Consider the following 259,344-nt stretch of genomic DNA (forward strand, 5'->3'; position numbering starts at 1 on the left):
TGTTTGCTTAATTCGTAAACACATGCATGTCTTTTCAGCAAGGCCTCATCATGACTACTCCACCAGAAATTCAACTTTTGATGTCTATTTACCGATCCCGTCTTCTGAGTTAGTAAAGAAATCTATACTATATTCCGCAAAAAAACTATACAACCATCTCCCTTTACAACTCAAATCTGCAACATCCTTTCTCAAGTTCAGTAAAATGACAAAAGCTCATTTATCTAAAAGACCATATTATTCAGTAGAAGAGTTTCTTAATGACTAACTAAGAAATCACGGTAATGTACAAGTAACGTATTTATATATATTTGGGTGTCACATAGAGCAGCTTAAATTTATTAGTTCCTTTGTTTGTGTTTTATTATATTATGTTATATGTTCAATTTTGCAATTTATAGTAATTTTGCAATATATTGGTTTTTGTTTTTTTACTTCACTTTTTTAACTTTTTTATATTTTTTTTATTGACGATTTATCTAATTTTATAAAATTGTATTTGTTATTGTTATGTATATCTTTTTCGTGACTCTATGTTAAGCTTTGTCCATAAAATTGTATAATTTTTAGTGACAATAAAGCATAAAAAAAAAGTTCAGTTCAGGTTCGTCGTGTCACAAAGAATCAGATGGTTGGAACATTTAGAAAGAATGGCAGTGAAAAGAATGCCTAAACTAGTTATGACCAGAAAACTAATCGCTCCCAAAAGAAGAAGTAGACTCAGATCGATGTGGATTAATAAAATGAAGGAATACCTTAAATACGTGAAGTTGAGGGACTGGAAAAAAGCACAGAATAGAAGTGAATGGAGAAATATTGTTCATCAAGTCCTTCAAAGTAGTTAAGAATTTTGTATACAGGGTGTTTCATTAAGAATTGTCCACATTCTAACTGGAGAAAACTTAGCACAAGATACGAGGATTTAACCTAAAACACTTAAATAAAATGTGGCTCCTTACCAAGATACAGAGTGTTTTATTACAAATATTCTAAAAGTATTTTAGCCCATTGTTTTAACACCTTCCACTATTTTTGTTCAAACTTGACACATAGTTTACACATGTTTGAATACTTTACCTAGTGTTAAAATATAGTTTTTCGCTGTTACCAGAGGCATGCTGTATGAATATAAACATAATTTTCCCCCTTTTCCCTCTCACAATCGGCGCCACTGTCGTAATAATAGTTTTAGCTTGTTTTTTTGATTCCTTGTTACTTTCTACGTAAATATCATCCTTTTGTCGCAATGCGATAGAGTAAGTAGTTTTCGAGTTATTTGCGTTTAAAGGTAATGGATTCAATAAAATTACCTATTAATTTTAAACGCATCTCATTGAACGTGCGTTGTTTAAAATACATAATCTTATAGATTCCATTACCATTAAACGCAAATAACTCGAAAACTACCTACTCTATCGCACTGAGACAAAAGTATGACATTTACGTAGAAAGTAACAAAGAATAAAAAAACATGCTGAAATTATTATTACGACAGGGGCGTTGATTTTGAGGGGGAAAGGGGACAAATTAAATATATATCCCTACAGCACGCCTCTGGTAACAACGAAAAACTATCTTTAAACACTAGTTTACGTATCCTAACATGTATAAACTGTTTGTCAAGTTTGAACAAAAAACATCGGAAGGTGTTAAAACAATGGGCTAAAATCCTTTTAGAATATTTGTAATAAAATACTCTGTATCTCGGTAAGGAGGCACATGTTATTTAAGTGTTTAAGGTTAACGTATTTTGTGCTAAGATTTCTCCAGTTACTATTTGGACAATTCTTAATGAAACACCCTGTATACCTACTTAACTTTGAGTTTTGTTTAAAATAATTGTTTGTAATTTTGTTTTATAAAAATGCCCTATGTCAACGACCAGTTGTGTGTATAAATAAATAATATAAATACATAAGTGAAACATAGAAACTACTATTTGCTTTATTAATCTTTTGTTGCCTTGTATTTTCCACTATATGTAGATGTGTTGTATTAATAAATAACATTTTCTATAGAAAATGCATAATCAAACTAAAGATGGCAAATTTGCAAAATTTAAATATTTTGTTGAATTCTGTGGAACTTTTCTGTAGTTTGACCGATATTATTTTGCGAAAACAAGCACTGTACCCGTGCGAAATCGTCATGTGAATTATATTGGTATCCCTAGAGGCAATCCGCACAGATGACAGTAGTGACACAAAAATGTCTTCTCTTTATTGATCGATAGAACAAACGCTGCAGTAGTGTGCAGAGTCGGGTTCTTTGACTTTTTTTCTTGTCTTTTCTTGTGTTTTAGACCTTAATTATTCAGTTTTTTGTTTAAGTTCGTTCACCTAATATCTGTGTTATCCGGTAAATTAAAAATATTTTAATAATTTCTAAAAATAAGCAGTGTATCCTTAAAAAAGTTCTTAAAAAACGTGCGTCTTACATGTGATTGTTAGAAAGTTTTTGAGCCGGTCCTGTGCTTTTGTCTTAATATGGCAGCTATCATTGTTATATTATTTTTAAAATGAATATAATATATAATTATTTTTATGCCAGGAACGGATTCAAGGGGTCCCAATTAGCTCCAAAACAATCAAATAGGAATTTCCCAAATGAAGTTTTTGTTGAATAGTAAGTTGGTGCGAAATATTAAAGTTGGTAGTCCATGCCAAATTTAAATATTGAATTGATACAAACTAACTTTTTGAATCCCCTTTCTACAAAAATAATTTGATACTTGACATAAAATAATTTTATATAATTGATGGATTCGACCGTTACTTGATGGAAGTTCATTTTATCTCACAATAAAACACTGAAAAACGTTTGTTTTCTATACTTCCACAAAATTTATTACAACTATGTTATTACTACAGCTGTTTCGGCAAATCACTTGAGAAAGGCACTTTGCCGAAACAGCTGTAGTAATAACATAGTTGTAATAAATTTTGTGGAAGTATAGAAAACAAACGTTTTTCAGTGTTTTATTGTGAAATAATTTTATCCTTTAGAAACCAACCAATATGGTGAAATTTTGTATAAAATGTAATATAATGCGAGGCATAAGTTAGGGATATAGCTAAAAATTAAATAAACAATAATTCAAAAAATTGTACCCCACTGTATAAACGATATGGCTTATTTACATCAACAATTGACACTGGCTTTTTGTTTTAAGTTTTTTATGTAAAGAAATAAATAATTAAAATAAAATATCAACGAGTTTTTCAACGAGTCCATGTTTTAATTTTACTGCAATAAACGAAGTTCCAACTGATTTAGTTAGTATTAATAATTTAATAATATGCTTCGTCATAACTTTAGTCAATTAGGGCGAATCAACGAATAGTCTAGTCGCAACAAAGGGGGTCCCGTGGGAAATTCTAGCTCGCCGTGATTTGATGGTGGTATTATAGGTTTTTTGGGTCGCTGAATCCAATGGAAGTGGTCTGAAAGCCCAAATATTACCCGTTTAATTGTTATTAATAAATGATGGTAAAATTAGGTATTTTTCAGGAATTATTAGAAGCGCTGTAAATAAATTGATAGTGTTAAGCTCTTCTCTGGTGTATTTTTGGTAGCTGAAACTCACCCTCAGGGTAAAATCACACATCGGTACAATATAACTTGTTTTGTTTGATATGTTAGCTACGTCGTTGCCAAATTTCAAGTCATTCCAAGAGGTTTTTTAAATTTAGAGCAAAAACCTTGAGTAAACGTACTATAAACCGTTATTTTTGCAATAATTTATTAATAACAAAGTCAGAACGTGGCTTAAGCTATCACGACTAGTGGCAATCGATTAAGCGTATAAAAATATTATGAAAAAGACTACAAACTTGCTGTAGATAGCGCATTATTTCGAGCTTTTCGGCGAATAAACAATTATTTTGTTATTAACAAAATAAGAACATATTTTGAGTAATCGCGACTATATAGTCGCATTCGATTCAGCGACCAAAAATACACCAGAGAAGACCTTAACACTATTAATTTATTTACAGGGCTTCTAATAATTCCTGAAAAATACCTAATTTTACAATATTTTGTTAATAACAATTAAACGCACCATATTTGGGCTTCCAGACCACGTCCATTGGATTCAGCGACCCAAAAAACCTATAATACCACCATCAAATCACGGCGAGCTAGAATTTCCCACGGGACCCCCTATGTTGCGACTAGACTAGAAGCACAAAAAGCCCAAAATCTAGGAATTTTGTGCAGTAAGATGAATCGTCATGTAACTTTTTGCATTCGATTTTAGAGAGTGTCAGGAAATATTGTGAACTAAGTTGATCCCCGGGAGATGAAAATTGCATTGTGCATAAGAAACATGTATTTTTAATGTACATCTCGAAGAGATGGAAAATGAAAAATTTAGAACTCGGGAAATATTGACGGAAATGAGTTCAATTTTTATACTCAGGGGTTTTGTGGGTCGTTGAACACAAATTTCATAATGGCAATAGTCTCCGAGGTACGTTGTGTCCAGGGCGGTACTCGTCGCCTGCAGGTTTGTGTTATATTCTTTCAAAATCAGTCAATAAACATTATCGTTGGTTTTGGGGGTCGCTGAATATGCATATTTCATTACTAAACTTTGTCAAAATAATCTTTTATAGTAGGTATATCTAAAAAAAAATTATCCAAAATTTTTTTTTTAAATTTTGGCACTTTTAAAGCAGTTCGTAGCATGGATGAAATACCAGGTGATATACAGGGTGTTTCAAAAAAAGGTAACCCCGTCTCTAGGGTAGGTAAAAAACTGAAAAATAATTGGGGTTTGCTTAGTAAAAAATTTTTGTAACGCCATCCGTTTTCAAGATACAGGGCGTTGAAGAAAACAAATTTTTACGCATTTTTTACGATTTTGCCGAAACTACTGGCAACATTGTAATGAAATTTTATACGAATATGTTTTGGAAGCTGATACATCCCATGAATTTGTTTTTATATCTGATTCTCACAGAGGGCGCTAGTTACACGGATCGTACTAAGTATTAGTCAATATAACTTTTTTAAGAGTATAATTATTAATCAAAATTTCAAGTAAACTTAAACATCATTCAATTTTACACGAAAAAGGTACTCTTGGTAAAACTCGATACTGTGTACCGTTTTCGGAATATTTTGATTTGAAAATTATGAAGTAATAATTGATGCTGGTATTAATGATAAAGTTCTAATAGGTATACCTCTATTTTCTTCAAGTGTGCCATGGAAATCTGACATTTATTGATTGTTATGACGATAAATCAACAATAATTAGAGTTTTAAAACCTTGTTTCAATATTTCAATTTTCAAAAATGCATAAATTTTTTTTTCTTCAACGCCTTGTATCTTGAAAACGGATGGCGTTGCAAAAAATTTTTACTAAGCAAACCCCAATTATTTTTCAGTTTTCTACCTACCCTAGAGACGGGGTTACCTTTTTTTGAAACACCCTGTATAGGGTGAGGCAGATAAAGGGCCTATTAGAAATATCTCGAGAACTAAAGATAAGAGAACCATGAAAATTGGGATACAGGGGTTTTGAGGTATGAACTATTTAATGAAAATATTTTGGTCTCTTTGCTACTTCCGGTTATACCGGAAGTTGATTGTAACTTCGTTTTTTTAAATAGGACACCCTGTATATTTTTACATTTTTGGATACTGCTCGATGTCTTGTTTCCTAAAATAGGGGGTTTTGTAATATTATACAGGGTAATTTAAAATATAATTACGGTTTTTTATAAATTTTGTATCAAACTTCACACCCTGTAGAATTGTACTGATTTGATATCAAAAACTCCATTTATGTTTAGGTGATTTTTAATATAGTCTATTATTACCAAAAATTAATAATTCAGCGAAATGTTTAATTTTGGTATACAGGGTTGGTCGAAACTCGGAATGAGTATTTTCTGAGTTTTTTTTAAATAGAACACCCTGTATTTTTGTATTGTAATGAAATAATATTTTATAGTACTTTTTATTTCTTAAGCATTCCCTATACCTAACTGCTTTAATTTGTAAGTTATTTGTAGTTCTTTAAGACAAACATTAATTGCAACAAAAATTACGTGAAATTTTATTAAGTTTGCCTTGAAAATATTAAATTATAAATTTTTTTTTGAAAATAAATACATGTTAATCTAGAATGATCCTTAATTTATTATAATTGGATGAGATACCAAAATGCCTACGTTGTTAAGATTGTTGGTGCATAAAATATTAATAAAAACAAACCATATTCTAACCAGTTGGCTATGGCTTTGACACTAAACTTGATTAAACATTAGACATTACATTATTTTTATAGTTCCATTTGCTTTGTTACCATTACTAATATAAATTTTTGTAACGGAGAACTGATTAGTAAAGTTTTTGTTCTAGGAGAGTATAACAAAAATGTACTACTAGCAATAAGAATTTATCATCTGCAACTCCCTGATAGACGACAACCAAGAAGAGAAACTTTTCAAAGTTTACTAGAATAGTTTCGACGTACTAGGCACTTAGATTACGAGAACGTTCATATTAATATGCAGATTCTCAGTGACACTAATCTTTAATTCATCATAATATCATTTACAATAGTTTTTGTTCGATCAGATTTCTTGTAATCTATATGTCCAGTTCGTTGAAACCGCTCTAGTAAATTTTGAAAAGTTTCTCTTTTTGGTTGTCATCTATCATGGGATTGCTGATGATAAATTCTTATTGCTAGTAGCACATTTTTATTTGTTATACTCTCCTAGAACAAAAAAACATCTGAATCAGTTCCTCATTAGAAAAATTCATATTAAGTAGTAATGGCAGCAAAGCAACTGGAACTTCAAAAATAGTAGAATGTTTAAGCAAAACAAATGTTTAAGCATATTTAGTGTCAAAGTCATAGCCAACTAGATAGAACATTGTATTTTTTTATTGATATTAAACACACCAACAATCTTAACTACGTAGGTATTTTAATATATCAACCAGTATTAATAAATTAAGGGTCAGTCGTGATAAATATGTGTTTATTTTCAAAAAAAAAAAAAAAATATAATTTAATATTTTCAAGGCAAACTTAAAAAAATTTCACGTAATTTTTGTTGCAATTAATGTTTGTCTTAAAGAACTAAGAATAACTTACAAATTAAAGCAGTTAGGTATAGGGAATGCTTAAGAAATAAAAAAGCACTATAAAATATTATTTCATTAAAATACAAAAATACAGGGTGTTCCATTTAAGAAAACTCAGAAAATACTCATTCCGAGTTTCGACCAACCCTGTATACTAAAATTAAACATTTCGCTATATTATTAATTTTTGATAATAATAGACTATATTGAAAATCACTTGAACATAAATGAAGTTTTTAATATCAAATCAGTATAATTCTACAGGGTGTGAAGTTTGCTACACAATTTATAAAAAACCGTAATTATCTTTTAAACTACCCTGTATAATATTACAAAACCCATATTTTAAGAAAAAAGACATCGAGCAGAATCCAAAAATGTAAAAATATACAGGGTGTCCCATTTAAAAAAACGAAGTTACAATCAACTTCCGGTATAACCGGAAGTAGCAAAGGGACCAAAATATTTTCATTAAATAGTTCATACCACAAAACCCCTGTATTCCAATTTTCATGATTCTCTTACCTTTATACTTTAAAAATATGAAATTTATATACTTATATGTAAAGCTCGGATTTATAGGCAACAAAAATTGAAGAAAAAAGCGCCTATATAGGCCAAGATTTTTATTAAAAAAGACAGGAATATTAACATTTAGGCAAAAGATAGGCAATAAAGGAATATAACTTATTATTTATGGTACAAAGTGAATTAACGTAATATTAACTTAAGGCAGGTATATTTACACATCATAATCATAACATTAGTATAAATAAACTAGTAACTAAATAACTGTTAATTAATAATTAAACGACGAAGCAAGTTTTCAATCCTAATAGTAAATTAATAATATTGAAAAATATTAAAAATCACTAAAAGATTTTTAAATTGAAAACTTATTGGTACATTTTCATGGTAACACCTCCAAGACTCCTATAATTTGCAAGTCATATGGATGCTGCAGTGAAGACGAAAGGGAAGGAATTCTACACCTTGCAATTCACATCCCCCGTCTGCAGCCGGCAAAGTTCCAACTGAAAAATGCACCTGGTTACTCTACGGAGTAATACGAAAAATAAAATAAAAATGTGTACCATTTTTATTCGGTTGCAATGCGAAGGCAAACCAATCTTACTTTTTAATTAGAATACGGAGTGCAGTCCAGTTCCTTTAACCGCGATTTTCTGCTCTTATTGGAGCTTCATCAGAAGGAACGTAGGCACTGTTCTCCATACTCCAACTAAATTGCATCGAGAGGTTTTCCCACACATTGCAACCAAAGTGATGATAATAGGTGGCAAGCGCCATCTGGCAATTGAAAGACGAAGCAAGTTTTTAATCCTAATAGTAAATTAATAATATTGAAAAATATTAAAAATGGGTACACATTTTTATTTTATTTTTCGTATTACTCCGTAGAGTAACCAGGTGCATTTTTCAGTTGGAACTTTGCCGGCTGCAGACGGGGGATGTGAATTGCAAGGTGTAGAATTCCTTCCCTTTCGTCTTCACTGCAGCATCCATATGACTTGCAAATTATAGAAGTCTTGGAGGTGTTACCATGAAAATGTACCAATAAGTTTTCAATTTAAAAATCTTTTAGTGATGTTTAATATTTTTCAATATTATTAATTTACTATTAGGATTGAAAACTTGCTTCGTCTTTCAATTGCCAGATGGCGCTTGCCACCTATTATCATCACTTTGGTTGCAATGTGTGGGAAAACCTCTCAATGCAATTTAGTTGGAGTATGGAGAACAGTGCATACGTTCCTACTGATGAAGCTCCAATAAGAGCAGAAAATCGCGGTTAAAGGAACTGGACTGCACTCCGTATTCTAATTAAAAAGTAAGATTGGTTTGCCTTCGCATTGCAACCGAATAAAAATGGTAGACATTTTTATTTTATTTTTCGTATTACTCCGTAGAGTAACCAGGTGCATTTTTCAGTTGGAACTTTGCCGGCTGCAGACGGGGGATGTGAATTGCAAGGTGTAGAATTCCTTCCCTTTCGTCTTCACTGCAGCATCCATATGACTTGCAAATTATAGAAGTCTTGGAGGTGTTACCATGAAAATGTACCAATAAGTTTTCAATTTAAAAATCTTTTAGTGATTTTTAATATTTTTCAATATTATTAATTTACTATTAGGATTGAAAACTTGCTTCGTCTTTCAATTGCCAGATGGCGCTTGCCACCTATTATCATCACTTTGGTTGCAATGTGTGGGAAAACCTCTCGATGCAATTTAGTTGGAGTATGGAGAACAGTGCCTACGTTCCTTCTGATGAAGCTCCAATAAGAGCAGAAAATCGCGGTTAAAGGAACTGGACTGCACTCCGTATTCTAATTAAAAAGTAAGATTGGTTTGCCTTCGCATTGCATCCGAATAAAAATGGTACACATTTTTATTTTATTTTTCGTATTACTCCGTAGAGTAACCAGGTGCATTTTTCAGTTGGAACTTTGCCGGCTGCAGACGGGGGATGTGAATTGCAAGGTGTAGAATTCCTTCCCTTTCGTCTTCACTGCAGCATCCATATGACTTGCAAATTATAGAAGTCTTGGAGGTGTTACCATGAAAATGTACCAATAAGTTTTCAATTTAAAAATCTTTTAGTGATTTTTAATATTTTTCAATACTATTAATTTACTATTAGGATTGAAAAAAACTTGCTTCGTCTTTCAATTGCCAGATGGCGCTTGCCACCTATTATCATCACTTTGGTTGCAATGTGTGGGAAAACCTTTCGATGCAATTTAGTTGAAGTATGGAGAACAGTGCGTACGTTCCTTCTGATGAAGCTCCAATAAAAGCAGAAAATCGCGGTTAAAGGAACTGGACTGCACTCCGTATTCTAATTAAAAAGTAAGATTGGTTTGCCTTCGCATTGCATCCGAATAAAAATGGTACACATTTTTATTTTATTTTTCGTATTACTCCGTAGAGTAACCAGGTGCATTTTTCAGTTGGAACTTTGCCGGCTGCAGACGGGGGATGTGAATTGCAAGGTGTAGAATTCCTTCCCTTTCGTCTTCACTGCAGCATCCATATGACTTGCAAATTATAGAAGTCTTGGAGGTGTTACCATGAAAATGTACCAATAAGTTTTCAATTTAAAAATCTTTTAGTGATTTTTAATATTTTTCAATACTATTAATTTACTATTAGGATTGAAAAAAACTTGCTTCGTCTTTCAATTGCCAGATGGCGCTTGCCACCTATTATCATCACTTTGGTTGCAATGTGTGGGAAAACCTTTCGATGCAATTTAGTTGAAGTATGGAGAACAGTGCGTACGTTCCTTCTGATGAAGCTCCAATAAAAGCAGAAAATCGCGGTTAAAGGAACTGGACTGCACTCCGTATTCTAATTAAAAAGTAAGATTGGTTTGCCTTCGCATTGCAACCGAATAAAAATGGTACACATTTTTATTTTATTTTTCGTATTACTCCGTAGAGTAACCAGGTGCATTTTTCAGTTGGAACTTTGCCGGCTGCAGACGGGGGATGTGAATTGCAAAGTGTAGAATTCCTTCCCTTTCGTCTTCACTGCAGCATCCATATGACTTGCAAATTATAGAAGTCTTGGAGGTGTTACCATGAAAATGTACCAATAGGTTTTCAATTTAAAAATCTTTTAGTGATTTTTAATATTTTTCAATACTATTAATTTACTATTAGGATTGAAAAAAACTTGTTTCGTCTTTCAATTGCCAGATGGCGCTTGCCACCTATTATCATCACTTTGGTTGCAATGTGTGGGAAAACCTCTCGATGCAATTTAGTTGGAGTATGGAGAACAGTGCCTACGTTCCTTCTGATGAAGCTCCAATAAAAGTAGAAAATCGCGGTTAAAGGAACTGGACTGCACTCCGTATTCTAATTGAAAAGTAAGATTGGTTTGCCTTCGCATTGCAACCGAATAAAAATGGTACACATTTTTATTTTATTTTTCGTATTACTCCGTAGAGTAACCAGGTGCATTTTTCAGTTGGAACTTTGCCGGATGCAGACGGGGGATGTGAATTGCAAGGTGTAGAATTCCTTCCCTTTCGTCTTCACTGCAGCATCCATATGACTTGCAAATTATAGAAGTCTTGGAGCTGTTACCATGAAAATGTACCAATAAGTTTTCAATTTAAAAATCTTTTAGTGATTTTTAATATTTTTCAATATTATTAATTTACTATTAGGATTGAAAACTTGCTTCGTCTTTCAATTGCCAGATGGCGCTTGCCACCTATTATCATCACTTTGGTTGCAATGTGTGGGAAAACCTCTCGATGCAATTTAGTTGGAGTATGGAGAACAGTGCCTACGTTCCTTCTGATGAAGCTCCAATAAGAGCAGAAAATCGCGGTTAAAGGAACTGGACTGCACTCCGTATTCTAATTAAAAAGGAAGATTGGTTTGCCTTCGCATTGCAACCGAATAAAAATGGTACACATTTTTATTTTAATAATTAAACATTGTAACCACTTACAATTTTATCATTAATAGAAACAACTAAATATTTTTCAATATTTTCGGTCTTAAAACTATGTCTTCGATCACTTAAAATTAATTTGTACATTGAAAACGAACGTTCGACATCGACAGATGTAATTGGAGCATATTTCAGAGCGGATAATAAATCTGGCATAATTTGTAATTCCTCGGAAAATGTCCCATTCAAAACTTTAGCAACATTAGATAAAAACGAAAAACCTTCATTCTTGTCGAAAACATATTTCATTTTTTTTAAATTAATTGACCGTTACTTCCAGGTGCCGATTTAATTTTCGTCTTTAAATTATCTATTAATTTTACTAACTCACATAAATTTATCTCTTGTTTTTCTAATAAGGTAATTGTGGTAACTATTAATTTATAATTGTCATTAATATAAGCGAGTTCCTGTTTCAATTTGGGATTTTTTAATATTTTTTTTTGCTTCTCGAATGGCTTCGGAAATATCATCATCAAATTCTGACATAACTAATTCTATTTCATTGCAGTGTTCAAAGTAAAAAAAAGCTGCTTCGAGCCAGGTTCCCCACCTTGTAATTACTGGTTTAGGTGGCAAAGGGACACCGGGAAATCTTCCTTTATATATTTGCACCCTCAACGGAACCTTTACAAAAACTTTTTTCATAAAATTTATAAAATTATTTACCAACGGAAACAGATTTCTTATTTCTTCAGCAATTCTATTTACCCCGTGGGCTACACAAGTGCAATGAATTAAATTAGGATAAAAAATCTTTAAATTAACAGCAGCTTTTAACATATATCATTAAAACTATTTTATTCACTGGTATAGGGTTGGGTAAAAAGAGGTTTGTTAAACTATTTTGTATAAATCGACTTATTGTTAAATTGTTTGTTTTTTCCAATTCTTTAACGGCAACTAAATAAGGTTTTCTCGCAAAGTTTTCGTTCAAAATTCCAATCATTAAATTAGCTATATACCTGCCGCATACATCTGTCGTTTCATCCACGATAATATACAAAAAATTGCCCTCTAACTCCCGCTTAATTTTTGAAATACATTCCACATAACATTTTTCCACAGTATGTTTTCTCAATGTACTCTCGTCCGGTAAGGATTTATTAAGATATTTTTTGAAAAAGCATTTAAAACTAGGGTTATTAACTTTATATAGAGGAATGTTGGATGCAAACATCATCTGGCATAAATCAAATTTAAATGCGTCTTACTACTTTTTTTTGAACTGCTTAAACTATCCCGCAGAGATATTTGGGCTAACTTAGAGGAATTTAATTTTTTCAAATTACGTTTATGAAGTGGGGTTCTACAATGCTGGTCAATAAAGTACTTTTTTCTACTTGAAATTTGAGAATTAAAAAAATAATTAAAATTCTAAAACCGCTTTAGAATTTAGTTATGTTGTGGGACGAGAAAAAAAGAGAAAAAATAAAACTTACCGATTTGCCGCATGGTTTACAAAACGCTCCATCTCCTTCTAGAGAAAGTTCCGAATAAGGTGCGATCCATAGCCTTAATTTAGATGTCATCTTTTCACACAAATGTCTAAAACGTTACGTGTTCTTTGCTTTTTCGGTATACGCAACAAAACTAAACTAGGATATAGCAATTTGTGACTAAACTCTGATACAGTAACCGACTGTACAACTGATAATAAACTAATAAAGCTTAGGATTTCCAAATAGTTAACCCTCAAGTCTCGATCAGGTACATTTTCCTAGAAATCTGTTATATAAACAAACCATTGATATTTTATTATTGACCCAAAATTTTATTATAGAATGGTTTAGTAATAGAGTAATATCATGGGTAGTACCATGAAATTTTAAAAAAGGCACAAATAAGCGGAATTTACGAAAAAAGGCAAAAAGTGCAAAAAACAATTATAATAGGCAAAATAGGCAAAAAAAAGGCATTTTGCCTATAATCCGAGCTTTACTTATATGTACTTACCTTACCTAGGTACTATTCATGTAATATTGAGTTACTAAAATGAATTATATTTTGAAGCGCCGCAAACAAAATAAAGATATTTATCTTCTTTAATCCTAGTACTTTATTGTTCGTTTTCGTCCTTAACACTGCATAAATACCAATAATAACTGTTTTCGTTTTTATGTTTTACCTTTGTTTCCATACCCTATCACTAATCCCTATTCAGGTAGGAAATGGACAGAAGAATGAGACTGGCCGTTTGCAGTTTGTTCACCGAACAACATCCGGTGTTTTTGCTTCAGTCCAAATTGTAAAATATTTTAAAAAAATCAAAATACATATTTGAAAATAATTAAACATATCTTCTCAGATTTTGTAAACAGGAGGGAATTTTTTTATAAAAGTGGGAATTTTTGTTGAGGCAAAAAGCTTACTCGACGGTTGGCAACATCAAAGCCTTTGGTTGTGGGTTTTGGCACGTTTTGATGTTGGAATGGCCCAAATTGAATTGCGTGTATGTACCTTAATTCCAAGGATGTAAAAATACTCATGGTAAACTCGAGATGGTACATTCATTTCAATTATGAAAACGAATTTTTAATAATATTAATAATAATAAACGTTAATACAATTATTAATGTTTAAAATTTTTTACCATACAATTAAAACAATTTTAAGAAATGAATTTTAGAGAAATTTAGAGAATATTATCTATGAAACAGACGCAAACGATCTTTTAGCGATTTTCAGAAATAAAATCAGAAGCGATTGGGAATCATTATATACAAGTATTAGTAAAAAATCGCAAAGTCACTATTATAGGATACATAAATATTTGCCAAAGAACATTCCTCATCTCACCTTCCCTGTATCTAGACGATATTCCTCTATCATTACTAGGTTGAAATTACATCATGGTCGTTTCCCGGCACACTAACACAAAATAAATATAATAGATTCGCCTTTATGTTCTTGCAATAATATGTCGATAGGCGACTTAAACCATATATTTTTCGACTGCACTAAACATACACTTGAAACATTGGAACTAATGACGGAATTAAATAATATCAAATTTCCTCTTCCAGTAAATATTTCAGCATTCCTTTCTTCATTTGATAAAAGAGTCTATGACATATTAGTTAATTTTGTGATTAGGACGAAAGTAGACATTTTTGATCTTTCTTACGTTATACACTCTGGGCCAAAATTAACCGGCCAACTTAAAAATGGGCTATTTTTTATGTCTTATATCTCCTAAACCTGTTGTCTGATTTAAGTGATTTTTTTTAATATGTTATAGCCTTATTCCTTGAAAATATCGTTATAATAATATTGTTGCTAAATAGGTAAATCTTCATTGTATACCGGGTGTACGAATCAAACTGTGTTTTCTTCTTAAAGTTTGCATCACCCTGTGGAATATTCTAGCATTTGTAGAATACTGAAATTAAAACCTAACTATAGCCTCATGCTTTTTCAACATTTTGTTGTTTGATTGATTCGCTTATGTTGGATAATAAAAAAGCTAGGTGCTTTAACAACTAGACATGTTTTTTATCAATACAGGGTGTTTTTAAAAATTTTTGGCAAAGTTTAAGGGGTAATTCTGCATGAAAAAATAATTACAGTTTGCTTCATAAACTTATGTCCGCAAATGCTTCGTTTTTGGAATAGGGCGTGTTGAAATTTTTCTGACAAACTGACAATTTATTTATTGCTTTAAAACCAGTTGAGATATGCAAATGCAATTTGGTGGGTTTTATGACGTAGTTATTGCATATTTTTTGACATTACAATTAAGAATTTAATATTCACCATTGGCGCGCATACGGGTAATATGAGCCATGAGAATATTAAATGCTTAATTGTATGCCAAAAAATGTGCAATAACTACGTATTAATACCCACCAAATTTAATGTGCATGTCTCAACCGGTTTTAAAGTAATAAATAAATCGTCAGTTTGTCAGAAAAATTTCAACACCTCCTATCTCGGAAACGAAGCATTTGCGGACATAAGTTTATAAAGCAAACTCATTATTTTTTCATGCAAAATTAGGTACCTAATGTTAGGTACCTGCAAAATGTTTTAAAAACACCCTGTATTGATAAAAACATGTCTAGTTGTTAAAGCACCTACTTTTTTATTATCCTACATAAGCGAATCAATCAAACAAAAAAAAGTTGAGAAAGCATGAGGCTATAGTTAGGTTTTAATTTCAGTATTCTACAAATGCTAGAATATTCCACAGGGTGGAGGGTGATGCAAACTTTAAGAAAAAAACACAGTTTGATTCGTACACCCCGTATACAATGAAGATTTACCTGTTTAGCAACAATATTATTATAACGATATTTTCAAGGAATAAGGCTATAACATATTAAAAACATCACTTAAATCGGACAACATGTTTAGGAGATACTGTAAGACATCGAAAATGACCCATTTTTAAGGTGGCCGGTTAATTTTGGCCCAGAGTGTAGTTTGTGGCAAATAGACACACACAAGAAATGAATTCGTCCAATACTACCTACATACATAAATTTTATTATTTATTCATTATTCTAAAAATAACGAAGTTATTTCTAATCTCTAAGGCTAATATTGTTCTTCCTATACATACAAATTATTTTTAAGATATTTTAAAAGTTCTTATAAGTATGTGTTACGAATATATTTTTACAGAACACTCGATAAAGGTAAATTCTAAGAATAAACTTTCCGAATAAACTTTATTCTAAGAATAAACTCGAATATTCCGAGATACTACGTACACGAATGTGCTCAGTATATTCGGTACTAGTATTATTCTTTGAAATATATATGCAAAGAACATGAAATTTAGAATGTTTTTTTAAGGTACATGCTATGCTTGTACTAAGCATATACTAAAAAGAATATACTCCGACGAATGTTGGTGGTATATGCTTTGAACATGAAGCGATCATGATTGTTATGTGGGATGTTACGGAGAATAATGTAAATTGGACATAAACGTTAAAGACCGGGCATTGTCAAGAATATCAATTTTCCCTGGCGATAACGACAATGCCCGGCCTTTAACTACAATAACATTAGCTATTGGCCAATGTTATAAAAAAATAACTTAAAATTAGAGTTTTTGAACTTTATTTGAACGATTATAACGTAAAACTCCAGGCGACGAGTTCCACCCCGGGGACACCATGTACCTTGGAGACCATCGCCGACATGAAATTCGTGCTCAACGACCCCCAAAACCGTCGAGTAATAGTTGCTGACTGATTTTGAATGATTATGACATAAGACTTCAGGCGACAAGTTCTACCCTGCTCACCAGGTAACTCCGAGACCATCGCCGTCTGTAGATTCGTGCTCAGCGACCCCCAACATCTTCGAGTAATAGTTGCTGACTGATTTTGAATGATTATAACATAAGACTCCAGGCGACTAGTTCCACCCTGGGCACCAGGTAACTCGGAGACCATCGCTGTCATTAAATTTGTGCTCAAAGACCTGCAAAACCCCGAGTAACGGTTATTGACTGATTTTGAATGATTATGACATAAAACTCCAGACGACGAGTTTCATCCTGCTCACCAGGTACCTTGGAGACCATCGCCGTCATCAAATTCGTGCTCAGCGACCCTCAAAACCACCCGAGTAATGGTTATTGACTGATTTTGAATAATTATAACAAAACTCCAGGCGACGAGTTCCACCCTGGGCATCAGGTAACTCGCAGACCATCGCCGTCATGAAATTCGTGCTCAGCGACCCCCAAAACCGCCGAGTAATGGTTATTGACTGATTTTGAATGACTATAACATAAAACTCCAGGCGACGAGGTCCACCCTGGGTCTTACCTTCGAAACAATCGCCGTCATTAAATTCGTACTCAGTGACCCCCAAAACCCTCCGAGTAATAGTTATTGACTGATTTTTAATGATTATAATATAACATTCCAGGGGACGAGTTCCACCGTGGGCACCAGGTACATTGGACACCATCGTCGACATGAAATTCGTGTTCAGCGACCCATAAAACCCCCTAGTACAAAAATTGAATTCATTTCCGTCAATATTTCCCGAGTTCTAAATTTTTCATTTTCCATCTCTTCGAGATGCACATTGAAAATACATTTTTATTATGCCCAAGACGCAATTTTCATCTCCTGGAGATCAATTTAGTTTACAAAATTTCCTGACACTCTTTCGAATCAAATGCAAAAAGTTGCATGGCGATTCATCTTACTGCTAAAATTCCTAGGTTTAATGCTTCGTTGCGTCGCCTAAATATGAAGCCAATAGAGCTGCGGGGGTGGGGATGCTTCAAAATGGTATCCTGCAAGTCGAAGTTACCAATATTTTCAATGTTTCGGAAAGTGTTTTTAGACTTGTATCTAGCTTTAGGAACACCAGAAATGTTACTGAACGACAAAACCAGATCGGCTTAGGATTATCACGGCTTAAAATGACCGATATGTTTACTAACTGAGCGAAAAGAGCCTTTGTTTACTGCAGGAATACTGTCACAGAGCCTTCAAGATGCCACTGGTACCCTTGTTTCCACTCTAACTATTGGAAGACATTAAAAACATTTGGTTTGGTATCTAGGCGTCCTTTGAAATATGTATCATTCACCTTGCGATATCGGCGTCAAAGATTAGATAGAGCAAATTTAAATTGGAGAGATAAATGTCATTCACTATTGTTCACAGGCGAGTTCAGACTTTGTCGATTTTCAGAAGCCGAGTCCAGACTTTGTCGAGTACGTGTATGGACAAGACTGAGGATGCCAAGAAATCAAAGACAGTGTCAGATGATTCATCCATTTTGGAGGTGGTGGTGTTATAGTTTGGGCTGGAATATGTTTTGGTGGAAGAACATATCTTTGCCAGGACACTTATTGGGCATATTATTGTTAATTTCTATGCAGCCATTGGGGACCAGTTTTTTTACGACGATAATTCTCGACCACATAGATCTGCAATCGTCGAAGAAAGTAGAGATTTGCATGTAATTCCTCATCTAGCATTACTTCCGAGCTGTCCAGACCTCAATCTCATTGAACATGCTACAAAGAAGGCTAAAATATCACGTACCCCTCCAAGGCCCTTTAACAACTTTGAGAACTGTTACCACGGTATGGGGTGAAATTGCTCGAGAATCTCTTGATAATTTGGTTGATAGTATGCCAGGTAGCTATCAAGCAGTAATTGATGCCAATAGCGCATATAGAACTTATTAGGACACAATGTATAATGCAAAATTAAATTATTATTTTTTATGGATAATTATTCTCTTTTATATATTTTTTGGAGGGAATCATATTTTTTTGTAAATAACTATAAAATATGTTTAATTGAAAAAAATACTAATAATTAAATTTATAAGTTGCTTATAGTTTACTGATAATATCCCTAACTTATGCTGCGCAGTATATTTCGGAGCATGGCAGTGTTTCAGTGCAAAATAGCTGTTGCAGATAAAGGCGGAAATACATATCCGCGCCGCGAACTCCGCGCCGTGTGAGCGCCGCGCGTTCGTGGCGCGGTTAATGTTCGTTAAAATGTTTCATTTTGACGAACCTTCCGCGATCCAGAGGAAACTTACGAACATTTAGTAATTGTAGATAATTAGTATTAAATGTGGTTGCCTACATTGGATCCGTTTTTCTCCTATCAGATCCGACGTCGGGAGTAGCTTCTTCTCCTATTCTCATCGAGAAGTGTTTGGTTTCATTCCGATTGGTTGCAAGTTGAGTTGCAAGTTGGTTGCAAGTTGGTTGCAAGTTGGTTGCAAGTTGGTTGCAAATTGGTTGCAAGTTGGTTGCAAATTGGTTGCAAGTTGGTTGCAAATTGGTTGCAAGATGGTTGCAAGTTGGTTACAAGTTGGGGGTTGCAAGCTAACATAATTGAATATATTCAATGTCATCATCTCATTTTCACTTTCCACGGTAAACATCAATAAGTTTGATATTTCCTTCCTAACACTCCATTACTAACAAATATTCAACTCAGGCGCCCCAAAACCAATAAACCACTCGCAAACCCGTCCAAATACGTATTGCAAACCATTAAAGCATTTGTTGAAAAGCCGACAGAAGTTAGATCGTGGTGCGCCGTGTGCGAGCCGTTTGTGTGCCACTTGAAAACACGTACTAATCTAACAAATATGCTGCGCGCGAGCGGCTTGCACACCGAGCAGAGCGCATATGTATACCCGCCTTAAGGTTTGTTCCAACACAACGAAGAACCGTCATGTAATGATCACGTTACTATAAAATAATACGTTCCATGCGTTCTGTGTCTGTATATTTTGCGTTCCATGGGTTTTCGTTTACTGCGCTGGACAGTGATCGTTACATGGACGGTTTCTCGTTGTGTTGGAACAAACCTAATATATTTAAGTCCAAATAACAAAAATTTTTTTCGTAAATATTTCTTTGATTTATCTGATCGGAAAATGTAAATGATTTTAGTAAGTTAGTCTTTAAATACCATCAGTTATTGTTGATACCAGAGTTTGTCTTTTCATTATATTAATAGAGAGTTATCAAGTAACTCGAGGAGAATACGGTAACGTTATTTTAGCAATGGAGCATGCGCAGTATGAATATTGAATAACGGAAATGATTTTAACGTTAACGTGCTCCCTTACGGTAGGTCGGATAGCGGGCTTAAAATACGGTAACGTTAGCAGCGAATCGCACCAATTCGGCAGGACTCGGAGTGACTCGGCCATTTCAGTTCTGTCATGTTCATGTAATAAATAAATATGTTGTGTTATGAAATTTTATTTTGTATGTTAACAGGTGTTTTTTCTTTGTTTTTTTGGCTTGGTTTTGGTTGGCTGTTTTGGTTTGGTTGAGTTTAAAGTTTTAGTTCCTCTCAGCATTACTTACCAGTACAGGTATGGCCAGTTTCTGTTACAATTATATCTGGTATCCCTAACAATTGTACAAGCCTTGGAATATCCTGTTTTTCAAACCGAAAATACTGTTTGGCTTGTTCAGGTTCTAAGGTATCGAAATTAAAGACAGGATGTACATTTTGATTTTGAACGTTATCATCATTTAAAACGAGATTTAGTATTAAGTACTCTATATCATCGTCATTGGCTTCAAGTAACATTGCCTGTTCTAAGATCTCTTCCATATTTTTTAGAAAAATTTGAAATCCAAATTGTACAAAACAAGTCAAAATTACAAAATATGTATCTTGGGTGAAAGAAAACAAAAACAGAAAAAAATTTAAACAAATTTAATTATTTTGCTGTCAAATACGAAATTTGACTGACAGCTGCCAACTATTAACGTGAAGCAGAAATTCAACCACTTGATAACTCTAAAATTACATATACGTTAAAACTTATACCGTAAAAAAATAGCGTTTACGTGTCAAAATAACGGATGGATAGAATTTTACTTGATAACTCTCTATTATTCTATGTTCTATGTGTTTTGATTGTTGTTTTTATACACAAGCACAGTTATCTGTTTATCTTTAGTTGAATTTTTACGAATGGTGTGCTCTCCCCAGTTTTCACTTTAACATTTAACAGTTGAGTATCAGGATGGCATCTGTGTACCTACTACCGCCATCTTGAATAATTGTGTGACATTGCTATTAATTTTGTCACCTTTTGTGATGCTCAAATAGGTAATATTGTTGATACTTTCTAGTTGTATTCTATATGTTCTGATCTTAATTGTTTGCTGACAAATATAAAGTTAAACTCAGAAGTAATTTCCGTGTTAAAGTTTTCTTAGTTTAAAACAATATACATCGTATCGTCTGCGTATTTAAGCGAACTCGCACAGCAAAGCAATATCCTACAAAAATCGCATATACCATACATTTCAGAAAGATATTCAGCGAGCAGGGTTACCAGGTCAGTTTTTATTTCTTCAGTAGTTTTGCTTTCAAAAAATCAGTAGAAATCAGTAGATTTTTAAGCCATGTATAAAACAGTAAAACCTGTGTTAACGGCCACACGTCAAAATCGGCCACCTGTACTAATGGCTAGTTTCAAAATAACGGCCAGTTAGCCAAAATTATCTAAACCAGTTAATGAAGATTTCCTTATTTATGACCTGGTATTTACCACCTTCATAATACGGATGCGGCCCAATAATCTCATATTTTTAAAGCCTTCATAAAAATTTACCTGTTAAGCTTGTCACTCACGAAGAGCTAATTAATTATTAATCATTTCTAATTAATAAATTAAAAACAAAGTACTGCTTACCTTACCGTATTTATGAAACTTAGATCTATTCTGACCAATTCCCAGCTGAATTTACAACTGGACCCCGTTATGTAACAAGGAACCAACTAACATTTTTTCGAAAATGGAGTTATTGGTTCCTATAGACTGTAAATAATATGATTCATGTTCTGCAATAACGAACCAAACGTTCTGGCACCTCAGCACCATCTAGTAGACGATAGAACCATATTGCAGATTAATAAATTCGGTTATACAGGTTTTCAATTTCGAACCAAGTAACTTTGGTTCCTTGTTGCAGCACAGATCACCTACCTCCTCTAGATGTTTCACGATAACGCTTTGGTTAAATATGAAAAACAGCGCTCCATGCCGCTTGTATCGGAAATAATGCAAGCGGGAATTTCAAAATGTAATTTTGGTGGGAAGAAAATGTTAGGTTAAAATATTTGTATAGTTGAAAAAAAAATAATTTGGTTTTAAAATATGCAAATTATTTTTAATTTCAAATATACAAAATACCATTTGGGAAAAAATAAGACATGACAACGTATTTTTATTTATTTATTTAATACCAGCAAAACCACTTTGTATATACTTTTTTACAAATCGTATCTTTACAAATGAAATTATTAATAGTTATCTTCCAAATTGAGTTCCAAATACGTCTACAAAAGGGTATCTCAAATGATGGAAACATGTGTGCATCTCTACTTGTTGAAGGACTTTCAACTAAAACAAAAAATTAATATAATTGATTTGATAATAACCATATTCATTTCACGTAAAATAATTTTTATTAATTATATATTTTCAGTAGGGGTTACTTACTTGGTGTTACATTCGTTTGCTTCCCTACACCACTAACTGTGTTACTTGTTCTCTAATAACAAATACTTGTTGAACTCACCATGCAAATGTAAACTAGGAATTTGATCTTCCTAGGGAGGGATCTTCAAATCACATTCGTTTTGTTTCAAAAACTGTATTTGAATCCATTTTATCTAAATCAGGATTTTTTATTATTGCTAACAATCAGATAAACATTTACTGACATAAAGATAAAGGCATACTGAAATGATGACAATTGACAAATTATAATGACACTCAGACTCAGTGATATAGAAGAAATCTTCACTCCAGGTGCATGGCGACATCTCAAAAAACGTATCATTACTAAAAATGACATTTAGTTTAGTATGACCTTGAGATACCTGCGTGAAACATCTAAAGAGAGTTAAGTGATCTGTGTGTTGCAGTGCAGGTATCAATCTGTAACATGCTGGTAACATGCGACAGTTGGTTCCATGTTGTAGATTTATTTCAGTCAAATTTCAGTAGGTTTTCAGATTATCATTGGCAATCAATAATTTGTGAAAATGTTACCTAACCAAAATAAATTTTCATCGCAAAGAGTGCAAAAATTATGAGGAATGTAATGTTGATGTTGTCAACTTCCACTGAAGCTTTGGCAATGTTCGAGAGGTATGTGTATTGTTTACATATTTTATGTGAGAGGTAAGCAAAAAAAATCTACTTTTCATTTATGGCTCGAACGACAGGCAGCCCGTGGAGCTCAAGAAGTGAGGTCTTGTCTAAGAAAATAACTATAATATCAGTAATGTTAGCGATAAGGTTGAGCATATTATTCTGTGGAGCGACTCTTGCGGGGGTCAAAACAGGAATATTAAAATCGTACTTCTATATATTAAAATGTCTTCTAGAGGAATCACAGCATATAAAGACTATTAGGCTGAGATTTTTAGTTCCAGGTCACACGTTTCTTCCAAATGATAGTGATTTTGGAGATATTGAATGTGCTCTTAAAAAGCAACAAAATATATTTTTACCTGACGAATAGTGCAGTATAATGAAAAGTTGTAGGCAAAAACGACCCATTAATGTAAATATCATAACACAGGAATATTTTTTGAGTACCGCAAAATTAAAAAAAAAATCACCAACAGAAAAAAAGTAAAACTAACCAACCAATAAGTTGGTTACAAACCAAAGAAATTAAATTATGTAAAGATAAGCCTTGTAGTATATTTTTTAAAACGACGCGACGTATCAAGACAATGACGATTATACAGAAATAACAATAAAAAAGGGAACAGGAAGAGAACCTTCAACTGGGTCACAGTTTGCCACATATTTAGAACCATTGTGGCCTAAAGGAAAGCCAGTTTCGAAAGCAAAACTTAAATATATACAAAGTTATCTTCATTTAATACCCTTAAATTACCACGATCTTTATACAAATCTTATAGCAGATAGTATAATCGAGGATACAGACGGATTTAGCGGAAATCCAGATTTCGAACCAGATGTAGATTGTTAATGTTATATTTAACAACAAAGATCCACGTGATTTTTTTCTACCTTAAGAGTTAATTTTTTAGTTGTTAATTTGATTATAGCATTAATGTCCATAAGTTATAATAAACGTGTTTACTTTTGTGTCGTTTCTTATTATTTTTATATCCAAATAATTTCCTCGAACAAATAAAACGTTTTTCTTGATTTTCTCAAAACTAAGTTAATGTCAGTTGGTTCCTTGTTGCATAACGGGGTCCAACTAAGAATCAAGTTCCTAAAATGTTATGTGTATCCTGTATTACTATACGGATGTGAAACCTGGATCATGAAGGTTAACGTGATGAACAAATTAGAAGACTTCGAGATGTGGTCATATCGTAGAATGCTCAGAATATAATGGGCTCAACGCATTTCAAACAGAGAAGTCTTAAACAGAGTAGGTCAATGTGAAGGTGACTTAATGAAGATGATAAAAAAGAGAAAAACTTGAATATCTGGGGCATATAATGAGAGGTAGCAGATACAGGATACTGCAGTCTGCAGTTAATACTCAATGGAAAGATCAATGGAAAAAGAGGAATTATTGGAAAGAAATATTCATGGCTCGGATACCTTCATCAATTGACTGGCTTATCAGCAGATCAATTATTAAAAGATCTAAAACGATACAGGCAAATTGTCATGAAAGCTACCGACGCCTAAAATTTGGGCACGGTACTTAAAAAAGAAGAATGCTTACTTCATATTTAATTATTAAACTCAACACCAAAGTCTACATATCACAACTCACAACTTAACAAAACACTTCTTCTCCTTGTGCCACTCATATCGAAGATTGGAAATCATCAAGGCTATCCTGACCTTATTTACAGCTGACCTAAAGAGTTCATTAGTGGTGCAGCCAAACCACTCTCTCAAATTACGCAATCATGACATTCTTCTGCCACCTGGATTCCGTTTTCCTTCTATTTTTCTTTGCATTATATTTTGAAGTAATGGAAAGACTTCCTTCCTTCTTTAAGAATGATAGGAAAAGACTAAGAAATTTTGTTAACGATAAAACGAAGAAAACTCGAATATTTGGGTCACCTGATGAGAGGACATAGATATGAATTACTTAAAAATATAATTCAAGGAAAAATAGAAGGAAAACGGAATCCAGGCCATAGAAGAATGTCATGGTTGCGTAATTTGAGAGAGTGGTTTGGCTGCACCACTGAATGAACTCTTTAGGTCAGCTGTAAATAAGGTCAGGATAGCCTTGATGATTTCCAATCTTCGATAGGAATGGCACAAAAAGAAGAAGAAGTGTTTTGTTAAGTTGTGAGTTGTGATATTTAGGCTTTTGTGTTGAGTTTAATAATTAAGTATGAGGTAAGCATTTATTTGTTTTTAATTTATTAATTAGAAATGATTAATAATTAATTAGCTCTCCGTGTGTGACAAATTTAACAGGTAAATTTCTATGAAGGCTTTAAAAATATTAGATTATTTGGCCGAGTCCGTTATATTGAATTATTCTTATTAATTTGTAATTTACATTTCTATCGTTTAGAATGCTCCACAGTTTAATCCTTGTAACTCGGTCAAAGGTTTTTTCGATATCTACGAATGCATAATATATTTTCTTTTGTTGTTGTAGGGATTTTTCCATCAACTGCTTGATTATATATATGTGATCTTGTGTACTGTGTCCTTTCCTAAAACCACCCTTTTTTATGTATTGGTGTAATTAATGCCATTTGCCAATCTTCTGGGGTTTGTTCTTCCCTCCATGCTTTTTATATATTCCCATTAGTATTTCTTCTCCTATTTGCCCAATGTTTCTTAGCATTTATGCAGTGATTTTATCTTTACCAGGAGCTTTCTCATATTTCAGGATTTGAATTGCCTCTCTTACTTCTGCTAGAGTAATTTCTTCTTCGTCATTGTTTTCATTCATGTTACTGGGATTATCTACCACTGTTTCAATTTTTTCATTGGCTTCCAGTAGGTTCTCAAAATATTCTTTCCATCGCTGCATTATTTCTTGTTCTCGGGTTAATATATCTCCTTTCTGGTCTTTCAATATATTTACTGTCTTGTTTACTTCCTTTTCTAACGGTTTTGAGCACCCTATAGGAAAGTTTTTGGTTTTCTTCTTGAATTTCTTTCCATTTGTTCTCCAAATTCTTTCCATTTGTTTTGTTTTGATTGTGTTATTAAATCTTGTGTTTCCTTCTTTCTTTATATTGATCATAATTATCTGTTGTTTTATTAGCCAAGTATCGTTACCAAGCAACTTCCTGCGTCTTTACTTCCTCTTTAATTTGGGTGGTCCACCATGCTGTTTGCTTTTTATTGCTACTCTTTCTGTAGGTTTCGCATATTTCTTTTGCTTAATGTTGTTCTGAAGCTATTTTCTTATGGCATTTTTATAATCAACTATTTTCAATGTGAAATAAGCCACAATTTTACCAAAAAAATTATTTTATTTTGCTTCATCTAATATAATGATCAAAGATGTGCCACATTTTTGTCGGTGTATAATTTTTCATAGTTCTTTCAATTTTCTTTAGTTCTTCTTTCACATTTGCTGTATACTTCTTGGTAATTTATGGATTTCTTAGTTTATATGATCGAATTGTTTCATATTCCGTTTGATTTTGCTCCATATCTTTCTTGTCATTTTCAATTTCGTTTTTCATTTTTAATTTTGTTACTTATAGGTAGTTTGACCCCTATTCTGGTCACCTTATTACTTTGGTATCTACCACATTTTTATAGTCTTCTTTTTGTACCACAGTACCACTATGTAGCCGATTACGGATTTTTCTCTTCTACTTACTAATTCTCGCGTATATCTCTGTTTTGGAAAAATGTATTTGTTATTATCATGTTCTGTAGCATACAAAATTCAATCATTCTTTTACCATTATTGTTTCAATTTTCATCCCCTTGTGGACCTATAACTGTTTTATATATCTCATCCCGATTAGTAACTCTGCTATTGAAATCCGATGCTATGATTATTTTTCCTTTTGCTTCTTCAACTACTCTTCAGTCCAGAAATTTTCCTTCTTGCTAACACTGTCATCTTCATTTGAACCATACACAATTATTAATGTTCTAAAATCAGTATTCTTATTCTTCATTACTTTGACTTAACTATTACGTAGAATCAGAATGTGAGTGTTTGTCAGATAAAACATGTCTTATTAGCAAATTATCTATCACTCATAAAAAAGGCATCGGCAAATTATTAAAGAAATGGAAATCCCGTGATATGTAACAAGATGAACAAAGACTCATAGTCTCCAAAACATGCAATAAAAATCTATGAGGTGAAACTTAGAGATAAGAAGTGATCTATAAATAATTCATCCATGACTTTTATACATCCAATTAAAGTCTAATTAAAGTAGCTAAAAACAAAGTAATTTTTATTTTATCCCTGATAATAATGTTTATATGGAAATTTAGAAAATATGCTAATCTTAACCCAAATGAACACAAGAAATTACAAAATTAGAATGATACACGTCAGTCAAATAATATTTTTCTTCTATTAATATACTTAATCAAGTTTTGGGTTTACGAGTACTTGTCCAAAAAAAAAATGCACGAGTTGAGAGACCAAGATGATGGAGTCATACGAAGCTACGTTAGTCATTTTTAAAATAAAAAAGATACCTACAACCTTCATGACACCCGAAGTGTATTTTGAAAGTTGGTTATTTATTTCCGGTATTTTGGAACATATTTGCAGACGTTTCGTCAAAATCACATTTCAAATTTTCTGTTTTTCTTTTTCCAAAGTAGCAGTGCCGGTTTAACCTAACTTCGGGTCCTGGGTACTGGAAATTTAGGGGTCCCCTTCATTGATATTCATTGTCAGTTAATTTTAACAAGAAAACACAAGCATTAACTATAAATATTTATTGTAAAATCCATACAATAATTTTTTAAAACAAACAAGACGAATAGCAAACGTAAAAATATTCTATCTTCTTCTTCTTCGTGCGACTAGGATTATAGACCAGGGTAATAAGCTAGAAATAGACCATGTCCGGAACACTCAAAGATCCAGGTAGCTGACTACTTTTTTAGTTATTGTAGACCTATAGAAAGAAAACCTACCTATTTCCTGCCTAGAGTTCGCGTCCGTTTTTTAATTATTAACAATTTACTGCAAAAATCGCGATTTTTTCGATTGTTTGCACCTCATTCAAAAGTTAAATAGTTGACATAAAATTACAAAATTCCTTTTTTTAGAACGTTGAAAAACCTTCAGAATTCCGATTTTTGAAAGTTAAAAAGTTAATTTGTTGCTACTCAAACTGCAAATTAAGTGAAAATCGTTATTTATTAATAACTTTTACTAAAACTAACTTAGAACTTTAGTGTTTTACCCAAAGTTGGGCATTGGGGTTAGTGTTGCCCAAATGCAAGACCAAGACGAGACTTAGACAGTCTTGGTCTTGGTCTTGCGTCAGTACACCTGGTCTTGGTCTTGGTCTTGGTATTGCGCTCCCGGTCTTGGTTTTGGTTTTGGTCTTGCAGCAAGAGTCTTGCAAGTCTCGCAGTTGCCCATTAGCCTATTGCATATCTTAGAACAACGTAAAAAAGAGGTACATTTTAAGCTTGAATATCATAGCCATAGTAAGACTAGCCAAATTAATATATATCGAAACAACTGACACCGGGTGGGGTTTGAACCCACGATTTAAGTGATCCCTGCCTATGTTCTAACTAAATAAAGTTAAAACTACCTCTTAAAACCCACAAAATTTCATTTGCATATCTCAACCGGTTTTAGAGCAATAAATAAATCGTCAGTTCGTAAGAACAATTTCAACCCTCCCTATTTGGTAAACAAAGCATTTATAAAGTAAACGTTTATGAAGCAAACTGTCATTATTTTTCGTGCAGAAAAACCCATTAAAGTTTGCCATACTTATTTAAAAACATTCTGTATTGATGAAAAACATGGCTAGTTAAAAAAGTACCTTTTGCAGTTACCTAGTAACTTTTGCATTATCCAATATAAGTGAATGAATAAAAAAACATAATGTTAAGAAAATATCAGGCTATAGTTGGGCTTTAATTTCAGTATGATATTGCACGCTAGAATAATAAGTTAGTATAATGCTACAATATTCCACAGAGTGAGAAAAAACACAGTTTGATTGGTACACCCGGTATACACTGACAATAATTGACCTGTCTAGCAACAATATCTATTATTACTGCGATATTTATAAAGAATAAGACAAAATATTAAAAAAATTACTTAAATTGGACAACAGGTTTAGGAAATTTGAGACATTAAAAATGACCGCGTTAATTTCTTAGAGAAGTGATCGTTAAAATAATATTTCGGTATTATCTTTACACGATATCCGGCATTATCTCTATACGTTTGTCTGGTATATGATACTTACAAATAATAGCTGCGTTGTTTCGGCAAATTTTGTTTAGCCGAGTGACCTCATAACACAGAACACATCAGTATACATTATTATAGTAAGACTATTATGTATTGTTTCTGCTGACTGTGCAGCAGAAACAATACATAATAATTCTGCTGACTGTGCAGCAGAAACAATACATAATAGTCTTACTATAATAATGTATACTGATAAGATTTCTGGTTAGATTCCTAGAAAACTAATAATGAAAAAATTATTTATGTAAATTTATACAGGGTGTCCTGAAAAGATTGGTCATAAATTATACCACAGATTCTGGGGTCAAAAATATGTTGATTGAACCTTACTTACCTTAGTACAAATGTGCACATAAAAAAGTTATAGCCCTTTAAAGTTACAAAATGAAAATAATTTTTTTTCAATATTTCGAAAACTATTAGAGATTTTTTATTGAAAATAGACGTGTGGCATTCTTATGGCAGGAACATCTTAACAAAATTTTATACTGAAATTTGTGCGCCCCATAAAATTTTATGGGGGTTTTGTTCCCTTAAACCCCCCTAAACTTTTGTGTATGTTCGTATTAAACTATTGTTAAAGTATCATTGGTTAAACAAAACGTTTTTAAAACTTTTTTGCCTCTTAGTATTTTCTCGAAAGCCAGTTTTTATCGAGATATTTTGAATATTTGTCAAATCCACCAGCTATTTGTATATGGTTACGTACGATTATTATAGAGACCTGGTAATAATATGAAAAATCTATAATTTACATTTTTACAATATGAAAATATACTAAGAGGCAAAAAGTTTTAAAAACACTGTGTTTAACTAATGGTACCGCAATAAAAGTTTAATTGGAACGTACACAAACATTTGGGGGGTTTAAAGAACGAAACCCCCATACAATTTTTATGTAAACATATTAAAAAAGAAGCCGCATCTCGATAAAAACTGGTTTTTCGAAAAAAGACTAAGAGATAAAAAAGTTTTAAAAATATTGTGTCTATCTATTGGTACCACAATAATAATTTAATTGGAACGGGCACAAAAGTTTGGGAGGGGTTTAAGGAAACAAAACCCCATACAATTTTTATGGGGTGCATAAATTTCACTATAATTTTTGTTAAGATGCTCCAGCCATAAGAATACCACATGCCTATTTTCAATAAAAAATCTCTAATAGTTTTCTAAATATTGGAAAAAATTTATTTTCATTTTGTAATTTTAAGGGGCTAAAACTTTTTTTATGTGCACATTTTACTAAGGTAAGTTAGGTTCAATCAACATATTTTTGACCCCAGAATCTATGGTATAATTTATGACCAATCTTTTCGGGACACCCTGTATAAGTGCTAAGGTGACATATTTTTAAAAAGTTTGGATACGATATTCGATATTACTGTATAGGTCTGGAATCCGCGTATGAAAAAAAAGTTGATTAATAGCAAGCTGAAAATTTGTTAATAGCTTAAGGGCGTCTAGTCGGACAAACTTTGATATACCTATGGGAACACTGGAACAGGGGAATTTTAATTGTGGAACAGGTTAAAAATTTGGAACGGTCAGATCACGAAAACGTCACATGTATTTTGTCCGACAGAAGATCCAATTGATTTGTTACCCTTTCATTAAAATCTCATGCAAAAATGAGACTGCTATTTATCACCTGTCATAATTCCTGCCATTTGACATATTCTACGTGTTCCACTCATTATAATTCCCATTTGGTGATAAATAGCAGTCTGATTTTTGCATGAGAGTTTAATGAAAGGGTAAAAAATCAATTGGAAGTTCTGTCGGACAAAATGCATGTGACGTTTTCGTGGTCTTACCGTTCCAAATTTTTAACCTGTTCCACAATTAAAACTTCCCCTGTTCCAGTGTTCCTATATATCAAAGTTGGTCCGTCTAGACACCCTTAAGCTATTAACAAATTTTCAGCTTGCTATTAATCAACTTTTTTTTTCATACGCGGGATCCAGACCTAGTAGGCGTCGCAACGCAGGAATGTTGTGTTATATGAATATGATTAGAAGACGACTATTCTCAAAACCAGGACAATTAATTTCAGAACAAAGAAGTCGGCTGCTGAGAAAGATTGTACTAAAAATTTTATTTTTACATTATAATAATGACCTCTGAGTACATGTCAAATGTGTCGAGTGTTCTTTTAATAGATATTTTGATTCGCTATGTATGTTTATGGTATTTTTCGTTAAGTCCAATTTTCAAAATTGTTGTTACAATTTTGTTTTGTTTCTCATAGAGTATCTAAGAATATAGCCGAACTTATATACTCCCTAAAACGACCCTCAGTTCTAACTGCAAGACGCAAGAGTCTCGCAGACTTAGTCTTGTTCTTGCTCAAGTCTTGCTCGGTAAGTCTTGGTCTTGGTCTTGCTAAAATTAGGCGGTCTTGGTCTTGGTCTTGCGAAAACGCAAGAACAAGACCAAGACTGCAAGACCAAGACCGATTTTGGGCAACTCTAATTGGGGTACTTAGCAAACTCTCAAAATTTGAGACCAATCCATTAATTAGTTTAAGAGTTATTCTATTTCTTTATCCTAGAGACCTTTAATTTGCAATAACATAAGACAGAAAATAATGAAGATAGGGCAATTCTGCGTATGTCAAATGGATGTAGAATACTTATGCTAAAAAAAGGTAAAAAACTTATCTAGTATAGTTAAAAATCTTAATGCCAAATTTTTTGAATTTTGTAGTTTATAAACATTTAGAATGACTTTAAAAATATTGTCCGTAGAAAAAATCCTTTTACATATTAGAACAGCTGGTATTTTACACGAATTTCTAAAAATGTAGTTCAATTGATGACTACTCGTGATAAGTAAAGGGAGAGCTGGGAGCCGACAAATGCACGAGTTCAAAAACTAAAAATAGGCAATTTAAAACTACTATCATTTTCGATATCTCGTGATCTACTGAATATATTTTGACCGTTCTTTTTTTAATTTACATGTAATTTTTCTGTAAATTACAAATATGCAATTTGTCTAGACATTTACTATTTAATAAACAGTTTTATTTAAACAAATTTGTTTAAACAATTTTTAAAAAAAAATTTGTTTCCCAAAAATCCATGATTTTAATCATACTGTCATTATTAATCACAGAAAAAGTTAAGGTATACTTTTAATAAAAAATTATCTTCTATAAATAATTATGTAGTAAAAATAATTTATTTATTAAAGTGTACTTTTTTTTTTGTGAATTTTTGTGAAAAAAATATTTTTTCAAGATATTTTAAGCAAATTAGACTGTTTATTAATTAATAAATTTATTAACAAATTGCATATTTGTAATGTAAGTAGAAATTACATACAAATTAAAAAAAGAAAGATTAAAATTCATTGAGCTGATCCGGAGATACAGAAGATTGTATTAGTTTGAAATTGCTTTTTTGGTATTTTAACTCGGTGGTTTTGTAGGTTCCCCTAGTAATCGTTTGAACTACATTTTTGAAAAATCGTAGAGGTTGCTGTGAAAGTACAATGTTTGTGCAAATTTTTTAAGAAAAAAGACAAATCCCATTCTTCAAAATGGCATTAATTGGATTCCTGAATTATTATAAACAAATTAGCTGTGAATTAAAAAAAAAACATATGGCTAACTTTGTCCCAAGTGAGCCCAGGCTAAATTTTTTTTATTTGAAAATTCGTGTTAAAATACTAGCTTTTCGAATGTATAAAAAGATTGTTTATACGGATAACATTGTTAAAGTTATTCTAAATGTTTATAAACTACAAAATTTCAAAAATTTGGCATTAGGATTTTTGACTATATTAATTAATTTGTTTTATCTCTTTTTAATAAATTTTGATACTACCGCTCTTCTTCTTTCATTTGGCATACTCGAAATTGTCCTATCTTCATTATTTCCTGTCTTATGTTATTGCAAAATAAAGGTCTCTGGGATAAACAAATAGAATACCTCTTAAGCAAATTAATGCATCGGCCTCAAATTTTGAGGATTTGTTAAGTACCCCAGTACCCAACATTGGTTGAAACACTAAAGGTCAAAGGTAGTTTTGGTAAAAGTTATTAATAAATAACCATTTTCACTTATTTTGCAGTTTGAGTAGCAACAAATTAACTTTTTAACTTTAAATAATCGACATTTTGAAGGTTTTTATATGTTCTGAAAAATTAAATTTTGTAGTTTTATGTTATCTATTTAGCTTTTGAATGGGGTGCAAAAAATCGAAAATATCGCGATTTTTGCACTAAATTGTTAATAATTAAAATTGGACTCGAACTGTAGGCAGAAAACAGGTAGGTTCTCTCTCTATAGGTCTACAATAACTATTAAAGGTAATAGCTACCTGGATCTTAGAGTGTCACGAGAATATCCTCATTACCCTGGACTATTACTCTTGTTTGTCTGCCTCTTATTCTGTTTCAGTTGTTGTTGACTGTACATTGTCCTTCCACCTTTTCCTTTTCGGCGGCCTTCCAACGGGTCTTCTGCTATACAATTTGTTGTTATTACAGATGCTTTTAATCTATCTGGTTCCATTCGGTTTACATGTTCGTTCCAGTGTTTCTTTCTTGTTCTTATCCACTTGTTAATATTTTGAATTTTTCGTATACATCGTTCTCGTATACTTCTGTTGCTTTGTCGGTATCTTATAGGTGAGGTAACAAAGCATTAAACCTAGGAATTTCGTGCAGTAAGATGAATCGCCATTCAACTTTTTGCATTCGATTCGACAGAGTATCGGACAATTTTGTGAATTAAATTGATCTCCGGCAAAAAATTTTGTGCATGAGAAAATGCATTTTTAAAGTGCATCTCGAAGAGATGGAAAATGAAAATATTTGAAGTCAGGAAAAATATTGACGAAAATGAGTTCCATTTTTATACTTAAGGGTTTTGGAGGTCACTGAACACGAATTTCATTAAGGCGATGGTCTCTGAGGTACCTGGTACCCAGGGTGGAACTCGTCGCCTGGAACGATCGAATAATTCGCGAAATGAAGATTGGATCGAAGAACTGAAAAACACGTGTTCAATATTTTTCAAAAATCTATCGAATGACAATAAACACGATCCCCCACTCCACCTCCTGGAGGTGGGGTGGGGGTAATTTAAAAATCTTAAATAGAAACCCCCATTTGTTATTGTAGACTTCGATTGCGTACTTAAAAATAAGCAACTTTTATCCGAGACATTTTTCGAATTGTGGATAGATGGCGCTATAATCGGAAAAAACGATTTATCGTGATACCATAGGTAAATTATAGAAACGGTCTAAGATCTCGAGAAATACACTTACTAATAAAAAACCAAAAAATACGTGTTTAATATTTTTCAAGATCCTATCGAATAACATCAAACACGACCCTCCACTCCACCCCCTGGAGGGGGGTGGGGCTAACTTTAAAATCAAATAGGAATCCCCTTGTTTTATTGCAGATTTGGATTCTTCATGAAAAAATAAATAACATTTATTCAAAACATTTTTTAGAATTGTTGATAGATGATGCTAATAAATAGTGTTTTTCCGATATTGCGCCATCTATCCAATAACGGACTTAACATAAATGCAACAAAGACAAAGTTACTTGTGGTTAGTAAACAAGACTTCGGCCCTATGCAACTAATTGTCAATGATGAATCAATAACAAAAGTTAACCATTTTAAATACCTAGGATGTTGGATAAACGAGACACTAAATCCGGATGAAGAAATTAAAACTCGTATAGAAATTGTAAGAGGAGCATTTATGAAACTTAGATCTATTCTGAGCAACTCTCAGCTGAACTTACAACTAAGAATCAAGTTCCTAAAATGTTATGTGTATCCTGTATTACTCTATGGATGTGAAACCTGGATCATGAAGGTTAACATGATGAACAAATTAGAAGCCTTTGAGATGTGGTCGTATCGTAGAATGCTCAGAATATCTTGGGTTCAACGCATTTCAAACAGAGAAGTCTTAAACAGAGTAGGTCAATGCGAAGGTGACTTAATGAAGATGATAAAAAAAGAGAAAACTTGAATATCTGGGGCATATAATGAGAGGTAGCAGATACAGGATGCTGCAGTTAATACTCAATGGAAAGATCGACGGAAAAAGGGGAATTGGTCGAAAGAAATATTCATGGTTCCGAAACCTTCGTCAATGGACTGGCTTATCAGCAGATCAATTGTTACATGCCGCACAAGATCGAGAACGATATCGGCAAATTGTTATGGAAGCTACCCACGCCTAAAAATTTGGGCACGGTACTTAAAGAAGAAGAAGCCATCTATCCATAAATCGAAAAAATGTCTCGAATAAAACTTGCTTATTTTTACTTAGGGAATCCAAATCTGTAATAAAAAATTAAGGCTCCTATTTAAGATTTTAAAGTTACTCCCCACCCTACCTCCAAGGGGTGGAGTGGAGAGGCGTGTTTAGTGCCATTCGATAGATTTTGGAAAAATATTGAACACGTATTTTTTTGGGATTTTATTTGGAAGTGTATTTCTCGAGATATTAGACCGTTCCTATAATTTACCTACAGTATCACGATAAATCGTTTTTTTTTTCGATTATAGCGCCATCTATCCACAATTCTAAAAAATGTCTCAAACAAAAGTTGCTAATTTTTACGTAAGCAATCCAAATATGCAATAACAAATGGGGGCTTCTATTTAAGATTTTAAAGTTACTCCAACCCCACCTCCAGGGGGTGGAGTGGGGGATCGTGCTTAGTGTCGTCCTTATTTTTGAAAAATATTGAACACATTTTTTTCAGTTTTTCGATCCAATCTTCATTTCACGAATTATTCGATCGTCCCCGAATTATTCGATCGTCCCAGGTGACGAATTCCACCTTGGGCACCAGGTACCTCGTAGACGGTTGCCGTCATAAAATTCGTGTTCAGTGACCTCCAAAACCCAGTGTAAAAATTGAACTCATTTTCGTCAATATTTCCTGAGTTCTAAATTTTTCATTTTCCATCTCTTCGAGATGCACTTTGAAAATGCATTTTCTTATGCACAAAATTCTTGCCGGAGATGAATTTAGTTCACAAAATTTCCTGACACTCTCTCGAATCAATTGTAAAAAGTTGCTTGACGATTCATCTTACTGCACAAAATTCCTAGGTTTTGGGCATTTTAGTGCTTCGTTGCTTCGCCTATTAGACCCGTCTAGTTAGACTCAAAAATAGGAGTGAGGTTACAATAATTACCATCAAGCTAAAATTGGCAGGATTGTTCAAAATACCATCATAAATGAAATCTAAAAAAAAAATACCAAGTTTCTTGTAAAAGGTATATATTAAAATACCCTAAATAAGGGTCACAATACAAAACGTTTTCGGATTAAGGAATCCATCATCAGTGTTTAAAAGCCAAAATTTGCATGCCTGAGCCCAGCTCATACCTTTTACAAGAAACTTGGTATTTTTGTGATTTATGGTATACAGCCAGCTACAGGAAGTTTATTTTCCTCGTGGATTTTGAAATCTAAAAAGTTCTCATAAATCCGATCCGAGCTAAAAAAATTACGCGAGGTCAAAGGTCACCAAATATGGTTTTTAGCGATTTTCAGCGAAACGGTAAGTTTTATCATAAAATTAGTTCTAACAAAAAATGTAGATTAGATGATTATCTATAAAGAATGTCTTAATACTTTTTTTCCTAAAAGCCACAGTTTTTGAGATACAACGATTCAAAGAGTTGAAAGAGTTCTTATCGTCATAATATATGTACCTATTAGTACACCACATATATACATCACTGAAGCTCTAATACAAGTAAACATAATATTCTATCGGTCAGCTTAACTTATATGTATTACACATAATAATATAAAATATAAATATGATAATGTTTCTACTATACAGCTTGCGGTCTACCGAGGGATGCGATGTATCTCTCCTCAATCCTGACCCCCCGGAGGGAGTGTAGTGGTCGACGTGATGTCGTGTATTGTCCGTCTCCAAAGATCTCTGTCTCTGGTCATTTCTTTTAATTCATGAATAGGTCTTTTGCATATTCCTGTAATTTGATCGATCCATCTTGTTGGGGATCTTCCTCGTGATCTTCGGCCTTCCACCTTTCCTTTTATAATGAGTCTTTCCATGTTTTCTGTGTTTTCTCTCATAACATGTCCAAAGTATTTTAATTGTTAGAGATGGACTTTACTGGAGAGTCGTTGGCTAACTTCTAGCTCTTTTAAAATTGAATTATTTGTTCTATGGTCGGTCCAAGGAATTCGTAGCATTCGTCTCCAACAGAACATTTCAGTGGCGTCTATCTTTCTTCTTTCCGAATTTCTCAGGGTCCAAGATTCACATCCGTAGGTCAGTATTGGGAATATTAAGCAGTTGATCAACCTCATCTTTAACGGTCTTGAAATTTGACAGTCCTTCCATATTGTGGTCATTTTTGCTGTGGCGACTTTTGCTAGATCACATCTACATTTTATATCTTCCTGTAGTGACCCTGTGTTTGTGATTAATGATTCCAGATATAAGTATGAGCTCACAACCTCAAACCGATCAATTGTGGTTTTGTGTGAATGATTGTTATGTAGTATATCCACTATCATGATCTTTGTCTTTGACATGTTTAATTGCAGACCAAATATTTGACTTTCGTTTTCAACCAGTCGTATAAGATCAATCAGCTCTTCTTGACTATTTGCAAAAAGGGCTGTGTCATCTGCGAAACGTAGGTTGTTTATTGTATGACCATTTATTGAGATGCCTTTTTCCCATCCTTCAAGTGCTCTTTTCATAATATGCTCTCCATATATACTGAATAATTGTGGAGATAGTATACATCCCGGTCTGACACCCCGTTCTGGATTAAATTCGTTTGAAAGTGTGTCAAGCACTTTAACTGATCCAGTAGTGTGTTGTATAGTTCAGTCACAGTATAAAGAGGGACAGTAGAACCACTCTCCGAAAAATTGGAAGTAAAATCTGTAGTCGCGCATAGCGACCGCGCAATGTTGGCAGTCGCTTTTGCCCCACTCTCTCATGGCTAGTCGCATAGAAGCGTACTGGTTTTAACAGGGAAAACCCGCATCCACCGGCAGTACCAATTGCGTACTGCCGGTATTACTTCTTGAGATCAAAGTGCCGACATGCAAGTGGTTTTACTGTCCCTCTTTATACTGTGGTTCAGTTATCAGCGAAATAAGGTGTTGGGGTACGCCTACTTCTTTTAGAATTCACCATAAGTGTCTCCACTTGACCCTGTCGAACGCCTTACGATAATCTATAAAGCATATATACACTGGAATATTGAATTCCCTAGATTTTTCGATTATCTGTCTTATATTTAACAAGTGTCCTCGAGTACCTACCTCTACCTTTGGTAAATCCAGTTTGCGCTTGTGGAATTTCTCTTTGAAGGAATGTTTTTAGTCTCTCATTGATTATATGTAGCATTATTTTACTGGCATGTGATATAAGAGAAATAGTTCTATAATTGTCGCATTTATGGAAGCTGCCTTTTTTATGAATTGTCGTTATTGTAGATTTTGTCCAGTCTTCAGGCCATTGTTTAGAATGCCATATTTAGTTACAGAGTAGATGAAGTAATTTTACGCCATTTTCTTCTGTGGCTTTGAGCATTTCTGCTGTTATCATATCTAAACCTAGTGCTTTATTATATTTGAGCTTACTGATCGCGAGTCTTACTTCATTTTCAAGTATATCAGGTTCTTCTTCCACCTCGTCAGAGATTTGGTTAACAGGTTCTTGGCGTTGATCATCTTTATATAGGTCCCTGCAATACGAGGAACATGTCTCTGCTATAAATTCTCTGTTTGTTCTCAGAGTTCCAGTGTTGTCTTCAATGGCCCAAGTTCTGGCTTTTTAATATAAAAGTTATGCGATGTATAAGCTGTATTATATTACAGTGCCAACAAAAAAATCTTTACAAAGTGAATATAACGCGAAAATAATAAGAATTATTATTTCAATTTTACGGCTTATTCCCAACAAAAATAGTAAATTGATATGACAAAGTATTAATTTAAAATAATTCTTCTTATTTATGCGTCTTATTTTATTTGTAAAGATTTGCAAAGAAAACTAATTCAACTCCACAGGAAGTTATTTCCAACGGAATTAGCTTTCTTCTCTCTATGTATGGAGCGCCTAAAAAACTATGTGCTTAGATAAGTTTCGATATACATATTTCTTTAAAAATACTCAAAATAAAAAACAAGTTCAGTTATCTTGTCTTCCTCCAACCTCAGCGGCTGCTCATCAACAGCTTTTTTGGGTATATTACCAAGTTCAAGTGTGGCTTGGTTATCAGCTAGATCCAAAAGATTGGGGATGGAAATTAGTCGACAGTTCATTAGAACCAATTCAACCTTTACTCCCACCTGCGCCGGAAAAACTCCTGAACACAATTTTTTGCAACTGTAAAAGGGATGTAGCTCTAAATGTGGTTGCAAAAAAGTTGGACTGTTTTGTTCGGTAGCATGTACTAATTGTCAAAACCAGTCGTGCTCCAATGTTGAATCACCAACAATTGAGGATTCATTAGATTCTATCGAGGAGCCATGCGATGTGTCATAATTTGGGCAATTTACTTGTACCCAGGATGAACAAGAAGAACAAGAACAAGAAGAGGAAGAACTAGAAGGTGAAGAAGAAGAAGAACAATGAGAGGAAGCAGAGCTATTAAAAAAATATGGATCAGTTGGATAAATTTAACTTTTTTTAAATTTATACCGCTTTTTATAACTTTTATCATTTTTAACTTTTGCGAATATCAATTATTCAATAGCTTCAAATGAAACAGAATCATAACAGATCCGTGAAATAGGCCTGCTGGGGAAACCACGTTAAAAAACGCGCTAAGTACACTACCTCAAAGGCGGCGTGGAAACGTGTGCATATTATGACGATTACAACTTTTGGAATCGTTGTATCTCAAAAACGGTGGCTCTTAGAAAAAAAGGATTGAAACATTTTTTATAGATATTTATCTAATCTACTTTTTTGTTACAGCTAATTTTATGACAAAACTTACCGTTTCGCTGAAAATCGCCAAAAACCATATTTGACCCGGCGTAAATTTTTTAGCTCAGGTCGGATTTATGAGAACTTTTTAGATTTCATTTATGATGGTATTTTGAACAATCCTGCCAATTTTCAGCTTGATGGTAATTTTTGTAACCTCGGATGTGTAAGTTGACCGGAGTATATTAATGATACGCCCGCTATTGATCTTAATACTTTCATTCCGATATTGTTGATTTGTTGTCCAAAAACATTTTAAAAAAATACATTTAAAAATATAAAAGAACAGAAAGCTCCACAAAACAACACATGGCAAACAAAAAACCATGATATACTAAAAAATACATAAGACAAAAATTAGATCACTTTTTTTCTTGACTTGGCACTAGCAAACTGCCATATTATACATATAATCCATCCATCCAATGACACTTTAGCCTAAACCGGGCCTTGGCTTCCTTCAGTAAGTTTCTCCAATTATTTCGATTGACTGCTATTCTTTTCCATGAACGCGTTTTAGGAGGTTTTTGGCATCCTCATCTACTTGGTCTTCACATCTCTTTTTTGGTCTTCCAACAGGTCTTTTCCTTGCATTCTTGAATTTAGCAATTTTCTGGGGATTCTATTGTCATGTATGCGGACCACGTGCCCAGCCCACCGTAATCTCTGCAGTTTAGTGTATTGTGTTAGAGCAGGTTCGCTATATTGTTCGTATATTTCTTGATTATACCGAATTCGCCAGTTGTGATTTTCACTTATTGGGCCCAGTATTCTACGTAATATTTTTCTTTCAAACACGTCTAATGCATTGGTAGATTTCTGTGTCACAACCCATGTTTCACACGCATAACTTACTATGGGTATGATAGTCTGATTATTGTTTTATAGACTCAGAGTTTTGTTTTCTAGTGTACGTCTCGCAATTTGAATATGTGGCCCATCGCGAAATAGGCTTTATTTGCCAGCATAAGCCTTTTATTTCTTTCCGGTTCTTCTTCGTTGTTTGCTACCGGGTCCATTCCTAAGTACGTGGATCTATTCACATGGTCTATATGATCTATCATCATCACACAGCCAAAGTTGTCCACTCTCGGACATAGGCCTACTCAAGATGTCTCCACCCTTCTCTGTCCTGCGCAACTGCAATCCAGTTTGTCGCTATTCTTGTAATGTCGTCGGTCCATCTGGAAGGTGGTCTTCCATGACTTCGCTTGTCTGCCCTTGGCCGCCACTCTAAAATCTTCTTTGTCGATCTGTTTTCTCTCTGTCTTGCGACGTGTCCTGTCCATTTCCACTTCAACTTCGTAATGCGTTTTATGTCTTCCACTCCAGTTCTTCACCGCAACTCATCATTTCGTATTCTGTCTCTCAAAGTTAGGCCAAGCATGGATCTTCTCATATATCGTCTATAAAGTGTTGTTGTTACGCCGGTCTTATTGATCTGGTTTGAACCGCCAGAACAACAGACAAAAAACAGTATCATTGCTTTTATTCTCATCTAAATTCTCAGCAGATTTTTTCAATGGACACTCTCTCGCCCAATGGCCTAATTTCTTGCATTTGTGACATGGAAATTTCTCTTTTGCACGATATATATTTTTCTTTGACTTCGTAGTAGTTGTACTTTGGCTCTGTTTGTATTTTTTGTCGGGCTATTGCGTGCAACAAACGCAAAATATTCTGTGGTACTTTGGTCACGTAATTCAATGGCACACAATTTCTCAATCAATAAATTCAAAGTTTGATTCTTCGATGGTATTGTATATTCTAACAGAAACTTTTGTAACGTATACAACTACTGAACTAGCTGGTATATTTTAAGGCAGCTCCACACACAATGGAAAAACCGAAGGCATACCTTGAGGAGAAAGACCTCAAAGAAAATCTCTGTGAGTGTATGGAGAATTTTGTTAAGGTATTCCTGGAGATCTGATTCGTGGAGGCCGGAAATTTCCAAACAAAATATCATTCGTCTTGCCTCAAGGCCTCCGCGTCTTAAGGCCGATAGGACTATGTGGAGGGGTCGGGAGGTAGAGCTCGAGGGGATCCGCTTTCAGTTGTATAGTTATGTTGTTCCATTCAGTTTTATCGTACAATTATGGCCCGTTCAAAGCAAAATCAAGAGGAATTTATAGATATGTTCAGAGATACAAATAATTATGCCAATCTTTCGGACTGAACCATAGTTATTTTAATAAATTTACATGGGAGTAAACTTTCCTTTTCTGTAATCAGTCTTTAGTCCACAACTTTCGCTTTACTTTTTTTTTATTACTTTCTGGGGACCCCCACATTTTTTTTCAGTACTGTGTGGGGACCCCCACATTTTTGGGTTCCTTCGCCTCAAAAAATTCCTTCGGTTTTTCCGTTGTGTGTGGAGCCACCTTTAGTCTACTCCAAGAGGAACTGAAAATAATTGCGGATCTCTTGATCCAAATATTTAGAGCTAGCCATGCTTTACCAATGTTTGGAGAAGAGCGGGGGCGGCGTTTATTCCCAAATTAGAAAAAGCAAATTAAACCTTAGTAAAATCATACAGGTCAATAAGTCTGACTTCCATGGAAAAATTTTTAAATGAATCCATTAAGGAAAATATTCATAACAAAAACCCACTTCATCAGCAGAACTGGGGGTATTAAGAAGGGAAATCAGGTGAAGCCGGTCCTCGAAAGAAGTTTACGCCAGAATGAAGCAGAAGCGTAACCAGGATGATCCTAAGGGGGGGTACAACTACATGATGGTCTCTGGGAGGTATGGAATAGTAATGATGTTAAGCGCATAGAGCTCAAAGTACATCCAAATGGGGGGGGGGTTATAACCCCCAAAACCCCACCTGGTTACGCCTATGGAATGAAGTCACACTTGTTACATTTTAGGACATTTAACTGTGCTTTGTAAAAGTATGATAGTAGTGACCCTCACAGTACGAATGCTTAAACCAGCTTGGTTATTTTGTCACGTCAATTTATGTTGTTACTTTCTATCTTAAGTCGTACCGTTAAATGACGGCGTATTCATGTTCAGCGACCTCAAAAACCTCCAAGTAATAAAATCTGCCTCTTAATATACTGATTTTGACATGTTTATGCACTTTTGGATGCATTTTATGCACTGTAAATGTAATTATTATGCATTTCCACCCAGCGACAAAGCTTATAAAAAGTCATGAAAACAAAACAATAACAATACAATTTACTAAAATTACATAAATCGTCAATATAATTAAATAATAATAATGAAGTAAAACAAAAACAATCAATTGCAAAATTTAAATAAATTGCAAATTGCATAGTCTACCTTAGTAACTAATAAGTTAAAAGTTAAGCTGCTGCATATGACACCCTTCTTCTTCTTGTGCCACTCCTATCGGAGATTGGAAATCATCAAGGCTACCCTGACTTTGTTTACAGCTGACCTAAAAAGTTCATTAGTGGTGCAGCCAAACCACTCTCTCAAATTCCGCATCCATGACATTCTTCTACGGCCTGGATTCCGTTTTCCTTCTATTTTTCCTTGCATTATATTTTGAAGTAATGCGTATTTATGACCTCTCATCAGGTGACCCAAATACTCGAGTTTTCTTCGTTTTATCGTTAACAAAATTTCTGGGTCTCTTCCTATCCTTCGTATTACTTCAAGATTTGTGATTCTTTCAACCCAACTTATCTTCAGCATTCAACGGTAGCACCACATCTCGAAACTTTCAATATTTTTTATGTTGTCCTGTTTGAGAGTCCAGGCCTCTACACCGTATAATAGCGTGTTAACTACGTAGCCTCTTAGCATTCTTAATCGTAGAGGGATGCTTATATCTCTGTTGCAGAAGAATTTTCTCATCTTTATGAAGGTGGCCCTGGCAATTTCGATACGTCTTTTTATTTCATTGTTTTGGTCTCCAGTTTCGTTTATTAAAGCTCCCAAGTATTTGTAACTTGATACTTTTTCAATTTGAATGCCGTTTATACTAATATGTGCTGGTTGTGTCATGATTTTACTGAAGACCATATACTTGGTTTTTTTGATATTAATGTTTATGCTATAATTGTTGCAAGCAATATTTATGTTTGTAAGCAATCGTTGTAATTCTTCTACTGTTCTTGCCACTAGTACAGTGTCGTCTGCGTATCGAATATTATTTACAACCTCTCCATTGATTACGATTCCTTCATTTGCTTGCAAAAGGGCTTCCTGACAGATGCTTTCACTATATACATTAAATAGCAGTGGTGACAAAATGCATCCCTGTCTTACTCCTCTAAGTATTTCTATTGCTTTTGATATCTCATTTTCTATTTTGATGTTAGCTTTCTGATTCCAATATAAGTTGAGAATTATTCGCAGATCTTTATTAGCTATGTCTTTTCTTTCAAGAATGTCTCTTAGCCTATCGTGGCGTACTCTGTCAAGCGCTTTTTCAAAATCGATAAAACATGCATGTACTTCTTGATTAACGTCTAGGCATCTTTGTGTAAGAACATTCAAACCGAAGAGAGCTTCTCGAGTACCTAGTCTTTTTCTGAACCCCATCTGTGTATTACTAATATCTGACTCCAACTTTTGATAACCTCGGTTGTGGATGTTTTTTAGAAATATCTTTAGTAGATGGCTCATTAAAGATATTGTTCGATGTTCTGAACATTCTTTTGTATTGGATTTCTTTGGCAGTGTAACGAATGTAGACAGCAGCCACTCTTGAGGTATAATACCAGTATTGTATACTGTGTTAAATAAGTGCAGTATTATACCTATTGATTCATCATTTAAGAGCTTTAGTAATTCAGTAGGAACCTCATCGGGTCCATTTGCCTTTCCAGTTTTGGAATTTCTAGGTGCCATTTCTACTTCACATTTTAGGATTTCAGGTCCCGTTTCACCATTTACCTTGTCAATGATATTTCTGTTGTCCTCAAACAATTCTCTTATGTATTCACTCCATCTATTAATTTTTTCTGTTAAGTCTATAATAATATTTCCGTCTTTGTTCTTAAGCAAACTTATTTGATGTCTTCTTTGGGTTCCTGTAAGTTCTTTTACTTTTTTATGTATATTGAATGTGTCATACTTTCTTTCATAGTCTTCCATTTCTACACATTGTTCTTTAATCCATGATTTTTTGGATTTCTTTATTTTTTGCTTTATGTTCTTATCAACCTCTCTGTATTTTTCTGAATTATTCTTCAATTGGCGTCTTTCATTCATTAGTTATAGTATGTCTGGTGTCATCCACACCTTATGTTTCTTTGTAGATTTGGTTAGGTGTTTCTTTCCCGTAGTTCTTATTATAGTGTTTATAAACTTCAGGTTTTCATCTATGTTGTCTGTTCTGCGGATTTGGTTTTCTGCTACACTGAGGCCGGTGTTGATTTCTTCGCGCAGTGTTTGTCGTCGGTGTTCACTTTTAAGCTGACTTAAGTCTAACGCTGGGATGATGGTTTTTCTCATTTTCTTTGGTCTAGCTTCTAACACAGATACTACTGGATTATGATCCGAACCGATATCAGTTAAAGGGTAAGTTTTAGTAGATTTCACGGCATTACGGTATCTTTTTGTCACCATTATGTAATCTATTTGGTTTCTGATTACTTTTTCTTGTGTGTATTGAGGTGACGTCCACGTATGTATACAGTCTCCTTGGGGGTAATTTAAAGAATGTATTAGTTATTATTAAATCTTCGCTTTGACAAAACTGAACTAAACGATCACCCCTTTCATTTCTATTACCTAAGCCGTATTCACCGACATTTTCTCCAACTTTACTCTGACCTACCTTGGCGTTCAGATCGCCCATTACTATGTTAATGTGTTGTCTCTTTGTTGTTCTCATCACCTCTTCTAAGTTATTATAGAATTAGATTAGATATAAACACATTAGATATTATAGAATTAGATTAGATTTAAATTAGATATGACACCCAAATATAGATAAAAAATACTAATTGTACAAAGGGTACTGCAATTTCTTAGTTATTGATTAAGAAATTCTTCTACTGAATAATAATGGTCTTTCAAATAGGTAGGCTTTTGTCATTTTTCGGAATTTGGGGAAAGATTCTGCAGATTTAAGTTGTAGGGGGAGATGGTTGTACAGTTTTTTGCGAAATATAATACCTATAGGTTTCTTTACTAACTCAGAGGACGGGGTCGGTAAATAGACATCAAAGGTAGAACTTCTGGTGGAATAGTCATGATTAGGTATTGCTGGATAGATATGTAGATGTGTTAAAATCCTGTGATCTTTGAAGTAGCTTCTGCAATGTGTTATTCTTCTGAGAAAAAACAGATATTTTATTGCTCTTTTTTGTAATTTGAAAATAACATCGGATTGGGCAGCTGTACCAGAACCCCAAAGAGAAAGACCATATCGAAGATGCGAGTCGAACAGCATAGTTTTTTCCTTAACAAATCCATATGAAGGGACCATTTAAGTCTAAAAAAATACCAAGAAATTTTACAGAATCAACGGTACTGATCTGGCTGTTATTAAGAGGTAAGGGTTGAAGAGCTCCTTTATAAGATAATAATACTGTTTTATCTACGTTAAACAATAGTACATGGGAGTCGAACCAGGTTTTTATTGTAAGTAGATCAGAAGTTATAGTAGCATGAAGAGTTGCAATATTTGAGTTGCTCCAAGTGATACTGGTATCATCAGCAAAAAGAAAGATTTTTCCATCGATGTTTAAACTAGTGATGTCATTAATAAAGATAAGGAAAAGTAGAGGACCCAATACTGAACCTTGAGGTACCCCACATACAATGTTTTTGAGACTAGTTTTTGAACACAAGACAACAAGTTGTATGTCGATAGTTGCTGTATTTAAAAATCGATTTATTTCGGTATTTTTCATTCTAAATGTCCTGGTCTATGTACTAAAATACCAGAAACAATGAATTATCATGTATTTATCATACCCAAAAAGCAATATCAAGTTTCATAAAAAATATCATGTGGTAATGAACAATGTTTTGTATTTATAAGTTAACTTACTTCTGCGAAATAATTAATGTCAGTTGACGTCATTTTCAACAAAGTTTGTTATCATACAAAATTGGATCTCGGGCGTTAATCAATATCAAGTTTAAAAATTGAATACTCCGAAGTATCAATTTAAATTTATTTGGAAACTGAACTGTTAAATATTTAAAAATAATAACATCCGCACATCTTTCTAACTTCATCTCTAAACGGAAACTGCTTTCCTAATTAGATTTCCCCATTTGTATGTCAGAAATCAAATTGATTATATTATCGTCAACAGAAGATAAAGAAATTCTATAATATCATTTAAAACTTATTCATAAGCGGAAGCGACCATATCCTCCGATCACAACCCTGTTGTTTTGTCGATGAGAGTGAAACTAAAGAAGGTAAAGAGCCCTAGCTCCAAGAAAATCATGGATACAAGGCGGTTCAAACAAGCCAACACATAAGCGGAAACAAAATTTAAAATAAACGAGAACTTAAGGAAAGTCAAAGAAATTAGTGCGGAAACTCGTAACAACTATTGACCAAAAATGGGGAAAAATTCAACATGTCAGTTGAAAAAGAAACCCTCAAACCATTTGGAGAAAAAACAAACCCTTGGATGACAGTAGAAATTTAATTTTTTAATTTACACAAAAAATCAAAGAAATGACGGGTTCTAGAAAAATCAAAAGAACGAATAGATACCCTTAAAATGACAGATGTGAAGGAGAGATTGTGTCACTGGACCAATTACATCCAACAACTATTTAATGATAAAAGATAAAAGAGAACAACTGTGTCCCACCTTAGAACATCCGTAACACTTCCACCTAGACGCTGGACAATCTCCTTTCTCATGCTTCCTTCCACACTTAGGACATTTTACCTTATCACTGCTAGACTGCTGGAAGCCAGATTTTTTTAAGCTATTGACATTACTGCTTGTGTCCGCTAAATTCCTAACCTGTTTTTGGGCTACTTCCGATGCTTGGGCTATCTGACATGCATTAGCAAATGTCAGACCTACTTCCGCAAGTAACTTTTTTTGAATACCTTCATCCATAATGCCACAAACAAACCTGTCTCTCAGTGCATCCTCTAAAAATTGCCCAAAATTACATGTGCTGGATAACTTCTTCAGTTCCACCATGTAATCACTAGTTGACTGATTCACTTTTTGTTGACAGTTATAAAACACAAATCTCTCATAAATTTCTGACACAGGTGGCGCATAATGAAGAATTAACTTGGTTTTTTATTTCAGCATATGTTAATTCTGTTGGTTTTTTTGGGGCCACCAGATTCTTGAGAGTCTGATAAACCATAGGACCTGCAAGTGTAATGAACAGGGAGATCTTCATATTTTCATCTACTTACTTTACTATAAATAGGTGCTCTAGTCGTTCTAAATACGAATTGAAATCTTCTCCACCTGTTTCATTAAACTGCTCAATGTTTCCTATTAATGCCATGACTTTTTCCTTGGACTCCAATGTATCAACAAAAAAAAACAAGGTTATATCACCCTAACCTTGTTGTTACAGAACCGAAGTCTCACCACGATCACTTGTCACTGTCACTGATCGCTGACAGACTATACAATTTTACTGTGGTTTTCCTGCCAACCATGACCATAACCTTAAAACGAAGCACATGTGAACTTTTAAGTTGTTTAAGACCGACCTCGTCGCCAAATGTTAAATATGATACTTGATAGAATGACATTAGTTTAAATGTGGATTCGGTTAAACAACTTTATTTAATGTATATTACCCATACAGTGCCACAATTAACTTTATATAGCCTAGTCGGATACAATGTATATTCCCTAACCACTAGCTTGAATAACTAACTTGAAAAATGATACATTGTCAGTCCTGCCAAGTGTTACCCATCATTTCCATCTGTAACTAACTTAACACTAACAGATATACAACAGAAATCACAGAAGATACCGGACCACCAATATTAAGAGAAGAAGTAATCTATGCCATTAAAAACACAAAACAGAAAGCTACTGGACCAGATGATGAGCCCATCGAATTATTAAAACTAATTGATGAAGATATTATTGATGTAATGGTTGACCTCTTTAATCTAATATATCAGACTGCTACAATCCCCAGACAAGGGCTGCAATCGACCTTTGTAGCAATTCCCAAAAAGTCGAGTGCAACAACCTGCTCAGATTACAGAACAATAGCTTTAATGAGTCACACACTTAAATTATTTTTGAAAATAATACACAGCAGAATTGTTCAAACTCTTGAATATGAAATTAGTGACACACAATTTGGCTTTAGAAATGGTATGAGCACAAGAGATGCTTTGTTCGGCTTGAATGTGCTGGCCCAGAGATGCATAGACATGAATCAGGATATGTACTTATGTTTTGTAGACTTTGAAAAGGCATTTGAGATGATTCAACATAAAAAGCTTGTAGATATATTAAAAAGCAAAAATATTGACAGTCGTGACATGAAAATTATATCTAATCTATATTGGAATCAAACTGCCAAGGTAAGAGTTGACAACCAGAACACCCAAAATATCAAAATACAGAGATGAGTCCGTCAGGGTTGCGTGCTGTCCTCACTACTCTTCAATGTCTACAGTGAAGCAGTATTTCAATAAGCGCTTTCAGATTCAATAGAAGGTATATCTATTAATCGAGAAGTTTTGAACAACTTACGTTTTGCAGACGATACAGTAATAATAAAGGATAATAACAATGATTTACAAAACGTAATGCATCTCCTTAATAAACGCTGTCATTAGTACGGACTGAAGATGAATTTAAAGAAAACTAAATGCAGGATCATGACTAAATCAGCACACGCAAACATCCAATTGACTATTGAAGATACTGAAATTAAACAGATGTGCACAATATTTTGAAGAACTGCTAAATAATGAAGAACATATGCAAAAAAATAAGGCAATAGGAAAATCAGAGGATAATGATAAGGAGCAAGTAGAGGAACCAACAGACCAGGAAACAATAAAATGGCTTAAAAACGGTAAAAGCGCAGGGGAGAATGGAATCTCGGCGAAAATTTTAAAGGAAGGAGGGCTCACACTGAAAAAAAAGCTATGTAATTTGATACTGAGAGTGGAAGAGGGGAGAAAATGCCAGGGAGATGGAGTAATGCCGTAATTTGCCCAATACATAAGAAAAGTGACAGAACCCTTTGTGAAAATTACTTAGGAATAGCGCTACTAGTTGTGTACAAAATATTAGCAAATAATCATACGTTATAGATTGAAAAAATACTGGAATCGCATAGTAAGTGAATATCAAGGAGGGTTTAGAGAAGAATGATCGAAAGTGGATCAAATATTTACCTTAAAATTGATACAAAATAACAGTTATGAAGAAAATCTAGGATTTGATATGCTCTTCATTGATTTTAAACAGGCGTATGACGCTATTGATCGGGAAAAGTTGTATAAAGCTCTATAAAATTTAGAACTTTCAAAAAAGTTGATAAAATTATTGAAAATGTCGCTAATAAGTAAAAACGATAAAGTGGTCTTAGAAGGAAGTATGTCAAATCTGTCTTTGGTTACAAGAGGATTAAGACAAAGGGATCCACTTTCTACCAATGTGTTTAACGTTGTCTTGGAGGCAATAATGAGATAAAGTAAGATCCAAACTACGGGTACCATTTTCCACTGTAAACAGCAATGTTTGCGTATGCAGATGATGTAATCCCCTTAACAAGAACAAAAAAAGAACTTGAACAATGTTTAGGAACTTTGAAGATGAAGCAAGAAAATTTGGGTTGTATATAAATAAAACAAGGTAACCAGAGCTTATTTTTCCCTCTCCCATATACATATATTTCGGTCTAAAAGTATCCACCGAAATACAAAGATGAGAATCTATAAAACCTTAATTCGACCAATAGCATGCTATGGCAGTGAAGCATGGGTCCTGAAAGGAACATCCAAAAACAAACTCGACACATTCAGAAGGAAAGTACCGAGGAGAATACTAGGACCTGTGTGGGAAAACGGGATCTTCAGAAGTCGATACAACAACGTAACAACGAGCTTTATCAACTTTATAAGGAAACACCCTGTCAGACTTCATTAGAATACAAACCCGGAGAAAGTAACAAGAGAATACAAATTGCAATGAGCCGGACATGTGATAAAAATGGGAGAGAATAGTTATATAGCAATAGAATGCAGGGAAAGAAACCGGTTGGAAAACCAAGAAAGCGCTGGGAAGACACAGTAAACAGTGACGCACAAGTCTTTTAGGAGTCACAGAGAAGAGCAGCCACAGACAAACAAGGGTGGAGGCAAAAAATAAAGGAGGCCAAGGCTCAATTTGGGGTGTAGTGCCGTAGAAGAAGAAGATAAATGAAGCGAAAACAAAGTATATGGAAATGCGTGGCAAGATAACAGAACACAATAAATTCATGCCACTTAAAACGGGAGGAAAGGATTAAAGGGGAAAAAGAAAAATAAATAGAAGAGAGAGAGAGAGAAAGAGAGAGAGAGAGACAGAGAGAGAGAGAGAGAGAGGGAGCCAACGACCGGAAGAGGTGGAAACATATTAAAAAATGAAAACTCAAAGTATACACAATACTCTACTCTACTCTACTCTCACAAACTCTAAAATAAAAGATAATAGATACAAAGAAAAATAACAAACACTAAAATATTATAACCACAATATGTAATTCCGCTGGTATGCCGGGCTAATTTTTGCGTAAAATTCTTGCAACTGTTAATTTATGTTTAATGTAGAGATCGTTTGCTGAAGGCACCGTGGTAAAATAATTGTCCGTGATGACATTTCTTCCAGATTTATTTATAGTCTGGATAAGACGTTTTACTACACTGGAGGCATCATTTGGCAACTTGAATGGACCTTCGGGCTGCTTTCCTGCACAAATCTCTATATTATACGTATAAGAGGTTCTGTCAAAGAATAAATTTTAATTCCGTATTTTGCCGACTTGTTAGCAATATATTGTCAACACCGGCATATTCCTCGGAAAGCCTCTAACATATCGTCAATTGTTGTATATTGCCCCAAAGTGTAAACCTCTTAGCAATTCTTGACGAAACTGTCAAACCTAGTACGTATTGGAGCCAAGTTATCAAATTCTGCTCTATCCTTTCTGGCACTGCTATCGTCGAAGCTTGTGACACGTAGGAGAATGTGGAATCGCTTTTCAGACATCACTGCAGCAAAGAATTCAGATGCGGAGCCATCACTGGCACGTAAATCAGAAGTATTAAGCGGATGACTTCTTTGAACATCTGTCATATATAAAATCCCAATGAAAGCATTTATTTCATCAAAATCTGTGGGTTCGCAATTACTCCAGGGAAATAAGGCAAAAATATACCATGTACGGGACACTTTTCCAGCCAGGTTTCACATGGGTTTTTTGGGTACTATATACCTAATACAGTGGTCACCAAATTTATTAGCCAAATACCCTAATGTGAACATTATAAAAATTTAAAAAAATTGGGAGCCAAATCTGCTTGTTCAGTGAACTTTTATTACACTAAATAAGTAGTACACTAAATAAAACTATAGAGTCTAGCCTAGCCAGTTAAGATAGTGAAAAATTGCCCCATCGATATTCCAAAAATAAAAATACCATTTGTTTTTCAACATCATAAAGTATTCGACTAAAAAAAATTTTAGACCCCTAGCCCTACCCATAAACCCCCAAAAAAATTAAAACGTGTTTTTTTGTTTTTTTGTTTTTTTTTGGCGATATCTTCTTTTCAAATCATCATGGAAAGTTCAATTTTCTTTCGTTTTGAAGGGTTTTTATTTTCTACAACATTGTATTTTTTATAAAATTGTTGGCGCAAAATTTAATTTTTTTGAAGTTTTGATATGTAGAACCGAAAAGGAAAAGAACATCAAACGCAAGCTTTTTCAGCAGGTCGTAAGAATCAGGAGTACTATTCCAAGAGTTGAAAATGATCATGTCTTCCATCTCCAAGATCACATTTTTTCTTTTCCAATATTTCCCATTCAAGACAAATACTTGTATGCTAGAATTTAGAGCGCCATACTTCCTTGTTTTTTTTTAATCCAGCAATTGTATTTCAAAGCTACCAATGTCAATTTCAAAAGGAGAAAATTTGATAAACGGATAGCAGAACACAAAAGGACTTTCAACCCTTTTACCCATTTTCATATTTAAAATAAAGGCGTTAGCTATCTTTATTAGAGCTCCCCACTCCTCAACCACTTCAGTTAAATACTTTAAAAAGGCAAACACATAGTAATCTGAATCACTTGAGAAAGGCACTCTGCCGAAACAGCTGTAATCCCATAGTTGTAATAAATTCTGTGAAAGTATAGAAAACAAACGTTTTCAGTGTTTTATTGTTAGATAAAATGAACTTCCATCAAGTAATGGTCGAATCCATCAATTATTTAAAAGTCATTTTACCATTGCAAAAACATTTTACTAAAGTAAAGTAGTCATTTTTGGAAAAAAACCATGAAATCCTTTATAAAAGGTATATCTGTTAAAATCCCTATACAGGGCTACATCACAAAACAAACAGAACTAGTTTTCAATCGGTTGACCGATCATCATCAGTGTTTTCTTGGATCTAACATGCTAACCACCAAACCCTTTAAAATGAATCCGTCATAGGAACATATAAAAATGATGTGAATTTAAACATGGATGGTTAAAATATCCAATGTTTCACGCTCGAGGTACCATTGAGCTAAATTTGACTTGTTCACATCATGGCTGTATGGAAGCAAGTGGCTCTTTTTGGCTTATAAATGAAGGGGTCAGAAGCAAATTAACAAAATACACATTTTGAGAAATAAAATTTTTGGACGTTCAAAATTAAAAATTTTAAAGTATCAAACCATTCACAATAAGTATAAAATATTAAAGATACTTCTGGCGAGAAAACATTTTTATTTTTTTTACCTCTTGACAAAAAAATGCACTTAGGTTGTTTTACCTTTAAGCAAAAATGACTTTATAATACATAAAAGGAACTAAACAAAAGCTTAATTTTCAATGAATATTATTTATTTTTTCTTTAAAAAGCACAAATTTTACTCTTTTATAACACTAAAGTTACTTACAATCTGACAAAAAATCTATGTACTCGTCTTGGTCGTCATTGGCATGTTCTTTGGGAGACTCAACAGCAATGCTTGCTTTTGTCATTGTGTTTTTGCGGCTTTGACTCATGCGGCAAATCACTATAAAATTGATGGTGAATGGGGGGTATGAAATCTAGCAGCTGTTTTCCCATTTTTGATACTTAATTTTTTTTAATTTGCTTGATCTCCAAGAGGCTCCAAAGTAACATTATTCACCAGTCGCCCAACATTATTATTGCATTTTTCTTCGTCTTCGTCTAATCTAAAGTATTGTTAAAAGAAAATTGGTATGTTTGGTTTTTATTATATTTTAACCACTTAATGTCTCTCCATTTGATCACATGATTTTCGCTATCCTTTTTTGGAACTTAATTAAATTATTTAAATTTGAAAGGGACACAAAATCTGTCATTTTAAGAACAACAAATGTTTTAAGTCACACCAGTGATCAGGTACAAATATCTCAGGATTTTTATTTTTCAGTTTTTCTATTAGAGCGAAACTCCGATCACACTCCATATAGATGAGACCAGGTTAAAAAAATTTGTGGTCAATATTTTCAATATTTGTAGTGCGAACAATGTGTATGAATAATTTTCTTATATTTCTATTCTTATTCTGACCGCCGCATGAGTCACTGTAAGCAATCACATTTACTTGATCATTTCTTAACTAATAGATTCTTATTTTCTCTTTTTTCCAAAAATCATTATAACTTACCTGACTCAAAAACATGATCCAAATATTGTAATAACAAAATATATACAAGAGGTGAATCAAATATGAACCGACCTTTGCTAATAACTTTTTATTGAATTATAATTGCAACAATTAAACAATACTCCATTTTTCTATATACATTCCTTCCTTCTGTATGCATTTTTCCCAGCGGCTAGGAAGTTTCTGTATTCCATTTTCATAAAAAGAATGAGGGCGGGTATCTAACCAATTGCTCACGAATTGCTCCACTTGATTATCATCATCAAAACGCGCTCCGCCTAGTGCATCTTTTAAAGGACCGATCATGGCGATCATGTGGTAATCACATGGTGAAAGATCAGGACTGTATGCAGGATGTTTAACGAGAGTCCAATGCATTTCCGTTATTTTTTCTTGTCAGCTGTATGCGGTCGAGCGTTGTCATGCAAGAGCAACACATCTCGTATACGACATCCCGCCTTTGGACCGATAGGCAACTCGAACACGGTCCAAAAGACTACCGTAATAAGCTGAATTAATGGTTCGTCTCTCATGAAGAAAATTTAGCAACAAAACGCCACGATAATTCCATAACATGTCGCTAAATCTTTGCCTGCAGACAAATGAGTTCTCGCTTTTATCGGACAATTTTTGGACGTCGTTGATGACTTTTGTTTTCTACGGCACCTCGTCCTTCACGAACTTGTCTATGCCAAAATTTCACTTGTATATTGGACAGTGTCGATTTGTGCAACCGAACATGGCATGACTCTCTCGCTCTCGCTCATCGCAACAGTAACTGCCTGCAAGTCACTAGAGAACAGGCGGTAGCGCGCAGTCACACATTAGAATATAACCTGTCACCACAGGACTAATTTATACATATCCGCCAGTTTAAGCTAAGCGGGGATAGAAGGGTCGGTTCATATTTGATTCACCCACGTAATTTCTGCAAACAATAGTATCACTTAAAACATTGCTATTAATCTACTAGAGTAGTATAGTATAACCTACACTCAATAAACAAATCCAAACCGTGAGTGAAACCCAAACAATATAAGTAATACAAATATATTTATTTCCAGTCGCTTGTTTGAAAGTAAAACAGCCTAGGTGCACTAAGGTGATTTCTGCTCTTAACGGTTGGTGAATTTCATTTTGGTTGTTTTTTCTATTCATAAAAAGATGGGTATAAAGTAGGGTTAGAGCGTAGTCGATTTTAATACCAAACAATATAAGATATATTCACAACGCGAAACAGCACTAAAGTCGTTTCCGTGAAAATTTCACTTAGGCGGTTTTACTTCTAACCCCTTCAAATAATTTGAATAACTTTGTTAATATCAACTGTAGGCTAGATCCACTTTGTTATTTGTAAAGCTGATATTTTTACACAAACTGTTAACAAAAAAAATTGGCCTAGATCAATAATTGAATTTTTTAATTATTAACGTCAAAGTTAGCCACTTTTTTATTTAATTCACAGCTACTTTGTTTATAACAATTAAGCAACCTAACTAGCGCCGTTTTGAAGTTCAAGGTAGGTATATACACCGATCAAAACGAAAAAGGAGCAACTTTGTTCGTAGTTTTTAATTTATTCTTTTTATGATTATATTATTTTTATTTACTTACAGTTAAGGCTTTTCGCTATAAACATAGCAAAGTTTTTGTTACGGAACTGTAAATTTTCTGGTAAAAAAATAAAAAGTGATAAAATGTGAACAATTTTATTTAGTTTTTTAATAACAGAGTTGCTAAAAATTACTTTAAAACAAAACTAATAGCGTGTATGGGGCTCCTCTAACTCGGCGAACTTCTGCACAACGTCCAGGCCTGCTTTCAATCACATCTCGAATAGTTCCTTGATCTAGTTGTTCCATCTTCAACGAGAACTTCCTCGACATGTTGTAGGTCTCTAAAGTGGTTGACGATCCTTCAAGCGTTTTCCGAGTTTATCCCAAAAATGTATTCGATGGGATTTAAATGTGGACTCCTAGCTGACCACTCTATAATCTGAATATTGTGGGTAGTCAAATATTTTGCACTATTCTGGCCATGTGGGGTCTCACATTATCTTGCTGAAGGATAAATTCTGGACCAACATTTTCAGCAAATAGGACTTTTTGATTCAGACAACATTTGATTCAAGAACTTCATTTATGTACCGCTCTGCCGTCATCGCCCCTTGCCGAATAACTAATAAGTCAGAACGGCCATTTAAAGTTGTTATCCCACCCCAAACCGTAATGGAACCTCCGCCAAAAGCCTGGGTTTCTTGAATGATGATATCCAAAAAGCGCTCGCCTCTGGTTTTCTCAAGAGTCTAACACGTCCATCAAAATGGTTTAAAAGAAATCAGGACTAGTCAGTAAACATCACGTTACTCCATTGTGCCATGGTCCAATCCATGTGCTCTTCTGGAAAAAAGCGTGTGGCTCTACGATGTGCAGAGGTCAATGGAGGTACTCTAGCTGTCCTTCTTGGATTCAACCCATGTTCGTGAAGCCGATTACGTATAGTTTAAGTAGTTACTCTTGTACCCCAGCTTCTACCAACTCATTTTGTAGCGTACGAGCAGTACTTCGATAATCTCTGACGGCCCATAGTTGTAAAAGTCGATCCTCTCTTCTAATAAATCCATCCATTTCAGATCTGGTCCGGGCTCTATTTATCGCAACATGACTACCATTTAACATTATTGTTATATGGAGTCTTGATTCTTCTTGAATCAAAGTTATTGCCCTAGCAATTTGAATCTCTGTGGGATACACTCTGAGCCTCCGGGGCCTTCCAAGCACATCAAAATCCTTTATTAATTATATTATTAACAAGCTTAACGTAAATATCGATAGAAATTCAATAACGGAATAAATGTGATTCCAAAATGTTGTCAAGTTTTGCTTTTTACTGAATACAAAAAAAAACGAAGATAAGAAACTTATTTTTTTCTTTCATTTATGAAAACTTGACGTGCCTTCTAGGTCGACGTACAGTTTAAGTTCCTACCTAAAGAAATAAACAATTTACATTAAATTAAGTTAGAGGCTCCTTTCTCATTTTGATCAGTGTAGTTTATGTATAAAAGCTTAAGTAAATTTTGAACTTCAACAGAGTGGTTAATAAAATAAAGCTTTAAAAATTTCGTCCTAACAAAATTGGCTCGGGGTCGGTGGAGGCGAATTATTAAAATCCGTGCACTCAAAAAATAAATTGATTCTTCAAACATATGCTGCGATTAATATCTCCGCAGCTTGTTGATGGATTTTGATCATTATTTTTTTAATATGTATCTACTCGTATTCTTGTAGAGTACGTTATGCACACATATCCCCACCTAGCATTACAAAATGTTATGGGGGAACCCCCCTCATCACTCAGGGATATGAAAAATAGATTACGACCGATTCTCAGACCTGCCGAATATACATATGTAATTTCATAAAAATCAGTCAAGCCCTCTCGGAGGAGTATGGCAATTAACACTATGACAGGAGAATTTTATAGATGTAAATATATAGATGGCTATTAAAAAATAGGGGTTGGTGACAGAAGGGTGAAAAATTAAGGGTTGTGTGTATTTTTTAATGCTAAATCATATTAAATTAAGGTAGATAATTTTGTCCAAAAAAATAAAAAAAAATATCAGGGGGTCAACCCCCATTATAACTTATGGGTATAAAAAACAGATTACAACCTATTCTCAGTCCTACAGGATATACGTGTAGAATTTCATAAAACTCGGTCATTCCGTTTCGGAGGAGTATGATAACTAACACTGTTACTGGAGAATTTTATATTTGTAGAAGTAGCTGTGAATTAAATAAAAAAAGCTAACTTTGACGGTAATTAACCTAGGCAATTTTTTTTCAAACATTCTTGTAAAATTACCTGCTTTTCAAATCCCAAAGCAGATTTGTTCCGGAGTCAATATTAACAAAGTTATTCAAATTATTTATAAGCCATAAATGTCTCTACTTTAATAAAATGTTTTCGGAATGGTAAAAATAAAAAAACATGAAAAAAATATTTTTAAGAAACACTTTTCTTTAGTTACGAGTGACTTAAATTAAACATATTATAAAAAAATCAACTAAAAAGCAAAAAATAAAAAAAAATTGAAAAAATCTAACACATTCGTCAAAGAAAAGCGTGGCGCGTCTTCATCGAATAAACGGTTTTCGCACCACGCTTTTCTTTAACGAATGTGTTAGATTTTTTCAATTTTTTTAATTTTTTGTTTTTTGGTTGATTTTTTTATAATATGTTCAATTTTAGTCATTCGTAACTAAAGAAAAGCGTTTTTTAAAAATATTTTTTTCATATTTTTTTATTTTTTACTTTTTAGTCTTACACTTTTCAAACATTAAAACATTGTTATGTTTATTAAAATATACAGGGTGTCCCGAAAAGATTGGTCATAAATTATACCACAGATTCCGGGGTCAAAAATAGGTTGATTGAACCTCACTTACCTATATACAATAGTGCACACAAAAAAAGTTACAGCCCTTTGAAATTACAAAATGAAAATCGATTTTTTTTCATATATCGAAAACTCTTAGAGATTTTTTATTGAAAATAGACATGAGGAATTTTTATGGCAGCAACATCTTAAAAAAAAATTAAAGTGAAATTTGTGCACCCCATAAAAATTTTATGAGGGTTTTGTTCCCTTAACCCCTCCAAACTTTTGTGTACGTTCCAATTAAATTATTATTGTAGCACCATTAACACAATGTTTTTAAAACTTTTTTGCCTCTTAGTACTTTTTGATAGGCCAGTGTTTATCAAGATATTTTGAATATTTTTCGTATCCACCACATATTTGTATATGGTTAAGTATGATTATAGACACCTGTTAATAATCTGAAAATTTATTTATAACTTACACTTTTAGGTATATTTTGAAAAAGAAGCCACATCTCGATAACAAGTGACTTATCAAAAAAAGACTAAGAGACAAAAAAGTTTTAAAAACAGTGTTTTTAACTAATGGTACCACAATAATAGTTTAATTGGAACGTACACAAACATTTGGGGGGTTTAAAGGAACAAAACCCCCATAAAATTTGTATGTAAATATATTAAAAAAGAAGCTACATCTCGATAAAAACTGACTTATCGAAAAAATACTAAGAGGCAAAAAAGTTTTAAAACGTTGTGTTTAACTAATGGTACCACAATAATGAATTAATTGGAAGGTAGACAAAAGTTTGGGGGGTTTAAAGGAACAAAACCCCCATAAACTTTTATGGGGTGGACAAATTTTACTATAATTTTGTTTTAAGATGTTCCTGCCATAAGATTGATGCATGTCCATTTTCAATAAAAAATCTCTAATAGTTTTTGATATACTGAAAAAAATCGATTTTCATTTTGTAACTTCAAAGGGCTGTAACTTTTTTTATGAGCATATTTGTACTAAGGTAAGTTAGGTTCAACCGAACTATTTTTGACCCCAGAACGTGTGATATAATTTATGACCAATCTTTTCGGGACACCCTGTATATAAAACACATGATGTACAAACATGAAAAGTAGTCGAAATCGGCAAAAAATTTAAAACTATATTGTTTATTTATGAAGCATAATGTAAACAATTAACGTAAAAAGTGAAACTATGTATAGTTCATATAATTAGCTACAATCTGTAAAAGTTTCAAGTTTCTTCATTGATAAAAAACAAGAGGATTTAAGCATTTTCCGTTAAAATCGTTTTTTTATTTAAACAATACACAAAAATTTTTTTATTGACTATTCGTGTATTGTTCCCGCGAGTGCATATGTCTGCAAATTTTTAGTCATTTGCATTGAAGAAAAGGGAGTCAAATTAACGTCCAAAGATTTGACCCAAACGATTGAACTAAAGAAAAGCGTTTAATTATTTAATACGACAAAACGAATTCTAATGTTAATTGTAGCACAAAACGTCTCTAACGGTGGTTTTTCTAAGACTACGATAAAAACACGAATTTTTTGAATTCGAGTTTTGCTTGACGTTTTGTTTCATATCGTATTGAAATTTGACACGAATAAACGCCAATTTATATATAAACAAATATATGAGCGTTCTAAATTTGAAATTGTATTGTTTATTTATGAAGCATAACGTAAACAATTAACGTAAAAATGAAATTATTTAGGTATAGTTCATATCATTAGCTACAATCCGTAAAAGTTTCAAGTTTCTACATTGTAAAAAACAAGAGAATTTAAGCATTTTCCATTAAAATCGTTTTTTTTATTTAAACAATTAATAAACATAAAAAATTTTTATTGACTATTCGTGTATTGTTCCCGCGAATGCATGTCTGCAAATTTTCATTCATTTGCATTGAAGAAAAGTCAGTCAAATTAACGTCTAAAGATTTGATGCAAACTATTGAAGTAAAGAAAAGCGTTTAATAAAAAAAGCGTTTAATAACTTTTTATTGATTTGTTTAAATACTTTGAAAATATAAGTATTCTTCTTTCATGTGGTTTCCACAGAATTGCTATATCATTATTATTTTTTGAGCAATAACATTGCAAAAAAAGCTTTGTGGGATAAACAAATTGAATAAAATTTAAACCAGTTGACGAATCCTCTCTCAAATTTTTTGTGTATTACATGGACTGTTTGACTCTACTTTTCGTGCAATATTAAAGTCTTAAGTTTATTTTTGCTAAAGTTATAGCAAATTTTTGATTTTTGAAATTTTAGTCTTATTTTGCAATTTCCGAAAGCAACAAATGATCGTACCAAAATTCAAAAATTGATATTTTAAACCTTTGCTCATCTACTAAAAGATGAATACTCTAAATAAGATATTTAATTACCCTATTTTTACCTGTAGCGATTTAAACGATAAAACTGCCATTTTTGACCTTAGTTTTTTAATATAACTAAAATTCTGGTCCGAACTGTGACGGGCATTTTTGTGTTTATAATGTATTAGGTATATAGTACCCAAAAAAACCCATTTGCAACCTGGCTGCTCAAGTGTCCCGACAAAAACCTTATTTCTCTGGACCAAATCCCTTTCTCGGTGAAAAGCTGGTCATATACCAGGACATTCTTGTTCATCACTACTTTCATTACAGTGTTCATTTCTGTAATTTCTTCGTACCACTTGAATAGCTGGGCCTCACGTTGTTTTATCCATCTAGGCATTTCACCACAAAGCACTTCTTGCAGAACTGTATAGATATCTGAATACAAAAAGACTTAGACACAGACGCAATACTAGAAAATTGTACAATGTTGACATACGTTTTCAGTCGCGTCGTTAGATTTTATCTTCTTCTTCTTTTTGTGCCACTCCTATCGGAGATTGGAAGTCATCAAGACTATCCTGACCTTGTTTACAGCTGACCTAAAAAGTTCATTAGTGGTGCAGCCAAACCACTCTCTCAAATTTCGCAACCATGATATTCTTCTACGGCCTGGATTCCGTTTTCCTTCTAATTTTCCTTGCATTATATTTTGACGTAATGCGTATTTATGTACTCTATTTATGTTAACAAATTTTCTGGGTCTTTTCCTATCCTTCGTATTACTTCAAGGTTTGTGACTCTTTCAACCCAACTTATCTTCAGAATTCGACGGTAGCACCACATCACGAAACTTTCAATATTTTTTATGTTGTTCTGTTTGAGAGTCCAGGCCTCTACACCGTATAATAGCATGTTGAATACGTAGCCTCTTAGCATTATTAATCGTAGAGGGATGCTTATATCTCTATTACAGAATAATTTTCTCATCTTTATGAAGGTAATTTCGATAATAATAATAATCCCTGGCAATTTCGATACGTCTTTTTATTTCATTGTTTTGGTCTCCAGTTTCGTTTATTAAAGTTTACAAGTATTTGTAACTTGATACTTTTTCAATTTGAATGTCATTTATACTAATATGTGCTGGTTGTGTCATGTTTTTACTGAAGACCATAATACATATTTGGTTTTTTTATATTGATGTTTATGCCATAATTGTTGCAAGCAATATTTATGTTTGTAAGTAATCGTTGTAATTCTTCCACTGTTCTTGCAACTAGTACAGTCTCGTCCGCGTATCGAATATTAATTTACAACCTCTCCATTGAATACGATTCCTTCGTTTGCTTGCAAAAGGGCTTCCTGGCAGATGCTTTCACTATATACATTAAATAGCAGTGGTGGCAAAATGCATCCCTGTCGTACTCCTGTTAGATTTTATCTAACGAAAGTCAATTCTACTCATATTTAGTTACGTTGTCCGGTACCCTTTGACTTGCGTATTACTACACTCTTCCTCGAGGCACTTACAAGTGGAAAGCTATGTTGCCAAATTTTTCATTAAGTTATCACGGAGACCGATCCCGGGTTAAGCGTCAGTTATTCTTATCCAAACATGTAGGTAAAGTGCGTCATTAACAGTTTGTGATTCGATTTCTTTGCGGGTTCGTGTACACAAATATCCCCTTTAAACAAATCAGAAGGGTGGTGGGCAAAAGTCTTGGGCAGACACCGTTTAAATAATTTTTTTAAACAAATTCAAAAGATCACTTTTCTGCTCCAGAAAATATTGTTTTAGGCTTTTTGGTTATTTCAAACAAAAAAGATTTCTTGTCATTTTTGAAAATACTTGTAAAAAATAAAAGTTTGATAAAATTATCAATTGTCGCACACATTTGAGTTAAATATTGTGCTATTTCATTCGATAGAAGAAAAATTTAAAATAATTAATAGAATATTTATTATTACATTAAATTTTTCACAATTAGCTGGATCAATTCGGTAATTTTATCAGGCACACTGGGAATAGAAGACGATAACTCAAATTAAATGAGTTTTTAATTGCCAAATTCGTCTTCCATATATTTGGCTTTTCAATTCATATATTTTTGGAGTCCAGGAATAATATTATTTTTAGGAAATATGTATAATATATTTTTTAGCTTTAATTATTTGTTTATTATACAGGGTGTCCAGAAACTCTACCGACAAATGAAGACAGGAGATTCCTCAGATAATTTTAAGACAATTTAACCCAATTCACCTAGTCCGAAAATGCTTCCTAAGGGAGCTAGAGCTCTTTGAAGATGGCGTCATGTAATTAGTTTTTCTTAAATACCTCCAGAACGCTTCTATTTAGAAAAACGAAAATTTGGATGCGTATTAACTTTCCAGAAATGAATCGATTTCATCCATTGCGAATTTCTAGTACCGGTCATAGGCGTCCGTTTTGGGTAGGGCAATGGTTACTCTATTGCCTAACTTTTTTTTCTTTAATTTTTAAGCATTTTTGACTCTGAATTATTAAATTGTGAGGTATTCTAGCACTTAAAGGTACTCTTACTTTAAGTCGATAGGATACACCGTTTTCTAGAAAAATCGATTTAAAAATTTTTCGTTCTTTCAATTTCAAAAAAAAAGATTAAAAAAAAACTATTTAGAAAGATGAAAACTGGTACATTTATTTATATTCCAGAGATTAATCGATTTCATTAATGGCGAATTTCTAGTACCGGTCATAGGCGTCCGTTTTGGATAGGTCAACAGTTATTTTATAGCACAACTTTATTGTCTTTCATTTTTAAGTATCTTGACATTATATTACTCAGATTATAAATAATTATGAGATATTCGAGTACTAAAAGTTACTCTTGCTTTAAGTTGGTAAAATATATCGGTTTTGTTTTAATTTTTTTCAATTTTTTTTTTCAAATTCCCAAAACTGAAAACTTTTAAATTGATTTTTCTAGAAAACAGCGTGTCCTACCGACTTAAATTAAGAGTACCTTTTAGTACTAGAATACCTCACAATTTAATAATTTAGTATCAAAAATGCTTAAAAGTTGAAGACAAAAAAGTTATGCGATAAAATAACCGTTGCCCTACCCAAAACAGACGCCTATGACCGGTACTAGAAATTCGCAATGGATGGAATCGATTCATTTCTGGAAAGTAAATAAGTATACAAATGTTTGTTTTTCTAAATAGAAGCGTTCTAGAAGTATTTAAGAAAAACTAATTACATGACGCCATCTTCAAAGAGCTCTAGCTCCCTTAGGAAGCATTTTCGGACTAGGTGAATTGGGTTAAATTGTCTTAAAATTATCTGAGGAATCTCCTGTCTTCGTTTGTCTGTAGAGTTTTTGGACACCCTGTGTTATATATTTCTCATAAACCTGCATATGAAAATATAATAAAAGTTTGATATAATTTATCAATTGTCGCACACATTTGAGTTAAAAATTGTGTTAGAAGTAAAATTTAAAATAAATTAATAGAATATTTATTGCTACATTAAATTTTATCAGGCACCCTACGAAGAGAAGGTAAAAGCAAATTAAACGAAATTTTAATTGCCAAAATAATTATTAAAGTTAATGCATGAGTTGGTATCAACGATCTGTTGAGATATGGACAGATATGAACAGACATGAACATCTAAAAGAAGACATAATTCCATTCCTAACCGAGATTTAGTCATCATCCTGTGCAACTTTAATGCAAAAGTAGGAAAATCTGTTGAAAATACTGCAGAGGTTATTAGAAATTTTGAACTAGGATAAAGAAACAATGCAATCTGAAAATTACTAATACTCTCTTTAAATACACAAAAAGAATCAGAATCCTACACATGGAAAGTATATGAAAATCAGGGAATAGGCAGGCTTCAGGGCAAATTGAGGCACACATGACTATTTGCATACCATAAAGATATTAATTGAAAAATGTACAGAGTACAATATACTACTGGTCCTTGAGTTTGTCTATTACGAAAAAACTTTTGATTCTGTAGAGTTTGAAACGGTAATGGAAACACTAAAACAAATCCAAATAGATTATATGTATATTATGTCACTAACCAAAAACATATATGTATATGAGAACTCTACATCAACTATACGGGTGATTGATTAGTCGGAAGAAGCTCAGTACATCTGTTATAGTAAGAATTACAAAAAAAAAGTAATGGACAAAAATTGTAGGCAGCTTTAAACTCCACATTTTGAAATTAGTTACAATGTTACAGGGTGTTCCATAAGATGGTGGCAGACCAAACTTATGTTTTTTTAAAGAGGACACCCTGTATTTTATTTTAAATTTGAAATCTGCTTCACTTCCACATTACAACAATGTAAATTTTTATTATATTATATCGGGCATTTAAAAAGTTATAACCAATATTACCTGAAAATCGTATAAAATTTAACTCCCTGGATAATTAAAAAGGATTATAGGAACATTGATCTATTGCAACCATAGTTTTTTAATAATTGTTAAAAATTATAAAACATATTCGTTTTCATAATATTCGTTAAATCAAATACAGGGTAAGTCAAAATGCAAGTACATTATTTTCTTGGTAATTTTAAATAGAACACCCTGTATTTTATATCACTATAGAAAAGTACTAATATCGTACTTCAAATTTTATGAAGTACTCCCTATACCTAAAGTTATCAGTTTTCTAGATATTTTTATTTTTCCATCAAAGTATCAATTTGGTAGATATTTTAACGTTTCTAACAATAAAACACTGAAAACGTTTGTTTTCTATACTTCCTCAAAATTTATTACAACTAAGTAACTACAGCTATTTTGGCAGAGTACCTTTCTCAAGTGATATAGTTTACAATGTGTTTGCCTTTTTAAGTCTTTAACTGAAGAGGTTGAGGAGTGGGAAGCTGTTTGTCTCGAGTTGGTCATTCAGAATTATATCTGTATTTTTCAATTTATTAATTTCCATAGATTCTAAAAAAGATAGCTTAATGCTTTTATTTTGGGTAATGCAGAATTTGAAACTCTTCATTGAAAGAATGATTATGATCTAGAAGGTGAAGTGCGTATGTAGAAGTGTCTGTTTTTCTATTGTTGAAAGACCTTTTGTGTTCTGCTATCCGTTTGTCAAAGGTTCTGCCAGTTTGACCGATGTAAGTTTTCGGACAGTCACCACAAGTTAGTTTGTACACACCACTCTGTAGTTGCTTTCTCTTTCGGCTTTTATTGTTCTTAATATATTTACTTAAGTTGTTGTTATTTCTGAAGGCTGGTGTTATTCCTTTCTTTTTTATGTATCTGGCTATTTTTGTTGTTATCTTGCCAGTATATGTGAGAGACCAGAAAGTACTGGGTTCTTTCTATGGTGGTGGATACACTAATTTCAGGGCTTTCTTATGGAGTTTTTGGTTTAAAATTTTGTTAACTGGTTGTTCGTTATATCCATTGTTTACTGCTATTTGTTTAATGATGTTTAGTTCTATCTCGAAGTTATTCAAGATTCCATCAATTATTTTAACGTTTACCAATAATTATTGTGAGTTGGCCATGATTGATTTGTCAGAAACTGACAGTTTGACATTATTGTTTATTAATTCAGTAACGAAATAACGACACAGAAAAGAAAACAATGTATTTCAAATAAAATTTATAAAAAATGACCGACGGAAAAAAAATAACAACACATAGAAAAATAAAAAACAACAGTAATTTTAACTTAGCTTACTTAAGTAAGGTGTTCAAAATGATCTCCCAAAACATCTATGCATACTTGAAAGTGGTCATTGAAAGAGTTGCTTACATTACTAAACATTTGTAAAGAAATATTTTGAAATGCAATTCGGATTCTATTTTTCATATCATCCCTTGTTGTTGGAGGTATTTTATATATTTCGTTCTTCACGTAACCCCAAAAAATGAGTCCATTTTATTGAAATCTGGTGACCTTGGGGGCCACCTTACCGGTCCATCCCTTCTGATCCATCTTTCACCAAACTGATCATTAAGTTCACCACGTATTAATTCGTTGCGGTGCACAGGAGCACCGTCATGTAGAAACCACATTTGTTCACGTGTATTAAGTGGAACCTCTTCTAATAATATCGGTACTGATTTATGATAAAATCTAAATAAATCTCACCATTTAAGTTATCTTCAAAAAAATATGGTCCTACTACATGGTTACCGACAATACCTCCCCACACATTTAGAGACCATCTTGTTTGACTATATGTTACTATGTGGTATGGATTACTTGTTGAATAGTAGTAAAAGTTATGCCTATTAACAGAACGTTTCGATGGAATGTAGCTTCATCACCAAATAGGACATAATCAAAAAATCTCTCTGCTCATTAATTTTTTCTAAGGCCCATTCACAAAATACTATTCGTTTATGAAAATCATCATTATTTAATTCTTGGTGCTTTTGAATATGATAAGGGTGCATCTTGTTTTTAGATAGAATGTTTTGAACAGAGTAGTAACTAAGTTCTTGTTCATTGGAAATACTCCTTATATTTGTGTGTGGGTTTTCTGTAACTGCCATCAACACAGTGATTTCGTTTTCCTCTGTCACACTAGTTTTTGTTCGTTCATGTTTTTCATAATTCACTGAACCAGTGCGGTTAAATCGATCTTTCAATTTTTCAAATGTATCTTGTCTAGGTTGCCGCCTATCTGAAAACCATTCTTGATAAATTCTAACTGATAGTAATGAATTTTTATTGCATTCCCCCAAAATCCAGATCATATCTACCATTTCATCAGTAGTAAAATTCATTATTGCTAATTTAAATTGAATTAATTACTGAATTACTAAATAATAATTGTTGCTAATTTACGGTGTACCACAATACTGAATTAATAAACAATAATGTCAAATTGTCAGTTTCTGACAAATCAATCATGGCCAACTCACAATAATTATTGGTAAACGTTAAAATATCTACCAAATTAATACTTTGATGGAAAAATAAAAATATCTAGAAAACTGATAACTTTAGGTATAGGGAGTACTTCATAAAATTTGAAGTACGATATTAGTACTTTTCGATAGTGATATAAAATACAGGGTGTTCTATTTAAAATTACCAAGAAAATAATGTACTTGCATTTTGACTTACCCTGTATTTGATTTAACGAATATTATGAAAACGAATATGTTTTATAATTTTTAACAATTATGAAAAAACTATGGTTGCAATAGATCAATGTTCCTATACTCCTTTTTAATTATACAGGAAGTTAAACTTGATACGATTTTCAGGTAATATTGGTTATAACTTTTTAAATACCCGGTATAACATAATAAAACTTTACATTGTTGTAATGTGGAAGTGAAGCAGATTTCAAATTTAAAATAAAATATACGGTGCTCTATTTAAAAAAACATAAGTTTGGTCTGCCACCATCTTATGGAACATCCTGTAAGATTGTATTTAATTTTAAAATATGGAGTTTAAAGCTGCCTAAAATTTTTGTCAATAACTTTTTTTTGTAATTTTTACTATAACAGATACTGAGTTTCCTCACACTAATCAATCATGTCTCATAATATGTCTACACGAAGACACAAAAAATTCAGATTAGGTCGATGAGTAAGACAAGTAGACAATATTTCACCAATTGTTCAGAGCAAGAGTCAATATTTAGAACCACTCAATGGCAGGATATGGGTATCAATATAGACGGAGAAAGATTAAATCATATAAGGTTTGCGGACAACGTTGTAATAATTGCTGACAATTTACAAGACACAATTTCCGTGATACATTAGCTCGTGTCTGATAGAGCAGGATTAAAAATAAACTTTGACAAAACTAAACTTATGACAAATCTAATAATGAGCGGAAATATAATTATTGACAATCATACGATACAACCAACAGACACTTACAAATATCTTGGAATCGAAATGAAAATTAGCAAACACATGAAATCCAAAAACGAATAAGCCTGATATAGGTCGCATTTGGCATCATTTATCCTTCTTCTTCTTTTTGTATAGACATGACTCTGTCTGTTTTTTCAATGTGCCTCTAGTAAGTTGTCGTTCCATCGTTTTCGTGGTCTTCCCACTGATCGTCTTCCTATTGGGGAACCGTCTCTCGCTGTCCTGACTACCCTATATGTTGTCATTCGGCTTATGTGGTCATTTCATTCTATTTTTCTGTTTCTTACCTAGTTATTAATGTTATACACCTTGTATCTCCGTCGTATATCTGTACTTCTAGCTCTGTCCCATAGAGTCTTACCATCGATTTTTCGAAGGGTGTTCATCTCCGCTGTTTCGAACAATCGTTTTATCCTCTCTGTGTCGGTGTCGGGTCGTGTTTCTGCCGCGTATGTCATTCTTGGTCTGATGACTGTTTTGTAAATTCTGCCTTTCATTTCTTTTCCGATATTTTTATTTCTCCATATTATGTCATTCAGGCAACCTGCGGCTCTGTTTGCTCTATTCACTTGATCTTCCACTTCTGTTTCGAGCCTTCCGTAGCTAGATAGTGTGATGCCTAGGTATTTAAACTCCATCACTTGTTCTATTATCTGACCTTCCAGCTCCAATTTACATCTTATTGGATCTGCTGTTATAAACATGCATTTTGTCTTTTGTGAGGAAATTAACATGTTAAATTTTCTGGCGATTATGTTGAATTGGTGCAGCATACGTTGTAAATCATCTTCACTTTGAGAGATTAGTATTGCATCGTCCGCATAGCAGATTATTTTAAGTTGTTTTTTGTGCCATTTGGTATCCTTTTTTAGTTCTTACTTTTTTTATTATTTCGTCCATGATCAGGTTGAACAATAAAGGGCTCAAGGAATCCCCCTGCCTTATCCCATTGCCCGCTTCAATTGGGTCAGTTAATTCATCGTCCACTTTTAATTTTATTGTGTTGTTCTGGTAGATGTTTTCGATCGTTTTAATTATTCCTAGAGATACCTCTCTCGAGTATAACAAATGGATAACTTCCTTTAATGTGACCCTGTCAAATGCTTTCTTAAGGTCCACGAAACATAAATATGCCGGTTTGTTGTATTCCAACGATTTCCCTTGAACTTCTTGTTGTTCTTCTGCTAATGTTATAATTTCATTCAATTTGTTTGTTATCAATTTGGTTGTTAATTTTAATGTTGTTTTTAATAAGTTAATTCTTCTGTAATTCTCCGGGTCCGATTTGCAGAGCCGCCGAGAGGGCGGTACAGCCGGTACATTTTACCGGGGCCCGGCGTCTACCAGACCAAAGACGTAATTTTTCCCGTTTTGTGTGCTCTTCACTTTATGTCCATAATACATTTAATTAATCCTCGGCTATATTTAACATTACCTTTAATAGTTGATTGGGTGTAAAATTTTAACAGCAATAAATCACAGAAGTCAAATGCTGCAGTGAAGTCAGATAACTATGCTAGGGTCAGAATCTAAAGGAATCAGGTCTTCCATTGTTGAAGAATCTAAATTAGTTACCAGCAATTATGGAATAAATCCAGAATTTACATCAAATAAAACGGCGCAAGAAGCCTGTGACATTTTTTGATGATTGCCTGGGCCTAGTAGTGATGCGACTGATAATTTTGAAAATGATGATAACGAGAATATTAAGAGCAAACAGTAGCGATCAACAGGTAGCAACAAACGCGTTCCAAGATTGCGGCTCTAATTTTGAATATTTTGTCGAGATATTTGGCACACATATTCGTAATATAATAAAGAACGGCGGTACAGAGCCCAATTTCAGAAATATGTTAGTATGTGGAAATTACTCTATAACTAAATAACATATTGAAAAAAGCCACTAAGACCGCCATTAAGAAAGACAAAAAATACACTTTCTTCAAATAAACTTTTTTATCCCGTGCCTAGATTTTGTGTCACATTGGAACTACTAAAAATCGATTTTTTTATAACAAGAAATTGAACGTCACTGACTTGGCAACATTTCGCGCCTATGTGTATAAAAATTATTGTTTTTGATAGTATAAACGTCACTGTCAGTGTCGAATTACCGACGCACTGTTGCCTCACTTTTGAAAGTTCGCAGAACTTTCGCAATCTTTGACCGCGTTTGTTGCTACCTGTTGATCGCTACTGTGTGCTCTTAAGAAAAAAAATATATATTGCGCGAGTTTTATAAAGAAGACATCAGTGAAGAATTGACAGATGAAATTTTTCATTTGAGAGCGATATACAAGGATAATATTGGCAAATCTCAACTTTCTTTAATCTTCTTCTTTACGTGCCATCTCCGCGACGAAGGTTGGCAATCATCATTGTTATTCTAACTTTTGACAATACAGCCCGAAAGAGTTCAGTTGAGCTGGATCCAAACCATTCTCTGAGATTTCTCTGCCAGGACATTTTTCTTGTAACTACGCCTTCCTGGAATCTTTCCCTGCAATTTCTCCAATAGATTTACCTAATAAAATTAAACATCTCAAATTAGATTCATTATTTCCTAACGTCGCGCGTCGTTGTAGCTCCAAGAATATTTTGCACATTGCCAGTGACAGTCGCAGAAGCGAAAAGCTTCTTTAGTTTTCTTTCCCAAAGAATGCAGTGATATCTACATTGAAACAGGATTGATTAACTCGCCTATCAACTTTGTGCATTGATAATTATTTGGTAAAATCATGCGATTTTTCGAAAGTTATAGACATCTCTTCCAATCAGGAAACTCGAAAAACACCTGCATTATAAATATTTTAACTATTATAAATATAATCCAAATTTAATAAAATTTATATTTGAAATGTTTCTTATTACGTATTTTTACTATTGATAATTTTATTTCTATAAAAGTTGAACAATTTTTTTCGCTCTTCACTTTTTGCAGGGGGCCCGTTCGCCATTTCTTACCGGGTCCCGCTCATCGCTCTCGGCGGCCCTGCCGATTTGTCTCCTTTTTTGAAGAGAGGTATTTTAGGATGCTTGATCTCCATTCTTGTGGTATTCTGTTTTGTTCTATTATTTTTTGTATTAGTTTTAATAGTTGTTTAGTTAGATCTTGTCCTCCGTACTTTAGGAGTTCGTTCGATATTCTTTCCTCTCCTGGAGATTTTCTATTTTTTAATTTTTTTAATGCTTCCTTTACCTCTCCCTCCTCGCTGTTTATTTCTTCGTTTGTTGTAACTTCAGGCGTTGGTGGTTCATTATCGTCGCCTTTAACAAATAGAGATCGGAAGTAGTCTGTCCATGTTTCCTTCTGAATGTGTATCGCTTTTATTAATTCGTTCATCTCCTTTGTTTGCCCTCTGATCATTCTCCATACTTCTTTTTGTGTTCCGTAGAAGTCGTGTTCCATCTGTTTTGAGAAACTCTGCCAGTGCTCCCTTTTTATTTGTCTCACTAAAGTATTCGTTTCGTTTCTGATTCGGTTGTAGTGGTTGTATGCCTGTTGTGTTTGTTTCGTTCTGTATTGTAAAAAGGCTTTCTTCTTTTCTTGACATTTTATCTTAACTTCCTCTCTAAACCACGAGGGTTTCTTCTTTAATATGTGAGTATTCGTTACTTTTCTCTCTCCAAGTGATTCTGTTGCAGCGTTATCTTTAAGTTTTTGCCAGCTTTCATCGATGTTATCGTTTTCTAATATTCCATTCTCAGCAATCTTCTCTGATATTCTTTTCTTTTATAAGCATTCCGTGGATTTACTAGGTAGTCCTTCGACTATGATTTTTGTTTGTGTTGGTGCTGCCCTCTTGGGTGTGAAATATTTCATAATGATTCCTATTTTACATAATAGTAAGCTATGGTCGCTATCTACAACTGCTGAGTTGAGGCATCTTACGTCGATTATTTTTGATTGATGTATATTTCTGTTGGTTACAACATAATCTATCATAGATCTTTGTCCACGGGCGTTATTGAATGTATATTTGTGTTGGTCTTTGTGGTCAAAAAAATGTGTTTTTTATTCTAAGTTCGTTAGAATAAACAATATATTCTAAGAAAGTCAATTCGCATCTGTGTGTGAATTTGTACCAGACCGAGTGTCTGACGAAGCAGAGATACTGAAAAAACGTTATAACACTCTATTGATACCTGTTCAAACAAGGAAGGTCTGACGAATTGTGCTCCTGCTCTATATATTTGACTTTTCAATTAATATATTTTTGGAGTCCAGGAATAATATTATTTATAGGAAATATCAAATATTGTTCATCTTTAATTATTTGTTTTCAAAATACTTTTATAAATATATTTCGCATGACCCTGTATATGAAAATAAAATAAAAGTTTGATAAAATTATCAATTGTCTCACACATTTGAGTTAAACATGGTGTTATTTCATTCGATAGAAGTAAAATTTAAAATAAATTAATAGAATATTTATTGCTACATTAAGTTTTTCAGAATTAGCTGGGATCAATTCGATAATTTTATCAGGCACCCTACGAAAGAAGAAGATAAATCAAATTAAACGAGTTTTTAATTGCCAAAATAATTATTAAAGTTAATGCATGAGTTGGTATCAACGATCTGTTTTATCAAGTCAGTCTATATTTTTCCAGGGAGCAATAATTAAACAAAACCTCAAGATGCATCTGCTGCCACAACCACGAGAGAGACCAGTGATCTTTGAACGCTGCTGCTGATAATAAATAGTAATTGATTGGCTACTTTATGTTGCTACAGTCGTGAGGAGGATCGAATTAAAAAAGGCATGTAAAAAGAACTGTGTCTTCTTAACTTTTTTTTCTGTGATATCAAATTGTTGCCAAAAATAGTGTTGTGACGATGATTCTATTTATGTGTAGAATTTTACTAACTTTTTGTGTTTTACATACAATGGCAGTGTTTAGTTCTGTGTTAGTGGAAAAGAAAGAAAACTGGAGGACACCTCCGGCACATTTTAAGTACACAATAGATGAATTGTTGAGCAAGGTATTTCCTAGGAAAACTTCAGATGATTACGACTGGGATCCATGCAAAGCAGGTAATGTACTATATCATTTTACATTTTTAGCAACACTCAAAATTTGCAATTTCTTTCATAATTTTTAAATACGGTAAAAGCTCTTTATTCGCGGTGTATATATTCCGCGTGAATATGGAATTGTAATTAATGTTGGGTTATAGGGTATACGTTCCTAGGTCATGACATAAAAAGGAAAAAATACATAAAAAAAATCAATTTCAAAGAAGTTTTTGACGAAACATATTGACTAATTACATATTATTTTCACGTTTAGGCAGTGGTTTAAAGAATTTAGTCATTTTATCTTACTTGACAGTTTTTAAAACTCGTTCAATTCGGATTAATATTCAGCAGTGGCATTACCAATTTGCCGCTTAAAAATAAGACTTCGTTCCATAGATGGATCAAGTTTCATAACAATGTTGCGATTGTAGATTCTTCTCCAGTTTGGAAATCAGCTGTCAAGATTGCGTAAAGAATTGTGAGAAGAACGTTCGTCTAATGCTACTGTAATAGGCGTGGATTATTCCTTGGTCTATAGGTTGAAGCAAAGCAGTCGTATTGCGATGTTAAAATATCATTTTTATATTTAGATGCACAGTTTCAAGTTTACGAGGATGACCTGGTGCATTGTCCAAATCTTGAACTACTTTAAAGCCTACATTCTTTGATTTCAAATAATTTTCAATTTCAGAAACAGAACAATTCCAAGACCAGTCACAAAAAATAGTGCTTATAACCCATGCTTTCTTATTAACACGCCAAAACACTGACAGGTCGTCCTTTTTTTGATTTTTTAACGCATGCGAATTTAAAGAATAAAACATCAATGTTTTAATATCAAAATCTCCAGATGCATTAGAACAAAGCAGCAATGTAATTCTATCCTTTGCTCTCATAAATCCATGGGCAGACATTTCGCTTTTAGAAATGAATGTTTTAGTTGGTAGTCTCTTCCAGTTTCTTTCCAGTAGTGCAGTTTCGTCTACATCAGGGGTCGGGAACTTGCGGCTCTTTGCAACTTTTTGCGCGGCCCGCCAAAGCACCAATATAATTTTAGGAAAAATCAATAAACTTAAAGAGTATGGCTCTAAGTTTGTTGATTTGTCGTTTTCAAGATTTCTATGAAAAATATATGTATAGACACATTAATGAAAGGTTAATGATAGAGCAAACCCAAATAGAAAAAGTAAAGACATACAAATATCTGGGAACCTGGGATGATGACAAAAATGACCAAAGCTAAAAAATTAAAGTCCGAATTGAAACTGCAAGGCAAACATGTATAAAAATGAAGACACGGCTTACAAACAAAGACCTTCAGTTGCCTCTCAGATTGAGGGCTCTAAGATGCTACATATTTTCTATATTAGTATACGGAATGGAAGCTTGGACATTGAAGAGACAACACATAAGAAAAATAGAAGCTTTCGAAATGTGGTGTTACAGAAGAATACTGAAAATTCAGTGTGTTCAAAGGATTACCAATGTTGAAGTGCTACGACGTTTAAATAAGGAGTTAGAAATTATGAACAGTATAAAAACTACAAAACTGTAAGAAGAAGCATAGAAAGAAGACGCATCTCCTGGCTGAGGAACCTTAGAGAATGGTTTAACTGTAGTTCATTACAACTGTTCAGAGCAGCAGCCAACAAAGTGACCATAGCCATTATGATATCCAACCTCCAATAGGAGAGGGAACTTTAAGAAGAAGAAAAGACACAATAATTATTGAAAATCCTTTAAAATTCGATATTTTATAAGCACTAGACCCAACTAGGGTTATAGACTTTGGACCCACACTTAAAAAGATTATTACCTCCCTCATGAGACTTTTTTTATGCAGTTATTCATGTCGAGTCGGACAACTTTTCTAATAGGGAAAATTTTTGGGAGGGGGCTTTCCGTATATAGGTTTCTAAACTTTGGTGCATGGAAGTAATTTTATCAAACAATCCTGCAAAAAAAATCATCATTTATGACTCCATAGTGCGCCCCCATATGGGGGGTGCACGCATCAAAAAGAGTCATAAAATTTATATCCTCACAGCTAATTTTTGCAGGATTGTTTGATAAAAATATTTATAATTAATATTCCAGTTGTCGGACGCACCAAAGTTTAGAAGCCTCTATACAGTGCGTCCATAAAGTAACGCATAAATTCATTATTTCGTAAACAGGCGACTTTAAAGAAAAATCCCGAAACAGGTTGATTTTTATTTTTAATTTCCGATTTTCTGGCATATACATCATACTAGTGACGTCATCCATCTGGGCGTGATGACGTAATAGTTGATTTTTTTAAATGAGAATAGGGGTCATGTGATAGCTCATGTGAAAGGGTATTCAATTCTCTATTCCCTAATATAAACATTAACATAATTATTTATACAAGGTGTTCAAAAAAACATTTTTTTAATTAAAATAATTGAAACAAAAAGAAGAATGTATGTAATTTATCTAATTCAAAATACGTTTTAATGTTGTCAGAAAACAGGAAAAAAATGTTTTTGACAAACACATATTGTTTTTCGCTTAAATTCAGTGTTAAAGCTGCCACCCAATACCTCTTGCCAGTTTGAACATTCCGTTCAAGCGAAAATCAATGTTTATTTGTCAAATAATTTTTTTTTCTGTTTACTGATAGTAGGAAAACGCATTTTTAATTAAATAAATTACATACATTCTTCTTTTTGTCTCAATTATTTTAATTTAAAAAATATTTTTTTGAACACCCTGTATAAATAATTATGTTAATGTTTACATTAGTGAATAGAGAATTGAATACCCTTTCAAATGAGCTATCACATGTCCCCTATTCTCATTTAAAAAAATCATCGATTACGTCATCACGCCCAGATGGATGACGTCACTACTATGATATATATGTCAAAAAATCGGAAATTAAAAATAAAAATCGACCTGTTTTGGGATTTTTCTTTAAAGTTGCCGGTTTACAAAATAATGAATTTATGCGTTACTTTATGGACGCACTGTATTTACGAAATGCCCTCCTCCCAAAAATTTTCCGCATTTGAAAAGTTGTCCGACTCTACATGAATAACTGAATAAAAATAATCTCATGAGGTAATAAATTTTTTTAACTGTGGACCCAAGACCGTTTAATTGATTTGCAATATAACAATGCATATAAAAATAATTTTGAAGATTATTTTTTCATTCATAGAGATTATGACCAATAGAAATTTACAAGAATAAAAGTTACAGCGATTATTTCATTCATAGGAGATTCTGACCAATAGAAAGCTACAGAAACAAAAATTAAACTGATAATTTTTGATAATTTCCCATCGTCAAGTATATTACGTCAGATGCCCTTCGTTGCTATGAAAAAATACAATCAGTGACATTAATGACAATTAATGTTACAACAACTGTGTGTTTAATTGTACTAATTTGTACTTACATAAATAAATTATAATAAAATTTTGGTTTTGAACAGTTTTATTCATGAAATAATCGCAACAAATTGCACTCGATCTCTAAAATTAATATAGAATTTTAGAGCTTTTGTGCAATTACTACTGATTATTTCATTCATAGGAGATTCTGACCAATAGAAAGCTACAGAAATAAAAATTAAAGTGATTATTTTTTACTGATTTTAACTTCCAATCGCATAGTAAGATTTTTGATCACGTGTTTAATTCTGTCCAATCAGATTAAAATTATACTGGGAATAATCTACTGTAGAAAATTACCGATAGAATTTTTTTAAGTAGATTGTTTTTGTTTAATTGCAAACAGTTTCCTAGTTTTAACAACTGTCACATTTAAGAAAATATCCATAATATACTTTTAGTTCTGCATCTAATGTCAAATTGTCACGAGGAGAACACATATAGGCACATTTAAGCGCTTAATTTACTTCGGTAAGATTATTTCATGAATAAAACTGTATTTATAAATAAATTAACTAATATTTTATTAATATCTTCATCTAAATATTTGCTAAACTGTGCTTTTCACTTTGACAAGTTGAAAAATGTGTGTCACATTAATTGGGAACAATGTCACTGACTGTTTTTATACAAAGACTTGAATTTTATGTATGTAAGTATTAACAATTTTTTTAAACATTGTAAAAGTGATGACTTTCAACCGTCAAATATTTATAACAACTGTGTGTTTAATTGTACTAATTTGTACTTACATAAATAAATTACAATAAAATTTTGGTTTTGAACAGTTTTATTCATGAAATAATTGCAGCAAATTGCACTTGATCTCTAAAATTATTATCGAATTTTTGCCCTCGTGACACTTTGACATAATTTCACTCCCCTTCAGGCCGTGAAATTAAAACTGTCAAAGTGTCACTCGGGAATAATTCGATAATTTTAGAGCTCTCGTGTAATTTTATTAAAATATACCAGAAAACACAATTCCCAATTTAAGAAGTTTTGAAAAATTAATTATTATTTGTATTTTTCCAGTACCTATTTATGCAAACAAGCATGTTCACAAATAAATTTCATAAAACCAAAATGTAGAGCGACATTGACAGATGAAAATTCACACAATTTGTTCTCAGTTTCCCAAACACAACCGGACTTGAATGAATTATCAAACAATTATTCATATACAATATATTTACATATTTATACATACCTACAGTCGGAAAAAGAAAGAATACCGATGAACGAACATATAAAACACCCTGTATTTTCCTGTCACCGTGTCACAAAGAAAATTGTCCAGTGCAAGTACATGTAACAATAATTATTACATGTACTAGCGCTGGCCAATTTTTTGTGTGACACGGTGACAGGAAAATACAGCGTGTTTTATATATTCGTTCATGAGTATTCTTTCATTTTTCATACTGTACGTAATTGGAATTCTATTCTCTTTTTTTCCCTTTTAAGGTTTCTAAAATCGTTATTCTCTGACATTATTGTTATTATAGCATGTCAATAAAAACGATTTTTTTATATTTATTTTTAATAATATATTTACTATACTCTTATATGATATAAAAGCACGATTTAAGTTACATTTTAATGTGTGGCCCACATAAAAAAAATATTTTTATAATGGCCCACCGTCCGAAAAGGGTTGCCGGCCCCTGGTCTACATTATATACTTGCTCAGGTGTACCTATATCTCTCTATCTATTATCCACCAGCTACTAGGTTCGTAAATTCTTCTGGATACATTTCTGCTACAGCAGTGTCTGTAGATACAGTTCTCCAACAATTTTAATGTTATACGATGATTGCCGTACCTTAAATTTATTGAACCAACCTTCCAATGCTTGAAATCCTTTATATTATATTCACTACCACCACTACCACCAGGTTATTTAAGACTCTAACCTTCTCCCGGATTATTGGACCTCTCAGACCTTTTTTGGTTGCAGTCTTCGAATGCTTTTTATTTAATTATATGTATGTACCGATATACTGATTCGATCTGCGAATAAAGAAATCTTCGGCCGCGAATATAGGAACTGGATGGGATTTTTTTCAATCCGCGAGAAGTGAAAACGCGAATGAACGAAACGCGAATGAACGAAGCGCGAATAAGGAGCTTTTACTGTATTGTAATACTATGACAACTTTCTTTTTCATCCAAAAATATTTAAGCCGGTAATAACATTAGAGTTAAAAAGAATATTCAAATTGTCATTGTAACACTGTTTTAATCAATTTATACCAACTAATATCTCTCAGGGTAGTTTGGGATAAAATTTTTCACAATGATATTAAATCAGGATTTCTATTTTTGCGTGACACTAAAATTTGACAAAAGAAACAATTTTAACTAGTTTTCTTTGTACGATATGCGTCAAAATAAACTGTACCTATACACCAAGGAAATAAGGCAAAAGTATACCATGTTCGGGACACTTGAGCAGCCAGGTTGCAAATGGGTTTTTTGGGTACTATATACCCAATACATTATAAATACAAAAATGCCCGTCACAGTTTGGACGAGAAATTTAGTTATTAACAAATAATGGTCAAAAATGAGAGTTTTTTCGTCTAAATCGCTACAGGTAAAAATAGGGTAATTAAATGCCTTATTTGTAATATTTTTCTTTTAGTAGATGAGCCAAGGTTTAAAATAGCGTTTTTTGAGTTTTGGTCCGATTATTTGTTGCTTCGTATATTGCAAAATAAAACTAAAATTTCGAAAATAAAAAGTTTGCTATAACTTTTGCGAAAATGAATTAGGACTTTCATATTGCATTAAAAGTTAAGTCAAATAGTCCATACAGTGTACAAAAAATTTTAAGACGATGCGTCCATTAGTTTAAATTTTATTCAATTTGTTTATCCAAAAGAGCTTTTTTTTCACAATGTTATTGTTCAGAAAATAATAATGATACAGCAATTCTGTGAAAACAACATGAAATAAGAAGTCATATTTTCAATGCATTTAAAAAAATCATTAAAAAGTCATTTTTATCACTCAGAAAACATTTTACTAAAATATAGGCATTTTTGGCTTATAAACAATTTGAATAACTTTGCTAATATTGACTGTAGGCTAAAACTACAATGTAATTTGAAAAACTGGTATTTTTATACGAATTCTAAAAGAAAAAGTTTTCGCCTAGGTTAATTTCGGCCAAAGTTAGCCGTTTTTTTTATTTAATTGACGGCTACTTTGTTTATAACAATTAAGCAACCTAACTAGAGCCATTTTGAAGTTGAAGATATATAGGTTATATGTAAAAGTTTGAGTAAACTTTGAACCTCAACAGAGTGGTGAATAAAGCTTTAAAAATGGCGTCCGAACGGAAATAATTCGAGGTCGGTGGAGAGGAATTACTAAAATACGTACACTCAAAAAATTAAACTGATTCTTTAAACATATGCTGCGATTAATATCGCTGGAACTTGTTGATGGATTTTGATCATAATTTTTTTAATTTTTATGTACTCGTAGTCTTATAGAGTACGTTATGTACACACAACCCCACCTAAGATTACAAAATGTTAGGGAGGACTCCCCTTATCACTCGAGATATGAAAAATGGATTACGACCGATTCTAAGACCTACCGAATATAAATATATAATTTCATAAAAATCGGTCAAGCGGTCTCGGAAGAGTATGGAAACTAACACTGTGACAGGATAATTTTATAGATGTAAATATATACATAGATGGCTATTAACAGATAGAGGTTGGTGATAGAAAAGTGAAAATTAAGGGTTGTATGTATTTTTTAATTCTACATCATATAAAATTAAGGTAGATAATTTTGTCCAAAAAAATTTAAAAAAAATGTCAGGGAGGCAACCCCACTTATAACTTATGGGTATAAAAAATAGATTAAAACCTTTTCAACGTCTTACAGGATAAACGTGTAAAATTTTATAAAAATCGGTCAAGCCGTTTCGGAGTAGTATGGTAACTAACACTGTTACAGGAGAATTTGATGTATACAGAAGTAACTGCAGATTAAATAATAAAAGTGGCTAACTTTGAACCCAATTAACCTAGACAAAAAGTTTTTTTCTGAAAATTTGTATAAAAACACCAGATTTTGAAATCCTAAAGTAGATTTACTCTATAGTGAATATTAACAAAGTTATTCAAATTGTTTAGAAGCCAAAAATGACTCTATTTTACTAAACTTTTTTCGTAGTGATAAAAACGACTTTTTAATGATTTTTTTCAATACATTTAAAATAATAATTATTATTCTTGCATGTGGTTTCCACAGAATTGCTATGTCATTATTATTTTTTGAACAATAACATTGCGAAAAAAAGCTCTTTGCGATAAACAAATTGAATATAATTTAAACTAATTGACGAATCGTCTTAAAAATTTTTTTGCATTATATGGAATATTTGACTCAACTTTTCGTTCAATATGAAAGTCTTAAGGCCATTTTCGCAAAAGTTATAGCACATTTTTTATTTTTGAACTTTTAGTCTTATTTTGCACTTTCCGAAACAAAAAAGGATCGGATCAAAATTCAAAAATTGCCATTTTAAACCTTGGCTCATCTGCAAAAAGAAAAATATTATAAATAAAATATTTAATTACCCTATTTTTACCTGTAGACATTTAAACGAAAAAACTGCCATTTTTGACCCTTATTTGTTAATAACTAAGTTTCTCGTCCGAACTGTAACAATCATTTTTGTATTTATAATGTATTAGGTATATAGTATCCAAAAAATCCATTTGCAACCTGGCTGCTCAAGTGTCCCGACAAAAACCTTATTTCTCTGAACTACTAGGTACTGAAATGCGTATGCCTTAAATTTGTATGTTTCATGCGTCGAAACGAACTGAGTGGTTTCCGAACGTCGTTATAACTTATGTGACTGTCTTGTTAATGTTAGGTGCTTCAAGATAGTTCTCAGTTTTGCAGAAACATATTTTATCGTGAAGTACTATTTTCGGTCATACGGAAAAGGTGGCGAAAACGGTCCAAGCTTAAGATTAACAATGGTTTCAACAGGACGGGGCAACTTGTCACACTACCAGGGAGTCTCTACGAATACTGCTCGATCATTTTGGGAGATCGCCACTCACCAGATCTAATGCCACCTGATTCGTTCATATGGATATTGCTGAATTGGGCAGACCTATTCACCGTCTGACATTCCGGAATTGTGGATTAGAATTGAAGTCCACGGGAAAATAACTTGATAAGTCACGTTTTTGGTTTTGTTCAGGAGAACATTTTCAAGTTTAAAACATTAAAAATGTGATTATGATTTTAAAACATTAAAATACATCTTACAATTATTATTAATTATTAATAAAAAGAAAAAAATTGATATATTGGTGGTTGGTTTACATTTTAGTTTTTTTTTTAATATATATTGCATATTAATTACATGGACTTATCAACGTTTTCCCCTGTTTGGAACGGACATGTCAAGTTCTTTTCCTGTACAGGGTTTTTTTAAACACTTTTATCTTTTGACTTATTAAGTTATTACTCTGTATTGTGTTACTCTTAGAAACTATGTAATTAAAGCTACAAATTGGTATTAAAAACGACACATGTCAAAAATTGGACTTATCAAGTTCTTTTCCTGTGGTTTTCAATTGTGTGAGACATGGACGTTAAAAACCACAATGATAAATAAATTAGAAGCATTCGAATTGTGGTGCTATCGACGAATCCTAAAGATATCGTGGATTTCGCACACTTCCAATGAAGATATTCTACAAATAATGAATTCGGAACGTCTGCTCATAAACATCATAAAGAGGAGAAAAACAGAATACTTCGGCCATATAATTAGAGAGCCTAAATACCATCTATTTCGCCTTATAATAGGAAGGAAAAGTGGAGTGAAAGAGATGGATTGGTTGAAAGAAACTTTCATGGTTGAGTAATATTAGACAATGGTGTGGTTCTGGGTAGAAAAATTATTTCGCGTAACAGCCAATAGAGAGTGGTTTCAGGAACATGTAAACATGATGGCCAACGTCTGAATACGGACACGGCACCTGAAGAAGAAGGATTATAATTAAAGATTTTTTCGTGATATAGGGCATTTTTAACATCTGTTTTATCGGGAACATCATCGTGAATAATGTTTGCAAGGCTACATATTATCATATATAATAATAGTCTCCCGTTTTATACCGCTCACGTGGCTTTGGGAGTATAGCAGGGTAGTCTGCTATATCTAGGGCCTACGGTATACAAGGAAGGTAACAGGGCCAGTGCTACGCTTCAACCGCCTATTATAACCCCTGGTTTTACCCAAGGTACTCATTTTATTCAGGCTGAGTCGACCTGGGGCCTATAAACATTTAAAAATGTGTAGTTGTTCTTGCCGGCGGTAGGATTTGAACTCCGGACCACCGGTACGCTAGCCTAGCACACTACCACTCGGCTACGCCGGCCCTTATATTAGGATTATAATTAAAGATTTTGTCGTGACATAGGGCATTTTTAACATCTGTTTTATCGGGAACATTATCGTGAATAATGTTTGCAAGGCTACATATTATCATATATACCTATCAAATATATAAACAGTCATACACATTTCAATATTCATTTCAGTACTGTTTATTCTGCCGCATACTGTATTTTACTAAATTGTCAATTTCTCTTTGCTTGTTGATTTCTTGATTTGCTTGTGTTCATGGAAAACTATCCAGATATTTAACTGGAGAGTAAGTCAATATTATACAGCTTCTTGTTGTGTTTCGTCATAGCTTTATAGTCTCTCTCTCTCTCTCTCTCTCTCTCTCTCTCTCTCTCTCTCTCTCTCTCTCTCTCTCTCTCTCTCTCTCTCTCTCTTGTCGTTTCCCCATTACTGAGGATCGTGATTTCTTCCAATATTCCTAACAATGTTTCTCCATTGGTCTCTATCTTCAACTGCTCTTCAAGAGCTTCGCAGAATGAGTTTCCAGCTGAATGCTTTATTTGGTCAGAACATCTAGTTGGTGATCGTCCTCTTGATCTTCTCCCCGGAACGTTTCGAGAAACAATTAATCTCTCTAAACTGTCGTCGCCTCTGCGAACCACGTGACCAAAGAATTGCAGAATTCGTTGCAGACATATTGTGGACAGCCTTTTTTTAATATTGAGTTGGTTTAGAATGGAAACGTTTGTCCTATGAGCAGTTCAAGGTATACGCAGCATTCTTCTCCAGCACCACATCTCAAAAGCATCAATTTTTGGGCGCTCGCATGCGCGAAGAGTCCAAGTCTCTGCTCCGTATAGAAATATTGAGAATACAAGGGCATTCACCAGTCTCATCTTGATATTTTGAGAGATAGATCTTTCCAAACTTTAGTTAGGCGACCCATCGCATTTTTTGCTATACCAATACGTGTCCGAACTTCTGCTTCACAGTTACCATCGTTAGTTATACTAGACCCGAGATAGACAAAGGTGTTTACTATCTGGTAGTCCTGGAACATGTTAGTCAGTTGAATAGTGTCGAATCTGTCGACGACCATTATTTTTGTCTTAGCTTTATTGATTTTCAGACCAACTTTATTGCTTTCGTACTCAACTCTTCGCAGAAGATCAAACATTTCTTGCTCATTTGCTGCTATAAGTGTAGTGTCATCAGCAAATCTTAAATTGGAGATTTTCCTACCAGCTACTGTTAGCTAGCTTTCTAGTGGTTATTAAAAAAATTGCTCTACTCGCAAATCGCAACTCGCGACTAAGGTATTTTGAACCATGAAATATATTATATCCACTTCTTCTTCTTCACGTGCCATATCATAATTATCCGTCGTTAAGAATCACAATTGCGAAGGCTTTTCGACCTTCTGCAATATGGAATAATAGTCCTGCATTTCATATATGAGTTAAGGAAGTACTCTATATCGATTTTTCCCTCACTATATGTCCCAGATAAGACATTTTCCGGTGTTTATCAGTGTTTAGCAGTTCTCTATCTTTGTTCATCATTTTTAGTACTTCCTCATTAGTTTTTCTTGCTTTCCAAGATATCTTCAGTATCTATCTATAGATCCACATTTCCAATGCTTCAATTCCGTTCACGGTCGATACTTTTAGTACTTTTGTACCATTAAAAGTACAGACCAAACATATCACTTGATCATTTTTTGTCTTAATTCTAAACTGAAACGATTATTACAAAGAAATTATTTCATTTTCATAAAAGTAGTTTTAGTCATTGCTATCCTGCGTTTTATTTCTATGTCTGAATCTAGGTGACCCATTATGACAGTTCCCAAGTATGTCATTGAACTTTTTCAACTTGAACTCCATTTGATTGAAGCTCTGCATCTGGATGTGGATTAGGACTAAAACTAATAACATAAAAATTATATCCACTAGCTAGTGACTTTTTGATAATATTTTAGCGACATTAGTTTCTAACAAGTGCAATACATCTCAATTGAATTATTCGGCTAATAATTGTAGTCAAAATGTAGCATATTCAGGGTTTTAACAACTTTTTTAGTGACTACTACACCGAGGGAAAAAAATTCTTGACATAAAGAAACTTTATTAATATTTAAGAAAGATCGACTTGGCATATTGCCTAAGAAATATATCTTTGTATATATGGGTTTTTGCCATTTGTCAGAAAGAAATTATACCTGTCATAAGAATATATTTTCTTGGCATTACAAAACACTTCTTTCTGAGAAATAATATTTCTTACTAAGGAATATTGTTATCTTACCATTATTAATTAATGTATTTAATGTTAAGAAATATATTTCGCAGAAATAATTGTATATTTAGAATTAAGTTACATTTCTTAAAAATAAAGTGATATTACATATGGCGAAATAAATCATCCTGTTAAGGTAAAATTATTCTTTATTAGATAATAAAAACAGGATATAAAACGTTAGATATTAATATATACAAATAATTTCTCCACTCTTAAACCACTGGCTTCTATACAATAATAAAAGGATGGGAGGCAAATCCAACTTCCTTAATTTTTACTTCTTTTTGTTAATAGCCTTTTGCATATCAGCAATTACCTAAAACAAAACCGTTATGTAGAAAGAGTAAACTTATTTTAATAAAAAAATTTTATAAGGATATAAGTACATACTTATTTTGACAAAAGGAAATACAAAAAAGGACAAATACACGGGCCCACATAAAAACTATTAATTTTTCTAAAGTCTAAATAATTAAAACAGTCTACAATCCAAAAACATTTCTTGGCATTTTAACAAATAATAATCAATCATATTTAGTTCAAACATGGCTTTATTTATCCTACCATCTTTGTTAATTTCCTTCTTTTTTTATATGAAATATTAATTAAGTCACACAATAGACATTGTTTAGCTAAAACAAGAAGAAAAATACAACCAATGTAAAACATTGAAGCAGACATATATTGTAATTTTATTTATTTATATAATCCAAAAGATACAGCAAACCTAATCATTAAGAAATTTTATTACGGGAAAGTATTATTAGGTTACATCTTAAGTAATTTAATATATATTAACTAATTCACGGTTTTCGGCAATAAAAGTTCTTAACCGTTAAGATGTTTCTTTTAGACTAACTAATATTTCTTTATGACAAATACCGGGTGTCCACTTATATTTTCCCCCATTTTAACTGCCTATAACTTTTGAACGGCTTAAGATAGAAATATGCGGTTTTCGCTGAAATGTTTTATTTTAGTAAAAGTTTTGTCTGAATGGACTGAATTTTTTATATCGCTTTCAAATACGAAAATAAAAATGGCGGATTTTTGAAAAAAACGTTGTTGACTTTTTTTTAATGGAACAACCAGTATATTTTTTTGTAAATTGAAAGAAAGGTCATTCACCTATCCAGCGATATAAAGTTTTTTAAAATCGGTTGTCAAATCACTGAGTAATTAATTTTTAAAATGAGCTGTGCAACATGGATATCACATACCTAAATAACATAGCTAAGCAAAATGATATTATGTTATGTGATTTCCACATTGCATCTTTCATTTTAAAAATTATTTGCTCAGTCATTTGACAACCGATTTTAAAAAATTTAATATCGATGGATAGGTAAATAATCGGTTTTTCAAGCTACAAAAAAAATATACTGGGTGTTTCAATCAAAAAAGTCAACAACGTTATTTTTTCCAAAAATCCGCCATTTTTTATTTAAAAGCGACATAAAAAATAGTTATTTACCTAAAAACTTGAAAAAACGATCATTTCTCTATCCAACGATATAAACTTTTTTAAAATTGGTGGTCAAATGACTGAGCAATTAATTTTTGTAATGAGAGATGCAATGTGGAAATCACATATTATGTTATTTAGGTATGTGATATCCACGTTGCACCTCTCATTTTAAAAATTAATTACTCAGTGATTTGACAACCGATTTTGAAAAACTTTATATAGCTGGATAGGTGAATGACCTTTCTTTCAATTTACAAAAAAATATACTGGGTGTTCCATTAAAAAAAAGTCAACAACGTTTTTTTCAAAAATCCGCCATTTTTCTTTTCGTATTTGAAAGCGATATAAAAAATTCAGTCCATTCAGACAAAACTTTTACTAAAATAAAACATTTCAGCGAAAACCGCATATTTCTATGAGCCGTTTAGAAGTTATAGGCAGATAAAATGGGGGAAAATATAAGTGGACACCCGGTATAACACACGCCATGTTTGATATAACCTTGAATTGTAGGATTGTATATAGAAGACGATACATTCAAGAAACATATTATAGTTTATACATAAGTATACACATTTTTATAAAGGAACTTACCTGTATACAGTTCTACCATTTATGGAAGCCCCTAGTTGGTTAATAGCTCCTTTCAATATTGTTCTGAAGCTTTATATTATAGATATTCTATTATTCTTTCAGAGGTGGAAGTCGAAACGTCAATGAAAGCCATTTTTTAAGTTAAATTGTGGCTTATTTCCCATTTAGAATAAGATCCTTTCTTTCAGAGTTGTCCATCATTATAGATATCTAAAATGCATATAAAGATACTATGTATTATGTTTCTTTTAGAACTACATATTCGGATATGCAACAATATTATTATTACATCTTAAATTAGGTAATCAATTTACTTTTATATACGTACCTTCAAACTATCCCTTAGATTTTAAAGAAAACCAACAAATAACAAATCCAAAAGCCATCTATGAAAATGAACTAATGCCATGCACGCCATCTTATCTTGCCAAACACTGAGATTAAATCACAAATATAGTGAATAATGGTTACTGCGCAATTCTTTTGTGGAAGAAAATCTCTTTGCAAATAGCATTTCGGCATTAATGATTAAGTTTTTATTTAATAACCACAGTTACTACAGAGGGTATTTCTGAAGTAGGGATGGCGGTTTTTGACAAAACACCGGTTTTCGGTTATATCGGTTTTTTGCTTGCGGTTTAACCTGGCGGTTATAACCGGGTAAAGAAACCGGTTTTTGGAAAAACCGGTTTTCGGTTTTTTTAATCCAATAGGTTACAAAGTTACATTTACAATACACTTTAGTTTGCGATACTCCATTCGACTCGATATCAATATGATCAAAATTAGTATTATTGAAAGAACATGTATTACTTGTATAATAATATACACTCATACATTTAATACTTCCTGTATGAGTGTATCGTTTTGAAAACGTAGCGAAATTCTTTGAGATTCGTATTCGTAGTCAGTAATTCGATATTCATAGTCAGAACATTATTTTTGGTAATCAGAAAAAGTCATTCAACCACTTTCAATGTCAAGAGTTAAGTGTGAAAAATAGATGATGTTTGCGTCTAATTCAACGAAACCACTTCTTATGTAAATATTATGATTACAAATACCTTTTCAAGGAAATATTATAATAAAACTTAATAATTGTTTCTGGCTGATGTGAGAGTGCACTTTCAGTTTGCTTCTGTAATTTAGAAAATAAAATAAAATTTGAGTTATGGTTTTGTTTGGAATAATTACTTGAGAATAATAATTATGATTGGGATTCAAAATAATACCTAACCTAATCCTCCTAATCACCGTAAAAACCTAATAACCGGTTTTTACTTTAAAAAGAAAAAATCGGTTATAACCGGGATAAAAAAACAACCGGTAACACCGGTTATTGCGAAGTAAAAAACCGGTTTTAGGTTTAAACCGGTAGGTTTTTCCCATCCCTATTCTGAAGAATTATTTCTTGTGATCTAAAATATTTATTTGATTGCAAGAAAATTTCTTGTTCACAAATATAAATATGGATTAACTTAACTTATACCTTTTTATACTGCAAAATATGTGTAGTTTTCAATTTAAGAAACAAAAACTTTAGGATAAGAAAATTAAAATGTAACCATTAATGCATTTCTTAGTATTGAAGAAATTATCTATAAGAAATTATTGAGTTGTGTTTAAAAACCTAGTTTCTTTATATGTAAAGCGGTATGTTTAAGTTAATATGATATGGTAACTTTTAAGAAAGATATCTCAAAGAAATCAGTGTTTTAGGAGAAAAGAAATTGTTCTCTCAGTGTACCATTCTCGTAGCATATTATAGTCGTTGTTTAGATACTCCCCTATATTCTTCTGATACGATACCTTTGTTATAAGTCTGTACTGATTAACATCGGTTCAGTTATGTCACTCTAAGAATTTTTATTAGAAAAAAAGTCGCATCCCCCAAAAGGTTATTAACGACGGAACAAAATAAATACGAAAAGTAAATAACTACAACTTATAAAAAATGTTTATAGATCTTACATATTTAACTACAGCAAAACCTGTCAATAACGGTCACTAAAAATGACAGAACTATTGGCCGATATAAAAAGGTGGCCGCTAATACCAGGTTTTGTAGTCCACACATTTTGGTTTGGGGAACTTTGAAACTGGCCGGCTAGTTCAGGTGGCCGGTTTTGACAGGTGGCCGTTAACACAGGTTTTACTGTATATTATCATAAGAACACTTTTGACTTAGGGCTTCTGCTAGAGATATTCGAGATATCCAGGAAATTTCTGGAAAATACTATTTTTAGCATCTTGTAAATTTTCTTTAAATACTTTTCTGTATAGTTTTGCTGATATTTTTTTAAAGTATATTTAAAGTCATTGATACTAAATGTCATAAAACCTAACTTTGTTTAAAATCTAACTAGAACAAGTACCTATTTAATTCTTGGAAAAAGAAATATAGAAACATAGAAAAGCCTTTAGATAACAATATAATGTTTGCTTGGCAATGACCTGGTTGGTACTTTAACATAGGACTCTTACAACAGCAAATATTAGATTATGTGGGAAAATTAGATGCACGCGAAAAATATGCAGTAGGTAGAGATATTTATAATAGATGGATCTATACATTCTTATATACTTACTTGTTTTCTTTTCATATTTGAAATGATTTTTATTAGTTTTCTATTCGTTCTTTTTTGATGTGAAAACTTTTTTAGGGACATTGTGCGATTTTTGGATAGGGGAAAAAGCATTGAAATCGCGACCGTCATCGCGACCGTCATTGCGACCGTCATCGCTTATGCTATATATTATGTGTACGTATATATAAATCGTGTAGAGGTATTTAAATTTAAAATAAATGTAAAACCTATTTTTGGATGGGAAAAAAGGATTTATTTCTCGACCGTCATTGCGGCCGTCATCTCTTCGGCTAAATAAATTTTGTAGGTATGTATATTTATTATGTGTATGTATATATAAATTGTGTAGGAGTATTTAAATTTAAAATAAATGTAAAATCTATTTTGGAATGGGGAAAAAGGATTGATTTCGTGATCGTCATCGCGACCGTCGTTGCTGCGACGAAATAGATTTTTGAAGTGAACACTTCTTTAAGGACATTGTGCACTTTTTAGATGGGGAAAAGTGTTGAATTATCGACCGTCATCGCGTCCGTCATCGCTTCGGCGAAATAAATTTTTGAAGTGAAAAGTTCTTTAGGGACGTTGTGAACTTTTTAGATGGGGAAAAAGTGTTGAATTAGCGACAGTTATCGCTTCGACTAAATAATTTTTGAACTGAAAACTTCTTTAGGGACGTTTTGCCATTTTTAGATGGGGAAAGTATTGAATTAGCGACCGTCATTGTTTTGACGAAAAAAATTTTTGAAGCGATACTTTTTAGGGACGTTCTACACTTTATAGATAGGGAAACCAACATCGCTTCGGCGAAATAAATTTTTGAAATGAAAATTTCTTGAGGAACGTTGTGCACTTTTTGGATGGGGAAGAAGTATTGAATTAGCGACCGTCATCGCTTCGGAAAAATAAATTTTTGAAGTGAAAACTTCTATAGGGCCTTTTTGCACTTTTTCGATGTGGAAAAAATATTAAATTAGCCACCGTCATTGCTTCAACGAAATAAATTTTTGAAGTGAAAACTTCTTTAGGGACGTTGTTCCCTTTTTAAATGGAGAAAAATTATTTAATTAGCGACCGTCATCGCGACCGTCATTGGTTCGATGAAATAAATTTTTGAAGCGAAACTTTTTTAGGGACGTTATACACTTTTTAGATGAGGATAACGTATTGAATTAACGACCGTCATCGCTTCGGCGAAATAAATTTTTGAAATGAAAATTTCTTGAGGAACGTTTTGCACTTTTTGGATGGGGAAGAAGTATTGAATTAGCGACCGTCATCGCTTTGGAAAAATAAATTTTTGAAGTGAAAACTTCTATAGAGACGTTTTGCACTTTTTCGATGGGGAAAAAGTATTAAATTAACGACCGTCATTGCTTCAACGAAATAAATTTTTGAAGTGAAAACTTCTTTAGTGACGTTGTGCCCTTTTTAGATGGAGAAAAAGTATTGAATTAGCGACCGTCATCGCGACCGCCATTGCTTCGACGAAATAAATTTTTGAAGCGAAACTTTTTTAAGGACGTTATACACTTTTTAGATGGGGAAAAAGTGTTGAATTAGCGACCGCCATCGCTTCGGCGAAATAATTTTTGAAATGAAAATTTCTTGAGGAACGTTGTGCACTTTTTAGATGGGGAAAAAGCACTGAGTTTGCGACCGTCATCACTTTGCCGAACTAAATTTCGTACGTATATTATATTATGTGTATGTGCATTTGTACATAATATTAAAAATAACCAGATAGTATCTTTACGTAGCCCAAATACGTCCGAGTTTGCGCATGATGACGTAACTAGAGACCAATTTGAATTTGAATTCTTGTTAAAGTTAAATGGGATTTGTATGCATTCTGTCATGAAATTATTCACTTAGCAAAATAATATTAAACGACTTTTTTGTGTTATTTGTTTATAAAAGACATCCCACTTATACAAAGATAAAATATAAAATACACTTATCTTACAACCGCGAACGATTCAAACTAATCGGACATTACGAACCATTACGAACGTGCCGGTCTCCAGTTGCGTCACGGCTCCCCCTCTCTTCAGGATGCGCAATTTATTTTCTTCTTATTTATAGTATCATGTTTATGTATACATAAGTAGCATAGAACGTACGAAACTCGTATATAATAGAGGTATAGCATTTTTTTTTTGGATGGGGAAAAAGCATTGAGCTCGTAATTTATATACTATAAGAAGCTTTCACTTCTATCGGCACTCCCATGAGTGCTTTAATTTTTTTTTTTTTTTCATTTCGGTTTTAATTTTTTATCGGTTTTTCCGATCGGTAATTATTTATTCGGTTTTTATTGTTAAAACATAAATCACTAATGCAATTCTTAGAAATAAAAACAGATTGACACAAGAGATATCCGGGTAGTAAACTATATTTAATACGAACAAGAAGCTGGAGTACACATTAATTAATACCTAATCTATCAGAAAAAATAAAAATAAAATAAAAAAAGTTTCACGTAGGGTTATGTGATATTAGCAGTATTCTTTAATGTTCCCTTAAATTAAATAATTAAGAAAGCCATTAGGAATGAAACAACAGGAATAAATATTAATAGTCATACCATTTGTAATATTTTTAGCCTCTTTAAATACACAGAGAGCCAAATTCATAATAATTATGTATATAAAAACGTATCAACCGTATTAACGGATTTATAAAGAATGAACACAGTAAGACATGAAATATTAGTCCAAATTTTGAAGATAGCAAACATAAACAAAAGGTATTTCAGGATAATCACAAACCTTTACTGGAATCAAAGAGCACAAATAGATAACGAACCGAGTTCAGAAATTTAAATCAGGAGAGGAGATAGGGAAGGATGTAGTATGTCTCCATTACTATTCAATATATGTGTTACCGGCCAAACCCGATTTCAGAATAAACTAGTTTGTCCTAAGCGCATTGGGATAAACTAGTATGGCCTAGGCTAAACTAGTTTGTCCTATCGCGCGTAGGCCAAACTAGTTTGTCCTAGGCTAGACTAGTTTATCCTGATATATATACACACATTTTAGGCCAAACTAGTTTATCCTGAAGTGTATGTTTTATATCAGGATAAACTAGTTTAGCCTAGTCCAAGCCAATTTAATCTAGTCGAAAGTAATTGATTGCAGATTGGTTGCTGATTTTAACGTAAGTTTAGAAGACACTAGTAAGAGTTGTAAGACTTTTAAGTATTTAGGGTAAATGATAAACGGAGATAGCACTTGTATCAAAGATATAGAAATGAAAATAGTACGGGGAAAACAAGCCACGAAAGCACCCCATGGAGTAATATGGAATAACACTCTAACTAAAGAAAACAAAAAAGGATTTTTCAGGGCATAGTGCTGAATATTACCCTACAAAAGAGGAAGAATGACCAGTGACAACAATAATACGAAATAAAATACGAACAGTTGAATTGGAGTTTATGAGAAGGTGTCTACAGATTACCAGGTAGGATAGAATAAGAACAGAGGAAATTTAAAACAGAATAGAAGTAGAATGCTCAATTACAAAAAAGTTGTGGTAGTAAAAGTAGAGCCTTGAAATGGTACGGGCATGTACAAGGAATGCCGGAGCACAGGTAGCCGAAATGATTACTGGACTGGGACCCGCGGGAAGGAAGACGGAGAGGAAGACCTGCTGTGAGATGGAAAACTCACATAGAAAATGCTATGCTAGATAGACACCTCAGAGATGGCGACTGGGAGAATAGAGTGCTATGGAAGACGAAAACGGTAAACTCATAATGGGAAAAAGCCAAGAAGAAGAAAGTAATTCAGCGAACTAGTACGGCTTTATAAATAATAAATTGAATAAAATACTTTGTTCCTGGAACAATAATCAATTTTATTAAAATTATAATTATTCGTAACAAACAAACAATAATAATATTGAGTTATATTCGCGGTCGGACGAACAGACAGCCTAGGTCAAATTTCTCAGCTTTATTACCATCCTGGGATTAGAAGCTTTTATTTGACACCTCATTTGTCATTCTACCTCGTATAATGACGGAGGAGTTGAGTTCACGGACAGACAGACAGACGGACGGACGGACAGACGGACAGACGGACGTGGACAATTCAACGTTTTCACATTTTTCAAACATGGTGAGAACAATATTAATTCGTACTCGATTTTATTCGTAAGTGTATCTTTTCTTTTAATTTTTGGAGAGAACCTCATCCTTTAATTTATTATTTTTATATTATTTAATTATACAAGAATATATTGATTTATAGCGTGTATCAATATCTTCATTCGATGTATCATATAATGCAATATGTCGATGTATAATTTTTTTTGCAATCCCTATTGGGACGTGATTTGGGAATTCCCCGCATGTAAAAGTCCTTACATGTTCACTAAATTACTTTCGACTCGGCTAAATTGGTTTAGACTAGGCCGTACTAGTTTATCCTGAAGTGTGAGTCTTTATTATATCAGCATAAACTAGTTTGGCCTAGGCCAAACTAGTTTAACCTGAAGTGTGTGTATTTATATCGGGATAATCTAGTTTGGCCTACGCGCGATAGGACAAACTAGTCTGGCCTAGGCCATACTAGTTTATCCTGACGCGCTTAGGACAAACTGAAAACTGTCCTGAAATAGGGTTTGGCCGGTAACATATATAGTGAATCAATTTTTGCAGAAGCGTTACTATTTGAATTTTATTTTACCAGTCGGTAATATCTGTCTTGTCCTTAGTCAATATCATTACTTTTGTTTATTGTTGACACTCAGCAGATTGCAAAATACTTTTAAATAAAAAAAATTACTATTTGAAAGTGACGGAATAATAATAATTAGCGGAAGAACTATTAACTAGGGTAGCGGGTAGGAACTCCTTTGGACAGTCCTACCAGGGAAAGTGAATAAATCCATACCCTCCGCAGATTCCATGAGTTTCCTGACCCTGGAAACTAGTACCTGCTTAATGTCCCTTGTCCAGGGTCACGGATGAAGACCACAACAGTATCCACGGCGGAGAAGACCATCTTCGGTACGGTGTGTATGGCAGAAGTGGCGACCCCCGATTTTAGGGTTGGTATAAAATTAAATGTAGATGGGTAGATGAAGCTCTAGAGTCGTATAGAAGACAATCAATCTAGGAGAAAGCAAACTCCAAAATTAAACTCTGGCCCTCCAAGTTGGGGGGTTGGATCGTAGAGCTAGCGACTCTACATTCGTAAAAAAAGAAGTGCTATAAATCCGAAAACCCAGGCTCGGAACCCGGGCCTGAAAAAACAACGACGACATCCGCAACGAAAATTGACAATGAATTATGGTACAGGGAACATCCAAGGATTAAGAGGAAAAATTTAAGACGTTATCAAAGAACTGAGACAACCCAAGATATCAGTATCCCTTCTAACTGAAACAAAAAGAAAAGATAAAGGTATAGAAGAAACTAATAATTTTATTCACATCTTCAGTGGCGTACAAAAACATCCCAGAGGTGCCAAAGGAGTATCTATCCTTATCGATAAGAGATATAAAAATAAAATAACAAATTGGGAAGCAATAAACGAGAGAATTCTGGGTGTCAACTTAAACATCCATGGAAACGGAACCACAATAATATGACCCTACCGAAGGTACATTAATAAACGAAAAAGACGAATTCCAACGACAGCTTGAAGACACAATTTCTAAAATCGGAGATCTACTCGGTTGTAGGAAACTACGGTGACGAAGTGACCACTGATAATGGAGAAAGGCTCATTAGGCTATACCAACAATTTAATCTAAAAATTTTAAACGGCTTCTATCCCCACAAGGTTATACGCAAGTTTACTTGGCATCAAGATACAAGACAACTACGATCAATTATAGACTATATTATAATGAAACAAAAATCAGAATGGAAAATTCAAGACACAAGGGTATATAGAGGTGTAGAATGCGGATCTGACCATTACCTACTAATATCTCGAATCCAAATTTCCTTCAAACATGGAATAAATGAAACATCGAAAGAGAAAAGAGAAGAAATAATCAAAGAATCCAAATTTAAACTAACTGGGCTCTACGACGACAGCACCAGGTTCCTATACCAGAACAGACTGGATTAAAAACTTGATCAAATTGGCCTGACAAGTAGCACCGATACAATATACGACAAAATAACATTTGCGATTAAGGAAGCAGCCAGTGAAGCATTAGGCATGGAGGAGATAACAAATACTAGGAAAAATAACAACATAATCTGGAGAGATAGAAGTAAACAACAAAAACAAATAAAACAACAGAAATATCTTAAATGGTTGAAATCACAAAACACATATGATAAAACCCAATACCGCCAAGAATTAACCAAATATAAAAAAAATGTTAACAAAAATAAGAACGATACCTGGGAATAGAGATGTAAGGAAGTTTAAGGTCATCTAGGTGGAAGCAGATCCTCAGAATCTTGAAGGTCCATTCGACATCCAAGAAATGATAACAGAAATAACACAAACCTTCAAATTATTGATTTAAAGAAATGAAAAACCCACTACAAAGAAGAACTTCAAGAAAATAGACAGGAATACATAAATAGATCTCCAAAGCACTACAATTATAATGGGCAAGACGTAGAATTAAATGACGAATTCATTGAGAGAATGAATAAATCACTAAAAAATAAAAAAGCATGTGGTCCAGAAGGAATCCCAGCGGAACTTATAAAAATATGGAACTGCAAAATTTATCAAATTAATAACCTTAATTTTCAACAACTACACAAATGGAGAAACATACGAGAAAATTGGAAAACAGGATGGATAACCCCCATACACAAAAAGGGTATTAAGGAAGACTGCAAGAACTATCGCTGTATTACTGTTACCTGCACCTTTAGCAGATTATATGGAAAAACTTTAAAACTTGAATGAGAGTTCAACTCTCAATATGTGAGGTTCATCCCTTTCACATTCCATCCACGTGGTTAGTCCTGTGTTGCCCTGGGTAATATCCAGGAATATATGCGCAACATCCGATATCATTATTAACAATTTGTAGTACCATTTAAGATATTGTAACATTTAAAGGGTTTTTACCCATTACATTTTGGTGGCTCACGCATGCATGCTATTGTAAATACGGCCTCTGGCAATTCTTAATCTTAGTCAAGTTTTTACATTTTCCTTTATTAATTAGGTTTTACTCATTATTTTAGGGCTTTAGCACTGATGATGGATTATTTGTTAATCCGAAAATGTTTTGTTAATGTCATGTAACCCTTATTGGGGTCTTTTAAATATACCTTTTACAAAGGATCCAGTATTTTTTTTAAATACTTAATTGATAAAACACAAATTGCAAAAATATGAAAGTAATATCATCATTATACTAATCAACTAAAGAGTTTTAGTACAAAAACTGAATCGTCTTCTTCTTTTTGACAAGCTTTACAACTCGGGGTGAGTCTTCACCGTATTCACTATAGCTCTACATATTCTATTATCTTGCGCTTCCATTTTCCATTATTGTACCTCAATGCTAGATAAATCAACATCAACTTTTCATCTTTTTCTGGGACGGCCTACTGATCTTCTACCGCCTGGTCTCTAAAAGAACACTCTGTCTTCCTCTGGTCTTACCACATGACCTGCCCAACTTATCCAGTTAGTTTTTATACATCTGACGATGTTTTCAGTACCATACAGAGTCACCAATTTAGCATTGCGACGCCTTCTTCACCCTCCTGTTAATTCATCTCTTTGAGGGCCAAACATCATTCTTAGAAACACTTCCTTTCAAATACCAGCAGTTTGTTTATTTGCCTCTGATGTAGAGTCCATGTTTCACTTCCATATGTAACAACTGGGCGAATAATTGACAGGTATAGTCTTAATTTATATTTTTTTAGCAGCTTAGATTTTATTTATGATAATTTTTTATTATTATTAACTCCATTGAGTACAGCAATCTGCCCATTGGGCATTAAGCATTTGTTATGGTAAAAAAATACAGACATGTAGAGATTTACTCCAGTGAGTAACCTCTTTACAATTCTAAAATTAAAATTTTATCAGTCTGAATAAACTTGATTCCATTCAGTTGGTCAAGTCGGACGGCAGTTGCCGTTTTAGTCTACGCACATTTAATTGTCTGGCAAACGCATTAGGATGCAGTAGCATTCGTTCACAGTATTTAGCACTAGAACGTTGTATGGCTTCTTTCACGGATTCTACTGGGATGTCTTGTTGAATCACCTCGTTGGATACATAGTATGGAGCATTGACTATGGCACGCATCACCTTTTTTTGGAATCTCTGTAAGATGTTTGTATTGGAGACGCTAGCAGTGCCGTATAGCTGAATCCCATAAGTCCATATGGGCTTGAGGATGGACTTGTAGAGTAAAATTTTGTTATCCAAAGATAGTTTGGAATTGCGTCCAATGAGCCAATACATATTTCTCAATTTAAGTCCAAGCTGTTTTCGTTTGGTAAAAATATGTTTTTTCCAAGTTAAGTGGCGGTGCAAGTGTATGCCAAGATATTTAGCGTCCTCGGATTGAGGAATTTGACAATTATCAATATATTCAGGGGGCATGTTTCTTTACGTAGCGTGAAGGTTACATGTAATGATTTAGTTCCATTAGATCTGATGCGCCATACTTTCATCCATTGCTGAATTCTATTTGAAGATTCCTTGATGCTGTTGATGGATCTGTGTGGGATGCCAGGATAGCAGTGTCATCTGAATACGTTGCAACTGTAGTTGTACTAGATGTTGGAATGTCCGCTGTGTATAAAAGATATAGAAATGGGCCGAGAACGCTGCCTTGTGGGATGTCTGAGTGAATAGGATATATCTTAGTGTGCTCGATACCGTGCTTCACAAGGAAGTGTATTTTCTCTATGTAGGATTTTAAGAGCTGGAAGTGAGGATAGGGTAGGAGCTTCTTTAATTTCATTTGTAATCCTGTGTGCCATACCTTGTCAAAAGCCTGAGATATGTCAAGAAAAGGAGCAGAACACTATTTTTTTACGTTAAAATCATTGTTTATTTGGTTGACTAGCCTATGCACTTATTCTATCGTTCCGTGTTTGTCTTGGAACCTGAATGGATGTTCTGGAATTATTTTACGTTCGTCTATTATCGTTTTCAACCTTTTTATGTACATGCTTTCAAAGACTTTGTTAATCATAGGCAAGAGGCTTATAGGCCGCTATGAAGATGCATTTTCCGGTCTTTTTCCGGGTTTAAGGATCATTAGGATTTGTGCCACTTTCCATGAACTTGGGTAGTAGTTTATAGTAACATTATTTCACGGTTTTTGCTCTAAATTTTAAAGAACCGCTTGGATTGACATGAAATTTGGCAAACGCATAGCTTACAAGTCAAAGAAAAAAAGGGATATTGTGCCGATGTGTGCTTTTACCCTGGGGGTGACTTTCACCCCTTTTGGGGGTGAAAAAATATATGTCCAAAATAAGTCCGGAAATGGAAAAACTGACTAATTTTAAGTAACTTTTGTTCTATAGAGCTTTTTCGCCAAGTCAACACTTTTCGAGTTATTTGCAAGTGAATATGTTCATTTTTCAACAAAATAACTACATTTTTAGACGGTTTTTCGCAAATAACTCAAAAAGTAAGTATTTTGTTTTATTTTTGAAAAGATTTATTTTTGTTTTTATAAAAAGTTTCTAGCATTAAATTTACGCAAGTTATGCTCAAAATAAAGTTGGTCCCTTTTGTTTTGGCAAAAAAAAATCGGGAAAACCACCCCCTAATTAGCAACTTAAATGAAATTAATCGTTACCGCTCCACAAATTATTTTACTTATGTTGTATTTATATGATCTGTAAGTTTCATCGATTCAAAGTGCTTATTTTTGAAAAAATTGGGTTTTAAAATAAAACTTTTAAAAGTTTTAATTTTGAAAAATATGCTTTTTCTCAAAATAACTTAAAATTTATTAGAGATACCAAAAATCCCGAAAAAGAAAAAAAGTCAGCATTGCTTTTCTGAATATCATGTATTTTTTTGTTTTTCTGTTAGACAAAAATTGACTAAGATTTGGTGTTTCGAAATTAGCATACATTCGTGATCAGTGACTCGTTCAACCCGTTTTAACTACAGCCCTTTCAAAAATAAGGACTTTGAACCGATGAAACTTACAGATCATATAAACAATACATACACGAGTCAAGAAACTTGTAAAGTCGTAACGATTAAGTTCATTTGAGATACTAATTAAGGGGTGATTTTCCTGATTTTTTTACCAAAAAAAAGGGACTAACTTTATTTTGAGCGTAACTTGTTTACTTTTATAAAACAAAAATGAAGCTTTTTTTAAACACTTCAAATAAGTTGTAATGAGTTTTCCTCGAAATGTGCTTCATTTTTGGTTATTTTACGTTAACGTATTCCATTTGGAATTTGACGAATATGAACCTATTTTTAATTAGCTATAACACTGCTTCTGCTAGGTATAGAGACCTGATATATAAACAATTTTTTAAAAAAATTTACAGGCTATATTTTTGCTAAGCATGTTTTTTTGACAAAATACTTACTATTTGAGTTATTTGCGAAAAAACGTCTAAGAGCGTGGTTATTTTGTTGAAAAAATGAACATATTCACTGGCAAATAACTCGAAAAGTATTGACCTAGTGAAACAACTCTATAGAGCAAAAGTTACTTAAAATTAATCAGTTTGTCCATTTCCGGACTTACTTTGGACAAATATTTTTTCATCCCCAAAAGGGGGTGAAAACCACCCCGGGGCAAAAGCACATATCGGCACAATATCACTTTTTTTCTTTGACTTTTTAGCTATGTGTATGCCAAATTTCATGTCAATCCAAGCGGTTGTTAAAAATTTAGAGGTTTTGCAATATTTTACCTTTAAAGAACGTACTATTAGGCGCAGAATTGCATTAAATATAATGGTTATTAGTTTTATGCACTTATCCGAGACTTCATTTAGAATCTTGCCAGAGATTAGATCAAATCCAGGGGCTTTTTTGATGTAGATTTAAATTTATGATAATAGGGAGTATAATGCTCTATTCCCCGTAGCTATCCTTGCTGAGACATTTTTTCGATGTGGTTGTCATCTGTTATTACCGACCCCAGCTATTTAAACTCTTTTATTAAGTACTTCGAAGTTGTGGTCATTAATAGTTATGTTCTGCCTAACTCTTGGTCTTGGATTTTTGGTTACTAGCGTGTATTTCATCTTCTCTTAATTTACTCGAAGGCCCAGACTACCTGTTTCTGCCTCGAGGTGTGAAAACACCTTTCTCACGTCTGTTGTAGAATGAGCGACTGCATCTAGATCATCAGCAAAGGCCAACAATAGTTTTGGTCCTCGATTTTCAAATCCCCATGTCAGCTCAAATGATATTTTACTTATTGCATATTCTAAGGCCAAATTCAATAGCAACAGTGATAAGGGGTCTCCTTGTCTAAGTCTTAATGCTATACTAAATGTTATGCAAAAACTGAATAAACAATATAATTTATTAAAATTATAGTGAAGTACTGGATTGAGATACGTCTACTGAAGGAGAAATCTAAAAGTGGACTTTAAAGGATATAAATAGAGTTCTTAAAAGGATCTATAGAAAGACAGAGACGGGCGAGGGAAAGAAATAAGAGGATACGTAAATTCGTAAAAGCCATAAAATATATTAAAACTAAATAGCACATATATTACTGCCACGTACACACAGAATAACGAAAGGAACGCTATTTGAATAAATCATCTTTGGACAGTTAACAGACAAAAAAGAGGAACCAGTTATATAGTGGAGATTAAGTCGTAAAGTCTAGGCACAAACCTGGAAGGAGACCAGTGGTTACATACGTAGTGTATCATCATGATCATTCAGCCTTCTGCTTTCAAAGTTGAACATAGGCCTCCCCTAATTTCTTCCAATTTTGTCGGTCTTGGGCTTTCTGCAACCAATTCAGAGTAACCCTTTTGACGTGGTCTGTCCATCGTGTAGGTCAGGGGTCGGCAACATGCGGCCCGCGGGCCGCATGCGGCCCTTTGAAACTTTTTGCGCGGCCCGTCAATGCACTAATGTAATTTTAGGAAAAATCAACAAAACATTTTAGGAAAAATAATAAATTAAAGACAGAAAGACAACATACGCTTAAGGACAACAGTTGCATGGACCGAAATTCACTAAAATATAAGGAACTTAATATAGTCCAAGTAATGAAGCTTAGAAGAGGACAAAACCTCGCAATTTTTACAGAATAGATCGATTTGCTTCAAAATTTGAAAATAAGTAGTAGATAGTCCAAGGATAAAAATCTATATGAGGCCGAAAGGCGCTTTTATCATGGGGGTGTGGCTAATAACTCAAAGAGTTTTCGTTTTATCAAAAACCTTTGCTTAACAAAAATGAACCTTTTGAAAAATAAACAAAACAGTTTTTGTTTATTTTCTTTAAGACCCACAGTAATCGAGCTATACTTTATTATATGTTAGCTCTTCTTCGTCAAATGCTAAATATTGTAGTTTCAAACTCAAAAGACGGAAATACTCAGAATACTGTGCATTTTTTGAGAATAACTTTTTCAAACTAATTTAAAATATTTAAAAATATCTATCTACAGAAATAAAAAAGTCTTTAGCTCAAAAATTAAGTAACTTATTATGAAAAGAATGTCAGTCCCTATGTTTTTCAGCGAAAAAGTAATCGGAAACTTCCCCCTACTTACCACCCTTATTAAAATTAGTCATTAGCCTTATTTGGTCTTCTATATTTATGTATTATTAATAGGTTCTAGAGGTTTGATCGGCTTAGAATGATCAGTTTAAAAATAATGGAGTTAAAAGCGCATAACGAATTTTTGTAGTTTGGTAAAAAATGTCATTTTCTTCGGAATAGAAAGATTAGCATCAGAGATTCGAAAAAATATTTAAATACAAAATTGTGGCGTATTTTGCGACTGAGGACTTTAAAAGGATTTAATATTAATAGCCTTATAGATCTTGTAGAAACCTACAAAATTATTTTTTACCAAACTTTCTAGGATAAAAAATAAAAAGTTACGGTTAAAATATCAATACATTTAAAAAAAAAAAGGAGAAATCCAATTAGAAGCATAATAATGTAAGTTAGCGGTGTCTTTAGTCATTGGCCATATTCATACTTCTTTATTTATGTATTAGTAATAGATGCCAGAAGTTTGACTGAGTTAGAATGATTAGTTTTTAAAAAACTGGAGTTAAAAGCGAATAACGAATTTTTGTAGTTTGGTAAAAAATGCACTTTTCTTCAGAATAGAAAGATTAGCATCAGAGATACAAAAAAATGTTTTAATATGAAATTGTAGGCTATTTAATTCTCAAGAACTTGGTTTAAAAAAAAATTTTCTACTGCAAAAATTGAGTGAATCGTAAATGACTATTATATCGAGAAACATTGATTTTTTCGATATAAAACTAACACTTTCGTTAGCGAATAAATCGAAAAATATTAATTTTTTCAAAAAAATGTATAGAACATTTTTTGCTTAAAATGAATGTTTTTATCAACTTTTGCGGTCAAAATATAATAAAAAATATCCTCCCCCAAGATGGGGTGGCAACCACCCCCATGGTAAAAGCGCCTTTCGGCATCATATAGATTTTGATCCTTGGACTATCCCCTAGTTATTCTCAAATTTTCAAGCAAATCGATCCATTATGTAAAAATTGCGAGGTAAAAAGCTTCGGTTCCTGGACTAATAAGGCAATTAAAAAAGGATAAGATAAGACATTAGGGACTAAAATACCGAACAAATCGAAAATATTATAGTGAAAATCAAGAGTATGATAGTGTTAAAAACTCTAAATAGGAAAGACCGACAACATTAACGTATAGTCATTACTTATGACAAGATCAATCATAGATTTTGAATCTTTAAAAATTCTTGTATATTCATTTACAAGTTGCTGCATTCCATTATTTTCTATATATTCTTTCAATTTACTTTTACCCTGACAATTTTTATCATAATGTATGTTGAAATCTCCAGCAATGACTATACTACAACTACTATGTGATTCATAATAATCATCCATCCACTTGAAAAATACATCAATGAATTCACTTATACTACCACTTGGCGATCTATAAATACCCACTATTCCATAATATGATCCATTAATTACAACATCCAAAGACAAACATTTATTGCCTGAGTATTTGAACAGTCAGTTGGTCCCGATAGCAAATGTTCATGAGCATAGCACTAGAGCTGCAAATTCAATAAATTTTTATGTTAGAACAACCAACAAGTCCAGTTCAATGAAAAGCTTGTTTCATAAAGGAATTGTACAGTTCAATAATATACCTTATCACATTAAAAATAGCCATAATGCCATATCTTTATAAGATTATTAGTCCATTATTTTAAAACTAAGATCTAGAAACCAATTGGCAATGTTTGTTGTACTTCCAGTGTTTTTATTTTATTTTCTCTTTTTTTTTTTGTTTATATATTGAATGTTTCTGATTCATTTAATTTGACAATGCTTATTTCTTTATTTGTTTAGTCTCATGTTTTTAATTTTTGTAATACTTTATGATAATTATACAGCGCTCCTTGCCTTGACAATTCTTATGTAATTTGTACAGGTGTGGAGTGCAATGTTTTTGTTTTGTGTATTATCTATTATGATAAATAAATAAATATCTATCTAACAAATACACCTGATAACAGATATAAATGGAATCACTATAAATAACAAAATTAATTTAATAAATATATTATTGAATATTACTATTTATACAGAATTATAAATATTCGTTCAACATAGAAAAACCAGAAAACCGCGGTATGGAAATATTAAATGTAAAATCTGATATACGAAAATTACTAACGAGGACGTTATAAATGCCTTAAAATAAATGAAAGATATATAGATTAAGATCAACACAGAGGTCCATCGAACAAGCTATGTTAGGACTAAGCTGAAAGGACATAAACGAAAATAAGGACGTGTGACGCAGGACGAAGGTGGAAGATGCAATTTAAAACATTGCGCAAATAAAATGGAACTGGCCATGACAAAGCAATGAAATGTGGACGCGAAACAATATACATTGGGGACCACACGACCCCGGTCATACTAAAGCAAAACCACAAAAACGATGGCTAGACGACGTCAAAGCAAAATGGGTAGATACTGGCACTAAATAGCACAAAACAGAGAGAAGTGAATGACTCATGGGGAGACCTTTGTCCAGGGATGGATGCAAACAGACTAAAGAAGAAGACTATTTAAGCAACATTTGAATATGCGGCCCGAATAAAAAATTTTATTTTGAACATGGCTCGTCATCCGAAAAAGTTTGCCGACCTCTGGTGTAGGTGGTCAACCTCTGCTTCTTCTGTCTGCTCGTGGTTTCCACACTGTAATTTTTTGGAATATATATATATATATATATATATATATATATATATATATATATATATATATATATATATATATATATATAGAGTATAGAGGTCATTTACTATCGGAGGACAATATACTTACAACGTTTTGGAATCCTTTATTATAATATACGATATAAGAACAATGTTCGCTAACCGCAAGATTGCGATGCCATATATTTAATTTTTCTAGGATTTTCTTATGAATAACGAGATAAGAATTACGACATTTGGCTGCTGTAACACTGCTACTTCTAATTGTTACAAGTTCATGTTTTTTGCTTAATTTCGTAAAAAATATTTCACGGAAATGTTCGGTTTTTGTTTAATGTTAATTCAACCAATTTGCTAATTTCGCATTATATTAATATTAAATTAAAAATTGATCATCGTTGTATCTTAGTTGTAGTTGATCTTAGTAATTGCATTCAGTAGGTATGTTCAGTATTCAGTATTCAGGACTTAAGGATTTCTCCTAGCTACACGGGTCAGACCTAGAAACGACACATTGTCATGTTCCAATTTTATTATCTGGTGTGTTCATAATTAGTTCCCTTCCACTAAAATTTAGTCCAGTAATTTTTAAATGAAGTGAAGTGAATAACTCCAGCGAAGGTCTTGTCACTTGCAAGTAACTTTCACTACCTGATTTCATCAGTTAATTTTACATCTAATTGGACTACATCCATGTTTTCGAGCGGGGATGTTTCCCTTAAAAATGTAATCATTTAACATCGACTTAGTGTCATAATATTTATAATATTCAAGTTGTTTTTATATACTATGTTACCGGCCAAACCCGACTTCAGGACAAACTAGTTTGGCATAGGCCAAACCAGTTTGTCCTATCGCGCGTAGGTCAAACTAGTTTGTACTAGGCCAAACTAGTTTATCCTGATATAAAGACACACACTTCAGTCCAAACTAGTTTATCCTGAAATGTATGTTTTTATATCAGGATAAACTAGTTTAACCTAGTTTAAACCAATTTAATCTAGTCGAAAGTAATTGATTACAGATTGGTTGCTGATTTAAACGTAAGTTTAGAAGAGACTATTAAGAGTTGTAAGACTAAGATTTTAAGTATTTAGAGTAAATGATAAACCGAGATGGCACTTGTATGAAAGATATAGAAATGAAAATAATACGGGGAAAACAAGCTACTAACGCACTCCATGGAATGATATGGAAGAACACACTAACTAAAGAAAACAAAAAAGGATTTTTTAGGGCATAGTGCTGAATATTACCCTACAAGAGCGAAAGAATGGCCAGTGGCAACAATAATACGAAATAAAAAAATACAAATAGTTGAATTGGAGTTTATGAGGTGTCTAAAAATCACCAGGTAGGATAGAATAAGCACAGAGGAAATATGAAACATAATAGAAGTAGAATGCTCAATTACAAAAAAGTTGTGGTAGTAAACGTAAAGTCCTGAAATGGTACGGGCATGTACAAAGAATGCCGGAGCACAGTTGGCCGAAAAGATTATTGGACTGGGACCCTCGGGGAGGAAGACGGAGAGGAAGACCTGCTGTGAGATGGAAAACTCACATAGGAAATGATATGATAGATAGAGACCTCAGAGATGACGACTGGGAGAATAGAGTGCAATGGAAGACGAAAACGACAAACTCATAATGGGAAAAGGCCAAGAAGAAGAAAGTAATTCAGCGAACTCAGGGCCCCCGCTAGGCTGAGCGGCGCCCGCGTGCTGGATATATTTTGGCGCTCTTTAAATCTACCTATATCCAATTATGAAATAAATCTATAATTTTTTATTTTTTACTTGTAATAAAACAACAGAAATTGCAAGAACTCAAATTTTATTTTTCTTATAACTAATTTACTGATAATGGAAAAAACAAATAAAACGTTAATATGTAGGTATATTAGTTAAGGGGGTAGACGTGAAATTTCGGGCCAATGTATTTTAAATGCATTCATTTTTTTCTGAAGAACTAATAAGTATTTTTAAAAAATTTAAACGCAGAATGAAAGATTATATTATTAACGAGGGCCGAAAGTCTCTTAGAATGACCGAAAAGTTCTTTTGAATGAGATATTTGAAATTAAAAATTACACTAAATTTTCTCTTTTTTTTTTTCACTTTTGTAATTAAAATAAACATTAAAGAAGTTTTCAGGGACTTTCGGTCCTCGGTAATAATGCAATCTTTCATTCTGCGTTTAAATTTTTCAAAAATTCTTACATATTAGTTTCCTCAAGACTCGAAAAAAAATTAATGCATTTAAAACACATTGGCGCGAAATTTTGCGCTAACGCCCTTTAATCTAGAAATCGATATCTTAAATCTAAATTGAATTAAGTGGTTGTTTTTCTAAATTTGACGGCAGCAAATTCTTTTATAATATCTTTAAAGTCAATTTTATTGACGAGCTCTTGCTCGATTGTTAATATTACTAAACCAAATATAATCTTGCGTCTACCATAGTATAGGTCAAACAATTTTTAATTAACTTTAATTTTGAAAATGATCATCAGAAACAACAGACACCGGTAAAGTAACGATGATTCTTCATGAAATAGTGATATTTGGTAAAGATGAAGAGATTATTTTCAAATATACAGCGTGTCTACTTAAGTTGGAAACATATGGGAAACTTTTTTATTATTAATTTTACGAAAAAAAGTTATTCTTTATAAAAAGTTCTGCATGTCCCAAACCCTAATATTCAATAATCAGATATCAAGTTTTCTCAATATTATACGAGGTATGTCAAAAAATATGAATTTCGGTCAAGGGTAAAGTACCTTTATTTCTCTCAATATCGAAAATTCTTATGATAAAAAGTTGTTTGGAATTAAAAACTAAGATCAAATATGCAATTACATGCTTCTAATTGAAATAAAAAATTTTTCTCAAATTTATGGATACCCAACATCGTTGTTAAATATTACAAATATGATAACTCGTTTATTATTCATTTTACGAAAAAAAGTTATTCTTCATAAAAAGCTTTGCATGGTCTAAAACCTAAGACACAACCATGATATATCAACTTTTATTAATTTTATACGAGGTGTATCAAAAAATATGAAATTCTTTCAAGATTATAGTACCTTTATATTTCACAATATTCCAACTAGAAGGATGTAATTGCATATTCAAACATATTTTTTAATTCGAAACAACTTTTTTAATAACGCTTTTCAATATTGTAAAAAATAAAGGTACTTTACTCTTGAGTGAAATTCATATTTTTTGACATACCTCGTATAAAATTAATAAAATGTGATATCTGATGGTTGCATCTTCGGTCTTAGGACATACAGAGCTTTTTATAAAGAATACCTTTTTTTCGTAAAAGTAATAATAAAAGAGTTATCGTATGTGTAATAAATAAAAACGAAGTTAGTATCAACAAATTTGAGAAAAATTTGGAAAATATTTTTTTCCAATTAGAAGCATGTGATTGCATATTTGATCTTAGTTTTTATTTCCAAACAACTTTTCATAATAATAATTTTCGATATTGAGAGAAATAAAGGTACTTTATTCTTGAACGAAGTTTATATTTTTTGACATACCTCGTATAATATTGACAAAATTTGATATCTGGTGATTGAATCTTAGGTTTAAGAGCATGCAGAACTTTTTATAAAGAATAACTTTTTTTCATAAAATCAATAACAAAAAAGTTTCCCATATGTTTCCAACTTAAGTAGACACGCTGTATATTGAAGAATATCAAGTGGATCTGATGAGTAAGGTACTTAAAGTACCTAATTGAGCAATAGAGAGCAAGACAATGTTTTAAAATATCATGGTCACTTAATGTAAAAATATAACTGAAAAAACCAAAAACATTATCAATAAGACATCGTATCAAATCTACTATTTAATGAATTTGACCAATTATTAAAAAAAAAAAGAATATTTTAAACGCGGTTTTTGGATCTTGAAATGTCTCTTTTCTATGTTCATAATCGAAAAATTTTGGTTTATATTTTCGTCTCATGATATTTAACCAATTTAAACCTTGTTCATCATCTGCCAATTTTCCCGCTTGGGCAATTACCCCGCGACACGTGTACAAACGCCTTTGAAATGCCCGGCAAGGCCCAAGCAATTCTACCTTTACCGGTTCCACAACCGATTTTGGAATCATTGTCGGTATGTCTTCAAACGAATCAATTGATTGACGCCCGTCCGTTGGACGGACAGCCGGGCGGGCGGCAATCTATAAATCGCGCTTAAGTACCAATGTAATTTTTCTTGAATCATTTTAAAGCATATTTTATAGTGAAACAAAGTAAAGGACCCGCTCTTTGGCGCTCGGCGCCCTCAACATCCCGGCGCCCGTGTGCACCGCACACCCTGCACAATAGGTAAAGCCGCCTCTGGGCATAACTTTTATCATTGTTATTAAGTTCAGATTTTAATGGTACACATTCGTGTTATTCTTCAGGTCCTACTTTCCTTAACAATTTTTTCGAAGTATTTGTTGAACAGTATAAGTCAAAATATCTAACTTTTTTATACATTTTGTTTATGAATTATTAATTGTGCTTATAATGAACACATTAATAAATACCATTTTTTTCGGAGCCTACTTATTGACCTATTTAATAAAATACCAATTCGCAAAAAGGATGTTAGAAAGAGATGAAAAAAGTACTTTAACAGTTTATTAAATAAAGAATTTGATAGAAAACCAGTTAAGTTGAGGGAGACAGTACCAGCAATGGTCACCAAAATAACAAACGAGGAAGTGGTTCAAGCACTTCAAAAAATAATGGAAGGAAAAGCAGTTGGACCAGATGATATTCTTGGGAAATTGTGGAAAGCATTAGGAGAGACAGGATCAAGTTGACAACATAACAGGTTTATTTAATATAATTATGGAAGTTGGAGACGAATGGAGAAGTAGTATCTATATTAGTACCTGTTTATAACTTTACAAAAACAATAGAGATATACAACAATGTACAAACTACAGCGCCATAATACTACTTACTTAGTCACAGGAACGGAAGAGAATGATTGATATACGGATACAGGAAGAAACTGAAATATCCGATAATCAATTTGGCTTTATGCTGGGCAAATCAGCAACAGAGGAAAAATATAGGAATACAAAAAGAAACGCTCATATGGTATTCATTGATCTTGAGAAAGCATATGATAGAGTTCTTTGAGAGATTCTGTCATGGGCACTTAATAAGAAAGTAGTCCCCAGTGAATATGTAAAGATTATGCGAGATTGTATGAGGGAGTAACAACTAGTGTTGGTAGACAGGTGTGGGAGATACTGATAAATTTCATGTGAAAGTAGGATTTCACCAAGGTTTGGTGCTCAATTCTTATTTATTCTCATTAGTTTTAGATCAAATAACAACGAAACTATAGGACACCATTCCCTGATGCTTAATGTGTGTATGCTGACGATGTAGTTTTAGTAGGAAATAGTGAAAGCGACTTAGAACAAAAACTGGAACAGTGAAGACAAACTCTTGAGGAAGAAGGTTTAAAACGTAGGACAAAAATAGAGTGTATTTAGAATGTTCATTTAAAGATGGAGTAACTACAAATAAAATGATGCATACACTCTTTGGATGGTGAAATGATTGTGAAAAGGAATAGTTTTAAGTACCTAGGATCAGTATTACAGAGTATATATATATCGGGTGTTCTACAGCATTCGCCGTTTCCCGCATCCTATTCGCCATGCTTTTCGGTCACGAATATCTTCCTCGTTGAGTTGTCAACTGTTCATTGCTTTCTCTACATCTTGTAACCATGTTCTCTTCGGTCTGCCTCTTTTTCTTCTCTCGGGTGGTGCACACTGGATCATTTTCTTGGGCCATCTTGTTGGTCCCATTCTCTGGACGTGCCCGTACCATATCAATCGTTTTTGTTCTATTCTGTCTATAATATCATTTTCTACTTCCATTCTTTCTTTTATTTCTTCGTTTGGGATATGCTGCAGTTTAGATATTCTGCAGCTTCTTCTAAGCGCGTCCATTTCTAAAGCTTGTAGTCGTTTATTTTGTCGGCCTTTTACTTCCCACACTTACGAGTTGTACAGGACAATTCCTTCCACGATAATTTGGTAGATTTTTTTCTTTGTCTAATTTTGCAATCTTGTACTCCACCAAATGCCATTCAGTTGTTTTATAGCTTTTCTTCTTTGACTTATTCGATATTCTATATCTTGATCGCATGTGGAGTTTTTGTCAAAAATAGAACCTAGATATTTAAATTCATCACATCCTTTTATGTATTCCCCTAATTCTAAGTCTTCAGTATCACCTCCGACTACAAGGTATTCAGTTTTCTCCATGCTCATTTCCAAGCCCCATTTTCGTTACTCCTCTTTCAATTTTCTAATCATGTAACTGGCGTCATCTTTATCAGCAGCAATCACAACTTGTTCATCAGCAAACAGCAACGTATACAAATAAGAATTTCCTACTGGTATTCCCATTGTTTGGCATTTCCTAGTCCAATATTTTAACACATGTGTAAGGTAAATTTTAAATAAAGTGGGCGACAGACAGCATCCCTGCAAAAGGCCTTTCGAAGTTTCAAAGGTATTTGAAAGTTTCGTTCCAATTTTAATTGCTGTTGTTGCATTAGCATAGAGATCTTTTATTGTTTGGATGTATTTTCTGTTTAAAGTGGTTTGTTGTAATACCTCAAACATTTTTTCTCTGGGAACGGTACCGTATGCTTTTTTTAAGTCTACAAATACCATGTGAGTTTCTAGATTTCTAGCAGAACGTTTTTCTAGTAATTGCCTTATGCAGAAAATGTTATCTGTGCATGATCTACCTGCCCTAAATCCACTTTGTTCTTCGGAATCTTGCCACTCCTTTTCTATCCGTTTCTTTATTATTCGTCCGTACAGTCTTCCAACTGAGCTGGTCACACTAATGCCTCTGTAATTATTACAATTTTTTCTACCACCCTTTTTGTATATAGGGGTAGTTATGGAGTTTTTCCACTCAGAGGGCACGCCACTATTGCCTGAAAGGCATCCGTTGAATATTTCAACTAAAATTTCTTTTGCCTGTGTCGTGCTGTGCTTAATGAGTTCAATTGGAATACCTCCGGGACCAGGAGCTTTATTGTTTTTCATTTCTCTTAACGTTAGTTCTAGTTCTTGAATAGTTATATCTTCTAGTTGTTCCAGGTTGTTTGGGGCGATGATGGTTTGCCTTACATATTCCTGTCTATTCTCTTGCAATAGGTTTCTAAAGTATGTTTCCCACTCGTTTATACTTATAAGGGATATCTGGCATCTTTCTTGTACGTTTTGTCTTGTATTTGATATTGTTCTCCAAGCTTCTCTGCTTTTTGTTTCTCCCATAAGAGTGTCTATTTCTTCACATTTCTTCAGCCACATATTTTCTTTGGTTTTAATCACTTCTTTTTTTGTTTCCATTCTTATTCTTGCGTAGGTTTTTCGGTCTTCTGAGCAATTGGTACTAAGCCATTTTTGATATGCTCCTTTTTTTCCCTCGTCTTTTCTTTTAAAAAATCTGTAAACTAAGGGTGATGAGTGTTATTTGAGGATTTTTCCCCTAACGCTTCGAATGCAGCTTCATGTAAGCACTTTTTTAGCCGATCATATTTTTCATCTGCTGTTCTTTTATTAAACTGTGTATTGGTTATCTTTTGGCTCAGCCTTAATTTAAAAAGAAAGGAGATTGAATTATCTTTCAGTGCGTCGATGTTGTATTTGTACTGAGGCGGGTGTTCTTCTGTAATCTCTTCCTGGGTTTCTTCAATTTTGTTGTTCAAGATATATGGAAAGTATAGATCTGCTCTGAGTAAAAAGTGATCAGTTCCACATTCTGCACCTCTATAGACTCGTACATCTTTCGTCACAATTGATGATTTCTGCTTCATGATGACGTAATCTATAATCGATTTCAATTGTCGGGTTGGCTGCGTCCATGTGTATTTATGGATGGATCTGTGTTGAAAAAATCCATTCGTTATCCGTAAGGAATACGCTTCACATAGTCCCACAAGTCTTGTTCCATTGTTGTTAACAGTTTCTTCGCCAAATCTTCCCACAATGTCGTCATTTATCTTTGACCCAGTTCTGGCATTGAAGTCGCCCATCATGATAATCTCTTTTCGGTTGCTGATTTTTGAGATGGTGTCCGCTAGGCTTTCCTCAAATTTATCTTTTACATCCTGGTTTGAATCATCGGTAGGAGCATATACAACAAATATTTCTAATTCTTTGTTATAGAGTTTTAGACCTACTCTTAAAATTCGTTCATTTACGTATTCCCAATCTTTTATACTTTTCTTATATTTCTTGCGTATTGCAAATGATACTCCTGACTTTGCTCTGTTCTCCTTCTTCACTCCGCTGTAGATATGAATGTAGTTTTCCTTTTGTTCCATTCCAGTTCCTTTCTTTTTTGTTTCTGTTAGAGCGCAGACATCTATGCGATTCATTTTTAGTTCTTCAAAAATATTATGTTTTGTAGAGATTCCTTGAATATTCCATGTTCCGAAAATCATCGTCCGTTTCCGTAGCCTGTTTCGTTTTCCGTAAGTTCCATCCTGGATCCGAGTCATAGCGCGTGGATTTGTAACAACTTTAGTATTTTACGGGAATGAGTTGTTAGCCCATCACTCAACCCCCAACCTGGAGGGCTAGAATTTTCTGTTAGGGTTTTTTCCCTTAGCCGAGATATTCCATTTTTTCAGGCGCTGGAAATTCGCCTTTCACCCTCTTCCATCTGCTACATAACGCACACCCATTGTACGCTATGCATTGCCCAGCAATTACAGAGTATTACAGAGTAATGAGGAAATAAATGGAGATACATGCAGTAGAATTAGGTTTGGATGGATGCAGTGGAAGGAAGCGAGTGGTGTGTTGTGTGACAGAAAAATTAATTTCAATGAAGCTGACGGGAAAATTCTATAAAACAGCCATAAGACCTGGTATGATGTACGGAACTGAATGTTAAGCAGTTAAAAAGAAAGAAAAACAACAAATGCATGTAGCGGAAATGAGAATGTTTAGATAGATGAGTGGAGTAACAAAAGAGGATAAAATTAAAAATGGGTATAAGAGGGGAAGGCTAGGGTTGGCACCAATTGATGCCAAAATGAGAGAGCATAGGTTAAGATAGTTTAGTCATGTTCAGCGTCGAGGTTTTAATCACCCAATACGAAGAACTGCTGAAGTGCAGGTTCCTGGAAGGAGTAGGAGAGGAAGATCAAAGAAGACCCGAGGGAAGACGCTTAGGTAGGACATGTCGGTAAAAGGGATTGATGCTGATATGACCCAAATTTAAACTTATCGAGAAATGCAAATAGGGAAATCGACCCTGCAAAGAGACTGATAAATACCTATTATTGATCTATTTCACAAGAAATTCAAAAACGGCAACGTCGGTATTTATACATAGGTCTTCACATACGGGAGAAATATTAGAAAATAAATTAAACATTCTTTATAAACCCCTAAAACCCCATAGTACATCTATGGAATTGACATTAGATAAGTAACCGAATGTCTAACGGAGGAAACAAATAAACAAATTTGGCCGACCTTTCATAAGCTGTTAGTGTAAGGAAGTGGATATAAAAGATTTGTTACATTACTTAAATGGTATATTAAAGATAATTATATCAATAAACACAATTCAGATGTGATATTGTCAATTGTAATACACCGATAGATAGGAGATTTCTTAATAAAAATTTTTAATAGTTCTTTGAAATAGATATTTAATAAATGAGTCTCAATTTCTCGTATAATTCTCACACTTTATCAGTTCCACTAAATGGTTTTTTAATCAGTAATTTACGATAAAATTTCGTCTAGGAATAGTTCAATTATACGTGGACCATCATAAATAGTGCATAAATTAATTATTAAAAAGGAATTAAAGAAACCTTAAAATAATTCTGTGCTCTGTGCGTAAAGCGAGTTAAGTCCAAAAATGGTCGAAATTAGCCATTGCACTCTATTTGATATCTACATGTGTGTATAATTTGTCAAGTCCAATTCTATTTCTAAACTGAGATATTCATTTTTCACAAATGAAAAACAATCTGTGTAAAGCGTGTTAAGTCCTGAACTTAGACGCATGATTATTTAAGAAACAAGAAGACTCAGTTTGTTAAGTCCCACAATTTTGGGACTGTACACACTGTACACTAATGAGTTATTAAGTTAACTCTCTGTGCGCCACGCGACGTAAACGCGTTTATCTCAAAACGGTGTTTTAGGACTTAACTCTTTTTACGCACAGAGCACAGAATTAGTCTAGTGGCAACATAAGGGGTCTCGTGGAAAATTCTAGTTCGCCGTGATTTGTTGGTGGTGTTATATGTTTTTTGGGTCGCTGAATCCAATGGAAGTGGTGTGGAAGCCCAAATATTACCCGTTTAATTGTTATTAACAAATTATGGTAAAATTAGGTATTTTTCAGGTATTATTAGAAGCCCTGTAAATAAATATATAGTGCCAAGGTCTTCTCTGGTGTATTTTTGGTCGCTGAGTCGAATGCGACTATTCGCGGTTACACAAAATATGTTCTTATTTTGTTAATAACAAAATAATTGTTTATTCGCCGAAAAGATCGAAATAATGCGCTATCTACACCAAGTTTGTAGTCTTTTTCATAGTATTTTTATACTCTAAATCTATTGCCACTAGTCCTAATAGCTTAAACCACGTTGCGACTTTGTTATTAATAAATTATTGCAAAAATAACTGCTTATAGTACGTTTACTCACAATTTTTGCTCTAAATTTTAAGAAATCACTTGGATTGACATGATATTTAGCATACACGTAGCTAACATGTTAAACAAAAAAAGTGATATTGTGCCGATGTGTGCTTTTACCCTGGGGGTGAGTTTCATCCATTTTCGAGGGTGAAAAAAGATACCTTTAAATTAAGTCCGGAACTGGATAAACTGATTAATTCTAAGCAACTTTTGTTCTATAGAATTTTTCCACTAAGTCAATACTTTTCGAGTTATTTGCGAGTGAATATGTTCATTTTTTAACAAAAAAAAAAAACGTTTGTAGACGGTTTTTTGCAAATAAATAAAAAAGTAAGTATTTTTCAAAAAAAAAATTTTTACCAAAAATATGGACTATAAAAAAGTGAAACAATGGTGTATGTGTGCGGTCTCTAGACCCAGTAGAAGCGGAGTTGTGGCTAATGAACAGGTTCATATTCGTCAAATTCCAAATCGAATATTTCAAATTAAAATAACAAAAAAAATCAAAAATAAAAATAAGCGAGTTACGCTCAAAATAAAGTTGGTCCCTTTTTTTTTGGTAAAAGAAAATCGAGAAAATAACCTCCTAATTAGCATCTCAAATGAAATTAATCGTTACCGCTTCACAAGTTGCTTTACTTATGTTGTATTTATATGGTCTGTAAGTTTCATCGGTTCAAAAGTGCTTATTTTTGAAAAAATTTGGTTTTAAAGTAAAATTTTTTTCATTTTTAAATTTGAAAGTAATCCTTTTTCTTCAAAATTACTTAAAAATTGTTAGTGATATAAAAAATCTCAAAGAGTAAAAAAATAGGCTTTGCTTTTCTGAATATTATGGATTTTTTGTTTTCCTCTAATACAAAAATTGGTAAAGTACTTTGGTAATAAATGTTAATACTTTTTGGTAATACTTTTTAAATTGGTAATTTTTTCTGGTACATAGAGTTCTTTTAGAGTTTCTATTAATTTGATTCTGTTTATATTATCATAGCGGATGATAGCGGCCTTGTAATCAATGAAAAGTACTTGTGCTGAAATTTTGTATTCATATCAATTGATTTTTTTTTGACAAAAAGCAAAACAACTGGGTAATAAATAAATCAAAAGTCAAAGACGCAGGACAACATATAGCCAGGCTAAAATGGAGCTTCGCAGGTCATAACGCCAGACAAACGAACAATAGGTGGAATACCACGATACAACATTGGAGACCATGGACAAGAAAGAGAGCAAGAGAACGACCCCAGATGAGATGGGGAGATGATATTAGAAAGAGAGGAGGAACACACTGGAAACAGAAAGCACTAAACAGAAGCGAATGGAGAAAACTGGGGGAAGCCTATGTTTAAAATTGGACGAATTCTTCTTCTTCTTCTTCTTCTTCTTCTTCTTCTTTTATATAGCCAGTGCTGCCTGTTTTTCTTCAACCGTGCCTTTCATTCTGCCCCTAAGCTGTCATTCCATCTTTTCCTTGGGCGTCTTATACTTCTCCTGCCTAACGGTGACTTGTCCCTGGCTATTCTTACTATCCTTGATTCAGATATCCTGCTTATGTGCTCATTCCATTCTTATTTTCTGTTTTTTTACCCAGGTATTTATATTGTCTACCCCACATATGCGTCTGATTTCCTCACTTCTTACCCTATCCTGTAGTCCTTTTCCAGCAATCCTTCTTAAGATCTTCATTTCGTTGGTTTCTAGATGTCTTCGTGTTTTGCTTGTATCTGGTCTTGTTTCGGCCGTGTAAGTCATAACTGGCCTAATAACTGACTTATATATTCGGGCCTTTGTTTCCAATCTTAGGTGTTTGTTTTTCCAAATTGTGTCGTTTAGGCATCCGGCCGTTCTACTGGCTTTAATTATTTGGTCTTTTACCTCTTCTTCAATATTGTTGTCGGCTGATAGATTAATTCCCAGATATTTGAAAGTCATTACTTGTTGTATAATTTGATTGGCTAACTCCAATTTGCATCTTATTGGTTCTTTGGCAATTGCTATGCAAAACTCGTGCAATAATCTTTGTAGGTCGGTGTCAATACTAACACGGTGTCATCAACGTAACAGAGTGCACAGTTTTTTTCTTCACTTGTTTTATTATTGCATCCAAGATTCTGTTAAACAGTAGAGGGCTTAGTGAATCTCCTTGCCTGATTCCTGTGTTTGTTTCTATGGGTTCTGTTATTATTCCATTGACTTTCATTTCTATTTTATTTCTTACATATATGTTTTCTATCAGTTTTATGATATCCAGTGGCTTTCTCTAGGTCTATGAAACAGAAAAAGGCTGGTTTGTTATATTCTAATGATTTCTCCGCTATTTGCCTTATCACAAAAACTGCATAGTTATTACATGATCTTCCACTTTTAAATCCTTGTTGTTCATCAGATATATTTATGCACGCCATTATTTTCACCATAAGTATTTTTGTTGTGAGTTTCAGTATAGTGCTCAGTAAATTTATCCCTCTATAGTTACTGGGGTCTGCCCTATCACCTTTCTTAAATAACGCTATCATTTGAGTGGTTCTCCATTTTCCTGGAATTCTTCCTGTATTTATTATTTTACTTATAAGGATATTCAGTTCTTTGTGAAGTCTATCTCCTCCGTATTTTAAAAGTTCATTAGCTATTCCATCTTTCCCAGGAGCTTTTCGATTTTTCATCTTTTTTAAGGCGTTCTTTATATCTTCCTCTTTAATTTCTGTTTTCGCATCCGATTCTAATCCTGGTGTTTCCAGTTCTTTGCGATTAGCTGTTTGATAGAGGTTTTTTAGGTAAGTTGTCCATGTATTTGTGTCAATATGTTTTACTTCTATCAATTCCTTCCTCTCTGCACTTTGACCTCTTATCATTTTACACATTTCCTTTTGCATCCCATAAAAGTCGTGCTCCATCTCTTTTGAAAATGCTTCCCAATGTTCTGTTTTCTTCCTTCTTACTATTGAGCTTAATTCATTTCGTACTCTTTTATATTCTTCATGTGTTTGTCTCGTTCTTTTGGACTTGTATTCTAGGTAGATTTTCTTTTTTTCTTGGCATTTTATTTTTATTTCTTCACAGAACCATGGAGTTTTCCTTTTCTTTCGTATATGTTTACTTATCTTACGTTCTCCAAGTGCTTCCGTTGCTGCCATTTTGATATTATCTCTGATCTTCCTCCAACTTTCTTCTATGTCTTCATCTGTGTAATGTAGTTTTCATTCAATACTTTTTGCGGTCTTCTCTGGTATAGATCTCGTGTTGACAAGTCTCGTAGCTGTTCTACCTTTATTCTTGTCTCACATTCAACAGGGTCTTCTTACCTGTTTCTTTGTAGCTCTATTCTGATTTTTCCAAGTACTAGGTTGTGATCGCTTCCAGTGGCGGCTCGTCAGAGGAGGCAAGGGAGGCTCAGCCTCCCCATAAATTTTTTACACACTCTATACTGTTTTGTTTATCATGAATCGCGAAAACAACAATTACTCTCACTATTATACAACGTGTAAATTCCATATTATCACTAATTATCCATACGTACGGAGCATTAGCATTAGAACGCATGATCGCGTCTCAGTTTTATTACATATTATTGTAGGCAGGACCCTGGGTTATCCCGAGATGCACGAACGGAGCCGAGAAGCCCAGCTTTCTCCGTTGCTAATGCTCCGTGCAGCGCAGCAGGCGTTTAAGGAGACCCGGTCTCCTAACAGTGGCATTTAAGGTAGACTTCCGCACCAAGCGACCGAGACAGGAGACCGCGACAGGCGACAGATAGGCGAGGTCTCCCCACGACTGCTCTCAATGCAATTATATCAAGGTAGTTCTGCAGCCCGCGACCGAGACCAGCGACCAACTATCGTCTATTCGCGACCTATCTGTCGCCTGTCGCGGTCTCCTGTCTCGGTCGCTTGGTGCGGAAGTCTACCTTTACGGCGCCATCACACGTTGCCCGGAGATATACCAAGGGAGGCAGTGTAGCTTCTCAGCTCCGTTGGGTGGTTGGGTGCGTCTCGGGACAACGAATTTTAGGGTCCTGACTAAATATAATGAAAAATCTAAAAGTGCGAATTTTGTTATGAAATTTGGTATGTCGGGTTATAATAATATTTGGAACAACTTGCTCAAATAACTTTTTCCGATATCTCTAACTCAAAGCAAAATATCGGTAATTTATCGTGTTTTTGAATTCGCAGTAGGCCGCGTTTAGAATTAACAAAAATTCAGTTGAGTATCTTAAAAATTTGAAGCTTCATTATGTATGGACTGCAAGACTTCAAATCTGTATTTATTTTGATATGCATAGGTAACTATTTACAAATAGATGGAATTGTTAACAAATAAACGACACAAATTTTGGTATTAAACTTTTACTATTAGACTAACTATTTTTAAAATGATGATATCATGAAATTATGAATTAGAATGATATTATGAAATGTAAATAAAAAATGGTCAAAAGATGGGGCCTTAAATTACATTTTTTGGCGCATTTTTTTGCTAGTGCAAATTTGTCTAGATATTTTACAGTTAGGTATAGCCTCCCCTATTGTAAAAATCACGAGCCGCCACTGATTGCTTCCAATATTAGCTGCACTTAAACATCGTATGTCTAGTACTTGAGAGTGGTGGATGTTTCTGTTTGTCAATATATAATCAATAACGGATCTGTGTCCTCTTGTATTTTGGAATGTATATTTTTGTTGATCTATGTCTGAAGAACGTATTGTTTATTCGAAATTCGTTCTGAGTTCTCAGTTATTTTATAGCATAACTTTTTTGTCTTTGATTTTTGAGCATTTTTGACACTAGATTATTAAATTATGAGGTATTCGAGTACTAAACGTTACTCTTACTTTATGTTGGTAAAATACTTCGTTTTTTGTTGAAAAGTTCTTTCAATTTTTTTTTTTCAAATTCCAAAAACGAAAAACTTTCAAATCGATTTTTCTAGAAAACGGTGTGTCCTACCGACTTAAAGCAAGAGTACCTTTTAGTACTAGAATACTTCACAATTTAATAATCCGCTGTCAAAAATGCATAAAAGTTAAGGACAAAAAAGTTATGCGATAAAATACCTGTTGCTCTACCAAAAACGGACGCCTATGACCGGTACTAGAAATTTGCAATGGATGGAATCGATTCATCTCTGAAAACTAAATATGCATACCAATTTTCGTTTTTGTAAATAGAAGCGTTCTGGAGATATTTAAGAAAAACTAATTTCATGACGCCATCTTCAAAGAGCTCTAGCTCCCGTAATAGCATTTTCGGACTAGGTGAATTGGATTAAATTGTCTTAAAATTATCTGAGGAATCTCCTGTCTTCGTTTGTCGGTAGAGTTTCTGGACACCCTGTATAGTGCATTTCTGTCTACACTGTCATAGGCACATCTAAAATCCACAAACAAATGTTGAGTATGAATTCCATACTCACATGTTTTTTCCAAAGCTTGTCTTAGAAGGAATAGTTGATGGAGAGTAGACTTTTCTTTGCGAAACCCACACTGGTATTTGCTTATTATGCTTTCACAATATCCCGACAGTTGATCGTAAAGAATGTAGGCCAATTTTTTGTAGGTCACGTTTAGCAGGGTGATGCCACTGTAATTATCACAAACTGTTTGGTCTCCAGGGGCTTCTGAAATGTGGCTTTATGTCGAATCCTGAAGATATCTTATACCGACCACATTACTAATGAGGGTGTTTTGTTGAGAATGCAAAAAGAAAAAGAGCTGTCAATCAAAATAAAAACAGCCAAAATCGAATACCTTATTCACACCATGAGGAACAGAGAAATATAAGGACTGCTGCAACTAATCTTGTAGGGAAAAGTAGAAGTAAAGCGAGAACCAGGAAGGCGAAGGATTTCCTGGCTGAAAAATCTATGTACGTGGTTCAACACAACTACTACAAATCTTTTCAGAGCAGCAGCAGAAACGGATAGGCACTACAAGAAGAAGAAGAAGTTTGGTCTCCTTTCTTGTGAGTAGGTACAATTATACCTACGTTCTAGTCTTCTGGTAGTTTCAACTGCTTCCAAATCAATTCTACTAGCCTACTTGTAGTACAGATCAAATTTTTTGCGCCATGTTTTAAAAGTTCAGAAGGTATGCCATTTGGTGCAGGAGCTTTGTTTTCTTTCAATTTTTGTATTGCTTTGATGACTTCTTCCTCTGTTGGGATGCTATCTGTCTCTCTTTCGTCGTCCATGTCTTCGAACTGCATTTCTGCTTCTTGCAACCTCATCTCACTTCTTATATTTAGTCGACCCTCAAAATTTTCTGTCCACCATTCTAGTATCTTGTCCTGATCATCAACTATTTATCCTGTTCTGTTTCTAATTTTATTGATAGTTTAGGTTTGAATTCCTTGCTGGTCTGGTTAATCTTCTTGTAGAATTTTCGCGATTGCATTTGTGTGTTATACATCTCTAGCTCTTTCAGTTGGTTTTCTATATGCTTCTTCTTCTTTCTTTTCAGTATTAGTTTTTCGTCTCATCTCGGCTGCCTATATTCTTCTTCTACTTGTCTCGTTCTTCGTGCTTGGATTATATGCTTGACTTTTTCTTTGTGTTGCTTGTGCACATTCCTCGTCGTACCAGTCCGAAACAATTCTTTCACGCTTTTGCCTTTCAATCACCTCAGTTGGTAGCTCTTCCAATATCGTTCTACACCGCCTCCTATAGATTACCTCTAACAAGGATATTTCTCTATAGTTTGCGCATTCAGGGATATCTCCCTTTTTGTTTATAGGCGTTATAATGGACTTGTTCCAGTCCAGTTTTTTTGGCTTGGACTATGGTCATTCAGCCAGTCTCAATCAAAAGTAAATGTATTAAAAATATTACCAATTAGTGAAACATGGTTATTTTAATAATATTACAATTTTTTTACTTCTTATTTTACTTACTCATTACAGCTAATGTACATACTATGTTAATAAATATTATAAATATATTATACCTACTTAATGTTTATCAAGAACACATAGTGTATACATTTTACAAATGAAATTATTAATGTTAATATTTAAATTAAATGCATTCTTTTTTGTATTTTTTTTTGTTTTGTTTTTTTGTTTTGTTTTTTTTTGTCACTACGATAAGATGTCAACCTGGTTCAACCCCTCGGAGGTTTAAATCCTCTTAGTGATTTTTTTCTTTAATTTTTTTTTAGATTTTTTTTGTATTTTTTTAATTACTAAATTATTTTAGACAGTAGATTTTTTTTAATTTAATCATTTTTTTTGTTTCATTTTTTTTTATTATTTTTTTTTCAATTTTTTTTTAATTTTTTTTAAACATATTTTACAAATACCTATAAATAATTACAATAATATTTTACTATCCGACAAGAAAGATACCAAACAGTCAAAAATTTTCTTTTTATTCAGTGACAGAATAAAGAGAATATTTACAGGGAGTGGGATGTTCTGGTCTATAATTCTTTTAATTAGGTGATTGGTTAGGTGTTTATGCTTCTTGCATTCAAAAAATATGTGGTTCAAGTCACTTTTAACCCCACGTTCTTGACAAATATTCGAATCTAATATGTTTATTTTAAATAAATGTGCAGAATAACATGCATGTCCAAATCTAATTCTACTGATGGTGGATATGTATTTGCGAGGGAGGGTAAAATTATTATACCAAGGCTCTTCCGGAATAATCGGTTGTATCAAACTGTATTGTGTTGTTGATATGCTACAGTACCTTTCCCAGTGTGTTTTCCAGTTCTTCATCTGTTCAGTTCTTAAACAAGCAAAAGCATCTAGAATGCAGGGCTGATATTTGGTTACTGTTCCATGGATGAGGGAATTGGTCTACATGTTCATTATGTGTAAGTCTGACTCAGCCCCCACACTACTTAAAAATAGGAATATTAAATCGATTTTTGAGGCAGAATTACGTGCTATATATGAGCTCTTGAAATGATATAGTTTCGATTTTTGAGCTCATCCCTTTCACCCCCAAACAACCCTTTAATTGATTTTACTTAAGAGAAACATGCTGCAAAAATTAAAATACATATATCGTATCGCCGATATAATTTCTATAGCTTATATATTGTACGAATAAACTCTTAAATCATGCGCATTTCGCTTATTGAGCTACAACCCCTTCGCAAGAAAACTACCCCATCATCCAGCCTTAAGAGAGAATTGTAGTGATAGTGCAAACACTCCTGACCACAGCGCAGTAGACGAAATTTGGTTAGTCCCCACTTCCATGCGAAACGCACTGTATCTACAACAATAGAACCTTTCTGTCTTTCCGTGAATTTTGACATTTTGACTCCGCCTTCGCGCAGCTCCATGGTTAGGAGTGTTTGCACGTTTGCACTATCTCTACTTATAATGCATTCAATTAATTATTTGGCGACTAAATAGCGTTTAATAATTTATGAGCTCCCAAAATAGGTGCCATTAGGTCATTCAATTACAATTTCTTTTGTATAGTGCAGTCACTGAAGTTGAAAATCAACTATTACCTTCAATTTCGGTGAACCTTCATCGATTTTCACGATAACTGGTGAGTGGTTAGAGGAAACCCCAAGAAACAAAGGTGACATGGTGCCACCTTGCGCCTTTACCCTGAGGGTGGATACCACCCCTTCTCGGGAGTGAAAATTATTTTGTTAAAAATAACTCCACATATCGATAGAAGGACAAATTATAAGCAGAATTTGTTATATAAAGTTATTAAAATAAATCAATATTTTTCAGTTATTAAAGATCAAAGATTTTAATTATTCGTGAAAAAAATGCATATTTTAAAGCGGATTTTTGCAAATCACTGAAAAACTGTAAGTTTTTACAAAAAAGTTAATAGAAGTTTAAAAAAAAGAAGTTTTTTATAAAAGCTTACAGTTTTTGAGTTATTTACGAAAAATCGCTTTAAAGCATGCATTTTGTTTTCACAAAAATTAAAATATTTGATCTTTAATAACTCAAAAAGTATTGATTTATTTTAATAACATTATATAAAAAATTTTGCTTAGAATTTGTCCCACTATCGATTTGTGGGGTTATTTTTAATAAAGTAATTTTCACCCCGGGAAGGGGTGACATCTACCCCAGGCTAAAACAGAAAGTTGGTACCATGTTACGTTACTTTTGTTTGTTAATGTATCCTTTATCCACCCACCAAGTTTCGTGAAAATTAATAAAGGTTCACCGAAATCGAAGGTCATAGTTGATTTTTACCTTCAGTGACTGCACTATAGAAAGAAAATTGCAATTTAATAACTGAAATACGTGCACTTTGCGAGGTCATAAATCATTAAACGATATGTAGTCACCAAATAATTAATTTAATTCATTTTAAGTAAAATTCTCTCTTAAGCCGGGAACCACATAGGGTGGTTTTCTTGCGAAGGGGTTGTAGCTCAATAATCAAATTGCGCGTGATTTAGGAGTTCATTGTGAGAATATAAACTATACGAATTAAACTTCTATTAACTTTTTTTGTAAAAACTTACAGTTTTTCAGTGATTTGCGAAAAACCGCTTTAAAATATGCATTTTTTTCACGAATAATTAAAATTCTTGATCTTTAATGACTCAAAAAGTATTGATTTATTTTGATAACTTTATATAATAAATTCTGCCTATAATTTGTCCTTCTATCGATATGTGGAGTTATTTTTAACAAAATAATTTTCACCCCCGAGAAGGGGTGGTATCCACCCTGAGGGTAAGGCTCAAGGTGGCACCATGTCATCTTTGTTTCTTGGGGTATCCTCTAACCACTCATCAATTTTCGTGAAAATCGATGAAGGTTCACCGAAATTGAAGATAATAGTTGATTTTTACCTTCAGTGACTGCACTATACAAAATAAATTGCAATTTAATGACCTAATGGCGCGTATTTTGGGAGCTCATAAATTATTAAACGATATTTACTTGCCAAATAATTAATTTAATGCATTTTAAGTACAATTATCTCTTAAGCCTGGATGACGGGGTGGTTTTCTTGCGAAGGGGTTGTAGTTCAATAATCGAAATGCGCATGATTTAAGAGTTTATTCTTAGAATATATAAGCTATAGAAATTATATCGGCGATACGATATATTTTTTTTTCAGCATGTTTCTCTTAAGTAAAATCAATTAAAGGATTGTTTGGGGGTGAAAGGGATGAGCTCAAAAATCGAAACTATATCATTTGAAGAGCTCATAAATAACTCGTAATTCTGCCTCAAAAATCGATTCAATATTCCTATTTTTAAGTAGGGGGCGGAGTCAGCCCCCCACTAAAATATTAAATTCCTGCTCAGTGTAACGAGCTCAAAATTTTTAATTTGCGGAATATGAGAGCTCATAACTAGCTCATAAATCAGGGCTATTTGTTTTTTAATTTTTGCAAGTGGGGGGGGGGGCGCTCAACACGGGTCGTTAACACGTACTTTTGTTCGTTGCTTATAGTATAAATTCGATATAATCCTGAGGTCATTATTGTAGTCGATCTTCTTTGATTTCGGGACATGCATTAAAATTGTAGACCGATACTGGGTCGACATTATACATGACGAAATTGGAAAATTGGATACGATTGTATGGAAAGTAGAGTTCAAAGTGGCAAAATTAAAAAATATTGGAGATATTTTACAGTTCAGTAAAGTTTTTTTTTAAATTTAATATAGGATTATCGCCACATGAAGTTCGATTGTTTTTCGGTTATCGTTACAGTTTTACTTTTGTTTATAAAACAATTCTTGATCCCCACTTGTTCTTTCCTGATTCGAATTGTAATGAAAGAAATCATTTATCGCTAATGTTTGCTTAATACCATCGCTTATTAAAAACATGTTATAAATAATTTCTTTTATTGTTGACATGAACTCTTTTTGCATTCATGTGACTTAAGAAGTAATATGATAATGATAACAATAAAAATAATCTTTTTGCTACCATTCAGTAGCGTGGCCGTATCTCTTAGTTCTGATTGATGATAAAAATGGTTTTACAAGTATTATGTACAGCTTACATCAACATCAACATTTTTCTTCTTTGACATTCTCAGATATGGTCTGTGATCGAAAAGCAAAGTATGCAACATTTGTATAATTTAATCAGTACTATCCAACAGTAGTGGAACATTATTTGAGGGGTAGAAACTTTTTTGGATATTTAAGATGATACGGAAGTAAATTTAAGTATTATTAATTGGCTTATCAGAACGGGGATTTACAATGAACGAACGGGGGTTTTACAATAAAAAACGTTAAAAAATTGGAAAAATCTTTTGTAAAAGGTATAAAATTTTATTAAAATCCCTTTAAAGGGCTACATCACAACAAAACGTTTTCGATTTTTATAAAAAATCATCATCGGTGTTAGATAAACTGGATGCTAGCTGAGCCACAAAAGAAAAATACCCGGGTAAAAACCCTTTAAATATAATATAGTTGCGTTAAAAGTGCATACTTTAATAAAAAGCCTTATGATGGTCACATGGCAACTAGGATAATGCCATAAGGTAATTTATTGAAATTTCCCAACACGTGGGATCCAAATTGAGTTGTTTACATTTCAATGACTTAATGGCAACTGTTGCCATTAAGTTGCCATTAAATAATTGAAATGTAAACAACTCAATTCGGATCCCACGTGTTGGGAAATTTCAATACATTACCTTAGGGCATTATCCTAGTTGCCATATGACCATCATAAGGCTTTTTATTAAAGTATGCACTTTTAACGCATCTATATTATATTTAAGGGGTTTTTACCCGGATATTTTTCTTTTGTGGCTCAGCTAGCATCCAGTTTATCTAACACTGATGGTGATTTTTTATAAAAATCGAAAACGTTTTGTTGTGATGTAGCCCTTTAAAGGGATTTTAATAAAATTTTATACCTTTTACAAAGGATTTTTCCAATTTTGTGATTAATGGTATACAGCCAACTACAGGAAAAACATTTTCTTTTCCTTGTGGATTTTTTTAAAAGACGTTAAGTTCAACCTTAATACTCCAGGGAAATAAGGCAAAAATATACCATGTTCGGGACACTTGACCAGCCAGATTGTAAATAGGTTTTTCGGCTAATATATACCTATTACATTATAAATACAAAAATGCCCGTCACAGTTCGGAAGAGAATTTTATTTATTAATAAATAAGGGTCAAGAGTGGCAGTTTTTTCGTTTAAATCGCTACAGGTAAAAATAGGTTAATTAGATATCTTATTTATAGGTAGTATTCATCTCTTAGTAGACAAGCAAATGTTTAAAATGGCAGCTTTTTGAATTTTGGTCCGATCATTTGTTGTTTCGGTAATTGCAATATAAGACTAAAATTTCGAAAAAAAAAATTTGCTATAACTTTTGCGTGAGTGTCAAAATAACTGCCAATATTTGAACACACATTTCAAAGTTCGCTGCAAATTTTGTGATTTAAAGACATTCTCAAAACAGTTAGAATTCGTTATTCATACTGTTCGAGTTCGTCTTGACGTTTTGTATGATAATTAAATTTATCTAACATCAGCAGTTGAATCTGCAAAAAATATAATTATAAAATAAATAGTGAAGTGACAGTGACGTACCAAATTCTGTTTTTCTACAATGAACAATTCACACATACGGAATACATACAACCAGTGTCTATTGTGGTATTAGCAGAAATTGTAGGTAAACAGCAGGTCCACTATTAATATACATCCAGGAACATGTACCCAACTCCCAAACAATATCCGCCCCCAGAAAACACTTCCGAAAATGCACCAAATTCCGTTTACTGCTGTCAAGAAACAAATACTACTATAGCAAACATTCCACAAAATCAATTCATTTTTCCAGCACAACTACAACAATTTCCACTACAATCACAACCAATGTATTACGTCCAAAACAACCCATCCACTGCAGAGCAGACCTCAAAAAGACAGATAAATCTTGAAAATATAAATTCAGAAAACTCGGATCTTGAGTTTAGCGAAGACGAAGACAAAGAAGCCCAAAATAAGAACTCATGGCAAGTAGTCAAAAAACGTAAATTTAAAAATAACGATTCTAATTCTTCCAGTTCACCACCAACAAAAATACAAAATCGATACAGTGCATTATCAAACGAGGAGAACACTGAACACACTGAAACAGAAAAACAACAGAAGGTACCAAGACCACCTCCAATATTCATAATATGGTGTCAAAAACTTTAAAGATATGCTCGATAACTTTGCACAAATTATACAGAAAGAAACCTACTATACCAGAACCCTGCCAAACGACACTGTCAAAGTTATAACACACACAACAGATACCTATCGTCAACTAGTAAGACATTTACGAGAAGAAAAAATCGTTTACCACACTTACCAAATAAAGGAAGAACGTGCCTACAGAGTGGTAATAAGACATATCCATCATTCTAGACCCACCACAGATACAGGGTGAGTCATGAGGAACTGTACATACTCCTACCTCGTATAGAGGCCCCTATGGGGAATAACAAATGACCATTAAAAAGTGTCTGCTCCCATTGTTTAATAATATACAGGGCGAGTTTCGCATTTTGACAGAAATTTTATTCGTCATAATTTTTGAACGGTCAGATCGATGTGTCTCTTATTTTGGTCAATCGTTACACTATTGCCACCCAATCAACTGATTTATTCAAACTAGAAAAAAATCAGGTCCGGCTTTAAAAAAATTAGTTCGTTTTGGTCTTAGAAAAAATTTCACCCTGTATAAGCTTTTTGAAAACTCTAATATGAATTTTACAAATTAGATAAATAGGCAATTAAAATAACATATCTATTTTTTTCCGCACACGATTGCTTAATTTTTTATAAAAAAATTAAATTTGATTATGAATTAAAAGTTTGGTAAAGTGAACCATAGATTTAACAAAATTAACTTTTATTACCAAAATTAATTTTTTTTGAACAAATATTTAATTTATGTTACCACCAATCAACTGATTTATTCAAACAAGAAAGAAATCAGGCCCGGATTTAAAAAATAAGTTCGTTTTGTCTTAGAAAAAATTTATCCTGTATACACTTTTTGAAAACTCTAATATGATTTTTACAAATTAGACAAATATGCAATTAAAATGGCATATTTATTTTTTCCCTACACGATTACTTAACTTTTTATAAAAAAAATCAAATTTGAATATGAATATTTAAAAGTTTGGTAATAGATTAAAATAAAAACAACTTTTATTACAAAAATGAATTTTTTTTAACAAATATTTAATTTATGTTATCACCCAATCAACTGATTTATTCAAACTAGAAAAAAATCAGGCCTGGATTTAAAAAATTAGTTTGTTTGGGTCTTAGGAAAAATTTCACCTTGTATACGTTTTTTGAAAACTCTAATATGAATTTTACAAATAAGACAAATAGGAAATTAAAATAACATATCTATTTTTTTCCCCACACGATTACTTATTTTTTTATTAAAAAATCAAATTTGACTATGCATAAAAAGTTTGGCAAAGTTTTTGCATAGATTTAAAAAAATTAACTTTTTTTACAAAAATTAATTTACAAAAACAAACGTTTTTCTTAAAATTAAAAGTTTTACCATTTTTTTTTCTATAACACGTCTACATCTAAAACTTCCCGTAACACTTCTTTTGGACTCTATAGTTTAACATAGACGTGATCAAATTGATAAATTTTAAATTTTTCCACCTAATTTTTGCGATTTACAAGTTTGCAACTTTTACAAGAAGAAGACTGAAAGTCTACAACAATTTTCATAGTCTTCACAATGGTAAGAGGTATGTGCTATAAAAATTTCAGAAAAAAAATATTAAAATGGAACAGAGTTGTAGCGAGTTAAACCGTGAGTTCATTTTTTTTTTTTCATTTTTAGGTTAAAATTCCGATTTTGACAAATTTGATTTTTTAATAAGAAATTAAGTAATCGTGTGGGGAAAAAAATAAATATGCCATTTTAATTGCCTATTTGTCTTATTTGTAAAATTCATATTAGAGTTTTCAAAAAGCGTATACAGGGTGAAATTTTTTCTAAGACCAAAACGAACTAATTTTTTAAATCCGGACCTGATTTTTCTCTAGTTTGAATAAATCAGTTGATTGGATGGTAACATAAATTACTTATTTGTGCAAAAAAAATTAATTTTTGTAATAAAAGTTATTTTTTTTTAAATACATGGTTCACTCTACCAAACTTTTAATTCATAGTGAAATTTGATTTTTTTATAAAAAATTAAGTAATCGTGTGCGGAAAAAAATAAATATGCCATTTTAATGGCCTATTTGTCTAATTTGTAAAATTCATATTAGAGTTTTCAAAAAGCGTATACAGGGTGAAATTTTTTCTAAGACCCAAACGAACTAATTGTTTTAAAGCCGGACCTGATTCTTTTCCAGTTTGAATAAATTAGTTGATTAGGTGGTAACAATGTAACGATTGGCCAAAATAAGAGACACATCGATCTGACCGTTCAAAAATTATGACGAATACAAATTTCTGTCAAAATGCGGAACTCGCCCTGTATATTATTAAACAATGGGAGCAGACACTTTTTAATGGTCATTTCTTATTCCCCATAGGAGCCTCTATACGAGGTAGGAGTATGTACAGTTCCTCATGACTCACCCTGTATAACAAAGGAGTTAGAAAATGCCGGCCATAAAGTTCGCAATATTACCAACGTCCGATACAAACAAACAAAGGAACCCTTATCCTTATTTTTCATAGGCCTTGAACCCAAGAGTAACAACAAAGACATATTTAATCTAGAATTCTTATGTCACACCAAAATAGCAGTGGAAGCACCAAAGAAGAGAAACTCAATAATTCAATGCATGCGATGTCAAGCTTACGGTCATAGTAAAGCATATTGCACTAAACCACACTACTGTGTCAAATGTGGAGAACAACATGATACAAAATCTTGTAAAAAACCTAGAAACACTCCGGCTAAGTGTGCACTATGCAAACAAGATCACCCTGCTAACTATAAGGGCTGTGTTGTCTACATAGAACTAGTAGAAAACAGAAATATGCCAAAAAGAGGAAACCAACAGCCCCAAAGAACAACATTTAACAACCCACATGTAAGTAATGAAACAAATCAGCTAAACACTACTCTACAAAATCAGCATAGAACATATATGCAAATGTGACAGCACATCAAATCAACCACGGCCAAGAACCTAAAACTAACATAGAACTACAACTAATAACATTCCTTAACGAGTTCAAAAACGTGTTCTCACAACTCATGAGTCAAAATAATATGATATTAAACTTACTCACACAAGTCATTAACCGAAGGAATTGTTAATGTTAGACATACTTAGAATTGCCACATGGAACGCTAATGGCCTGCTAAACCATAAGCAGGAAGTAATCACTTTCTTAAACCAGAATAAAATCGATGTACTGCTTGTTTCAGAAACCCACTTTACTGATCTAACTACGTTCAATATTTCGCTCTATACTACATACAGTACACCTCACCACGATGGTACAGCTCATGGCAACTAACACTATGACAGGAATTTTATAGATGTAAATATAGGGGTTGGTGATAAAAGGGTCAAAATTAAGGATTGTGTGTATTTTTTAATGCTACATCATACAAAATTAAGGTAGATAATTTTATCTAAAAAAATAAAAAATATATATCAGGGGGCAACTCCCTTATAACTTATGGGTATGAAAAATAAATTACAACCTATTCTCAGTCTTGCAGGATATACGTGTAAATAAAAATCGGTCAATCCGTTTCGGAGGAAAATGATAACTAACACTGTTACAGAAGAATTTTATATTTATAGAAGTAGCTGTGAACTAAATAAAAAAAGTGGCTAAATTTGATCGTAATTAATCTAGGCGAAAATTTTTTTCTTGGAAATTCTTGGAAAATACCAGCTTTTCAAATCTCAAAGTAGATTTAGTCTACAGTCAATATTAACAAAATTATTCAAATTATTTGTCATAAATGACTCTGCTTTAGTAAAATGTTTTCGGAATGGTAAAAATGACTTTTGATTTTTTAAATACGTTGAAAATATAAGTATTTTTCCATGTGATTTCCACGGAATTGCTCTATCATTATTATTTTCTGAGCAATACCATTGCAAAAAAAGCTCTGTGGGATAAACATTTTGAATAAAATTTAAACTAATTGACGAATCGTTTTGAAATTTTTTGTGTATTAAATGTACTGTTTGACTCTACTTTTAACCCATTAGTTCCCAACGTTGTGTAAAGGCAGCATTTTTAATTGTATTTTTTTTAATGTATCCCTACGTGGAATAACATTTTTGTTGCTGTATTTTAGTTAGAACAGAACATAAAGTACAAATCTAATAAAATATTTAGAAATAATTAAAACGGTATATATATTTTAATTTGATGAATATTTAAAAAATTTAAAACTCTTTTGTCATATTTTTGTCGATGTAATTTCTATACTAAACGTAAAATTATATTTCTAAAATTATTAATTTATATTGATGTCAGTAGAGAAAATCATGTATCGTATTTCAAAAATCTTTTTGGTTTTTGCATAACTAATCGATTTCAATAATTTTGCGTTTACGGGACGTTGGGATTTCCCGTAAGAAGGAGCCGCTGAGTCGACTCCTCACTAACTTTTTTTTTTTGTGGCCCTTGGGAGCTATGCCCATTTAGCCAGCACCAAATCCTAAACTAAAAACTAACTAATCCTAACAAGCAGCGAGATTATGACGAAACCAAAACGAGCAAGGATGGAAAAAGGAAAAACACTTTTCACACCCAGGGATCGATCAGGGTGACTAACCACAGAAAAGGTAGACCACGGAGGCAAGGGATATTATAACAACCAGGAGAAAAACAAAGGTTATTCAAAGCTAATCCTAATCTAAAGTTTTAATTTACACGACTTGAGAAAACCTAAAAGAATATTTAAGATTGAAATTTTATTTAGAGCCAGTAAATTCATGATATTGTAAGGGGAAAAGGTTTTCTTGCATCAGCTGAATGTATAGTTTATTTCTATGTATGCTAATCTTGTTACATGCAAAAAAAATGTGATTTAAATCGCTTGGTATATTACATATTTCACATAAATCAGACTCTATCAGACCAATCTTGAACAAGTGAGAAGGGAAACAGGCATGTCCAAATTTTAAACGGCTTATGGTAACTATATCATATCTGGACAAATCTTGATTTTTGTGCCAGTACTGCGTTGGGATCTCTGGATATAAAAGTGTGTAACTTGTCGGGTGGTTTACGCAATATTGATTCCATCTTAATTCCCAGCTATTCTTTAAATTATATTTACTTATCGAAATGCATTGTTGTAGCCCAATATCATTTGAAATTTCCTCGCCGTTAGACTACTGTCTTTCGCTAACTCATCTACTTTTTTGTTATTTTGGAGACCGATGTGAGCTTTAACCCAAGTAAAAATTATATTGATTGTCTGCTCGTTAGTTCAGATATTAGTATTTTTAAGCCTACTATAAAGGGGATGTTGGGATTTCCCGTAAGAAGGAGCCGCTGCACTCAAAAAAATTTAGTTCGTAATATTGATTAACAGTGATTATTGAATAGTATTTCGTTCTCACAACAATTTAATTTGTTGTTTCAACGAACTTTTAGACATTGACGAATGTACTTGGTTATTGTCACAATGATTGAATAATAATTGTGAGAATAACTAGAGTACATTAATCAATAACACTCAATTTATTCAGCCAATAACTTAGTTTCGTATATTTAATAAATACTGTTAATTGTGGCAGCAACTCACGTTCTTGATTTCGTAGATGACAAGCAATTACCTTGGTTTATCGTGACAACGTACAGATTTCATTAAAACAATGTACAAATGTTGTTAATATAGAGTAATATATGATTATTAAATAGATGTACACTGATTGTTGTGCCAACGAATGCATTAATTAATCTACTACTGCCTTTAATTCCCACAATCAATGCGTTAATTGTGACAATAATCGTGGTTGTTGAGACAATAAATGTTTTGCTTGACCATTTGAAATGTAACGGCTTTTCCTTGAAAGTGCCGAACAATAATTGCATTTTGTTTCCAAGTGTAGTCCGTAGTAGAAGGAAGATAAGGATAAGATATTACTTATTTTTTATATTTGAATAAAAGTAAGTTTTTTCTGATAAGGTAAATACGGAAGAACATTCTAATTAAAAATAAACTTGTCAGTGTCTTATGTTTGTAAGTGTTTACTTTTAATATTGTCTTGTGATGTTATTTATAAGATGAACTGAAAATGAATTTTCGAATCCTGAATGAAAAAAAAAAATAATTAGTATTTTTGAAAATTTAAACGCAGAATAAAATATTACAGTATTATCGAGGGTCTGACATCCCTGAGAACTTCTATAATGATTATTTTAATAAGTCACAGGGGTGAAAAATAGAAAATTTAGTATGATTTTTTTATTTCAAATATACTATTCAAAAGAAACTTTTTGTTTATTCTAAGGGACTTTCAGCCCTCAGTAATAATGTAGCCTTTTATTCTGCGGTTAAATTTTTCAAAAATAATTATTAGTTTTCTCAGGATTCCAAAAAAATGAATGCGTTTAAAAATAATTCGATCGAAATTTTGCCCCTGCGCTCTCAAAAATGATTAAAGTGTTATACATTTTTGAAATCACCATTTCAAACACTTTTAAATGAGCTGTCACATGATGTACTTTCCCATTAAAAAAATCAAAGTTACGCCTGTCACCTGAAGAGGGATCGTGTAAAGTTCGAAACATTGATGTTATAATATACTTTGATAATTTCAAAATCGACCTGTCTGAGCGTTTTGCTTATGTACTAAAAATAAATAAGTTAATAAGGGGGGGAGTGTAACACTTATTCCAGTGCACTGTATAAGCGATATAATAATTATGAGAAATCACACAGTGTAAAGTCCTAAAGGTTAAGGACAAAAAAGGGGATTTAAAAAATTATTATTAATCAATTAATATGATACATTGGGCTAATGCATTCAGTAATTATTAATATAAAATATGTTCATAGTAGGAATGAACGAAACTGATTGTAAGAATGAATAGAATTGCTTGTAAGAATAACCGTATTTATTGTGCCAATGAACGGAATTAATTGTAACAATAAACGGAAATAATTGTAGAAATAAACGAAATACGTTAGGAGAAATAACACTGTTATTGGCACAACGAATGGTCTTCGTCGGTCAATTAACGACGTTGTTGTTTCAATAAATAGTGTTCGTTGACTCAATGAACTGAGTTCGTAATATCAATAAAATGATATTATGGTATACATAATGAATGTTCGTCCATTCAATAAACGTAATACATTGGCTCAACTAACGAAAATAATGAATTGATGAACATCGCTTTGTTGTTCCAATAAAACCAAGAATTGGACAAATTTTAAGAATTGCGTTTGTTGTCTGAATTAACATTTTTATTGATATTACGTACCTTTTTCGTTGAGTGTGAGTCGACTTCTCACTAACTTAGCGCCGACGAATTTAGATAATATAATTTAAATTTTACATTGTTGTCAGTTTGGTATAATAACTCAAGTGAAAAAAGCTTAGTTTCTCATAATCTATCAATACAATGAGGGAAGGGTGCCATATTTTGGAAGACATAAAGGGAAAACCAATTAGGTTTGGGTTCAAACTATGGTGTCTATATAGTTCAAATGGTTATTTATTCAAACTTTTACCTTGTGTTGGAAGATCAAGTTCTTATGAAAACGAATTGGGATAAGGAGAAATCGTTGTCGTGGATTTTTTGTTAGTTATTCAGCGAAAATCTAACCATCGCATATTTTTTGATAACTTTTTCTCATCTTACAAGGTAACAAGGTATTAGATTTGCTAAAAGAAAACGGATTTTACGCTACTGGAACAATCAGCGAAAACCGTACTTGTAGTAGTACAATGGAAAGTGTAAAGCAATATAAAGAAAAGATCGTGGTCCTTACGATTTTTCTCAAGATACTAAACAAAGTGTATTTGGGAATAAGGAATGACAATCCCGTAGAGACTATATTATGTTGCCTACCATATTCGCCGTAGCGACTTCATTGACAGCAGCTCTGAATAATGATATAGTCAATTTTCCGTACCATTGTTCTTTCATCCATGATGTACCATCCATGATGTTCTTCTTCTACAAGGACCCCGTTTACCTTGAATCTTTTCCTGAATGATTAGATGTAATAGATCATATTTTTCAGGGTGTCTCATAATGTGACCAAATTATTCCAGCTTGTCTCTCTTTATTATATTGACTAGTTATGTTGTTTGATTCAGCCGTATAAAGGTGGGTCCAGACATGCTCCAAATTATTTAACATATACATACTCTGAAAACATCTTTAGAGAGGCCTTGGACGAATCATAGGATGGTATTGCAGTAAATGGCCAACTTGTAAACAATATTAGATATTTAGACGATACAGTATTGCTGGCATATAATGCGCAGGGGTTCCAAAGGATGATGTTGTAGAAACATGTAACAGATACGGCCTAAAACTAAATTATAAAAAGACAAAAATAATGATCATTAGTAAGAACACCAACATAAACGCTCAAATTACAATAAGCGATACACCATTAGAAAGAGTGGAGAAAATATACTATTTGGGCTGCAATATTAAGAATACTTGGGATCATAGCTACGAAATAAAAACTAGCATTGAAAAAGCCAGAAGCTCTTTTAACGGCCTTAGGAAGATTCTCTGCAACTTATTTTTAAGTACCTATTAATATACGCATAAGAATTCTTAGTTGTTACGTCTTTAGTGTCCTCCTATACGGAGTAGAAAGCTGGATTCTTAAAAAAGATGCCATAGTGACGGTTTAAGGTATCATGGAGCCCTAGGCGGTCATAAGTAGTAGGCCTCTTTAAAGCGACCATTTACTTAAAACAAATTTACAGATATTTATGTTGTTTTGGGAAGTAGTTACAACAAAAATAAATTACGACAATGTAAAAAAAGATCATTTTTCTTTTTTACTTCTGTTACTTTGCTAAAGATTTAAGTAAAATAACTGCATCTGATAAATTTATAGTTGGAATATAGCAGCACTTAAACGTTCTAAAATTTTGGACCGCATAATGGTTAAAAGGGCTGTTTGAAACTTATTCATGTTCCTATGCATATAACATTTGTACTGCTAAAACAGCATCAAATCTAGCTGACCATCTAGTACTAGTATACGTATATTGTATAAACTGGAACATGAAGTAAAAACCACTTCTATGTAAAAGGTATATTTACTAAAAATTTTTAGAATCCCAATGGATTCAATAAAATGAGTTCATCAGAACGTTTTCAAACCTATCGGTCCATCATCAGTGAATCTAAAATCAAATAAGTAATCCCACTAATAAAATTGAAAAGATGGTTGAAATTGTGAAAGTTAAAAAATGTGGTTATGATTACTTACTTGAATACTTGCAAAATAGCCCCAGAACCAAACAATGGTTGTGATTATAAATAAATCTACATTATGTTGAAATAAATTTAAAATGGCTAAACGCCGATGTTCAGGGATTAAACCTCTGGGAACATGGTGAAACTCTACCCGAGGACCCAATCAACCATCTTCGGTCAACGATGACTACTAAGTGTCAAAGCTATGTAAGGAAATGCTTGATGTGACATTGACAGTTGAGGAAGAAGGTAGTCGATTTTCTAGGAAATTTAAAAACAATTTAAAAACATTTGTTTTTAAATTTCCTAGAAAATCGACTACCTTCTTCCTCAACTGTCAATGTCACATCAAGCATTTCCTTACATAGCTTTGACACTTAGTAGTCATCGTTGACCGAAGATGGTTGATTGGGTCCTCGGGTAGAGTTTCACCATGTTCCCAGAGGTTTAATCCCTGAACATCGGCGTTTAGCCATTTTAAATTTATTTCAACATAATGTAGATTTATTTATAATCACAACCATTGTTTGGTTCTGGGGCTATTTTGCAAGTATTCAAGTAAGTAATCATAACCACATTTTTTAACTTTCACAATTTCAACCATCTTTTCAATTTTATTAGTGGGATTACTTATTTGATTTTAGATTCACTGATGATGGACCGATAGGTTTGAAAACGTTCTGATGAACTCATTTTATTGAATCCATTGGGATTCTAAAAATTTTTAGTAAATATACCTTTTACATAGAAGTGGTTTTTACTTCATGTTCCAGTTTGTTTAACTATAAGGTATACAGCCAATCCAGGGAACTACCCCTTTTTAGTGTATATTGTATAGTATAAACCATCTACGGTATATGATCTAGTAAGTCTTTTAAGCGACATTTCGCAACAATTCATTAATAGTCCATTTACTCACGGTTTTTGCTCCGAGTACTCGTAGAAGAACCGCTTGGCTTGACATGAAATTTGGCATACACATAACTAACATGCCAAAGAAAAAACATGATATTGTGCTGGTGTGTGATTTTGCCCTGAGGATGAGTGCCACCCCTTCGGGGGTAAAAAACGTTCAAAATAAGTGCGGAAATTGATAAACTGTTTAATTCTAAGTAACTTTTGTTCTATCGAGTTTTTTCACTAAATCAATACTTTTGGAGTTATTTGCGAGTTAATATGTTAATTTTTCAACAAAAAAATACGTTTTTAGCCGGTTTTTTGCAAATAACTTAAAAATTAAGTATTTTATCAAAAAAAATATTCTTAGAAAAAATATAGCGTATACAAAATTTAAAAAATAATGTATGTATAAAGTATGCAGATCCAGTATAAGCATAGCTGGATTATTAAAAATGGATTATTATTCGACAAATTTCAAATCGAATATTTTAACGTAAATAACCAAAAAATGAAGCACTTCTCGGTGAAAACTCATCACAACTTCTTTAAAGTGTTAAAAAAGCTTAAATTTTGTTTTTTTATGTTTCTAGTATTAGAATTAAGCCACTTAAGCTCAAAATAATGTTGGTCCTTTTTTTTCAAAAAATAAATCTTGAAAATCACCTCACAGTTTGTACTTATGTATTATTTATATGATATGTTATGTAAGTTTCACTGGTTCACAGTGCTTATATTTCAAAATATTGGGATTTAGTTTCATTTTTAAACACTTCAAAAGTGCTGTATTTTTGGTTATTTCACGTTGAAATATTCGATTTGGAATTGGACGAACAAGGATGTACTTTTCATTAGCTACAACTCTGCTTCTACTGGGTCTACAGACTTCACACATGCACCATTTTTTTAACTTTTTTATAAGCTATATTTTTACTCAGAATATTTTTTTCGATGAAATACTTTCTTTTGAGTTATTTGCGTAAAACCGTCTAAAAACGTGTTTTTATTTTTGTTGGAAAATGAACAATTTCACTAGCAAATATCTCGAACAATATTAACTTAGTGAAAAAACTCTATTGAACAAAAGTTGCTTAGAATTAGTCAGTTTATCCACTTCTGGACATATTTTGACCGTATATTTTCTCATCCTCGAGAAGGGATGAACTTAATCTCAGAGCAAAAGCAAACATCTGCACAATATCAGTTTTTGTCTTTGACATGTTAGCTTAGCTATGTGTATATCGAATTTCATGTCAATAGAAATTGAAAAAAAAACAAATAGTTCTTGAACCATACCAAAATAATTAACAACTTCTAAGCAAAATTGATTACCAAATTGAGGGAATGATTAGAACATGGAATACAAAATTCCGTTGGAGATAACTGCTTAATTTTGGCTTGAAGTCGGTTGTGTTTTCCTGACATATTTGAAAGAAAACAAAACAAAAAACTGAGTTTGATTGGAAATCATAAATTAACCAGTCTCTTTTTTCTTTGTCTCCGTTAGCCCTATTTGATTTATTTAACATTTTACATTTTTTTTAAATTACTGCTTAAATAATTCAATATTAATTAATGCATTTGAGTCAAACGCGGGCCCTTAGCGGTCGCCTAGTCCGCCTAATGGTTAATCCGCCGCTGATGCCATAAAGCGATTAGAGGCATTTAAAATGTGGTGCTCTCGACGTATGTTGAGGGGCTTATTATATACACCACACAACTAACATAACTATTCTCCAGAGGCAAACAAAGGACAAAGAAATTATTAACACTGTAAAGAACAGAACATTGGCTTATTTCATCCACATTATTTAAATGATATATACCGACTTCTACAGTTGATTCTACAAGGCAAGATTGAGGGCAAGAGAGACCCAAGACGTAGACGTATATCCTGGCTGCCTAATTTTACGCAGTGGACTGGTCTTACGTCAATTGATCTATTTCTAGCTGCTGTGAATATAATAAGATGGTTCAATGTGGTCGCAAACATATCTAGAAGATAGGCACTTTTAGAAGAAGAAGCAACGTCCATCTTTACAGATACGGTTTTACGGATGTAACGTCTAAATGTTCGCTACGAAGTACGGAACGAGGTTCGGTTTTTTGCTTATTTCAAGACCCCGTGCAACAACGTTGCGACCTCTGTTGATCGCTTCGATGTTCGCGACGAGGTTCGATACGGCATTCGGAGCATGTCTGGTCCCACCTTAAGGACCTCCTCATTTATAACTCTATCGACCCAGCTTATTTTTAGTCATCATCATCATCATCATCAACAGCTATTCCATTCATCGTCGGATGTAACCCTCCCTTAGGTGTGTCCATTCATATCTGTTTGTTGTTTTTTGCATCCATTCGTGGCCAGCCATTCGCTTGATGTCATCAGTCCATCTTGTTTTAGGTCTGCCTCTACTTCTTTTGCTTGCCCTTGGTCGCCACTCGAGTATTCGCTTTGTCCAACGGTTGTCTTCCATTCTTCCTATGTGTCCTACCCAGTTCCATTTTAACATGACAACCTTCTGGATCACATCTGTTACTTTTGATCGTCATCTTATCTCTTCATTGGACTTGCGATCACTGAGCTTAATGTTGAGCATTCCTCGTTCCATAGCTCTCCGAGTCACTGGACGTTTGTGGACTATGCTGTTGTTAAAAGCCCAAGTTTCGGTTCCGTTTGTCAGAACTGGCAACACGTACTGATCGAACGTTTTTGCCTTTAAAGTGTTTGGCAAGTTTGATTTAAATACTGATTGTAATCGACCAAATGCTGCCCATGCTAAGAAACATCTATTTAAATCAGCCTTTAGGTTCAGCTTTGACAGTTCTATTTTTGGTCCCAAGTATATATACGACCCATCTTTTTCTATATTATTGTTGTACAGAGTTGTATTCCCATTTAAATCTAGATATTCGTTGGTTATTTTTAGTAGTCGTCTGTATACCCACATCTCAAAAGCTTCCAAGCGTTTAAGCCTAGCCTCACTCATTATAAGTATATTTTCCATTATTCGACAAAGATAGCTTGAGTTTGTTCTATTCTGCTTTTAATTTCTGCGGTTGGTTCCCAGATCTCATTGATGCTACTGCCGAGATATACGAGTTTCTCTACTCCAGTGGTCGGCAAAGTGCGGCTCTGTCACAAATATTCACGGAAAGCGCAATAATATGTTCATTTAAAAAACCTGGTAAGAAAAACATTATCTACATCTTATTCTGATAAATTAGATTCTGTCAAACTTACAAACTTTAGCATTTGTCAAAAATCCTCTTGATGCTACGATAACCGAGTTGAAATTTTCTCCTTTTGAAATTGGCATTAATGGCTTTGAAATACAATTTCTGGAGTTAAGAACAAGGAGGTATGGCGCTCTAAATTCGAACGTCTTTGTGTTAAATTGGAAATATTGGAGTAGAAAAAAATGTTCACCACAATACCAGTGGTGTGCTTTGAATGACCTGGAGAGCGAAGACATGATCATTTTTAACGCTTGGAATAGTATTCCTGACTCTTATGATCAGCTGAAAAAGCTCACGTTTGCTGTTCTTTCCCTTTTCGGTTCTACATATCAACATTAAAAAAATGGATTTTGCGCCAAAAATTTTGTAAAAAATACAGTGTTGTAGGAAATAAAACCTTACAAAACGAAAGAAAATAGAAGTTTCTACAATGACTAGAAACGAAGATATCGCCAAAAAAACGAAAAAATACGTTTTAAGTTTTTGGGTTTTGTGGATGGGGCTAGGGATTTAAAAATGTTTTTGGTCGAATACTTTTTGATGTAGAACATGTGGTTTTTATATTTTTGGAATATCTCTGGAAGCATTTTTCACTATCTTAATCGACTAGGATTAGACCCTTTAGTTTTATTTAGTGTAATAAAAGCTTGCTGAAAAAGCAGATTTGGCTCCCATTTTTTTTTAAATTGTTGTAATGTTCATATTTGGCTCCTTGGCTAAAAAGTTTGCCGACCACTGCTCTACTCTATCCAGTGGGACATCTCCGACTTTTATACCATCATCTCCTATATTATAATCTTGTTTGCTAACTATCATGTACAGTCAAACCTGCCATATCCGGATCAATGTGGCGACAGACCGATCCGTATATGAAAAAATCCGGATATCAAGACCACTACTTCTTTTACAGTCTCTGAAACGATTTCTCCTTTATACATTCCAGTAATCAACGCCGTCAATAACTTTCGTCGATAGACACGTTTTATAGATTCTATAATCCATTATTTCGCCATCTTTTAGTTCTTCTTTTAGTGCGTTGTCCAATAGCAGGACTGCCTTTCTTGGTAGATTTCGGTAGATCCGGACGGCGCAGAACCGTCCGGATATGGGGAGGTCCGGATATGACAGATCCGGATATGGCAGCTTGTACTGTATTTAGTTTTCCTGACATTGAGTTTCAATTCACACTGGTCACAGGTTTCGATTTCACTTGGACAATTCGATGTAAATATCAGGATCGAATTGTTTTCTAATGCCCCTTTGTCCTATTCTTCTCCATCGACGATGGTAAATAAATATTGGAAGTGTGGAGTAAAAATATGGTTTTATTGACAGCTACTGAGTATTACACTATAGATGTTGTTCAGGTAACTTTCTATAATAGGGCTTTTCATTCACAGTCATTTGTTTCGAGCTCCTGTCATGTGTCACATAATATTAATATAATCTACGTCATACTTTATTGGTATATAACAATGAATCAAACGAAAGACGTATGGCGTAGATATATTAATATTATGTGACACATGACAGAAGCTCGAAACAAATGACAATCGATGAAAAGCCCTATAGACTGCCCTAACTGATTATAATTACACTCGGCGTAACTTCGAACAACGACTTACGCACTTGTTAATGAGGTAAGTATTCCAATTAGACTGCGACCCAAAATAGTCCCTTTGGCTAATTTATAATCTCGTCAAAATATACAATTCATCAATAATTAGCATGGTAACAAAACTACAGTCTTTGAATATGTTGAAAGCTTGCAACTCTAGTTTAAAGGAAGCTATTGCAAAAGTTAGGAAGCTCAAATGGAAATACCACGATTTGGCAATATACAGGGTGCGCCAAACCTCTGGTCTTCTTTGATTACGGCTAAACTATGAGATATACAAAAAAATGTTTGTAACAAAACTAATGTGTATCAAAGAGGTCTATAATTTAAAATTATTTTCAATTATACAGGGTGAGTCAGAACGACGGTATGAACCAAAGTTGTATTTTTTTAAATGGAATACCCTGTATATTAAATCATTTTTGAATATATTATTTAAAACTATGAAAAATTTGTATAAGGTCTTATAGGCCTAAAGTTAATAATTTTCGAAATATTTACATTTTTATTGAGAAAAATGGTAATATTTATAGGGTTGTGGATTATGTTTCCAAGGAAATAAAAATTTAGGTGATAGGTCAAAGTTTTTAAAATATAGTGTTATTTTTAAATAATTTAATATTTTTTACTTTTAGCCCTAAAATATACAGTGTGATCACTATTTGCAAATACAAAATTTTCTCATTTTTTTTAAATGGGACACCCTGTATATTAGTTTTGCGTTTTGTAGTAAATATTACAACCTTTCTTTTGGTATAAGGTTGTATGTACCTAGCTTGCTTCGTTTTGTAGATATTTTAAAAAAACTATAGATTTTACGTGTTTGCGGATTTTTTATTAAAAATTTTTTTGCAAAAAAAATAATTATAACCTGGTTTTAGAAACATACACTAAAATATAAAATATGAAAATAAAAACGTAATTAAAGATTAAAATAAATCGTATGCTAGTGCAATTCAATTGAATTTAATAACTATAAATTATTTTACAAAAAATATTTTACCATATTAATGAATGCATAAATTAGTTACTAAATTAAATAAACAACCAAATTTTAAATCAACCATAGTAATTTTTCTACTACAGCAACTTTCCTGTACCAAATTAATTGTTAGTTAAATTGTATTTAGTTAAACTTTTAATTTACCTTTTAAATTTACTTACATACATCTTGAGAATATAAAAATTATTATAAAGTATGCTTTGAAACAAATGAATGTTAAATGTATCATCCAAATTATTTATTAATATAAATAGTATTTACTGGTGTCACAAAAACTGGTAATACTTTTGTAGTTGAAATTTTTGTAACAATTTTTTATATTTTAAATTTTAATTTTTTAACCGAAAAATTTTTGGATATGACATTTGTTTTGGGCGAAACCATTAAAAATTATTACCAGCTTTTGTGACAGGAGTAGGTACATAGATACTATTTACTTCTTAATATACTTCCATAACGTTTATTTGTTTCAAAGCATACTTTATACGTTCTCAAGATGTAGGTAAATTAAAAAGTTATTAACTGATCTTACTCGTAAATACAATATAACTAACAATTAATTTGGTACAGGAAAGTTGCTGCGGTAGAAGAATTACTACGATTGATTTAAAATTTGGTTGTTTATTTAATTTAGTAACTAATTTATGTATTCATTAATAAGGTAAAATATTTTTTGTAAAATAATTTAAAGTTATTAAATTCAATTGAATTGTACTAGCATACGATTTATTTTAATCTTTAATTACGTTTTTATTTTCATATTTTATATTTTAGTGTATGTTTCTAAAACCAGATTATAATTATTTTTTTTGCAAAAAAATTTTTAAATAAAAAATCCGCAAAAACGTAAAATCTATAGTTTTTTTTAAATATCTACAAAACGAAACATGCTAGGTACATACAACCTCATACCAAAAGAAAGGTTGTAATATTTACTACCAAATGCAAAACTAATATATAGGGTGTCCCATTTAAAAAAAATGAGAAAATTTTGTATTTGCAAATAGTGATCACACTGTATATTTTATGGCTAAAAGTAAAAAATATTAAATTATTTAAAAATAACACTATATTTTAAAAACTTTGACCTATCACCTAAATTTTTATTTCCTTGGAAACATAATCCACAACCCTATAAATATTACCATTTTTCTCAATAAAAATGTAAATATTTTGAAAATTATTAACTTTAGGCCTATAAGACCTTATACAAATTTTTCATATTTTTAAATAATATATTCAAAAATGATTTAATATACAGGGTGTTCCATTTAAAAAAATACAACTTTGGTTCATACCGTCGTTCTGACTCACCCTCTATAATTGAAAATAATTTTAAATTATAGACCTCTTTGATACACATTAGTTTTGTTATAAACATTTTTTTGTATATCTCATAGTTTAGCCGTAATCAAAGAAGACCAGAGGTTTGGCGCACCCTGTATTTAGGTTGCAGAAAGTTCACTGCACTCTAACAATTAAAATATTACTAGATATGTTTCCCAATGTTTCAATATTATACACGGTGAAACTATAAAAGTTTAGGAAGTTAAGAATAATGTAGATTACAAATTAAGGAATTAATTTGAGATACAGAGAACGGTTTTATTTTATTAATTAGACTTTAAAAGTCTTCTCCACAATTAGCCAGCACTCAGGTATGTTCGGCATATCTAATATTGTTTACGGTAAATAAATTCACAATTCGGTTATCTCCATTAAAGCTTCCTTAAAGATTTCCTCTGAATACAAGAAAGGTGATGGTATACAGCCTTGTCTAACTCCTCTTTTTATATTTATTTTATATAGATTTGTAATTATTCGTGAATCTTTATCGTCCAATCCAGCTGTTTTTAATAAATCTATATTAAATTTACAATCAAGATGCAGCAGAAATGAACAAACCAAGACACATTAAATGCTACTAGGAGCACTCTCGAATCATAATTTACAATGTATATACATTGTAAATCCCAAATCATAATTTCCAAAGTTTATACATTGTAAATTATGATTCGGGAGTGCTGCTAGTAGCATTTAGCGTGTCTTGGTTTATTTATTTTTATTGCATCTTGATTGTAAATTTAGTATAGTATTTTCCTATGCGGACTTTGTCAAAAACCTTTTCAAAATCGATTGCACAGATATATATTTTTTTTTATTTACGCTGCAACCACAAGGGAGCGAACTAAAAAATATAACAAAAGTAAAGTTAGTAAAAATTGCAATAATTGATACAGTCCAGAGTCTTAAGATAACTTATTGTGTTTTTAACGTTCATTTACTCCTAAGGCTTCCTTCATATTCTTTGGGATAGTGTACTTCTTTCTTGTTGCTTCATATAATATGTTTTGCATTCAGGTAATATGCTTCACGGAGAGCGTTGTTTCACAGTTTTCAAACATAGGCGGCACAGTTCGCGTAAAGAGGTACTTATTTGTTAGGTTGCTGTGTCCCAGCCGCAAACGTGTTATTCTCACTTGGTAGGGTCTGTTCGCTGTTGGTTGGAGCCATGGTTTCACTAATTATTTTTTGATTTCTTTGAGTTTATTTTGCGATGTACTCCATTTATTTTGCCACGCACTTAACACTTTATATTTTATTTCTGACTTCAAGTCATCGGAAAAAAACCTTGTTAATAAGAATGGAGTCCTGGCTGATGAATGCTAAGCGGACTAGTAGATCTACTTCTTCATTTCCTTCTTCCTGTATACCTGAATGCAATGGGACAAACATAAAGTTGACAGTGATCTTATTTTTATTTAGGATCGCTATTTCTGATTGGATATGTGAAGCAATTGGATTATTGGTGTATAGACGTTTGATAGAGTGAAGTGTGAATTTAGCTTAGTGAATCGGTTATTATGAGAGACGGGGACTGTTTCGACTCTTTTATGTGGATAAGTGCTTGTAATATTGCATGCAACTCTGCAGTGAACTGACGAAGTAATAGGATTGAATTTAAATTTTAATGATGTATTGGGTGTGAGGATGGCTACACCAACACCGTCTGATGATTTGGATGCGTCAGTGTATACCTTATAGTGATTTTTATAAGTTTCCATTTCTATTAAGAATTATTGTTTGTTCAGGTTTGTTATAGTCTCACTTTTTTTGTATATACCTACTAAGGTTAGTATTAATTTTGGGAATTGGTATTAACCAAGGTGTAGAATTTGGGAAATTTGTGGGGAGAATTTCAGGGAATTGAAGATGTAAGTCATGAAGGTTTCTTCTAACTCTTTCGTAAAATGGTGGATATAATCTTGTTGCAGAGAAAGTGTCTTGAAATCGATCTGTGAACGTATTGGTATAAGTAGGGTGTTCTTCATTACTGGCTATTTTAGAAGCATATGAGAGAGAAAGATATTTGCATCGTAAACTTAAGGGTGGTTCACCTGTTAAGCATTGTAAACTTTCAACTGGTGTCGTCTGAAATGCACCTGTAGCTATTCGTAGAGCTGTCTTTTGAATAGTTTCTAGGGTTTTCAATACTGATACTTTGCTTGATGAATAAACTATCGCACCATAGTCGAGTTTGGATCTAACTAAAGATTTATATACATGTAATAGTGTAATTTGATCTGCTCCCCAGTTTTTGCTGGAAATAGTTTTCATAAAATTTAATCCTGCTTGGCATGATTTTTTAAGTTCTTCTGTATGTTTTTTCCATGATAACTTTTAGTCGAAAACCAAACCTAAAAATCGGACATTATTTGTGAAACTGACGGTTTGGTTATATAGCTTCAGATATGGAGTTCGAGTGTTATGTTTTCGTGTGAATAGAATACATTTAGTTTTTGTCGGTGAGAATTGTAATCCGATAGACCTAGACCATGATTCTCTGTTTGTTGTAAATGTTTTTGTACAGATGTAGAGTTTTTTCCTTTGGCAAATAAAACTAAGTCATCAGCGTATAGTCTTCCTTTGACAATCGGTGATGGCAATTGTAGAAGTATGTCGTTTATGGCTATTAGAAAAAAGGTTGAGCTTATAACTGATCCTTGTGGTACTCCGATCTCATGAATTTTTAAAGTGAAAACTTCTTTAGGGACGTTGTGCGAATGCGGGGAAAAAGCATTGAATTCGCGACCGTCATCGCGACCGTCATCGCTTATGCTATATTATTTTTATGTATGTATCAATTGTATGGAAGTATTTAAATTTAAAATAAATGTAAAACCTATTTTACGATGGGGAAATTATTTCGCGACCGTCATAGCGACCGTTACCTCTTCAGCGAAATAAATTTTGTACGTATCTATATTATGTATTATTATGTATCACTTTATCAATCAAAGATAGAGTAAAAATTTAAATTTTTAATTATAACGCGGGCACATAAATTTGATACACCCTGTATATTGATTTGTAACTATTTAGTAGAAGGTAGCTTTTACGCAGTGGGTTTCTCCTTAATGAGTTTTTCCCTGAAGAATTAAAGACATTTGTAAATAAGTGAAGTGAAAGACAATTTATTTCGGATTATAATTTTAAAAGGATTGTTTGTTACGGGAAAGGTAAAATCCACAGGTAATTTTAATTATTAGTTTTTAGAAAAATAAAGGTAGAGAGATTTGGAATTTTAAGTCTGTTTGTTTAAACACAAGAATTTTTGTATAATTTCCGAAAAGTGATTAGTTTGAGTAGAAGTATTGTTTGAAAGAATGACTGGGTTTTTCGAATGAAAAAAAGAAATGTTTCTGATTGGCTTGGCAATTTGGAATGGGGAAAGGGAAGTTTGAATGTTGAGACAGTTTGGAAAAGAAAGAGGGGATTTTGTGGTCGGTATCCGAGAAAGGCAGTCGAAAGTTTTCGCGTATAGTTCAGAAGCAAGTACTAGTGGTTGTTTGATAGTGGAGACTGGAGAGTATCTGAAAAGTGGAACGAGAGACAAATCAAATTGAGAAGGAAAACCTCTTTGATTCTGTAAAGTCCAAAAGAGTAAGTTACAAGAACTATAGTTATTAAAATTATTTATGGCACCAAGTAAAAAAGATACTTGGGTCTCAGGAGATTATTATTGAGAGAAAGAGAGGAGAGAGTTTTGGAGTTTATTGAACGACTACTGGTCAAAAGCGGCCTGGCTTGTGTTTTGGAGAAATAGTTGCTGGTATGCTGCTGGATTGATGCCGAGAACGGAGAGGGCTTTGATTGGTAGCCTAACATAATCAACAAGGAAGAGCTGTTTGGGTCAAGAGGAGACATCATTGTGTGTGAATCAAAAAGGTCAGTCAATAACTTATGCGATAGATGTTCTTTATAATCAGAAGTTAAGATATTTGCGTAAAAGCATATGAATTAAGGTTACAACATTTCAATAATTTAATAGGCAGTATAAATAGTTTTGCAAATACCTAAATTTGTTTGTTTAGCTTATTTTATAAATGGTATCAGGAACAAAGCGATAAATATTTGTTTAAATTAGATTAATTATATGGTAAAAGTTTCATTTGGACAATTATGCCCACAGGATTTAATTGATAGATTTTCAGAGCATTGCTTTTGATAATAAAGGTATTTGTATGTGCTTATTTGCTTATTTATGATTTTTCTATTTATTTCCTTTTCCTATTTTATCCCGATAAGGATCAACTAAGAGATACTGAAGCCACGAGAAAGGATAAGTATAACCTAAGATAATTTTAGTTAATTTTTATGACAAAAAGGCACTCTGAGAATTTGTATTAATTGTTTATGTATGATTTGTGTCAATTCAATAATTAAGTAAATAAATACTCAATTAAAATAAAAGTAATAGAAGCAGATCATAACAGTATATTATGTATACATAAATTGTATAGAAGTATTTAAATTTAAAATAAATGTAAAACTTATTTTTGGATGGGGAAAAAAGATTTATTTTGCGACCATTACCGCGACCGTCATCTCTTCGGCGAAATAAATTTTGTACGTATATTTATTGAAGGGAAAACTTCTTGAGGGACGTTGTCCGCTTTTTGGATGGGAAAAAGTATTAAATTGGCGACCATCATCGCGACCGATGATCGCTTCGACGAAATAATTTTTTGAAGTGAAAATTTTTTTAGGGACGCTTTGCACTTTTTAGATGGGGAAATAGTATTGAATTAGCGAATGTCATCGCAACGTTCATCGCTTCGGCGAAATCAATTTTTGAAGTGAAAACTTCTTTTGGGGACGTTATGCACTTTTTAGATGGGGAAAAAGTATTGAATTACCGACCGTCATCACTTCGGTGAAATACATTTTTGAAGTGAAACTTCTTTAGGGACGTTGTGCACTTTTTTGATGGGAAAAAATTATTAAATTAGCGACCGTCATCACTACGACGAAATAAATTTTTGAAGTGAAAACTTCTTTAGGGACGTTGTGCACTTTTTGGATAGGAAAAAGTAATAAATTAGGGGCCGTCATCTCTTCGGCGAAATAAATATTTGAAGTGAAAACTTCTTTAGGGACGTTGTGCACTTTTTGGATGGGGAAAAACTGTTAAATTAGCGACCGTCATCGCTTCGACGAAATAAATTTTAGAATTGAAAATTTTTTTAGGGACGTTGTGCACTTTCTAGATGGGAAAAAGTATTAAATTAGCGACCGTCATCGAGACCATCATCACTTCGACGAAATAAATATTTAAAGAGAAAATTTCTTTAGGGACGTTGTGCACTTTTTGGATTGGAAAAAGTATTAAATTAGCGACCGTCGTCGCGACCATCATCGCTCCGATGAAATAAATATTTGAAGTGAAAACTTCTTGATGGATGTTGTGCACTTTTTTGATGGGGAAAAATATTAAATTAGGGAACGTCATCGCTTCGACGAAATAAATTTTTGAATTGAAAATTTCTTTAGGGACGTTATGCACTTCTTGGATGGGGAAAAAGTATTGAATTTGCGACCGTCATCACTTTGCTGAAATAAATTTTGTACGTATATAAATTATGTGTATGTATATATAAATGGCATAGGACATACGCATCGCGTGTATGATATAGCTATTGCACTTCTTTTTGGATGGGGAAAAAGCATTGAGCTCGTAATAATTTATTTACTATAAGAAGTTTTCACTTCTGTCGGCACTCCCACGAGTGCCATCAATTTTTTATCTGAGTTAACGTTGTCTGATCGAACTATGAAGCTGCGAGATTGTAGAAAATTTGATATGAATTTTAATATATTGCCTCTGATATTCCAATTATGCAATTTCGGTATGATATTGAATCGCCACACAGTAACGTAAGCTTTATTAATATCAAAGAAGACTGCGATACAATCTTGCTTATTTGCAAATGCTTCATGTATTCCTGACTCTAAGTCTATTAAGTTGTCTATAGTGGATCGATTTTGCCTAAATCCGCTTTGTTGTGGGATAAGAAGTTTTTGTTGTTCTAAATACCATCTCAGTCTTTTATTTACCATTTTCTCTAACACTTTACATACAGTGAGGACGTTTGAGTTGTAATAAATTCATTATCTCGAGAATGGACGAATCTAGAGAGAAATCCTGAGACAGGTCGATTTTTATTTTTAAATTAGGACTTTTTGGCATATATATAATACTAGTGACGTCATCCATCTGGGAGTGATGACGTAATCGATGATTTCTTTAAATAAGAGTAGGGGTAGTGTGATAGCGGTTATTTAATTCTCTATTCAGTAATATAAACGTTAACATAATTCTATATACAGGGTGTCAAGAAAAATTAATTTTGAATTAAATTAATTGAGACAAAAAGAAGAAGGTATGTAATTCATTTAATTTAAAATACATTTTAGTGCTGTCAGGAAACCGAAAAAAATGTTGATTTCACAAATAAACATTGCCTTTCGCTTAAATTCAATTTAAAGCTGCCACCCACCTGTCTCTTAGCAGTTTGAACATTGAATTTAAGCGAAAAACAATGTTTCTTTGTGAAATAAATATTTTTACCTCTTTTCTGACAGCAGTAAAATTTATTCTGAGTTAAATAAATTGATTTCATTTTTCTTTTTGTGTCAAATAATTTCATCAAAAAAAAATATTTTTGGCCCCCCCGTATAAATAATTAGGATATTGTTTATATTAGTAAATAGGGAATTGAACAGCCTTTCAAATGAGCTATCACACAACCCCTACTCTCATTTAAAAAAGTCATCGATTACGTCATCACGCCCAGATGGATGACGTCATTTGAATGATATATATATACCAAAAAGTCCTAATTTAAAAATTAATATCGACCTGTCTCAGGATTTTTTTCCAAATTAAGCCATTCTCAAGACAATGAATTTATTCCAACTCAAACGTCCTCACTGTATAATATGTATTGGTTAAAAATATTGGTCGATATGATTCTGGTGATGTCCGGGATTTATCAGGTTTGAGAAGAGGTAGTATTATTGCTTCGGACCAGGTTGAAGGGAAAACCTGGTTACTCCAGATTAAATTATAAAGGTCTAATAATAAATTTTTCCCGTTGTCTGGAAGATGTAGTAGAAATGCTAGGGGGATACCGTCTGGTCCCGGGCTTGAATCTTTGAAAGAGTTTAGAAAAGGAACGTTAAGGTTGTGAATCTCATGTTCATCGAATCCCAATGTGTTTTTTCTACGTTGTTTTTATGTATTTTAAAATCATCAGTGTAATTTTCGTCACTGGAATTTAATTCGTAGATATTGTTCTGCTAACATATCTACGATTTCTTGTCTATCACTAATTATTTTGTTATTTTTTGCTAGAAAAGGAATTTTATATGATTGGCTTTTGCCAGAAATTTTCCTTAAGTTTCTCCAAACTGTACTTATGGTTGAAGACGAGATGAATTTTTTCCAGGATTCTTTTCTATTCTTTTTTAGAATGTATCTTGCCTCAGCTCGTCGTTTTTTGTATTCTGTTGTGTTTTCGTCTGTTTTGTGACGCTTTAGTCTATTGAAAGCTTTCTTATACGCTCTTGTAGCTTGGCTGCATTCAGGTGTCCAACAGGGAAGAGGTTTATGTTTCTTTAAAATTTTAGTTTTTCCTACATATGTCACTGCGGCTGCTGTGATGGTTTGTAAAAATTTACTTAAAAATTTGTCTATGTCGTTTGATTTTGATGATGTGAAGTTGGTTTGGTTAAGTTCGATTTGTTTGGTAAAGTTAATCCAATCAGCATTTTTAATATTCCACTTTGAGATTGGTAACTCAATATTTACTGTGTTCTGATGTGTTAAAGAAATTAAAATGGGGTAGTGGTCACTACCATATAAGTAGGGTAAAACGTTCCATGTTAACGTGGTAGACAGAACTGGGTCACACAGAGAAATATCAATTGCCGATGTTGTGCCATTTTGGATGTTGAATCTGGTCGGTCTTCCATCGTTAAGTAGATTCAGATTTTGGGATCGATTTTGGGATTGTTGGATTCGATTCGATGTTTGACCAGCGACCGAATAACAAGTGTTTTTGGCACTCAATTGTCGTGCTAGTTAAATAGTAAAATTATTGAAGCAAATTAAAAAGTAATTAAAGTAAAAACTAAGTGAAAGTGATTTGTACACAGAATATTGTAATTGCGAGTAGATAAAATTTATTGTTTTCATCTATCTGGATTCAAATATTTAAGTAAATCACGACAAGTATTTTTATATTATCCAATTTCCATGAACTGATGTCACAGCGAAAGCTGTAGAACAGCACCGGTTTTAGTCTGAATTTAAATCCATTTAAAAAATGTCATCTTCCAGTCAACCACCACAAATTGCATTATATTCAAAAGCAGTTAGTCAACCACGTAGTATATTAATCCCAGACAGAGATCAAGCTATTTTATTTAACACTCTAGAGAATTGTACAATTAATAATCTTGAAGGATTGAGTCAGCATATAGAACCAAGAACTATAATTTTCGCATCCCGTATATCAAACGGTAGAATATGCATATATCTATCATCTAAAAACTTAGTAGATAAATTCATAGCAGAAACAAAGAAGAGAAAAGTAAATGGAATATATACTAGAAGCCAGAAGATTAATAACTCCATCAGTCCGCTTAATTCTGTCCAATGTATGTCCAAGTATACCTTCCAACTTAATAAAAGGCGAATTAATAAAGCTAGCTTTAAATCCTCTCTCAGACATATCATACATACGGATAGGAGCAACCAGTCCTGCTTTCAGTCATATTCTAAGCTTCCGACGACAAATTTTCATTTCATCTTTGCCAGACAACTTTGTATTACCTGAATCTTTTATAATCTAGTTAAAACAAACATCATACCGTATATTTATAGCCCAAAACGAAACATGTTTCAAATGCAAATTAACTGAACACCAGGCAGCTAATTTTCCAAATATTTTACCTCATAGCCATCCTTACAATGACAATGAGGTGCAAACAGAGATGAGACAAAATTCATCAATAAATCATACTTAACAAGATAATCTACAAAATACTCCCACAATTTCAAATACCACTTACTCCACACTTACTACGTCTTCTCAAACCACATCACAAACAGTAGCCATCCCGCATTTATCAATAAACCCAACCCAACAACTGTCACTACAAAATACAGTCATACATTTGACCACTTCTTCAGTTAACACTACAATCGCAAAACCTACATCGTCTGAGTCATCCTCTAATAACCAAAAACAAAAATCAACCTCACCTGAAACAAGTCAACACTTACCTCCAAATAAAAATACACATATGAATACTCACGAACCCCAGATAACTTTGGACAAAGCAACAGGAAAAAGAACCTTAGAAGATGCAATCACGCCACCCGCCGAAGACAATTTCGAAAAACCTAAACTTCAATTAAAGAAAAAAAGCAAAACTGATGATAAAAACTTAAAAGATGAGATAACAAATCTTCAAACATTTCTAGAACCAGTTAGAGAATATGTAGAAAGCGAAATTCAATTGATCAGCTTCAATCAAGTAGTGGATCTATTCGAAAATATACAAGGAGCAAAAGACATAATCAGCGTAACAAAATTATACTCAGAAGACTCTCATGCACATAAAGTTTCTAACGGAATTAAATCTATTTTATACCGACAAAAGAATGAACACCAAAAGCACCAGATTAATACGAAAACTTGACAAACACATAGGTTTACTCCCTGTAATAAAAACTTTATTGTCGGGAGAAGATTCCGACTCATCTGTAAACTCCACTAAAGAATAATTACATTCACTTCTCTACTTCAATGGAACTTAAATGGGTTCTATACCCATTTCGAAAAACTAAAACATATTATCTCTGAAACACACTTATCTATTATCTGCCTACAGGAAACAAATTTCAAAAATTCAAGCCACGTATATAAGCCTTATTTAGGCTTTTTAAACTAATATACCTTTTACCAAGCCAAAATTTTTTATTAAATTTTACTTGTAATTAATAGTATACAGCCAGCTACAGGAAATTCTTCCTTGTGGACCACGTATATAACTTTTGTAATTATTCAGCAATTATTCAATTATAACAACAGATTGAACCAACATATTGCCAGTGGAGGAGTAGCAATTTACGTAGATAAAAATTCATGAGCACACAGTAACCAGTGATTTCAAATAATATTGAATTAACTATCGCAATAAATATACCTCAAAAGAATTATATATGTAATATGTATATCCCACCAAATCAAGCCATATCCCAAAAAGATTTGACAACTATTTTGGAACAAATTCCTTCACCTAGAATTATCGTTGGAGATCTTAACTGCCACAATCCGATGTGGGGTTCCATAAAACTCAAAACGAAAGGACGAATTATAGAAGACATATATACATTTTGATTTATATCTCTGGATCTCTGTATGTCCTTGTCTTTGCATATTTTCAATTTTGGTCTAAATGACTGTGCTTTCTTTTATTCTTTTCTGGAATTTTCTGCTTTCGTGTCTGTGTTATGCTCTAGGATTACTTGTACTTGTCTTTTCAAAGGCTCTCTGTTTTCCTGCATATTCTAATAGCGTGTATCCTCTTCTCTTTATAAATTTTCCTGCTATTTATGGTGTCTCTTTGAAGTATACTATATTTGCTCGAATTTATTTTTGTAGCGTATTCCTTAAAACAGTTTCTTTCCTTAATTTTGTGAACCGTTAAAATCAGGTATGGAAATATGATTTAAAGAAATAGCTTGGACGGTTTAAATTACAGCATGTTTTATTTTTTTGTTTGTGTTAATTAAAAATTTGATAAACCAGTAAAAATCTGAACATCAAAATTTCTCTTATCAACGTCACCATATTATCAATGTCAACAATTTTAAATCTAGAGTAATTAAGGACTGATAACCTTATATTAAGGTCAGGGTGGTCATATGGTTAACCATAATACCTACAAAGTTAAACGCTGCAATAAAAAATATATACAAAATTATGATTTTATAAATCAAATTGTAATTTGAAAATAAAATTTTACATCATCATCCAACCAATTTACGGCCACTGCTGGACATATGTCGCCCCCAATTGTTTCCACACTTCACGGTTTTGTGCTGATTGTTGCCAGTTTTTACTGATCCGCCTGATATCATCTGTCCATCGTGTAGGCGGCCTTCCTCTACTGCGGTTTATCTTCCCTTGGTCTCCATTCTATTAGCTTTCGTGTCCATATTGAATCCTTCAGTCTGGCGACCGCGACGGATCCTGCCCAGTTCCATTTGTGCCTATTGACACGTTCTATAACATATGAGGACCTTGGAGCACAAGGGGTCTAAGTAACGGTACATTCCATGTCAAATCACTAAGGCAAAAAATTTTGGACCTCCGATTTGTCTGAAAATTTGTATATATAGCTTCTGCGGGACGTAAAAATAAGATATTTAAGGTCAAAAAATCTTCTTCTTCTTTTTTCTCAAAATGTTATTTTATGCGATTTTACAGTGATTTGGTGTTTATTTAAACACATTTGCATTTTCTGTCGTAAAGTATCAATGAAAAACATAATATTTTAATAGAAAGGACTCAAAAATGTCATTAAATGGCATTACAAGTTATTTTAAATCAAAACAAGTTTTTGATCAAATTTTATAGTGTAAAAAACGTTAAAATACCGTTTTTTACATTTTCCTCCATTCCCAAAATACATCATCATCGATTTGGCTGAAAATTTGCCCACAGATAGACAAAACATAGGACTTTAAGTGGTGAGAAGAATCTGAATTATATTACAATACCAAAAAAGTTACATGTAGTAATATCAGACTCAAAAGTATATATTAGTCCAGTCGGGATAGCATTTGACCTTGAATGCCGAACTGCCCAAAATTTTATTTTTCTTATCTTTAGGGGAGCCAATAGTAGCCCAAATTTAAAATCACGAATGAATTTCTCCGTTACGTTAACCGCCATCTTGATTTTAAAGGAGAACCTGTTTTGCTCAATATCTCCGCCATTTTTAACTTTTCGACAAAAATGGTAGGAACTGAAATTGTTCCAAATAAATCATATTTACAATTATTACAATTTCTTTTTACCAATTTTTGTCGTGAGGTCGATATTTTCGAGTTAATTGTACTTACAGTAGACGTCTATATTTTTGACTATAATATTGCATGTAACTTTTTTGGTATTGTAATATAATTCAAATCCTTCTCACCACTTAAAGTCCTATGTTTTGTCTATTTGTGGGCGAATTTTTAGCCAAATCGATTATGATGTATTTTGGGAATGGAGAAAAATGTAAAAAACTGTAATTTAACGTTTTCTACACCATAAAATTTGATCAAAAGCTTGTTTTGAATCAAAGTAACTTGTTATAATGCCATATAATGACATTTTTGAGTCCTTTCTATTAAAATATTATGTTTTTTATTGATACTTTACGACAGAAAATGCAAATTTATTTAAATAAACACCAAATCACTGTAAAATCGCATAAAATGACATTTTGAGAAAAAAAGAAGAAGAATATTTTTTGACCTTAAATATCTTATTTGTACGTCCCGCAGAAGCTAGATACCAATTTTCAGACAAATCGAAGGTCCAAAATTTTTTTTGCTCCAAAATTGAGTGATTTGAAATGGAAAGACCCAACATTTTTGAAAAAAATGAGTTAGGTGCATGAATGAGTTGGGAAAATATTAAGCTATTTGGCGGTGAAGAGATCCAAGTGATTGTTTTGATAGATGCTGCCATCTAGCGTGGTGCCCCTTAACCACTAAGTAGTGATAAATTTAAAGTTGGAATGCTAGGGGTCCAAAGGCATTTAGATCCCTTTACCACGAATCATCACAGTTTAGTTGTAGTTGACATAAGTGTTATTAAGAACGATTTTGATTATATTTTCTTTGTAAATAGTTATAATACAAGTTATTTTACTGCTGGTGTTTTTCAAAGTACAGTGGACCCCCGATAAGTCGGCCCCCGATAACCCGGAAGTCCGGCTAACCCGGACCGATTTTCATCAGACAAACATTTCAACAATAAAAATGTACTTACTATCCGTTGCAAGAAAATTCGGATGGAATTCCCCAGATTATTTTGTGCTTGATATCGGCCCAGTCTCTTAATCTGGGGAATTCCATCCGAACTATCTTGCAAGGGATAGTATGTAATATAATATTTGGGAGATAATGTGTATTTGTGTAATTTGAACTATGTATACGATAGTAAAAATGACTCATGGCACACGGTGGCGGCGGCAGAGCGACGGCCATTGTCTCGGATTTGTCGGAAACAACAGGCCCCTGTTATTCCTTTATTTATTTCAAACTGTCTTAACATTCTTTAAAAAAGACTAAAAGATTATTTAAAAAATTCTTTTTTAAACAATGGTCTTAGTTTTCACTGTTCATAACATCGTTCCGATTGTGACTGCATTGTGTGTAGTACAGTCTTGTATTGTTTGCTTCCGTTTGCTTAGGTTTGTGTTTGCGTGTTTTTAATAATTTAGATGTGTATGTACTGTGCATATATATATATATATATATATATATATATATATATATATATATATATATATATATATATATATATATATATATATATATATATATATTTCATGTTATTTCAATTATAACGGAGTTTATCTGTAAGTATACCGTGTTTTATTAATTTTTACCATATTCTCCGGCTAACCTGGATTTTCGATAACCCGGATCGGCCGCGGTCCCGATTAATCCGAGTTATCGAGGTTCCACTGTACCTATATAATATTATATTATATAAGTGTGTTACAATAATAAAACAATTTTTAAAACTCTTACTAAATGGAAAAAAGTGAGGAAGAAGTTCAATCTAGCCTATAATATGCAGGTAAGGTGTAATTACTAGATATTCCTACTTACTGTCCTATTTAGATATAGTTAGTATTTTATTAATATGCAAGAATTAATATAATAGTAATAATAAACATGACAACTGTACATTTTTTTTACAAAATGATTAGTTTTATAGATTCTATTCACGAGGAAAGTAATGAGCAGAATTATGAAGATGCAAATGATGACAATATCAGTTTTCTAAGTGGTAGCAGTGAAGGACCATTATTTGGAGAAGGCCATGATTCCGAAATAGACAGAGATTATAATCCTGAGGATGATGATCACATTCTTATAATGAATGTGATCAAGATTTTGGAATCATAGAACTTAAAAAGAAGAAGAACCAACGTGATATCTATGTACCTGAAGACTGGATAAATTTGGCTGCCTCAGCAAGTCGAAAATTTATTGTGACTAAGTTAATGGATGAAGACTTTATTGATCTTCAGTTACTAAATTAGTACTTCCAGAAAAATGTGCCAGGGATACGAGGAACGCAGATATTGCATTATGTAAAGGCAAACCTAAACTCCCTGTTTTATAAGACATCAGATGAGGGTATTATGCTATACGAAAAATTTCCAATGAAGAAACAACGAGCAGGTAGAATTCCTAATCAGTTTCCCATGTTTCATCCGGTAATTGAAAAGCCCAAGCTTAAATACAAAAAGTATGAAGATCTGATGGAAGTCTTGCAATTCGTCCCACCGATATACCATGAGTTTTACATAAGCCTATCTCACGAAGCAGAGACTGGAAAGCCTTTAGCTACAGGTTCTGTTGTAGGCAATGAAAATGATGATAATCACTTTGGTAACAACATTTATGACACAGATGACAGCAATTAAATAGTTTTAGAGTACCAACATATTATAATATTTTCTGTTTTAATACTGTCGTATAAAAAGAACTTACAAAAGTAAAAATAAAACCACTTATGTATTTTTGTGCACATTGAGGATTTTCATTCTTCCAAAATTAATGAGAGGTAAAGGGATCTATGTGCGCACCATAAATTTTTTTATACATAAAACAATAACCGAATGTTGTAATACTTTCTGCTATTGGCAATAAACATAAAAAGACCTGATTATCCTCTTACACAGTCAAAATGATTCACTTTTAATTTTCCCTCTTATAATAATCTTCCAACTTTGACTTCAGTTTTCTCAAAATGTTGATTTTGCTACTTAGACTCCTTGACCTCTAGGGGCCTCATATGCGATACCGGTTCTTTGTCTGAGATCTTCATTTCTTATTTTATCCCGTAGGGTTATGCCCAGCATGGATCTTTCCATAAGCCTTTGAGCAACCCTCATTTTCTACGCTGTTGCCTTGGTTAGAGTCAATGTCTCTGCTCCATATGTCATTACCGGTAGCACACATTAATCAAACACTTGTCTTTTTAAACTGATCGGTATACTGCTCCTAAATATGTCTCAGCTCTCCGTAGGCTGCCCAAGCAAGAGTTAATCTTCTTTTTATTTCGCACGTTTGGTTATCTCTGTCAATTCTGATTTCATGACCTAAGTAAATGTACTTTTCCACTGGTTCTACGACTTGTTCACGTATAATTAGCTGTCCGCTAGGAATCAGATTAGTTATAAATTTGGTTTTAGTAAAGTTTATTTTCAGGTCTATTTTCCAGCAGATAGCGTCTAACTCATTTAGCATTTAATTTACTTCTCCTAAATCATCAGTTATAAGTTCTGAAGCTATTTTCTTGTGGCATTTTTACAATTTTAACTATTTATAATGGGAAATAAGCCACAATATTATTAAAAAATGATTTTTATTAACGTTTCGACGCCCAAATCGAGTGCTGTTGTCAAAATACAAAATACTACTAACATAAACAAAAATGTTGTTGCTTAGTAAAAAAAAAATTCTTCTAATAATTTATTTAATTTGACTCATTTATATCGGCAATTCAGATACATATGATACATTTTAAAGTAGAAGACTTTAAAATGATATTGCCAATATTTATGAGTTGCGTTCCTGGGACGACTTTACTGAAAGATAGTTCATTCGATTACATGAAATCAACTCCAACTCAAGAATATCCGTCACAAAAAAATCATAACATATGATTTATCTTTAAAAAGACAACCACATGCAACGGTGACATTAAAATTCTCGCGTTAGAGGTCTCATAGTAAATCACGAGGGAAAACCAGGAAAAACCTTGTGATACTATCCCGACATCGTAAGTATTTGGTTCTACATTTAATTTACTCTCAAAATTAATACCAAATTCTGACTTTACTATAATTTTGTTTAAATTATAAATAATATCAATAATACATGGATATATAAGTAATACTAAATTATAAAATATGTACTAATTCGACTATTGACTTACTAATTGTGGTATTTTATTTCTATTGACTTCCTCTTTCAGTATGGGTATCCACATCCTACTGCATTCCACCGAGGAATTTGCGACACAATTGGTTTCGTTTAGCATAATTAGAGCCGCTTCTTTGATTTTTCTCTTTTTACTATCTGTTTCTTTCAGGACTATACTTGAATCTCTCCACTGAACTCTATGTTCATTATTCCATGCGTGTTGACATATTTGAGATCTATCAAATTCTCTATTTTTAATATAAGATTGATGTTCACTTATTCTAACGTTTAATGGTCTTGATGTTTCACCTATATAAAACTGTTCGCATTCACAAGGTATTTTATAAATACAATTCTTTGTCCTTTCTTGTTCATTGTTAGGTTTAGTTTTAGGTAGAATAGATCTCAATGTGTTGGTTGTTTTGAATGTTGTTGAAATGTTGAATTTATTTCCTATTGTTTTAAGTTTCTCGGATAGTCCTTTTAATAAAATTTTTTAAATAAAAATAATTTTTTAATAATATTGTGGCTTATTTCCCATTATAAATAGTTAAAATCAGTTATAAGGATTATGTCATCTGCAAAACGCAGATGACATCAGATTTAACTTTTCTCCATCTATTATGATCCCTTTATTGTCCCAGTTTAGCATCTTAAAGGCATATTCCAGAACAGTTATGAATAGTTTTGGCGAGAGTATGTCGCCTTGTCTTACGCCGCGTTCTATGTTTATTTGTTTGGTTTTATCATGTATCTTAATACTCATTGTTGCCTCTTTATAAATATTATAGATGAGTGTACTATAACGATAGTCAATGCGGCATTCATTTAGAGCTTCTAAAATGCTATCCAGCTCTATCGTGTCGAAGGCTTTATGAAAATCCACGAATGCTAGGACTGTAGGCTTCTTTTCTTCTTATGGTGCCTATCCGTTACGGATGTTGGACACTAACATGGCTATTCTGACTTTGTTGACTGCTGCCCTGAAAAATCCGGTAGTGGTTAAGTTAAACCATTTTCGCAGGTTATGAAGCCAGGATATTCTTCTTCGTCCTGGACCTCTTTTCCCATGCACTTTACCTTGAAGTATGGTCCGAAGTAGGTCATATCTTTGTTCATTGCGCATTACATGGCCCAGGTATTAGAGTTTGCGACGTTTTATGGTTACGACTAGTTCGCGCTCTTTACCCATTCTATGTAGAACTTCTTCGTTGGTAACTCTGTCTATCCAGGAAATCCTCAAAATGCGTCTATAGCACCACATCTCAAATGCTCCGAGTCTCTTCAGTGATGCTTCAGTTAAGGTCCATGACTCCACGCCATATAAAAGAACAGAGAATACGTAGCACTTTAGTAAACGAATTTTTATTTCCAATTTTATATCGTGGCTGTTAAAGATTTTTTTCATTTTGACGAAGGCTGATCTTGCCTTCTCGATCCTTATCTTAATTTCCGTCGATTGGTCCCACTGTTCATTTAAGTTTGCACCCAAATAACAAAAGTTGGTGATTTGTGTTATAGGTTGTTGGTTAACTACTAATTGACCAGGTGGTATCCTATTTTTGCTTATAACCATGTATTTGGTTTTTTTGATGTTAAAATCAAGCCCAAACCTGCTACTTACTTCTGCCACCCTGGAGACAAGTGTCTGCAGACCTTCAAGACTGTCTGCAAAAATGACAGTATCATCAGCGTATCTTATGTTGTTCAATCGTTCTCCGTTTATAAGTATTCCCTCGTCTATGTCCGTTAGCGCTAGGTTCATAATGTGCTCTGAATATGTACTGAACAATAATGGGGACAATATACATCCCTGTCGCTGTCGGCTAGGCTTATTATATTCTATTAACTTTTCAATTAGTAACTTTACTGCCTGCAGATGGTCGTTTGTTCCAAAGTTTGTGCGAAATCTAGCTTGTTCTTTTGGCTGGTAAAAATCTAGCTTCTTTTCTACTCTTGATGTTACTACTTTTGTAAAGAGTTTGTATAAGTGGTTTAGCAGGCTAATAGACCAGGGCGCATCTGTAAAAATATTAGTACATTGGGACGTTGAGAGGTGACTCAAATTTTTTTGCAGAAATTGCTTGACAATAACTCAAATAATATTTGAGTTATCCTCCCTCTCAAAAAGGTCCGGAACATTGTTTAAATAATCAAAATGTCAAAATATGAAGAAAAAATTCGATTTTTTTATTGGTTTTTTGATTATAACTTTAAAACTATTCATTTCTGAGAAAAGTTTTACCCAGGTAAAAGTTGCGTAATTAAATTTCCTATAATATAGAATTGGTTAAAAGTTTAAAAAATAGTCACTCTTGTTGCAAAATAGCAATAATTGCGAAAAAACCATACAAAAACAAGTATTCGCATTTTACGTTTTTCAACAATTTATGCTAGACTTAGGACCTTCATATTTCACCCACAAAAACTTTATGATACTGTAAAACAATACTGTAAATTTCATTAAGATCAGTTCAATAGATTTTGCAAAATAATTTTTGCAATCCAGCTTTCGCAAAAAAAATTCATTTTTTCAAAATATTACAGGACTGAAAATAAAGCAGATAGCAAGTTGAAATTTTTTTTGCATATAGAAGTATACTGTACCTTTCATTTGAAATTTGAAAAATTAAAATCGATTAACTACCACGGAGTCAGGAATTTTTTAAATAACCATTAATTATTGGTGCTACGCGCAGGATAGCGGATAGTTTGCTCTGATTGAGCATTCCAATGACCTTTGATAATGATTGATACATTTTAATTTTTATTACATTTAGATATAAATAAATAAATTTGTTTATTGCAAAATAAAAACACATACTGTATCCTTTGATATAACAATTTTTTCTAGCAAAAACTTTCTTTGTTCATATATTTTAACTTAAATAATAAAAGTTTATTATTTTTAAACATATGCAATTGTATAAACAATATTTCACAAACTATAATAAAATTAGTTTGATTTTTGTGGAATTAAAATATTAAAATACAACAAAATGTAGAGTAAGAAAATAATATATTAGGTAAAGATTGGAAGAAATTTTGGTGGAAATCAACTTGTGTGAATCGAACACCGCTGTCCTGCGCGTAGCACCAAATATTAGTGTTAAATTAAAAAATTTCCTGACGCCGTGGTAATTAATCGATTTTATTTTTGCAAATTGCAAATGAAAGGTACAGTACATTTCTATAAGCAAAAAAAATCAACTTGCTATCTGCTTTATTTTCAGTCCTGCAATATTTAAAAAAAAAATGAATTTTTTTTGCGAAAGCTGGATTGCAAACTTATTTTGCAAAATCTATTAAACCGATTTTAATGAAATTTACAGTGTTGCTTTACTATATCATAAAGTTTTTCTGGGTAAAATATGAAGGTCCTAAGTGTAGCATAAATGGTTGAAAGACGTAAAATGCGAATACTTGTTTTTTATGTGTTTTTCGCAATTACTGCTATTTTGCAACAAGGGTGACTATTTTTTAAATTTTTTACCAATTTTGTATTGTAGTAAATTTAATCACGCAACTTTTATCTGGGTAAAACTTTTCTCAGAAATGAATAGTTTTAAAGTTATAATCAAAAAACCAATAAAAAAATCGAATTTTTTCTTCATATTTTGACATTTTGATTATTTAAACAATGTTCCGGACCTTTTTGAGAGGGAGGATAACTCAAATATTATTTGAGTTATTTTCAAGCAATTTCTGCAAAAAAATTTGAGTCACCTCTCAACGTCCCAATGTACTAATATTTTTACAGATGCGCCCTGGTCTATTAGCCTGCTAAACCACTTATACAAACTCTTTACAAAAGTAGTAACATCAAGAGTAGAAAAGAAGCTAGATTTTTACCAGCCAAAAGAACAAGCTAGATTTCGCACAAACTTTGGAACAAACGACCATCTGCAGGCAGTAAAGTTACTAATTGAAAAGTCAATAGAATATAATAAGCCTAGCCGACAGCGACAGGGATGTATATTGTCCCCATTATTGTTCAATACATATTCAGAGCACATTATGAACCTAGCGCTAGCGGACATAGACGAGGGAATACTTATAAACGGAGAACGATTGAACAACATAAGATACGCTGATGATACTGTCATTTTTGCAGACAGTCTTGAAGGTCTGCAGACACTTGTCTCCAGGGTGGCAGAAGTAAGTAGCAGGTTTGGGCTTGATTTTAACATCAAAAAAACCAAATACATGGTTATAAGCAAAAATAGGATACCACCTGGTCAATTAGTAGTTAACCAACAACCTATAACACAAATCACCAACTTTTGTTATTTGGGTGCAAACTTAAATGAACAGTGGGACCAATCGACGGAAATTAAGATAAGGATCGAGAAGGCAAGATCAGCCTTCGTCAAAATGAAAAAGATCTTTAACAGCCACGATATAAAATTGGAAATAAAAATTCGTTTACTAAAGTGCTACGTATTCTCTGTTCTTTTATATGGCGTGGAGTCATGGACCTTAACTGAAGCATCACTGAAGAGACTCGGAGCATTTGAGATGTGGTGCTATAGACGCATTTTGAGGATTTCCTGGATAGACAGAGTTACCAACGAAGAAGTTCTACATAGAACGGGTAAAGAGCGCGAACTAGTCGTAACCATAAAACGTCGCAAACTGGAATACCTGGGCCATGTAATACGCAATGAACAACGATATGACCTACTTCGGACCATACTTCAAGGTAAAGTGCATGGGAAAAGAGGTCCAGGACGAAGAAGAATATCCTGGCTGCATAACCTGCGAAAATGGTTTAACTTAACCACTACCGGATTTTTCAGGGCAGCAGTCAACAAAGTCAGAATAGCCATGTTAGTGTCCAACATCCGTAACGGATAGGCACCATAAGAAGAAAAGAAGCCTACAGTCCTAGCATTCGTGGATTTTCATAAAGCCTTCGACACGATAGAGCTGGATAGCATTTTAGAAGCTCTAAATGAATGCCGCATTGACTATCGTTATAGTACACTCATCTATAATATTTATAAAGAGGCAACAATGAGTATTAAGATACATGATAAAACCAAACAAATAAACATAGAACGCGGCGTAAGACAAGGCGACATACTCTCGCCAAAACTATTCATAACTGTTCTGGAATATGCCTTTAAGATGCTAAACTGGGACAATAAAGGGATCATAATAGATGGAGAAAAGTTAAATCTGATGTCATCTGCGTTTTGCAGATGACGTAATCCTTATAACTGATTTTAACTATTTATAATGGGAAATAAGCCACAATATTATTAAAAAATTATTTTTATTTAAAAATTTTTATTAAAAGGACTATCCGAGAAACTTAAAACAATAGGAAATAAATTCAACATTTCAACAACATTCAAAACAACCAACACATTGAGATCTATTCTATCTAAAACTAAACCTAACAATGAACAAGGAAGGACAAAGAATTGTATTTATAAAATACCTTGTGAATGCGAACAGTTTTATATAGGTGAAACATCAAGACCATTAAACGTTAGAATAAGTGAACATCAATCTTATATTAAAAATAGAGAATTTGATAGATCTCAAATATGTCAACACGCATGGGATAATGAACATATGAGTTCAGTGGAGAGATTCAAGTATAATCCTGAAAGAAACAGATAGTAAAAAGAGAAAAATCAAAGAAGCGGCTCTAATTATGCTAAACGAAACCAATTGTGTCGCAAATTCCTCGGTGGAATGCAGTAGGATGTGGATACCCATACTGAAAGAGGAAGTCAGTAGAAATAAAATACCACAATTAGTAAGTCAATAGTCGAATTAGTACATATTTTATAATTTAGTATTACTTATATATCCATGTATTATTGATATTATTTATAATTTAAACAAAATTATAGTAAAGTCAGAATTTGGTATTAATTTTGAGAGTAAATTAAATGTAGGACCAAATACTTACGATGTCGGGATAGTATCACAAGGTTTTTCCTGGTTTTCCCTCGTGATTTACTATGAGACCTCTAACGCGAGAATTTTAATGTCACCGTTGCATGTGGTTGTCTTTTTAAAGATAAATCATATGTTATGATTTTTTTGTGACGGATATTCTTGAGTTGGAGTTGATTTCATATAATCGAATGAACTATCTTTCAGTAAAGTCGTCCCAGGAACGCAACTCATAAATATTGGCAATATCATTTTAAAGTCTTCTACTTTAAAATGTATCATATGTATCTGAATTGCCGATATAAATGAGTCAAATTAAATAAATTATTAGAAGAATTTTTTTTTTACTAAGCAACAACATTTTTGTTTATGTTAGTAGTATTTTGTATTTTGACAACAGCACTCGATTTGGGCGTCGAAACGTTAATAAAAATCATTTTTTAATAATATTGTGGCTTATTTCCCATTATAAATAGTTAAAATTGTAAAAATGCCACAAGAAAATAGCTTCAGAACTTATAACTGATGATTTAGGAGAAGTAAATTAAATGCTAAATGAGTTAGACGCTATCTGCTGGAAAATAGACCTGAAAATAAACTTTACTAAAACCAAATTTATAACTAATCTGATTCCTAGCGGACAGCTAATTATACGTGAACAAGTCGTAGAACCAGTGGAAAGGTACATTTACTTAGGTCATGAAATCAGAATTGACAGAGATAACCAAACGTGCGAAATAAAAAGAAGATTAACTCTTGCTTGGGCAGCCTACGGAGAGCTGAGAGATATTTAGGAGCAGTATACCGATCAGTTTAAAAAGACAAGTGTTTGATTAATGTGTGCTACCGGTAATGACATATGGAGCAGAGACATTGACTCTAACCAAGGCAACAGCGTCGAAAATGAGAGTTGCTCAAAGGCTTATGGAAAGATCCATGCTGGGCATAACCCTACGGGATAAAATAAGAAATGAAGATCTCAGAAAAAGAACCGGTATCGCATATGAGGCCCCTAGAGGTCAAGGGGTCTAAGTAGCAAAATCAACATTTTGAGAAAACTGAAGTCAAAGTTGGAAGATTATTATAAGAGGGAAAATTAAAAGTGAATCATTTTGACTGTGTAAGAGGATAATCAGGTCTTTTTATATTTATTGCCAATAGCAGAAAGTATTACAACATTCGGTTATTGTTTTATGTATAAAAAAATTTATGGTGCGCACATAGATCCCTTTACCTCTCATTAATTTTGGAAGAATGAAAATCCTCAATGTGCACAAAAATACATAAGTGGTTTTATTTTTATTTTTGTAAGTTCTTTTTATACGACAGTATTAAAATAGAAAATATTATAATATGTTGCACTCAACGAAAAAGGTACGTAATATCAATAAAAATGTTAATTCAGACAACAAACGCAATCCTTAAAATTTGTCCAATTCTTGGTTTTATTGGGACAACAAAACGATGTTCATCAATTCATTATTTTCATTCGTTGAGCCAATGTATTACGTTTATTGAATGGATGAACATTCATTATGTATACCATAATATCACTTTATTGGTATTACGAACTCTGTTCACTGAGTCAACGAACAACATCGTTAATTGACCGACGAAGACTATTCGTTGTGTCAATAACAGTGTTATTTCTCCTAACGTATTTCGTTTATTTCTACAATTATTTCCGTTTATTGTTACAATTAATTCCGTTCATTCCTACTATGAACGTATTTTATATTAATAATTACTGAATGCAATAGCCCAATGTATGATATTAATTGATTAATAATAATTTTTTAAATCCCCCTTTTTTGTCCTTAACCTAAAGGACTTTACACTGTGTGATTGTTCATATGATTTCACTTATACAGTGTACTGGAATAAGTGTTACACTCCCCCCACCCCCATATTAACTTATTTATTTTTAGCACATAAGCAAAACGCTCGGACAGGTCGATTTTTAAAATAATCAAAGTATATTATAACATCAATGTTTCGAACTTTACACGATCCCTCTTCAGGTGACAGGCGCGGCGTAACTTTGATTTTTTTAATGGGAAAGTACGTCATGTGACAGCTTATTTAAAAGCGTTTGAAATACTGATTCCAATACTGCACCAAGGCTGTCTCCTAGTATCCATTATTGAAATTTTTTTCACTGATAAACTGTATAATTTTTCCTTTTTTTTTTTAATTATGTTTTCCAATAATTTACAATCGAGGACAATATGATCTCTTTATTGTTATTTTTTTGTTTCAGGTCCTTTTTTAGGTGATATAGCAATAGGAGAAGAAAGGGTAGTACCCGTAAGGTAAGTAAGTTAATACTAGTTAATTATAAAACTACATACATGAAACAACTACTAATAATTGTTTTCTTTATACATATTTTTCTTATCAAATACAAATTTTTGCTATAAAACTGGACATTTTTTACTTCTGAAATAACTGCTAAAAGGGAGGTTATTGATTTTTTAGACCATCTTTTATCATTACTTCCGTCCTCATTGAAATAATATTCATATGTATGAGTTGGCATCCATCGCAGTGCTTTACTAAGTAGTCAGTTCATGAGATTCTAAGCATTCGTCTATATCTCGTGGTCTGATAGTAACCTCCCTTCCGGATTAAGGTATTGCGATCTTAAAAAACTTTAGCCCTAGAAATTCTAACCTTTTTAGACATACCTACATGTGAAATTTTAGCCCGAAGCAGACATTAGTATATTTTTGGCAGCTGCATAAAATTGACGTGTTTTCGATTTCTCATTAAACATTACTATTTCGTCGTCGTCAGAGCCAAACCTCGTATGTGCTATGGAATTTGTATGTACATAAGAGGTTTGGCTCTGACGACGACGATTTGAGAAACAAAACTGCGAAGGAAACAAAAGAAAAGCTGGATAAACATCATGGAACTAATGCTTCTTCAGACTACACTGTTAAATTTTGGTTCCATAAATTTCGTAGTAGTCGTATATCTACGATGGATGACATTGGATGAACCACGTACTGAACGGCACACCAATACAGTTACACCAGAAAATGTGAAGAAAGTCCATGAAAGGTTTTTTCTAATCGTAAATGGAAGGTTTGTAAATTGCATAGGCCACAAGATGTATCTTGTTGGGAATCTTCCACATAATCTTCGACCTTTTACTTTTCCTTGAATAATAAGTCTATCCATGTTTTCTGTGTCTGCTCTCATAACATGTCCAAAGTATTTTAATTTTTGGAGGTGGGCTTTGCTGGAGAGCCATTTGCTGACCTTTAGCTCATTTAAAATTGAATTATTGGTCCTGTAGTCGTTCCTTCTTCTTCTTCTTTAGGTGCCGTGTCTGTATTCAGACGTTGGCCGTCATCATGTTTACAATTTCCTGAAACCTCTCTCTATCGGCTGCTGCGCGAAATAATTCTTCTACTGTGCAGCCACACCATTGTCTAATATTACGCAGCCATGAAAGTTTCTTTCGACCGATCTATCTCTTTCCCTCCACTTTTCTTTGTATTATAAGGCGAAGCAGATGGTATTTAGGCCCTCGAGTTATATGGCCGAAGTATTCTGCTTTTCTCCTCTTTATGATGCTTATGAGCAGACGTTCTGAATTCATCATTTGAAGAACATCTTCATTGGAAGTGTGCGAAATACACGATATCTTTAGGATTCGTTTTGTTTAGCATTGTGGTTTTTAACGTTCATGTCTCACAACCATACAATAGGATAGACCACACATAACATTTCAGGACTTTCTTTCGAATATTCATCGACAGGTTTCTGTTACATAAAACTGGTTTCCAGGTCATAAAAGCCTTCCGTGATATTTCGATCCTAGTTATTATCTCTTCATCAGAGTCACAATTTACATTTAACCAGCTGCCAAGGTACTTGAAATGATTCACCCGTTCTAACTCCTCTCCATCAAGAGAAAGCTGACCTTGATCTATATTAATCTTTCCAACTACCATCCACTTTGTTTTTGAAATGTTAATTTTAAGGCCTCTCCGAAAACTTGCTTCACTGACTAGATTTAGTAGTGTCTGAATATCTTGTAAATTTTCAGCGAGAATGGCTGTATCGTCAGCGTATTTAATATTGTTAATTACTTCTCCGCCTAGCCTTACTCCCTCTTGTCTGGCATCCAAAGCCTCCCTAAAGATTTCTTCAGAGTACAGATTAAAAAGGGTGGGTGATAAAACACAACCTTGTCGTACTCCACGTTTTATCGGTAGTTTTTCAGTACGACTGACTCCAATTTGGATAGAGGCTACTTGATTGTAATATAAGTATTTCAGCAGTCTTATATCGTAGTGGTCAAGTCCTGCCGCCTACAGGTAATCGAAAAGTGTATCATGTTGTACTCGGTCGAATGCCTTCTCGAAGTCGATGAAACAAACATACACGTTATTTCGGAATTCACAACTTCTTTGTAAGAGAACGCGCATACAAAATAGTGCTTCTCTAGTTCCTAGACCATTTCTAAATCCAAAGTGCTTATTACCCATTCTAGTTTGGCACAGAAGGAATACTCGGTTTTGTATAATGCGTAAAAGTATCTTAAGTGTGTGACTCATCAAACTGATTAGTCTAAAATCGCTATATTTGGTGGGCCTGCTTTTCTTTGGTAATGTTATAAACAGTGACTCCAACCAATCATCTGGTATTTTTCCTTCGTTGTAAATTTTGTTGAAGAAAGTAGTCAAGTAGGTAATGTTTTCCTCATCTAAAAGTTTAAGTAGCTCAACAGGGATTTGATCTGGTCCAGGTGCTTTATTGTTTTTGGCTTGTTGTATTGCTTTTATGACTTTCGACTTTAGTATACTGGGACCTCTGTCTAATTGGTTTTCACAGGTAGTATTTGGAGCATTTTCTCGAGAAGCATCGTCAAAAAGGTCACCGATATGTCTCTCCCATTCCTTGCACTGTTGTTTGTGATCACAAATTTTTCCGTCTGCGGTTTTAAGTACGTGAGAATTTTTCTGTTTTATAATTCCGGTGGTATATTTAAGTTTCTTGTGGAGGTTCAAACTGTCATGTTTTGTTCAAGGACTTCTATTATTTCTTTACATGAATTCTCGAAGCAAGATTCTTTGACTGTCTTAACTTCTTGAATTTGATTTGAATTTTGGACCATTGTAATGTCATGCTTTTTTTTTGGAGCTCTTCTATTTCTTTACATTAATTCTCAAGCCAGGATTCTTTGGCCTGTTTAATTTTTCTTTTTATGAGTTTGTTGATTTCACTGTATTTGTAGTCGTTCCACAGAATTCGTGACATTCTTCTCCAACAGAACATTTCAGTGGCATCTTTCTTTCTTGTTTCCGTTTGTGTTAGGGTCCAAAATTCACATACGTATGTCAATATTGGGAATATTAAGCAGTTGATTAACCAATTTTTTTGAGTTCGCGAAATTTGAGAGTACTTCAATATTTTGGCCATCTTTCCTACGACGAATGTTGCTAGATTACATCTACGTTGTATTCCTTCCTGTAGTGATGCTGAGTTTGTGATCAATGATCTCAGATATAAGTATGAGCTCACAACCTCAAACCGGTGAATCGTGGTTATGTGTGAACGATTGTCATGCAGTCTGGGTCTACCCCAAAATCCCGACAGCCAAAATCCCGAAAGCCAAAATCCCGATAAATCAAAACTCCCGCCAGATTTTGAAAACTATAGTACCTACATAGTATCTATTTTTGTTACGGTACAATATTGTTTCAAACAAGAAATCTCTTCAATTGTTTGGCAGTTAGTTCATGGTAAGTTTTAATCCAATAAAAAATACTGTTTTTTGGTCAAGGTTTGATCACTTCTTTTTTAACATATAATTACATTTATTTCTGGTTTTTTGTTTATAGACATCTGTTTTTTATTTTTTTTTTGTTACTAAACAAAAGTATTTACCATTTAATATGAACTAAATTTCTAAATTAAATTTGTAACATTTATTTAACATGAACTAAATTATTTTTTTTGCCAATATATAGTTCAATATATCAATCCTACATTCAAATAATAGATATTATCAAGTCACTCATAACGGCCCATTTCAGTAAGTATAGCTTTTATATTATAAAATAAAGTGTTTTATAATTTTTGCTTTTAAAATACATAATAATTAGTGCCCGTACTTATTAGTAAGTAAGTAATTAATTTGTCAATTTCAATACTCTATTATATGATCTGGTACTGCATTTGAAAAGAAAACAATAAATATTAAAAATGTAGTTTTCGGGATTTTTGCTTATGCTAGGATTTTGGCTTGTCGGGATTTTGGCCGTCGGGATTTTGGCTGTCGGTATTTTGGCTGTCGGGATTTTGGGTGCCACCAGTTCAGTTATAAGCAAAATTAGGTATTGTGGTACGCCTACTTCTTTTAGTATCAGCCATAATGGTTGCCATTTGACCCTGGGATATTTAATTTCCTACATTTTTCTATTCTTTGTCTTATGTTCAGAAGGAGCTCTAGAGCAATGGTTCTCGACCTTTTTGAGTCATGTACCACAAAAATTATTTTAATTATTTTTGGTACCATCTAACTGAAGTACCTATAAAGTTAGATAATCTAATTAACTACAAATGGACGGGATTCTGCAGAAAGGATTCAAACCACACTTTGTTAAAACTGAGATATTAGCCAAAAACTTTACGATAAAATGTAAAATTCTCTATTAAAAATAATCATTGTTTAACATTAAAATCGTCAATATATGCATTAGATTTGATTTAACACATACTGTTTGATTCAAGAAAACAGTTGTTCTCCAAAAAAATACACTTTTGTGGCTTGTTCCCTTCTGCAAAACAACTTAAGTGAATTTAAAGGTAACAAACATTTATTTTCCATTATTGAGGTACATAATCAGGCGTATAATATAATAAAATGTTAATATGAAATTACTGGGATTTAATCATTTGTTCGATTTCAAAATCTGGAAGTACCGTGAATTCAAGAAAACCGTTGTTTTAAAAAAATCCACTTTTGTGGCTTGGTTCCCTTCTGCAAAACAACTTGAGTGAATTCAAAGTTAATAAACATTTATTTTCCATTATTGAGTTACATAATCAGGCGTATAATCTAAAACAATGTTAATATGAAATTACTGGGATTTAATAATTTGTTCTGGAAATTCCTTGAATTCAAGAAAACAGTTGTCTTAACAAAATCCACTTTTGTAGCTTGGTTCCCTTCTGCAAAATAACTTAACTAAATTTGCATAAAGGAACCAACCCAAATCTCTTCTGCAGAACGCTGTCATGCTGCAACGATAATGTTGGTTGGTTCTTTCGCTCATAGATGACGGTATATATCGTATGTGGCTTGTTTTTTTTCTGCACAAGTATCTACGGGGTATTTTACAATCGATGAGACTGTTAATAGGAAAAATACATATTTGTGGTTTGGTTCCTTTCTGCAGAATCCCGTCCAAATATGCTGGATTTTGGTTGTGTTTTTGTGTTTTGTGTACCACCGGAAATAGTGATATGTACCACTAGTGGCATTTGTACATCAGATTGTGAACCCCTGCTCTAGATTACCTCTACCTTTGATGAACACAGTTTACTCTGGGGTATTTCTCTTTGTAGGAATGTTTTCAGTCTCCATATGATTATGTGTAGTGATTATCTTATAATAATCAAGTAAATAAACATTTTAATTATTATTTCTTTTAAATACTTTTAATACTTTTGTAGGCGGAGAAGAAACGTTAACAGCAATAAATATTTAACAGAATCTCCAGTTCACGAGTTTGAACCAAATTTTGATTTAAAAAGAAAAAACACTGCCAGCTATGAAAAACGTCATTACAGAATCATCAGAGCAGCAACTGCACGAAAAGAAAGAATATGGGATTATGGGGTAATACCCTATGAAATTGATGGAAATTTCAGTGGGCTTCATAAAGCTCTATTTAAACAAGCAATGAGGCACTGGGAAAATTTCACTTGTGTCAAATTTGTCGAGAGAAATAGAGATGAACACCAAAACTATATTATATTTACAGAAAAGCCGTGTGGGTAAGTAGTTTTTATTTATTTAAATTAATTAGTTAAATTAAAATAAATAGTTAAATTATTCTATCCGCTGAGACATTAATTAAAAAAAAATATCAGATATATTTTGCAATTTTCGTTCACATCTAAATCTTACTACTTTTAGACAATGTTTTTTCATAGTTTTTGTGACCATTTGTCATTGATTAAAGCTCATTCAAATTGATCTGATTCAATTTTTTTACATTAATTCAACTCATAAACACAAACTAAGGCATATGCTGACCATGTGACCATCCTGACCTGATCGCTCATACCAACAGAAAACTAAAAGAAATGTTTTTCTTATTAACTGCTGTAGAAAATCCAAATACAAGTGTTACTACAAACGAAGAGAAACCCAAAGATATGACTGTGATTTCGAAAACAATAGCTCACTATATAATAGATTTATTGATTTTACGTTGTAAACAAGTTCATTTGCCTATTTTAGGGGTCGCCCACGTTTTCTCAACTGTCATCAATACGACTTACTTCACGCGTAACTTTGATAGGACAATTATAAAAAAATATTTACGTTTTACGTTAATTCAACTCATAAACACAAGCAGAGGCATATACTGGCCATGTGACCATCCTGACCTGATCGCTCATACCAACAGAAAACTAAAAGAAATGTTTTTCTTATTAACTGCTGTAGAAAATCCAAATACAAGTGTCACTGCAAACGAAGAGAAATCCAAAGAAATGACTGTGGTTTCGAAAAAAGTAGCTCACTATCTAATAGATTTATTGATTTTACGTTGTAAACAAGTTCATATGCCTATTTTAGGGGTCGCCCACGTTTTCTCAACTGTCATCAATACGACTAACTTCACGAGTAACTTTGATACGAAAATTATAAAAAAAAGAATGTGTGTACTTTGTACGCACGAAAGAAGTTATACTTCTATTATATGATTTCAACGAAATCAATATACTTTAAACAGTTTATTTATATTTTATTTAAATATTAAACTAATTTTAATACTTACTACTTCTCAAATACTTTTATTAAAACAGTGCCAAAAATGAAAATAATAAAAGAATAAAACACACACAAACAAACACATTGAAAAATGCCAAAAATGATTTCTGAACAGTGTAGGAAAAATTTTTAACTAAATACGTATTTCTGAAAAAAATTATATAATAAATAAACTTACAATCATAAAATGTATAAAAAAAAATAAAAAAATAAAAGTTTCCATTGGGGTTCGAACCCGCTTATCAGCGCAGTTGATAAGCGGGTTCAGTTATTTATTATGTCAGCTATTTATAAGTTAGTATTGAAATTCATTCACCTTAAACTTTTACCCACGGAGACCATGTGTCATCATTTGCGAAGATCAACTAACTAAACGGATTAAACTTTTGACGGTTCTGAATTTAATCAAATTATTTTGATTTTGAATTGAAATTATTTAGAATTAAAAGAAATATTAAAATACAACAAAACATAGAGTAAGAAAACCATATACTAGGTGAATATTGATAGACATTTTGATGGTAGTCAAATTATGTAAATCAAAGCATTACATACTATTTTGGTAGGTTCTTTTTAAATTTTCCAAGTACGTAATTAGGTGCCTATGAAATTTTTTATTAGGATACTGAAACATTTACAATTATTACGTACCTGTCGCTTTTTAAAAACTATTTAAAAAGTCACTACAATATTATAATCTTGCTTTTTTTCTCCGCCATCACAACAATAAAAACTAATATACACAACATTAATTTTTTTATCCAAAATCTCCATATTGAACTCCATATTATTGACAGATGATTTTAACATCCAATCAGATCCCGTATAACGTTTATACCATACTGTCGGTGTGCGCATGCGCCCAGTAAAATAAAAATTTACCCTCGTGATTAAAGAAGTATAGCTTATGCATTAATTATGCATTGAAATCCAGTTCCCGTAATTTTTTGAGCGTTATAAAGTGAGTACAAAGACATACATATTTCTTTTTTTGTAATTACAGCTTCAATTTACCATACACTTCTCGTAGACTCTGCCGATAAGGTAGATAACTACATAAAATAGGAAATAAAAAGAAAGTTACTACTAACGAACAAGTTTTACAATTTGGTTACAAGTTGTTAGACATTTTTTTAAAACGCTAGAAGTTAAAAGAATTATACTGAACGTTTTCCCATGATCATCAGATTGTACTTTTTACACATTTATCTTGCATATTTCCTTAAAAATATTAGTCAGTGCTGAAAGGGGTCAGCAATTTTACCAAAATTTGAATATTATAGAGGTAAGATTATAATATGGATTAAATTTTACATATTCGACGGAATATGTTAGATTTGATGCTTGCTAGCCAAATTCTGACGTATGCTGACACTCCTCCTGGAATGCAGGGCTCTGCCTAGAATGATCGACGATTTCATAGCTTCTAGTGGGGAAGAATGGAGCAGGAACAAACAAATAGAGCAAACAACTAAGGGAATCTTGCAACCTCACTCATCCGAAAAATATAAAATGGGGATAAAGCTTTACAGATATCCCTTTACTACTACTATTAGAGGAACTACTAAATCAGATAAACCTCGATGTAGCTCAGCAAGGACCAAAAAAGGATCAATAGGTAAGCGTGAACCAATTCTCCTCTCGCATGGGAGAGATTATGTGCATAAAAGTACAAAAATCATATTTCTGGTTGCAGTGTGGAAAGGTCTACGGAGTCAAATAACTCCTTTGAAATCTACAATCCATTAATGGCTGACTCAGGGTCGTAAGTACGATGTTGGGGGCCCCGAGGCAAACGTGATCTGGGGGCCCACTACCGGAGGTCTCGTAGGTTTACCCCCTTCCCCCCCAGCGGAAGCTGAGTCCATCTCTCGTCTGGAATCATCTGGAAAACGTTTTAAAAGGTTGATTGCTTCGTTTTGAAGGTCTTGTTCATTTGCATTCAAAATAAAAGCAGGTTGACGAACAATTCGGTACATAACATATAAATACAGTAACACTGCTTTCATTCCTTGAAAGCAAGTGTCTAGCTGATGGCATAAGGTGTCAATCATTGAATAAAACACCATTACTCCAAAGTGTCTAAAGCATGACTTGGGATCTTGAAGTTTTGCATCTTCGCACAGTTCATGGAAATGTTTTTTCGTCTTCTGCATTATTTTTGGAGCGAACCCTACTAGTATTCTCCAACGTTGATACATTTTTGAGGCCTCTTCAGAGAAGGTTTCAAATTCTCCTCTCATTTCAGTTAGTTTTAAAAGGCTCTCTTCAAGTAAACTGTAAGCTGTTCCAACTGCAAAAGGTCCAAAAATTTAGATTGCAGTGCTTTCGAGACTATGTTGAGGATTTCAAGGATTTTATTTTGCACGACTAGTAACAAAACAAATTTGAATGATTCTAGTTTCTTTTTTTCAGTTGTGTTGCTTCGTCTCTTTTATATCTTTTGTTATTTGTCAGAACTAGACTTGAAAGCCACTTCAAAACATCGCAAAATCTGTATTTCAATGTATTGACTGCATCAAACCTTGGAAAAATATAAAGATATGAAGGTTTATTTAGAAAAAATGCAGGAAGAGATAAACCAGATTGCTGAGAAGATACAGAAAATTGAAAAGGTGGAAAAAACTTTTAGAATGAGTTAAAATTCGATATGTATAAAGTATAAGAAAAATTGAAGGAGATAGGAAAATGTCAAAAAGGAGGAAACCGTCGAGAAGTAATTGTATGCCAACATATTATGCAGAACTTCCAACACTGCAAAGAAATTATAAGAAGCCATCTAAAACACGGAGCTGCTTTGTGGTTTGAAAGCAAAGAAGATGGTGACTTCATGGAGAGATTTTGCGACAAAATTTTTTATAATGGTGAAGGTGAAACAGGAAAAAATCGATCAGTGAAGTTGTTAGAATATGCCGTGTACTTATTACAATCGGACAACTCGAAGTAGAACTTGACTAAAAGTACTTTAAAAAGTTTATTTGACCTCGTTACAATCTCTGCACGGCCAACCAAACGGGGGCCCCGGGGCACTGCCCCGGTTGCCCCAATGGTAGTTACGGTCCTGCGAACAGTATATTTCCCTCTAATAATTATTTTGTCTCTTGAATCAAAGAGAGTGAGTAATATTAGCTTAAAAGGTTCTAAGTACGATTTAAATAAATTAAAACAATTCTGTTTTTTAATATTTTGGATCTGATTGATTGCGAAATTTTTATGGTCACCCATGACCTCAATACTTATGTTAAATATATTTTAGTCTAATTAGTCCCATATAAACACATACTTATATCTAATTATATGTAGATAACTAAACGACTGTACTGGATGGCCAGACTAGAATTAATCATATGTATAATACAGGGTGTTTCAAAAAGGTATGTCATAAATTAAATCACGCAGTCCGGGGACAAAAATAAATTGATTGAATCCAACTTACCTTAGTACAAAAGTGTACACAAAAAAAGTTACAGCCCTTCGAAGTTACAAAATAAAATAGATTTTTTTTTCATATATCGAAATCTCTTAGAGATTTTTCATTGAAAATGGACATGTGACATTCTTATGGCAGCAACATCTTAAAAAAAATTAAAGTGAAATTTGTGCACCCCATAAAAATTTTATGGGGGTTTTGCTCCCTTAAACCGCCCCAAACTTTTGTGTACGTTCCAATTAGATTATTATTGTGGCACCATTAGTTAAACACAATGTTTTTAAAACTTTTTTCCTCTTAGTACTTTTTCGATAAGCCAGTGTTTATCGAGATATTTTGAATATTTGTCGAATCCACCACATATTTGTATATGGTTAAGTACCTGTGATATACCTGTTAATAATCTGAAAATTTATTTATAATTTACATTTTTAGGTATATTTTGAAGATCTCGATAAAACGTGACTTATCAAAAAAGACAAAGGGCCGGTTGTTCGAACGCTAATCAACAATGATCATTATCAAATATTTAATTACTGTCACCAAAACTGTCAATGTCAACTTTGTTTGGGTTGCTGAAAACATAATTAATTACAATTATGAGATTTATTATTAATTATGTTAATAATTATTGTTATATTAATTGATTATAGACTCCACAGACTTTTTAACAACCCAAACAAAGTTGACATTGACAGTAATTAATTATTTGATAATGATCATTGTTGATTAGCGTTGGAACAACCGGCCCTAAGAGGCAAAAACGTTTTAAAAACACTGTGTTTACCTAATGGTACCACAATAATAGTTTAATTGGAACGTATACGAACATTTGGGGGTTTAAAGGAACAAAACCTTCATAGAATTTTTATGTAAACATATTAAATAAAAAAATATGAAAAAAAATTTTTAGGAAACGCTTTTCTTTAGTTATGAGTGACTAAAATTATAAATATAAAAAAAAAATCAACTAAAAAGCAAAAAATAACAAAAATTGAAAAAATCTAACACATTCGTCAAAGAAAAGCGTGGCGCGTCTTCATCGAATAAACGGTTTTCGCCCCACGCTTTTCTTTAACGAATGTGTTAAATTTTTTCAATTTTTTTTATTTTTTGCTTTTTTTTTATATTTATAATTTTAGTCACTCGTAACTAAAGAAAAGCGTTTTCTAAAAATTTTTTTTCATATTGTTTTATTTTTTACTTTTTAGTCTTACACTTTTCAAACATTAAAATATATCGTCATGTTTCTTAAAATATGTATAAAACATATGATGTACTAACATGGAAAGTAGTCGGAATCGGCAAAAAATTTGAAACTTTATTGTTTATTTATGAAGCATAACGTAAACAATTAACGTGAAAAGTGAAATTATGTATAGTTCATATCATTAGCTACAACACGTAAAAGTTTCAAGTTTTTACATTGTAAAAAACAAGAGAATTTAAGCATTTTCCATTAAAATCGTTTTTTTATTTAAACAATTAATAAACATATAAAAAAATTTATTGATTATTTCGTGTATTGTTCCCGCGAATGCATATGTCTGCAAATTTTCATTCATTTGCATTGGAGAAAAGGCACTCAAATTAACGTCTAAATATTTGACGCAAACTATTGAACTAAATAAAAGCGTTTAAAAAGAAGCCGCATCTCGATAAAAATTGGCTTATCGAAAAAATGCTGAGAGGCAAAAAGCTTTTAAAAACGTGTTTATGGTACCACAATAATGAATTAATTGGAACGTACACAAAAGTTTGGGGGGTTTGAGGGAACAAAACACCCATAAAATTTTTAAGGGGTGGACAAATTTCACTATAATTTTGTTTTAAGATGTTCCTGCCATACATGTCCATTTTCAATAAAAAATCCCCAATAGTTTTCGATATATTGAAAAAAAATCGATTTTCATTTTGTAACTTCAAAGGGCTGTAACACTGCCAAGGTGTTTTTGTGTACACTTTTGTACTAAGGTAAGTTGGATTCAATCAATTTATTTTTGTCCCCGGAATGCGTGATTTAATTTATGACATACCTTTTTGAAACACCCTGTATTTGTAAACTTAAAATTCATATAAAACTAACAGCATTGCAAAACCTAGACAGTGTAGTTAAACAATGCTAACAACTTTCGAACGAAAAACATAAACAAAAATATTTAATAGCTTCTTTTACTTCAAGTGTCATCTCCGCATCATAGCTATTCGGACTTTAGAAACGGCTGGCTGCTCTGAAAAGTTTATTTGATGGACATCCGTACCATTGACTCATATTGCGCAGCCATGATATTCTACATCTCCCTATGCTTCTTTTTCCTTGAATCTTTCCTCGCACAATCATTTGGAGCAATTTTTTATATCTATCTCCACATGTAATGTGTCCGAGTCCAAGATATTCCAAATTTTCTTGTTTTGATTTAGTAAAGGATCCGATGTAAGGTCGAACTGCACCAATCTGTTTAATGGATAAAAATTATTTGATATGTAATTTAGTATGTTAACAATTATAAAAAACAAGAAGTGCCAATATACTTTGTTCTGAGTACAATTCTTCTTCTTCTTATACTTGTTGTAAGTAGATCTCTCGATCTGTTAATTCCGACGTTAAAGTATTTCTTTAGAGGTAGACTGCCAGCTATCTCTCCATCTTTTTGGTAGTCTCCCCGGTGGGGGCTTGCCTGCTGGTTTTCCTTCTAGCGCAATTATTGGTAGTCTGTGCTCCTCCATTCTTTTTGCATGACTGAACCATTCTCTTCGTCTTTGCCTGCCCCATCTGACTACATCTGGCACGCCACATTGTTCCCTGATGATGTTTCGTATTCTATCTCTTCTTGTCTTCCCTGCTATTGCTCTTAGTGTCTTCATTTCGGCTGTTCGTAGCATGCTTTTGGTTTTATTGGTCTCTTCTCTTGATTCAATGCCATACAGGTCTGATGCAAGTTTTATAAATTCTAACTTTGCTGTCCATTCTCATATATGGGTTATTCCAGATCACATCTCTCAAATATCCGGACAAGACAGCGGCCTTGTTACTTTGTCCTCATAGGTCTCTGGCTGGGTCATGATAACTTGATAAGTCTACACCTAGATATTTGAACTGGTTTAGCTGTTCTATAGGTTTCCCCTCTACCACGAGCTTGCATCTAATTGGGTCTTTCGCAATGGTGATGCATTTTGGTTTCTGCGTGGATATGTTCATTAGGGTGCATCGAAAAAAGCGAAAAAAAAATTTTTTTTATGGAAAAGTAATACCCCACAAAAGTTGCCCTATCAACTGTTAAGTATTTTGGTAAAATTATTTCGAAATTGGAAAATATCTTCTGCCCCCCAGACAATTAAAAATTTTGAAAAAATGTTAACAGGCGAAAAAAATTTTAATTCGAAACGAAAATGTAATAGCTCCCAAAAGTTGCCTAACACACTAGTTAATATTTTAGTAAAATATTTTCTGCCCCCCACGGCAACTAAAAATTAGAAATACATTAATATGCGAATTTCTTTTGTAAGGGAAATGTAATACCTTATAGAACTTGAATAAATAAATTCGGTTTAAATTGGAAAATATTTTCTGGTTTCACAAGGCAATTAAAAATTTCACTTATAGACAAGGGCGCATCTGTAAAAATATTAGTACATTTGGACGTTGACAGGTGACTTAAATTTTTTTGCAGAAATTGCTTGAAAATAACTCAAATAATAATATTTGAGTTATCCTCCCTCTCAAAAAGATCCGCAACATTATTTAAATAATCAAAATGTCAAAAAATGAAAGAAAAATTCGATTTTTTTCTTCGTTCTTTGATTATAACTTTAAAAGTGTTCATTTCCGAGAAAAGTTGTACTGACATAAAAGTTGCGTAATTAAATTTACTACAATATAGAACTGGCTAAAATTTTTAAAAATAGTCACCCTTGTTGCAAAATAGCAATAATTGCGAAAAAACCATACAAAAACAAGTATTCGCATTTTACGTTTTTCAACCATTTGTGCTAGAGTTAGGACCTTTATATTTCACCCAGAAAAACTTTATAATACAGTAAAACAATACTGTAAATTTCACTAAGATCGCTTCAATAGATTTTGCAAAATAAATTTTGCAATCCAGCTTTTGCAAAAAAATTCATTTTTACAAAATGTTACAGGACTGAAATAAAGCAGATAGCAAGTTGAAATTTCTTTTGGCATATAGAAGAGTACCGTACCTTCCATTTGCAATTTACAAAATTAAAATCTATTAACTACCACGGCGTCAGGAATTTTTTTAAATAAACATTAATTATTAGTGCTACGCGCAGGACAGCGGATAGTTTACTCTGTTTGGGCATTCCAATAACCTTTGATAATGATTGATACATAGTAATTTTTAATACATTTCGATATAAATAAATAAATTTGTTTATTGCAAAATAAAAATACATACTCTATCCTTTGAAATAACACTTTTTTAGCAAAAACTTTCTTTGTTCATATATTTTAACTTAGAGAATAAAAGTTTATTATTTTTAAACATATGCAATTGTTTAAACAATATTTCACAAACAATAATACAATTAATTTGACTTTTGTGGAATTAAAATATTAAAATACAGCAAAATATAGAGTAAGAAAATAATATATTAGATAAAGATTGGAAGAAATTTTGGTGGAAATCAACTTGTGTGAATCGAACACCGCTGTCCTGCGCGTAGCACCAAAAATTAAGGTTTATTTAAAAAAATTCCTGACGCCGTGGTAATTAATCGATTTTAATTTTGAAAATTGCAAATTAAAGGTACAGTACACTTCTATAAGCAAAAAAATCGACTTGCTATCTGCTCTATTTTCAGTCCTGCAACATTTAAAAAAAATGATTTTTTTTTTGTGAAAGCTGGATTGCAAAATTTATTTTGAAAAATCTATTGAACCGATCTTAATGACATTTAAAGTGTTGTTTTACTATATGAAAATGTTTTTCTGGGTAAAATATGAAGGTCCTAAGTGTAGCATAAATGGTTGAAAAACGTAAAATGCGAATACTTGTTTTTGTATGATTTTTTTTTTCGAAAATTATTGCTATTTTGCAACAAGGGTGGCTATTTTTTAAATTTTTGACCAATTCTATATTATAGGAAATTTAATTACGCAACTTTTATGTCAGTACAACTTTTCTCAGAAATGAACAGTTTTAAAGTTATAATCAAAAAATCAATAAAAAAATCGAATTTTTCCTTCATATTTTGATATTTTGATTATTTAATCAATGTTCCGGACCATTTTGAGTGGGAGGATAACTCAAATATTATTATTTGAGTTATTTTCAAGGAATTTCTGCAATTTGAGTCACCTCTCAACGTCAAAATAGCCTAACTTATCCGTCTCCCTGACGTCACCCAAGTTTGAATCAAAATTTTTATAGGAAAAAGTTTGAAGACCCTCACGTGTTTTGATTTGGTCACTGGCAAACTTCTATTGATGTCCAAGGGGTAGATCATTTGAATGTGGCAGACATACAAACCACTGAAGCGGTTTTTTAAGATGTTCTTCTAACAGCCGTATTACATCACCCAGTATTTACGACTGGTTCGTCACACGCAATAGCTGGATTTGATACTTTCTGATATACCAGACAACGGATACCCACATCCGGAATATTTGCACCCTGGCTCATGCACAAGTGTTATGTGTTCTTCCACGATCGATTGACCATAAAACTTGGTACTGTTTTTTACTTGAGCTAAAGTTTTTTCTTTGCGTCGGTAACTTTCTTCTTTTGTCGTTGTTCTCTCTGATTATATTTGTTTTTGTTTTTCCTATCAATCGAGATTATCACCATTTTTCTGGGACCTCTTTGATTTAATAGAAATTCGCGCTCATCCAGAGGCACTTTTTGAGATTTGCTACAAAGACAATTAATCAGAGTGTCACATTTGCATGCTGTAGGATCGAAACGTGTAGTTTTACTTCTGTTCTTAAAGCATTGAATTTTATTTTTGTAAAATTCACTGTTTTGCCTGTTCTTAAATGGTTTCATAAGTTTCATGTATTTGTCATGATAGGCTTTTAAAAGCTGAATAATTCTTGTTTGTTAAATTATTGGAATTAAAGCCTTTTTCCATATTTCCTCCAATTTAATTGCAACCTGTTCGATAATACCAGAAAATTCTGGCTCTTTCTTGCTGAGTTTTTTATCCTCTTGCAACCACAAAACTTTATCGTTTGTTTGTATTTCGGTAAAACATTTTTAGGTATATTTGGTGGTTGCCCAAACATAAGTGAAAAAACTCACTTACGGACTCACGAAGCGGGACATTTCAAAGGGGTTGGGGAGATTGAAAACACAAATTAAACTTTAAATATCGTTTAAATTTGTAATTGACAACATTTTAAGTTTTCTTAATATTATTGATCTTAGATCGAGTTAGCACATATTTTATTCCAAATAATATAAATTGAAATTTCCATAAAAATCAGATATTTAATAAAACTCAAGGCCGTCGGGGAAAGGGAGAGGGGCAGAAAATTCGCTTAGAAAAAAAAAATTAAAAATCCTAATATGCTGAAAAATAACACTAGCAACTTTTTCACGCTATTAGATAAAGTTGTCTTTGTAGGTCGTCATCGTCCTCTTCAATCAGGGCTGCATCATCCGCTTAGCACACTATACTGATTCTACTGTGGCCGAGTCTGTATCCTAGTTGTAGCGATTCCACATCTTCTATTATTTCATCCATTAGCATATTGAATATAATTAATTAATAATAATTAAAAAATTCCTATTTTGTTATAATTTTTTTTAAGTTCCGCTCGGGCAGATATTATTTTAGACTTTTTGGATAATTCGAAACAAAAAGGGTCTTTTGTAATTTTTCTCGTAAGTTGATCGTTTTCGAGTTTTTGAGTTTTGTCACGTTTTATTCTAAAATATATATTTTTTTTATTGTTAATGAGGAAGTTTCTGTGATTTTTTGTCAAAGTTCGCGCACTCTGTGGAACATTCTAGCATTTATAAAATACTGAAATTAAAACCAAACTATAGCCTCATGTTCTCTTAACATTCTGTCTTTTTTTATTCAATCGCTTATGTTGGATAATAAAAAAGTAAGTTACTTTAATAACTAGCCTTGTTTTTCGTCAATACAGGGTGTTTTTTATTAAGTATGGCAAACTTTAAGGGGTAAGTAAAGGGAGTATTAATATAAAAAAATAATGTCAGTTTTCCTTATAAAGGCATGTCTGCAAATGCTTCGTTTCCGACATAGGGGGTGTTGAAATTTTTCTTACAAACTGACGATTTATTTATTGCTCTAAAACCAGTTAAGATATGCAAATTAAATTTTTTTTGGGATTTTGAGAAATAGTTATTGCGCACTTTTTTATGTTCACCCGGTATACAATGACAATTTACCTGTCTAGCAACAACATTATTACAGCGATATTGTTAAAGAATAAGGCTATTACATGTTTAAAAAATTACTTAAATCATATAACAGGTTTAGGAAATTCGAGACATTAAAAATGACTATTTTTTAAGGTGTTGCGTTAATTTCTTGGAGAAGTGTATTAAGTCTATTAAGTCTAGTATAAATTGTTTTTCAATATAATTATTATTCTCCCATTACTTTTATTACAAATCACACAAACTCATTGCTGTATTATTTAGTAATAAAAATATACGTTGTTTATGTTAATATATCAACCAATTATAATAACGCTTGTATCTCAACACGTGTCTAAGAATAAACTGTGGTAGACATTAGAAGTTGTCAACATTTGCTGTGTTGTAAGATGTATCTACTGTTTGTTCATTTCCGGGACTTCCAACAATGTATACAGGGTGTAACGAAATGGTGGGTCATAAATTAAATCACATATTCTGGGACTAAAAATAGTTCGATTGAACCCAACTTATCTCAGTACAAATGTGCACATAAAACAAGTTACAGCACTTTGAAATTACAAAATGAAAATCGATTTTTTCCAATATATCGAAAACTGTTAGAGATTTCATATTCAAAATGGACATGCGGCTTTCTTAGGTCAGGAACATCTTAAAAAAATTACAGTGAAATTTGTGCACCCCATAAAATTTTTATGGGAGTTTTGTTTCTTTAAACCCACCCAAATATATGTGTGTACGCTCCAAATACTTATATAAAAATATAATAAGTATATAAAAATATAATATTATTAATTTTTCTTGTAAAGTACAAAAATATTCGTTTCAAGATTTATTTTAAAACCATTTATTCAGAGAGTATAAAAACTTCTTAAAAATAAGTCGTTTCGTATTTTAATTTAAATTAACACATTTGAAGTATTAACTTATAATTAATATTTTATATTTATATACAGTAAAACCTCCGTTAACCGAAACCTTTTTTAACCGAAACATCGTTTAACCGAAACGTCCATACCATAAATATAGCTGCAGAACATCATTATCAAAGTAAAACACAAAAGAAAAGAGACAATTTAAAAAAGAAGAAAACACTTTAAATCTGTTCATTTTCCTTAATATTATTGCTTTGTTCTGTGTCTACATACTTAAAGAAGCATTGCGAAATCACCTAATAGTATGTTTTAACAATTATTTCGGTTAACGGAGGTTTTACTGTAATATACATTAATAATTAAAATCTAAATATTTCTTACAAAATAATAGTAAAACTCAATAACTATTTTATGGAAAAATTAATTTTATTTATTTTTCCGGAATTTTTTTATTTTCCGGGAGTGAAAATGGCCCAATTTTTATTATTTTCTCGAGCTACCCCAGTTGAAACAAAAATGTATATTCTGCTTGTCACAAAAGGCGAGATATTGCAATTTTTTCAGCACGATCTATTTTAAGTTCCATTATAAAAAAAAGGAACTCGAGAAGTTCTCCCCTCCACTTAAATGTGGCGATATTTTACGAGTACGGACACTTTAACGGGTTATAACTTTTACAGCTTCTCTGTATATGCCAGCTGGACCTATACAAGCTGTACAGGGCTCTAGAATTCTGGAATGGGTATCATAAAATAAGCCAATTGACTATTATTTTATTATTTATTTTTTCAACCCCAGTTCTTCTTCTCTATATTGTTTGTCGTGTTGTTATCTTCTTTCTTTCCGAACGCTACAAATACCTCTTAGGGGAGTGCAATTAGAACGAAAATATGCATTGTTTCGGAATAATTCAAACAAGCTTATATTTTTCTAAAACTTTTTTTGTTAGTTTATATACATGTTAAAGTAAAAAGTTCTACTCGCAGATTTGGCCGCTAATTGTTTATTAATTGTTTAAACAATAACAGTTGTTTTGTATAAATAATTTAAAAATATAGTTGAATTCATCATTTTACTTTGATGTTTCTAATATGTTTCTAAAAGTTTCTTTCTAAAAATAGAAACAAATATGTTTCTATTTTGTTTTTGGTTATGCTGGTTTGGTTCCTAGCTAGGAACCACATGGAAACTTTTTTATTATCAATTTTACGAAAAAAAAGTTATTCTTCATAAAATACTCTGGATAGTCAAAAATCTAAAACTCAACCACCAGATATCAAATTTTATCAATTTTATACGAGTTATGTCAAAAATATGAATTTCTTAAAGTACCTTTTTATTCCAGAATATCAAAAAATGCTATTATGAAAAGTTGTTTGAAATTAAAAACTATGTTTTAATATACAATAACATTATTCTGTTCGAAAAAAAAATTCAATTGTTTCTCAAATTACGGATACCCATCATGATTTTATTACAATTATTGTAACTATTTTATTATCAATTTTACGAAAAAAACTTATTCTTCATAAAATGTTCTACCTAGTCTAAAATATATGATACAACTATCAGATATCAAACTTTTTCAGTTTTATACGAGGTATGTAAAAAATATGAATTTTTTTAAGGGTCAAGTGCCTTTATTATTCACAATATTTTAATTAGAAGGATGTAGTTGAACATTGAAACATATTTTTTAATTTCAAACAACTTTTCTTTATAAAAATTTTCGATATTGTGAAATATAAAGGTAGTTTACTCTTGAGTGAAATTCATATTTTTTGACATACCTCGTATAAAATTATTAAAATTTTATATTTGATGGTTGCATCTTAGATTATATATGGTGCAGACTATTTTATAAAGAATACTTTTTTTTCGTAAGACTGATAATAAAAAAGTTATCAATAGGTTCCAAGTTACGAAGACATACTGTATAAGAGCTAAAAAAATTTTTTTTTGTTGAACATTTATTATTGTTGAAACTTATTATTAAATGTATTTTAGATAAGTTTTACAGAAAAAAGTTTTGATCACTTTTTATAAACATTTTTTTAGCTGGTAATTTTCGGTTTTTGTATTACATTTTTGTTATCTTTCTTAATTTTCTCAAAAGGAAATAGTTTATTTCATTTCTAAAGTAAAATAATTAAATGCATTTTAAAGACTACATCCTGAGCTTTAAAAAACACCTATAAAACTGTAATAGATCTGTTGAAAATTGCGTAATACCGTCTTAAATTGGTGTTAATTCTGTAAAACTATGAAGTTTTCAATAATTATATTTTTTGAGACGTCGTCGTATCATTTGAATTAAATTTTTGAGATTTTTTGAATGAAACATCGTTTAGTAAGATGATTGAAAGGTAAGTTGTGCAAAATTTGAGTTTTATAAGAAAAATTGTATTAGTTACACATTTTTTAAATCATTTTTAAACAAAATTCATGTAAGTCTCATTTTCAGCCCACACCGTACTTATGCTCATGCATTTTGTTTCTTTTTATTATAACTCTAAGATAGCCTAATTATTCTTCTTTCATGTTCAATTTGTAAAATTTCATTTGATCGATTAGTTCAAGAATTACATTGAAAAAACTCAACCCTGCACTTCGCCGTAGGCTCGTTTACAGTGCGCCAATGTTTGTGAGAAGGGTGACTTTAGCGTTATAAATAAAAAATGATAGAAGCTACAGATTTAATTTTAGAAAAATCTGTATATAAGATTTTTTTTGTAAAATTTTCTGAATTTTTCATTGGCCATGTCAGTTTTTTTTTTTCAAAAATTTATATTTTCGGAGTTATTTATAAAACATCTATTTTCGCAGTTCATTTGTTTAATAAAAAATGAAGCACCCACTTCTCGAGTAGAACTCTTTGATATGTTGTTTCTTAAACATTTCTTAATGAAATTACAAAAAGTTCTATCTTGTTTGATTTTTTCCGAAGTGAAAATCTAAATGCACTCCCCTATCTTGTAAACTTTTTTATGTTTCTGTGATGTTAGTATGCTTTGTGTTTATCTGAGCTTGTGGTTGGTAACTCTTTGAGAATCTTATTAGTTCTATTACCGCCACATTTCTATTGCATTAATAATTATGTTCTATGTTGACTCGTAGTAAAACAATGTTGATTTTTTAGAAATGTTTCTCTTTTTTAGATGCTGTTCTTTTGTAGGCAAAAGAGGCAATGGAGGTCAGGCGATTAGTATAGGCAAAAACTGTGATAAATTTGGAATTATAGTACATGAACTTGGCCACGTTGTAGGTTTTTGGCACGAACACACGAGGCCAGATAGAGATAAGCATGTTAACATAATTAGAGAGAACATCATGAGTGGTAAGAAAGCTTCCTTTATATTTATTTCCACTTTTTTTCATCTTTAGTTGGTTACCACATTTGTTACCATATTATGGATAGATTTTGAGTTAAATTCAGTTATATAATTTAATTTTTGCCATCTTAAGTGTTTCTTATTTTATCTTAAAAAACTAATCGGCAGATTTAAAAGTTATTATTCCTTTTGCTAATATTGTATGTACATCAAACAAAGGGTTAGTAATAAAATATAGAACTCTGAATAATAGTCATCTGAGTGGTTTAAACTTACTCTGATTCCAATATAAAAAGAAAACATAAAAGGTTCAGAACAGGAAAATCGACTACATACGCCACTCATCTACTAACACAACTGATTGAAAAGTGCCCTGAACATGACATAAATTTACACCTACTATTTATAAACTTCCAACAACCTTTCGACTGACTCTGTAAATAGACATCAAGTCTTCATAGAAAAGCAAAACATTAATATACCAGCAAAACTGATTCGATTAGCGAAAATGATAATGGACACCTGTATAGCAGAAGTTATACCAGACGAGGGAAATACAGAAACTATCAATACAGAAGAAGAAATTCGACAAGGTGACAGTCTGTCTATAACACTACTTTTTAACATGGCACTGGACGAAGCGATTAAAAAACTGGAATCGACAAGATGATCATATAAACTAAAAAGGGGTAGTTCCCTGGGTTGGCTGTATACCTTATAGTTAAACAAACTGGAACATGAAGTAAAAACCACTTCTATGTAAAAGGTATATTTACTAAAAATTTCTAGAATCCCAATGGATTCAATAAAATGAGTTCATCAGAACGTTTTCAAACCTATCGGTCCATCATCAGTGAATTTGAATACTTGCAAAATAGCCCCAGAACCAAACAATGGTTGTGATTATAAATAAATCTACATTATGTTAAAATAAATTTAAAATGGCTAAACGCCGATGTTCAGGGATTAAACCTCTGGGAACATGGTGAAACTCTACCCGAGAACCCAATCAACCATCTTCGGTCAACGATGACTACTAAGTGATGACTTACTAAGAGTAAGTTTCACCATGTTAAGTAAGGTAGAGTTTCACCATGTTCCCAGAGGTTTTATCCCTGAACATCGGCGTTTAGCCATTTTAAATTTATTTTAACATAATGTAGATTTATTTATAATCACAACCATTGTTTGGTTCTGGGGCTATTTTGCAAGTATTCAAATTCACTGATGATGGACCGATAGGTTTGAAAACGTTCTGATGAACTCATTTTATTGAATCCATTGGGATTCTAAAAATTTTTAGTAAATATACCTTTTACATAGAAGTGGTTTTTACTTCATGTTCCAGTTTGATGATCATATAAATTCTACATAAATTGTAGGATACGCTGACGACATTGTAATAGCCACAAGTGATAAAAAGTGTAGATGTAGAACACTCATTGACGACTTTTATAGAAGAAGCGAAACTAAGAGGACTAAGAAACGAAATGAAGAAAAAACGAAGATTATGCTAATCTTAAGGAAAAATTGTAACATGGATAATATAAAGATTGAACAATGTACTTATATTCCAAAAAGTAGAGACATTTAAGTATCTAGGTGTAACAATATCAAACGATAGGAGTGCAGAAATAACTGAAAGAATAATAGAGAGGACAATAGGACATATTGGAAATTCCAAAAACTACTAAAAGTTATAGTTGACCTGATCTGATCTGCATGCCGAAAGGGCTTAAACGAGAATCTGGGAAAACAATAAGTGATGACAAACCAAAATATCACAATCGACTTAGATGGAAGTGAAATCCCTTCTCAAATTCTACGCCACTGGCGGAATTGCTATTTTAGTGCAATTTCTTGATTTTCCAATACTTTCTATGCAAATAATATACTCCTCATTCGTAACGATAAAGTCATTACTTTTCGAGATATTTGAAGTTAAAAACGAAAGGGAATAATACATTAATCAAAATAAGTGTGCCTTTTCATTTTTAACTTCAAATATCTCGAAAACTAATGATTTTATCGTTACGAATGAAAAGTATATTATTTGCATAGAAAGTATTGGAGAATCTAAAAATTATGCAAAAATAGCAGTTTCATCAATGGCGTAGAATTTGGGAAGGGTCAACCATTCACTTTCCCCTGTCGTACGCCTCTAGTATTAACCACAAACGATTATTTAACATAATTTTGTAGGGCGTACAGTACCTACACTTTCTGCCAAGTACTATAAGAATATGTCAAATAGTTTTATAGTACCGGGCACAAATAATTCTTAAAGTTTTAAATAAAGAATAAATTATTAAAAAAAAAAAGAATACTCTAAAATAATTTGACATATACATGTGATACTTGGTAGAAAGTGTAGGTAGTGTACACCCTACAAAATTATGTTAAATAATCGTTTCTGTCTACTATCAGAGGCGTACGACAGGGGAAAGTGAATGGTTGACCCGTCCCAAATTCTACGCCACCGATGAAACTGCTATTATAGCATAAATTTTAGATTCTCCAATACTTTCTATGCAAATAATATACTCTTCATTCGTAACGATAAAGTCCTTAGTTTTCGAGATATTTGAAGTTAAAAATGAAAAAGCACAATTATTTTTATTAATGTATTATGCTCCTTCGTTTTTAGCTTCAAATCTTATCTTATCTTATAATGAAGAGTATGTTTTTTACATAGAAAGTATTGAAAAATCAAAAAATTGCACTAAAATAGCAATTCCGCCAATGGCGTAGAATTTGGGAAGGGTCAACCATTCACGTTCCCCCGTCGTACACCTCTGGTAGTAGACAGAAACGTTTGTTTATCATAATTTAGTAGATTATACAACACCAGCACCACTTACCAAATTTCGTGTTGTTGTCCCATGCCTGTCAGGAAATATTCAAAAATAAATAAAATAAAAGTTTACCTCTGACACCCTGTATTTCGGCTATTATCAACTTTTGTACTAAAGTAAGTTAGCTTAAATCGACCTATTTTAAGCTCAGGAATCTGAGGTTAAGCTATGGCCCATTCTTTACCAAACACCCTGTATAAAGGCTCAAAGGTTGAAACGGCTCGGGCATGTACTAAGACGAGAAGAAGATACATTAATAAAGAGAATATTAAAATGAAAACCTATAAAAGCAAGACCTAGAGGAAGACCAAAATGCAGATGTGAAAAGATATCAACAGAATGAAGATACCTAACTGAAGAACAAAAATAGAAAATATAAAGGAATGGAACAACAACCTGTGAAGGTTATGGTACGTACCCATACGTGGGTGCATAGATATATAATACCTAGATTGCGCGCTGCTATCTTAAAATGGGTGACGATTTCGACAGAGGCAAATGAGCCTATTAGGTGGAAAGTCTGTTTCTAATCGACGGGGTTTATCCAATGACTTTGCGTTTATTGACTACGTCACTTTCTCACTGTCGCCGATTGGATGAACTCCTCCTATTAGAAAGAGACTTCCCACTTAATAGGCTCATTTATCTCTGTCGCAATCGTCACCCATTTTAAGATAGCAGCGCGCAATCTAGTTATTATATATCTATGCGTGAATATATCTATTGGTGCTCGCCGCTCGGCGCTTCCCCTCTTCGTTCAACCGGTTTGCGGTTTATATATAGGGAAGCGCATGCCGTATCCATTAGAGCAGCTACACCGAGCACGGAGCAACCACGTATGGATACGTACATTTAGACGTCAGAGAAAAAGAAAACAAACGTTTCTTCAATCATTATTGATGCTTCGAATATTTACATTGAATTTCTAAGATTTTTAATAACTAATACAATTAATTATATATACCAAAGTGAAAAAATACCCCAACAGTGGCTAAGATCAACTTTTATAACAATCCCTAAAAAACCCAATTCCAAAAAATGTGAAGATTATCGAATAATAAGCCTTATGAGCCATCTCCTGAAAACTTTTTTAAAAATTATACATAAAAGAATATATAAAAAGTGTGAAGAACACATGACAAACACACAATTCGGCTTCAGAGATGCATTGAGTACTCGCGAGGCACTTTTTGCAATACAAGTTCTCTTTCAAAGATGTAGAGACGTGAATTGTGATATATATGTGTATTTTGTTGATTACCAGAAAGCGTTCGATAGAATAAAACATGACGAACTGATGAAAATATTAAATTCAATTGGTCTAGACAGCAGAGGTCGCCGTATAATAAACAATATCTATTACGAACAAACTGCAGCTGTTACGAGTAGGGGATCAGTTAACAGACGACATAAAGATAAAAAGAGGTGTGCGACAGGGATGTATATTGTCCCCATTATTGTTCAATACATATTCAGAGCACATTATGAACCTAGCGCTAACGGACATAGACGAGGGAATACTTATAAACGGAGAACGATTGGACAACATAAGATACGCTGATTATACTGTCATTTTTGCAGACAGTCTTGAAGGTCTGCAGACACTTGTCTCCAGGGTGGCAGAAGTAAGTAGCAGGTTAAAAAAACCAAATACATGGTTATAAGCAAAAATAGGATACCACCTGGTCAATTACTAGTTAACCAACAACCTATAACACAAATCACCAACTTTTGTTATTTGGGTGCAAACTTAAATGAACAGTGGGACCAATCGACGGAAATTAAGATAAGGAACGAGAAGGCAAGATCAGCCTTCGTCAAAATAAAAAAAATCTTTAACAGCCACGATATAAATTTGGAAATAAAAATTCGTTTACCAAAATGCTACGTATTCTCCGTTCTTTTATATGGCGTGGAGTCATGGACTTTAACTGAAGCATCACTGAATAGACTCGAAGCATTTGAGATGTGGTGCTATAGACGCATTTTGATGATTTCCTGGATAGACAGAGTTACCAACGAAGAAGTTCTACATAGAATGGGTAAAGAGCGCGAACTAGTCGTAACCATAAAACGTCGCAAACTGGAATACCTGGGCCATGTAATGCGCAATGAACAACGATATGACCTACTTCGGACCATACTTCAAGGTAAAGTGCATGGGAAAAGAGGTCCAGGACGAAGAAGAATATCCAGGCTGCATAACCTGCGAAAATGGTTTAACTTAACCACTACCGGACTTTTCAGGGCAGCAGTCAACAAAGTCAGAATAGCCATGTTAGTGTCCAACATCCGTAACGGATAGGCACCATAAGAAGAAGAATACAATTATTTATATTAGTATTTATATTAAATATATTTTAATGTATGTATATTCAATATTTTGAGAAACCTCTTTACCAATTATTTTCGTTTAATATTTATTTGATTACATAAATTCTCAGTAAAGATTTGTAGACCTGATAAGTTTAATTTTAATAACTCTTAACTACTTAACTAGTTTGATTACAGTACATTTTATTTTTAGGTCAAGAGTATAATTTCAATAAACTAAGTGAGGACGAAGTGAATTCATTGGGGGTACCTTACGATTATGATTCCATAATGCATTACGCTAGAAATACGTTCTCAAAGGGAACCTACTTAGACACGATTCAACCCATCGATGTGCCCGGACGAAAAAGGCCAGAAATCGGACAGAGAGTTCGATTGAGTGAAGGAGATATTGCTCAAACTAATCTTCTATATAAATGCCCAAGTAAGGATAATATTATTAATAACAGATTTAGCCATACGGCTCACACTCCCTCTAAGGGGAAAATTGACTCATCCCAGATACCTACGGTATCAAAAGGATTGAGCTCTCGTGGAACTCTTTCCGTGTTATCGAGTCCTAGGTGACTTGGTATGCAGGTGTATCTCCCAAGAATTTTCGTACACATCTGGCCGTTGCGAGTAGTACAGTTTTCTGCATGGTCTTGTAAAGATGTTCATTTAGACCCAGCGTTTTTATGCTTTCGAGAAGGTTCTTCGGAATGACTCCAGTAGTATACGTAATAATAGGATTCGTCAGGGTACTTTGCATTCTCCATTGTCTTCGTATTTGAATTTCCAGATCTCTGTACTTGGTGATCTTTTCAGTAAATTTAGTACGTAGATTATTGTTGTTAGGTATCTCCACATCAATTAGTGTTGTTTGTCTTGTTAATTTATTAACTAGTACGAGATCTGGTCTATTATGTGCCATTGTTTGATCTGTGAGTACAGTGCGGTCCCAGTATAGCTTGTAGTTGTCATTCTCAAGCATACTCTCAGGGACGTATTGATAATATGGGAGATGGTCCGTTTGGAGAAGTCCCAGCTTGATAGCTATCCCTTGATGAAGGATCTTTCCCTCTGAGTCATGCCGTTCCTTACATTCAGTTGCAGCAAATGCCTGGCAGCCCCCTGTAAGATGTTGGATGGTTTCTTGGGCGTGACATCCATATCGGCATTTGTCGTTTTGGACCTGAGGATCTTTGACGATTTATTTCAGGTAATTTTTGGTTGGTATAACCTGATCCTGAGTGGCCAATAATGAATTTTCCGTTTCAGGGAACATCTTTCCTGATGTCAACCAATAGTTCGACGCAGTATTGTCGACATCGTCTTGGCTGACCTCATTGGGATGTCACCCGTGCAGAGGTTTGCCCATACAGGTGCGCATTTTTTCGTCCTTAGTGAAGTGGTTTATGCGCATTTCTAGTTCCCTCAGTTTGATCGGTGTTGTGTCATACTGCGCAGCGCAGATAGCGCGATGTAGAGTAGATGTCTCAGCTTGCATCTGAAAATAAGTTCTTAAATTAGCAATTTGTTTTTCTAATTGCTCACCTATATCCATAGCTCATCTTCCTCCTAGATTCCGTGGTAATGTTGTTCTTTCTACTGCACTTCGAGGATGGTGTTTTTGTGCCTTTGTGAGGTGTGTTCTTACTTTTCGTTGCAGTTTCTCTATGTCCGTTTTTGTCCACTTAACAATGCCAAACGAATAGCTAAGCGCAGAACATGCGTAGGTGTTTAGTGCCTTAAACAAATTTCTACTGTTAAGGTGTGAACGAAGCAGCTGTTTTACTGTTATAAACTCAGTAGTTATCTCAGTTTTCATTTGCTTATGGTCAATTTTCCGCGCTTGCTTGACTCCAAGATATTTATACATATCGTTTTCACCCATGGCCTCGATGTTCTGGCCATTTTGCATATCGAAGCCTCCGGACTGTACTTTTCCTCTATATACTCTATTTAAAACACGGCACGGTCTAGTCCGAAGTGCATACTAATATCATTTGAAAAGGATTCTACAGTTCTCAGCATCTCATCTAGTTGGTTTCGAGTAGAAGCCATTAATTTCAAATCATCCATATACAACTGATGAGTAAGCTTCTTTACCACATTGTTGTTATTTTTGATGCTAAAACCTGCGTCAGTGGAGTTCAATAGCTGAGATAGTGGGTTCATAGCTAGACAGAACCACAGTGGACTTAACGAATCTCCTTGGAACAGGCCCGGCTGATTGCGATATTTTCAGTTTCGATGTTATTTTCACCAGGTATTTGAAGGTGAATTCTAGTCTTCCACTCTGTCATTATATGCTTTAAAAAGGTCACAATATTATCATAGACTTTATATATTCTCAATATATCTATAAGGCAGACATGCGGCACTGAATCAAAGGCCTTCTTGTAATCAATGAAGGCAGTAAATAGGTTTCTCTTTTTGGAATATGCCTGATTAGAAATGACTGAGTCGATGATAAGTTGTTCTTTGCAACCCATGGAACTCTTAGCGCATCCTTTCTGTTGAGGCTCTATGATATTTTTCAGAGCACAGTGTTAGTAGATACGTCGGGCTACACAGGATGTTACCAATTTATACAAAGTGGGTGTTATGTTGATCTTTGGTGTTATTTTGATTCTTCGGTATTCAATAAGTGGTTAAATGAGTTAGAAATGATGGTGTTTCTTGCGGATTAGAAATAACATTATTAATTAGGGTTGATAGGCAATCATGAACACTCCAAAACTTCTTGAGCCGGAAGTTTTAAACTCCGCCTGGTCCAGCAGATTTCCAGTTATGAAGCTCTTTGATGATATTTGAGACTTCTTCAGTGGTGAAGGCTTCGTAGAGAGTAGTAGTGTAGCGTTGGAAGTTCTGTGAGTATCTTCTATCCATCCAGCATTGTTGTTAAGAACAGCTGGTGTGGAAAGTTGATTTACCCAAAACTCATGAATTTCTTCTTGGGTTGGGAAGACTTATCGAGATTTTCTACGGTGGAATTGAGTTTCCGATAGAACGCCTTCTCAGCAGTCTCAAAAAGAGCAGTGTCGGATTTTCGATTGTTACTCACTTTGTACCTTCTTAGTCGTCCTGAATAGACGGAGAGTTTTTGTTTTAATTTATCTAGGCACTGTTGGGCTGTGTTGTTTTCTGGATGATATCTTGGGTGTCTTGCAGTATTCAGTATTATTTCTTCACCTCTCCTTCTGACTTTCCTACTTCTTACACCTCGTATATATTCTGTGACTTGACCAATATCCTTACGCAGTAATTAAATCTTTCCGAGCAGTCTTTTTTTCCAGGGTGCAATTATGTTACCAGTCCTTCCGTTGTTAGTACCCCGTCGTGTTCTGATCTTAATGCCCATTACATTAGCAATTGCTGTTGTTGCACAGTAGATTAGTATGTACAAATATTCGAATGTGTGGGCTTCTACGACATAATTGGGTAGGACTTCAGTGTTCGCAATTTGTAACAGCGCCCCTAGTTTCTTACAAGAGTTTATTCGTGGTAGTGGTGGTCTGCTAAGTGGGTTTGTTTCATTAAACTCCTGTACCGCACGTGCCATTTCGCTTGCTACGTTATCACGTAACTCGTTGTTTTCCTGCTCTGTATTGTCAGGTTGAGTTTCTTGTATGGCAAGCTCAGGAATCTGCTCATAAACTTCATCAGGGACTTGATCTCCAATAACTACATGGTTATGAATCTCCCGTTCGACTTCGCTTCTGATGGTATTGCGTCTAGTCTCTGGGATAAGGTTGTTTCTTATAATTACCCGGGATTGGTCTGATACTCGTTGCTCCGATACTTAAATATCTGGGTACGTCTTGCAAAATTCGTCATACAGCTGTTGTCGGTAGCCGATTGTTTCTTGACCGAGGTTTGTCACCTTGTAGTAGAAGCGCAAAATGTTTTCATTAATGGACACAGTCCATTTCATGCGCTGCCCGTTTTAGGTCGTCCCGCTTGAGTAAGCGAAGGCTGATGTCCCAGCGCAGCACCTTCGGCGGGTGGAGCTCTTGTTGTTGTTTGGCTCGCTTGTGGTTGTGGTTGGGCTGTAGCTAATTGTATGACAGGGGCCCGCCTCCTCAACACCCTGCTATCGACGTCTCGCATGCTGTCACGTCCAGCGCCGGCTCCAGACGTGCCTTGGTGATCCCCAGGCAGCGATCCTAAACATAAATTATTAATAATCCTACAGAAGTAAAAACTTCGTTTGTACAATGGAATAAAAAGTTTATTAAAAAACTATTAAAAAGTCATCCAAAAGGATTCGCAAAACGTTTTCGATCTAGATCAGATCATCTTCAGTGCGTTCTGCTTAGTAGATGAAACTAGCAACCTTATAAAATTGGTAACCTCGAGAAATATGGTTTACATGTTAATAATGTCATATTTGTAGCGACTCCAAGTCGATGTTAAAAGATTAAATTTGTTAAGAGTGCTCAAAGGGCAACATGGTTCCCTGCTCGATAAGAACGTGTGGTTCTTGCCAGTTCAATGGACATAGACCATTTCTCGATGTTACCAATTTTATAAGGTTGCTAGTTTCATCTACTAAGCAGAACGCACTGAAGATGATTTTATCTAGATCGAAAACGTTTTGCGAATCCTTTTGGATGACTTTTTAATAGTTTTTTAATAAACTTTTTATACCATTGTACAAACGAAGTTTTTACTTCTGTATGATTTTTAATTATGGTATACAGCCAGCTACTGGGATTTTTCCATTGATTTTAAATTATTAATCTCCATTCTCATGGGTGCGCATTTTATACCTACTACCAGGTGTCAGTTTTTGTTCCACGGCAAATATCCCTGCTATTCTCTGGGTGTTGGCGCTACGAATACCCAGAAAGCATCCCCATTCGCAGGGGGCCGCACCTGATAGAAGGACTGACAAAAAAATCTCCCATAGGAACTTATTAATAATATTATTGTTTTAACTTCTTCTTCACTTGCCATATCAGAAATATCCGACGTTGACGATTGCCATTGCGAAAGCAACGAATCTTCTGCAACATGAAATAATTGTCCTGCATTTGAAATCTGAGTCCATTCACGAATGTTTTGAACCAGGAAACTTGTTTTCTTCCTACACTTCTACAGCCTTCTATTTTGTCTTTAAGGATTAGTTGCAGTATTCTATATCGATTTTCCCTCACTATATTTTTCAGATAAGACATTTTTCGGTGTTTAACAGTCTTTTGCAGTTCCCTATCTTTGTTGACCATCCTTATACTTCAATTCTGTTCATGGTCGATACTTTTAGTATCCACACTTTTGTACCATACAAAAGTACAGACCAAACATAGCACTTAACCATTCTTTGTGTTACTTTCAATCTGAGATGATTATTGCGTAAAGGGTCGTTTTCACGCTACGTCTTATTGTACGTTTTGTGTGTCATGCAAAACTTACGACAAAACGTACGTTGTGTGAATAAGCGGATTTAATTTTTTCGATTCGACAAGACGTACGTTTTGCTGTTTTCACGTTACGTCTTATTGTACGTTTTGTTTAGTGTAGCAACAACCCTTTTTAGTGTAGTTATCTCCAATTTTTACGATAGCAGTTTGATTCCAATAAAAAATTTTTAACGACACGAATATTTTTGTCATCTATTCCTATATTTATTAGCATCTGTATTAATTTTACAAGCTGTACTTTATCGAATGCCCTTTCGAAGTCCACTAAGCGTGCAAATACATATTTTGATTGATCACGGCATTTTCGTAATAGGACAAAAAGGACTCCGACTTTGAAGATCTCCAGTCCTATATATTTACCATCGAATCGTGATGTTTTTGGTATATCGATTAGTTTTCCATGTCATTGCCATTGTCAAATGGCTTCTCGAAATCAATAAAACATGTATTACAAATCGCGGTTGACATCCCTTGTTCCCTATATTACTTAGAAATTTATTACTCCTGCTCTGATTCCAAATGAACTTCGCTTAGGTATTCTTCTAATTTGGTGTATAAGTGAAATATAGCCAGTCTTTTGGTAAGTGACCGGTGGCATATACACATAGTTTCAAAATTTATGCATCAGCTAAAATTATGATCATTATTTTCATAGTTGATTTTTTCATGAACAGGTTAACGGATTTCGTTATTTTTTTTTATTAGTTTAGATTTTTCTTTGGTATTTACACAGTTCGGCAAAGGTTTACTCAAACTTCTTTTTTTTTACTTATACCGGGTGGAAGAAAAGAAATGGTTTTCGTATGATAAGTTTGAGACACCTTGTAGGGAAGACAAGGTACAAGTGTGAGGATGCATCAAAATCGTATTGTAGTCTTATGTTTTGTGAACATTTTGTTTTTTGAACATCCCTGATATATTTAGAAAGGGGCCGTCCATTAATCAGGTGATGTTCTTTTGTCATTTTTTAACCCCCCCCCACCCCCTTGCTGATACATGGTGAGGTTTAAGGCTAACCACCCCCCCCCCCAACCCTATATCACGTGTATTTTTTAGTATCTACAAAAAATCTATTTTTAGGTATTTATAAAATACACGTATCTATAAGTATCATCTAATTTTAGTATACAAAATTAAAACTACTGAAGAATTAAAACTGACCTAGCAACCCTGTTTACCCATGTATTCAGTGCCAAAACAACAGAATAACTGACAAGACTAAATATTCATCAGATAAGAGGTATAGTAATCATGTACAGACTTTCATAAATAAAATAGGAGACGGCGACAGGGTCAGTATTCCTAATGGAAACACATTGTCATGGTAAGAAACAAAACACTTCGCAAGTGTCGATAATTTACCATGAAGAGTTGGTATACCATGTCGCTTAACATTAACATCCAATATTAATAAAACTATATATTTTAGAAATTTGTGTGAAAGGAAAGAAAATTAATGTGTTGTTGTATTGTAGAATATTGTGAATGAAAAATTAATTTTTTTTTATCAGTCACACCAATGTCGCTTTAGATTTTTGAACACGTGTGACGAAAAAATAAATACACGTGATGTATTACTACACCCCCTCCCCCTTGTGATGTTTCGTGATTTTTTGTGGACCCCACCCCCCCTTTTCGAGCCTCACGTGATTAATGGACAGCCCCAAACAAAAAAGTAGCCGGTTTTATTTGTTAACATGTGTTTTAACTGAAACCAAAGTTTGAGACACCCTGTAGACAGGAAAAGGTACAAAGGTAGATATATATCGACATTAGATTGAAGTCTCATATTCTATGAACATTTTATTTTTTTAGTTTCTCTAATATCTTTAATGACAAATAAACTAGACGGTTTTACTCTTTAATATGTGTTTTAACTAACGACATGCGAAAAGTGAAGAGGCCATATCGTATCTGACCACTCAGATGAAATTATTTCCTATATCTACTGCGAACGGATTAAAGTATCCAAAGAAAGAAAATCTGTGCAATCTGTGCAATATGTGCAATCTCTCTCGCTATTTAAAGAGCCTCCACGTAGACACTCTCAAAGAAATTTCACCCCCAAACATCACAGAGCCTCCATTAAACAGTCTTGTCTCTCTTATGTTGCGCTGTGCATACCGCTTACTTGGTCGACAAAAAACTCTTAAGGTATCGACCAGTATTGTTAAAGTTATGTGTCTTTCTGTTTTCAAAGGTTTGTTAACTGTTATTTTTTATTGTTAATTTAGTTTTGTTTCAGTTAAAACACGTCATGTTAGACAATAAACCCGTTTAATTTCTTTGTTTCTAAAGATATCAGGAACATTTAAAAAACAAAATGTTCACAAAATATAAGAGTACAATACGTTTTAGATGTATACACACACTTATACCTTATCCGCCCTACAGGGTATCTCAAACTTAACATCAGATTAACATATCTTTTCCTCTACCCGGTATAAGTTCAAAAAAGTAGTTTTAGTAAACCTTTGTCCAACTGTGTAAAGTGTAAATACCAAAGAAAAATCTAAAATAATAAAAAAATTAGCGAAATCCGTTAATCTGTTTACGAAAAAATCAACTATGAAAATGAGTATAATTTTATGTGATGCATAACTTTATGTTGTTGAACAGCTTCGTAAGACCTGTGATTTGTTGTGCCTCTTATAACTGTAAATTTCCATATGCACTTCATCAGGTCCTGATGATTTCCCATCTTTATTTTGATTAGTGGCAATAGTTTCCTCTTCGCTTGTTAATTCTGGGCCTTAGGGATTGTATATTTTAGTAGGTCTTCTTGTTTTATCTTTGAACTATTGCATGTATTCTTTCCATCTTTTCAATTGTAGTCAAAATCTTTCCTTCAATGTCTACAACTATGCCTGTATTGCGTTTTTTTTTCTAGTGCATTGGGTTCTACAGTTCTGAGCATCACTACATCTCATTTTCCTATGGCATCTTACTCTCTTCTATGCCTATGGTCACCAAACTTTTGTTTCGATAGTTTAGTTATATGCAATTATTACCTTTTCATTTATGTTGTGAACTGTAAGTGAAAACATGGCGTATATCTTCTTATATTTTGTACATCTTAGCAGATGTGCAGTCATTATGAATGTTAATGTTCTTAGGCTCTTTTGACGATGGCTGTTCATCTTTCTCTATTCTAGATTGCTCATACTACACTCGCAAGTTTATATCCAGTAGCTTTCTACTGTGTCAGCCCACCTCGTGATTTTCCACCTATATCTCTCTCCTCTAGTTTTTCTTGATACATAAGACTCTCTTTATTGCTACCACGGCTGATATGACCAAACAATCTGTCTGTATCTGTAGAGTAGGGAGTGTAAGTCAAGTCCCACAGCACTTAGGCCACAATTAACCCATTGTACATCCTCCCAGGTGGTTGTCGTTCCTCATCATCCATCCTGCCATTTCCAGGAAGGTGGACATATCACCTGGTGACATCTCCCCTATATCGGCAGGTGTAGGCCAAGGCTCGCCGAACGCATACTCTCGTATTGACGATAACTCCGGACATTCACATATGATATGCTTGACAGTTTCGTCATCTCGTTCACACCTCCTGCATAGAGATGTGTCTACTAGCCCCAGTGTGCGGAGGTGTTTTCTTAGTTGACAATGGCCAGTTAAAAAACCAACTGTCAAGCGTAGGTTTTTCCTGGTCATTCTCAAGTACTTTTCTGATGCTGACTTCCCAAGGTTCCTTAGTGTTACCCTGGCAAGTCTACATCCTGGCCCTTCTTCCCATTCACCCTTTCACGGCAACCCTTTCACGGTTTGCGTGTGGGAGTGACATTTGACAATTTCCGCGATTGTTGCAGTTGACCAGCCAAAAAGATCACAAGGTCCTAAGAGTCTTAGGCCTGCTGCCTTCCTAGCTAGCTGGTCAGCAATGAGTTTGCATTTATTTTCGTTGTGTCCTTTAACCCACCTCAGGATGATGTTGTTACCATCCGAAGCTTGGGCTAGTGATTCATGACACTCCATTACTAGTCCTGATATGACACATGGTCTGTTCAGGATTGGTAGCGCTTGTCTGCTGTCTGTGCAGATTATTATAGTTTTGCCGGCTATACCTTTCCCGATTATCTCTTTTGCGGCTATGGAGATACCAGCCAGTTCAGTCTGAAATACGCTGGTATTTTTGCCCATACCCCCTTTTATACTAAGGTTCAGCGATCTGGAGTATATTACGCATCCTGAGCCTTCTTCCTTGTTGAAGCCATCGGTGTAGATGCAATATACATTTGCCACGTTTGACTCCCTATGTTGTCTTGGTTCGATTTTGTAGGGTTTGTCGAAGACAAACGTAGGTTTAATTAAGATACATGGCCCGCGTGTAGCTGGGGCAGTGCCTCCAGCTCACCCCGCCAGAAACGACATCTCAATTTTCCCATTCCTACATCAAGGTTTGCACCCGCTGAGCGTAATCCCATCATCGTCATCAGCGCCACCTCTCTGGCATATATGTCTAAAGGGGTAATGCCAATGAGCAACTCCATTGCAGCAGTTGGTGTTGTTTTCATGGCACCTGTTATATTTAGACAAACCATCCGTTGAATATGGCTTAGTTTGTTTATCGCTGTTGCCTGTAGCACTTTTGGTACCCAAGCAATGGCTCCATAAGTTAACATTGGCCTAATGACAGTAGTGTAGATCCAGGCGACCACCCTGGGTGAAAGGCTTCAAGTGCGTCTGACCGTTCGCCGACACTGTTCATAGGCAATATATGCTCTTTTAGCTCTACTATCTAAGAGAGCGTTCCATGTTAACTTCCTGTCAAGGGTAATACCAAGGTGTTTCACCTCTTCAGAGAAGTTCAGACTGCAGTTTAAAATCCTAGGGGGTATTAAGCCCGTGATCCTTCTTTTTCTGGTGAAGAGGATCATCTCTGTCTTTTTTGGATTTATAGACAGTGAGTGTTCCTTACACCATGTTTCTATTAGTCTGAGAGCAACTTGTAATCTCTCGCATAGTGTGTTCTCAAACTTACCGCTTTGCAAGACGGTTATATCGACTGCATAGGCTATTGTGTAGAAACCGTTCTTGCTGAGTTGGTCAACCAGGGTGTCCAACACTATGTTCCAGAGGAGTGGTGATAGCACACCCCCCTGTGGACATCCCCTCGTAACCATCCCTCTAACCAAAACGTCTTCTATATTTGTGCTTATTGCTCTATTTGACAGCATACTGAATATCCATTGGCTCACGGCCAGGGGGACATTCCTGACATTGAGCTGTTGGGTGATGGTTGGTAAAGTTGTTTTATCAAACTCTCCCTCAATGTCTATAAATATACCTAGGGTGGATTTTTTATTATCCAGCGATCTTTCAATTCTTCCCACTACTTGATAAAGTGCAGAATCGGTAGATCTTCCCGAAGTATATGCTTGTTGATTTGGATGAAGTGGATTATGAACCAAATCTTCATTTCTTATGTACAGGGTTATTCACTATATTTTGACCCCCCTGTAAACTGCTTAATTTACAGAATTGTAAAAAAATAAAAAAATGTAAAATACAAAAGTTATTCGATTTTTAAATTATGATTTTTTGACATATATATCGTACTACTGACGTCATCCATTTGGGCGTGATGACGTAATCGACTATTTTTTTTAAATGGGAATAGGGGTCGCTCATTTGAAAGGTTATTCAATTTCCTATCCAGTAATATAAACATTAACATGATTACAGGGTGTCCAAAAAAAAATTTTTTTAAACTAAATACTTGACACAAAAAGAAGAATATGTGTAATTTATTTAATTTAAAATAAATTTTACTGCTGTTGAAAACAGAAATAAAAGTTTATTGCACAAATAAACATTGATTTTTGCTTAAATTCAATGTTCAAACTGCCAAGAGGCAGATAGGTGGCAGCTTGAACATTGAATTTAAGTGAAAAGTAATGTTTATTTGTGCAATAAACATTTATTTCTGTTTTCTGACAGCAGTAGAATGTATTTTTGAATTAAATAAATTACATACATTCTTCTTTTTGTGTCAAATAACTTAATTAAAAAAACTTTTTTTTTGGACAACCTGTATAATTAATCATGGTAATGTTTATATTACTGAATAGGGAATTGAATAACCTTTCAAATGAGCTAGCACTCGACCCCTATTCCTATTTAAAAAATAGTCGATTACGTCATCACGCCCAAACGGATGACGTCACTAGTACGATATATATGTCAAAAGTCATAATTTAAAAATCAAATAACTTTTGTATTTTACATTTTTTTATAATTCTGTAAATAAAGCAGTTTACAGGGGGGTCAAAATATAGTGAATAACCCTGGAGCTCTCGCATAGCCTTTCCGTCGTTTTCAAGAGAAAAGATGTTAGGCTAATTGGTCGGAAAGCCTTCGGTAGGGTGTAATCCATCCTACCTGGTTTTGTTATGAAGACAACACGTACCTTTCTTCACTCTCTAGAAATATATCTCAGAGTCAAGGAGGCTCTGTACATTCCCACAAGGTGCGGCAGAAGGATACCCATTCCCCACCGTAGTAGGGCTGGATATATGCCGTCAGGCCCTGGGGTCAAAATATAGTGAATAACCCTGTACCTCTCGCATAGCCTTTCCATCGTTTTCAAGAGAAAAGATGTTAGGTTAATTGGTCGGAAAGCCTTTGGTAGGGTGTAATCCATCCTACCTGGTTTTGTTATGAAGACCACACGTACCTTTCTCCACTCTCTAGAAATATATTTCAGAGTCAAGGAGGCTCTGAACATTCCCACAAGGTGCGGCAGAAGGATACCCATTCCCCACCGTAGTAGGGCTGGATATATGCCGTCAGGCCCTGGTAACTTGAAAGCGGCGAAGCACGATATGGCTCACTTATCTTTCCTCACTAATTAATGTTCTAGCAAGATGCCAGTCATTTGGTGTGGGTATGATTATTTCTTCCGTCCAGTTCGGTGCTTTTGAAACGCTAGAACCGGGGAAGTGTATTTTCATCAGGACCTCAGCACTTTTGCAAAGGTTGGAAGTTTTGCTTCCATCTTCCTTTGTTAGTATGCTGATATGCCGATGTGGATCTTTTGAGAGCGCTTTTTGTAGCCTGGAAGCTTGCGGAAAATCTTCGATTTCCTCACAGTAGGCTCTTCAAGCAGCTCTTTGTTTTTGTCTGCAGACTTTCTTAAACTCTTTGAGGTTTGATTGATAAATATCCCAATCCTTTTTAAGTTTGGTGCGTTTTGCTTTATTAAAAGAAGTTCTTGCTGTCTTTCTAAGGTGTTCCTGTTCGGTGCACCACCAAGAATTGGTTTTGCGACTTTCCTGGACCATCTTTATCGGACAGGATTTTTTATAAGCGTAGCTTATTTTATTTTGGATAGATACCGTGCACCTTTCCAATTCTGTATTAGTTCCTGGAGTTAAAGCCTTTTCATTCCGCAGAGCATCTTCTAAGAGGCGGTTGTTCTACATCCTTCTAGGGTCGCGAGATTTGATAAGGCTTTTTTCCAGACTAATAATATAGGTCAATCAGCGGTGATCAGACATAGAGATGTCCTCTGAGACCTGCCACTTCTGAATTTTATTAGATATTTCAGCTGTTGCTAGCGTAATATCTATTCTATAACTGTTTGGCTACGAACGTTAATAAATGTAGGTTTTGTGCCTCTATTTAAGATATAGAAATATTTACTAATAATATAGTCATAAAGAGACTTACCTCGAGAGTTGTTATCTTTACTTCCCCAGCCTAGATGGTGAGAATTCGAATCGCAGCCGATAATAAGTTCTACCTTCTGGCTGAGACAATGACCAAACAATATGAATGCACTGATTAAGTTAACTTCTAGAAACAACAACATTCATTGGTTGTATCTGTATCGAACTGAGGATGCAGTGCAGATTGTTGACTCCGAAACTAGTCGCACAGTAAACAGCATTTAATGGAATTATGAGATTAGACAATTGTTCTATAACCTATTGTTCTAACTAAATTGTTCTAACTATTATGTTTATTTTAGAATGTGGGAGGACATATCAAACCAATTCTGCTACATTTTCACCGCCAGTTTACATGGAAAGTGCCCCTAAAGATGAAGTACGTTGCGAATGGAGAATTACTGGAACACATGGAGAAAAAATTGTACTCAATATAACCAATCTCGACATAGCAAAATCTAATGAATGTAAAACCGATTACATAGAAATACGAGATGGATATTGGCATAAATCACCCATCTTAGGTTTGTTTTGTGGAACGGGACAGTTTCCACTCATTAAATCATCTGGAAGCCGTATGTTAATCACTTATGTTTCAAAAAATCCCAAAGGACACAAAGGTTTTACTGCAAGTTATGAAGGTAATTTTATGTTTATTTATTGTTAAATCATTTAAACTAGAATAATTTTTTGACGAAATATTTATTTTTAACGTGCACTCAATTTAAGTATAAATAAAGTGCTCGTCAAAATTGGGATGTATCTAGTAACTAAATACTTAAATAAAACATTTGTTATTAAGATTTTAATTATTTTCAGATCAAACTAAAGCAAACAAGGTCAGAAAATCCATTGTTATCCACTTAAAGAAGCAGTATTTAAGTGTTTTGCCTAATCGGAGGTTGCGTATCATCATCACTATCTTTACTCCATCTACCGCTACCCTGAAGAGTTCTATTGAACTGCCAAGTCGGGAACCAGTACCCTAAATTTTTCTCACTTTTCTCTTACTTCTCACACTCCTTCCTCCTCTTATATTTCTATGTATGATCAATCTTAGCATTTCATATCGCTGTCCCCTCACTACCCAGATACAGTGGCGTAGCTGACAGGGCCGCAGGCCCCGCAAGGCGGGGGACCCCGACGTTAGGAGGGGCCCCTTAAGGCCTTCAAGCTTAATACTTCTACTACTTTCTTTAAATTGGGGACCAAAACATATTTTCCTAATAAGCATCAAAATAGGGAATTTGGGAGAAAGTAATGAAGCGGCTAATTGACGTACCTAATAACTCTTACTCTTTCTGGGTGCAATTTAGCGAATCGTGGACATGGTAGTTTAGATGAAAGTGAATCCCAAAAAGATAATTTTTGTCGATGGTTCTTTTACTAGCTAAATATGATCCTGTTTTAGCTAAATTAACCGATAAAAACAATAACTTAAACAAATTACATGAGCCCCCAAATACAAAACGAAGTTATAAATTTGCTGGCTTAAGAAAGTGAAAACAAAGTGATTAATTTAATTTAAAAAAGTTGTTTTTGTTCAATAATAATTCTTGATACCACTCAAGATATTTTCAAAGACGATCAGCTTAGTTTTATTTTCCGGTATGTATAAATAACTTGCGACGAAAATAATTTACCCTCCAAAGCAGAAGTTGTCGTTAGTTGTTTGGGATTTATTCGCACATTAGACGAAAGTGCAGAAGGCGCTGTAAATGAAATTTTAAAATTTATACAATCAAAGCACCTTTCCATACACAACTGCAGAGGAAAGGGGTATGGTGGGGCAAGCGTTATGAGTGGTGTACCTATAGTTACCGTTAAAACCCGATTTCAGTTACAACCCGAATTTACTAGGAAAAACTAGTTTTAACTACGCGCTTTAGATAATTCTAGTTTTAACTAGTCAAAACTACATTAGACTGCTAAATTCAGTTTTGCTTACTACGAGCAGAAGGTCTGCGATCTACATTACTCTCAATTAACCGAGGAGAGTAAACAAACACCAAGCAAGAAAATTACATTTTGATGATGCTTATTTCAATGAAGTTTTTTTACAGGGTGGAGAAAAGTTGAAGGTTGAAACGAATCTAACAATTTTGAATAAGGTAATTATTGAGCTGAGTCGTCAGTTTTTGACGCGTACGAGTCAGTAACTCAGCATTTGGTGTTTTGTGCGTTTTTCCAAAACTGAGTGATACTCAAATAAAGCAATGTTCTTCAAAACTACATGAAAACTATACTGATGATGTTGGACCTGAAATTTAAGATGAACTACTGCAGTTCAAATATTTTATAGTCCATCTCCAGGACTTGTAGCGAAAACAATTTATTCCTGCTTCATAGTCTTTTCGGGTTATTTATGAGAACAAATTCGAATCGAAGTTTCGAAATTTTTCAGTAGCTTGTAAGATTTATCTTACGCTAATGATTGCAAATGCAACTGGCAAACGGTCATTTTCAAAAATGAAAATTATTAAAAACTGTCACCGTTCGACAGTGGCACAAAATAGACTCGCATTGGCGCATTTCCCTTAATTATGGCTATTGAGAATGATGTGCTCGAAAATTTGGAAGTTGAAGATATTTTAAGTACTTTTGTTTCTATGAAACTCAGTAAAGTCACTTTATAATAATTTAATTAATTTATAAGGCTTTGAAATATCAAACTAAATTTAATCCATAATTATTTATTATTACATAATTATGTAATAACAACGAACATGTAATGATGGGTATTACTCACGATGATGAAGTTTGCGACACGAGCCGGAGGCGAGTGTCGTTATTCATCAAAGTGAGTAATAGCCATTTTTTTTTGTTTGTTATGGCATGGACTTTATGTCAATCAGCCAGTCACAACATGACTACTATATCAAGAAGATTAAATATTTAAAGACCGTAAGTCCATAAAATATCAATAACGAAGAAAAATTAGTTCAATAGCTGTTGAGAGGTAATTTATGTACTGAAATAAAGAGATGGTACTAAGCTAAGGTAAGCTAATTATAGCCTCCTTTCAACATCATAGGCGTCTTCAAAAACGATCTACAAAAATTTAATAACAATAACAATAAGATAAGAATAATAAAATAAGAACAATAATAAACAAGACGGTGAGGTCCTCAAAGTTCCATAGCAAGTTTTTTCTTTGTTTTTATCTTCCGCGGCTCCCTACTCAATTCGAAAGTCGCCTTGCTATGGACTGTCCAAGTTGCTCACTAGACCAGGGCGGATCTGTAAAAATATTAGTACATTTGGACGTTGAGAGGTGACTCAGATTTTTTTGCAGAAATTGCTTGAAAATAACTCAAATAATAATATTTGAGTTATCCTCCCTCTCAAAAAGGTCCGGAACATTGTTTAAATAATCAAAATGTCAAAAAATTAAAGAAAAATTCGATTTTTTTCTTCGTTTTTTGATTATAACTTTAAAAGTATTCATTTTCGAGAAAAGTTGTACTGACATAAAAGTTGCGTATATAAATTTCCTACAATATGAAATTGGTTAAAAATTTAAAAAATAATCACCCTTGTTACAAAATAGCAATGATTGCGAAAAAACCATACAACCATACAAAAACAAGTATTCGCATTTTACGTTTTTAAGCGTAATAATCCTACAATATGAAATTGGTTAAAAATTTAAAAAATAATCACCCTTGTTACAAAATAGCAATGATTGCGAAAAAAACCATACAAAAACAAGTATTCGCATTTTACGTTTTTAAACCATTTGCTACACTTAGGACCTTCATATTTCACCCAGAAAAACTTTACGATACAGTAAAATAATACGGTCAATTTCATTAAGATCGGTTCAATATATTTTGCAAAATAAATTTCGCAATCCAGCTTTCGCAAAAAAAATTCATTTTTTCAAAATGTTACAGGACTGAAAATAAAGCAGATAGCAAGTTGAATTTTTGTTTGCTTATAAAAATATACTGTACCTTTCATTTGCAATTTTGCAGAATTAAAATCGATTAACACCACGGCGTCAGGAATTTTTTTAAATAAACATTAATTATTGGTGCTACGCGCAGGACAGAGGATAGTTTGCTCTGATTGGTCATTCCAATGACCTTTGATAATGATTGATACATTTAAATTTTTATTACATTTCGATGTAAATAAATAAATTTGTTTATTGCAAAATAAAAACGCATACTCTATCCTTTGAAATAACACTTTTATTAGCAAAAACTTTCTTTGTTCATATATTTTAACTTAGAGAATAAAAGTTTATTATTTTTAAATATATGCAATTGTTTAAACAATATTTCACAAACAATAATAAAATTAGTTTGATTTTTGTGGAATTAAAATATTAAAATACAACAAAATATAGAGTAAGAAAATAATATATTAGATAAAGATTGGAAGAAATTTTGGTGGAAATCAACTTGTGTGAATCGAACATCGCTGTCCTGCGCGTAGCACCAAAAATTAATGTTTATTTAAAAAATTTCCCGACGCCGTGGTAATTAATCGATTTTAATTTTGCAAATTGCAAATGAAAGGTACAGTACACTTTTATAAGCAAAAAAAATTTCAACTTGCTATCTGCATTATTTTCGGTCCTGTAACATTTTGAAAAAATGAATTTTTTTTGCGAAAACTGGATTGCGAAATTTATTTTGCAAAATCTGTTAAACCGATCTTAATGAAATTTACAGTATTATTTTACTGTATTATAAAGTTTTTCTAGGTGAAATATGAAGGTCCTAAGTGTAGCATAAATGGTTGAAAAACGTAAAATGCCAATACTTGATTTTGTATGTTTTTTTCGCAATTATTGCTATTTTGCAACTAGGCTGACAATTTTTTAAATTTTTAATCAATTCTATATTGTAGGATATTTAATTACGCAACTTTTATGTTAGTACAACTTTTCTCGGAAATGAATACTTTTAAAGTTATAATCAAAAAACGAAGAATAAAATCGAATTTTTCCTTCATTTTTTGCCATTTTGATTATTTAAACAATGTTCCGGACCTTTTTGAGAGGAAGGATAACTCAAATATTATTATTTGATTTATTTACAAGCAATTTCTGCAAAAAAATTTGAGTCACCTCTCAACGTCCATCTCAAAACAGATGCGCCCTGGACTACACCATATTTTCTCTATATACATACATACACATATATTTTTAATACACTACAAAACTATTTTGGTACTTGACAGAAACATCACCAACGCATTATAAATACTCTCTTGTCCATTGGCTAAAATACTAAGGATATTAAGCGGAGCTGGTATCTTAAGTCTATGTAGCTGCTGAATAAATCGATGTTTCATTCTTATATTTTTGGCATTCAAAAAAAATATGATCTAAATCACCTTTTTTTATCACAATTTGGACATCGATCATTTTCGAGAACACGAATTTTATGCAGGTGTGTGGGATAACAGGCGTGACCAAAACGAAGACGTGTTATAGTTGTGATGTATTTTCTTGAATAATTATATGGCTGGAACCACGTTCTATTCGGTATTTTCTGTTGTATACTACAGTACCTAGAAGAGTTGGTATACGTATGATGTGACCAACATTCATTCCAAATTGTGAAATATTTCATTTTAATATAAGAGACTGCATCACAAAAACTTACAGGATGTTTATTAATATAGTAACAGCCATTACATGTCAGTAGAATACTATACTCTTTCTACGACCTTATTTTTTTCTTTATTAGAAAAATTATTATAGTGTATTATATATTATACTTTAAAATGAATCGTTCGTTTATTGATAACTATAACAAAAAAAAAACTAAAATAATTTTTTATTGCAAAATGATATAAATAGTTTCTTGACTATTTCTTATATCCAATAAATGTCCATCAATATATCAAACGAATACCGCTCGGCGATGGAGGGGTTATCCGAGGTTTTGAAAGGAAAAGACAAAAATGAATAACTATTTTCAATTTCGTTGCAAAACGAAAATACAGCCGGACCATATTCTAGTCCAATCAGAGAGTGCAGCAAGCACCTCTCCTCTACCGGTTTCGAAACTTATCAGTCTCTCATCAGGAGGCACATATGCTGCTCTCCCCGATCCAACCAAAACAAACCCCAGCGTGCAGTCCCAGATTGCAACGAACGAAATGGCATAGATGCCCTAGCGGCAACTGCTACAACAAGACTAAGTTTTCACTCTAATGGCATATAAAACAGCATAATGCTTTTCTACACCCCACCAGAATGAAAACAATGGGAACCTTCTCTGGTTACACCTCCGAGGCTTCTACAATATGCAAGATGAGGGAATTCTACAATTTACAATTCACGTCCCATCACGTCTTCCTTAGTCTCAGCATCCGTATGGCTTGCACGTCTTCCTTAGTCTCAGCATCCGTATGGCTTGCATATTGTAGAAGCCTCGGAGGTGTAACCAGAGAAGTTTCCCATTGTTTTCATTCTGGTGGGGTGTAGAATAGCATTATGTTGTTTTATATGCCATTAGAGTGAAAACTTAGTCTTGTTGTAGCAGTCGCCGCTAGGGTTTCTATGCCATTTCGTTCGTTGCAATCTGGGACTGCACGCTGGGGTTTGTTTTGGTTGGATCGGGGAGAGCAGCATATGTGCCTCCTGATGAGAGACTAATAAGTTTCGAAACCGGTAGAGGTGCTTGCTGCACTCTCTGATTGGACTAGAATATGGTTCGGCTGTATTTTCGTTTTGCAACGAAATCGAAAATGGTTATTCATTTTTGATTTACATTTACTCTGATTGGAGTACGAAGGGAACCATTCTCGTTGGAACTTTACCGCGCTGAGCAGATGGGACGTGAATTGTAAATTGTAGAATTCCCTCATCTTCCTTAGTCTCAGCATCCGTATGGCTTGCATATTGTAGAAGCCTCGGAGGTGTAACCAGAGAAGGTTCCCATTGTTTTCATTCTGGTGGTGTGTAGAATAGCATTATGTTGTTTTATATGCCATTAGAGTGAAAACTTAGTCTTGAAAAGACAAAAGTTTCTTAAGGGGCCTCCTAGCTTGAGTTGCCTAGGGGCCTCAAGATTCTTAATCCGGGACTGAGAATATTATGAATATAAAAAAGAATAAATAAATGATAATAACAAAGAAAACAAATATACAAACAAATATTCATGTGGGATATGTATCGATAGAAAGGGTGGAAAAATCAAAATTCCTGAGAACCTGGATACAAGAAAATAATTAAGTATATCAAACAACAGAAATAAGGGTCAGGATAGAAATAGCAAGAGCTCTGAAATGTTACGTGTTTTCAGTTACGTGGTGAGTATAATACGGACTTGGAAGCTGGACACTGAATCAATAACACATAAATAAACCACAGTATGGAACAGAAGACAGAAGAACTCTTCCGAGCAGTGGTAGATAGAGTACAGATAGTGATAATGATATCCAACCTCCGATTGGGAGACAGCCTTAAAGAACAAGATTCGTGTGAAATTGCTCGTCTTGTTCCTCACTAAATTGGTGAAGGTTTGGTGAAAATATCTCTGTTAAAATGATGCGTCTTAAACTCATGTCACTCACACAACCGCAATTTGAAAGTTATTAACACTATTTGTTTATCAATTGGCAATTTAAGTCAACGATTCTGTATGATACTTTTATAAATTGCTGACTGTTCTGAATTTCTGAATTCTTAATGTTCTAGTGTTAAATGCTAATTATTTACCATGTGCAATATAACAAATAATATATATAGTATAGTTTTGCAGCTATATGTGGTGGAAATCTTGTCATTGAGACTGAAGGTCATTTAGAATCTCCCAACTATCCAGAAGATTACCAGCCAAACAAAGAATGCATTTGGAAAATCACGGTTCCTAAAAATCATCAAGTTGCTTTGAGATTCCAATCCTTTGATGTAGAAAACCACGACAGCTGTGTTTACGACTACGTAGAAATCAGAGATGGTTTAACTCCCGATAGTCCGATCCTAAAGGTTCATTGTGGACCCAAAGTACCTCCAGATGTCATTGCAACATCCAATCAAATGTTTGTTAAATTTGTATCGGATGGATCTGTTCAAAAAACTGGATTTTCTGCCATTATTATGAAAGAGTACGATGAATGTTCCAGGATAGACCACGGGTGTGCACAACAATGCGTCAATACGTTAGGAAGCTATATATGTACGTGCAAGATTGGATATGAGCTACATTCAGATGGAAAAAATTGTGAAGGTATTCTTTAAATTTTTATCATTATAGTCTTGTCGCAACATAGGGGGTCCCGTGGACACCCACGGGGATGGTGGTGTTATAGGTTTTTTGGTCGCTGAATCCAATGGAAGTGGTCTGGAAGCCCAAATGTGGTGCGTTTAATTGTTATTAACAAATTATGGTAAAATTAGGTGTTTTTCAGGAATTATTAGAAGCCCTGTAAATAAATTAATAGTGTTAAAATCTTCTCTGGTGTATTTTTGGTCGCTGAATCGAATGCGACTAGTTGCGATCACTCAAAATGTGTTCTTATTTTGTTAATAACAAAATAATTGTTTATTCGCCGAAAAGCTCGAAATGCGTTATCTACAGCAAGTTTGTAGTCTTTTTCATAGTATTTTTATACGCTAAATCGATTGCCTCTAGTCGTGATAGCTTAAACCACGTTCCGACTTTGTTATTAATAAATTATTGCAAAAACAACGGTTTATAGTACGTTTACTCACGGTTTTTGCTCTAAATTTTAAAAAACCACTTGGACTGACATGAAATTTGGCATGCACGTAGCTAATATGTCAAACAAAACAAGTGATATTGTGCCGATGTGTGCTTTTACCCTGGGGGTGACTTTCACCCCGTTTCGGGGGTGAAAGAATAAACCTTTAAAATAAGTGCGGAATTGGATAAACTGATTAATTCTAAGAAACGTTTGTTCTATACAGTTTTTTCAATAGGTCAATATTTTCGAGTTATTTGCGAGAGAATATGTTCATTTTTCAAAAAAAAAACCAAATAACTCGAAAAGTATTGACTTAATGAAAAAACTGAATGGAGCAAAAGTTGCTTAGAATTATTAGAATTAATCAGTTTATCCACTTCCAGACTTATTTTAAAGGTTTCTTTTTTCACCCCCTAAAAGGGGTGAAACTCACCTCCAGGGTAAAAGCAGACATCGGCACAATATCACTTGTTTTGTTTGACATGTTAGCTACGTGTATGCCAAATTTCATGTCAATCCAAGTGGTTTTTTTTTTAATTTAGAGCAAAAATCGTGAATGAACGTACTATAAACCGTTATTTTTGCAATAATTTATTAATAACAAAGTCGGAACGTGGTTTAAGCTAGCACGACTAGCGGCAATCGATTTAGCGTATAAAAATACTATGAAAAAGACTACAAACTTGCTGTAGATAGCGCATTTCGAGCATTTCGGCGAATAAACTATTATTGTGTTATTAACAAAATTAGAACATAAATTGCGTAATCGCGACTAGTTGCATCCGATTCAGCGACCAAAAATACACCAGAGAAGACCTTAACACTATCAATTTTTTTACAGGGCTTCTAATAATTCCTGAAAAACACCTAATTTTACCATAATTTGTTAATAACAATTAAACGCACCACATTTGGGCTTCCAGACCACTTCCATTGGATTCGGCGACCCAAAAAACCTGTAATAAAAAGTGTCCACGGGACCCTCTATGTTGCGACTAGACTATTAATTGACAATTTAAACAAAAATTTTAGAATCATACGTTTAGACAATATTGCTTAACTTATTTGCAGATGCTTGTGGAGGCATATTTGACGTCCCCAATGGTACTATAACATCGCCTTCGTTTCCGGATTTGTATCCGCTTAACAAAAATTGTGTTTGGGAAATAGTTGCACAACCTCAATATAGAATTACCATAAATTTTACCCATTTTGAACTAGAAGGTAACTTTAATCTTCAGCAACAACAATGTGAATATGATAAAGTTGAAATTTATAGTAAATTGAAAGAAGATAAACTAAAGAAACATGGTTCCTTTTGCGGACCAAAAGCACCTCCTCTTATAACGTCGGAAGGAAACGTTATGAGAATTGTATTTTCGTCGGATACAAGTGTACAAAAAACTGGGTTTGCCGCAGTATTTTTCACAGGTAACTAACTACATGTCTGTATTCTAACTTTACTGTATTTTAAATATTTTTTTCTGTAACAAAAATATCTTCTTTTTCTTCTTCTTCCTCAGCTTCTCCCTTTTCAAGTGTCGCTGTTTCTTACTCGTCATCGCCATTCATATCTGTCCATCGTATCTTCTTTACCTAAAGTCCCCTACCGTTACCAAACCTTCTTCTTCTTGCAGTACCGTCTCTTATCGGAGGTTGGCTACCATCACAGCAGTCTTAACTTTATTGGCTGCAGCTCTGAACAACTGTTTTGAACTGCACCCTTAAATTTCGCAACCAGGAAATCCTCCTATGTCCCACATTTCTCTTTCCCGAGAATTTTCCTTGGATTATGAGTCCTAGCAGAGAGTACTTTTCTCTTTTCTCCTCTCTTTACGTGGCCTAGATATTCCAGTTTCTTCGTTTGTATGGTTTTTATGACTTGGCATTCCTTCTCCATTTTCAGCAAAACATCTTGATTTGTTACTCTTTCTGTCCATGGTATTTTCCACATTCTCCTGTAGCACCACATCTCGAATGCCTCAATGTTTTTGATGTTTATCTTTTTCAGTGTCCAAGCTTCCATACCGTATAGCAGAACAGAGAAAACATAGCACCTTAACATTCTCGTTCTTAAGTTTATATTTATGTCCCGGCTGCGTAGGAACTTTTTCATTTTGAAAAACGATTGTATCGCTATCTCTATTCGCCTCTTGATTTCTCTTGTCTGGTCATTAGTATCAGTGAACCAAACCCCTAAATATTTGTAGGACGTAACTCTTTCAACTGGCTGATTATTTATGGTTAAATTCACATTGGTGTATAGCTTATTTGTTACAATCATGAATTTAGTCTTTTTGATGTTCAGTTTTAGACCATACTTATTGGTATGAGTATTTATGTTTTCCATCAAATACTGTAAATTTGCTAGGTTATCTGTTATTATTAGCATGTCATCAGCGTATCGTATATTGTTAATTTACCCTCCGTTAATGTTCATACCAATGTTTGGCTCTAGGAGCGCTTCCTGACATATTGTTTCGCTATATATATTGAATAGTAGTGGAGAAAGTACACAACCCTGACGCACACCTCTACGAATCTCAAATTCTTCGGTTAAGTCATTATCAACCTTGATTTTTGCTGTTTGTCCCCAGTACAACCTGGATATGATATTAATGTTGCGACTGTCGATGTTTTTGCTTCTTAGGATTTCATACAGCTTTTGGTGTCTGACTTTATCGAAGGCCTTCTCAAAATTTATGAAACCTACGTAGCGGTCTTGGTTTACATCCAAACATCTTTGCATTAACACACTCAGACCAAACAAAGCTTCCCGTGTTCCCAGTCCACTTCTGAATTCAAACTGTGTGGCTCTTATGTCCTCTACTAATTTATTAAATATTCTTTTGTGAATTATTTTTAAAAATACTTTTAGTGTGTGGTTTATTATGGCTACAGTTCTGTGGTCTGAAAAATCTCTGGCGTTATTCGTCTTCGGGATTGTGACAAAAGTAGAGGAGAGCCATTTCTTTGGTATGCTACCTGTTCTATAAATTGTGTTAAAGAGGTTCACCATTATTTCAAGTGTGTCGTCGTCTATAAATTTCAACAATTCTACAGGAATTTCATCTGGTCCTGCAGCTTTACCCCCTTTAGTGTTCCTTATAGCATATTCTATCTCGCTTTTTAGGATTTCAGGCCCTGTCGTGTCGTCTGTAGGTTCTGCCACTGCTATTTCTGGTCTTTCGTCTGCTAAAAGTTCTTCAATGTATTCTGTCCATCTTGCCAGTTTTTCATTTAAATCTGTAATTATTTTACCTTTTTTGTCTTTTACGATGGATGCCTATTTCACTTTTTTACCTGTTATTTTCTGGATCTTTTTATGCATGTTAAAGCTATCGTACTTTCTTTCATATTCTTCTATTTCTTTGCAGTTTTCCAGAACCCACTTCTCTTTGCTTTCTCTAATTTGTCTCTTAATCTCACGGTTCACTTCTTTGTATTTTGTCTTGTTGGTTTTATTTCTTCGCCTTTCCTCCATGAGGTACAAAATTTCGTTTGTCATCCATTCCTTTTTCTTAATTTTGTTTGGAGCTAAGGAGTCTTCACCAGCTGTCATAAGGGCCTTTTCTATCTCCATCCATTTGTGCTCTACATTGCCTGTGTTCCTATTTTTGCAGCGAGGTTTCTAAGATTGTTGTTTACTTGTTCTCTTGTCCTTTCCAGTATAGTTGCGTCTTTCAGTTGCTTAACGTCTATCTTTCGTTTAGCTGCATGTTTCTCTAGTTTCTTGAATATTATATTTACTACAGCCACCACCGGATTGTGATCCGATTCTATATCAGTGCCTGGATAGGTTTTTGTGGACGTGATGGAGTTTTTAAACTGGTTTTGATTAGTATATACATAGTCGATTTGATTCCTGACGATGTTGTCTGCATTATCCCTTGGTGATGTCCAGGTGTACAATCTACGGTTTGGTAATCTGAACATTGTGTTCATTACTACAAATTCTTTTTCTTGGTAAAATTGTACCAGACGTTCACCTCGGTAGCCAGTGCATCCATCAGTTTTCACCTTACTAACTTTAGCGTTGAAATCGCCCATGATTACGGTGACCTCTTCTTTTTTGGTCGATTCCAGAATGTATTCTAGTTGTTTGTAGAATTCTTCTATTTCCTTATCCTCTTTCTCCGCTGTCGGTGCATACACTTGAATAATGTTAATTTTTCCTTTGTTCGACTTTAGTTGGATGCTGTGATTTGTTCTGAATATGGGGTAAAACTTAGTACCGATTTGTTGACTTCCCTTTCGAGTATTATTCCGACGCCATAACGGTGGTTTTGTATCATCAGTTCCAGAATAGTAGAACATGTCGTTTCTAGTTGGACATTTGCCGGATCCTTTCCACTGTACGTCGCTAATACCAAGTATTTTTAGATGCAGTCTTTCCATTTCTGTTGTTACGCTTATTAATTTCCCGGCTTCACACAAGCTTCTTGCAGTCCAAGTAGCTATTCTCATAACTTTATTTTTAAGTTTCACGACTTTGTTCGCCACTGTTCCCCCCGGAGATCCGATTGGGGAACATTTTAATCCGGAAGATTTCGTTTTGAACATTGCCATTGATGGTTTTTTACAAGGGAATCCATTTGGATATTTAATGCAGTGGTTTCCCGTTGCCTTCTGCATCCTGATGCCGTTGACTACTGTCTTGGTTCCTCCGCCTTCGAGGCCGACTTCTCAGTCTCAGGACAACAGAGTGCCCTACCATTTACCAGCTCATCCGCCCGAAGCCGTTGGCCGGTAGATGGGGGATTACTTATACCGGTAATCGCTCGGTTACTAGAGGGTGCAGTAGAAGGAAATATAGTGACCCATCTGCTTTCAGAAACCTAATCACCATTCGGGGTCAAAAAAAAACAAGAGTTAGCCAAGAGAGGCTGATAGGAAAGATTAAAGACATTTTACTCAAGACAAGTTGAAAAAGAGTAACATGTGAAGGCCCTTATTATCCGCCAGGTGCGCTTCATAAGCGTAAGAGAATTGATACACTTTGTGTTCCCGCTCATATCTCGGGGTGTTGACTACAGACTGTATGGCTCGTCCAGCATGCCATAGCATGGAGGATGGGGTACACTACATTTTTACAATGTAGATACTCCAACTCCATGGCCTGACTCCACCAGGTTACCAAACCATTGCAGTCTTTATCCTTGATTCTTTTTTTGAGACTGGTGCCACCCCGTCTATTTCCCTATTCAAGTTGTTCCTGATCCTGTCCCTTTTTGTCTTACCCAACATCCATCGTAACATTTTCGTTTTAGATACCTCCATCTATTTTCCTGAATCTGCCCTATAGGCCACACTTCACCGCCTTGCACCAACGCAATCTCACCACACTCTTGTATATCTTTCCTTTCAGCCCTTTCCCAATTTTTCGATCACAGAGTATCCCACTCATTCGTTTCCAGTTAAACCAACCAGCCTGTATCCTATGGGCAATTTCTTGATCTAGTGTTTGATTTTCCGTTTGTAGAAGCCAAGGAATTTAAATTCTCCTACTCGTCCTAATTTTTCTCCAAGCAACTCTATGTCCTCAACTATTCCTGTTCTTCCCAAACACATATATTCCATTTTCGATCTGCTAATCTTAAAACTTTCCTCTTCCATAGCCCTTCTCTTACTCCAACTTCTCCAACATTTCTGTGCTTTCCTCTACTAACACGATATCATCAGCAAAGAGCATTGAACAAGGAATCTCCTTCCTTACCTTCTGTGTCAGTACATACATAATAAGATTAAATAAGTAGAAACTCTGTGAAGAACCTTGACGCAAACCAACCGTTACTGGACAACTTTCGGTCAATCCGATACAAGTCCTTACTTTTGTGTATGCTCCCTCATACATATCCTTCACGAGCCTTACGCAGTTCTCAGGAACACATTTCTGTCTCATACATCTCCATAGCTCTTGTATAGAAACTGTGTCGTACACCTTCTCAAGATCAATAAATACTTAATGTAGCTCTCTTTTCTTCTCGCCGTATTTCATAAATCCACACTGTTCTTCTCCTGTCTATGTCTCTCTCCTAACCTTCGCTCTACAGATCTCTCTCAAATTCTCATTTTGTGAGATATTAACTTTATCGCTCTATAGTTCTTACAGTCCTTTCTTCTTTACGTGCCATCTCCGCGACGGAGGTTGGCAATCATCATGGCTATTCTGATCTTAGATGCTGCTGCTCTGAATAGTTCGGTTGATGTGCATCCGTACCATTCCTTCAAGTTACGCAACCATGAGATTCTTCTTCTTCCTACACTTCTCTTGCCCTGTATTTTTCCATGTATAATTAATTGAAGTATGTTGTATCTCTCATTACGCATAACATGCCCCAAGTATTGCAGCTTTCATGTCTTGACGGTTTCCAATATTTCCAGTCTTTTGTTGACTCTTTTCATGACTTCGTTGTTTGTTACATGCTCGGTCCATGATATCGTCAGGATTCTTCTATACACCCACAGTTCAAATGCTTCCAACTTTTTAGTAGTCGACGCGTTAAGTGTCCATGCTTCTATCCCGTAAAGCAGAGTCGATAAAATGTAACACCTTGACAGCCTAACTCTCAAGTCTAATTTCAGTTCTCTTGCACAAAGTACCTTTCTCATTTTATTGAAGTTTGTTTTTGCTTTCTCTATTCAAACTTTGATTTCTTTGGAGTAATCGTTTGTGTGATTAATTATTGTGCCCAGATAGTTGTAGTTTTCAACTTGTTGTAAAGTTTTACCTTAAATTGTCAGACTTTCATCATTATTTTGGGTCTTTGATATCCTCATAAATTTAGTTTTCTTGATGTTTATTGAAAATCCATATTCTTCTCCGTACTCAACTATATTTTTCCTTAGCTTCTGGAGGTCTTGAAGGTTGGCTGCTATTATGATAGTATCGTCCGCATATCTAATGTTGTTAATTGGCGTTCCATTTACCTTTATTCCTGCTGTTTCTCCCTGTACAGTCCTTTATCTTTATACAATGATACCATTACACTCTCTCTCCATGTATTAGGAACAATTTTTCCTCATAATATGTATATCATTTGCCACAAAATATCAACTCTTTCCTCTCCTAAAACCTTACAAACTTTCACAGATATTCCATCAGGTCCTACTGCTTTACCATTCTTCACCCTAATTCACGTCTCGGCAACCTCGTCTTTGGAATTCCGTATCCTCTGTCTCCCCTCCGTTCTTTGTTAATCAACTTTTTAAAGTACTCATACCATCTTTGCTTTATTTCAACATCGGTTCTTAACAATATTCCTTTCGCGCTCTTAATCTGCCGTGCATGAGTCAAGTCCTTTGATGACTTGTCCCTTGCTTTAATCTGCTACTTGCTGTGTAACCTTTTCATCCCCTCGGGTGTTTCTAACTCTTCATACAGCTGTGCCGACGATCTTTCCTTAGCAGTAGCTACAGCGCGCTGTGCTTCCCTCTTTTCTACATTTTACTTCTCCTTAGCTTCCTCTGATTTAGACCTGTCATACCTATTTCTAGCCTCTTTCTGCTCTCTAACCTTCTGTTGCACTTCATCATTACACCACCAAGTTTCTTTACCAGGTGCTAGGAGATCCTTTCCCAGATGTGTTTCGTAGCACTTCCACTATTACTCGCACCACAAGTTTGCTGTTGACTTCTCACCAGTTTTTAATCGTATCTATTCCTCGAGTTCTTCCAGAACTCCACCCTTAAATACCCTTCTTCTTCTTTTTTAAGTGTCTTGACCTCCTAGAACATTGGTGATCAATCGCATGATCTTTACTTTGTCCACAGCTGACTTGCCAAACACTCTTGCCAAATCCTTATACCTACATTAACTTACTTTCATTTCCGCCTCACTTTATCTCCATATCCAAAATTATAAATAAAACATTTATATATATTTTGCAAATTCGCAGATATGGATGAATGTTCAATAAATCATGGCGGCTGTGAACATGAATGCGTTAACACCCTTGGTGCCTACATATGTACCTGTCACAATGGATACACTTTAGCCGAAAATGGCAGAGACTGTAAAGAGGGTGGATGTAAATATGAGATCTCAACTCCATACGGTACTTTAGGAAGTCCAAACTATCCTGATTACTATCCACCAAGAAAAGACTGCGTGTGGCACTTTACAACAACTCCAGGACACAGAATAAGAATAGCATTCCAGTTATTTGTACTAGAACCACATCAAGAATGTTCGTATGATCACGTAGATTTTTACGATGGAGCATCTCCTGAATCTCCTTCCTTAGGAAGATTTTGTGGATCTAAACTCCCTCATTTGATAGTAGCTTCTGGAAACCAGATGTATATGACTTTTAGGTCTGATGCTTCCGTACAAAGGAATGGTTTCTGGGCAACACATTCAACTGTTTGTGGTGGTATGCTGGAAGCTACATTCGATAAGCAGCACATTTATTCCCATGCTAAATTTGGAAGTGCGAGTTATGAAAATAGAGCTGACTGTGATTGGACTATAGAAGCACGAGGAGGATATAACGTAAAGCTTTCGTTTTTGACATTTGACATTGAAGACGAAAAAGATTGTGGATACGATTTTGTAGAAATATTTAGTGGAATGGATTCAAGTGGACCCTCCTATGGAAAATATTGTGGATCAAGGGTAAGCATTTTTACAACTTTACCTTTATCATATTTTTGTTAGTATAGCAATATTATGTAGAATGTAGATTAATTATGTTAAAATTATGTTTTCTCTTGACGGCTGTTTTGGCTATTTATCATTTTACATACAACCAAAATAGTAAATGGAGAAGTGGCTCCGGCACTACAAAAAGGAGAGAAAAGAATGGAGAAAAAAAACTCAGAAAGGATCTGTAAGTCCTCTACAGTTCCATCTAATTAAACTAAACTAAAGAATCTTACTCAACAGCTTAAAAGAGAAATTAGAAAAAATAAAAACGAATCAACTAGTAACTATCTAAGAGAATTAACAAAAATGATATCACAGCTGAGTATTCCCTCAGAAAAGCCACTAAGAAATTAAAACGACCGAACTTACAAAATCCTTCATTAAAAAATACAGTAATATCGAACAAGTGGACCAAATGAAATACTTTGGAGACTGGATTACGGGAGATCTAAACCCGAAATCAGAAATTCTATCAAGAATAAAGCAATCAAGGGCAGCCTTTTTGAAGATGAGGAAATTTCTGAGTAACCAAAGACTCAATCCAAAATCCAATATCTTCTTCTTCTTTTTGTATAGACATGACTCTGTCCGTTTTTTCAATGTGCCTTTAGTAAGTTGTCGTTCCATCGTTTTCGTGGTCTTCCATATTTGGGGTACATACTTAGAAATGATAATTACTAGTTATTGCAGCTGATTATGAAGGGTAGAATCGAAGGAAAATAGGGTCCTGGCAGACGACAAATATTCTGGATGAAAAACATTCGCGACTGGACCGGGTTAAACATACAGACGCTTTTCAGAAAAGCAGAAGATAGAGATGACTTTGCAATGAGACTAGAAAAAGAAGAAGAAGAAATACAGACGAAAGCTGGACAAAAGCAATTCAGAAAAGGTTAATAAATTTGCTAAATAACTCGAGGAAATATTTCAGCCAATTAAGGTGTTAACACACTTGAGTAGGGAGACGTCAGACAGGAAGAAGGTGAAATTAAACTAGTCACTCAAAAAAAGTGTCCAACGAAATTAAGCAAGCATTAATCACAGGATTTTAGGTTTGATTTAATTACTGAGGAAACTTAAAATAACTCCCTATAAAAGCCTTAGTAAAGCTGATATATCTTATAAATGCCTCGTTCAGATTAAGATTTATATTCCCAAGATATGGAAAGTATCAGAGGTCATAATTATCCTTAAACCAGGAAAGCAACCAAATACAGTATCATCGTACAGGCCGAGTTCCTTACTACTTGTAATTTCGAAGCTGCACAAGAAGCTGATTCTGAAAAGACTCTCATAGACGCTGAGTCTCTAACTCCATCACATGAATTTGGGTTTCAAGAAAAGCATTCAACTATAAACTAAGTCCATAGAATAATGGATATCATAGGGACCATAGGGACTTAGAAATGACTGTTAACAAGACCATTGAAAAATTTGCCGAGTCACGAACAACGACTTCTTCAACACGTCAAAGTTGAAGCTCCGTGATAACACGGATCTTGCTATAAGAAGGCTCAAGAGGAAGAAACTTTAAGTTAGTTAAGTGAAAATCAGAGTAAAGCGCAAGTTATGGTACAGGTTATTATGTGTGCAATAAATTAACAGAACCTAAGGGATACTAGTAAGTTTGTCCTTAGTCGCAAACTTTAAATAATAATTTAGGCTAGAAAAAAGTTGATCATATCGTTTGATCAGATTATAATATTCTTAAGAATCTTATTGGTGTTTGTTAAAATAAATACTAGCAGTCTGTTCATAGCGAATATTTTGAGCCTCCTGTTACATATTTTTCAGATATCTAGGACCGGGCCTATTGTATTCTATTGCGTATAACGATGTATGGTATAAGAAAAAAACGGATGGTACATCTGTCTTAATAAGAACTAACATTATAACCCATCCTGTTATTTATGCTGATTTATTTTATTTCAGAAACCATTTGACATCATATCTACGCACGAAGCCTTGTTAGTTAGGTTCAAAACTGACGACACACTCGTGAGTAAAGGGTTTAGTCTCGTATATGAAGCTGTTGAAACATCTACCAGTGAAGAAGAAATATAAACAATATTTATAGAACTAATATTGTACGAGGTGGAAGCTTTCAGAAGAGAGACATATATTTGGTGCAGAATCTCATGAAATGTGAAACTATTAGAACAATAATTGGTATTTCAGCTTTTCGTCAAATCCTTAACAATATCAGTTTCATGAGATTATGCACTCCCAAAATTTGTATGTGAAACCTTGTATATTTTTATAGACTTATTTAAAAAATTTAAACACACTCTATCTAAATTTATGTATTTGACTAAATCTGAAACGAATTACTTGATTGACCATCTCCACTGGAATTCCTGATTCGACCTCTATTTGAGCAGACGCCAGAATGGTGTATTTTTTCCTAGCTCTCCGTCTACACGTTCTAATTGTTCCGCCGTGTTCAATATCATTTTAAACCAACGATACCATACGTTTAGTTTTCGATTAGAGATAGGCGACTGAAGGAAGCGTTAAAATCGGCAACATTGCTTATGAGATTGAGTTGCATTGCCACTGTAGAATCGATGAATGACTGAATAAATCGACACGACTCACGTGTGGAAAGCGGGGAAGCAGTGTTGCCATGTATTAGGTGTACTCCTACATCTAATTTAAAAGTAAACGCACGGTATAGTTATTGCATTTACTGCAGCAAAGACAAAAAATGTAGCAATATCTTATAATGTTTTGTTAGATGTGTATTTGAGATGTTTGTTAGTATTTACCGTATGATGTGAACGTAAAGATAAAAAAATTATATTTTGCTCAAAATAAGTGTTCCAAATCATTAAGATAGTTTGCTAAATAGTAAGTAGCAATTACAGACGTGTTGATCATGTTGAGTTTTGTCAATATATAATCTTAGACACTAATATGGTTACTAAAATACATACAAATGCTACACAGATATATTTTATAATTACCTTTTCATTATTTATCTAAAAAGTAGTAGGTATATAATTTAAGAAATTTCAAAAATTTCAAATTTGTTATTGGATCTGGCCTTTAACTTCCATGCTTAAATTCCGTACAAGAGAACAGGCTAAATGTGACACTTTAGCACCTTGTACCTCAGATTGAAATCCAACTTAGGTTTCAAGCAGCATTTTTTGGCTTGTTCTACTCTGATCTTTATTTTAGCCTCAGGGTCCCAACTATCGTTTAGGAGACAACCAAAGTACCTTAACTGTATTAATTGTCCGATATTTTCTCTTTTCCAGCTACATATATATTTGAGTATGGGTAATTATCTCTATCTAAAATCATTGTTTTTGTTTCCTTGATATCTATTTTCAAACCCAAAGCTTCACTTGCAAAAGTTAGATCATTTAAAAGACGTTGAACCTCTTAGATGTTATCTGCCACTACCGTTGTGTCATCAGCATACCTAATGTTGTTAATAAACTTGTCGTTTACTTTCACACGCTTAGCAGTCTTCCACTGCTTCTGCGAATGCTTTTTCTACTTATATACATATATGTTGTAAGTTACCTAACGTTGGACAGAGTATGCAACCTTGCTTTACTCCCTTCTTTATTGAAAAATCTTCCATTTCGTTGAAATTTTGAAGACGTACTGTCACCGGCGCCCATATAAAAATTTTCAGGGGGGGGGCAGACGTAAAAGTGTTGCACATTATATTTTGTATACTTTGGATAACCATATATAGTTTAAAACACCCGAAAAGCTAGGGGAGGCACGCCCTCCCCTAACCATGGGTATGTGCGCCCATGCGTACTGTTGCTGTGTGGTTTCAATTGAGACTGGCGATAAATCTTATATCCTTGGTATCCAAATCCCAACTCTTGTAGATATTTTATCGTTAGTTCGTGTTTTACGTTATCGAATGCTTTCTCATAATCTATAAAACAGAGAAAAATATCCTTTCTTTGATCTAAACAATTCTGTATTAATGTTTGCATATTAAAGATTGTCTGTCTCGTGTCTCGTGCCAAGTCTATTTTGAAATCAAATTGAATCCAGCCACTGACCTCTTCACATTTATTAAATAATGTAACTAATATTCGCAAGAAAAGTTTTAAAATACGCTCATTATGCTTATTAGCCGGTGTTTTTTAAAGAATTATGCACGTGGTGTTTTGGGCAGGCTGATAGAAGTAGAGCTAAACCAATATTTTGGAATCTGGCACGTGTCGTAGATACCGTTAAAGAACTTCACAATAATGTCTAGATTTTCTTTATCAAGTAACTTGACTATTTCTGGGGCTTTGCTACGTTTTAATAGTTTGATAACATGTACGTCCTCAACTTTCAAAATATTTTGGCCATTCAAATAGTTTCTCAATTGTGGTTGTTCTGTGAACGTTGACCAAATTAGCTGTGTACATTTTCATCATTATCAATGGTGCTACAGCCCTATGAAAGAGCCGCGACCTTCCCAAGTCTATTACACCAGTCAGTTCTATCCATTGCCCACTGTTGCCAGTTTGCTGCGTCTATTTTTCTACCATCCTCATCTACACCATCCTTCCATCTGAGTTTTGGCCTACCCCTATTTTTACTTTCCACAGGTTGTGACATAAGGATTCTTCTAGGAGGATTGTTGTGCTGTGATCGTGCTAGATGTCCTGCACATCTTAGTCTTCCTATTTTTATAAGAGATACTACATCTCTACTACTAAATATATGTTTATACACACACCCAAACTTATATGGAATCATCTGATAATTCTTACTATTTCGTGCGAATTCAAAAAAACAAACACAAAAAGTCAAACAATATTTATTTTAAAGCAATTTAATAACAAATACATTACAATTAAATAAAACAATAAAGTATTTAACAAACAAATTGAAAGTAGTTGTTTTAAAGTCAATAGCATACAAAATTTCAATGTAAAACGAATAATGTTTAAATTGTATTTATTTTTTTTTGTATTTTGTGGTAGTCAGTGTTATCACATCTAGTCCTTATGCAAGCTTTAGTTTGCGTGGGCACGCTCCTAATCAAATTATCAACATTTTGTTGTGGTAGGTTGCTCCATCCTTTAAGAGCAGCTTGTACTAGCCGTGCGGTGTTTTGTGGATTATCCCGGCGAGCTCTAATTTTTGTTTTAATCATACCCCACAAATACTCTATAGGATTAAGCTCGGGTGAGCAAGCAGGCCACTCCAAACAAGGGATATCTTCTGCTTCAATGAGGCCTGTAGTCACTCTAATGGTATGTAGAGGTCCATTATCATGAAATTAAATTAAATTTTCTCCTGTTGCACCTCTCCAGAGCCTGACTACAGGTTATCAACATACCTGTGAGCAGTTAAAGTTGATTGGATGAAAATTAAAGGTCCACGAGGAAAAATTTCCTGTAGTTGGCTGTATACCATTACAAAAACATAAAATCCTTTATAAAAGGTATATTTGTTAAAATCCCTATACAGGGCTACATCAAAGACATAACTAGTTTTCAATCGGTTGACCGATTGAAACCGATCGGTCAACCGATTGAAAACTAGTTCTGTCTTTGATGTAGCCCTGTATAGGGATTTTAACAAATATACCTTTTATAAAAAATTAAAGGAGTTTTTTTACGGATCACAATTCCTCTCCAGAACATTACACTTCTCCTTGTATATTTGTAAACAGATCTGACAGTTTTCGTTCTTACTTGTCTTCCTCGACCTCTAAGTACACGATTTCATGGGTCATCTGATTTTACACAAATCCTGACTTGTTCCAGTTTTGGTGGTGAAGACACCAATTTAGGTGATCAATCTTCTGTTGCCTGGATAATTCCAGAACCCATAACTGTCTTCTGCTGTATACTTCTTGATACGAACTCTTCTTCTTATCGTTTTAACTGAAACAGTTACACCTGTAGCTTCCAAAAGCTGCCTTTGGAGCTGCAGGTGAGAAATGGTTGGGTGTCTTCCAGCTGATTGGACAATTAAACTATCTTGCAGAGCCGTTATTACTTTTGGAGACTTTCCCTTACTTTATTTTTGAGTTTTCCTAGTTCCTGTTACCTTGCATAGGTTTTGGACAGAACGCCCTGTATTACGCCTCGCTCTACAATTTATGTCCCTCTGAGAACATTACTATCTCCACAAGACCAATAATCTTTCCTCGTTGTAAGTTCTATAACCCCATATCAGGCATCTTTTCGTTTTTGGGCGCAAAAGTTAGTTTATTTATTTTCGTTCAATTTGAAACTCAAGCAAATAATACCGTACCGAGCTGTACTATCTGATTGTCTTATATATTTGTTTATTTTCAATTAAAACCTTTATTCTTCGCAACAATAAGTTTTTTCAAAATAAATAAATATTATTTTGAAATACATGGTGATTCCATATAAGTTTGGGTGTGTGTATCTGTGGTATATCTTGTAGTTGTACCTTCTCCTCCAAACACCATTTGCACAGATACCACCGAATATTCCTCATATTCCTCTCAGAATCCTTCTTTAAAATATAAGCAGATTTTTTCTCCAATCCATATGTTAACACTGGTTATTTAAGGGTTTTGTATATATGGTTATTTTTGTTTTTTGGCTTAAGTTTCTTCTCATATGTCTACTCAGTCCAAAATAGAATTTGTTTGCTAGGATTATCCTTCGCTTGATTTCTTCCGTCATAACGTTCTCCTTGGTGATCAGGGAGCCTAAGTATGTGAATTTGTCCACCAATTCAAAGGTAAAGCTATCAACCGTTAATTGGTGACCGATGTTTCTGGCTCTATTTACTTTCAGACCCATATTTTTTCAGGCATTTGAGAAGATGCCCATTGTGCGGACAACTAGGTCCACATCATCTGCATATACCAAAACTTAGGATGATTTATTAAAAATATTTCCTCTGTTGTCTATTTGGGCATCTTTGACCGCCTTTTCCAGAGCTATGTTGAAAAAGAGACACGCCAGCGCATCTCCCTGTCGCAGCCCAACTAAACATGCTTTTCAAACGCCTGTGATTGTTCGCCCCGTATTTCGACTTTGCAAACAACTTTACGCATTATAGCCGTAACCAATCTTATTAGTTTATCGGGGATGTGGAATTCATCCATGGCTTCATACTTTCAATTTATTTCTTAGGACACTATCATAGGCCGATTTAAAATCTACGACAAGATTGTATGTGTCGATATTGAATTCATTGGTTTTTTCCAGTATTTGCCTTACCACAAAGATCTGGTCTGTTGTTGATCGACAGGCCTAAAACCACTTTGGTATTCGCCAAGAATCTCCTCTGAATATGCACTTGAGCGATCATATAAGATACTCGAAAATATTTTGTTAGCTGTATTAAGGAGGGTTATTCCCCTATAGTTTCTACATTCCAATTGATAACCCTTTTTGTGTAGCAGGCAATACACCACTCTGCCGGGATTTGCTCCTCAGTCCAGGCTCTCAAGTATTATTTTATATATTTGATCAGCCAGAGTAGCACCTCCATATTTAATAATAAGTTCCTCGGGTATACCGTCACTTCCTGGAGATTTATTATTTTTTAGGTGTTTTATTGCATCCCGTATAAGGTTGTATCAACCTTTGAACATGGGTCTATTACGAGTATTTTGATATCCAATTGCGCAATTTAGAGAAATGTACCTACTTACTACTTTTTAGGATATAAATGAAACTTCTCATCTCTACTTATGTGAATTTGAAACTATTTCCTTTCTAGTTATTCCTTGTATAGAAAGTTTAAGTATTACTTAAATTTCAAATATTTGACCTTTATTTATGTATGTATATTCGTACAATTATTGGAATTAAGGCATTTCTTTTATAAAAGAATCAAAATTTAGATCTTACTAAAATAAAGATTAGTTTGATGCAGTTATCAAAATGTGTCGATATTCAACCGGAATATTATTCTTGCTTATTTATATTAAGTGCGTTCGCAGAGCCCTGGCAACTTAGCCATGACAACTCCTAACCTCACCTAATATAAATAATACCGTTAATAGATTTACAAGGTATATTTATCTATTAACGGTATTATTTATATTATTTTAAGTGCGCATATTAGTATTCTAAGTGCGCATTCGATTTTCTGACAATTTATCACTGACTAGTTGCCGACAGTCTCTGCGAACTCAAATAATATTATATATCTATTCAACTTGAAGAAAACACGAAAAATATTGAAACAACAGTTGTTATAAGACTGGGTGCAAATTGAAACCTAACTTAATGAAGTAATGAGCTCACAATGTTGTATTAAAAGACAAAAATTAATATATCAGTGAATGTACGTAGTATAAAGGGTCCCCGCATACTGCAGACTTTTTATCGGCCGATAGTTTAGTCGGGTTGAGCTGTTAAGCAGGCCGCGCACCGAATCGGCATAAAGCGATCGGCTCGGCTAAGAGCAATCGGCAGATTTTGCTATACATGGAAATAAATGAGCCGCCGCGCACCGCTTACGAACGTTCGACTCGGAACGGTCAGATCGCTTCGGCTTCGGCGGAAAATGATAGCAGAGGCAAAACCCGCCGAATGATCCGATGCTGTTGGCGCCGTTGTGTATGTTTTTAGTAGTATTTTATGCATTGCAAGGAACACGTGTATAATTTTTAAGAAACGCACTATGGCTGACGAACTTCTGATAGAAAGTGTGCGGGAATATGTAATATTATATGATCCCCAAAATAGATATTATCATGACACCAATAGAAGAAAACGCTTGGGGTGAGATAGCGAAAAAAACAGGACTCTCCGGTAAATAATAAATATTTATTTCAGCACATATTTATCCTAATATTATTTTAAATTTAAAATATATTTCCTTAATTTTAATATTATGCTTAGGGAAAATCCATAAACTGCGTCGGTGTCGTAAAAATTTTGTAGTTTTTTATAAACTCCCTCCCTTCCGTCCTAAGTGTTTTTTTTTAATTTCATGTTATTTCTGGATTTTTTAATTTTAAAGTTAGCTCTCAAACTTTAATTACGAAGGTATTCAAATCAGTATTATTATGTAACTCATTAATATCCGCGTCATTTCTTTCTTAATTCACTGCACAACTATTTAACTCTATTTGGACAAAAGACAACACTTTTATTATCGGAATTCCTATGCTTTATTAACTACATCATATAAATTTTGATACTTATGTTGTTTTGATTTCAACGCCATTTCTTTCATAAGAATAAATACAATGTACTAACTAAATACAATATTTTATTTCTATTCATTCTTTTAACAATTTGTTTCACACAGAATATTCAGTAAATAAATGGACAGCAGTTTAATATTTATTGATGCCAGCCGTTTTTCTTTATGTAGAACCGTTTGTTTAAACTCAGGAACAATGTTTTATTGTTTGGTATTCGGTACAAAAGTGCTATATGGTAACATTATGACTGTGACTGATAAAAAGGAAATGTGAAACGCAATGAAAAGTATGCGATAAAAGTAATAGAAATTCTTTTTTATTCTAAAATAGGGTATAATTATATTCGTGAACCTTTTTAAATTAAATTAAATTTAAATATACCAAACAATACCACAAATAATAAAAATATACGACGTACACCGTCGTAATAGTCCCCTCCCCCTTTTTCCAGTTTATGGATGTTCCCTTAGTACTAGATACATAATATATTTATCTATTAATACTTCCAAATTGAATAATTGAAAATGCGCCAATATTATTGTACTTATACAGTGCGCTGGAATAAGTGTTATTTATTTATAATATGAACATTTAGCACATAAGCAAAACGCTCGGACAGGTCGATTTTTAAAATGATCATAGTATATTATAGCATCAATGTTTTGAACTTTACTCTATTCTTCTTCAGATGACAGTCATAGTCATAACTTTGATTTTTTTAAATAGGAAAGTACATCATGTGACACCTCATTTAATAGCTTTTGAAATACTGATTACAAAAATGTATAATTATATATTTGAAATTAAAAATCATACTAAATTTTCTCTTCGTTCTCATCTCTGTAACTTATTAAAATAAATGCGAAACTGCCGATGCCGAGGTGACCGAGTCAGTGCGCGGGTACAGTCCGCCGATCGTAGCGTTCCGAGCCGATCGCTCTATGCCGATTCGATGCGTGTGAACCTTTAGTGTGCATACCGAGCAAACTAAACAGTCTGGTTGGTGAAGAGAGCGCACACTAGCAACAGCCGACCGACTATTCTCGGACGATTTAGTACTAACGTTGTTCTTATTTGACTATTGAAGTGCAGTATGCAGTATCGCACATTGCAAAAATTATTCAGAAATGTTATTATCGGTCTCATAAAATGGAAGAGGAAAACCAAGAAGAGATTCCGAGAGTATTGAGTGCATCCAATTCACAGTGGAAGAAATAAAAACGACGGTCAAAAGTAACAGATGTGATCCAGAAGATTGCCATGTTAAAATGGAACTGGCAGGACAAATAAGAAGGACAAGCAAACTAAGTAGAGACAGACCTCAAACAAGATGGACTGATGACATCAAGTGAATGGCTTGTCACGAATGGATGCAAAAAACAACAAACAGAAATGTATTAATATGTGAATGTATCACATTCGCCTTGCTCTTCCTGTTTTATTGATTGTGGTAAAGAGGCTAGCCTGTGAGTTTCGTAAGATCTGTACTGGTTGGCGATCCTCGAATTCTTTTCCATGGACCATACCTTTGAATCAGACTTGTGCTCCGAAAAGTGCCTCTCTGATACCCACTGCATTAATGAATCCGAACTGTTGTCCGATATTTGTTCCTTGCACTTCTTATAAATTCTTCCATGGATGACTCTAAGAAACAGTTTCAACATATGCCTCATTAGGCTGATCAATCCCATATAAATACAATATTTACTTCAACATAAAACAAGAAAAAGTTTTCAGAACCTCTTTAAAATTTCCATGATTTATCAAACATCGAAAGGCGAAGTAGAGTTCAACAAAAATCTCTAAAATAAAAAATGGTGGCTAAAACCGTCCGGAATCATCTGCAAATTTTCATCTTTCCAACATTTCTGACGACGGAACATAAGCATACTAAAATATTCAGATATACTAATACCAGATATCTAAGAGACTCATTAATATTCAGCTCACCGGAATGCTATTCTTCGAGGAGTGAAATTTCATAAACAAGGGATCATTTCATAAAACAGATTATTTCAAAATCCCTTGCTTATGGAATTCCACACCTCGAAAAATATCACCCCGTTGATCTGATTATTAATCAGTATCTTAGATAGCTGGTACTACTATACATCCAATGCAGTTTTGGAATGCATGCCACATATGGAACGTTTAAGTCTGATGCATTACAGAACCGATATCTGACTAATGAACTGATATGTTGGAAATACTATCTTTTATTTAAAAATGCTTTATTTCTAAACTCGACCTAACAATAAGAATATTAAAATGCAATAAATTAGTGAGTAATAATTAAATTAAGTATTTATAAAAAGCGTACTTAGAGCGAACAATTAAATATGTCAAGTTGATTTATAAATAAAAATTCTCTAATAAGTGGGTACATCAAATTTATTATTTTTTTTATTATTCTGCATTGAATATCAGAGAATGATCTATTACTTGCTCTCTCGACCAATTGTATGTCCTTATTTCCGCATATTTCCTTATTTTCTCTTCCTATTCGTGTATAGTCGTGCTTCCTTTTAATACAAAACATTGCTATATGTGTGGCAGAAACACGACCAACTCCCAATGTTCCTCCTGACTCTGGATCATGAGGACGTCGAAAGGGCAAAGCGGATTTCCAATTTGTGCCACATGAAGGTCGTGGTAGGGGACCTACGCAAAGCAACAGGACCAACGCAGTGTTTCAACTACCAAGGCTACCACGATGCCCAGAACGCGTGCCACAAGGACCCTAAGTGCGTGAAATGCGGCGAAGATCACCCCACAAAGCTGTGTAAACGAGCTAGAGAAGTAAAGGCAACATGTGCTAACTGCAATGGAAGCCACCCAGCAAATTACAGAGGATGCCCTAGGTGCCCAACTTGGGGAATACCACCACCACAGAGGCCACAACAACAGATGACCAGACGACAACAGGCAGCCGGGGTATCCTACGCCCAAACCCCGCAAGCAAACAAGCAACAAACGCAAAACACCACAGCGATCCCCCAAGATGAAGACTACCTAGTCAGAATGGTAACCAACATAGTGACTAAGGTAGTCCAAGAAGTTATCCAGAAGGTACCAGGCAGACGCAGAACTAATGCAAGCAGACAGGGGATACTTGAGGATAGGCTCCTGGAATCCGGGCGGCATATCAACAAACCAGAACATCATGGATGAACTCGCCAACAGATACGAGATGGACATCGTAGCAATACAGGAAACTAAGCTTACCAACAACTATAACCTAAAGTTTCCTGGGTACGATGTATATAGGGTGAGGCACATAACTGGCCTATTAGAAATATTTAGAGAACTAAAGGCAACAGAATCATGAAAATTGAAATGAGGGGGTTTTGAAGAGTGATCTATTTAATGAAAATATTTTCATCAATTTGCCACTTCCGGTTATACCGGAAGTTGCTTGAAACTTCGTTTTTTAAATGGGACACCCTGTATATTTTTACATTTTTAGATTCTACTTGATGTATTCTTTCTTAAATATGCGGATTTGTAATGTTATACAGGGTAGTTTAAAAGCTAATTACGTTTTTTTTATTAATTTCGTAGCAACTTTCACACCCTGTAGAATTGTAGTAGTTGGATATCAAAAACTCTATTTATGTTAAAATGATTTTTAATATAGTCTAATATTATTAAAAATTATTAGTATAGCTAAATGTTCAATTTTAGTATACAGGGTTGGTCGAAACTCGGAATGAGGATTTTCTGAATTTTCTTAAATGGAACACCCTGTATTTTAGTATTGCAATGAAAAGACATTTTATGGTACTTTTTTATTTCTTAAGCATTCCCTATACCTAAATGCTTTAGTTTGTGCTTAATTGTTAATCGCGCCAAAAATGTTAACTACGTAGGTATTTTGATAGCTCAACCATTATTGGCAATTTTAAAGATCAGTCTGTATTTATTTCCAAAAAATTATTTGTGATTGAATATTTTCACGGCCAACCTAATAAAATTTCACGTATTGAAACTTCACGTTGATGTTTGGCTTGAATCACCAATAACTCACAAATTAAAGCAGTTAGGTATAGGGAATGCTTAAGAAATAAAAAAGTAGCATAAAATATCATTTCATTACAATAATAAAATATAGGGTGTTCCATTTAAGAAAACTCAGAAAATACTCTTTCCGAGTTTCGACCAACCCTGTATAGTACAATTCAACATTTGGCTATACTAACAATTTTTAACAATAGTAGACTATATTAAAAATCATTTGAACATAAATAGAGTTTTTGATGTCAAACTACTACAATTCTACAGGGTGTGAATGTTGCTAGGAAATTAAGAAAAAAAACGTAATTATCTTTTAAACTACCCTGTATAACATTACAAAACCTCATATTTTAAGCAAGCAGACATCCAGGAGAATCCAAAAATGTAAAAATATACAGGATGTTCCATTTAAAAAAACGAAGTTATAAGCCACTTCCGGTATAACCGGAAGTAGCAAATCGATGAAAATATTTTCATTAAAGAGATCACTCCTCAAAACCCCTTCATTCCAATTTTCATGATCCTGTTTCCTTTAGTTCTCGAGATATTTCTAATAGGACTCTTATCTGCCTCACCCTGTATAGGAACGACCTCACAAGAAGATTAGGAGGAACTGCCATCCTAGTCAAGAAGGGAATTAAACACACAAGATGCACGACTCCACCACTGGTAAACATGGAGGCAACAACAATAGAAGTGAAAATGAGGCAAGGCGCAGTCAGAATAACATCAGCCTACGTAAGACCGCAAGACCTATTAATGGACGATGACCTAGATGCGTTCCTAAGCATCGCCGAAACATCGATAATAATAGGAGACCTAAATGCGAGATCCCCCAACTGAAACGATAGAGCTACGAACAGAAACGGACGACTACTAAATAGCTACATAGAAAATACCGAATACACAGTGGTAATGGGCCCAGAAGAACCAACACATTTCCCAGGAAATTGACTTCCCACCCACATTGACATTGTTGTGGCTAAAAACCTAGGACTACAAGCAGAACTAATCACCCTAAACGAAGGAACAACAGACCACAACCCCATTCTACTAGAACTAGGAACATGGGAAGAAACAAACCCGCCGAAAAGAATAAAAAAGAAAATAAAGTGGACAAATTATAAAAGATTAGTGAGTGAAGGAATAAATATAGTGCCAGTTATAAATAACCCACAACAAATAGAAGAAAAGTCCTAGTGCTAGAAAACATTATCCAAGAAGCAATTAGAAACAGCACAACAGAAGAAGAAATCTAGATCCACACGGGAAGATTCAAAGACATACCCCAAGATTTACAAGACCTCATAAGGGAAAAAACAGAGCGAAGCAAATAGCCAGAAGAACAAGAAACCGAGTAGACAAAATCTGGGCAAACATATTAAACAGAGAGGTCAAAACGGCTCTTCGACAACACCGCAGCAAAAAATGGGACAAATACGTACAAGAGATGGAAGAACTAGACTCAAACATGAAAAATGTTTGGAAGCTCCAGAAAATGATAAGGAGCGACAGAAAACCCATCCCCCATTACATGGAGAAAACGGGATGGTATATACCATGAAAGAAAAAGCAGAGGTGATGAGGTCCACACTCGAAAGAGAATGCAGGCTAAAATACCACCCAGACGAGGACGTAGACTTCATGGAAGAAGTCGAAGAGCAAGAAGAAAGACCAGAGGATCCAGAAGACATCATCCCCCAACATCACCGGAAGAAATAAATGAACATATAAAAACAGTTCACCGAGGAAAGCGTCTGGTCTAGACGAAATAACAAATAGAGCCCTAAAATACTTGCCCATAAGAGCTATAGTGTACTTTACAAACATAGTGAACGCGATACTAAGATATAAAATATTCCCAAACAGATGGAAAGAGGCCCATGTCATTATGATTCCAAAACCTGGCAAGAACCACACGTTTCCGCAGAACTACAGGCCAATCAGCTTACTTCCAACGATTAGCAAGATAGTGGAAATAATTATTCTCAGCAGACTACAAGCGGAAACAAACAGACTAGAGATAATCCCTGAAGCTCAATTCGGATGCAGAGCAGAGCACTCCAGCGAGCTACAAGTACTCAGACTAACTGAGTACATAGCAGCTGGATTCAACGACAAGCAGTAAACTGGAACAGCATTCCTAGACGTAAGCAAAGCTTTCGACAGAGTATGGCATAAGAGGCTCATACATAAAATGCGAGGTTATGGGTACAGCGGGGCGATGACGAGGCTGATCTCTTCGTACTTGGGCGGCCGGAGTTTCAGGGTTCGGATAGGACAAGTCCTATCCGAGCTCGGAAGCACGGAGGCTGGAGTACCACAGGGAGCAGTTCTGTCACCTCTGCTGCACTCAATATACACCGCAGACGTACCTAGAACATCAGGTACCCTTATGAGTCTCTACGCCGACGACACAGCGAGAGCGGCCAAACATAGAAACGTAGATATAGCAGTGACCAACCTGCAAACAGCGTTAGAAGAGATCGAGGAATAGAGTATAAAGTGGAAGATAGCCATCAACTTCGAAAAGACACAAGAGGTACTATACAAGAAAAGAAGACAACAGTCAGAAGAACAATTGACGGTGCAGAACAACCCCATCGAGTGGAAAAATGAAGCCAAATACCTGGCAGTCATCATGGATAAAGGATTAACTTTCCAAAAATACGTAGAAGCCACAGTCCAGAAGGTAACATGGCGATAGCAACATTAAGGGGACTCACAGGCAGAAAAAGTAAATTAAGACTAAAAACGAGGTTAAGATTAATAAACAGCATAATATTACCGGTATTAACATACGCATCTCTCGCATGGGGACAAGTATGCAAAACTCACAAAAAGAAGATACAAGCGGTTCACAACAGCAGCCTAAGAGAAGCAGCCATATTCCCGAGGTACATAGCAGAAAGATTCCTGTTCAGAGAGCTGCAACAGGTGAGAGTCACCGAAATGATGACAGACAAGGCAAGGGTCAAATTCGCGGAGCTGGAACACCACCCAAGCCCCATACTGCGAGAGATGCTAAGGTATGACGCATTCCACCGATGGAAGCACAAACATACTAAACAGCAAATAGTGAAATAAAGTAAAGGAAATAAAGTGAGACACAAAGAATAAAGAGAAAGTAAAGTGCTAAAGAAATAAAAAGAAAAAAATAGTAGATAGTTCGTAGCTCGAAACACCAAGTGCCGAAGAAACACGTAACCCAAGCGTAGGTCCAACACCACGATCAGATAAAGTCAGCCCTTAAAAAATAGAAGAAAAAGGCGTAAGCCACCAAAAGAATAAAAAAAATGGCTCAAGCCACCAAAAAAATATAAAAAGCATAAAAACAAAAAAATACTTGAGCACCAAGCCATTGGACTGAGCTCAGTGGGGCTTGGTACAATGACTTGGGGCCCAAGCAAGCAATTTTTAGTTCCGCGGATAAGAAATTAGAAGATAAAGGCATAGAGCGCTTCACGCTGGCCTAGTTTTGAATTCGATTAGGGCACCATATTGGAATCTTATTACCCAGGATTCCATTGTGAAGAGCATTTGGCTACGATAGTTGTGCCACCATCGCGCATCAGCGTGCTATGGAGGGGGAAAGGGATGGCCTGGGGCATTAGAGCGAGGTGGGGTGATCCCTGTTTTTTACTCGGGTCAAAACACCTCGCCCCAATGAATTGTTACACTCGAATGTACTTTTTCGATAGGGTGGACATCTCCCGCAGGTCGGGTTAAATAAAATTGCTTGCTTGCTTGCAGAAACACGACCTGACAGAGAGGACAAAAAGAATGCTAGAAACAACAGAGATGAAGACCCTTCGAAAAATCGATGGTAAAACACTATGAAGTACATATATACGACGCAGATGCAAGGTATGCATTAAGAACAAGTAAGAAACAGAAGAGTAGAATGGAACGATCAAATAAGCTGAATGACAACAAATAGAGTACCTAGTAAAGACGGCACTTCCCCAATAGAAGAAAGTCGATCAGTGATAATACCACGAAAACGATAGAACGACACCTTAACAAAAAATACCTAATGCAATATTACCAAAAGTTAAACAATAGGCGAAGCAATAAAGCACTAAACTCGGCCTTACCTCCGAAAAAAAAACGACAAGAAGGCGGATTTTAATATTTCTTTTGTGAATGCGCCAGGAAACTTTGTGACCCAGAGCCATGATATAATATTAAAAACTGCATACAAAAAATGCATTCTTAAAGTGTATCTCAAACAGACAATAAAAAAATTCAAAACTCGTCAATTATCGGCGGAAATGAGTTCAATTTTGTTACTCGGGGGGTTTTTGAGGTCTCTGAAAACGAATATGACGTCAAAAGTGATCTCCGGAATACCTGGTGCCCAGGGTACCTAGTGTTTACCTCGTCTTGTAGAATTTTTGGCAAAGAATTTATTAAAAAATGTATCAAGAATAATTACTCGGGGGGTTTTTGGGGTCGCTAACGACGCATATGACATCGGAAGTGATCTACGGAGTACCTGGTACCCAAGGTACCTACTGTTTACCTCGTTTTCTAGAGTTATCGGCAAATTCATTAAAAAATTAGTCAAAAATCATTAGTCAAGCGATAAACAGTAGGTACCCTGGGCACCAGGTACTCCGGTACTCCGAGTAATTATTTTTGACTAATTTTTTAATAAATTCTTTGCCGAAACCTCCACAAGACGAGGTAAAAGGTAGGTACCCTGGGCACCAGATACTCCGGAAATCACTTCCGACGTCATATCCGTCGTTAGCGACCCCAAAAGCCCCAAGTAATGATTTTTGACTAATGTTTTAATGAATTTGCCGAAAACACCCCAATACGAGGTAAAGAGTAGGTACCCTGAGCACCAGGTACTCCGGAGATCACTTTCGACGTCATATTCGTTTTCAGCGAAATCAAAGACTACCCGAGTAACAAAATTGAACTCATTTCCGCCGATAATTGACGAGTTCTGAATTTTTTTATTGTCTGTTTGAGATGCACTTTAAACTTTAAGAATGCATTTTTTGTATGCAGTTTTTCAATATTATATCATGGCTCGGGGTCACAAAGTTTCCTGGCGCATTCACGAGTCGAATACAAAAAGAATTATTAAGATCCCTCTTGTCGTTTTTTTTTTTTCGGAGGTTCAGTGCTTTATTGCTTCGACTACAAGAACTTACGAAGCGAGAAAAAGAAGGTATTTTAGAAAAAGTGAATGGTTCTGAATACGCTACACACTGTAAACTATATATGGTTATCCAAAGTATACAAAATATATGTGCAACATCTTCACGTCTGCCCCCCCCCCCCCTGAAAATTTTTATATGGGCGCCCGTGGCTACACATATAGTACCAGTTATTAAAAGTAATGGTCAAGTTCGGATATGCGGAGATAAAATATACTCAAGAAGTATTTAGTAGTAGACGAATAGCGAACGAAATGGGTAGCGGGTAGGAACTCTTTAAATTCTTGAAGATAGTCCTATCAGGGAAAATGAATCAATCCCTGTCCTCCGCAGATTCCGGGGGTTTCCTGACCCAGGAGACTAGTACCTGTTTAAGGTCCCTTGTCCAGGGTTACGGATGAAGTCCACAACGGCAATCACGGCGGAGAAGCGGAGTTTCGGTACGGTACGGATGACGGAAGTGGCAACCCTCGATTTTAGGGTTAATCTAGAATCAAACCAAACCAAACCAAACCTGCAGCGTCTGATCCAGAATAGCCGGCTGCAAACAGCGCCTGGCCCAGAGTGGGCGGCTGATTTAGAAATTCACCAACACGCAAGGCAATCGTGGTGTTTTAATTGCCAAATTTACTCCCGTCATGACGAATTTCAAACGAAACGGTGTTGTCCAGGTGGGTAGATCAGTAATGGCAAATCCCACACCTCATAAAGTCTGCCTCAAGGATTCTGGGGGAGGCAAAAATTCACAAACGACAAGATCCAAAAAACACATATTGATGCATACTTCTACCTTACAATACGACAAGTCTCTTATCAGACGAAAGACTTACAGAGATGGAGAGTGAAATGTGGAATATCACATGGGACATAATAGGAGTCAGCGAAATGAGAAGGAAAGGAGAAAGTCTGAATACCCGAAGCACAGGGCATTTTTCTCGAATATGGGTAATGAAGAAACATCAGAGGGAGGTATTGCATTTTTTAAACATCGAAAGCATAGCGATAAGTTTACATCTTTTAAGGGAATATCGAACAGAGTTGCCTATTTAACATTACAACTCCATAAAAGGTACAGCATTAAGATAATTCAAGTCTATGCACCAACAACCACCCATTCAGATGAAGAAATCGGATAATTCCGATGTGGTAAATATGTGGTGACTTCAATGCGAAAAGAAGAATCAAAACATGTCCAGAAGAAACATCACTTGGAGAATTTGGGCCAAATGGAAGGAATGAAAGAGGAGAGACCTTAATTGATTTTCTCCTTCAGAATAATCTAGTCCAAATGAATAGCTTTTTCTATAAGAAACCGCATAGAAGATGGACCTGGGTAAGCCCAGATAATAAACAAAAAACGAAATTGACTTCAAAATTACAAACAAAAAAGAAATCATCCAAGACGTAACGATCCTAAATGCATTCAACACTGGTAGTGACCATAGAATGGTAAGAGCAGAAGTTAAAATAAACACAAAACAAGAGAGACGCAAATTAGTAAATACGAAACCAATACCAATATGGACTCAACCTAGTGATATTAAAGAATATCAAAACGACATCGAAACCAAACTGAGAAACAACACAGACATAAATCTCAACGAAAAGATAGATGCCCTAAACCTAAACCAACATATTACGCAAACCATTGGACAAGGCATGAGAAAACACTGTCCAAGAAATAATAACGAAGAAAAACTTAGTACTGATACCAAGAATTTATTGAAGAGATATTATTACAGAAATAAATGATCCCGATGGAGAAGAAAAAAGAAAAATAAACAGAGAAGTCAAGAAAGCAATAAGAAAATACTTAAGAAAGTATAATACACTAAAATTCGAACAAACCATAGAAAATAATAAAGGCCTAAAAAGTCTGCGAAGAAAACTAAATAATTAAAAGAGTCAGATCATCAAATTAAAAAACAAAAAAGGGAAAAATAACAAGAAATAGAGTGTAGCTTTTAACAATAGTAGAAGACTTCTATGGATAACTTTATAAGAGCAGACGGATGAACCAAACACAGCTAAAAGATGCAAATAAGCAAAACAATATTAAATCAAGGCTCTGAACTCATGCCAGAAATAACTCTCAGTGAAATTAGACAAGCGATGAATAAAATTAAATCCAATAAATCACCAGGAGACAATGGAATAATGATCGAGGCTGTTAAGAATATAGGTGAAGCTCTAATGAGGAAAATAAAAAATCTATGTTTGACAAAGAAATCCATACCATCTGAATGGAATAGAGCCAAAACAATTCTTCTGTACAAAAAAGGAGAAAAAAATTATCTGTAAAAATTACCGGCCAATCAATCTGTTAAACCATCTTTATAAACTTTTCACGAGAGTAATCACCACAAGATTAGACAAGAAATTAGAATTATATCAAAGTAGAGAACAAGCTGGATTCAGATCAAACTTTGGAACCAACGATCACCTCCAAACAATAAAACAACTCATCGAAAAATCCATAGAATATAACAAGCCCTTAGTTTTACATTTGTAGATTTTCACAAAGCGTTCGATTCAGTAGAACTGGGCAGTGTGATAGAAGCACTAAACGAGAGCCGCATTGATAGCCGATATTCAAGGCTAAGGCTAATATGTAATATACTATATAAAATGCGACAAGCTCGATACAACTACACGCCAACAGCAACCAAATAAAAATTCAAAGAGGAATCCGACAAGGTAATACGTTGTCACCTAAACTTTTCATATCGGCTCTAGAAAAAGCGATCAAAACCGTCGAATGGAGTGACAAAGGAGTAAATGTGGACGGAGAGATGCTACACCACCTAAGGTACGCAGACGATATAGTCTTGATTGCAGACGATTTGGGACAAATATAGAAAATGTTATAAGAAGTCATAAGTGTGCAGCCTGTCATAAAATAGGCTTAAAAATTAATATAACAAAAACAAAATATATGACGAACTTAGTACCAAGTAAACACATTAAAATACAAAATGAACAAATAAGATAGGTCACGAAATTTAGATAGGTAAGGACAATCAAACAAACGAAGTATCCAGAAGAATAATACAAGGATGGGCAGCATACGGAGCTCTCAGGAACGTTTTAAGAGTGACATTCCAGTTATTATGAAGAAAAAAGGTTAACAGGTAAAAAGGTTGAGGAAAACATTATCGTTCACAAAGAAAACCGCACAAAACTATAGGGGCCACTCTACGAGACAGGATTAGAAACGAAGATCTACGAGCTAAGACCAAAGTTATAGACGTCAATGAAAGAAGCTGTAACTTAAAATGGAAATGGGCTGGACACGTTGCCAGAATGAAGGACGGAAGATGGACTCGCAAACTAGTTGAATGGAGACCAAGAACCGATAAACGTAGCAGAGGAAGACCACTAACATGATGGCAAGACAACTTACGAAAGACAACAAAAAACTGGATACAGAAAGCACAAGATAGAACACTTTGGAGACAAACAGGGGAGGCCTATGTCCAGCAGTGGATCGAGAGAGGCTGATGATTAATGATGATGAATACCCATTGCCTACAATTGAAGCGCTATTTTCTACCATGGCTGGTGGAGGTAAGTTTACAAAACTACTTACAACAGGCATACCTACAAATGGAAGTACGTTCAGAAGACATCATCATCATCATCCAGCCCGTTGCGTCCACTGTTGGACATAGGCCTCCCTCATTTTTGTCCATTGTGATCTATTTTGAGCAGTTTGCGTCCAATTTCTCGACATTTTCTTGAGATCGTCAGTCCAACGAGTAGGTGGTCTTCCTCTACTTCTTTTGCCTAATCTCGGCCTCCACTCAACTAATCTCTTTGTCCACCTCCCATCACTGATTCGGGCGACGTGTCCGGCCCAGTTCCATTTCAGGGTGGCAATTCGGGAAATTACATCCGTAACTCCTGTTCTTCGCCTTAAGTCTTCATTTCTAACTCGGTCACGAAGCGATATACTCAGCATTGACCTTTCCATTTTCCTCTGATAGTGTAGGAAACAGAGGTTGAACCTTGCAAAATGGACACAAGTCCGGTTTTATTTTTTTTTTTCGTTATATCTAGGGGTGCTTATTATAAGACTAACTTTTTCTGAAAAAATTTCGCCCCGGAACCCCCCTTTTCACCCCTTTTAAGGGGATAATTTGTGGTTTTTGCGGAACGTAGCCCTTCATGTATCATTTACAAAAAATTTCTTTTATACAAATATGAAGAGGACTATATTTTCTACGATTTATTTCCCGACAGCATATGTCTATCATCCACCGTTTATCGGAGGTGGCGCCCCAAAGTTGACAAGTTTTTAAAAAAGATGTTTTTAAAAAATATATATTTTTCTCTAACTGTAAAGGAAATTAAGAAGAAATCCTGCGGCAATTATTTACAAATAAGTGGCTGATTTTTTGGTATAGGTTTCACTTAAGGGTAATTGCCCTATTTGTAATTACAGGGTGTTACATTTTAAAAAACCCCTTTTTATACCATCTGAACCGCTTCTGCTACAGTAAAAAGACTTTCAGAGATTACCCATGTACTGGTGCTATTTACAAATTTGTATAATGCACCCCCATTTTTTCCACGGAACCACCCCAAATTAAAGAAGAATTAATAAATAAAGTGATTTTCTTGGAATCCTTCACACACAATGCCCTTTATTAACATGCTTCATATATAATTTTGTGCACGTTATTATTACCCATGCATGGACACCAAAAGCGATTTCCTAGTGCAACCCCTGTAGTCAAAAAAAAAATAAATAAAATGGGGGGTTGAATTTTTTTTTTGTTTTTTGCTTTTTGATCCATAGGGGCATATGCTTCATCAATAGTGCTTTTCAAAAATATATATGGTTATTGCAACATTCCTGCGGAAACCACCCCCTATCCTTGAAAATATACTGCAGAAACTACCCCTATCCCTTGGCGAGGATGTTTTTACGATTTTCTCATTACCTATGCATTCTTTTTAAACAAAACTTATACAAGGTTAAAGATCACTATTTACTCCAAAAATTAGGCCCTATTCATTTTTTTCGTATAAGCAACCGTTACGGCACAGTGGCGCCGTAAACCTCATATATGCTTTGGAGGGCTCCAGTTTTTGTTCTTTTCGTTTTATTGATAAAGTACTTATGTAAAATAAAACAACACAGTGTAACCTACAAATTATGACCTATGCATATTTTACAATCTTTGCGCCCTAAAGCCACAGTGGGGGCTCAAAATCAATTTTTGCATATTTTCGCCACCTACACGCATTTTATTGCATTAATGCTACCTTAATAGCACACTATTTACCCTTAAGTGGTCGCTAAGCAGTGGCGGATCCAGGGAGGGGTGATGGGGGTAGTCACCTCCCCCCCTCTCAAACCAAGTGATATTATATTCAAAGATTATAAAAATATTCATTTATTTTTATAGAAATACTTATATTATATTATTATTTTTATAAGAATGGCGTACTTTTTATGCTTTAGCGGCAGTGGAGGATCCAGCATTGTTAAGAGGGGGGTGCCAATTTGCTAAATTTCTATAAAAATAAAAGAATATTTTTATAATCCTTGAATATAATATCACTTGGTTTGAGAGGAGGGGAAGGTGATCACCCCCATCACCCCTCCCTGGATCCGACACTGATTAGCTACCACCTAAGGGTAAATATTGTTCTATTAAGGTAGCATTAATGCAATAAAATGCGTGTAGGTGGCGAAAATATGCAAAAATTGATTTTGGGCCACCACTGTGGCTTTGGGGCGCGAAAATTGTAAAATGTGCATAAGTCATAATTTGTAGGTTGCACTGTGTTGTTTTATTTTACATAAGTACTTTATCAATAAAACGAACAGATGACGAGAAAAAAAAACAAAAACTGGAGGCCGCCAAAGCATATATGAGGTTTACGGCGCCACTGTGCCGTAACGGTTGCTTATACGAAAAAAATGAATAGGACCTAATTTTTAGAGTAAATAGTGGTCTATAACCTTGTATAAGTTTTGTTTAAAACGAATGCATAGGTAATGAGAAAATCGTAAAAACATGCTCGCCAAGGGATAGGGGTAGGTTCTGCAGTATATTTTCAAGGATAAGGGTGGTTTCCGCAGGGATGTTGCAATAACCATATATATTTTTGAAAAGCACTATTGATGAAGCATATGCCCATATGGATCAAAAAGCAAAAACAAAAAAAAAAATCAACCCCCCATTTTATTTATTTTTTTTTTTTGACTACAGGGGTTACACTAGGAAATTGCTTTTGGTGTCCATGCATGGGTAATAATAACGTGCACAAAATGATATATGAAGCATATTAATAAAGAGCATTGTGTGTGAAGGATTCCAAGAAAATCATTTTATTTATTAATTCTTATTTTTTTTGGGGTGGTTCCGGGAAAAAAATGGGGGTGCATTATACAAATTTGTAAATAGCACCATTACATGGGTAATCGCTGAAAGTCTTTTTACTCTAGCATAAACGGTTCAGATGGTATAAAAAGGGGTTTTTTAAAATGTAACACCCTGTAATTAAAAAAAGGGCAATTACCCTTAAGTGAAACCTATGCCAAAAAATCAATCAATTATTTGTGAATAATTGCCGTAAAATTTCTTCTTAATTTCCTTTACAGTTAGGGAAACATATATATTTTTTAAAAACATATTTTTTAAAAACTTGTCAACTTTGGGGCGCCACCCCCGCTAAACGGTGGATGATAGACAGATGCTGTCGGGAAATAAATTGTAGAAAATATAGTCCTCTTCATATTTCTATAAAAGAAATTTTTTGTAAAAGGTACAGGAAGGGCTACGTTCCGCAAAAACCACAAATTACCCCCTTTAAAGGGGTGAAAATGGGGGTTCCGGGGCGAAATTTTTTCAGAAAAAGTTAGTCTTATAATAAGCACCCCTTAATATACCAGAAAAAAAATAAAACCGGACTTGTGTCCATTTTGCAAGGTTCGACCTTTGTTTCCTACACTACGAGCTATTTGCAGCATTTTACAAGTTATAGCTGTCAATGTCATAGTTTCGGCACTATAAGTCATCGCAGGCAACACACATTGGTCAAATGTTTTATGTTTTAAAGAAATTGGTATATCGCTTTTAAAGATGTCTTTGAGTTTTCCATAGGCTGCCCATGCTAGGTTTATTCTTCTTCGTAGTTCGCATGTTTGGTTGTGTCTTGTGATCTTTATTTCGTGTCAGAAGACAGGAACTCGTTAACACTTAGTACACCCAGAGGATTATATAGAAGTACAAGGTTAATTTATGGGATTTCTGGTACACCAGAAATATATTAAAGGCCAATTGAAAACATTTTAAAATACATCTCGTGAGTGACGGTCTTTCTAGACGACATAAAATTTAGAGTACTTGATGATGGGTTACATTATCAAAGACTAGAATTATTAGTTCTTAGCAGACTTAAAAACTACAATATTAGAGTCAATCGTGATAAATTTCAATTTTTAGCAAATCAGAGTAAGTACTGTGGTTATAAAATTGTGGAAGCTATACAGAAAGCAAAAGCTCCTTCAAGACAGAAGTTAGAGGAATGATAGGACTCATAAATTATTATGGACTGCTCTTACAAAAGTTCAACCATACTTTACATCGAATGTACAAACTTCTTATAAATGGAGTGTCTTTCAAATGGGAGAAAAGGTATCAAGAAGCATTTACAGCATTAAAAAGAGGAATGATCTCCGATAAAGTTTTGGCACATTGTTCTTCTTTGTTGACGAATGTTGTCGATCATGAAAAGCTGCACATATGTTGTGTGAACTAGGTTCTGAGGTTCGTTAACCAGGATGTTCTTCTTTTTGGACCTCGCTTTCCAAATATTTTTCCTCGCAGGATTCATATCTGGATTCATTTCGCATCATGTGTTCGAATATTGTAACTTTTGAGATTCGAAGGTGGTCAATACCTCTGGGTTCTTCTACATTTTTCTGAGGACCTCCTCATTTGTGACACGATCAGTACATGGGACTTTAAGAATTCTCCGATATAACCACATCTCAAATGCTTTCAATTTTCTGAACATATTTTCGTTCAAAACCCACGGTTCAATACCATAAAAAAGGACAGAAAAGACGTAACATCGCAGCATTCTTACTTGTGTGCCAAGAGAGGTGGCTGTCGAAGGTGGCCTCCATACGGTTGAAGGTGGATCTAGCTTTTCGATACTCCGATCTCCTCTTATCTCTTGGTTGTTGGCCCATTCTTCATTTAAGGGGCCGAGGTAATTGTAGTGCGTCAGTCTTTCTACAGGGGTTTGGTTGACGTAGAGTTGAGCACATTGTGACTCAAGTTTACATTCAATATTAGCAACCGATGCGCAAGTCCATAGGAAGCCCCTAGAAGACAAGGGGTGTAAGTCAGGGGCGGCCCGTCGGGGTAGACAAGGTAGGTGCCGCCTAAGCTCTTCAAATGTACAATACAATAATAAGTTATTTATTAATATAAATTACTTATTTCAAAAAGTAAGTATCTAAAATAAAAAAAGCTACTTTTTAATTTCTCTTCGAAGTTGTAACTATTGTACGCTCCTCGTAGTAGTGCTACTCACTTCTATTATGGCACTACTCTATACTCAGGCACTTTTCAAATTCGCCTAAAGAACAGAACAGAATGATATGCGTCTCTCATTCTTTACGCTAAGCACAGCGCTGTAACTGTGGCTTGTCTAGCCGTAGTGGACGAGAATTTCCGGGAACTTTTTGGGGCTAGGTTAGGCTACATTTTTTTGCGCCTTCGACAATGCATCTCGGGATAGCCAATTGTATGTTTTAGAATCCTGACTACAAATACTGGAAAAACTAAAAGTGCGAATTTTGTCATGAAATTTAGTACGCGGGGCTAGAATAATTTTGGAACAACTTTTCCAAATAACTTTTTCCGATATCTCTAACGCGAAGCAAAATATCGAAAATTCGCTCTGTTTGTAGATTCGCAGTAGACAGCGTTTAAATTTAAATTTGAGTTGACTATGACTATTGACTATCTTAAAAAATGTGAACCATCACACTGCTTGACTGCAAAATTTTTAATCTGTATTTATTTTGATTGCCGCAATGTAGGGGTGTCTTCATCTTAAATGCGATACACTGTGTATATAGGTATACGAGTATATAATATGTAGAGTATAGTAGAATATAGAGTATATATTAAAGGTATATGTGTCGCATACCCGCATACTCAGGTCACGAGTAAGTAAGTATACTGGTGTAAGTGTAAGTGACAATTTTTAAGAAATTGGGATAAATAAAAAATGGACTCCCAAACACATAGAATACATGGTCGTTTCAAACTTTCTACATAAACTGGCAATAACATGATAAAAAATGACATGTCATTGAAAACCTACCTACAAAGATTTTTTAAATTTGTCTAGAACTTTGAAAAAAGTTTTCTCAGAACTTAGCACTTATACCTCTTGTGTTCTAAGTGCCTCATATGCAGTCGGAGCAGTACTATCCCACATATATCCGGATGGCAACAATAACTAACAGACTAGATGGTGATCAACAAGAATATCAAGAAATATGGTAAGACAATCTCTAAAACCGAGGATTATCTCAAAGGATGAATGGGCATATAATATATCTATTCTATAGAGAACAGCAACGAGAAGTTGTTACTTTACTTTTTGAGTTGCAAAACGCATTCTTTTTCCTGGAAGCCGTCTGTTGTGAACCGGTTGCACTGCAGCCACTTGGCTTATTGTACATCTTCCATTCGTTTATGAAACCCATTCCAGAATTCTGGAACTCTGTACCAGCTTGTACAGGTCTAGTGGGTGGGTGCCATATATATTTGGAGTCACTTCGATGTCTCCGAAAAGTGTTTGCCGCCTCCGATCCAATGCCTCACAGTCATGCAAAATATGGTTGACTGTTTCAGGTTCTCTGTTATAGAGTCTGCAGCTCAAGTCTCCATGAAACAGCCCCATTGTATGCAGGTGACCCTTAACTGGCGCATGTCCATTGAGGAAACCTGTTGTGACTCTGAGCTGATTTCTGCTCGTTTTCAGCAGTAACTCAGCCCTACTAGCACATGTCCGTCCGATATACATCTTGCCATGTGTTTGACCGGGTACACTCTCCCAGTGTGAGTTGTGTTGGCTTCGGATCCAGGCTTTTTTTCGTTTGCGGACGGTGCTTTTTGGCACTCCCACGGCCGGCTCTGGATCCAGGTATTTTGTAGCTGATGCTCTCTTGGCAAGTGCATCAGCTCTTTCATTGCCGTATATGCCCCGATGACCTGGAACCCATACCAGTATAACATTGTTATGTTGTACCAGTCTGTCAAGTTCTTGTCGACATTCCCACACCAGCCTAGAGTTCACCTTAGGGTTTATAAGAGCCCCAATGGCTGCTTGGCTATCTGTGCATATGTTAACCCGCTGCAGTTCGAATGCCCTCGGGTTGTTTTCTCTTGCACATTACAAGATTGCAAAAATCTGCCTGAAATACGGAGGTATATTCTCCCAGTGGAATAGAAATGTCCACCACTACAGAATATTCCTGCGCCCGAACCGTCTGCGGTTTTAGACCCGTCCGTATACCAGGTGTTACCATGCAGTCTGGGTCGAGAGTTTACAAAACGCATAGTATTAAAGACTTAGACGCATGCATAAAGTTCTTGTATATTGTGTTGCCTGCTATATTGCACCTATAAGTATCCAATAATTTCGTGATTTTAAGTTGATCCTCTACATTTTGACAACTTAAAATAGTATCTATAGTTAACACACATACTTAGTGAAATAAGCCTTTATGTTAATGTCTTCCTTATGTATATGAATCAATCAGTGGCGGATCTACGGGGAGGGAAAATGGAGAAGTTCCCCTCAACAATGTCCAAAATTAAAGAAAAAAATTTTTGAAACATAAAAATATATTAGCTGACATGAAA

The 259,344-nt window shown here is 33.7% G+C and overlaps 1 protein-coding gene across 2 annotated transcripts; it reads left to right on the forward strand.

The window, feature by feature from the left end:
• Positions 1-74,382: 74,382 nt before the first annotated feature.
• LOC114333286 (tolloid-like protein 1) lies at positions 74,383-241,643 on the forward strand. Of its 2 annotated transcripts, XR_007701176.1 has the most exons (11): positions 74,383-74,968; positions 172,743-172,794; positions 178,178-178,501; positions 194,344-194,522; positions 199,900-200,130; positions 213,108-213,446; positions 220,533-221,000; positions 222,550-222,909; positions 229,377-230,095; positions 232,058-235,473; positions 235,707-241,643. XR_007701176.1 is itself a non-coding variant. In XM_050663594.1 (10 exons), the coding sequence occupies exons 1-10, from the start codon at positions 74,770-74,772 to the stop codon at positions 232,187-232,189; spliced, it is 3,003 nt and encodes a 1,000-aa protein (XP_050519551.1). In that variant the 5' UTR covers positions 74,383-74,769; the 3' UTR covers positions 232,190-241,643. The 2 variants fall into 2 exon arrangements, 1 of the variants encoding a protein (XP_050519551.1); XM_050663594.1 differs by having other exon boundaries at positions 232,058-241,643.
• The last annotated feature ends 17,701 nt before the right edge of the window (positions 241,644-259,344 follow it).

This window comes from Diabrotica virgifera, chromosome 10 (assembly GCF_917563875.1).
Source record: "Diabrotica virgifera virgifera chromosome 10, PGI_DIABVI_V3a".
In the NCBI taxonomy this organism is placed as follows: domain Eukaryota; kingdom Metazoa; phylum Arthropoda; class Insecta; order Coleoptera; family Chrysomelidae; genus Diabrotica; species Diabrotica virgifera.

Excerpts from the sequence above, each read along its gene's own strand:
- LOC114333286 (XM_050663594.1), top strand. The coding sequence starts at position 74,770 with ATGATTCTATTTATGTGTAGAATTTTACTAACTTTTTGTGTTTTACAT. Across the intron at positions 200,131-213,107 it reads TCTTCTATATAAATGCCCAA|AATGTGGGAGGACATATCAA; the intron begins GTAAGGATAATA and ends TGTTTATTTTAG. Across the intron at positions 221,001-222,549 it reads AGATGGAAAAAATTGTGAAG|ATGCTTGTGGAGGCATATTT; the intron begins GTATTCTTTAAA and ends ACTTATTTGCAG.